Source organism: Panthera onca, chromosome A3 (assembly GCF_046562875.1).
Source record: "Panthera onca isolate mPanOnc1 chromosome A3, mPanOnc1 haplotype 2, whole genome shotgun sequence".
NCBI classification, from domain to species: domain Eukaryota; kingdom Metazoa; phylum Chordata; class Mammalia; order Carnivora; family Felidae; genus Panthera; species Panthera onca.
In genome coordinates this window covers 35,926,762-36,170,926 of record NC_138341.1, presented here as the reverse complement: position 1 = coordinate 36,170,926, position 244,165 = coordinate 35,926,762, and the positions used below count along the sequence as shown (strand labels likewise).

The 244,165-nt window shown below is 44.1% G+C and overlaps 5 protein-coding genes, 2 long non-coding RNA genes and 2 other non-coding genes across 20 annotated transcripts; 5 read left to right on the top strand and 4 right to left on the bottom strand.

Moving 5' to 3' along the window:
- Positions 1-689: 689 nt before the first annotated feature.
- LOC132692327 (uncharacterized) lies at positions 690-3,652 on the bottom strand. Its single transcript, XR_014137406.1, has 2 exons — positions 3,164-3,652; positions 690-851 (listed from the first exon to the last, which is right to left on the bottom strand). It is a non-coding gene; the product is annotated as an uncharacterized LOC132692327 (long non-coding RNA).
- Positions 3,653-3,790: 138 nt separating this feature from the next.
- BUB1 (BUB1 mitotic checkpoint serine/threonine kinase) lies at positions 3,791-50,507 on the top strand. 2 transcript variants are annotated; one of them, XM_081795225.1, is made up of 25 exons: positions 3,791-3,907; positions 7,374-7,433; positions 8,128-8,266; positions 9,284-9,480; positions 11,568-11,611; positions 12,213-12,313; positions 14,280-14,332; positions 14,426-14,610; positions 15,945-16,096; positions 21,005-21,264; positions 23,077-23,135; positions 24,440-24,568; positions 24,664-24,774; positions 25,529-25,628; positions 26,678-26,759; positions 29,774-29,948; positions 32,174-32,261; positions 36,301-36,539; positions 37,701-37,844; positions 46,493-46,608; positions 46,928-47,089; positions 47,255-47,412; positions 47,505-47,679; positions 48,241-48,347; positions 50,184-50,507. In XM_081795225.1, the coding sequence occupies exons 1-25, from the start codon at positions 3,882-3,884 to the stop codon at positions 50,377-50,379; spliced, it is 3,258 nt and encodes a 1,085-aa protein (XP_081651351.1). In that variant the 5' UTR covers positions 3,791-3,881; the 3' UTR covers positions 50,380-50,507. The 2 variants fall into 2 exon arrangements, with proteins under 2 accessions (XP_081651351.1, XP_060510466.1); XM_060654483.3 differs by having other exon boundaries at positions 14,280-14,336; positions 14,430-14,610.
- Positions 33,837-33,976, top strand: LOC132672779 (small nucleolar RNA SNORA29). Its single transcript, XR_009607686.1, has one exon. It is a non-coding gene; the product is annotated as a small nucleolar RNA SNORA29 (small nucleolar RNA).
- A 4,726-nt stretch (positions 50,508-55,233) lies between the features above and the next one.
- Positions 55,234-99,162, bottom strand: LOC132692206 (two pore channel protein 2-like). The gene is made up of 19 exons (XM_081795224.1): positions 98,682-99,162; positions 89,568-89,659; positions 88,695-88,809; positions 85,779-85,907; positions 81,566-81,682; positions 81,347-81,465; positions 81,019-81,120; positions 79,468-79,594; positions 77,252-77,453; positions 68,582-68,726; positions 66,963-67,148; positions 65,639-65,703; positions 64,431-64,518; positions 63,806-63,875; positions 61,559-61,778; positions 61,317-61,407; positions 59,662-59,775; positions 59,303-59,427; positions 55,234-58,096 (listed from the first exon to the last, which is right to left on the bottom strand). Exons 1-19 carry the CDS (start codon positions 98,754-98,756, stop codon positions 57,951-57,953), a joined length of 2,328 nt encoding a protein of 775 aa, XP_081651350.1. The 5' UTR covers positions 98,757-99,162; the 3' UTR covers positions 55,234-57,950.
- Positions 99,163-101,756: 2,594 nt separating this feature from the next.
- Positions 101,757-118,131, bottom strand: LOC132692212 (uncharacterized). Of its 3 annotated transcripts, XR_009616236.3 has the most exons (4): positions 117,466-118,131; positions 115,318-115,466; positions 114,345-114,504; positions 101,757-102,217 (listed from the first exon to the last, which is right to left on the bottom strand). It is a non-coding gene; the product is annotated as an uncharacterized LOC132692212 (long non-coding RNA). The 3 variants fall into 3 exon arrangements; XR_009616233.3 differs by lacking the exon at positions 101,757-102,217 and having other exon boundaries at positions 112,085-114,504; XR_013554746.2 differs by lacking the exons at positions 101,757-102,217; positions 117,466-118,131 and adding an exon at positions 115,711-116,045 and having other exon boundaries at positions 112,085-114,504.
- A 719-nt stretch (positions 118,132-118,850) lies between these two features.
- Positions 118,851-119,878, top strand: MTLN (mitoregulin). Of its 4 annotated transcripts, none has more exons than XM_060654445.3 (2): positions 118,851-119,177; positions 119,781-119,878. In XM_060654445.3, exon 1 carries the CDS (start codon positions 118,887-118,889, stop codon positions 119,055-119,057), a length of 171 nt encoding a protein of 56 aa, XP_060510428.1. In that variant the 5' UTR covers positions 118,851-118,886; the 3' UTR covers positions 119,058-119,177; positions 119,781-119,878. The 4 variants fall into 4 exon arrangements, with proteins under 4 accessions (XP_060510428.1, XP_060510420.1, XP_060510411.1 ...); XM_060654437.3 differs by having other exon boundaries at positions 119,778-119,878; XM_060654428.3 differs by having other exon boundaries at positions 118,851-119,193.
- A 3,113-nt stretch (positions 119,879-122,991) lies between these two features.
- LOC132672667 (U6 spliceosomal RNA) lies at positions 122,992-123,095 on the bottom strand. The gene has a single exon (XR_009607634.1). It is a non-coding gene; the product is annotated as a U6 spliceosomal RNA (small nuclear RNA).
- Positions 123,096-125,369: 2,274 nt separating this feature from the next.
- Positions 125,370-184,757, top strand: NPHP1 (nephrocystin 1). Of its 5 annotated transcripts, none has more exons than XM_081795222.1 (21): positions 125,370-125,604; positions 128,512-128,585; positions 134,042-134,102; positions 135,487-135,611; positions 137,628-137,847; positions 138,149-138,250; positions 141,553-141,653; positions 142,227-142,269; positions 143,812-143,896; positions 145,504-145,598; positions 147,631-147,759; positions 159,896-159,970; positions 161,718-161,828; positions 163,128-163,210; positions 166,400-166,476; positions 167,422-167,521; positions 168,016-168,144; positions 175,705-175,817; positions 179,051-179,124; positions 182,527-182,571; positions 184,278-184,757. In XM_081795222.1, the coding sequence occupies exons 1-21, from the start codon at positions 125,536-125,538 to the stop codon at positions 184,548-184,550; spliced, it is 2,184 nt and encodes a 727-aa protein (XP_081651348.1). In that variant the 5' UTR covers positions 125,370-125,535; the 3' UTR covers positions 184,551-184,757. The 5 variants fall into 5 exon arrangements, with proteins under 5 accessions (XP_081651348.1, XP_081651349.1, XP_081651347.1 ...); XM_081795221.1 differs by having other exon boundaries at positions 125,372-125,604; positions 143,809-143,896; XM_081795223.1 differs by lacking the exon at positions 138,149-138,250 and having other exon boundaries at positions 125,371-125,604; positions 143,809-143,896.
- Positions 184,758-197,019: 12,262 nt separating this feature from the next.
- On the top strand, positions 197,020-223,854 carry MALL (mal, T cell differentiation protein like). 2 transcript variants are annotated; one of them, XM_060654381.3, is made up of 5 exons: positions 197,020-197,138; positions 197,689-197,897; positions 217,485-217,652; positions 220,295-220,417; positions 222,540-223,854. In XM_060654381.3, the coding sequence occupies exons 2-5, from the start codon at positions 197,790-197,792 to the stop codon at positions 222,708-222,710; spliced, it is 570 nt and encodes a 189-aa protein (XP_060510364.1). In that variant the 5' UTR covers positions 197,020-197,138; positions 197,689-197,789; the 3' UTR covers positions 222,711-223,854. The 2 variants fall into 2 exon arrangements, with proteins under 2 accessions (XP_060510364.1, XP_060510375.1); XM_060654392.3 differs by having other exon boundaries at positions 197,024-197,138; positions 222,493-222,669.
- Positions 223,855-244,165: the final 20,311 nt, after the last annotated feature.

The window sequence follows — 244,165 nt, the reverse complement described above, 5'->3', positions numbered from 1 at the left end:
CAAACTGGGTGGCTCAGTCAATTAAGTGTCCGACTTTGGCTCAGGTCATGATCTCATGGTTCACAAGTTCAAGCCCCGCATCAGGCTCTGTGCTGACAGCTCAGAGCCTGGAATCTGCTTTGGATTCTGTCTTTCCCTCTCTCTCTCTCTCTCTGACCTTCCCCAGCTCTCTCTCTCTCTCTCAGAAAAATCATAATAAAACTGTAATTGTAAGTTTCCTGAGTTCTGTCATTCTGGTGAATTATCAAGGTTATGGGAACCCCTGACTTTGTAGCCAATCAGTTAGAAGTGTGGGTGGCTGAGAACCTCTGGCACTTGAGGCTGGCATCAGAAGTAAAGGTAGTCTTACAGTCTTTTAAAGTTTCTGGATCCAATTCCAACATGGCAAGGGGGGGATCCTCTCCCCCCTCTTCCACCACAACACCAAACAATTTCCAGACACCAGCAGGGTATCAGAAAAGTCAACTTAATTCTTAACACTATCTACCCAGATGTGACATGAGATTCCACAGGCTAAAGTTTCAGTCTTACAAGACTGTTTCCCACACCCACTTCAGATACCAGTCACAAGCCCTAGGTTGTTACCTGTGCTTCTAACTAACCAGCTACAGATTGGAGGTTCCAACCACCTCCTCCTTGGGTTTGATTAATTTGCTAGAGCAGCTCACAGAACTCAGGGAAACTCTTACTCACGTTTACCACTTTACTGAAGGTTATGATAAAGAATCTGAACCAACGGCCGGACGAAGGGATACAGAGGGCAAGGTCCCAAACAAAGGAGCTTCTGTCCTCATGGAGCTTGGTGCCATTTGGCTGCACATGGAAGCAGTCTGGTTCCTGAAGTGTGGACACTCTCTGGAAAAAAAAAAAAAAAAAAAGACCAAAAGCTGCCCTCTTGGATTTATATGGAGGCTTCATTACACAGTCATGATTGACTAAGTCTTTAGCCATTGGCTGATTTTAACCTTCAGCCCCTCCCCTCTCCTGAGGTTGGGGCTGATGGGTGATGGTGGGATGGACTGAAAGTTCAAACCCTCCAATCACATAGTTGATGGTGGAAACCAGCTCCCATCCTTAGGTGCTTTCCAAAAGCCACCTCATTAACAGAACAAAAGACACCCTTACTATTTTCCTCATTGTCTCAAGGAAATCACAAAGGTTTTGTGAACTGAAAGCTAGACACTGCAGAAGACCAAATATACATGAGAAATATATACATATTTGACCACAGAGGCATCTTCTGAAGTCACAACCTACTCTCAGAAAAAAAACATTTTCCAAGAAAGGGTTCTACAGCTCTCTTCCTAGGTATCAACTTTATTCTTAATATTCCACAGTCTCTTAAAACACACAGGAGTTTGCTGTAACTATTCTAATTATAAATCTCCAATCTTATATGATGTTTCAGCAACACATCTAATACCACTACTCTAAGTTGCTCTAGATTCCCAGAGGAAGAAAGATATATGTGTATCTGTGACATGTTCATATGTCAGAGGCAAAACCTAGAGAAAAATAATCATTTTTCTTTTCTAAACAGAGCACTAACTTTGATATAATGTGCCAACCCAAGAGTTCAGGAATTAAGTGGAAAACCTTATGAGGTTATAGGATAGCAGAAGCCAGAGAAACACGAAGACAAGGAGGCAGATTTCTTTTTTCATTTTACAGATCAGGAAACCGAGAGCCAGACTAAGAATGTGAGTCATTTGCCCATTTGCTGCTCGTTGAGAAAGTTGGGGTTGGAGCTCATCCCCTGATGTGGCCCAGCATCCCTCCTCCAGTAAGCTTGGGGATTATGATATTGAAATAACAAGTCACTGAAAACCCAAATACAAATACTTTACCTAGTGGCCTTCTTAAACATTTAGAGAATCTATTAGTCAACTTACATATTAGCAATTTAATGTTGAAATTATTAGGAAAGTTTTAAAGAAAGAGAAAGTCGTGTGTACTTTACACATAACCAGACTTGCTGCTCCCAAAAGGCCCAATTACTATCATGATCAAGTACAAACTCCTTAATCTAGCACTCAAAATTTAATATCAAATTATCAAACTAGTCTTTCAAAAAGAATCTTCACTACTCTTAAATAGGAGTCTTCAAGGGTGATCTTTCAGTAACTCTGGTCTCCACCGAGAATGACCTCCTCCAGGATCTCCCCCAGTCCTGCCCCCTTTTGCCCCTCCTGCCCCTTTCCTTGGCTTTGGAGTTTGTCCCCACCTCACCTTCACCCCACCCCAACTAGGCCATAGGCCACACCTGAGTGGAGGAAAAGACCCCTGACCATGTAGCCTGTGCTGTCCACGGACACCCCAGCCCTCCTTGGCTGGGCTATGGCTAATGTGGCAGTTTAGAGGGATTTGGGCAATTTGTGAGGCCCTCAGAGCTCTTTTATTCTTTGTAATAGAATCGCTCTGAGCAGATTGCCACTGTGGAAGGCAAAAGTCTAACCCAACAAAACCTTTAAACCTTGTGTGCAGATGTCATGAGAAACTTCCAAAGCCACTTATTTTAAAAATGCTACAATAGCGAAGGAGAGATCCACCCCGTTTCAAGGCCCAATTCAAGCTCCACCTTCCCTATGAAGTTTTATGAGACAGACAGGTCCATTTCCCCTCTCTCCTCTGGATCCCCTAGCAGATAATCTGAACACTAATATGGCACTTAATACATGTGTATGCCACCTTTAAATGGTTTTATATGACTGCATCTTCATCTCCCAGACAAAGCCACAAGTTTTCTTAAGGATCTGTTGGAGTTAGACAAGGTTGCAATTGGGTATAAATCCAATGGCACCTGGTATATGATGGCTGCTCAATCAACATTTCCTAATTGATGACTGAGCCACTATCAGACGCCAATTGAAAAGCTGAATGAGTGCAACATCTGTTAATTCCTGTGACGGTTAGCAGAACCTAACATTGGTCTAAAGACCCTAGAGTGAGCACCCTCTGCGTTTTAAGCGCCACAAATCGGATTCTTGTGCACACTCAAGTCGGTCAAAACCATGGAAGGAATTCTGGACGGTGAAAGCATCAGGATTTCCAAAAGCTGCTATGTTTTCTTAAAGGTATTTAACTTAAGGGCCCTCAGAGAACAAACACCCGCAGAGCTTCTGTGAAAGGAAGGTAATCACATCAATAGCTCTCTATATTTTACTTGCATTGTCAAGTGGCTTTTGAAACAACCTGGAGAGGTAGAATGGGAAGTAATATGCATCAGCGTATTACGTATTTCTTCTTAGACATCTGGACTCCTTTACAAAGAGGTCTCTTCATTTATAATTCCCGAGAACTTGAGTCTCCGGAGCTCCTAGTTCCACAGATGTTGAAAGTTTCCTGGTTGGCGTTCTATAATCTATCCAAACTCTTCCGTTCTTATTATAATTACCATTTGGATGTAGGTACAGCCCGCAGAACCTAGCCCTCCCACGCTCTGGGGCACACCATATTGCTTTTCAGATCAGTTAAATCAAACCCAGAGGACTGCAAGGGTACTAACCCATCACCTTCATATGCCACATATAAAAACAGCCCTGAAGTGCCTACCGACGCGCCCTCACATTGCAGTTACTAAGCCAAAATCCTAGGGCTGCGCGGCACCACAAAACTCAAACCGCACTCAGCAGGCTCGGAGGTTTCGGTTCAACCCGGAAGAGGGGGGAAGTGGAAGGAACAGGCGGCGTGCGGTAGGGAGGCGGGACAAAGGTCTCCCGGCAACGGCCCCGGCGATTGGCCATCCTTCTGCAGCCTAGGCCAATGGCCAGACGCCTTGCAAACGCTTGTCGCTCCGAGTGCGGCTGCGCGGGAGATTCAAATCGTCGGCGGTTCCTCGCTGGGGGAGCGGCTGTGCTGCTGCTGGTCCGCGTCCTCTAGACATGGATAGCCCGGAAAATGTTTTTCAGTAAGTGTCGGTCTGGTGGCATGGGAGCGAGGTTGGGGCGCAGTCCCCGGCTGCGGGCCAAGGAGGGGGCTGCGGAACCTAGGATTCGGTGTCTGCAGGTCCTCGGCCCGGAGACCGCAGTCCTGCCTCCTTTTGCCCCTCCCGCCCCTTTCCTGGGCTGTAGTTTGTCACCTCCCCGCCCTCACTCCCACCCAGCTAGGCTGTGGGCCACTCGTGGTCGTGGAAAGGACCCCGGGGGGTGTAGCTGGAGGTGCCCGCTGAGATCCCGGTCCCTGTCCTCCGAACTGCGGCCACGGCGGCACTTTAGGGGGGATTTGGCCAGTTCGGGAGACCCTCGGAGTTCTCGGTGACTGTTCTCGGAGTTCTCGGGGACCGCTCTGGGCAGATGGCCGCGGTGGGAGAAAAAAGTCTGACCCAACGAAAACCCTAAAGCTTGCGTGTAGGTTTCATGAGCTTTCAAAGCCACCTAATTTAAAACATTCTACAGCAGGGGAAGAACTTAAAATAACTCTTACCCATAATCCCACAATCAGTTTGAAAAAAGTCTTTGAATAACGTGAACTTAAAAAAAAAAAAAAAGCTGTGCTTGTTGTCATTTATGTCAAACGGCTAACCCTTTTTTTTAATCCCCCCACCTTTGCTTTATGACTTTAGGTGATTTATCTACATTGTTTCAAAAGCATTTTAAAACAGTCAAGTCCTATGTGACAGGAAGTAAAACTGGTTAGTTTTATCAGCCCTAGGATAATTTACTCTTGGGGATCAGAAGGCCCAGACCATTAAGTAAAACCAGGACAGAAATCTACTTTAAGACGTTTTCTTCAGCCTTCAACCTAGCCAGCAAGCTCTTTCACTTCTAGAAGCTTGTTTTCCCCATTTTAAAAGGGAAATCGGGTATTTCTGACCTTATTTTGGCTTTGCAAAGACCAATTTGCTCCAGCAAACTGGATGTTTTTAGTATTAATTTACAGTGTATTTTAGGTCATTTTACTAGGGAAATGTGGTTGGTATTGGAATGTGAAATGTTTGTTTGGAGCAGGCTATTATTAACATATATTTTGGGAGAAATGTGCTCACCTAGGAGGCGTGAGAAGGAGATTAAAACTTAGAAGTAATTTTTAATTTTTAAAAATAAGCAATACATTTATTTTTTAAAAAATATTTAGCAGGGCACCTGGGTGGGCCAGTTGGTTAAGCCCGATTCTTGGTGTATCTTAATGATGAAAAGGAGGTATGTGAAACTGAAGGGAGGAACATTCTAGGCAAAGGGAACAACAAGTGCAAAGAAGAGAAGCCTGTCTCCCTCAGGGAACAAAAATACTTTTATAGGGGCGCCTGGGTGGCTCAGTCGGTTAAGCATCCGGCTCTTGACCAAGGCTCAAGTCTTCATATCAAGGTTTCATGGGTTTGAGCCCCGCGTCGGGCTCGGCACTGACAGTGCAGAGCCTGCTTGGGATTCTCTGTCTTCCTCTCTCTCTGCCCCTTCCCCACTTGAGCTGTCTCTTTCTCAAAATAAACAAATAAACAAAACAAGACAAAAAAAGATTTAGAAAAGTATTCATTGAGATGTGTTATACCCGTCTACTCTCCCACCCCCATATGTAACCATTTTCCTATTTTTCAAATGTTTCTTGGTGCAGATACATTTAAATTATAATATTACATTAGTATATCTGTATATGCATATGTGTATGTGGGTGGGTGTGTATGTATATGCATGCACATTTCCAGTCTTGATTTCACATAAAATGTAGCAGACCATGTATACACTCCTTTTTTTTTTTTTTAACAATATCCTTGGAGATCTCTATCAGTATATAGAGAGCTCTTTCTCAGCCTGTTTTACAAGTGCATATTTAATCTACCATAATTGACCTAAAAAGTCCCTCATTGATGGAGACTTGATTTGTTGACAGTCTTTTACTAAATAGTGCTGCAGTGAAAAATCTTGTACGTGTGGCATTTTGCACATACACAGATGTATCTGTCTCCTAGATTCCCAGTTAGTGGATTTGCCAGATCAAAAGTAAATCCGTCTGTAATTTTGGCAGATATTACCAGTTCCCTTGGCAGGGATGAAGAGCACTCCCACCTGCAAGCAAGCCCCCTTGCTTCATCTATTCACTGTTGCACATTTTTTTAGTTTTGCCAATCTGGTAGGTGAGAAATTTGGATCCGAGTGAGGTGAATTTCTTTTATGAGGGAGGTTGAGTATTTTCCTGTGGGATGTGTTTTATTTATTTATTTTTATTGTTCCCCCCTCCCCCCTGGTTTCTAGAAGCTTTGTTTTGTTACCCCAGTTTATCATTTTTCTTTTGATTCTGTTTGATGTTTTATTTGACATGTAGGTAGGAGTTTTTTTATTTATATATAGTTTGCTTTATCTAGCTTTTCTTTTGTGGCTTCTAGATGTTGAGTCCTAAGAAACATTGATTGCATTGGTATACTGAGATGATAGCTAGAAGAGAGTATTGCTTACAAATCCTTTTTCAAAAAATCATGTAATTTCTCCAGTAGAAAACCAGGGATCTTTCTTAGCTTGACTCTCTCTCACACCCAGCAAGTCTCATTGTTTCTGTCTCCAAAACACCCCAAATCCCACACTGTACTGTTCCCACCCTGGTCCAGCTCACCACCCACTGGGACTGTAGTAGCTCCCTAACTGGTTTCCCACTTCTGTTCCCATTCCACCCCTCCTTGGCCTGCAGGGGCAGAATGGACATTTTAAAATGTAAATTACATTTTGTCACCCCCACCCTTCCAGCTCAGCACTCTTAAATAGCTGCTTGGCTGGCTCTCTGGCTGTCTGATCTAGTGTCATTCTCTCAGGGAGAATAGCCTTCCCTGACCAGTCTAAATATTCTAACTCTTACCACACTCTTCCCTCTTGTCCTGTTTTGTTTTATTTTGTTCCTAAGTGCTTAATGTCACCTGGCTTTATTTTAGGTGTTTATTTGTTTACCCCCTAGCACCGAAGTGCCCTTAGAGAAGAGAACATTGCTTTGCCTAGCTGGTTTTTTTGTTTTGTTTTGTTTTTTTTGTTTTTTTTTAAAGCTTGTGGTTGGGATGCAGAAGTAGCAGCAAGCTGAATTCTCTGGGAGCTGTAGTCGCTGATTTATGAACATTGCCATTATGTGTTCTTCATGATGGTAGTGACATTAGGCAGCCGTGCCAGGAGAAGGAGACTTTTAGGGCCTAAGGATAGAGTCTGGGACCCTCTCCCAGGCATCTCTTTCACAAGGGCTACCTTCAGGGGCTTGGGTTTTGCTTTCTTCTGGAAAAACACTGGATCTGAGTTTTGTGACAACTTCCAAGTGAATAATCTTTTAATTTTTAATATAGCATTTGAACTGATATTTCAGATATCAATTTTAAGGTTTGTAAATGATACATGTAAAATAAAATACATCTTTTGCTTTTAGGAATTATCCCTAATAGCTCATGTGCCTATTTTTCTCTGTTCTAGAATGTTTGAAGCCCATATGCAGAGCTACAAGGGTGATGACCCACTTGGTGAATGGGAAAGGTTAGCATTTAGTTTATTTTTTTCCTTTAAACAAACTATATGCTGGGGCGACTGACTATTGATTTTGGCTCAGGTCATGATCCCAGGGTCGTGGGATTGATTGAGCCCCTTATTCGCCTCTGCGCTGAGTGCAGAGCTTGCTTAAAGATTCCCTCTTTCTCTGGGGCACCTGAGTGGCTCAGTTGGTTAAGTATCTGGCTCTTGATTTCGGCTCAAGTCATGATCTCATAGTAGTGAGACTGAACCCCTCATGGGGCTGCTTGTTGGGTGTGGTGCCTGCTTGAGATTCTCTCTCTCCCTCTCCCTCTCCCTCTCCCTTTCCCTCTCCCTCTCCCTCTCCCTCTCCCCCTCCCCCTCTCTCCCTCTCTCCCTCTCCCCCTCTCTCCCTCTCCCCCTCTCCCCCTCTCTCCCTCTCTCCCTCTCTCCCTCTCTCCCTCTCTCCCTCTCTCCCCCTCTCTCCCTCTCTCCCCCTCTCTCCCTCTCTCCCTCTCTCCCTCTCCCCCCCTCTCCCTCTCCCTCTCTCTCTCTCCCCCTCTCCCTCTCTCCCCCTCTTTCTTTCCCTTCTGCCCTGCACACACACATGCACTCTCTAAAAAAAAAAAAATGTCCCTCTTCCCAGCTCATGTTCTCTCCTTCTCTCAAATAAACGAACTATATGCTGACCTAAAAATTAATATTATCCATATTTTTCTAGTTACATACGGTGGGTAGAAGAGAATTTTCCTGAGAATAAGGAATACTTGACAACTTTATTAGAACATTTAATGAAAGAATTTTTAGATAAGAAGAAATACCACAATGACCCAAGATTCATCAGTTATTGTTTAAAATTTGTAAGTATACTTTCAGATGTATAATCAAATCTGTGATCATACTGTGTTTTTGCTTTTTCCCCCAGATTTTAAGATCATTTTAGACTGTCTTATTTTAATTCCTGTGTTTCCAATCATAAATTTTTAAAAGTTGTATGGCCAGAGACTTGTATTTTAGAACCTTTTGGCTTTTGTATTGTGGAGTCAGTCATTTAATTTTAAAACCTTCCTCTGTCTATCAAGTTGGTAGATAGAAACCACTAAATTAAAAGGTGTGTTGGATGAGAGGTGTGTTTGGGGATAGAAGGATAAGCAGACACTGCTAGGTATTCACAGGGTTCCTGGGAATAAATTAAATTCATTGTGAATAATTAAGAAAATATTAACTCTCAGTAACTAAATTTAGTACTGCCCCAGGAACAGGCTGCCTCAGTTTAGGCTTTAAAAGTTTGTGTCTTTACAGTCCTGAAATAAAGACTTTGGGGGCACAAGTTCTAGTAATCATAAACGGATAGAGTTAAGATGGATTTGTTCACTAAATTACAAGGTACTAGGATTAGAGGCGCCCTGTGGCACTTGGGCAAGCTCAGATTAAGACAACTGTAATACATCATGAGCCATGGAACCCAGTATCCTGGGAAATTGTGTGGGTAAGGAAAAGAAGGAGCTTAATTTTTAGGTTTGCTATCAGAGAGCCACACAAGCCTGCCCCTACAGCATATCCTGAACCCTCCACGAAGAGCAAACACTGGGGGTGACTGGGTGGCTCAGTGGGTTAAGCGTCCAACTTCAGCTCAGGTCATGATCTCACAGTTCTGGAGTTCGAGCCCCGTGTCGGGCTCTGTACTGACAGCCTGGAGCCTGCTTCGGATTCTGTGTCTCCCTCGCTCTCTGCCCCTCCCCTACTCACACTTTGTCGCTCTCTCTCTCTCTTAAAAATTAGTAAAATGAGTGAACATCGAAGGGAGCCGGGCTCCGGGCCCTACCTAGACCGGCAGTTCCTTCGTTCTTGTATCTGTTTGCTTTGGGTTTCTGTAGGCTGAGTACAACAGTGATCTTCATCAGTTTTTTGAGTTTCTGTACAACCATGGGATCGGAACCACGTCATCCCCTCTGTACGTAGCCTGGGCTGGGCATCTGGAAGGCCAGGGAGAGCTGCAGCATGCCAGTGCCATTTTTCGGAGAGGACTTCAACACCAGGCCGAACCAAGAGAGCAGCTGCAACAACACTACAGGTAGTTTGAAAATAAAACCGCAGAGTGTCCCCTGCTTTGAAGTGTAATGTTTGCTCTTAAAAATTTTTATTGCTTTGTTTGTACAGGGAAATCTTTCTCATTGTGAAAATGTGGATAATACACAATAGTATAAAGGAAAGGAAATTGCCCAGAAATATTACTGGCAACACTTTGGTGCGTTGCCTCCCAGTACCTTTTCCTACCCCTGTGTGCGTGTCCTTGTATTTGTATATTTTAACAATAAATCATATTGTTATGTCTGTTACATATACTGGCCTTGATACTGCTCTTAAGAAATTATGGACTTTTATAGCACAACTTATAAAGCAGTTCTGAAATCTGTCCCAGAGTTATGTCATAATTTAACTGTTCTCCAAATGAACATTTAAGGTGTTTTCAACATTTTGATTTTTGTCAAGAACAACATAATGAGTATCTTAATGAATAACTATTTTTCACAACTTTTTTTTTCTATGATTAAATATACCTCATTTAGAAATGCTGACAATACAGAAAACTAAAGAAGCAAAAGAAACCTGGCGTTTTAGTTGACATGTTGTTCTCTGCTCGTTATAGGATTTACAGGCATGCTTTACATATATCTGCAGCTTCGTGTCAAGGTCTTTGTCCTTTACCATAGAGTTAGCTCCCAATAGATTGCCTATTTTCATCTCTTTCCTTCTGATAGAGTCTCAGAATTGAAATTATATAGTCAAAGGGTGAATGAAGAGTTTTTAAGGTTTGTGGTACATATAAGCACAGTCCCTGCTCAAAAGGTTATACCAGCTGGCCCCTCTCCAAAAGCATCTGAGATCACTTATCTCATTGTACCCCTTGCCAGACTTAATACACTCATTGTTTTCAACTTTGTTGTAGCACTCATGTTCTTTTTAAACTTTATAAGGAGAATTTTCAAGCATGCATTTAAAAAAAAATAATGAACCTCCCCTTTGTCTGTCATGTACTTTTAGTAATTATTAACGTTTGATCATGTTTTTTCTATGCTGAAGAATTTAAAGCAAATCCAAGACAGCAAAATATTTTATTCCAGGGGCGCCTGGGTGGCTCAGTCGGTTAAGCGTCCGACTTCAGCTCAGGTCACTATCTCGCGTCCGTGAGTTCAAGCCCCGCGTCAGGCTCTGGGCTGATGGCTCAGAGCCTGGAGCCTGCTTCCGATTCTGTGTCTCCCTCTCTCTCTGACCCTCCCCCGTTCATGCTCTGTCTCTCTCTGTCTCAAAAATAAATAAACATTAAAAAAAAAAATTAAAAAAAATATTTTATTCCAAAATAAACATAAACATAAACATCTCTAGAAAGTGATTTTTTGTGCAGAAGCTTAGGCCATTTTCACACCTAACAAATTTTAACTGTAATTCCTTAATATCTGTAATTTTCAGTTATTCCTCATAATGTAAAACATTGTGAGTTGTTTTTTTGTTTGTTTGCTTGCTTGCTTGCTTTGTTAACCACTGGTTTGTTTGAATTAAGAGTCACAAGATTTGGCATTTGGTTGTACATCTCTTATTCTCTTTATACTCTAGATTCTTGTTGATATCACCCAAAAATGTCAGGTTTAGAAGTTGCATTTTACTCAACAGGTGATCTGGTGTGCAAAGTTGCCATGAAATGATATATTTTAAAACTTCTCACAGCATGAACAATAATATATCTGCCATTTGGAGTGGTGGTCTAAGTTTTAGACTTCTTTCTTCTTAATGTTATATTCATTATGGTCCAGATGTGTAGAATGCCTAAGATAAGGAGTTCAGACACCCCATGTTGTAACATTTGCAGACGATACACAGAGAAAGAGGGTACGTTTATTATATAAGTTTGAGAAATACGGACATAAACTAAACAGAAGGGGGAATTTTTCTAATACAGTAATTGGGTATGAAGGAAATCCCAGAATTTTTTTTTTTAATTTTGAAGCAATTTTAAAATTCAACTTTACATTCTCTGTCAACCTCAGTCTTTACTAGCTTGTGATAAGCTGTCTTGATTGATCTAGATTGATCTAAATAGATTGATTTAGTTTTCACTATAAGCTTATAATCTGTGTTGATGCCTTTACTCCTGCCACTTAGGTTATTTCAGGCACGCCTTGCTGAAACCCACTTGCCAACTCAAGGTAAAACAACGCTTTCTAAAAATGTCTAAATTGTTAATAATTTAGTCTGACTTGTGCTGGCTTTTTTTCCCTAAGAAAATAATTCATCCAGTATTTATTGATTGTATTGCCTTAGGTAATAGGGAAGGCACTCTGGTAATAATACCTAGCAAATATCCCTGGAGAGTAGAGCTCTGTCTTAGCAATTTAAAAGAGCAAACCCAAAAGAAAACTTGAATTCATTCTATTTTTAGGATTTAAAAAAATAATCAAAATTGGCCAAAAATAGAGGACAAGGCTTACTCTAGAGTCCATCTGTTCTGAATTGAATCAAATGTGTTTAATGCAACTTTTAAAGAAATGGTCGTCATATATTTTCTTAGAAATAAAGATTATGTTTCAGAAATAAGCATCAACTATCCCATCCTGTTGTTTAAATTATCTCTAGAATATTTCTCTTATCTTCTTAAAAGTGTTTTAGTTACATTTTCTAAGACAGTGATCAATGAATTGATTTATTTCTTATGCTACTAATTGAAAGACCAGGGGAATTATTTGTAATAATTTTACTTAATGTGTTTTTATCCTTGTTTCTCTTTATTTCATCCTCCCCCCCCCCCAGCTAGAACCTTGGAACCTCTCCATAATGCTCAGATTTTAAATCAAATGGTGACATCAAAATCAAATCCAGGAAACAACTCAGCCTGCATTTCTAAGAATCAGGTAATAATGACATTTGTGGGTTGTGTGGAAACTGGGAATGGCATTGAATGGTCATCCAGCTCCCTTTTACATCCACTTTGACATCTCATTTGTTTGACCTTATTCCTGTGACTCTAACCTCTCTGTCAGCCACCTGCACCTGTGGCCTGTCATCATCTACCACTGCTCACCTCAGATATCAGATTTAAATAACTTATCTGTTTATCTGACCTAGGGCCCCCCTACTTTTTCACCTTCTGTCTTTACTTCCTCCCCAGCAGCTTCTCTCCTCCTTGGTTCTACTGGTCTCCCTCACATGGGCCCATGAGCCCCTACATTAGATAATATCCACCTGGAAATTTCTGATCCCTGCTTAAAAAACTCAGGAGGTTGGGACACCTGGGTGGCTCAGTCATTTAAGTGTCCAAGTGTCTTGGCTTCAGCTCAGGCCATGACTTCATGGTTAATGGGATCAAACCCCCATGTCAGGGGGAGCTGACAGCACAGAGCCTGCTTGGGATTCTCTCTCCCTCTCTCTGTCCTTCCCTTGCTCACATATGTTCCCTCTCTCTCTGTCTCAAAATAGATAAAAATAAACTTAAAAAAAAAAAAAAAAACTCAGGAACTTGGAACAATAGTACCTATAACCTTAACCAGGGCTTTACTACTCCCCAGAAATTGTTTCCAGTTTCCTGGTTGACACTATGTTTTATGTATTTCCTACGTGTCCCATTTCACTGTCTAATGCCACATTATAATGATGTTAAACTTCTTTTCACTTTCCTCAAACTTAGGACCTGGTTGTCTCTAACCTTTCCTTTGGGAGCTGGCAAAAATACTATTTTAATGAGACAAAAGCCATTAGATGACATCTGTCAGTTTTCTGCCACCAACCAGTAAATGTAACTGCATCCCTCCCTGCCATCACAGTTGGGAAAGGTGGTCTTTCACTTGTGCTTGTTGTTCTTTGTTGAGATTTTTGCCCTATTGAGATCTCCTCTGCTCAAGTCTCTGCTTCCCCTAGCCTGTTTTCCAGTATCTTTCCTCTTTGTACTACGGTTTCTCTTTCAGTTTGCTAAGGACCTCCTTTAAGCTGACTCTAGCAGAAAGGCCTCTGTCCTTAGTGCATGTTACAAGTTTTATTCATATAACACATTCTTAGACGCAGAATATGCATTTCTCACTTTGATAGATACTCAAACTATCTCATTTTACATTCTACACATTTGCCAGCCTCATTGCTTCCTATTGCCCCAACTATGTGACTTTAAAAAAAATTTTTTAAATGCTCATTTATTTTTGAGAGAGAACGAGTGAGCGAGCAGGGGAGGGGCAGAGAGAGAGGAGAGACAGAATCCGAAGTGGGCTCCAAGCTCTGAGCTGTCAGCACAGAGCCCAATGTGGGGCTCAAACCCATAAACTGTGAGATCATGACCTGAGCTGAAGTCAGACGCTTAGCCGACTGAGCCACCCAGGCGCCCGACTATGTAAATTTTTAGACAGCAGAGATAGGTCTTATTTATGGTCACATTTCCAGGACCTAGCTCAGTTCAGGACATGTATAAGATGTTCAATAAATATTTGTTTGGTGAATCAGTCCTAGCATTGGGAACTCCTGAGGATAGAATAGTACCAGAAGGAAATTGTTATGATTTTTATTTCTATTAATATAGGATTTTGGAATATTAATCCCAGAACACATAGGCACTGTGGTCCAGCTCCTTGTCTGTTGATTGGAGGGAAATAAGTGCCCTTCTCTATTACCAAGTAGGAATTTTTCAAAATCATTTTCCTATTGGACTCTTAGTTACAAAAGTTGTAAGATTAATAATAATTGATTATGATTGAATTAATTATAATTTTAAAGAACATATATAAATCTAGTTACAGAACCCCTCTAACACTTTCTTATTGTTTTGTGAAATAATTTGGATGGCAGTTTCTTTTCAGATAAGTGAATGCTGATGTTCCCTTTCTGTCTTTTTAGGGCTCAGAAGTTTCTGGGGTGATTTCTTCAGCTTGCGATAAAGAGTCGAAAATGCAAGTATAATCAGTGCAATAATCTATTAATTAGTGTCATTCAAGAGCTGTTTTAGTACACTGTTGTAAATAATACATTTTTCCCCATCGTAGGGAGCAAAGGGTGATCATGATTTCCAAATCAGGATATTCTGCACAACCGTCTCTAGCAGCCAAAGCTGATGTTCAGCAGGTTGTTATGTATTGCAAGGAGAAGCTTATTCGTGGAGAATCCGAATTTTCCTTTGAAGAGCTGAGAGCCCAGAAATACAATCAACGGAGAAAGCATGAGCAATGGGGTACTTGCAGTGTTGTGATCTGAGATACTCTAGTCACTTAAAATAATAACCTTGAGTAATTACCTTTTTAAACAGGTAATTGACTATGCCGAAAGAATCTGCAAAAAAGTCTCTAGCTCATGTATCTGAAGCCTAGAAATCTTTATTAAATGCAATTACTGAATGAAAAACATTCAGCAAAGAGCACGCACATACCTCAGACCTTTCCTGAAAAGTGTAGCGGCCGCATTTGTCCAGGGGACTACATTGATGTCTTGACAGCAAAGCTCAGAGTTGATATAGCACTAATGTGGGTTAAGTAGATATACCAGCGTTGCCTTCGTTTTAGTGATATTTTAAGCTTTTAAATATTATCTGAATGGATTTGAACTTCTGTATACAGCAATTTTAAACCTGTAGGTCAGTTATTTGTACTGTGAAAGGATTAGGTTAGGAACTGGAATTGAGAAGAGATTTTCTAAAATCTGCAAGAACAACAAAGAAGACATTCAGAAGGAGCCCTCTGATCAAAGTGCCACATTATTTATGGCTGCGTACTAGGTCAAGTTTTGTTCCTCACAGAGAAAACCATGAGTGTTAACACCAAAGTTTGTGCTTGTCTTTGCTGTAACAACATGAACTTTAGAGAGGAAAGTGGAACTTTGTGCCACTCAGGGCTTTTATACCATCTAAGTCACGTGGACGAGAGCTGCTCTGCGTTGGCCTTTTTTGTTTATCATTTCTCATTTTTTCACCAACTGAGAGAACAGGCAGTTAACACTCATGGAGGACCCATTTTGTGCCATGCACAGATGCATTTTTCATGGAGGACCCATTTTGTGCCATGCACAGATGCATTTTTCTTTCACACACTAGGACGTAAAGTCTTAGCCAAAGGATCTGATTTGAATGTGATATGGCTACGTTAATTGCCTTTGCAAGTGAGACTTACTGCAGTACATGTGAGGCACTGAACTTTCAGGGTACCAGACTCCTCCTCCTCAGAAAGCACTGGAGATTTACATCTTTTATCTGTTCCACTTTCAAATGATATGTAGAATCATGACTTTTATAAAAAGTGATTATTATCATTGTGCTATTATCAAATATTTTTTATTGGTCAACATTGTAAATTTGTACCTTACAAGCTCTGAAATGAAAAATAACCATCCCAAAGGCAGGTAAAAATTATAATTAAAAGGTAATACACCTTTCAGTGCTAATAACCTAATATACATGGAAAAGACTAGTAAAAAAAAATTGTCATCTTAAAAATAACCTTTCACTCATTTCTGTGTATTCCTGTGATGACCTGAATTTAAACTTGCATGGAAACCATTTTTTCTTTCCTAAAGTAAATGAAGATAGACATTATATGAAAAGAAAAGAAGCAAATGCTTTTGAAGAACAACTGTTAAAACAGAAAATGGATGAACTTCATAAGAAGTTGCATCAGGTGGTGGAGACGTCCCAGGAGAACCTGCCTGCTTTTCCGGAAAGGTCTGAGGTATGTGCGTGCTCTTTGCTGAATGTTTTTCATTCAGCAACCAGTAACACTGATTTCTGTTTTTACTTGCTCCTTTCTGTGCTATATTTTTAGAGTTAATTCTGATGTTAATTTAGATACTAGCTTTCCAAATTTTTACGATTGGACACAGAAAGGTATTCAAAATGTAAAATGAGAAAAGGAAGTTACAAAGAGTATGCTTTTATATGTGTGTATGTATATACTTATGTGTTTATGTATTCATATATGTAGTCTTTTTTGGATTTTTTAATACAGTGACATAATTATATGATGAGAATATGAATTTAATAATTTAATTAATTAATTGTCTAGTTGTATTTTGCTTGCCATTGTTTCATGTTGGAAGCGGGGAGAGGTGATGAGTATGTTAGAGTCACATGATTTTCTTAAAATTATTAAGGAATGGGGTTGATTGAGAATAAATTTAAGGTACATAATGGCTGCTTAAGTGATCACATAGTATATGTCTGCCTATGATATAGGATACAATGAAGATAAACACCTTAATTTTTTTTTAGAGTTTTTCTTTTTATTTAAGAGCTTTATAGAGGTATAAATGACATATAATATATTACACATATTAGAAGTGTAAAATTTGCTAAGTTTTGACATGTATGTACACCAATAGAACTATCATCACAATCAAGATAGTGAACATATACATCACACCAAAAGTTTTCTTGCCCCTTTGTTCTTACAAAGTCATGCTACACTTGCCTTGCTTCCTAATGTATTCCAGGCATACAACCTTTCTTCTTTTTTGTTCCTTTGTTTTGTTTTGTTGTGTTTTGAATATAGTTCACACACAATGTTACATTAGTTTCAGGTGTGCAACGTAGTGATTCAACTTCTCTGTGTGTTATGCTGTGTTCACCACAAGTGTAGCTACCATCTTTCACCGTAGGGTGCTGTTAAAATGCCATTGACTATGTTACCTCTACTGTACCTTTTATTCCTGTGGCTTATTCATTCCATAACTGAAAGTCTGTATCTCCCACTCCCCTTCACTCATTTTGCCTATCCCCTTACCTCCCTCCCCTTTGGCAGCCATAAGTTTTGTTCTCTGTATTTGTAGGTCTGATTCTGCTTTTTGTTTGTTTACTCCTTTGTTTTGGTTTTTTACTTCTACGTATGAGTGAAATCATATGGTATTTGCCTTTCTCTGTCTGATTTATCTCAGTACAATACCTTCTAGGTTCATCCTTTTTTTGTGGTGGCATAGTATTTCATTGTGTGTATATGTGGAATGTTATATACATACATACATACACGCACACATGCTACATCTTCCTTATCTGTTCATCTACCAAGGGACACTTAGGTTGTTTCCATATCTTGGCTGTTATAAATAATGCTGCAGTAAACATAGGGGTGTATATATCTTTTCAAATTACTGTTTTGTTTTCTTTGGATAAATATCCAGTAGTGAGATTACTGAACTATATGGTATTTCTATTTTTAATTTTTTGAGGAACCACCATACCGTTTTCCACAGTGGCTGCACCCATTTACATTCCCACCAGCAGTGCACGAGGGTTCCACATCCTCTCCAACTCTTGCTATTTCCTGACATTTTTTCAATTTAATGTAATTTAACTTATTTTTTTTTTAAGTTCATTCATTTTTTTTGAGAGAGAGAGAGCGGGACAGAGAGAGAGAATCTCAAGCAGACTCCACACTGGCAGTGCAGAGCCCGACATGGGGCTTGAACTCATGAACCCTGAGATCATGACCTGAGCAGAAACCAAGAGTCGGACATTTAACTGATGGAGTCACCCAGGCACCCCTCCTGACTTTTTTATTTTAGCCATTCTGACAGGTGTGAGGGTGATATCTCATTGTGGTTTTGATTTGCATTTCCCTGATGATGAGTGGTGTTGAGCATCTTTTCATTTGTCTTTTGGCCATCTCAATGTCTTTTTTGGAAAAAATGTCTAGTCAGGTCCTATACCCATGTTTGGTTGTTGTGGTTTCTTTTTTTTTTTTTTGGTGTTGAGTTGTGCTCTTTATTTATTTTGGATACTAACCCCTTATTGGATATGTCATTTGCAAATTATCTTCTCCCAGTAAGTTGCCTTTTTGTTTTGTTACAGTTTTGGGTTTTTGTTTTTGTTTTTGTTTTTTCTTGGGTTTTTTTTTTTTTTTTGATGTGAAAGATTTTTACTTTAATGTTGTCCCAATAGTTTATTTTTGCTTTTGTTTCCCTTGCCTCAGGAGACGTATTAGAGAAATAATGCTATGACCAGTGTCAGAGAAATTACTGTCTGTTCCATTCTAGGATTTTTATGGTTTCAGGTCTCACATTTAGGTCTTTAATCCATTTTGAGTCTGCTTTTATGGATGGTGTAAGAAAGTGGTCTGGTTTCATTCTAGTAACACTTTAATTTCTTACATATTTTGAAAATTATAAAAATGCATGACTATGATTTTATAAAAGCAAAGATGTTATATATGTGGATGTGCATGTGTGTGTATAGTTACACGTATATAAATGAATGGTTACTAACTATGTAGTTTGCATTTTTCCAGAACTTTACTATGCATGAACACATAAATATGTATACAGTTGACATATACAGGCTTATACAGTTAGCCTGTATAAGGCTTACTTTGTGCTTTTTCTACCTAACCCACCTTATGGATCTTTCCTTGTTATTACATAGAGATCCAACTGATTTTAATAGCATCACAGTCTACTCTCATACCTTTTAGGAAGGGCATGTGTCATGTGGAAACTATCATAAACCATGCTGCAGTGAGCATTCTTGTACATATGAGATGATTACTCTAGGAAAGACACAGAAAAGCAGAATTGCTGCTGAAGTTTGTGCACCTAAAATACTGCCCATCTGTCCTCCAAAAATTTACTGTTTTACACTCATAATAATTCATAATAGTGAATAAAAGTACGTGTTTTTTGTATATGCTTGGCTAACATTACCTATCGTAAATATTTTTAACCATCTGATGTGTTTATTTCTAATCACAGGTAAATTTGGACTTTTAAAAATACATTTAGTGGCTGTTTTTTTTTCTTAAAAACTTTTAAGAATTTTTTTAAATTAAATTTGTCTTTTTTTTCTTAAAATTAATTTTTTAAATTAAATTTGACTTTGTTCATTTTGCTATTGGATCGTTACATATTTTTCTTATTTAGTTGGATTTCCTTTTTTGTATAATTTGTTTTCCCTAGATAATTCCAAGAAATTGTTAAAATAATTGTTTCATTATTCTCCTGTGCTATATTTTTATGATACTTATCAGTTATTTCTCTCTAAACTCTTGGGAGAAACTAGAAATATGTTTTCATTATGTTCAAGTACATCAGGTACGCTCTTAGTTTCACTTCTCTTGGCCACATGCCTCCCGGAACCATCTGTCTGTCTCTTCCACGCTGGCCTCCAAGCAGCTGTCCTCTCCTGACTCATCTCCAGTGGTGTATCCCTGCTTATTTTCTAGTTCCTATGGCATTGTTTCCTTTGAACAACCCCATTTTGGTGGCACACAGTCCCTAGGAGCTTTTTTTAAAAAAAACATATATGAGCGATTAGTTTTTTGAGATCTCTTGCTTGTACCCTCACACATGGGCGATAATTAGGCTGGATGCTATGTTCTCGAAGGGGAATCATTTTCCCTCAGAATTTTCTTAGTTCATGCTTTCAGCTCCACTTTCATTTCCATTCTGAGATATATCTATATGTCTGAACTTTTCTCCTGATCAGCCTCCTCCAACTGTTGTTTTAGGTGTTAGAATTACTTTACCAACCTTTTGGTGAGGTTTTGGAGGTAGTAGATGATAAAGCACATAGTTAAGCCACTGTCCTTAACCAGAAGCCTCCCTTTATGGAGCTTGCTTTTGTGTTGGGATAGCATAAGGATATATTTCCCAAACGGATTGTCAGTGGCCCCCAAATCATTTACTGAGCTACTCGACCTTTCCCCTTTGATTTAAAATATCTTTATCGCGTGCTAAATTTTTAATATACAAGATCTGTTTCTAAAATGTACCTTTGCTTTGGTTACTTACTAGGTTTCTTCTTGATCATTCCATATTGTATATTTACCATAGCTTTGTTGTAAGTTTTGATATCTGGTATGGAAAGTCTGATTATTCCTTTTCAAAACATGTTTTCAGAATTGAATATTATTATTAATTTTGATCTGTTTTTAGTTTGGTAGGTGAGAAAATGGGATAGGTCATTTCTGATTACTTTTTTTGATCACTAGTAAAAATGAACTTTTTGTATTTTATCCATTTGTTTGTGAACTAACTATTCTTGCCATAGAAGTTGGTGCCTTTTTTTTTTTTTAACAATTTGTGAGAATACTTTTATACGGTGAGGAATGAACTCTACTGTCTTTTAACTTTTTAACACAAGAGTGTGCAGTGACAGTCTAAGTGCACATGAGTCGAAAAACAAAGGTTTTAAGTCCAGAGCTTGTCAGCCTTCCCACTGTAAGCCATGTTTTTGTGGAAGCTATTGTTGCAAGTTAGATTCACATCTCCTCATTAGAGAGAAGATGGCTCTCAAGTGTATTTTAATGAAGGGAATACCATTATGAGCATTTGAGGGCATTGACTTATTGGTCCTTTCTCAAAATTAAGAGAAATAAGACAATTCTTAAACACTGATAAAACTGTAGGGACTCGTTATTTCCTATTTCAGGAAATAGGTGCTGCCCAGTTTTATCTGTGGTGAAGAAGCTACAAAAGCATCCATCATGTAAAGTGGTCCTTGTTGTTGTTGGCTATACCTGAAGGGTGTGGGGATGCCACAAGGGGAGAGGAAGCTACTGATGACAGATGCCATTCTTTGCAAAGCTGTAGTACCTCATGAGTGGTACTCCGGACTTCACGGCCTTGTTTTTGTTTGCTTAACTTGAAAGGTTAATCCGGCACGGATGGGGCCAAGTGTAGGCTCCCAGCAGGAACCGAGAGCTCTGTGTCTTCCAGCCATCAATCAGCAGACCTCAAAGAACATGGGGGAGAGACCCAGAGAGGCAACACCTGTTGCTCCTCCTATGGCAAATGCTGTCACTGCCGCTTTGGTGTCCCCAGCCATCCGCCAGGGTGTATCTCTTCCTGTTCCTCTGGCAGCCCAGCCAGTGACAGACTCCATGTTTCCAGTGGCCGGAAAAGATGACGGGTAAGGCGAAGGTCATCCTAGAGACGATAGTGACGGGAGTGGCATTTGTCAGCTTCTTTACATGTTCTGCAGTTTCAAGAACAGTATATAAAAGATGAATGATTCCTGTTTTTACTGTAATCTGTAGATGGACATGTTGAAAAAGTTACCGAAATCGTCCCAAATCTTTCAGACTTATTACACTATTTTTCTTTTAGAGTGTTCATTTCATTTCATTTCATACTTCTCTCTTCCCTTAAGAATATTCAGTACCTAAAACTCACCGTTTTTTTTTGTAACTGGAGAATGTACAGCTATTAACCTGTGATTAAACTGAAATGGCCTTTCTTACTGGCCTTGAATACATGTAGTGATTATTACTGTCCAGACACGTGTTCCTCACATGGGTTCTCCTGATCCTTCTAGCTTCCCACCAGGAGTAATTTGGGATTCATATCCATTACACGATATGCCAAAACCCATCTGTTGTACACTGCTTTGGGGATTTTTTTTTCCCCAAATTTTGAGGGATTTTCCTAGATTTCATAAATTATAATTTATAAATAATAACTTATTTTGTTTAAATTTTTACCTCCCATGACTTCGGCACGCTCTTTCTCTCTTTTTACATACAGCAATTTTATTGATCCGTTAGAAAAAATGAGAGCGACCGTGTAACTTGTACCCTTCCCTTGGGCTAAACTCCTTAGCACAGATTATGGCTCATAAGGACCGGTTCTTCTCAATATCTGAGGTTAACTTTTATCAATGATTTTTCCTGGAAATAATATTTAAAATGCTTTTTCACTCACATTAGATTAATAATTCAGACCTGTGTCCTGTGTCATACAGTGTATGTAAAAAAAGAACTGTTGCGTCGTTGGAGTCTATGACCTTATTAGTTCTTCACTGTTAACACAGTTATAAAATGATAAAAACAGGAGAGCAGTGACAGGCTCAAAAAGATGTTGCGTGTCCCATCCGCCCCAGCAGAGACAGAGTCATGAGGCTGGAGGGGCCAGACGAGCTGTCCCTATAAAAACTGTGAAACTCTTTAACCTAATGAACATTCAGATCTCAGTCAGAAGCACCTCAGCTTGACCCTGACCCCGGCCCAGGCAAGGAACTGAATGGACCCTTGGTACTCTCACTAGCCAGGACAGCTTACCGTGGCAGAGAAAAGATGCCTTTGTCTGGAATCTCATGTAAGAACTCATGTTTTTAAGACAGTTTAGTGAGGATTTATAAAATTAAGTGTGTTGTACTTTTTACTTACACCCTAACGTGGTCCCTGCTAAGGGAATTTTAGCAATGTTAAATAGACAAGTGAGGTCCACTATCGTGACTGTACTTAAACTGTGATATAAATGTCTTGTGTGCCATCTTTTTTATTTCTCGAGAACTCTTAAAGTCGGCAGAACCATGCTATGTGGCTACTGGCTCAGCATCACAGCTAAAGCACACCAGTGCTTCCCATAGCATGACTGTGGCCAGCTGCATTGCTCACCAAGGCCTGGACCTGGGTGTGAGCCCTTTAGCCTATGTAATAAATGGGGTCATTCGAATTAGAGGCAGTTTTCCTGCCCTCCCAGATACAGGAGTGATTACATGATGTTAGAATACAGGCCCACTGTGTCAAGGCAACATGTAGTACCTGACCTTGATCTATAAGAATTCTTTTCTTCAAAAGGAAATGAAAGAAAAAATAAAACACTTTATTTACTTACACCTAAGCACTTCCGTCCGTACTTTAAGTAAACAGGCTTGTAATTGCTGACATTGTTTATTGTTTGTTTTGGGGAGTCAGTTTGTCTCAAGAGTGTTCTCTTTCAGATGTGTGGCTAAAAGTACTCATGAATTCAAACCACAGAGTGGAGCAGAGATAAAAGAAGGTAATGTTTAATTATATTAAATTTGTTTCTGACCTCTTTGCCCAGGCTTCTTGAGGTCACTCAGAGGTCTTTTGGGTGGCTGTGGCTCATGAAGACTTCAAGCCTTAATGAACTGGGGTGTTCACTTTCCAATTCTTAGACTTTAGGGGTTAGAGAAGCCCCAGACCATCTCAAATAAAGGTAGAAATCTGCTTCTTGGTCATATCTTTTTAGGTAGAATCCTTTGGAAATTTGATTTCGTGAAACCTTTTTTATTCAATTTCTCAGCAGATGTACCTAAAACAAGAGTTATCTTTAATATATTGTGGGGTAGGAAAGGTAATTATAAGTTTAATTAGGAGGATTATACTTCTATTTGGTACTACTTTGTTAGAGGCATTTGCATACAAGGTAAGTTTTGTGAACAAAACAAGATACATCGATTGTGCAGTCACTTGCCCTATGTGACTGGTATCCTCTCAAGTGACGGTTCAGTGGGGAGCAAAGCTGCTCGAAACAGCTGGGAACACCTGCATTTCACCAAGACTTCCCGAGCACCTGCCAGATGCCAGGTACTGTTCCAGGTAGTTAGGGATGGAGTTATAAACAGAAAAGACAAAACCTCCCACCCGCACAGAGGGGGAAAGGGAGTGTCAGGGGGAGGGAATTGAAATGTCAGAGGTGACCGGGAAAGATGCTCACAGAGTGATATTTTGGATAAAGTCCCAAAGGAGGGAGCTTCCCATGCAGCTAGCTTGGAAAACTTGTTTCAGGCGGAGAGAACAGCAAATGCAGAGCCCTGAGATGAGAAATCTCCCTGATGGTTTCTATGCACAGCGAAGAGGCTGAGGTGGCTGGAGTGAGTCAGAGGAAGAGGAGGAGGAAGATGAGGTCTGAGTGAGCAGGTCCCGCCCAGGCTTTACGGGGCCTTGTATGCCGTTGTCCGGGCTCCAGCTGAGTAAGATGGAAAGCCAGTCTTAAGATTCACTGTGTGACTATTAACATGTATTTCTTAGGGGACAGTGGAGCGAAGGGTGCAACTTATGACAAGGCAGCTGATTTGATCTGATCTGAGACCAAGCCGCTTCATCTCTTTGAACTGTCATTTCCTTTTCCATAAAAGGATAATTCTTGCCTTACCTACCTCATGGGACTATTATAAAAATAAAAGTGAAAGATATGTGAGCACTATAATAATAGAAGTCCTTAGTGGTAATTATCAGCAATAATAAAATGTTTTCATTGCAATGTTCCTTAAATTTTGTGCCTTCTAAATTGTTCTGATTTCTCTGCTGGTAATGCCTTTTGTCCCATTTCCTTTATAGGGTCTGAAACACATAAGGTTGTTAACACAGGTTCTTTTCACACAACTCCAAACACGTCACTGGGAATGGTTCAGGCAACCCCATCCAGGGTACAGCCATCACCCACCGTGCACACAAAAGAAGCATTAGGTAAAGCCTCTTGTTTGAATGTGTAGCATCTGGCGACAAATTAATGAAAGCTCTTTTGCAATCATGTTTACAGTTACTCTTTTTATTCTTCTAAGGTTTCATCATGAATATGTTTCAGGCTCCGACGCTTCCTGATATTTCTGATGACAAAGATGAATGGCCATCTCTAGATCAAAATGAAGATGCTTTTGAGGCCCAGTTTCAAAGTAATCATTTGTTAAAACACTACTAAGTGTGTAGGCATTGTGGGTGGTTGCCACAGGAAATATCAAGGAATATACACGAAATTGCCCTTCCCTTGATTAGCTTGTCCCACAAGGGCAGACAATGCATGAAATAAAAAAATGTGATAGTGTTTGTAAAGGGACTAAATACATGTCACAGATTGGTTTTATTTCTTAGAAAATAATAGAAGGACAAAATCCTGGTGAGTAAGGAATGGCCAGGAAAAGCTGAGTACTTGAGGTATGACTTGAGCCTTGCCTGGCTCGAGTAATGGCCTGGGTGGAGTGTTGGAGCCCACATTTGTTGTCCCAGGTTTTATGCTGGAAGCCAGACCGAGATCATCATAAAGATAAATAGGATCATTAGTCTCGGGAGGCCTCAGAATATAAAGTTAAGAGGTCAATTCTTTCTTACAGGAAATGGAAAGAAAAGCCACAGAGAGCTTTTTTCAGTGAGTCAGGTGACCAGAGCAATGTTTTAGGAGAATGATGAATACCGTGCCTTGCGTGTAGCAGGAGCTCAAGACCTACAGGCTTGAGTGTTAAACCCTGTGACCACAGTTAAGTCCCTTCATCTCACTACAAAGTGACTTATCTTGTTACCTAGTATTTGAAAACTGTGTCAGTTCTTTTCTGTAAGCTGTTGTTCCATTTTATTTGTAGGTGAAGTTTAGCATAAAGTATAAATGTTTTTTCCTAATACAATAATAAAATGCTACTTTTTACTCCAATGCAGAAAATGCAAGTTCTTCTGGGGCTTGGGGAGTCAATAAGATCATCTCTTCTTTGTCATCTGCTTTTCCTGTGTTCGAGGATGGAAACAAGGAAAATTATGGGTAAAGACACATTTAATTACTGCTTTATCTTGTGTCCACCTGAGGAAACAGCCAGCCAGGTTTTTCTCCGGGTTTGGAAGAGATGTGGTGGACTGGAGGAGATGGGTGTTGTCAGAGGGACATGAGATGCCGGCAGAGGTTCCTCTGGGACTCGGGATAGTGAGAAAACGTGGCTCACTGATCAGATGGCCTGGGTACCAGTGCCAGCTCTGCCACCAGCGAGCATTTTAACCACATGACTGGAAGATTCTTGCTAAAGTTGTCCAGATCTGCATTGGACACCAGAGTTATGAGAAAGCAGACCTCCCATAGCAAAAGCATGTGTTGACAGGAAAACAGTATGGTTACAAATTATCAGAGAACTGAAGGATTCTATAGATTTGAAGCTGAATTAGGTATGAATGAGTTTACCAGTACGCGTGTCCATACATGCTCTGTTTGTATTTGCAGGATTGATAACGTAGAAAAGGAAGTGGCTTATACTAGGTTATGCTACAGAGAGATGTTTTAAGCTGAAAGATCACCAGGGAGCCATATGTGGGGGTAAAATGGGGTAGCTCCAGGAATTTTCAGTTTACAGTTTAAATCGTGGAGAGAGAGGTGTCAGTGTGAATTAAGAGTATCGCGGTGTTGGAGAGATTCACACTGAGGCAGAAAGGAAACAGTCTGATCAGCTCAGAAGGAAGTTCCGTAGCTAGACCTAGTCTTAGACATAAGAAACACGATGTATGGCGTCCATGACCTTCTATTGGCGATAGCTCTACCTCTCTTTTTGTCCTATTTATAACTCAGTGTAGTAGAGATTTTATATATTCTATCCTCTCTTAAGTTACTGTAGATCTATTTTTATGTGTACAGTCAAGTTAATTCAACTTGCATTCAGTTTTTCTACAACTACTGTAAAAGTAAGGAATATGTAAATGTGTAAATAAGTAAATATCTTACTAGTCAAATAAGATAAATGGAAAATGTTTCTAACAGTCTTATTTACGTGGTAGGATCCCCTGTAGCATATTTTACAATTTGTAATTCTAGAAATCATTCCTTAGATTACCACAGCCTAAAAATAAACCCACGGGAGCCAGGACCTTTGGAGAACGCTCTATGAGCAGATTTCCTTCAAAACCAAATGTGAGTAAATCACTGCCTCATCCTCGAAATTAGTCTTATATCTCTTTGCCCTTCATTTTACCAAATTATTATGTCAATCAAATGAGTTAGTGTATATTAAACAGTCCTGAAAAGTACAATGTAATATGAAGAGTGGGTTGGAACATTATTCTACAATTATTCAAGCATCTACTGTGTATCGTACACGGTGGTAGATACAGAAACTAAAAAATGATATGATCCTTGCCCTCAAAGAGCCTTTCCTTTGGCAGGAGGAACCAGTGGGAGATATATTTTTTTCCAAACCCAAGAAGTGAGGCCTCCAGTGGAATGTTAGAAAACCCAAGTCTAAATTAAACTGGAAGGTCCTTCATCAGTGTAACTCAGCAGACAAGCGTCAGCGTTCTTCTGTCAGAGCAGCGAGGGTGCCCAGCCCATGGGCAGCTTCTGCTCTCGCCCTGAGTGTGTTATGTGGGTGCTCTGCTTTTCTCCACTCACCCAGCCCAGCCCTCTGACCGTGAGGGGTCAGACTCTAGCACTGAAATCTGTGCTAAACCCTGGTTCGTAGTTTTAATTCCACCGTGGATTCTGTTTTTGTTTTTGTTTTTTAATTTATTTATTTATGTATTTATTTTGAGAGAGAGAGGGAGAGAGTAGGGCAGAGAGAGCAGAGAGAAGGAATTCCAAGCAGGCTCCGTGCTCTCAGCACAGGCCCAATACGAGGCTCGATTTCACGAACCCGTAAGATCATGACCGGAGCCAAAATCAAGAGTTGGACGCTTAACTGACTGAGCCACCCAGGCGCCCCCACAGTGGATTCTCTGAACAAATTATCACTCAGTTCACTAATCCTTCTGATGAACTTTTTGGCCTTCTTAAAAACTTCCAAGTAATGGACTGGATTTCAAATATAGTGGCATCAATTCATAGATGCATTTCACCGAACTGTTCAACCAGATGTGTTCTGGCCAAAAAATCCATGATGAATTTTTTGCATCCTGTCCCTAAGCATAAGCCAATTGCTTTATCCTGTGTTCATCTGAAGAAACAACAGCCAGTGTTTCCTCCAGCATTGGAAGAGATACGGTGGCTATATAAAATCTGTGCACCGCATATTAAAACCATGGGTGGCATTTTATTGGCAACTAACGGGCTTTGCCTAGTGTAATTCTGACTCAGCAGTTTCTCTTTGTGTATAGACTCTAAAACTTGGCCATTGCATTTTTGGAGAAACAGTTAATTCTGAGGCTGAAGAAGAAAAATACAAGATGAGCTTAGAGCATTTTGTAGTGCCAGAAAGTAAGGAAGCGCTTTAAAAAAAAAAAAAAAAAAAGATGGCATAACAAAAGAACTCAGGAGCCAACCTGAATACGCCGGTGGCCAAACCAGACACAATCTGAACAAGAAAATAAATAGAATAAGGTAGTATCGGATTATAACCCAAGAAATAAAATAAATATCAACAATGATATAAATAAATGGGAGACAAGACAAAACAAAACTTCCTTACAGAAGAATTAATAAGTAGAAGTAAAAATGAGAAGTAATAAACGTAGAAGGAATGAGTGGTAATAGAAAAAGCCATTAGAACACCACAGTAATCATTGTTCCAAGCTAGATCCATAAATGAATATTAAAATTAGTGAGTGAAACTTTAAGAAGGAACAAGGTATTTGTATAGCCTTGCAGTATCTCACTCACATTTTCAATGTGATTGTTTTAACATCTGTCCACAAATTCTTTGATATCCCTCCCTCCAGGAAGTGGATCTTCATTTACTTCCCCTTTTTTTTTTTTAAGTTTATTTATTTTTAGAGAGAGAGCGTGCATGGAGAAGAGGCAGAGACAGAGAATCCCATGCAGGCTCTGCACTGTCAGCACAGAGCCCAACACGGGGCTCGATCTCAGGAACCGTGAGATCATGACCTGAGCCACAATCAAGAGTCGGATGTTTGACTGAGCTACCCAGGCGCCCCATCTCCTTTTGAGTGTAGGCTAACTATGATTTGCTATGAATAAATAAGGGTCAGGAAAGGAAGAAATAGTTTCTTGCAGAGCAGAAACCCAGCAGACACTACCTTCACCAGGTGATTGATTGGTTAATCTGGTTATTGGTTATTAGTGGTTATCCCCAGTAATAAGTTGTGTTGATATCATATATCTCCTAATAGGATGTAACAAGAAAGGGCGCTTTACCCCTGATATTCTTCCCTGAAATCAATATAACCCCAGTCTAAACATATGAAAGGCCAAATTTAAACCCAAATGGGAGGGACATTGTACACAGCTCCCAACCAGTATTCAAAAGTGTCCATGTGAGAAAGACTGAGACCAATACACTGGCACAGATTAGAGAAGACTATATGCCACACGTGTCCTGGACTGGAGCCTGGAACAGAGAAGGGACATGTGGAAAAATGATGAAATCCAAATAGCATCTATAGGAGTAGTGTTTTTACAGATGCGCCAGGATTCTATAAGATGTTAACATCAGAGGAAGTTTGACGAAATGCACGTGAGAACTCTGTACTATCTTTGTAACTCTCCTATAAATCTAGGCTTTTCGAGTTAAAAAATAAATAAATAAAAATTGGAACATAAAACGTGACCCTTGAATGCAGTGCGACTCCACTGGGGTGTGTCCCACTTCTGGGGAGAACGGAACCACAATGTCCTTGACTGTGTTAGCCAGGGGTGACATGTATTTTCTCTTTAATTCCTCATTTTTTTGGGGGGGGGGGTGCCTGGGCCTCCAACTTCAACTCAGGTCACGATCTCACAGTCCGTGGGTTCAAGCCCCGCATCGGGCTCTGTGCTGACAGCTCAGAGCCTGGAGCCCGCTTGGGATTCTATGTCTCCCTGTCTCTCTGCCCCTCCCCGGCTCACACACTGTCTCTGTGTCTCAAAAATAAATATACATTAAAAAAAATATTTTAATTCCTCATTTTTTGAATCTTAAAAAGTATGAGTGTGTTACATTTTGTGGACAAAAGAAGGAGATTGCTGCTTTTTTTTCAGCTCATCTTTTGTTGCAGGAAGTACCTCACACTGAAGAGTTGTCAGATGATTCAACCGTATGGGGCATCCGCTGCAACAAAACCCTGGCGCCCAGTCCTAAGAGCCCGGGAGCCTTTACCTCTGCTGCACAGCTTGCATCTACTCCTTTCCACAAGCCACCAGGGGACTCCGTGCACGCTCTGGAGGACAAAGGTGTGTGTGGCACTATTAGCATGTTGTCTTCTGCCAGCTTCAGTTCTTGCACAATTAGCTTTCTTCTTGGAAATCCTAAATGGAAGTTGAAAAATTATAAAGAAGAAGCTTCAAGTCCATTTACTGTATTATTACATATATGATTTTTTTCTTTTGGTATATTGTTTTCTTAAAGTCTGTGCATTTTAGGGGCTCCTGGGTGGCTTGGTCGGTTAAGCGCCCGACTTTGGCTCAGGTCATGATCTCACGGTCCGTGGGTTTGAGCCCTGCGTCGGGCTCTGTGCTGACAGCTCAGAGCCTGGAGCCTGTTTCAGATTCTGTGTCTCCCTCTCTCTCTGCCCCTCCCCTGTTCATGCTCTGTCTCTCTCTGTCTCAAAAATAAATAAATGTTAAAAAAAAAAAATTTTTTTTAAAAATAAAAAAAAAAGTCTGTGCATTTTAGAAATTTAATAACTTAGATTATAGGTGGAACAGGAGGAAAACCTATAGAAGCATTTGAACATAGATATGCAAAGTCCAACCCATTTGTACAGGGTTTAGGTTTATGTTATGTTTACTGCAAACAAAATGACCACTATGGACAGGTCTATTTTAAGAGTAGAAAATAGCAAATTTTAGTCCTTGTTGTATGTCTACAAATTTTACATTAGAGTTACACCCAAGTACTACACTCAGGAAAATCAGATATTTTTTTTTTAATGACTGACCTCACGAGAGTAATAATAAAACTCACAGTCCTTATTTCCCCTAAACATAACACTCCTGTATCAAAGATCTTTATCTGAATTGAACCTTAATAGACATTGGCGTTGAGTGCAAATAATTATTACCAACCTATTAAAATTAAATACCAACCAATAAAATACATACAATAAGGTCTGGGACCACTTTACCATTTTGATGACTACTAATTTACTAGCCAAACTCCAATACTGCTGACACCTTAAAAAAAACTTTTTTTTTTTTTTTAATGTTTATTTATTTTTGAGAGAGAGAAAGAGCACGAGTGGGGGAGGGACAGAGAGGGAGACAGAATCCAAAGCAGCCTCTAGGCTCTGAGCTGTCAGCACAGAGCCCGATGCAGGGCTCGAACCCGTGAGCTGTGAGATCACGACCTGAGCTGAAGTCGGACGCTTAACCAACTAAGCCACCCAGGTGCCCCACTGATGACACTTTTACTAAAAATAGTAATTGTTCCCCAAAGCAATAATGAAAGAACGCTCAAAGAATTGCACTCTACTTCGTGGAAGTATATTGCACTATAAAGTCTGAGCCTATAGACCTATACATTTTTAACTAAAGACTAAAAAGTTTCTCTTAGAGTACTAGCTCAGTATGTTACATTTCTTTTCTGGATTTTGAAGGAGAGTTCAGTTGAAACTTGGACAACTGCCAAGTGCCATCACAAGCTTGTCACTTTAATAAAAAAATTTTTCCAAGTGTTTTCCATTTGGGAAAACTACTCAGTAGAGTCTTTCAGAGAGTCAATATTGCCTGTTCTTGTAGTATTTGCACGTCAGTTAGATAAATAGAAGCTGGTGTTCTAGTTGTAAAAAGGATTAGCAGCTGCCTGGTGAGGCACTAGCTCATAGTTTAGTCCGGTGTAATACCTGGCTGTATGTAGTCTTAGCGTCATTGGTAGAGGTATACTCCACATTTCTGCCTTCCTAGCTTGTCTTTCCGTAGACAGTTTTCATTGGTTTGTTTTTAGTTAAAGGGAGTGATGGTGAGTATTGCCAGGTAGCTTCCAGATACAAACACTCTAAATCAGTTTAACCAACTAAACACTAACAGACTAAATAAAGCAGTTACACAGAAGGACACGCAAATCTCCACCCCCACCCCCAGAAGCGTTGCAGCGTTTTACTCTCCACGTCCTTGTCTTCAGGTTCTCCTGAAGCAGGGTGTGCCCTCCACCATACCGGTAACCTCCATAGGCTGCTCATCCTGCCCAGAACTGACTTGCCAACTCCCGACCCTTTTCTCTTGAAGGATTGTATGGAGTTGAAATGCTCACAAATGGTAGTGGTGGTAAAAAAAATTTTAGTGATTTTTTTTTTTTCCCGTTTTTAAACATTATGGAACATTTTACCGTGGAATGCTATTTTGAAATTACAACGAAAGTTGGTATAAGAAGGAATCCTGGACTTTATAACCATATGAGGTCGTGTGTGTATGGACACACGCATGCATAACGTCTCTCTCTCATCTTCTCCATATTTCAGAAAACGTGGTAGCAAAACAGTGCCCCCACGTGACTCTGGATTCTCGTGAAGAAAACGTGGTGGAACCCTCAAAAGACAGAAAGTTCAGGTACTATGAGGGCACATGTGCTTCTGTCACCCACTGTCGCTCTAGTTTTGCTTTTAGGATGTGGTGGAATACCTAATTCCCACCCTTCGAGGCAAACAGAGACTTCATGGACTCGCAGGGATAAGCCAGAAGGTACTCTCTCCATATGTACCATACGCTGGCCACATCAGGGCAGTGAGAGAAGCAGCTGGGGTAGCAGAGAGTCTATGGGAACAGTTCCTGTGACTGACTTCTACTCCTTTGGAGAGCAGAGCCTACATACTCTGACCAGCGAAAGACCCTGGCGCGTGAAAACTACTGCGGAACCGAGCAAATGCGCATCTCTTTCTTTATATCCGTTCTAACTGAGAAAGGCAATAACTTTCTTTCAAGAGGAGTAAGATAGAATGTTTCGGCCTCCTAGGTATTGGTACAAAATGCAGATGCAGCATACGCTAGTGCTTTGCAGAAGTAAAGTTGCACTGTTTTGAATAGTCTGGGAAACGCAACAGACGCTAAGAGTAGCTGCAATTTTCGAGTATTTATTATATTCCCGTATGATGCTGACACTTTTTGTGCACTGTACCCTTTGGTTAATCCTTACAGTAAATTAATTGTAGGAACTATCCTTTTCATCGTTAGAGATGAAGAAACCAGGTCTAGAGAGTTAAAAAAAAAAAAAAAAAAATAGATGACCTATAGTCATACAACTTGTGATTGCAGCACTGGAATTTGAACCCATTTCTCTAGTTTCAAAAGCCTTGCTTGCTCTCACCACTATGCTGTGCCGCCTCTTGTTATTAAAAACCTCTTCTTAAAGCGAGACTCCGGCAAATAAATTGGACAAAAGACATGAGCAGAATTTACAAAAGAAAAGAATGAGTAAACATGTAGAAAATGGTCAACTCCCTAATAATTAAAAAAAAAACACGCAAATTAACAGATCTTGCCTTTTAATTTAAAATGCCGCTCGATAGGCCCACCAGCAATCTTCCCACCTGCAACTAAACGTCTGAATCACAAGACTGCCGTAAGCCACCCTTGGCATAACATAGACCTATACAGGACAAAAATCAGTTGCCAGGGTAATAACTGTCTTTGACCCTGTGAGATGATTAAGTTGCAAGGAAACACTTAAGACCGAGGGAACAGAAGTTCCCTGGCTTAGGAGCCTTATTTCCATGGGTGTTAGTGTGTCAGTGGCTCTTGCAACACTCAGTTTAGATTCCAGAGTCCCCACAAGGGACAGGCCTGTTCCAAGACTCGTCATACCTGAAGCCTGAAGCTGCGGATTCCCAGCGTATATTCCTAATTCTCTCAGTCTAGAATGCAGTTACCAATAATGGTTATTTTTTACCATAAGCAGTGTTGACAGTGATACTCTTATGTTTTCAGTTTTCAGGGGAGAAGAGCTAGAAAGTTACCAAAATTCAAATTCTCGTGGAGAAGGGAAAAGGGTTTTATTGATGACTTATGCACCCACAGTAATTGGGTACTCACATAACTTAATAGCAATACCTATGCGTTTGGAAGCAACTTTTTCTGTGTACATGGGTACCTCTACTATGTTTTGTTGTAATATGAAATATTGGAAATACTCCCATTTGACTACCACATTTTCTCCCAATAATAGATTTTGGTGGCTATGCTTATGGGATAGATTAAAATTGCCATGATCTGAAGAGGGAGGATTTATTTGTGTCCTCCTTCTATATGAAATGGCTGAACAGAAAATTAACTAATTCAAATAAAATACTGACAATATTTACTAAAAACCAGGAAAGTGTTCTATTCCAGCATACACCCACTGGATTAGGTGGAGTGTGGTGATTCAAATCCATGCTAGGACTGTGGAGAAACCTGGCAGACACGACCTTTCCAAATGATCAAGGTTAATTTCACAAGTGATAGCTCATGGTAGTCATGCAATGAGAAGGGCACTCTACCTCTGGAATATTCTTCCCTAAAACCGATACTCACAGTCTAGTCATGAGGAAAACCTCCAAGAAACCTGAGTCGGGGGACACTCTACAAAATACCTGGCCAGTACTCCTAAAAAAGGACAAGGTCTTGGGAGAGTAGGAAACACTAAGAAACTGTCACAGATGAGAAGGGAGTAAGGAGACCTGACAACTGAATACAACACGGTACCCATGATCAGATCCGGGCGCAAATAAAGGGCCCTGTGGAAAAACTGGCAACATCCAAATGAAGTTTGGAGGTTAGTTAATAATATAACAAACGTTGGTTTATTGGTTTTGAGAGGGAAGCCTCTGTAATGTGAAATGATAACACTAGAGGAAATTAGGTGAGGAGTATTTGGGAATTCTTTATTATCCTTGCAACATTTCTTTAAATCTAAAATTATTCCTATTCCAAAATTCGTTTCTTTTTTTAAAAAATTCATAGTAAGAAAAATGCCTGTCAAGTAAGAATGAAGGGGCACCTGGGTGACTCAGTTGGTTAAGGGTCCGACTCTTGATTTCTGCTCAGGTTATGATCTCACTGTTCGTTAGTTTTGAGCTCCGCGTTGGGCTCTGCGTTGACAGTGCAGAGCCGGCTTGGGATTCTCTCTCTCTCCCTCCCTCTGCCCCTCCCCTGCTCATGTTCTCTCTCTCCCAAAAGAAATAAATAAACTTAAAAAAAAAATTAAGAGGGGCACCTGGGTGGCTCAGTTGGTCGAGTGACCAACTTCGGCTCAGGTCATGATCTCACAGTTTGTGGGTTTGAGCCCCGTATCGGGCTCTGTGCTGACAGCTTGGAGCCTGGAGCCTGATTCAGATTCTGTGTCTCCCCCTCTCTCTGCCCCTCCCCTGTTCATGCGCTCTCTCTCTCTTTCTCTCTCTCAATAATAAATAAACGTTAAAAAAAATTTTTTTTAATTAAGAATGAAACATGAAGTTGTATGTACAAAGTCCTTTTTCTCAAAATATACATTTTGTAAAATGTATACATATGTTTGTGCATATGTGGATGTGAAGGTGGAGGAGAATTATGTGTATAAAAATACATACACAGTCAATTCTTATTATTTTCACTGGTTCTTTTGTATAAAGTCACTGCAAACTCTGAATTATCCAACACGGAACCATTTGTTATTCATAGGGGAGATACACAGGTTCCTGTGAGCCTCTGTTCACAACATTTTGTTTACAGACACCTTATTTAATAAACATTGTTGATTCGTTAACATTGAACTCAGGCCCACAGCACTATAACTCATACCTGAACAAGGCTTATCCTAACACATATTCTCCGTAAGACACATCACGGCCTTCTTGCACTTAGGCACACTAGAAAACACTTTAGCGTTGCACTTGGGGAACATCCTAAACAGCGAAATCACCAACAAAAATTCAGAAAAACACGTTACTAAGTATACCATGCAACGGCACTTGTTTATACTGTGAGACCTGAGACAAGAATGCAGAGCATTGCCTTATTTCACTTTCCCTGGGAACGCGTGTGTTGGTGACTAAAACTTTTCACCATTCTGCATGTCTGTAAAAGCACCATGAGTATTGATTTGGGGTTTGCAAATGAGTTTTAGCATGTAGGTGAATTCACAAACATGGAACCCATGAATAATACAGATCAACTATATATGTGTATGTGTGTGTGTAAAGAAAGACACTGGTGTTAGGTTGTTGGATTATGGCATTTTCTGTTTGTTTCAATGCTGTGAAAAAAGCCATTTTGGGATAAAGTTAAATAGTCAGTCTTGATAATAGTAGTGATACTTAGATGACACCTTGGGGAAATAAATCCATCCCTCCCAGTGTTTATCACTGAAGAATATCCAGTGTATTCCCTCACCTATTTATTGAATATATTTCCATGTCTTTGATTTTATTTCTGTTCATATTGTACTAGCTGTATTTGTAAGTATTTGTTTATCTGAAGAAAATGCTTTACTCAACTCTTTGTGAAGCAATTTTGAAATGTCATTCCCAGAATGGAAAGGAAACTGTTCTGTGGGACTTTTTGTGTGATCAAATGCAATAGACTTGTAATCACGTGGTGTTTTGTTTCCTCTTGTCTATTCCTTTAACACATTCAGTCCCATTCAAGAGAAAAGCCCAGAACCAGCGTTCCCTACAGATGTATCTTCAGCATCCGTGCTCCGTGTGAGCCAGCCTCCTGCAGACGGTGTGCTAACCAGTGAGGTACAGCAGAGCCTTGAGGCTTGTAAACTCATAGACACTGACCTCGCCGTTGCAGAAGATGCATCAGATGCCAATGCCGGGCGCCAAGCAGAATGGATGCAGACTAATTCACTTGGGAATGTTGATGTTGCAAGTATGAACACATATTCAGTCCTACTTGTGTCCCTGAATAAGGACAATAGCCTGGTGAAAGCTGTTCCATGAAAGAAGCTCAAAGAACAGGGACTTCAATGTCATTGAGTAGACCACAAGTTCAGACAAAACTTGCATACCGTGTTGGAGTGTGCTACAATGGTAGCATACTTGAAGGGCAACTGAATCTGTTTTAATTTTAGAAAGTATGAAAACAAATACTGTTGGAAGAGGGAGTTAGAATTGGAGGGTCTACTCTGTGCCAGGAATTTAATTTAAGACTGGTATCCCTATTTTACAGAAATGTAAACAGGCTCAGTGCTTAACTCCTTTCCCCTGGTTATTCAGAAACAGTCTTGGATAGTCTTGCACAGTGGCTAAGAGCACAGACTCTGAAGACTGACTAGGTTCTAGTCCTAGCTTCTCCTCTTAGGCAGTCACATGATCTTGGCCAAGATCGTTTCAATTCTCTGGCCCTCTTTCCTTTTCTGTAAAGTGGATGTGATGGTTCTACTTCAGAATCTTGTAAGGACCAAGTGAATTACTGAGCATAAAGTACTCAGAACAGTGTCCTACATAGGCTTAGCACTAAGTACATGGTAATCATGCTGGATTAGTCTTTGAAACTACCACTAAAAGCATTTTTATAGCATAAATTGGACAGAAACTTTATTCTTCCCTTTAGAAATTATTTCTCTTTTGTGAACCCAGAGTACATCTCATCCATGGAAATTGCTCATAGATAATATAAGTATCGAAAGGCATTGTGTTTTGTAGATCCGAGTGGGAAAGCAAGTTAAAGAATATATATCTGAGCATGTTAGGAGTAACTAAGATCCAGGTCTGCCTTTAAGACATAATTATGTTAAAGGCAGAATCTAGCAGTTCTGGGCAAGTGGAGCAGGTGCCTTTGGTGTTCATTTCCTTTGTCACAACTACATACTGATCTGACTTTGTAGATCTAAAATAACAAATAATGAACTGTGCAGAACTAGCTCTTTTGATATTTGAGAACGGTTATTATTTAAATCAGTGCTCTTTTAATGATGAAGCTTTTGAAAGCTTATTTAATGAATGTCTCCATTTGTTTTATCTATGGTTTCTTTGGGGAAATTCTTGGGTACTGAATTCATGTTCTTTTTTTGTTCCCATTCCTTCTAAGATTTGACTGTTGAGAATCCATGGGATGATAAATTGATTCTCAAACTTTTATCTGGGCTTTCTAAGCCAGTGAGATCCTATCCAAATACTTATGAATGGCAATGTAAACTTCCAGCCATCAAGCCCAAGACTGAGTTTCAACTGGGTAAGGACTATGTGGGTAACAAACTTTTAAACTCTTGTTTTTGTCTGGGAAGTTGATGGTAACCCATGCATGTGTGATTTCCCTTCTGGCACCACCCCTACACTCCCACCCCCACTTCGAGTAGTTTTATCTACAGGATAAAGCTGAGAGCATTTTGTTAAGCCAGAACTGTAGGAGTTTGATTGCTGTTGGGATGATAACTTACAGAGGGCAATTTGGCAATATCTATCAAAGTAAAAAATGCATATACTTTTAGACATTCACTTTTAAGAATTTCCACAGATATGCTTGCATACGTTCAGAATGACATGTATGCGTGTAAAAACAGCAGATTGGAAACAACACAGGTGTCTATGTGACTGCTAAAGTAAATTATGGGACCTCTATAGGAAAATATGGCTTGCTCTGTACTGATAGGTATGATGTCCAAAATAGGCTGTTAAGTGGAAGGGCCAACCTGTATTATATGCTGCCTTTCATTCCTTAAGAAGGGGGAAGATAATATATTCATATTTGGTACTATTTCCAGAGAACCCTTGAAACACACTCAAAACTAACAAATGGTTAATAGAGTGGATGTGGACAACAGTGGGAGCAAGACTTCTCACAATATACTTCACACACACACACACACACACACACACACACACACACACAGGTTTCCCTGTTAACATCTTGTATTAGTGTGGTATATTTGTTAAGGTTGATGAGCCAGTATTAATAGATTATTATTAACTAAAGTCCATAGTTTACATTAGGGTTCATTCTTTGTGTTGTACAATCTATGGGCTTTGACAAATGCGTAATGATGTGTATCCATCATTATGGTATCATAAAGAATAGTTTCACTGCCCCCAGAATACCCTGTGCTCCATGTATTCATCATCTCTTCCCTCCACCTGAAACCCTGGCAAACACTAATCTTTTAACTACTGTCTTCATAGTTTTGCCTTTTCCAGAATGTCATAGGGTTGTAATCATACTGTATGCAAGCTTTTCAGATTGGCTTCTTTCACGTAGCAGTATGCATTTAAGGTCCCTTGGTCTTCTCATGACTTAACAGTTCTTTCTCTACAATCACTGAGTAATCCTCCATTGTGTGAATGTGCCATAATTTATTTATCTATTCACCTACTGAAGGACATCTTGGTTGCTTCCAAGTGTTGGCAATTATGAACAAACCACTGTAAACACTCATAGGCACTTTTTGTGTGGACATAAGTTTTCAGTTCATTTGGGTAAATACCAATGAGTTGTGATTGCTAGAACAGGTGGTAAGAGTATGTTTACTTCTGTAAGAAACTGCCAAACTGCCTTCAAATGGAGTTCGTACTATTTTGTATTCCCTCCAGCAATGAATGAGAGTTCTGTTGCTCCGTATCCTCACCATCATTTGGTGGTGTCAGTAACTTGGGTTTTGGCCATTCTAATAGATGTGTATTGAAAGGCATTTCATTATTTTTCATTTGCGATTCCCTAATTATATAATGATGTTGCACATTTTTTCATATGCTTATTTGCCATCTGTATATCTTCTTTGGTGATGTGTATGTTCAGATCTTTTGCCCATTTTTTAAAAATCAGTTCATTTTCTTACTGAGTCTTTTCCCCCATTTTCTTAATTGAGTTTTAAGAGTTGTGTATTTTGGATAACCGTTATCAGATAAGTGTTTTGCAAAGATATTCTCTCAGTCTCTGGCTTGTGTTTTCATTCTATTAACTGTCTTGGGCAGAGCAGAAGTTTTTAAATTTTGTCAAGTTTATCAATAGATTTCTTTCATGGATCATGCTTTTGGTATGTGTCTAAGAGGTCATCAACAAACCCCAAGTCGCCTACCTATTCCCCTGTGTTACCTTCTAGTAATGTTATAGTGTTATGTTTTACATTTATGTGTATGATTCATTTTGAGTAAACTTTTATGAAAGGTATAAGTTCTATGTCTAGATTCACTTTTGCATGTTGATGTCCAGTTTTTCATCACCATTTATTGAAAAGGCTATCTTTTCTTAATTGAATTGTCTTTGCTCTGTCAGTGATCAGTAGAGTATATTCGGCTGTGTTTCTGGGCTCTCTCTTCTATTCCATGATCTGTTTGTCCAGACCACACTGCTCTGATTACTGTAGCTTTTATAGGAAGTCTTGATGTTGTGTCAGTCCTCCAAACTATTCTTCGTGTTCACTGTCTGGGCCTTTTCCCTTTCCACATAAGCTTCAGAATCAGTATGTCAGTAGCCACAAAATAACTTGCAGGGATTTTGATTGGTATGGCCTTGAATCTCTAGATCAAGTTGGGAAGAAATGACATCTTGACAATCCTATCCATGTATGTGGACTATCTCTGTTTATTTGGATCTTCTTTTTTTTTTTTTTTTTTTTTAAATCAAAGTTTTATGGTTTTCCTTATATAGATCTTGTACATATTTTGTTAGATTAATAACTAAGTTACTTCGTTTTAGAAGATGCTTAAGTATTATGGGTTTTTTTTGTTGTAAATTCCACTTACTAATTTCTAGCACATAGGAAAGCAATTGACTTATATGTTAACCTTGTATCCTGCAAACCTTGTTATAATCATGTGTTAGTTACAGGAGATTTTTTTTGTTGATTCTTTGGGATTTTCTGGCTAGACAATGCTGTCATCTGTGTACGAGAACTGTTTTATTCCTTCCCCATCCATATACCTTTTATTTCCTTTTCTTGTTTGATTGCATCAGCTAAGACTTCCAGTATAATGTTGAGCAGGAGTGATAAGAGGAGAAATTCTTGTCTTGTTCCTGATCTTAGTGGGAAAACATTTATCTGTTTCTACCATTAAGTATGATGTTAGCAGTAGGTTTTTTGGTAGATGTTCTTTATTAAGTTGAGGAAGTTTCCCACTATTCCTACTTTGCAGAGAACTGTTAATCATGAATGGGTGTTGTTGGATTTTATCAAACACTTTTCCTGTTTTTATGATAGGATCATGTGATTTTTCTTTTTAGTCTGTTGGTATGATAGATTTATTCATTGATTTTTGAATATCGAACCAGCCTTGTATACCTGGATTAAATTACACTTGGTCATGGTAAATAATTCTTTTTATACTTTTTTTTGGATTTCATTTGCTAATATTTGGTTGAGGACTTTTATATCTATGTTCATAAGAGATACTGTTCTGTAATTTTCTTGTGTTGTAACTGTCTGTTTCTGGTATTAGGGTAATGCTGGCCTCATAGAAGGGATTAGGAAGTATTCTATCCTCTGAAAGAGACTAGAGAATTGCTATAATTTTTTCCTTATATGTTTGGTAGAATTCACCAGTGGAGGGGCGCCTGGGTGGCTCAGTCGGTTAAGCATCCGACTTCAGCTCAGGTCACGATCTCGCGGTCCGTGAGTTCGAGCCCTGCGTCGGGCTCTGGGCTGATGGCTGAGAGCCTGGAGCCTGTTTCCGATTCTGTGTCTCCCTCTCTTTCTGCCCCTCCCCCGTTCATGCTCTGTCTCTCTCTGTCCCAAAAATAAATAAACGTTAAAAAAAAAAAAATTTGGGGGCGCCTGGGTGGCTCAGTCGGTTAAGCGCCCAACTTCAGCTCAGGTCACGATCTCGCGGTCCAGTGAGTTTGAGCCCCGGTCCTTGAGTTCGAGCCCCGCGTCGGGCTCTGGGCTGATGGCTCAGAGCCTGGAGCCTGCTTCCGATTCTGTGTCTCCCTCTCTCTCTGCCCCTCCCCCATTCATGCTCTGTCTCTCTCTGTCTCAAAAATAAATAAAGGTTAAAAAAAGAAATTTTTTTTTTTTAAAGAATTCGCCAGTGGACCCATCTGGCCCTGGTGCTTTCTGTTTAGGAAAGCTGTTAAGTATGAATTCAATTTTTTGTCTGTTTCTTCCTGTGTGAAAGAAGAAATTTCATCGAGGTGATCAAATTTGTGGGCACAGAGTTGTTCATAGTATTCCTTCATTAACATTTTTAATTCATGGGATCTTTAGTGATGTCCCCTCTTTCATTTCTGATATTAGTATTTTATGTCCTTCCCCCTTTTTTTCCTTAGGTAACCTGGTAGGGGCTTATGGGTTTTATTGATCTTTTCAAAGAATCAGTTTTTTGTTTCATTGATATTCTCTGTTGATGTTCTGTTTTCAGTTTCACTGATACCTGCTATAATTACTTTTTTCTTCTGCTTGCTTTGGACTTAATTTGTTCTTTTCTAGTTTCCTACGGTGGAAACTAAAGTTATTGATTTTAGATCTTTCTTTTTTAACGTACACATTTAATCCTATAAATTGCCCTCTAAGCACTGCTTTTGCTGCATCCCACAATTTTAATGACTTGTGTTTCCATTTTCTTTTAATTCAAAATATTTTTAAATTTCTTCTTTGAATTATGTGTTGTCTAATCGCCAAGCGTTTTGGGGCTTTCCAGCTATCTTTCTTTATTGGTTACTAGTTTAATTCCACTGTGGTTGGAGCACCTACTTTGTATGATTTCTTTGTTGTTGTTGTTGTTTTAATTTGGTAAAGGTGTGTTTTACGGCCCAGAATGGTCTGTCTTGGAGAGCGTTCCACGTGAGCTTGGAAAGAATGTATAGTGTGCTGTTGTCAGATGAAGTTTTCCATAAATGTGAATTAGATCCAGTTGATTGGTACTGCTGTTCGAGTCAGTCATGCCCTGACTGATTTTCTGCCTGTTGGATCTGTTGGATCCAATCCAACTGTTGGAATCCAAAATCTGTTGGATTTTCTGCCTGTTGGATCCAACTGCCTGTTGGATCTATCGATTACTGAAAGACGGGTGTAGAAATCTCCAACTAGAATAGTGAATTCGTCTGTTGTCCCTGCAGTCCTATCAATTTTTGCCTCACTGTTTTGAGACACATACACATTAAGGAGTTATGTCTTCTCGGAAAATTGATCCTTTATCATTATCTAATGCCCCTTTTAATTAATGCCTGATCACTTTTCTTACTCTGAAGTCTGCTCTGTATGAAATTGGAATAGCTGCCCCAGCCTTCTGTTTATTAATTAACATGGCATATCTTCCTCCATCCCTTTACTTTTAACCCATCTGTGTCTTTATATTTAAGGTGTGTTTCTCATAGACAACATATAACTGGGTCTTGTATTCTTATCGCCTGTCACAGTTTCTGTTTTCATTGGTATATTTTTAGTCTATTGATCTTTAGACAGATTGTTGGTAGAACTGGATTAATATCTACTCTGCTTGTTGCTATTTTCTATTCACTGCCCTTGTTCTTTGTTCCCTTTTTTGTCTTCTTCTTTCTGCCTTCTCTGGTTTTATTTGGGTATTTATGTGATTTTGTTTTCTCGGTTAGCATATCAGTTATACTTCATTTTTAGTGGTGGCCCTAGAGTTTGCACTATACATTTAAAACTAACCCAAGTCCACCTGCAATGGACATTATACCAGTTCACAGGTCGTGCCAGGTACTTTATAACAGAATGTTACCAGTTCTTCCCTCCCGTCCCTTAGAACAGTAGTGTCACTCATTTCATTTGTCCTAAGCTGTACTTACTGCACACATTGTAGCAATTATTATTTTGAAGAGCTCCCTGCTAGACCCACTAAGAATAAGAAAAATAAAAGACTTTCTTTTATCTTCACTTACTTCTTTTCCTACACTCTTCTGATCTGAGTTTCTGACGTATTTCCTCTTCCTTCTGTCTGAAAAACTTCTTTTAACATTGCTTGCAAGGCAGGTTTGCTGGTGACACATTCCTTTAATCATGGTGTAAGCAGGTCTTTATTTCTTCACTTTTGAAGGGATAATGTCACTGGATACAGAATTTTTGATTTGGGGGTTTTTCTTTCAACACTCACTCCACTCTCTTCTTGCTTGTGTGCTCTCCAAGGAGAAGTCCATGTAATTCTCATCCTTGCTGTTCTGTAGGTAGATGGTTTTGTCCCTCTGGCTTCTTTCACTGTTTCCTCCTTATCTGATTTTCTGCAGTTTGAATACAACTTGTCTAGGTGTAGACTTTTTGGTATTTTTCCTGCCTTGTATTCTCTGAGATTCCTAGATCCCTAATTTAGTGTCTGTCATTAATTTTGGGAATTTCTCGGCCATTATAACTCTAAATATTTTGCCTCTTCCTCTTTTTCTTCTGCCTGCTAATATTCCCATTACACATCTGTTACACCTATTGTAATTGTCCCACAATTCTTGAACATTCTTTTCTATCTTTTAATTTTATTTTTCTTTGCAAATCACGTTTGGAAGTTTCTGTCGACATACCTGCAAGCTGACTGATTCTTTTCCCAGCCATGTACAGCCTATTGATGAGCCCATCAAAAACAGTCTTTATTTCTGTTATAAGTGGGGTATTTTTTTTTTTTTTATTTCTAGCACTTACTTCCTTTTGATTCCTTCTCAGAGTTTCCATTTGCTTGTATTTCCCATCTGTTCTTGCATATTATCTCTTTTTTTCATTACAACTTAGCATATTAATCATAATTTTTAAACAAAGTTCCTGGTCTTATCATTGCAAAATCTTTGCTGTATGTTTGTCTGGCTCTGATACTTGCCCTGTGTCTTCAAGCTGTGTTTTTGTCTCTTAGTATGCTTGTAATTTTTGTTAGCAGCCAGACCTGATGTACTGGGTAAAAGTACTGAGATAAAATAGGCCTTTGGTGTAAGATTTATGCTTCTCTGTCTTGAGATGAGGCTGCCTTTACTGTTTGTTGCCACCATAGAGACTAAAGTTCCCATTTGTGTCCTTATTTCTGTCTCCCCTGTTGGCTTTGGGTTTCCCCTGAGGCTTGTTCTTTTTTTTTTTTTTTTTAATGTTTTGTTTGTTTGTTTGTTTGTTTGTTTGTTTTTGAGAGACAGAGAGAGAGACAGACAGAATGTGAGCAGGGGAGGGGCAGAGAGAGAGGGAGACACAGAACTTGAAGTGGGCTCCAGGTTCAGTGCTGTTAGCACTGAGGGCTTGAGCTCACAAATTATTAGATCATGACCTGAGCCGAAGTTGGACCCTGAACCGACTGAGCCACCCAGGCACCCTGAGACTTGTTCTTAAATAAGGTCTGAGACATTAGTTGTGCTGTAATCCCCCAGCTACTGGCTCCAGGGGTGCTTTCTGCTCCTGGGCTTATGCTCTGGCAAGCTGTTATTCTCTGTATCCACCAGTGGGGGCAGCAGTGTGCCCTGTGACCTCAGGTCTTTAATGGCTCTAACATGAGTTGTCGATTTTCGGTTTGTGTAGCTTTTTCTTTTTTTATTGTGGGGAGTGGAGTGATGACTTCCAAGTTCCTGAAAGAAACTGTAAGTCTGCTCTTGTATATTTGATTTTGAACATGTGGATTTTTTTAAATTACTTTGAAAATCTATTGCAACTTTACCTTGGTAGTCTCTCCTCAAACCAGTAGTAACCCCAGTGTTAGAAAAATAGCAAGACCAATCCAATTTGAGGGACATTCTACAATTCACCTGACCAGTACTCCTTGGAAGTATCATGGTCATCTAAAACCAAAAGTCGGAAGCTGTCACAGCCTGTCAGAGGCTGAGGAGATTTGATGTATTTGTCCTGGAACATTAAGGAAAAACTAGTGAAATCCAGATAGGCTTGGGCTTAGTAACATACCAGTGTGGGTTCTGTATTTGTAACAAATGTACCATCCTTATTGAAAGTTAACAATAACTGAGCCTGAGTGGCTCAGTCAGTTAAGCGTCCGACTTCAGCTCAGGTTGTGATCTCACAGTTCGTGAGTTCGAGCCCCGCGTTGGGCTCTGTGCTGACAGCTCGGAGCCTGGAGCCTGCTTCGGATTCTGTTTCTCCCTCTCTGTCTGCCCCTCCCTCACTCATACTTTGTCTCTCAAAAATAAATAAATGTTTAAAAAAATTTTCAAAAAAAAAAAAAAGAAAGTTAACAATAGGGTCGCCTGGGTGGCTCAGTCAGTTAAGTCTCTAACTTCGGCTCAGGTCATGATCTTGTGGTTTGTGAGTTCAAGCCCCACATCGGGCTCTGTGCTAACAGCTCAGAGCCTGGAGCCTGCCTTGGATTCTGTGTCTCCTCCTCTCTCTGCCCCTCCCCTGCTCATGCTCTGTCTCTCAGTAATAAATAAATGTTAAAAAAAAATACAGAAAAGAAAAGAAAGTTAACAATAGAGGAAACTGGATGCAGAGCAAACAAACTGTACTATCTTTGCAGCTTTTCTGTAAATTGAAAACTATCTAAAATAAAATTTTTACTTTAATAAAAAAATGTTAAGTATTCTATGAGAAATATTCGTACAGTTGTACTTTGCGCTTTGTGTCCCAGTGAAAAACACTTGGCGTTTTTCAAAGGTGTACGTAGAGCTTTGTTCAGCACTTTACAGGATCAGCAGTCTTGCCAAGGACACAGTGCAGGTATCACCCCTTTAAACCTGAGAATATTGGCAAAGAGAGGATGTCTGCCCGCTCCTGCCATAAAGTGGCAGGCCCGGCGCCCAGCAGTGCTACCTTTGGTCCCCCCACATGCCATGTAAAAAGGGAGGCTGTTTTGTGGCAGGTGTTTAACTTTTGTTTAACGCAAGGAAAACATTTCCTGAGGGAGCTATATCCATTTTTATGTATGAAGGCAAACAAGCACCAAGAAAATTCTACAAATACACAATTTACCAAAAATGATGTTTTGAACCTTTTTTTCCCCACTTTGACACGTCTGTCTTCGAAGGTTCTTTGCTGGTCTATGTCGATCACCTTCTTGGAGAAGGGGCCTTTGCCCAAGTCTATGAAGTTACCCATGGAGATATGAACGATGCCAAAAATAAACAGAAGTTCGTTTTAAAGGTAAATAATCTGAGCAGTTTTTTGTGTAGTGTACAAATGAATTTTAGAACTTGAGTTCGTCAGCCCCCTTTTTTCTCTCTTGAGACAACAGTGATTTCATTTGGGTCCGTAGTCCACAATTAAGAAACATAAACTGTCCAGCAAGGATTCGGGATGGCCTTGCCACAAATGACCTCACAGCAGACCCCATGCTTCGGCAACAGTCCGTAGCTTGTCATCACCTTCTACCGCACATCGTTTGTTGGGGTACACGTTGCTTTCTGGCTGTCATTTTCCAGAATGTGAGACTGGATGTGAATGTCACATACCTGACTTGCAGGTCCAGAAGCCTGCCAACCCCTGGGAATTCTACATCGGGACCCAGCTGATGGAGCGACTAAAGCCAAACACGCGACACATGTTCATCAAATTCTATTCCGCCCACTTATTCCAGAATGGCAGTGTGTTGGTAGGCGATCTCTACAGCTATGGCACATTGCTGGTGAGTGAATTTGATGTGAACGTGATTTGGAAGTACGTTTTTGGCCTGTGCCCTGCTCGTACCTTTTGCGGTTGGAGCTTCTGTCGGAGTGGCAGGTGGGATTGTTTCATTAATCTCATTAATCCTGTGCAACCGATTCAGGATTCCACTCTCTCTTGTTTCTAGAATGCAATCAATCTCTATAAAAATACCCCCGAAAAGGTGATGCCTCAAGCTCTAGTCCTCTCTTTTGCGCTCAGAATGCTCTACATGATCGAACAAGTGCACAGCTGTGAAATTATTCATGGAGACATTAAGCCAGACAATTTCATACTTGGAAACAGGCAAGTGTTGCACTTTCAATGCAGTTCTGTTTCCCAGCAGCCTTCCATTATTTGTGCTCATGCCGCCTGGCCCTTGTTTGTCTTTAATATAGATTTTTGGAACAGGATGGTGACGACGATGATATATCTGCTGGCTTGGCATTGATTGACCTGGGGCAGAGTATAGATATGAAACTTTTTCCGAAAGGAACTACATTTACAGCAAGGTGTGAAACGTCTGGTTTTCAGTGCATTGAGATGCTCAGCAACAAACCATGGAACTACCAGGTACAGAACTGAAGTGAGAGAGTTGAGAATTGATTCCTTTATCATACTTACTATATTTTACAAATGAACTTGGGGATCTAGTTAGTTTGAGCCGGTCCCATCCTCTCCTGTGCTGGGAGTTAAGACCATGCTCAAGTGTTTTCAGTTGCACACATATTCCATGGCGAGAGGCTTCGGAGGGCAGGTGGAGACCAGCCACCAGAGCCGCGGGGGAGGGAGGTGGGAGGACTCCAGGCTGCCCGTGTGGAAGACAGGCTGGAGCACTGCGTTTGCCCCTAGACAGAACGGAGGACCTGAGAAGCACACAGTGGCTCAGGGAGAACGGCTTTCCCAGGGGCTGCCTCAAGAGGCGGTGGCCGGGAAGCCTCCAGCAAAGCCCACACAGGCATCACTCAGCAGGGCATTTCGGTGGGGGGTTGAATAAGCTATTTATTTATTTCTTCCAAAATTACTTAAAAATAAAAGCCTGTGGTTATCTACTTGCTGCGTAAGTTAGACCTCTTCATGTACTCTTGTGTACGTGACTATTTTAGTCACACGTGCCTTACGTTTCCTTTGTAGCTTGATTACTTTGGAGTGGCCGCAACAGTGTACTGCATGCTTTTTGGCACTTACATGAAAGTGAAAAATGAAGGAGGAGTTTGGAAGCCCGAAGGTCTTTTTAGGAGGTGAGTATTCGCGTTGGTGCCACAGTGAAAGACCACGCATGGTGGAATGTTGGGTTCCACCTGGTGGAGAACAGATCTCTGCCGCTGCGTGGAAAAGCCCTGCCTTGGGAGGGGCGGTGAGGCAGCACAGTCCTGGACGCGGGGCACAGTGAGCAGGGTACAAAGCCCCGCTGCTGCTGTTCCCGGATCCCAGACGGTGTGGGGCAGCCAGTGTTCTCCAGTGAAAGCTCCCGGCCACACAGTCAGCATCCTGTACACCCTCAGATGTTCCTCTTTACCCTTTAGAGAGACCACCTGGTGTCACGGAGCCTCAAGCTTTTGCTGGTTTTCTCGCGTTTGTAAATGAGAATAATGCCGAGCGTACTTTCCTAAGATGTTGGCTTTTTTTTTTTTTAACTTTTTTTAATGTTTGCTTATTTTTGAGAGGGAGAGAGACAGAGTGTAAGCAGGGAAAGGGCAGAGAGAGAGAGGGGGAGACACAGAATCAAGAGCAGGCTCCAGGCTCTGAGTTCGAACACACAAACTGCAAGATCACGACCTGAGCCCAAGTCGGACGCTTAACCAACTGAGCCATCCAGGCGCCCCTCCTACGATGTTTCTCATAAGAAGCAAAGGAAATCATGTACGTGAAAGTGCTCTGTAAATTATGAAGTCATATGATGAGGCAGCTGTCTGTCACAGGATAGGCTTTTAGTTCCTATCTCTGTGTGACTGTAGTTTTTGTAAGACTGTCTTCTCATCTATAAAATCATAGTGAAAATTGATGACTAGACTAGAGCTCTTTCTGGGAACATGGAAGCTCTCTTAATAGTGTCACGTGAATAAGCTATAATAATGTTCAAGGATTTGGTACATGCAGATTCACTATATCAGTTAAGCTTCTCTTAACTTTTTTTGAGGTATAAAAACATAGGCAGGAAAGGACACTTGCTTTTAGCGTGCAAAAAGTCTAATGGAGTTTCACATGTTTATCTTGAAGAAATTTAAGCTGGGACTCCCCCAGCCCTCCCACCCACACCCACACAGCCCAACCAAAAATACGAAAGCAGTTGGCGGTAATTTTACAAAATGGGGTGCCAGTTTATGAATAAGATTAGATCCAGGCCCTGAAGGAAAACTTATAGCTATGGTTTATTCTGCATAATGAGTCATCAAATTTAGTAAATACTCTATTCCTTCTCTTGCTCATAATCAAAGGACCAGAGGGTTATTCAGAAGGCTTCTGTCTCTGACCGCCAGTGTAGAGAAAAATCTTAACCCTCAGCAGGCCTGATAGTAATGGGCTGAATATTCTGTCTGAAACTCAAATCTCGTTGTATTCTGCTTTTGCCCCAGTGCCTTATCTCCATGCTGTGGGGTTTTCACAGTTAATTTTAATGATCACAGTAGTTGGAACTCTGAATCTGAACTCTATTCTGGTTAGTCCAGCCTGCCTACCTGGTCCCGGCACATACGCAGTTAGGCCCATCAGAACCATTCGGCCAGATTGGCAGATTCTGGGAGTATGGTATATAATGCTAGCCGAAAGCAGATCGATTTTCATAGATAGATAGATAGATAGATAGATAGATAGATAGACAGACCGACGGACAGTTCTTCACTGAAGAGCTATTATTTCTAAGCTACTTAAGTCATTTTTTTTGAGTAAGGTGTGTACACTTAATTAGATCTTCAGTTTCTCTTACCTATAATAGATTCCAATTCTTGGTGCATTATAATGTGTTTAGATGAAGTTCTATTCAGCCGTCCGAGCATGTAGAAGCCAGAGGCAGGAGTGAGGTGGCCCCACGTGTTGCACACTACATTTTGTCTTGTATCCATGCGTTGTCTCTCCAGGCTTCCTCATCTGGATATGTGGAGTGAATTTTTTCACATCATGTTGAATATTCCAGATTGTCATCATCTTCCATCTTTGGATTTGTTAAGGCAAAAGCTGAGGAAAACATTTCAACAACACTATACAAACAAGATTAAGACCCTACGTAACAGGCTGATCGTACTGCTCTTAGAATATAAGCGTTCTCGAAAATAAAATACGGACATTCCCTAAAAATCACTTTGTAAATGCTCACGTACTCACTTTGACCCTTGATGTTTTCCACACCTGTTGTTTATGTCAATATTTCTTAAAAATAAAGTCTACAACATATGTCCATGTGACCTAGTCATTACAAATATTTCAACAAAGTATAGCAGGCTGATGGGGCGGGTGGCACTTGAAATGCAAGCCTTCGTGAAAATAAGTTGATGTGCACATTCCCTGAAGTCACTTTTAATACCAACCTGTTCACTTTAGCCAAAAAGCCAAAAAGCAAGACAGCTTTTTACTAAGTTGAGGGTTTATATTTGTATAAAATAAACAAAAATTTTTCAAATGATATTCAAAGGACTTCAAATTTTTATGGATAGAATTTGACCGTTCTTTATTGTACCTGTTCTTCAGTGCTGTCCATGGGAAATATTACGGTTATAAATCTTAAGCTTCTTCCTCTTTTTTTTTTTTTTTTTTTTTGGAAAGTACCATTCAAAAGAGTATCCCCCATCTTGAAAATAGTCTCATAAGCTGTATAACAGGCAACTTAGCATTTTTTGACATTTAAAGCTGGAAGGGTCCTATAAACTGAACTGAACAGCCTTCCTCCAGGCCTTCCTCCTTCTTTCCTTAGCATTATGATGTAAAGAAAGTTGAGGCAACTCCCAATTCAGGAGCACAGTGAACCGCCTCCTCCCTTACTCCCACCCAGCAGGTACCCCATTCCAGAAGCAGCCATGACCCACTTTTAAATCTTTCCCAAAATGATTCTAAGCCTATTTCTGTACACTTTTCATATTTAACTAGCATAATTAGGGTTTTTTTTAATTTAATATATAGAATATTTACTACATAGAGGATGGTCTCATTTTTGTTAAGGACTGTATAATATTTTCGTTATATGATGTATCTGTAAATTCCTAGAAACGAAATCGCTGGGTCAGAGGTGAATGCATTTAAACTTTTGTGTCAGGATCTCCAAATGGCCCCCATACAGGCTGCGCCAGCACGAATGAACATCTGTTCCCCTCCGCCTGCGCTACAAGCACAGATCAGGCTCTCCACATCCGCTGCTCTGACGTGGAAAAAATGGTATCTCCTTACTCTGTCCATTTGTATTCTCTTCTGAAATTAGGCCAAATATATTCAAGCGCTACGTGTGTTCTTCTTCTGTGAACTCTCTAGTCTTTGTCCCCTTTCCATTTTGATCTTTTTCAGGTGAACCTGAAGGAGCCCCTTTATGTGAAGTACAAATATTTGTCCCAGTTTGTCATCTGTCTCGGAACTCAAGATTTCTGTTTCCACGAATTTTTTTTTTTTAAGATTTTTTTTTTTTTAATGTTTTATTTATCTTTAAGACAGAGAGAGACAGAGCATGAGTGGGGATGGGGCAGAGAGAGAGGGAGACACAGAATCCGAAGCAGGCTCCAGGCTCTGAGCTGTCAGCACAGAGCCCTACGCGGGGCTCAAACTCACAAACCGCGAGATCGTGACCTGAACTGAAGTCGGACGCTCATCCGACTGAGCCACCACCCAGGCGCCCCTGTTTCCACGAATCTAAGAAATTTTTGTTTTATACTCTGATTTATAAAGTTTCAAATGGCCTTTTTTGGCTTTTGTGTCTCAAAATGCCATTCTCAGTTGAGAAATACAAAAAAAAGTGCTGTCATTTTTTGATACTAGTACTCATTTAAATACTTAAGACTAGGGACGCCTGGGTGGCTCAGTCAGTTAAGCATCCCACTCCCGGTTTCGGCTCAGGCCCTGATCTCACGGTTAGTGAGTCGAGCCCCACGTCAGGCTCTGCACTGACGGCATGGAGCCTGCTTGGAATTCTGTCTCTCCTTTCTCTCTCCTGCCCCTCCCCTGCTCACGCTCTCTCACAATATAAATAAATAAACATTTAAAAATATTTAAAATAAATACTTAAGACTTTTGACTGCTTAAATCAGATCTAGTTTCCTATTTTTTTCTAGGTGGTAGTTTGAGCATCTGAACCCTATTGGTTTCTGCAAAAAGCTTTTCAGATGGTTCTTTTGAAGTTTCCCAGTAACTAGTCATCACTACGAAAATCATGGGTTTTTTTAATTTTTTAACGTTTATTTATATTAGAGAGAGAGAGAGAGACAGTGCGTGAGTGCGGGAAGGGCAGAGAGAGAGGGAAACAGAATTAGAAGCAGGCTCCAGACTCTGAACTGTCAGCAGACAGCCCAACGTGGGGCTTGAACCCACGAAACATAAGATCACGACCTGAGCCGAAGTCGGACATTTAACCAACTCAGCCACCCCAGGCGCCCCTTATGAAAATCATGTTTATGTCTTTCCCAATTTTTCGCTGGTGATTTTTCTCTCGCTGGCCTAGGACCACTAGGAAAGGGCTAAACAGTGGTGGCGCTGGGCAGCCCGGCCTCCTGCTTTAGCGGGAGCTCTTCTCATGTTTATCCAGTGAGCTCGCGATGCTGCCCTGTGGTAGGTGTTTTTAGTCACGTTGAAGAAGTACCCATCCATCTCTTCTCGCACAATGTATTAGGACACTTTTTTCTGGCCCATCTTCCCATCTGTATTGGTCCAGCTCTCTGCCATTCCTCTGTGTGAATTTATTGATTTAACCAGTCCTCTATTCACAGACCATTGGTTTCACCGTTTTATTGCTACAAAAAAATTGAGTGCATGTGCAAATGTGTCTGCAGGATAAATTAATAGAATGGGATCCCAAAATATGCTTTATTTTGAAAATAAAAAATGTAATCTACATGACTGATTACACACTCAATCTGGAAGGAAGCTGAAAAGGGACAGACCTCCTCAAACAAACTAACATTACATTTATTCTGAAAGTGTCAAAATAACCGAGCAATGATAAACCAAGATTGTGGGGTTTTTTTTTTTTTCTTTCAAAAGTGGCTGTTTTCAAAGGAAAACAAGACAAGAAAAGATAAGGGTGCTGTTTACTAAACTAAGAGCGAAATGTGTCCATCTGGGAAAGGCCACTGTGGGTGCCTTCAGTCTTGGGCAGGGAGGACACTTGGTGTCCAGCCCCTATTAAAGAAAACTTTTTTTAATGTTTGTTTTTGAGAGAGAGATTGACAAGAGTGTGAGCAGGAGGGGCAGAGAGAGAGGGAGACACAGAATCCAAAGCAGGCTCCAGGCTTGGAGCTGTCAGCCTAGAGCTCGATGCTGGGCTGGAACTCGTGAACCACGAGATCATGACCTGAGCCAAAGTGGACGCTCAACCAACTGAGCCACCCAGGCACGCTGGCGTCCAGCCCCTACTGACTTGTCCTTTGTTCCCATCCACCCATTTGCTGTTACTGGGTTGTCAGCTTCTCTCACACTCCAAATATCGTCCATGCTATTCGCACCAACAACCTTGACCTGACCACAGTGTCGTCTCAGCACTGCCGTCGCCCATCTGGTGTCTGATCTATGCCAAGGGCTTTACTTAAATAAACTTCACAGTCTGATTTCCTAGCAACGGCCTTGTCTCCAGGGAGAAAGGCTCGATCTGAGCAAAGTAAGCTACTTTAAGCACTTCAGCCAAATAGTTTTCGTTTTGTTTTGTTTTATCCATTACCTAGTACAAACAATAGCAACCATCTTCATTTAATTATAAATCGGTTGTCCGGATTGCACACGCGCACACACACACGCACACATGCACTGTTTACCTGCACAAGGAAACAAGCTGTGCATCTAAAGGGCAACTGAAATGGATGAGGCATCCGAAGTCAGCTCTGGGAGGGAGGAAACTTCGGGCTCACTCCGCTAATGAGACCGAAGTTTCCCTGAGGACGGGGCTGGGTCTTATTCAATATCTGTGTCTCCTGAAAAGCTGAGCAGGGGTGCAAGTAATCCCAAGTGCTCAAACTTTGGCTTGACTCGGCATAGATTCCAATTTAATATCTATCTTGGGTCCAGGCATTTCCTACTCATTCTTGGCCCCACGCTCCACATTCTAAGAAAAAATCTGCTCACGTAGGAAGTTCGGAGATTACTGTTACCAGTGCCCTTTCCCTCTGGATTTTATCTGTGGTCTAACGCAATGATTCTAAAATTTACTTTTCCTAAGACGTGAAGGAACTACAAGCATAACTCCTGCCTATCAGAAGTAAGAGCCCCTGAAGAGCCGGGCATTTAGCCCAGTGTAAGTTCACCTGCAAAGCTATCACTCACACCTTTTTCTGCCATTCATCCCAGGAGGTCAGCGTCCTTGGTCGTCCATTTCCCTGATCCCTCAAGTCAGTCCACCTGTCTGTCGGCTCCATTCCAGAATGTTTCAGACAAACCCATTTCTGGGCTGGGTAGGCTACAGGCAGGCCTAGGTGCTGTAACGGAAAACCCACACACACAGTTTAAAGGAAACAGAAGTGATTTCAAGCTCCTGTTACAGTCTGGGGGTAAGCGATCCCATGCTGGCACTGACCCTGCCATCCTCCACAGAAGGCTTCCAGGATGTTCGAATTGCTGCCATTCTCAGTGGTGGAGAAGACACAGAGACTGCTCCCCAGGGCAAGACCTGTGAGCTGCAGGCCCCAGTTGGGCTCACGGCCCGCAGGTCTGATCAGTCATGTCGTCCCATCCCCCTGCCGGGGAGACAGGAATGAAGTGTCCAGCTGGGAGACCGTGTGCCAAAACGTGGGGGTGACAAGTTCACTGAAAGGCAGAAGACAGACCTGGAGAAAGATGCCAATCACAGCCACAACTCCTTCCTGTTCCCCTTGCTCTGAGACTGTTCACGGAGGCGGGGGGCCGTGGGGGCCCCCTGGTGGCCATGGGGGCTGCTGCACGTCCATAGTACCGGGATCCAGTCTCCTACCCAAGGGAGTCACACATGAAGAAAATTACGTGACAAGGTTTACTCTGTTACCGTTTAATGTTGAACACGTGGAACAATGTATAGGTCTATGAATAAGTAAAGCTTTCAATGAATCACGAAACGCTGATGGTACAGAACACTTGATAGTGTTTTGTGTGTGCGTATATACAAACACACACGTATCTCAATAAAAAACACTGGTAAGTAAAAAAAGATTCTTGAATAATACGTAGGAAAAACGTCATGACATCCCTCTTAGAATAAGAAATGCAATTACCTTTGGCCCTTGAATAACATGAGTTTGAACTATGCAGGTACACACATAAGCAGGTTTTTTTTTATAATTACAGTATGGTACTGTAAATGTATTTTACGTATGACTTTCTTTTGTTTTTAATTTATTTACTTAACCTCTACACCCAATGTGGGCCTCGAACTCACGACCTGGAGATCAAGAGTCTCGTGCTCCACCGAGTCAGCCAGGCACCCCTTCCTTATGACTTCCTTAACATTTTCTTTTCTCTAGCTTACTTTATTGTAAGAATATAGTATATAATACACATAGCATGTGAATTGTGTGTTAATCAACTGTTTACGTTATTGGTAAGGCTTTTCTGGTCAACAGTAGGCTATTAGCAAAGTTTGGTCCTGGGGGGGGGGGGTGGCGCGGGGAGTCAAAAGTTTATGCAGACTTGCAACCCTACCCCCTCATGTTGCTCAAGGGTCAGCCGTATACCCTACATTCATATGCATGATACACATGACTGTAAATGGGTAGATCTGTTTCCAGAAGGATACACAACAAACTCAGCACCACCACTGGGAAGGGGGGTGTCCGATGGTCAGTGCAAGAATGAAGGGGAGGTGGGTGTCAGGAGAAGGAAGAAGAAAGAGCAACTTTTGTCTTTTTTACTGTATTTCGGCATTGAGTTGTTTTTTGGGTTGTTTTTTTTTTTACAATGACTGCATAGTTTGTAATCGAAAAACGCCCAGCAGGTTTTCAAGTTAAAGAAATTAAGTTGTCACTCGATACATTTAGTGTCACACTTGACATCACAATAAATGTTAGATATACAAAGAAATAGGAGCAATCCGGAGGATGGCAGGGCTCCATGAATCCCCTCAGAGGGGTCAGCAATGCCCCACCTCCTGGGGAGCGTCATGGTAAGAAAATTCTTAAGCACCAACGCCGGACCCCAGGCGTGGCTTTAAACCAGGAACAGCAATCTGTAAGAGCAAACGCTGAAGCGGCTGGGTCGGGGTGCCACTCGTCCTCATCCTCCTTCACTCCTACACTCCTGGGACGGAGGTACCATTTACCCCAAGTGCACGTGAGCAAATGGGGCACAGAGAGATGAAGTAGCACGCTCGGTGGGGAGCCGGGGTATGACACCAGGCGACCTGGCCCCAGAGTGGGTGCCCGAAACCTTGGCCCTGCTCCTACACCGGAGGTCACCCTCAGAACCAAGGAAAAGAAATCCCTCCCCAGCCAGCGTCAGATGTCACCCCGACGTGACACATGACTCAGGTCTCACTGCACCTCAGGTCATGGGCCCCTTTATAGTGGGGCCCGTGACAAGGTACAGAAGAATGAGTCATACCCTGACAACTCACAAAGGATTGCGCTCGCTCAAATGCACTTGCGAGGCACAACGGTCAGAGTCCTGGAGACGGAAGGCAGAATGGTGGTTTCCAGGGGCGGGGCGGGGAGGGGGGCCGCGGAAAGAGGGGGTTGCCGTTGACCGGTTGCGGTTCCATTTGGGAAGACAAAAAGTTCTGGAGACCCGTTGCACAACAGCGTCAATATGCTTAAAACTATCGAACTATATACGCTTCGACTTGGTTAGGATGGTAACTTTTATGTGATGGGTATTTTACCACAGTTAGAAATTCGGTTAATAAATAAGATAAATCCCTTTTAATTTCCCGGAAGGAGCACATCACCGCACTGGGGGACTTCCAGCTGGAGAAAGCGACCTCGGAGACTGATTTACTTAAAAGCTAGCTATCATTGTAATGTAATTAAAGAAGCTTTGAGGGGGGCGCCTGGGTGGCTCAGTCGGTGAAGCGTGCGACTTCGGCTCAGGTTCACAGGTTCAAGCCCCGCGTCGGGCTCTGTGCTGACAGCTCGGAGCCTAGAGCCTGCTTCAGTTTCTGTGTTTCCCTCTCTCTCTCTGCCTCTTCCCCCCCTCACGTTCTGTCTCTGTCTCTTAAAAATAAATAAACATTAAGAAGCTTTGAGAGCCTTCCCTGGAAAAAGAAGCCACTGTCACAGAATTTTATTTTCACATTCATGTTTTCCTTCATTTTGAATAAACACCACATCTAAAAGCTACTGTATTAGATATATTCCTTTACCATATGTAAGTATTCAAAATTCATTCACGTAACACTGTAGCATGTGATTTAATAGAATCGCAAAATATCACATAAAAATAAATGAAAAGCTTTTACACACCCACTGAAGGGACGTCACACGTGTAGGTCCATGTGTATGATCAGTGCCCCTCAAAATCTCTTCCAAGATTTCCCCCTCCTTACTGCCCTGATCAGACCTCAGAACAACCCCAGGCGGGGCACTCGGAAGCAGCCTTTCCACACCTTTCAGCTGGTGGCTCAGGGCAGGAGGGGCCGATGCGCAGGCTGGTCACAGCACAGAGCGACCTGGGCTGGGAAAATCACCTCTAGATAGAATAAGCCAGAAGGGATGGCCGCCTAGCTTGGTTTCCACGTGCGCACCCTTAAAGGTCCAGGATCACGCACTGTTTTCGAAATTGGGATTCTTGGGATACAGGTCACCGGGTGAAAAGTTCAGAATCTCATCCAAGGAAGGGCCTTCCTCCTCTGGGGCAATTTCAGACTCAAACATCTGCTGCAGCAAGGCGTCCACGGTCCTGTACTCTAGGAGGAGGGAGAAAGGCACACGGAACTGGCACGTGTTGGGGCCGGAAGGGGAAAACTCGGCCCGGGCAGAGCTGGGCTTTCCGGAAGGACGGCCCCCGAGTCGAAGACGACACTCTAAGCATGGCTAGCCAAATGCTCTTTGGAAGAAAGGATAAAAAAGTCAGGAAAGAACCACTCATCTCTGCTGGTGTGGACCCCACTGCGCTCCTCAGCCACCCAGAGCTCTAGAGCCCGAGGAGAAGGTGCTCCCTGGAGGATGGGGGAGGGTGACACCTGGTAAGGGCGCCCTGCTCACGCCACTGCTCCCACAGGCCATGCTGAGCTGCTCACTCGGAGGTCGCGCCTCGGCCAGAGACCAAACTGACACGCAGGTTGCTGTGGGTTATTCAGCCAACCGCTAATTCGCTGAGAATAAAATGGCTAAAGAAATAGGTGTTGAGGGCCCCCGTGTCCCGGGCACATCGTGAGGCCCTGGGGATACAGCGGAGGGCAAGAAGACATGGCCCTGCGCCCGACGGGAAGCTTTGAGTCAACAAGGAAGACAGACGGTGACCAAACAGTCACTCAAAGATCAATGACAGGCAGCCAGCATGGCGAGTCACAGAGGGAAGGAAGAAAGGCTGAGAAAGAGAAGGAGAGACCAGGCATACATATGGGCTGCAGCGGCCACGACAAGGGACCTTGTCTTTTTGGTTTTAATTTTTTTAATGTTTGAGAAAAGGCAAGCAGAGGAGGGGCAGAGAGAGAGGGAGACACAGAATCTGAAGCAGGCTCCAGGCTCTGAGCTGTCAGCACAAAGCCCGTCGCGGGGCTCGAACCCATGAACCGTGAGATCATGACCTGAGCCAAAGTTGGACGCCCAGCAGAATGAGCCACCCAGGCGCCCCTTGCCCTTGTCTTTATCCTTAAGACACCGAAGGTCAGATTTGCGTTCGGAAAACATCTCTCTGGCTGCAGTGAGGAGCGTGGATCGGAGGAAGTTTTGCATTGGGTTAAAACTTACTTTTTTAAAACAAGTTTACTTATTTTGAGAAAGAGAGAAAGAGAGCACAAGCAGGGGACGGGCAGAGAGAGAGGATCTGCGATAGCAGTGTGGAGCCCGACGTGGAGCTCGAACTCACAAACTGTGAGATCATGACCTGAGCCAAAATCAAGAGTCAGATGCTTAACCAACTGAGCCTCCCAGGCACCCTTAAAACTTACTTTTGGATGCAATTCTGAAGTACAAGCCTTTCAGGTCCTTCCTTTTGTTGTCTCCATCATCCCCACTAAAGCCACTGTCCTTAGCATCCACGTTATCAACGAGCATCCCGTCCTGCATTTCTTCTCTTCAAGGAGGAAGAGACATGAACAGGGTCAGGTCCCTCAGCTGAGTCCCGCATGTGTCCTCCCAGCCGAGGCCCCGTGTTACTGTCCAGCCACATCCAGGGCTCCGGACAGTGAAGGTCCCGGAGAACTGACCCACAGGACCAGGCTGGGTGCCACGAGACACTTAGAGATTAAACGTGGCCAGTCTGCTTCTAAAGTTCTGTGAGCTACACGAAGGGGAACACAATACTCACTCTTGGATTCCCACTCCGAGCTCTTGAATCTTCTTCTCGATAGCAGTTTCTACTTCACTTTTCTCTAAGGAATATGCCACAAAAAATGCCTCCAAGATGAATGCTATGAAAATACTGGGAAAGAGGAAGAGGTAGAGGGCGTTAGCCGAGGTCCAGGTGACAGGGAAGCCTGGACCCAAAGAGTGTGTGAGCCTAAATAAAAAGGCAGCCTATTGTTGCAAAGAAAATACAACACACAAGGGAGGAATGACAAACAGTATCTCTCGAGGATTGGGCACAACTTTCATTCACTTGGAAAATCTTCTTTTATAACCTCTTTAAACAGTGAATATTAAAAAAGAAAATGGGTTTGTTTCTAGGGGAAGCTTAGGCCAAGTATTTGTTGGTAGACAATTCTCTATGAATATGTCAAGTTTCTGCACAGTCTGGGCTGTCTGAGCAAAGGCACGGAGAGCCGACTCAGGAATGCTTGTCCCCGGAGACATTCCAGGATGTAAAGCTCAACAACGCCTCCCCTACAGAGACAGCCCAGGGCAGCAAAGACTCACCTTGCCCTCCCTGGGGGTCTGCTTCCACTCCAGGTGAAACTAAAGTCCCTTTCTCCCTCTCCAGAGGGGAGGATGGGCAGGTCCCCAGCCGCCCTATGTAAGATCAGTTTCCTCATTCTGGAGCTCCTTCCTGCATTCCCACCCCAGGCGGTGCTCACCACGCTGCTCATTGTGGATGAAGGTTCGGGGAACGGACACGGGATATTGCTCTGCCGCTGCTTTCGCCATGAGTAATACAGCGTCTTTGTCTCTGACCCAAGGTGCCGTACCTTCTACCTGTGTGTACGCGTGGTATATACGTGCGGATTGACCTGCTGGCGTGCAGGCAAGGGGGAATCTCAGACCCTTCACCTTTCCTGCCTTAATAGTGATGATGATGGAGCCCAGGGCGCCCACGGCGCCCATACACTTTTGAGAGGAGAGGACCAGGAACGTCCCTACAGCCTCCCACGTCGTTGGCCCTGACGGGTCCCAGCGCTCCAGCAACCTCTGTAAGAGCCACCCAGGGAGGTGTTTCTCTCTTGTTCCCACTACGTGTTCCATTCAGGCTGTGTAAGGACGAGCAGGCCTGATCGGAGCCACCCACGGGGTTTCTTCCCCTCCCCTCCTCGGCCAGGATTCTTGAGTCGTTCCCGAGCCAAAGTCAGTAAAGTGGTGGCTGGCCAAAGCAGGCCTGATGTGACAAGGACGGTGTGGTGCCGGGAGGTCACCCCAGGGGCTGCAGGTGCACCGCCGTGCGAGGGGTATGGCAGTCGGGAAACCTCTCTGGAAGAGCATTCCCGTGATCTAGAGGACCAGCATTCACAGGGATGCTCTAAAGGGATTCGGTCTGGGCGGGGGAGGGGAGGGAGACCGGCCAGGACCCCAGAGTCCTTCTGACCCCAACAACCTCTGAGACTATGAGATGCGTGTTATGCACAGAGGTGCACCGCACTGGCAGGCAACGAGGGCACAAATGTGGACACAAGTAAGACTTGTGTCCCTTCCAGTGCCAACCCACAACGTACAGCAGGTGGACGGAACACGGGAGAAGGGAGGTAAAGCGGTTGGTTACACGTGCTCAGGGAGGAGATGTGGAATCGGCCGGCGTGGCGGGAGCAGACTCACTTAACGATGAGAATGACGACCACGATGTGGAAGCCGATGAAGTACAGCTTTGCCGCCTGGTGAGTCACGAGGGCAAAGCCGCCCGCGAGGAGTGGGAGGCTAAGGACGTCAACCTGCAGGGAACTCGGCAGGTGCCCCCCCCCCCGCCCCCGATGCTCCTGGAAGTCACTTTCGGCGCCACCCCCCTGCCCCACCCCAAGAAGCCCCGGTGAGGCAGCCGGGGCCCGTCTCAGAAAGGATATTGTGCCACTGGTTAACCACCGTGAGCTCCATCAGCACGATGAACGAGGAGGCCAGGTCGTTGAAGTTGTTCTTGCAGTACCTGTCTCGGGCAAATGCTGAATCTTTCAAGGCTGGGTTCCCACACACCAGAGCATCAGGACTGGTGAAATTCGGGTCAGAGAACCGGACTTTGCCATGGAATGCTTCCATCCCGATGATAGCGAACACGTAGTAGACCACCTAGGACGGCAGCACTGGTCACCAGGGGGCGCACCGAGCTGCAGAATCGCGGGGCCAGGGGCGTGCTGGAGAGGCCGGCTGGGGACATCGCTAGTCCGTGCGCCCAGCAGAAAGGGCTGCCCTCCCCAGCCGAGTCCCAGGCAGTGTCAGGGTGGGGGTGGAGGTGGGGGTTAGGGGGCGGACTGATCGGCTACTCTGCTGGAGAAGCCTGAGCTGTCCGTGGAGGGACAGAGGACACACGGCCAGCTGGACCACGCCGTGACCTCTCCCATGGGCTTATGCATCAGAACCAAAGCTTCTAGCAAGTTAATGGGTTAAATACTCAATAAATAATGGTTGGTCCCCCAGGAAAAAAAAATAGTAACGTTGTGGCTTCACCCCGTTTTTTATACCAAAATAAATTCCAAAGGGTCGAAAGGGTCAAATGTAAAAAACAAACCATGAAGGAACTGGGGGAAAAGAAGTGCGTAGGGAAAGGCCCCACTAAGCATGACATAAAAACGAGATACTGTAAAATAAAAGACTAACAAATATGGCTATATAATTAATGTCAATTTTTATACAGCCCCCAAAATAGACAAATAACAAAACATAAAAAAATCTACAAAAAAAAAAAACCCAAAAAGCTTTTATGTAAGAAAGAAAAACTCAAAACACAAGTGACAGAGAAGGAAAAGTAATTACACTATAAACAACTTACCAATAGCCAATTTCCTTAATCGGCAAAACACTCCTGCAAATCATATTTAAGAACTAACAGAAGAATGGACCAAAGATACGAACACGCTGCTCACGGGAAGATAAGCAAAACTGTCCAAAAGAACACGGAGAAGGCACTCAGCCTCATGAAATGCAAAAGACACGCATGTCAAAGCAACACGGTGCCATCTTCTCCCCTGTCAGACTGGAAAACAGGGCAGTGCTTAATGAACCCCTGGTTAGGGTGCGAAGGGCGTGGAGAAACAGGCTGTCATGCGCTGTCGTTTGGGGTACACAGGGAGCACTCTCTGGGAAGGCAACTGGCCACCAAGCCGTGCAAAGTTTGAACACATTTCCCTCTTGACCTAGCGGATCCGCGTACAGAAGCACACTAAGGGGCGGGTACAAGAATGGCCCTCACCACGTCAGTTGTGATGGCCACAAGGGGAGACCAACCTCAGAGGTCTGTCAGTAGAGGGGCTGGTCAGATGTGCTCCCGAGTCTCCTCTCCGGTGGGACCCTTAACCCTCACAGAGCCTACACGGACACACGTGAACTCCAGGACGTGGGACAAGGTTAGGAGGTGGAAGAAAGGTGTGCACACTTTTGTGGATCGTTCCATTTGACCGAACAATAAACTAGACACAGACATGCATGTCCGTGGTATGCTTGTTGCAGACATAGAGATATTTAGGAAGGGTAACAAGAAACACTGAATAGCGGTCATATCTGGGAAAGAGGCAGGTGGGGGCTGGAAATGACTGGAAGTCCACCTTTCATTCTTCTGTACTAATAGGATTTCTCACTGTGATAACAGAAACGAAAAAGAAGAGTGTCCACCAGTATCCGAGCTCCCTCCTTCACGGTGTGGAATCTCTCCTGAGCGGGAGACACCAGCCCCCTGGCCTCCCTGCGGTGGGATCTGAGGCCACAAGCAGGACGAAGAAGGATCTGAGGCCTGGGGCGGGGGCGGGGGCGGGAGGGGGGGGGGGGAACACAGCCATGAGCCGGAAGGAACCTACATCCCTGGGAAGCACCTGCCAGCCAGGAAGACCCACCTAGACCGTGGACGAGAAAGAAACTGTGACTGTGTTAAGCCGCGGAAGTTCTGGTGTCTATCCCAGTCGCCGGTGTACCTTAACTGGCACATGCCCAGGGTCTGCAGGCACCGGATAATTCAAAAAAAAGGAGTACTAGAAACCAGTGGGTCTCGTTTGCTTAATCGCCCTTTCTTTTCCTCACTTAAAATAAGGCTTACGGACAGTTGCCAAGAATGAGCATCTTACCGCTTACTTCACGTGGATCGGCACCAAGGACAAGCCACTTACCAAGACGAGTCCCCCGAACGTCAGTATCGTGGGCCCAATGTTAATTAAGGTCGTCACGATGACCCGGAACCTAGGATAAAACCGAGAGGCGGCCCAAGGGAAGCCGCAAGGTAAAACTGACGCCTGGCTGGCGGGTTTGGTTCAATATCCCTTCCCCCAGTCCTGGATCTGTTCTTTAAATCCTGTCAGGAGTTTGCCTTCTTAGCTGTGCACCATTGGGGGAGCCATTCAACCTCTCTGAGCTCCATCGTCATCACCTGTGGACAAAGGATGATAAAAGCCCCTACATCGAGGGCTGTCGGCGGGCACACTCAGGTTAGCGTTAGCTGCCGCCGCAGCCGCCGTTACTCTGTCACCGTGCAGCCTGCGCAGTTGAGGGAAGGGGTCACAGGGATGATGAAAGTGGGTGACAGAAGCTCCCTCAGGGAGCTGCCACGTGGGTGCTCGTCACCATCCTGACTTCCCTCCCTGCCCCACTGCCCCCCGGCCCCAAGCGAACGCCAGGTCCTCCGTACAGGTTACGTTCCGGCTTCGTAACGGGGTGCGTCTATAGTTCTGAGGCGGGAGGGGTTTCCGGCCGGCTCCAGTGTGGGAACCACCAGAGTGCACGTCGCTCCATCTTTACCTCTGAATGCTGACAATGATCCTTAAGAGCCGGAGTATCCTCAAGATCAGCACAATATCCAGTATCTGCTGACTGTTGTATTTTCTTGCTAGGAAAAAAAAAAAAAGAAACCCCACCATCACGTAACATTCCATTTTATGGGTGCCTCTGGCTCGTCCCTTTTATTCAGTGAGGTCTGAGACCCCGTAAGTACTGGGGAGAGATGCGGCTTCAAGACCAGGGCAGTGGCTCTGAGCAATGAGGAAGTAAGTGCTCCTGGAATCACTCACCCCCACCCCCCAGCCCACCCCCGCCAAAGCCACACCGGGCGTGCCCTCCCACCCCTAGAACTAGAGAATCATGAGAGGAGGTGTAGACGTCAGACCGTCTTTAAGAAAGACTGTGGATCAGGTTTTACAGAACACATTTCAACAAGCCCTTCCTTCCCCAATATTCATTTCATAGAGTTATGTTAAGAGGCTGCACTATCTTGGGGCGCCTGGGTGGCTAAGTAGGTTAAGTGTCCGCATCTTGGTTTCGGCTCACATCACGATCTCGCGGTTTGTTAGACGGAGCCCTGCGTTGGGGAGGCCCTCAGCACAGAGCCCGCTTGGGATTCTCTGTCTTCCTCTCTCTCGGCCCCCTCTCTCCTGTTAAAATAAATAAATAAACAGAAGAAGAAGAAGAAGAAGAAGAAGAAGAAGAAGAAGAAGAAGAAGACGGAGGAGGAGGAGGAGGGGAGGAAGAGGACAAGGATGAGGGAGAAGAAGGAGAAGAAGTTGTTGCACTATCTCTCAATAACCCCTCTGTGTCCACCGGAAGGAGTGTGCACAATGGTGGTGGAATGTGTGTGCAGACACAAGAGGCCAGTGGGCAAGGGACAATGCAGAGTTCCAGCTACAGCTGGACCATGGGAGGGGACCCAGATGGGAAGGGGGCCAAGATGGACATGGAGGTTAAGCCATGAGACTGAGGGCAGTTTTGGAGAGGAGGTGACCAGATCCTTATCTGGTATGATGGATGCACACAAATGAAATCTCTAATATACAGCGAACCACAAACAAGGCTACCATCCCTCTCAGAACACGGCACGTTTTTTCACGAATTCTCTTGTATCTCCGCTGTCTCATCCCAAACACCTTAGTGGTGCACGGTGGATGTTCCACAAAGGCTACCAGTTGAATGCACGATCCCAGGAGGTGGTGAAGCCGAGAGCCCGTGGCACTGACCTGACTGAATGGTGGTGTTGGCCACAGTGGCCACCAGGGCCGCGATGATGATCAGCGTATCAAACCTAATGGTGCAGAAGCAAAGTTGGTGAAGGATCAAGGGAAGGGCCTGTCAGGACACAACTGATCCCAAGAAAACTTTAAATCGAGTCTCATGCGAAGCAATGAGCCGGCCATGAAACTGATTTCCATAATTTTTAGAACAGTGGAGATGAAGCAAGGAATACTACATTTGAATGATCCAATGACCATTCACTGGCTGCTCCAATGAACCACCCGAGGGAATTCATGGCAATCAACCAAGTCCTATCACTTTGTCTTACAAAACAATGATATACAGTAAAACCTTGGTTTGTGAGCATAATTCATTCCGGAAACATGTTTGCAATCCAAAGCCCTTGAATACCAAAGTGAAATTCAAGAACCACTGGCTCAGTTGTGATCACGTGATGTTCGGCGTCATGTACGACTCGTATTGCAAGACGTCGCTGGCTTATCAAGTTAAAATTTATCAGAAATGTCTGCCCGTCTTGCGGAACACTCCAGAACAAGCTACTCGCAGTCCAAGGTTTCACCGTGTCCTTGCAAGAATACTTTGACACATTTTCTGAACACATGGCATAATTTTTCTTGGTATTAACTTTACTGGGTACATTGCAACTTTTTAATTAAAGGGGACATTCATCACATCGTCACTTTCCTTCCTGACAGAAGTATCAAAGGACAGCCGTGCCACAGCACTGGACGAGAATAACTAGTTCCTCTTTGGCCACACGTGCATCCCCAGTGACTTTCCTGGCACCGAGAGCAGCGACCACCAAGACCCAACCCCGCCAATGCACGCAGTGCATCTGAGATGGTCTACAGCATGTGGGTGATAGTTCAAGACCAGGAGGTACACAACCTGGAGAAGAAAGGGCCACAGGTGACACACCCAGTGTGGGAAAAAGCTTGCTGACGGTCTCACTGTCCAGCCACATCTGCCAACTTCTCTGATAAAAAGACCGCGGAGTGGGCTGAGGCAGCTATGGAAGGCACTGCCTCATTGGGTATGATGTTCTAAGATCCTTTCCGAATCTAGGATGTCATGATCTGCAATTCTCATTTTAGCTAGAGTCAGTTCAAACTCACATCATAAATAACAGCTTTGCCTGAACCAGATGTTTCCACACACCCCCCCAAGATTTCCTTATAAGATGCCCCAAAACCAGGCAGCTGGAGCTTGAAAAACTACGATATTCCGCACACTGAGAGAAAACCCCCTTTCGTCGCCCAGGGCCTCTGCCCCCTCCACCCCCTGCCACGCCAGAACACACATGCTCACCAGTTCCAGAACTGCCTTCTGCCAAAATAGGCTCTGGGCTCGTATGTGTACAGTTTCAGGAGAATTTCAATAATGTAGAGAGAAAGGAAAAGCCATTCTGCGTAGGAAATGAAGGGGTTTCTCTCATCCAGAGCAATGAATATGGCATTTATTAGAATGATGACATCATAAACCCAGACAAAAATCCTGCCACGAGGGAAGAAAAGAAGAGATCCCGTCATCACACATTTCCGTAAAAGGAGCATGTTCAGAGCCTTAGAGGGGCTACTTTGTTTCCCAGCAATGTGATGAATACGAGATGCCCCCAACCCCCGTCCCGCCAATGCACGCGCGCACACACATGCACACTTGTGACTCAAGTAAGTGAAGGTTCCGGCACGGCCAGGGTCCTGAAATTCACCTGCCAACCCTGATACTTGGTGTAGCCCTTGCGGCCAAGGAGAACATGAAGACTCAGCAAGCAGGGGGTATAGAGGCGTGCTTTTCCCAGGTTCCCCTCTGGGGGCACAGTTCCTGGATCAGGTGAAAGCTTAGGCAGAACTGGGGCAAGGAGAGGGTTTAGGGCTTAGCACGGGATCATTACACCTCTGCTACTTGTCCCTAGAAAATGAACATCCTTAACTAAGAAAACTTCTGAAAGCCTCTTCACCCCTAAGGCACACAGCCTTCCAGGGGACTGATATGTCCATCCTCCTCACCAAGTCTGGGGGAAGATGGGTGAAAAAGTATGATAGCTGGGCTCTGACCCGACTCTTCAATTACAGAGCAGGCTTCTTTGCTTAGGTGCCTGTCCCTGTGCGTAAGAGAACACGGGGTGACCCTTGGGAAGACAAGAGGGGCTCCTACCCCACTGTTCTCTGTGAAGCTCTAGACCCAGGACCCAGCTCAGGATGCCACAGGTGGACACACAAACATCCAGTACATGAAACACATCAGTAATTCAAGGCTGGGAGTAATGGGAAGAAGTCTCTACATAAAGGGCTTTGATAAATACCAAATATGGACAGCGAAAAGGGATATGGGGTGCCTGCGTCACAGGCTGAGACACTTTCAAGGACTTCTGAACCATTCTCTTCTATGAAACACTAAATTCAGAGAGCAAGAGGACAAGCCTCTGATGATAGGGATACTCTGGGCCACGCATATGAAATATAATATCTGCAACCACAATGAATGCCTCTTTCCGGAGTCCATTTGCTTGAGAATAAAAGAACTGATGATCTTCTTGATGACCATTCCAATGACTCTAATTCAGGAGTTCTTACCACAGACTTTACAAAGTCAAAGTGCCATATCTGACATCAACTTCCTAATGACTCGAGATGAGGCTAGAACCTTCTGATTTCAGAGAGCGGTCAGTTTTTCTGGCTCAGACAGCACATCTAGTCTGTGGCCCTTGGGCATCTTTGGAAATAGGGCAGAAGGAAGCACAATCCAGAAGGCTGTCCTTTTGAATAAACACATCCAGAACCCTTTGCAAGCCTCCCTGAGAAACCAAAAGCAGCAAGCAGGGGGCTGATTTATAATTTCAAGAATGAAATGTATTCAGTCCAGACAGCATTTGCAAACGCCTCCATTTTGAAAGTAACTTGAGAGAAAACTGGCCCCATCTCACTTGCCTGTGCCGAACCATCCTCTGGACCAAGAGGCTTGCAGATGACCGGTATACCCGAGGCATCCAGTCTTCCAGTGGGTGTCTCCTGATGTTGATGGTGACCACCTGAATGTTGAGGAGATCGGCCAAGCGTAGAAAGCTCACTTTGTCTGCAATTAAAAAAAAAAAAAAAAAAAAAAAAAAAAGATCCCCAATACACAGCCACTGTGTCGCTAAGGTCCCAAGGGTGATACCAAATCAGCGTAGACTCTTGGATCTGTCTTGCCTAGGTGAAGATCTGAAGCTTCAAAGGGAAGGCCCAAGGCCAAGGAGCCAGCCAGTGCAGAGACCCCCACCTGTACTCACTCAGACCTGCAATCAGCCCAAGGCAGCCAACCCAAGCATGTGATTTCGCCAGTTCACAGATGCCGCTGCCTCCCTCCCTGCCTTCCACCCACCTTCCTCCTCACGTGGGCCATCCCTGCTTTCTGCCTGACTTGCCTCTCCAGCCTCAACTCTCCTTCCCCTCTCTCTCCACCAAGCCTCCAAGGTAGGTGTCATCCACACCCTTCCCCTCAATCCCCTATCGTCTTCTCTTCCCCTTCTCGGGGATTCACTCAAACCAACAGCTTTCTCCACAAGTGGGCTCACCAGCCAGGCCAAGATTCGCCGGGGCTTTCTTGACCAACCTGGCCCCGCATGACTGCTGAGCTGGTCTTCTCCAGACCCACCGAATGCCCAGGGCCAGCAGGCTCTTCTCCACCACCCCGTGTACCTCCCCCCTGCTAGACAGGTCAGATGCTGGCCAGGAGTCAACTGGGCTGGTCCTCAACCCTGTTCATGCGTGACCTCCTGCTCCATACAACCTAAAGAATATCACATCAACGGATCAAATCAGGATACGTAAAGAATGTTGCTGCTGCTTCTTGTAACCTCCTACAACTTCTTTCCAAGTTTTCTTTGAAAACAAAGTTTAGAAACGAAGTCAACGTTTGGACAATTTGAAGAAAGCTAAAGAAATTGCCGGTGCAGATCAGGTCTAGCTGAGACAACGGGCCAAGTTGGGGCGGGTGCTTTTAAATCCCAGAAGGCTTCTCATTCAGAGAGCCTGGCAGATGTCTGCAGCTCCATTCCAGTTTTCGGGAGTAAATGATGAATGATGGCTATACGCTTATCACCATAGCGTGGTTTATGCAAGAAAGACGATGAGGAATCGCCATCAGCCGAAACCCAGACTTCAGCCCCGTCAGAAGTGTGGCCTCATCTGAGCGAGGAGCCTGAACCAGACACAGACTTGAGTGATGTTACACACTCATGTTGCTATCTTCCCTAACAGTTTCGTGGTCCCAAGAACATGAAAGAACAGGAGTCCATCAAGTTAGATGAAAAAACACACATAGATAATCTTAGGATATCTAAGTTCCTGGGTCTTCAGAGTTAGAAGGAAAATATACATACATGTCTCAAAAGCCAAAGGCATGTAACACCTGCTCAGGCAGAAAGGTAGCCTTGGAGAATTAGGTGCCAGGGTATCTTGGATCCAGGGACCTGGATCACCATCAGTGGTTAGGGGGACAGTGACATGACAAGCATGGGTAGTAGCTGGGTGACCTACAGACAGGGAATCCAGTCAAAACATCATTCACTAAGTAACTTACACCAAAAAGGAATCTATTAGTCTCACTGGGTTCACATCTTTTAATCTGGAAGATTCAGTAGAACAAGAAAAAACAAAGAGAATCAAAACCATAGTAATTTTATGTTAAGAAGGCCCTTGTATCCATCTGGCATTCTATGTCGGAGATCAGAGGTCAGCTAACTTTTTCTTAAAGGGTCAGACAGTAAATAGGTTAGGTTTTGTAGGTCATGTGATCTCTGTTTTAACTACTCAGTTCTGCTGAGCAGCATGAAAGCAGCCATAAACAATACATAAATGAATGAGCATGGCTGTGTTCCAATAAAACGTTATTTACAGAAAGAGGTGGTGGGTCATATTTAGCCTGTGGACCATCGTCTGCCAACCCTTGCTGCAGATACATTATTCTCTCCGTATTCTCTTTGTTTTCTTCCCATATTTGTAAGTTTGTGCTTCTCAGTTTAATACTGGATTAAGTTTTAACACTGAGCACTAATAAAATTCCAGTGTTTAGCCTTAGAAACCACAATGCTCATAACTGCTGATGAGGCGGGAGAATGTTCAGAGAAGTATTGGAGACCACTGTGAAGCATGTAATTCTGGTCAACTTTTTGTTATTAAAACTGTCTTTGAAAGTATTAGTTGAACCCAGGAGACTTTTGGACAATCAGACATTAGAAAGTACTGCTATATCCCGTAAAATACAACCTATGATTCTTAAAAGCCAACAGATCTTATTGGCTGTCTTCTGTAAAGATGTGTCTGCCCTGGTAAAAATATTTATATTTTTAAAAATTAGTATTTATTTTTGAGAGAGAGAGACAGCAAGATAGAACGTGAGTGGGGGAGGGGCAGAGAGAGAGATGGAGACCCAGAATCCGAAACAGGCTCCGGGCTCTGAGCCGTCAGCACAGAGCCCGACGTGGGGCTTGAGCCCATGAACCGTGAGATGGTGACCTGAGCCAAAGTCAGATGCTTAACTGACTGAGCCACCCAGGCGCCCCCCCTGGTAACAATATTTACATCAACACCGCTGTTTGGTAAAAGGTAAAATGCTGGGAAGTCTGTTGAGCCATAAGCTCACTGGCACTTTCTTTTTGCCACATCTCTGAAGTGCTCAGAACTAAGGGCCGAGGACCCAGATTTCTCGCTGACTCCAAATCATGAGCCAGTCAGAAGACAGCAGGGTCCTGTGGGTATGTCTCGAGGGTGTATGCCTACCTCTTTCACTTGCCTCTAACCTGCTCAAAAGGTCATGAGCCGCTTCTGCTGAATGTCTGCAGGGCCACTAGGGAAGAAGAGAAATACATTCAGGTGAGTTGTGTCAATGTGGTGCCACCTGTGGCCTTGGAGCCTTAGACTAGGGGCTCACATGGCGTGAGCGGGGAAGTCTGCAGCAGATGAGATAAAACCACTGCAGTTCTGTCTTCCAGAACTGCAAATGCTCTCAAGTCTAAGCTTTTGACAAAGTGACAGTAGGACTCGAGGTTTCAAAGATTATCTGTGTGCAGGGCTGGGGGAGGTTAACCTTAGACAGAAGAAAGTTCTCAAGGAGGATAACAATCTACGGCCAGGAGCAGAAAACCAGGTCTTATGAGCTGACCTGTGTCCCCTCCAAGTTAGCGTGTTCAAGTTTGAACTCCAAGGGCCTGGGAGAGTGACTACGTTTGGCGAGGGGCCTCTTCTAAAGAGGTAACTTAAAGTGACGCCATTGGGTTGGTTCTAATCCCGTATGACTGGAGTCCTCACAAGAGGAGATGATTAGGACCCAGACACACACAGAGGGAAGGCCACATGAAGACGCACGAAGGCAATCATTGACAGCCAAGGGGAGAGGCCAACCCCTGGCAACTCGGTCCTGGACCTCCAGCCTCCAGAATCGTGAGGAAATAAATTTCTGTGGTTTAAGCCGCCCGGCGTGTGGTACCTTGTTATGGTAGTGCTGCCAACCCGGCAGGGAAACATTTCCCAACGGATTGTTAATTTCGTTGTTTTAAGGCAAACACTTCATTCCTTAACTTCCGAATAGAGACCTAAGAATTCTCCCAAGATGAAGAAATCAGTGGGGCGCCTGGGTGGCTCAGTCGGTGAAGCGGCCGACTTCGGCTCAGGTCACGATCTCACAGTCCGTGGGTTCAAGCCCCGCGTCGGGCTCTGTGCTGACGGCTCAGAGCCTGGAGCCTGTTTCGGATTCTGTGTCTCCCTCTCTCTCTGACCCTCCCCCGTTCATGTTCTGTCTCTCTCGGTCTCAAAAATAAATAAAGGTTAAAAAAAATAATAATAATAAAAAAAAAGAAATCAGTGAAAAATTCTTTACGCTTGAAATGTGCTATCCCTTAAAAAAATAAACAAAACTAACAAACAAAAACACCCTCTGGGGTGGGGTGGGGGGGGGGGGTGGGAATGAATTTCAAGCTCCACAATTGCCTTTTCTTCTTCTAACAAAACCTGTGACAAATTCTTAGCTTGCACAAATATATTAAAAATGCTAGAGAAATTAAATATTATGTGAACCAATCTTAACATGATTTTCTGCCTGACAGATGTGCCTTCCGAATAAAACCCCCAATTAACAAACTGGTTTATAAAGTCCGGCCCCTACGATCATAAAATATATAAAACAATGAACTATTAATTTAAATAGCATTTCTATAATTTTTTAAGAAACTCAGATGGAAACCATCACTTCATTTACTGTCCTTAGTGTCTGCACCTAGTTAAATTTTTTTTTTTTTACAAAGATGTGCAATTAACAATAGAGCCACAGTTAATTGTAGAGAGTCCATGGTGGGGAGGGAATAACCTTCATTATTTTTTTTTTTTTTTTTTGGTAAAAAGATACATTTTATTTATTTTTATTATTTTATTTTATGGTTTATAATTTATTTGTTTTTTTTTAATTTAAAAAAGATACATTTTAAAGATCTGGTTAAAAAGTTTAAATCTAAAGACATTTGACTAAAACTTAAAACATTATAAAATTACTTCATTAATCAAACTAAAACAATTTAAAATTTTAATCCAAATTGACTTAACGCTCCCAATAAAGAAAAACTAGTAGACTAAGTTGTTTTATGATTTAGGGTTTAAAATGTGCTTCGTGTCTTTTTCCTGATTTTATTCAGTGTAAATAAAAACTGAAATATGGTATTTTAGTTCATGTAAAATTTCTTTTCTCCAAAGAGGCTAAAATGGCTGGAACTTCTCACACCCCTCATCCTTATCTTATAGGTCGGTGGGTGCCATGATCTCAGCTAATATCTAGGTGTTCATAAATCTAACCATGGGTTAAGAACCATGTGGCATAATATAAACTGTTGTGGTTTTAAAAGTTGGATCTTCATCAGTCAACTTGTGTAAATCTCACACAATATTGTAAATCACAAGGCCCTGGGGCACCTGGGTGGCTCAGTCGGTTAAGCATCCGACTTCGGCGCAGGTCATGATCTCAGAGTCCGTGGGTTTGAGCCCAGAGCCTGGAGCCTGCTTCAGATTCTGTATCTCCCTCTCTCTCTGCCCCTCCCCTGCTCACGCTGTCTCTCTCTTAAAAATAAACATCAAATAAATAAATAAATCACAAGGCCCTGTAGAGTTACTCATTTCAACTATGTGGACACAGCATGTAGAGTTTTCTACTTCTCTGACAAATCCTTAATATCAGCAATAGTGGATCAACTACTTATGGTTTCTTAAATGTATCTTCTAGGGGCGCCTGGGTGGCTCAGTCGGTTGAGTGTCTGACTACGGCCCAGGTCATGATCTTGCGATTCACGAGCTCGAGCCCCACATCGGGCTCTGTGCTGCCAGCTCAGAGCCTGAAGCCTGCTTCGGATTCTGTGTTCTCCTCTCTCTCTGGCCCTCCCCAGCTCACGCTCTCTCTCTCTCTCTCTCTCTCTCTCTCAAAAAAAAAAAAAAATCACTGATTGAATTGGGGGCATTGGACTAATGAATGTTGAGATAAATAGCCAAGAATCTGGATTTACCTAAAGACTTCCAAAGAAATTAAAACGCTATGTCCCTATGTATAAATATATTTGTTCTTAGAACACCCACATTAAAATGTTATATAATAATTGTCTTACCTCATTCTATAAAAAAGAGTTTTCAAGCTTCAAATCACACTGGCATTTAAGCATATTCATTGGTATTGACTATATGTGTATGTCATGAACATTAACATGAATAGATAAAATTCACAACAGGCCCATTATACTCTTCGCATGAGGTAGGGAAGGTTGGTCATTTCCATCTCTATATTCTGCCCCAGGGAGCTGGATTTGGAGCCCTTTCCCGAGGAGATTCTCTTATTTCTCACAAGTCTGCAACACTTCTACTGACTTCCATTATCTCGAGGATGACTGTGGACCCCTGGAAGGACGTGAGGCCTCTCACTTCTGGAAGAGTTATAATGTCAACTGGTCCACACATTCCCCTTGCTATGGCTGTCCTTGGCCAGCCTGAAAACATTCTACAGCACAGCAGTCTTTGGTCATGCCTCTGTTCCCTTCCTCTGCTCCCTTTTGTCCCTGACCAGCCTCCTTTGGTAACTCTTACAGACCTCACCCTGTGCCAGATCACAACCCACATTCGGAGAAGAGCCTCTGCCGATGGACACGTGGTGGCGGTGGTGTTTTGTACACAGATCTTCACTGGCACTCTCCAGAAAGTTGTGCGGGAGCATCAAAGAGCTCCTCCCTCCTCTTCCTCATGTAATTCATGGAATGATACATCCAAACAAGTAGGGGTGCCATTAGAACTTGGATGTGTTTGGTAAGCTCCACATTTACCCTGCCACAGCTGAATGGTATCGTTTAAAAGCCAGCCTATTTATAGCCCAGAACATGGAAGAAGCTGTCAAGACAAAGAAAAGCAGTCCGTACTCCCACTTGGGAAACAACTACCAATAGTTGGACTGACTTTATCAACAAAGAAACGTTCGTGTGAGTATGTCCTAGTGACCATGTGTATCTTTTCTGGATGGGCAGGCGATACCCAAGTGCATAGGCCTCCCCATGCCTGACAGACAAAGACTCCGAAAAACCCCCAGCCCTAGGTTTGGAACACCTCACCTTTCAATGGCAATCCAGGAATTCACCTTACAGAAGGAATTGCAAAGAAATTTGAGAAAGCCCTGAAGATTCATCAACATGTTCAGAGTCCCAATCATCGAGAAGCAGCAGAGGTACTAAACCATCAGGGAAGAATTCTCAACACCAGAGGGGCCGAAGTCTGGGAACACCTGACTGAACCGACCAGCCACTCCGCCCCGGTTGTGGGGTGGGACCTCCAAGGGGACCCAAGTCCCAACCCTCTCTTCTAAGTTCAAGAGCAGTGGTCCTCAAACAGATGTCCCTGGGCCACAGCTGGCCCTGTCCGTGTCTTCCCCACCCTCTGTGGGGTAAGTGCTGAATACAGAAACTTGTAGAACAATTGCCAGGATCTTGTCCACGGACTCTAATGATGAAAAAATGGGACTTGGACTTTACACTTTGTAACTTCATTTTTCTGAGTGTTGATTTTTGCTGTTTTACCAAAGTTATCAGTCCATGGCAGGTTGGACATGAAAAAGCACTGTGCTCAGGGGTTGCCCGGGCACCAGTCACCCTTCGCCACCATTAGCAGAACCCTAATCCCGGCATGCTGAAGGGCACAGGCAACCACCACCGGTCCGTAACGGGGGCCACCAAGGCAGTCATTCAGGTTCTGAGAAGCCTGGCTCCTGACCAGGCACTCGGAGCCGCAACCTCGAGCTGGTGGCTGAGGAGACATGCTCAGGGCTCAGCAGGAAGCCAGATCCTGCTAACTCAAGAGGGCAAAGACCTTCCTCCAGCCAAGGTCCAAAACTCTCACTGGAAGACGTGGGCACCACCCATTTAGCGGTACCTTACTACACACGTCTTTTCATTCTCCTTTTTGCATGTAAGTTCCAGAGAATCACTGTGCTTTCCTTCTCACATGTGCACAGAGCCCTAAGGAGGCCTCTGGCTCCTCTGGGACTAGTCTGAGAGTCCTCGTCTCATGTAAATTTACATCCTGTCACACTTACCGCTCCCTTTTGGTGGGTTTCCATCTAGACTTCTCTTGAAACAGGTGAAATGAGGGTGCTTCACAGTTTGGGATGTATTTTAGTCACCTCACATCTTTCTGAATTTCTGTCTCATCTTCACAGTCATTGTTAATGTCGCCCAAATTTCCCATTATGTGACTATCGGAATCTGGGGCAGTTTAGCACAATGATGCAAAACATGGGCCTTGGAGTCAGATGGCCTCTATCACTTTGCAGCTGCATGGCCTTGGGCAAACTGCTTAACCTCTCCCACTCTCGGTCTCCACATTGACCAATGAGGATCACAAAAATCCCCCCCCTCAGTGAGTCAGGGGGAAGATCACGTACACACCACGTGCAGGAAACAATCATGACAATGGCTCACACACGATAAGCATGCCATAGATAGGAAGTGTTATTCATAATAGCCACCGACCATTAATACATGAATTTTAGGCTACTTTCAACCTTTTACTTTCAAATATGGAATGCAATGTAGACGTTTCTTTCCACAGCTCTCTTCTGATTTTAGATTCTGTCCCTAAAGCAGAATCAGTGGTGGAATGACCATTACAAGGTAAAGGCTTTGGGATGGCTCATGGTGACAACTCCCACGGGGACAGCCCTGTCAGAACACAGCTTTGAGGGCCCGAATTCCACTGGATTATTGCCAGCGGGGAGTGCCAATACACATTTTTATTTGCAAATTTAGGAAAACAAGAAAACAGTACTGCTGTTTTACGAATCACTTTTAGGAGCCACCCACTTCTTAAAAAATTTATTTATTTCTAATTTGGAGAGAGAGCATGAGTGGGGGGTTGAGAGAGAGAAACTCAAAGCAGGCTCCACGCTCAGTGCAGAGCCTGACGCAGGGCTCAATCCCACAACCCTGGGATCATGACCTGAGCCGAAATCAAGAGTCGGATGCTCAACCGACTGAGCCCCCCAGGTGCCCCAGGAGTTGCCCGCTCTGAACACAGCCAAGAGGAATGTCAGCGGCCAAGCCTTCTTACCCACGTGCCCCTTCTGTCCCTCGTCGGAGATCCTCAAGAGGAGCTCCAGGTGGGGACTGCTGATGTGTGGTGCCACGACCTTGGCCAGCCGCCTCCACTGGGCCTCCGTGACCACAAACTCTGTGCCCACCTTGACTTTCAGAATGTTGAACGCCTCTATCATTTTGTGACGTTTCAGGTACGCCAGTTTGCGAATCTCATTCTTTAAAAAATAGAATTGTGTTTTTTAAGAGAAAGATTCAAGAAAGCCTTGTTTCTTTACCCTAAACATTTCAAGGTAATTGAACAGCCAAAGAGAAGGCCCCGCTGGGTCTCTTAACATGCCGGGTATGTAATCCCTCCCCGGCTGCAGGTACACGCAGCTGACCCGTCTGCATAAACAGAACTCATCTTACCAAGTTCAAATGAGGGAGCCCGTGAAGGATAATCTGTGTGGTGAGAAACAGAGCAGCAGGAGGCAGACTGGTCCCAACTCCACTCTGCCCAGGAGGAAGGAAGCTTCCAGAAAGGAAGGAAATCGGGTGTGCTGCTGAGACACAGGGAGACCCCAGAGAGGGAGAAGATAGATCTACCATTAAGTCAATCAAGAAAGAGAAGGGAGGAGGAGAAAAGTCAGGGAAGTGAAACTAGGCCAGGAGTGGTCCGGAAGGAAGAGGTCCAGGGCAGGAAAGACAGCAGGGCCTGCCCGGAGCTGCCATCTGGCCTGAGCACAGGGAATCTCCCAGAAGCGGGGGGTGGGGGGTGGGGTAGGGTGGTGGTTTGCTGCACAGCCCTCCTCGGGTTACAATCAGCCACCTGATGCCCACTCTGATTGCTCCCCGCAGTATTGTCATCACTTAATTGATTACACAGCTAGACTATAATTTTTTTTTAATTTTTTTGATGTTTATTTATTTTTGAGAGAGAGACACAGAGCACAGCAGGAAGGGGCAGACAGAGAGGGAGACACAGAATCTGAAGCAGGCTCTAGGCTCTGAGCTGTCAGCATAGAGCCTGATGCGGGGCTCGAACTCACGAGCCATGAGATCATGACCTGAGCCGAAGTCCGACGTTTAACCGACTGAGTCACCCAGGCGCCCCAGAGGGGTGTGGGCTGTGTCTTAATCATTTTTGGCTCCTCAGAATTTTGTGCGGTGCTGGGCACCTAAAGCACATTTAAGACGTTTGCTGACTGATCCCTGTTGCAGAAGATTACCCAAAGAAACACCTCCTTGGGGCTGGGGGAGGTACAGCAACAGTTCTGCCCAGCAGCAAAAAAAGAGGAGAAGCATACCAGACCCTCTGGGACAACCTCCTTCCACCCAGAGGGAGGAAGTTGAGATAGGAGGGTCTCTGGGAGGCCTGGCCTCTGGGGCAGGAGCAGCTCAAGTCCCGGCAGTACACAGACTGCTCAGGACGTGGACAAGCCAGTCACCTTCAAAGGCCATTTTGCCACCAACAGGCTCAGCCCCGCCACCTGCTTCTCCATAGTTGCAAACATTCAAGTTCTCCCTGAATTTCTCCTTGCTCCCCGGTGGGACCCTCCCTATGCAATGAAAAATTCAGAACAGAACCAAAAGGATCAGAAGCCAAAAGCCAATGTCTTCCCTTCAGGAAAATCATCCTTTGGTGAAAAGCTTCCCTGTGCAACTAGTTTTACAACAAGAAAAAACAACCCAGCAAAGATATGTGCAGTGGAGGGCGGGCAGGTGATGTGGCTGAGGCAGCCTGGTGGATTCCAGGCTGTAAATAAAACATCCTCCACCCCCAAGTACTCAGAAGCCTCCGCCCACCCAACGCCTCCAGGAATTCTCCAGACGTAAATCTAACAGGCAGGCACCGGGGCAGAAACCGCTGGCTTTAAGAAGTTTCTGCTCTTGCTGGAGAGGGAAAAAGGAGTGGAAGCTTGGAGAACATCCCGAACTCCCATTCTTAACAAAACCTTTCCAGGAACCATGAGCAACTGAATGCCTTAAAAGCAATGAGCACAGCAATAGCCTGCCACTGTACATAAAATTCAGAAACACTGTCAGACCCATTGCAAAGAATGGTAAAGAAGCATCTTAGCCAGCAGAATAGAGCAAGACACCAAATAAGTCTTCAGATTGGCCAAAGCGAAAAGAAAAAGCACCCTTTCAGATATTGAACCAATGCGTTTGCCGGCCTCCCTGGCACGGCACCCAGCCCGCGCGCCTATCCTCGCCCGCCCCCACCCCCCTTCCGCTCATGCACCTTACCTTTAGGTGCTTCCTATAATTGTTGTAGACCACGGCCAGAAAGACGGACATGAAGATGTAGGTATTGATGATGGTGTAGGTTATAAAGTACAGACAGTACCACCAGTTGAAGTTATAGGCAGGCATCCTAGAAGGACAGAATTATGTTGCACGGTTTTTCACAGCCTAGGTCCTTAGTGCATAAAAGGCTGACCTCAGCTGCCATCCCACATGGACAACCCACGGGCACGAGGCACGGCAAAAGCTTCTCTCACTCAGACTCTCCCCCATATGGCGCGGTCCCGTGCGATGGGGTCGCAAAGCCATCGCCGCCCCTAGCGCGGAACAGCTGGCTCTAAACTTGCCTTCTGAATGTCTCAGTGCCTTTTCGAGGCAGCAGCTTTCAAAGCAAGTAGGACCTTGGCGATCTCCCGATCCCATCCCTTCCCTTCACACTGAGGGAGCCTCACTGTGGCTTCACAGTCGAAGCCTAAGAAAGGAGACCGACTTGCCCAGGACTATAGAAGGAATCGAAGCGTGGCCTGGGTTTATACTCAAGGCTCTTCGGGGACACCAGACTGCCTTGTTGGGGGGCGGGGCAGGGGAGGCAGATAATTTTCTAGCCACTCTGGGACAATGAGAAAGAAAGGAGTACCATTAATAATGGCACCAGGGTGAGAGGCATAAATCAGGTGTGTGTGCTCACTCCACCTTCAGTGGACATTGGATTTCATACAGGAGGGGGTGTTGGAGGCACTGGCATGGCCAGGGTCCGGGAGAAAGATCCAAGGGCACACAAGGAGGGCCACAACTTTCCCTTGCGTACGTTCTTCCCGAGCCAGGCCCAAGAGTGAGCAACAAGCCAGAGCAAGTCGATATGATGATCCCACGCAGAACTAGAGGACAGAAAACCCGCCCTCCCCCGAAGTGCAGTATGGCCTGGTTGGGATTGACACTCGCATTGAGCCCTGTCCATGCCCTAGACCCCAAGGGGTATCTACTCAGTGTGGCACTCTTTAATAATTTTACTTCCCCAAACAAGCTTAGTCCATAATATGAAGGACGTTAGGAAAGAAAATACATGATGTTTTCCTCCTAAGTAAAGTCCACGTGTGCAGAGAATTGGCATTGCGAAGGGGAAGGCAACAACTACTAACCTCTACATTCCTTTCCCGTCTCACCTAACCACAAAGGTGCATCAATGCTTGGGTGAACGAGCCACGATTCCTTTCGAAAGATGGCTTAGCTGTTTAAATTCAAGACGCAAAAAAATCCCAAATAGAAAGTAGGCTCCAATATTTAAGAGTTGTATCTCAAGAGATATCTCCTGCTGCTTTCAGCTTTTAAAAAAAAAAAAATCATCTAAGCTTAGTTTTAGATAGACAGGGTAGGCTATTGTTAGCATAAACATTTTACATCCTTCAAAAATTTTTACACGAACATGAATAAACGGAAAATCACTATTTCTCCCCTCTCAGCCCTGCCGGTGTTCGGACACAGCTGCCTTTAACAAAGCGAATTCTGTCCTGGTAACAGGTGTCTATCCGTGAACATGAGCCAAGATGGACGTACATGACATCGGGGCTGTTCGCGGTAGTGACCAGCACGTAGAGCTCAAACACTATGTCCAGGATATTTGTGAAGTAGGGCAATCCTTCCACTGTTTTAAGACCCCTAAAGAGGAACCAAGAACACAAAGTGAAAAACACACACACGTAAGCGAGGTCGTGGTTTCTGATACACTTTTCCCCTTCCAGAAGCAGTCCTGGAGTGTTTGAACGAGGAAGATGGCACCCGGTGACAGATTCTGCCACCAACAGGCTGAACCCGAAGGGGGGTGGGGGTGGGGGGGAGGCGGGGTGGGATTCACAAGTAGAATCTTCCAGAGCAGTGTGCTCACCTATCCCCAAAAAGCTTCAAGGCCATAAGGGAGAATATCAGCACACTGAACATAAACAGGAGGAAGACGTAGAGAATATCGGGCAGAGTGTTCCGGATGCTTCTGAAAGTTCTTCGGATCTGTGGTGACAAAATTTTCATTTCGTTTACAAGAATCGGCTAATTTTCTGCAAAAACAAAAGTCAAGCCTTTGCATATCCTAAAGTATATCCTTCCTTACCTGACGACTTTCAGGGAAGTTAATTAGGAAGACTGGTCTTAAAGCCCTTGACCATCGAACGCTGTGGACGTTCACAGCTTCCAGGGACCCATAGATAATCAGATCAATCAAGGTCAGCTGTGAGAGACATGGGACAGAGAGGTCAGTGTCATACTGCTCCAGGACAGAGAGAGTGACGGTGGGGAGGCATGCTCACCGACCAGGAAGAGGGGTCACAAAGCAAGTTCCATAAACAGGATAATTCTAGTTGTGTGATGTAACATTAAAAGTAGCTGTTGTTTGTGCATTTATTATGTGCCGTGAAGCACAAAAGCACCTTCCGTAATTATTCTATGTTATCCTCACCACACCCCTAAGGTGGGCACTATTCCTGGATGGAGACACTGGGGGCACAGAGAGGGTGAGCATGTGGCCCTGGTCACACAGCTAGTAGGGGGCAGAGCCAACCCTGGAACCCACGCAATCTGACGTCAGAGCCCATGCGGTTACCTGCACAGTTACATGCTTCCACACTACATCCTAATTAGCTTTAACTTTTCTTCAATTTGACGTATAAAATTGTCTAGCCTGGTGACAGAGGTAAGAAAATCCTGATCCTTATTGTCAGGTTCGTGATCACCTAAGAACAGGGCAAAAGAAGAACCCAGTGTATTTTTAGGAAGATGTAAGTTAAAAAGAATAACCTCCATCGTCAAAAGTGTTAATTCAGCAAGCCACAGAGGACCCAGTGAGATCCGACACAGGGGCGGAGATGGGATGCAGCCATGGAAGGAAGCTGGTGCCCTGGGTGCTGGCGGGAGGGAACTATCGTGGCTGTCCAGGGGAGGATGGGGACAGGCAGATCACCAGAGGTTACGGTGCTGGAGGAGGCTTCCTGGGTAAGCACTCCCTCATGTAATCTTAAAGCAAAGATAGAGGTTTGTTGTTGTTGTTGTTGTTGTTTTTTAAGTTTATTTATTGTTATTTTTGAGAGAAAGAGAGAGAGGGAGGGAGAGAGAGAAAATCCCAAGCAGGCTCCACACCGTCAGCCCGGAGCCTGACGTGGGGCTTGAACTCACAAACTGTGAGATCGTGACCTGACCCAAAATCAAGAATCGGCCTCTCTTAACTGACTGAGCCACCCGGGCGCCCCAATGACAGAGTCTTAAAAGAATAAAACTCAGGGGGCGCCTGGGTGGCTCAGTCTGACCCTTGAAGTCAGTGCAGTTCATGGCCTCACGGTTCACGAGATGGAGTCCCACGTTGGGCTCTGTGCTGATGGCCTGCTTGGGATTCTCTCTCTCTACTCTCCGTCTGACCCTCCCCTCAAAAGAAATAAACATTTTAAAAGAATAAAACTCAGAAAAATCAAGGGCCACAGCAGGAAGACATAGTAAAGGGACTCTCAGGGAGGAGCTGTCCTGGCATGTCTGGGAAGCCAAGGGTCCCGAGGGTGGGGGGGAGACGTGGCAGGAAGTGACAAGGACTAATGGCAAATGGCTTCGAGAACCAGGCTGAAAAGGTGAGTCTTATTCCCAGGGCCTAGAGAGCCTCAGAAGTCTTTCAAATAAGGGCGACGAGGGCAAAGGAGTGAATTGCCCCAGCGACAGATGGAGGAAAGACCCGGACAAGGCAAGAGAACGCCCTCATTCAATTCACTCCATACTCGCAGTCACAGAGCGCCCCTCAGTGCAGGGTGTCACTGTAGCTCTGGAGACAGAGCGAGAGCCAGGCGGAAGGTGCCGGCCCTCACAAAGTGCACATTCCAGAAGGAAAGAACGGTGCTGCTGATAAAGACGCTCTGAGACAGGTGGTGGTCCATGCTCTGGAGAAAACCCGGATGAGGCAAAGGGCGCGCAAGGGAGGCCTAAGGCAGTGCCAGCATGCATGGAGAGAGCAGGAGACGGGGAGGGTGGATGGGGGGGGGCAGTAATGAAGGGGGAGCACAGAGCCTCCGCCACAATAAGGGTTTTTTTGGGACGGGAGATGGAAAGCATTGGATGATTTGAAGCAGGGGAGCACCGTGATGGGACTTAAATTTTATCAGTGCCTGCGCGCCCACGTACTTGAGGCACTGTGCTAGGAGTTTTAGGAGATGAAGAGGTAAGGGGCCAAGTAAGGGGTCTAGTAAGGGGCCAAGCCGCAGACAGGGTCGTGGAAGACACACACAGTCTCCTTGGAGGAGATTAGCAGGAGTGTCTTCCTCTGTTTTATACAGTCTGTATTGTTTGGATTTCTTTCTTCCAGAAATAGCCTCCTCCTTCCCCTCCCACCCCGTCCCCCCGCCGTCCTGCATCAGGCAGCATGGTGTCACAGACTGAACCCAAGCCTGTGCTCATAGGTACCTATATTTAGACGCTCACAGTGCGCCTATATTTCTTTTCAGTAGCAGAAAATATTTCTAAAAATAAGAAAAGTACAGATAGGTAGTCTGCATATTCTGAGGGTGCAGCAGATGTGTGAAGGGAAGTCAAGTTAAGTATGTAGAACAAGGTGAGGAAAGACAGTGGACATTCCAGGCAAAAGAGCCGCCGCAGGCAGGGGAGGAGCAAGTGGTATGTGCGTGGGGCAGCAGGCAAGTCGGTCCAGCTAGAGTGAAGAGGTCCCAACTAGAGTGAAGCACGTTTGCAGGACTGGGGGGCACTGAAGAGTCTTGGGGCGCTGACAGACGTTTTCCAGCAAGGGAGCGAAGTGATCTGAGACGTGCTTCCGGAGAATTAATCCCGCGGCAGCATCTAAAATGCACGTATCGGGCATCTGAGGTGGAGGTGACCACGACAGTTCCCGAAAGGGGTGACCAGGGCCTGTGCCACGACGTGGGAACAGAATGGCGTGCAACAAAGAGACAGCGTGTGGCCACATCAGAGACGACTGCGATAGTCCACGTGCGGAGAATGAAACGGGGCAAGAGGCGTCCTGAGGGGTCCTGGGGAGGCCGGATGCGAGAGAGGGGAGAATCTGGACTAGGAGGACGTGGGACTGGGTGTTGGGACGTAAGGCACCACCGGCAAGCAAACAGCCAGGGGAGGCGAGGGGTGAAAGGGCGTGGGTTTCGTCCCACGGTGTTTGCGTTGACACACAGATGTAGAAACGGCTGGCGAGCAGCGGGCCACAGGCAAAAGAAACTCAGAGGGGAAATCAGTATCGGCTACAGCACGGGGACCCCTACCTAGGAGTGTTCGTGAGGGCTCTGAGAATGGACGGCTTAGGGGCGTGCAGACCGAGCCGTGGGTGAACTGGAAAGAATGAGGGTTCAGGCAAGCCGGCTGCTGCGGTCGGTAATAAGCTAATTATCAAGTACCCTTAGCTAATCACTGAAGGGGCCTCTCTGCCCCTAACAGCAGCCTTTCGGAATTCCTTACCCTGCCCCTCTTGGCCTGACTGCTTAGCATATAGCCTCCCAGATCTCTCTGTGAATGCGTACCATTCTTTCCTTTTTTTCTTTGCAACAAAACCATGATCCAGCTCTGTGGTAACTGGTTCTTTTGGCTTCATGAATGGTAAGCACCTCGCCTTGGTAATAGACATTTGTCGCTTTCACACTAGTTTAAAGGGCTGAGTGGATGTGCCACGTTTCATTTAACACACATCGACTGTCGGGAAATCACGTTGTTACCAGTTTTTCCAGTATCAGGAACGGTTCAGCCACCGACCAATCTTGTAGCTAAACCTTTGAACACATCCTTCTCTCCTAACGATAAAGTCCCAGGAATAGAACTCCAGGGTGCAAGTGTTAAGCATCTTTAAGGCTTTTCAAAGAACTGCCAAACAGCCTTCAAGAAAGACAGCTTACTCGTCCCTCCAGGAGGGTATCAGGGGTTCTGTTTCCTCTCCATCTTGCTAACGCTGTTTTATAGGCAAACACATGGTATTTTATTGTTGTTTTGATATATATTTCTGAATTAGTGAAGCTGCACATTGTTTCATTATCTGCCATTATTTATATTTTTCTTGTAGGAGATGCCTTCACCTATTTTCAGCCCTGTTGGGGGCCTCTTTTTTTTCCCCCTTTTAATTTACAAGTGCTCTTGCTATGTTAAAACACAGCACTCGCACTGTCATACGTTGCCCTGTTTGTTCTTCATTTGGGGTCCGCTTGCATTTGTGCTAATGGTGTTTGCTGTGCCGACGTCTGTCATTGTTGATTTAACCAGATCAAATCTATTCAGGCTTTTGTCTTCATAGTTTCTGCCTTTGACCACAAAATCTTCAGGGTACTATAATGAGCACTCACCACGATGGTTACCATGATGCAGATGTTTTTCATATCCTTCCAGAAAACCATTTGAGGAGTGACTTTTGCAAAATGTACAAGTCTCCCAAAGAATGCAGTCAGACAGAGTACTTCTGCTAACGAGGTAGCCTGCACGCAGAAAACAGAGACTAAACACAGTGCCCCGCCTCTTGGAGGTTCAGCTTTAGCTCTCTCGCAACCCTCCCAGCCCCCCCAAGCCACCTTGATGCCCCCTCCAAGAATTAGCACTGTCCCTTTTGACTGCAGCAAATTGCAGTCAAATTCTGTGCTAGTTGGAATGGTTTCTTCCTCTTAAGAGGAAACCTGCCCTTGAGTCACGAATCCCATGACCCAACAGGCAGGGAGGGCTTCCTGGGAGGGGCTGGATCAGCAGGCAGAGCACCCAGAAGGCATTTCCCCAGAAGACGGGAGGTCTGGGACGGCAGACACAGGCATCTTCTGTGCTCTCCAATTTCAAGTTCATATTTAGAAAAGGCATCTAGAAGTTCAGTTTCTCTAACAGGAGAGTAACCTCCCAAAGACGTGTTTTGAGATGTGGGTCATTCCTTAGCCATCAGTGCCACTGCCACCCTCCGCCCGTGTGTGGCTGGTTTAGAGGAAAGAAGGGAGGCCACTGAGACCCAGTGCCAAGTCCTGACCGTCTCCTCTGTAGGTTACAGGACACCAGCTCCAAAATCCCTACAGGCAGCTAGACTGGCAGCCTGTGATCGCAGCCCGGGCTTTCCTGTGATTCCCTGAGGCAGTAACTCCTCCCCAACAAGGACACTTGCCTTCATCAGGGGGTGAGGAGGGTGGTACAGTACGAAGAGATGGGGAGACTGGGCCCTGAAAGCAGCACTTGACACAGTCTTCCCCTCCCCACCCCAGCCTTCATGGGTCCTGGGCGTGGACATGGGCTACAGCCGCTTCCGCACCGTCTAGCCCTCAGCCTATTCATCCTCGAAGGACTCTAGAGACTCCCTGTCAAGGCCAGGCTTGCAACAGGGCCTGGGGCAATTCCAGGACACCTCTGCTCAAAATAAGATGTGCTTGGTAATGCTGCATCTGGGCCAAAGCCCCCCCATGACACATTCGATTCTAGAGACCAGAGGTCCAAACACCGGCTGAAGGAGCACCCTGAACTCAGCCAGCCTGAAGCTCTACGTGACCAAAAACAAACGGAAGGGTGAGGACTCGGGAAGAGAGGCAAGGGGTTGAGCAGACAACCCCAGGGAAGTCTCATCGCGTCCAGAGTGGGCCGTGCTAGGGAGGGACTGACCGTCTGGGTCTCTGAATGCACAGCTCTGCTTCTCCCAACTCTGGGGTTTGTTTTGATAGTCACTGGGCTACAAGTTTTCTATGCAGAGACTTCACTAATTGTAGCCTCTTCATCATACAGAAGTGTGTTACACCATCAGTTTGGTGGCCCCCGGTGAACCACGCTCCCAGTTTTCAGCCCCGTGTGCAGCATCCTCCCATGTTGACTCGGGGCTCCGGCATCTCAGGGGCTTTGGCCGAGAGGACATCAACAAGCTGACGGAAGTGGAGGCTTGTACACTCGGATGCTCCTGCTTGGCCCTGCTCCTCCCCCACTGGAAGAAACCTACACCACCTGCAGCAGCTGCGTAACACAGCAGGGCACTTGGTCCACGGCTCCAGCCAGGCAAGCTCCCAGCTCGCGGCCAGCAGCACCTGCCAGCCTCCAGAGATCCACGGAGCTTCCAGATATTGTTACCCCAGCTAACGACACAGGAGCAGGAAATCTTTCCGGCCTGGGCCCACTTACCCACAGAATCAGGGGAGGTAATAAAGATAGGGGTCAGTGAACTTTATCTGTTGAAGGACCAGACCGTAGATATTCTGGGCCTTGCCAGTCACCCTGTCTCTGAGACAACTGCAGGGGCAGCATCAAGTCGGGAAATTAACATGAGTGGATCATCAATTACATACTTGGACCGAGCCAGAGTAGCTGGTGAATTTGATGCGACTACTCAACACCGTACGTGATCAGCTGCTAAGTGCCAATAAATAGTGATTTAGGACTACAAAAAAAAAGCTGGAAACGTGGCAAGTACAACAAGTTGTGTATCACACTAAATTATGACATTGTCTACTCGCCCTTTCATGGATACGCTCTGAAAATATCACTTGTCTACCCAATTCATCCCTGCGGACACGGAAGACAAAAACCTCTACTCCATTTAAAATGCCTTATAGGGGCGCCTGGGTGGATCAGTCGGTTAAGCGTCCGACTTCGGCTCAGGTCATGATCTTGCGGTTCGTGAGTCCAAGCCCCGCGCCGGGCTCTGTGCTGACAGCTCAGAGCCTGGAGCCTGTTTCAGATTCTGTGTCTCCCTCTCTCTCTCTGACCCTCCCCCGTTCATGTTCTGTCTCTCTCTGTCTCAAAAATAAATAAACGTTAAAAATAAATAAATAAATAAATAAATAAATAAATAAATAAATAAAATGCCTTATAATTGAGACGGAAGCATCAGCTCAGCGAGTAAGCAGAGTTCTTCCAAAAAACCCCAGCAATGAAAATAAAACCTCATCCAAGGCACCTGTGTGGCTCGGTCAGGCAAACATCCCACTCTTGATTTTGGCCCCGGTCATGATCCCACAGTTCATGAGTTTGAGTTTGAGCCCAGAGTCAGGCTCTGCACTGACAGTAAGGAGCCCGCTTGGGATTCTCTGTCTCCCTCTCTTGGCCCCTCCCCTGTGCACACACAGGTGCGGACAAGCACCCTCTCTCTCTTTCTCTCTCTCTCTCAAAATAAACAAACATTTAAAAATAATAATAAAAGAAAACCACACTCGTATTTATTGAAATTTGGAAAAAAAAAAAAAAGGAAGAAGGCATGGGGCCCAACTCATCAATGACAAAGTCTGGTTAGCCATTTTGTTTTTAATCCTTACCAAGAAAGGCAGGGGAAACAGTGCCGGTTCTTCAAACAGGGCGAGAGAGAGGTCGACGCAAATAAAGAAGTAGATGGCTACTTGCATTGTCCAGTGGTTATAAAAATAGTAAAGTCTGAAGATGAAAAGAATAAAGGTGTTTATATACAAGGAGCAGGAGTTACACAAAACTCACACTTCCCACTAAAAGACTAATGGTGGGCAAAATACAAAATAGGGCTCTGGCCACATTTCCTTTAAATCTTAGGGAGCAAGGGACAGCACTGAATTGAGCGCACATTACAAAACACTAACAGAAAAAAAAAGGCAACAATAGTATCGCTTCTCAAACCACAGTCTCTTAACCGTCTCAAGCTATGATCAGTACCTCCGGCATAGTGGTTGTGACCGTAATAAAAAGAATACTTTCAGAGGACTTTGACCAGTGACCGGTCAGGGGGTGGGAGAGAAAAGGCATGATTCTTACGAAAAGAACAAATATATGGAATGCATCAGAAGGCACCAGAAAGAAAAAGAACAAGTCTTTTCGCCTAAGTGGCTCTAAGAGGACAACCTTGTCTACGAGGAAAGGATGATGTGATTCACTTCAGATGCCCTATCTCCTGCTCTATATGTTAGTCATGTACTCATTTATCTGTCCTTAATGTATTTATTGAGTGCTTCCCTATGTGTGAGACACCATGCTCTTATAACTTAAAAAAAAAAAAAAAAAAAAAGCATTGGATGTTAGGATTTTATCCAAATCTCCATGCCTTATCCTAGAGACTTCTCAAAATGTTTGTGGAGACAATGTCTTCAGTTTGGGTTCAACTTCAAGACTGGTAAGTACTAAAGGACAGGTTGCTCTAGGAGACAGTTTAATACTTTATTTACCTGATGGCCCGAGGAGACGTTTCAAATGGAACATTTCTGTTGTACTGGGCATCAGAAACATAGGCAGCTGCCAGGAGAAGGTTCTGGTCCTCCTTGGGAGAAAGTAAGGAGAGAACAACTATCAGAAGAGGAAAGGGCACTTCTCTTTTTCATGTATATGAACAAAAGGAAACCCTCCTCCCTCTCTCCCCGCACCACCTCACTCTCGCCAGAGGTAATCAACCTTCGGAGTACTGTATGTGCTTTCCTGGGCATTGGGACCTGAGGTGGGGCTGAGACACAGGCACGCTTAACCTTCCTGAATTCCAACTGTGTGCCCTGTAATGTGTGCTCTCAGAGTAAGAAACGAGAAAGCACTGAGTAGTACGTATAAACGTACTTAAATGGTACATTTATACAAACATATATAGGGCTATATACACACAAACAGATAAACACAAAACTATATTTAGGGTACTTGATGAGTGGTTAGAGTGTTTTTCAAGGGTAGTAAATAAATAAATTATTGCCTTTTTTGATGACTTTTGAAGCTAACTCCTTCTCAAGGTATGAGCCCCGCTCTACATATACACATAATTTAAAAATAATAAAATTATTTTCATATGGTCCAAAGCTTATTTTTCTCACTCCATATATTCTGGACATTTTTTTTTCATGACAATATATACACACCTACCCTGTTCTTTTCAACAAATGCCTCTTCCTTTAAGTAGTGTCTCCCTTTACTCTCTATTTCAAACACAATTACATTGGATTTTTTAAAATATGTATTACACACAGACACACATGCATATCTTTGTGCCATATGAGTGTGCTTGTAGGACACAGCTGAACTTGTGGATGAAAGGTCTTTGCATTTTTTTATTTTGATAGATACCACCAAATTGTTTCCCCCAAAGTTACACCTTTGATATGACTCTAAATAGTACATGAGCACCATGTTTCCTGCTTCTCGCCAACATTCTTATAATTTAAAATGATTGATAATATCCAACCAGCCAGAGGGGCATCTTGAGATTTGACTTTACATCTCCTCATGACCAGTACAGCTGAGCCCCATGGGTGATGATTCACATTTCTGATTCTGTATAAATGAGATAAAGAACACATACAAACAGACTAGCTATTTAGACCTTCCTTTGTCCTCTAGGAGGAAAAAAACCCGATTATCCATTCGATTACCAGAGTTACCTCCTCAAAACACAGGACATCGTCCTGTATGGACTGGAATGGAGATCTACCATTGGTAAAGCAAGCCAATTTTGCAAATGCATCTAGTATTCAGAGAGGTCAAAAGATTCCAAACTTTGGACAAAAGTATATATTTGTACACACTGTAGGACTGCATTTCCTAAACTTATTTCATATTGCAACACTTAAAAAAGTAAGTCATATTGCATTAAAAAACACAAACATTAGTTACTAAGATAGGTCTTTTAAGAGACATTTCACCAAAGAAGATATATATATATATGCATGGCAAATAAGCACATAAAAAGATGCTCAACATTTTTAGTCATGAGGGAAATACACATTTAAGCCACAATGAACTACCACTACATATCCACTAAGACTAAACAATGTCTAAAACTGAAGACTGACTCTACCAAGAGCTCACATGGATGTAAAGCAACTAGAACTCTCACACAGTGTTGGTAGGAATGGAAAACGGTTCATTTACTTTGGCAAACAATTTGGTAGTTTTGGGGCCACTCCGTTCCTAAGCATTTACCAAAGAGAAAGAAAGCATATGTCTACATAGAGACTTTACATCCAACCCAAGAATGTGGCTATGTGAGAACACCATTCCGAAGCTGTATGCAAATATTTGAAATAGTTGAAAACTAGAAACTTGAGAGGCGAAAACCAGAAACAACCAAAATGTCCACAGATACATGTATGGGTAAACAAAATGTGATATATGTATGCCATGGAAGACTACTCAGCAATAAAAAGGAATGAATTCCTGATAAACACAACATAATGGATGGATCTGAAAATAAGTTTTCTGTGAAAGAAGTTAACTCCTATCTCCCAAAGGAACACCTACTACACGAGTATATAAAACTCTAGAATATGCAAATGAATCTATGGTGGCAGAAACCAGATCAGTTGCCTGGGGACAGGGGGAGGAGGGGATGGAGAGAGGGGTGGGTTGCAAATAGGCATGAGGAAATCCGTAAGGGTGATGCAATCATTACCTTGAATGTGGTATTACTATCACAAGTGTTTTCCTTGTGATATCAAGGCTCACCAAGACTCATCAAACTACACTCTTCAAGTAAGTGTAGTTTAATGTATATCGATCATGGCTCACTAAAGTGGTTAAAAATTGCCCCAAAACAAAGATAAATGTTTTGATTAAAAATAGATGTGGAACAAAAGTCTCAAAGATGAATTAACCACTGTAAGAACCCATCACCTCCTGAGTCATGTGCATTCTCAGGGCTGGTGCAGCAAATTTTTAAAAGCAGGTTATTAAACACTAAAAAGTACCATACAAATGTGTTAAACACTTAACACACGTTTTTCTTTTACATATTAAAAACATTTTAGTAGACAATCTCTTAATGCCAATTATTTTTCCATTGAACATCATGAACACTGAGGAACACTAGAGTCCCCCCAAGATATGCTCAGAAATCTATTTTAGATATAAAATCTCTGTCCCCGAGATTTTAAGAAAGTTTCATTAAGCCTCGTATCAATCATACTGGGACAGCAAAGAATTAAGATATTAAGGCCTTCATTTAAAAAATATATTTAGCTGGGGCGCCTGGGTGGCGCAGTCGGTTAAGCGTCCGACTTCAGCCAGGTCACGATCTCGCGGTCCGTGAGTTCGAGCCCCGCATCAGGCCCTGGGCTGATGGCTCGGAGCCTGGAGCCTGTTTCCGATTCTGTGTCTCCCTCTCTCTCTGCCCCTCCCCCGTTCATGCTCTGTCTCTCTCTGTCCCAAAAATAAATAAAAAAACGTTGAAAAAAAAAAAAAAGAAAAAAAAATATATATTTAGGGGGTGCCTGGGTGGCTCAGTCAGTTGAGCGTCTGACTTTGGCTCAGGTCATGATCTCACGGCTCGTGAGTTCGAGCCCCGCGTCGGGCTCTGTGCTGACAGCTCAGAGCCTGGAGCCTGTTTCGGATTCTGTGTCTCCCTCTCTCTCTGACCTTCCCCCATTCATGCTCTGTCTCTCTCTGTCTCAAAAATGAATAAACGTTAAAAAAAAATTTTTTTTTAAATATATATATATTTAGGATCACTTCTCGGCCTTTTGGCTAAGATCAAGTGTAAAAAACATATTTAGGGGCACTTGGGCAGTTCAGTCAGTTAAGTGTCCAACTCTTAATTCCAGCCCAGGTCATGAGATCAAGCCCCATGTTTATAGATACAGATATAGACATAGACATAGATATATTTAAAGCAAAATCTCTTAAAGCCAATTTAATTGTTCCCAATTTAAAAAGATGATGCTACTGGGGGGCACCTGGGTGGCTCAGTTAGTTAAACGTCCAACTTCAGCTCAGGTCATGATCTCATGATTCGTGGGTTCAAACCCCATGAATGGGTTCAAACCCCTGTGCTGACAGCTCAGAGCCTGGAACCTGCTTCAGATTCTGTATCTCCCTCTCTCTCTCTCTGCCCCTCTCCCGCTTGTGCTCTGTCTCTCTGTCTCTCTCTCTCTCCCTCTCTCTCAAAAATAAGTAAACATTAAAAAATATCTTGGGGGGCGCCTGGGTGGCTCAGTCGGTTAAGCATCTGACTTCCACTCAGGTCATGATCTCACAGTTCGTGAGTTCGAGCCCCACATCAGGCTCTGTGCTGACAGCTCAGAGCCTGGAACCTGCTTCGGAGTCTGTGTCTCCATCTCTCTGCTCCTCCCCCACTCGCACTCTCTCTCTCTATCTCAAAAAAAACAATTACTGAAAAAAAAGATACTACTAACATTCTTTCAGTCCCAGTGAAACAGTTTGTCCGCACAAAAGGAGTTTGACAATTGTGGATTTGAGATGCATCATCCACATGGCCTCCAGGTAGAAAACAGAAAAAAAAAAAAAAATGCTCACCAGCAATCCCTCCTCACCCAGCTGGGCCCTGGGGGTCACCTCCATCAGTCATCACCCAGGCTCCCCATACTGAATGAATGATATAAGCACCGTGGCACCTCTTTCAACTCCCCCCTTGCCATCTGAATTCATACCTGTTATGTTTAAATATGCTGACACTTTCACAACAGCAAATTTACCTTTATATTGTTTCAGAGTTTTCCCATCCTTACCTATTGCATTTCCGACATGTCTCTTTTCAAAACCTCATCTGCTCTGTCTTCTGCTCCTACCTATCTTCCCTCTCTCCATCCTGTTTGCGTGCACCTTCTAAGGGTCCTTCCCATTTTTCCTTGGGAAGAAGTGCTCTTAACAGGCAACCTTACTATAATGGGCATTCTTACTGGTATTAAGGTCATTGGTATCTTTCCATAAAACAAATCATTTTCATCCAACCCAAGAATGGGCTTGTGTCAGACATGCTGTTTCAAAACTGCATACTTCAAGTTTACATGGGAACCACTGCCCATATCTACCATGAAAACAGCAAAGACCAAATCGCAATGCCTCCCCCCCCATGCAGCTAATAGATGGTTTTGCACCTCAAAGCAGCAGCCCCCACCTAGGGAAGGCACCAGTGGCTGCCAGGGGAGCAGTTCTAGAGCTCCCACCGCTCAGACCACCGCCTTCAGAGCTGTAAAGCTCTCGTTGCCCAGACCAACCACATCAGAATCTCAAGGAGGTGAGACCCAGGCTGAATTTGTAAAGTTCCCTGGGGGTTCCAATATGCAGTCAGGATGGAAAATCACTGGTCTAAACGTGGCCATTTTACTACTGCTTCTTGTATGTTTTGCATCTTCATGGTGCTATGGCAATAACTGACTTCTCTTGACTTTCTTTTTCTCCTCTTCTCGAAGCTGTGACATTTCCTTTCCTGTCCCCGAGATTTAAAAATGCGTTTAAGATGTTTGTGTTTTCTCCTCTGGCCCTCTCAACCCTGTAAACCTGCATTCTGAGGAAAGGTGAATAACTTAGAATCACTTAGGGAGAGAGGGAAGAAAATGCACAGGGCAGGGTGGGAGGTGGGGGAGGGAATCATCATTTCCAGAGGCTCTCAGTAGAGAGCAAGGAAGTTCCTTCCCTAAGCCCCCAGTGTAGGAATAAACTGGAAGCTCCAGATACCTTTAAGTCAAACAAGAACCTTGACGAAGCTGTTGACAGAAGTGCTTTGAAAAAAGCCGATATGCCTTATTTAGATATAGAAGAAAATTAACCTAACCACAACCTAAGGTAAAAAGAAGTTGCCATAAATTTTAAGGAAAATTCCCTCATCTCAGTTTTTCCCTCACTACAAGGACTGTACTTTCTGTCTGCCTCTCTCTCAGCCTCCCTTCTTTCCCCCCATAGGTTACAAGCACACGGATGCCTGGAACAGAGGTGATCGGTGCTTTCCTATCCAACTCCCATTCAAAAGCTTCTAGTGACTTCTCTTTGCATAGAGTGCCCACAGAATCAAATGTAAAATCTCTGGCTTGGCATTTAGGGGCTCCACAATCTCCCTTCTCTGACTTCTCTTTACACAGATTGCCCACAGAATCTAATGTGACATCTCTGGTTTGGCATTTAGGGGGTCCACAATCTCCCTTGTCTCCAACTTTGTCACCCTCAATTCCCTACAGAAACCCTCTTCTCTGGCCACAACTCGTGGGTGTGCCATCCACGGCCCCACCACCAGCCCCACTTCCGCGCCTGATCTCTTGTTCACGTAAAAACCAAGAGTATCCTTTCTAGAACTTTCCTTCTTTGGGGGCCCATCTCAAATCTCACTTCCTCTACGAAGACTGGAAATACCAGAAGTTTCCATTTCCAAGTGGAAAGACTGCCAGCAGAAGTCCGGGCTGTGAAGTATGTTGTGGACATTTCATATAAAGAAACAGCTAGCTGCTAAGGGTAAGCTGGGGCATAGCAGCCACGGGAAGATGGGTGAGAGAATAGATGGCAATTAGCTGTTAGTATAAACACCTCACGTCCCTCTGTGCAGAAAGACCAACAACCTGCAGGCCAAGGGCAGCCTAAAGATGTGTTTTGTTTGGCCCAGAGAGTGCTTTATGGACGCTGGCTACTAATTCAATTTTTTTTGTTTTTTTAAACTGGAGCTTACCCAAAAATTTGAACTTCTGGTTTCTCTTTGAAAGGTCATAACATCTGGCAATGCTGGGCTCTATTTCAATACGCTTTTGCTACCCACCCTGATACTCAGGTCACCTAAATAAACACTCATTATTTTTTCCAAGTTCGGTGGGTCAGCCAGGCAGCCCATCTGGTCCAGGTCAACTCAGCTGATCTGTATGGCCATCTGGAGGAGATGGTCTAGAACAGCCGCACTCACGTGTCTCAGCCATGTGCGCCAGGCAGCAGGCTGGCCACGGCTCTTCCACACGTCGGTGGTCAAAGGATTTCCAGGAGCATCAGGAGGGCAAGAACCGATGCTCAAGTGTTTTTCATATCCCTGCTTGTGTCACATCTGCTAATGTCGCATTGGCCAAAGCAAGTCGCCTGGCCAATGGTCTCAAGGGCTGGAGAAATCGACTCCACCTCCTGATGTAAGGAGTTGCAAAGGCTCACTGCAAATGGGGCCGTGTCCAGGATGGGAAGAGTTTGTGGCCATTTTTACAATCTGTGATAGGCCGTGTAGCCACAACCAACCGGAAGTAGATAACCGTGGTCTTCCTGGGGCAAAAAACACGCCCTCCGTGTCACCACAAGCCCCACTCTCCTCCCCAACTGAGTCATTCCCACCTAGGCCACGGGTTTTATGTTCCTCTCTGGCCCCTGTGGACACTTCAGTTTAAGACTCCCTGATTTAACCAATACTCTCCCAAGCCTTCCCGGGTACTCCCATTTTCCTCCTGCAAAAAAAACTTCTCTGCAAATCACTATAAGGCAACACCGGGAAGACCAGAGCCTGAAGACACGGTAATCTAAGACTTGAAGGAAAAGGTTTAAGAATAGGGAACATTCGAAGAGAAGCACATAAGATATTAAGAGGTGATCACGAAGGTCACAAAGTAACAGCATACAGGACATGGGCTCTCAACCTTGGCTACGCTTTCAATACTTGGGAGCTTTAAAGTGACTGTTACCCAGACCATACTCAGACCAATCACATCAGAATCTCGAGGGCTAGGGCCTGCCTGAACCCAGATACGCTTCTAAAAACTCCCCAGGTAATTATAACCAGCAGTAAGGGTGAGAATCACTAGCATTGGATTATTTCAATTTCACAGCTGGAACTGTTGGGAAAAGCACCAAAGGAGTGGGTTGCCATTTTAGAATCTGCCAAAATAAACACCAGGCAGAAAAAGGTTCTAAAAAACTGCTTGAAAGGAGAGGGTGGAAATGGCATTTCAGATGACTAGGCAGTTTTTTTATTCAGTGACCCAAAACTAATCATGCCATCGTAGCTACCAAGTGTCTGAGGTCAGAGCCTTGGCTTAATGACTCAATCATCGCTGTTATCTCGGAAAATGAGGGGTTCTGCTGAGAATTACCAGCTGGTACCAGGCTCTTCACCTTTTCTGCCTGCTCCCCTGGGCTGTTTTCAGCCTTCCTTGCATTTCTTGAGGTCTCAAATTACTCGTGTCTTTACATTCTTCTCTTATTCAGACAAAGAAACATTAAATACACACAGGGAGGATATGGACAGTCTCAGGCTACAGTTCTTGCTACAGAAAATTCTGGTGATCACAGGTCCATCATTGTGCAGAAGGAGAGGGGCAGGGCCTGTTCGGTCAACCAAGAATCCTTCCCCTCCTCTCTCTCCTTGACCTGCCTTCCTCTACCTGTTCTCTTAAGGAGACGTGGCAGAATTCACCTGTTATAAGTGGCCAGACCAGCAGGCCAAAGACGCAGGCCAATGCACCAGGCGGGTCTTTTAAATCCTACGCCACAGAGCCTGCCCCGTGGGCCCTCTTCAGCAGGCTACAGGAGCCCACTGAGGAGAGGCAGGGGCTTTACCAGAACAGCCCAGAGCTGAAGAGGCCAGCTCAAGGAGGAGAAGAAGGGACTAAAACACCCTTCACCTCCCACACACTTGCACAACCAGAAGGAAATCCAGCAGGTATGAATGTTCCCCGAGAAGCCTGGCTGTCATTACCGTGGGCCAGGCACAGTGCCCTGAGCCTGACTGATACGGCCTTCACACTCCTCTGAGGTGGGTGTGAATTATCATCCCACCTTACAGAGGGGGAAAACAGAGGCTCGACCAGATCATGGGCCCCCCCCTCATCTTGTCATTCACAGTTAGGGTTTCCTGAATCAAGCGGGGGCTTCCTATCACTGGAGCTCTGCCTCCCTCTCCGCTCTGAGTGCTTGTCCAGAGAAAGGCAACAGTCCAGGAATGACTGCTTGGAAGCTCCACGTCTTCCAAAGAAGTGCAGAGCTGAGCACATCTGCTTCGTCCCGCGGGGATCAGAAGAGCCGGCGCTGCATCAGCACTCCCAGACCCACATCCTGCAGCCTTCTTCCCGGGCGTTTCCCTGCAATGGGACCCTCGGATGTTTTCCTGCCGCCATGGAGCACAGTGCGGCGAGCACGGGCCACCCAGACCCGGGGACAGGCGGGGACGCGCTTCATTGGTCTTGGACCCCCAAACGGAGCCCGGGCGCCGGTCCCAGCACGGGCCCCGTCCGGGGGAGGAGGCTCCGGGCGGACTAAGGCGGCGCGGGGTTGACAGCCCCCCTACCGACTGCAGCGTGCAGGGCTGCGGCCCGGGGCGCGGATCCCGAGAGCCGCGGCCGCCCGTGCGCCTTCCAGCGGAGCAGCGCCGGGTGCCAGGGCTCCCGCGGCCCAGAGGACGGAGTAAGCCCCGGGGCGGAGGGGCTCCTCGCCCGCCTCCCCACACGGGGCCCTCACTCCCAGCAGCCGGCGCCGGCTTTGCGCGAGGTCGCGCTCTACCCGGGAGCTCCGGGGGTGTCCGCGCGGGGAGGGAAACCTCGGGGCCGGAGACTCTGCCGTCGGCGCACGCCGCCAACCCTCGGGGCGTCCTGCGAGCGCGGCGGCCGTCGCCCCCTTACCTCCTGCGCGGGCGGCTCCTCCGACGGCTGCCGGCGCAGGCGGCGCACGCCCGCGGCTCGGCCGGCCCCGGGCATCTCGGCGGCGGCGCGGCGGGCCGGGGTGCGGGAGCGTCGGGACCGCCGGGACCGCCGCGGCGGACTCTGTCCTCGGGCCCCCGGAGGCCCGCGCTGGGCGCGCTCCGCTCGGCTCTTCACGTGACCGCGGAGGGGGACGGCCCGCGGCGGCCCCGAGGGCGAAGGACCGGGGGTGGCGGGGGTGGCGGGCGCGGCGGGCTTCCAGGCTCCGGCCCCTTCCCCGCCCGGCCTCCCGGCCGCGCTCCGGAGCCAGGGGCGGGGACGCGGAGCCGGCGGGGGCGGGAGCGGGCCGCCGAGGGGGCGCCGGGGACGAGCTCCGGCTGGTGGCGGCGCGGGTTAGAGGCCACCCTGGCATAAGGCCCCAACCGTGTGCCGTGGGTGCACCAGCAAAATAGTTGGTCGGAGAAGTCAATGAGTGAATGTAGAGTCAGTGGCTGCCACTGGCGAGGGCCCAGTAAACGCGGATTCCCTCCCTCCCCGTCCTCGTGGAGACCCCGGGAAAACTGGGTGTGGACTCAGTGGGGCCTCCCAGGGCAGATACTTTCAGGGAGGGGGCACAGACCCTCCTCCCTTCCCCCAGGGTGCCCCCAGTTCCAGCTTGGCCAGGAACTCAGTTTTGCCAGAGCTGATGAATTTTCCAGAGAAAGAAAAAATGCAGATTTTCATGAAACTGTTTCTGATTTTTTTTAATGTTGTCATGAATTTATTATGATAGTACACATAAAATACTTGAGGCCAATTCTTGGATGAGCCTTGGCCAGCAGGGCAGGTGGCCCTGGACCCAGTACCAACCGACTCCGCTGACACTTCTCAGAGAAGGAGAAGCCTGGCAGGTCTGGGACTGGCCCTGGTCACCCAGCAGGAAGCCTGGTATCCTCCCAGGTGGTTCATCAGGACCCTGTGCTATAGGTATTGATGGCTGCCAAGGTCCAGCTCCAGAACTGAAGCATGCAGAATCATGTCCCCCACCCCGGCCTTGGCAAAAGTTTCCACATCCTAATCCCTGGGACTGTTACTTTACTCTCAGAAGAGATTCAGGTCACTAATCAGTTGGCCTTAAAATACAGAGATTATTCTGGATTATCTAGGTTGGCCCAATGAAATCACATGAGCCCTTAGAAGCAGAAGAGAAAAGCAGAAGAGGAGGTGAGAGATTGGAAGGAAGCCCAGGAAGGGCTCAATGTGCCTGGCCAGGATGCTAATACCTTGAAGATAGAGGGGAACTTCAAGGAACTGAATTCTGCCAACACTCTGAATGAACCTAGAAGCAAATTCTTCCCCCACAACCTCCAGAAAGGAAGACAGCCAGGCCCACTCCTTTGTTTCAGCCATGTGAGACTCGGGGCATCATCTCATGTCTATATATTGTCTCATATGAGATACTAAAAGGATGTTGCTTTAAGCTCCTAAATTTGTGGCAATTTGTTACACCACAATAGAAAATGAATGCAGGACACCAGCCTGCATTTCAATGCGAGAGTCCAGTTCTGGCCGTGAGGCTGGCCTGCAGTGAGAACACCATGTGGCCCCTGTTCCTTCGTGGGCATGCCAGGCACTGGTTGCCACCACCCACCTGTTTTGATTGTCCCCACACAGTTCTAATATCACATCCCCTGCAAGCCCTTCCTCCACTTCTCCCAGCCTGTGGGTCACTTCCTCTCTGTGGTCCCATGCTCTTCATGAAAACAACCACAAGCTGCCTCAGTTCTTCTATTCTTATATCCCATCCCACCCCACTAGGCCACAAGCACCTGGCCGAGGAGGGGGCAGAAAACTTTCATCGTTGAATCCCCACCTCCTGGGGATGGTAAGTAGGTGAAATGCCAAAGCAGAATTCACACCAGCTTGTCACCAATGACCCGTGTCTACAGGATGTCTGAAATAGTTCTTAGAATGTTTATTGTGAGGATCACCATAAAACTCTGCATGCTCTTGAGAAAAGACAATTATTCTGTTTCTATCCTAAGTGGTGACTGATAATATGTAAAATGGCATATCTTTTTTTGTATAATGTAAATGTATTCATTGTAAAGAGTTGAAACAACTAATCAAAGATAACCACCATTAGCCAGTTTTGGTGATCTTCCTTCTCTACATCTCTCTTTACCTGCATACACTTGAACATGCTTGTGTGCAGCTCTGTGCAAATGAAAAGTACTCCTACCCTGAAGACACTGCTGACCCCCGACCTACTATCCACACCCTGCCGACCCAGGAACCCAGACTCGGTCAGGCCGCCACCCCATCTCCCACTAGAGGATGATCCTGTTTGGTTTAGGCCAATGTACACAGGGTGTTTTCCTGGCAACAGTTGATCGGTCTCAGGGAAATATGTGACTCAAGTGAGCTCAGCCTGGCTAAAAAGAAGCTATGGCCCCCAAGGAGAGGCTTCTTTCTCTCTCTTCCCTCCCCTTGTCCTATGAATGTAATATAAAAAACATGCATTCCCAGCAGCCACTGGCAAGCACCTTACAGTCACCCTCTGGTAAGGATGACTGTGCAAGGTGGCACGGTAGACAGGTGCAAGCAGCCGGGTCTCTGATGGCCTCATGGAAAGACTAGATTTTGGCACCTTCCTCCCCAGAACCACCTGACCTTTGAACTTAGAATTACGTGAGCTATATTATACAGCCCAGGAGACAGAATGAACTTGGTCTGTATGGCTGATAGGAAAGAAATCTACAAGATGTTAGACGAGGGTGGGGGGAGTACCCTCCATAAATTTTGGTATCTTTTGTATAAGTTTTTAAAGGATGCATATACCTATATTTTCTGATAAATGAATAAAATATTTCCCTAGAAGCATCCATAAGGAAACTGTCATCAGTGCTGAACTTTTGAGCACACAGCAGGGAGTAGAAACTTGAAGGGAGAGAGGCCTTTTCCTCTTACATTTTCCTACAAGGTTTCATTTTTCACTATATTTCTATTTTACTTTTATGACAATATACAGTAAAATCAACAGGGATGTACAGATAGAGTTTAAATAGCAATTTTGTCTATTTAATGAAAAGAAAAACATTTTCTGTAATGGAAAAAAATTAACATTCCGGTAGTTGCACCAGAGAAAGCCTGTTCCTGGCAGCATCTCTCCTGGTGGAGAGAATGCACCCCTGCGGGGTAAGAATGAATCAGATTTAGAAAGCACAGCCTTTAGATGCCAATTCCCTAAAAGCGCACCCCGTAACAGTCCTTTAAGGGTACTGTAAACCTTTCCTGGGGCTGTCATAACAAAATACCACGGACCGGGGGGCTTAAACAATAGAAATTTGCTTTCTCATAGTTCTGGCATCTAGAAGTCAAGATCAAGGTGTTGGAGGGTGGGTTTCATCTGAGGTCTCTCTCTTTGGCTTGTAGATGGCCGTCTTCTGCCTGTGTCCTCACAATGTTTCCTCTGTGCATGTCAGCATCCAAATTTCTACTTCGTACAAGGACAGCAGTCTTGACTTTGACATATGAATCTGGTTGGGGGGGGGCGGGGGGGGGCACAATTAAGCCAATAACAGGCACTGATTACCATCCCCACTTTAGAGCCAAGGAAACAGGCTCAGAGAGGAGAATCAACGTGCCCCAGGCCACACAGCTTCAAAGTGGTGGCACTGAGGTCACAGACCCAGAACTACTGGCCCAGAGGCTCGGAATTACCACTCTGCTCTGTATAGGAGTAGCTATTAGGTAGTTTCCATTGAGAAAGTAAAGTAAGTCCATATTTAACCAAAGGATCTGCCTAATTCTGTTTGCCAGTTATCTCCTAGAATCCCATGAGATTTGGCACAATGTTTTAAACACTGCAGTGCAGTGATCAGGATATAAGGGTCATAGTTGACAGTAGAGGGTGAATCTTCTCAACTCATTGACGTGCCAGTGCGCCTGCAAGGCGCACACTGTCTTTGACCCCTCTCTTTCTCCTTCCTCTTATTCCCTCTGTCCCAGCCTCATTGCCCTCCTTTCTGATTCTCAAACATTCCACAAGGGCTTAGCTCCAAGCCATTCCCTGAACCTGGGTTACTCACTCCTCAGCACCCACCTGCCCAACTCCCCATCCATCCCTTCTAGTGTTTGTTCAGATCCCACTTTCTCAGGGAAATGGGCCCTGACCATCTTACTTAATTCTTCAATCCACTCCTGCCCTCCTGCTGCCCTCCTTTCCTGATCTTTTACTTTCCTGCATTGCCCTTCTCACCTCTGCCATGCCAGATTATTTTTAATCTCTTATGTTTCTTATTTAGTGTCTGTTTATGCTTGATAGAGTTTAATCTCCATAAGGGTGGAAATCTTTATTTTGTCCACAAATATTTCCCAAGCTGCTGCAACAGTGTCTAGAAAATAGAAGGTTTTCTAAAAATTTTTTTTAATGTTTATTTATTTTTGAGACAGAGAGAGACAGAGCATGAACAGGGGAGGGTCAGAGAGAGGGAGACACAGAATCTGAAACAGGCCCCAGGCTCTGAGCTGTCAGCCCAGTGCCCGACACGGGGCTTGAACTCACGGACCGCGAGATCATGACCCGAGCTGAAGTCGGCCGCTTAACCAACTGAGCCACCCAGGCGCCCCGAAAATAGAAGGTTTTCAATAGGTATTAGTTGAGTGAGAATTTTTAGAAGTGGTGGGAAATGGTTTCAATCAATCCCTTGCAATTAACCACAGAAAAGAGGGTGTATGAGGCTGTTCTGTGCCTCGGGTTCCAAAAGGACACTATTTTCTCAAGGCTCCCTCCTCCCCTCCTTTAGGAAGCCCAGAGCCCCATTTTGTATCTTGCCTGTGCCCTGATGGGGAGATGATCACTTGTTTATTCTCCCTCACACAGAAGGGCCGTTGCCAGAGCTGCAGTCTAACCTAGCTATGTATCCTTGGAACCATGAGAGATTCCAAAAATAAAGTCTGCAGCCTAAAATGCTGGTTTGTTAAAAATCGAGAAGTTTATAAATGGAGGCCCAGTACTAGAAGAGAAAAAAACTATAGGGACAGAAATCTAATCAGTGTTTCCCAGGAACACTGGAAGGAAGGGATTTCACTGCAAAGGGATCATAAACTTTCGGGGTGTTGGAAATATTTTATATCTTGATTGTGCTGGCTCATACATCGGTCACATCTTGTTGAATTATAAAAAGGGTAAATTTTACTGTGTGTCAAGTATGCTTCACTAAATTTGACCTACAAAGATACTATGGAGGTGGGGCATCGTGTAAGAACAAGATGTAACAGGACTGGCCATGAGTTGAGGAGGATGAGTGATGAGTACACCTACCTGTTTCTGTATATACTTGAAATTTTCCATATTGAAAATTTTAAAATAAAACGCATCTAACAAATACATGCAAGCAACAGAAAGCAATAAAACTGTACTGAAAAAAACTAAAGAGGATTGGTTTTCAATAAGGGTATCAAGACCAGTAGGTGGGGGAAAGACCACTCACTTTAACAAATGGTGCTGGAACAAGTGAATATCTGCATGTAAAAGAATGAAAGTGGGCCTGGCTGGCTCAGTCGGTTAAGCATCTCACTCTTGATTTCAGCTCGGGTCATCATCCCAGGGTCGGTTAAGCATCTCACTCTTGATTTCAGCTCGGGTCATCATCCCAGGGTCATGGGATTGAGCCCCGTGTTGGGCTCTGTGCTGAGTGTAGAGCCTGCTTGAGGTTCTCTGTCTCTCCCTCTGCCCTTCTCCCCTGCTTGCATATGTGCTGGTTCTCCCTCTCTCTCTATCTCTCTAAAATAAATAAAACAAAATAAAAAATAAAATAAAATAATGAAAGTGGACACTTAATTCACTCCACATATAAATATTAACTCAAAATGAATCCAAGACTTACATTAAAAAGCTAAAACTATAAAATTCTTAGAAGAAAGACACAGGGGCAAATCTTTATGACCTTGGATTTGGCAATGGGTCCTTTAATATGGCACCAAAAGCACAAACAACCAAAGAAAAAATAGATAAATAAAAAATAGATAAGTAAGACTTCATCAAAATGCAAAACTTTTGTGCATGAAAGAGCACTGAGTGCTTTTTTTTGAATGTTATCAGGCCACTTAGCTTTTTTTTTTTTTAACATTTATTCATTTTTTGAGAGACAGAGTGTGAGATGGGGAGACGCAGAGGGGGAGGGAGATGGAGACACAGAATTTGAAGCAGGCTCTGAGCTCTGAGCTGTCAGCACAGAGCCCGACACGGGGCTCGAACCCACGAACTGTGAGATCACCACCTGAGCTGAAATCAGCGGCTTAACCGTCTGAGCCATCCAGGCCCCCCCAGGCCAGTTAGGCTTTTTGAAAGACCTACATTAGTACCTGTTTTCACTAACCAAAGAGGATTTTCATTTTTATGAAAAAGATGAAAAGCAAAAATAGCATTCAGCATTGGTTTTGCAATGAGCTGTTGCAGAGGCAGTACGTAGCCCAAGCAGCGAGGGTGTCCCTCCCAAACTCCTTCCGTAGGAACTACACTCAGAGTCTCAGCATCCGGCCACCATAGTTATGAACTCTTTCTTTGAACATAAGTGCTTTATCTCAACTTACTTTGTACATCCATTAGCAAGATGTGTCCTAAAGTATCTGAAAAGGCTGAGAGATTATTTCTGGGCCCAAGAACGCTCAAAACTTTTTCCATAGAAGTTGACTTTTAAACAACATGGGTATGAACTGTGTGGGCCCACTTATACACAGATTTTTGGAGGGATAAATACAGCATGGTACTGTAAATGTATTTTCTCTTATGACTTTTCTTAGTAATATTTGTTTCTAGCTCACTTTATTATTAGAATATAGCATATAATACATGTAACATGCAAAATATGTGTTAATCAACTGTTTACGTTATCGCTAAGACTTCCAGTCAACAATAGGCTCTTAGTACTTATGTTTTCAGGGAGTCAAAAGTTATACGTGGATTTTTGACTACATGGGGGGTTGATGCTCCTCACTCCCATGTTGCTCAAGGGTCAACTATAAATTAATAGTAACCACTTCTTCACTTTACGCCATTTCAGATTTCATAGGAATATTCTGGTTTGGGGTAGTGGGAAAAATCTGTATCTGATAAGGGTCTAGTATTCAAAACATATAGAGAACTCTTACAACTCATCAATAAAAAAAACAAACAAACAGGAACCCCATTTTTTCAAATGCTTTGAGAAAGGACTTTTTTTCCAAAGAAGGTAAAGAAATGGATACAACACTTGAAAATATTCAACATTATTCATTGTTAGGAAAATGCAAATCAAAATCACTATGATATACCACTTCACATTCAGGAGGATATCCATAACAAAACAAAAAAGTAGAACAAAGTTGGAGGACTCACATTTCCTGATTTTTAAAATTACTACAAAGCTACATTAATCAGCGTGGTACTGGCGTAAGGACAGACAGATAGATCAAAGGAATAGAATACAAAGTCTGAAAACAGAGTCTTGCATATATGATCAATTGATTTTCAACAAGGGTCAAGACCATTCAACGAGAGATGACAGTCTTCTCAACAAATGGATATCCACATGCAAAAGAATGAAGTTGGATCCTTACCTCATAACATATATAAAAATTAACGTGGGGCGCCTGGGTAGCTCAGTCGGTTAAACATCTGACTTTGGCTCAGGTCATGACCTCAAGGGTTGTGGGTTCAAGCCCCGTGTCAGGCTCTGTGCTGACAGCTCTGTGTCTCCCTCTCTCTCTGCTCCTCCCCCACTCACACTCTGTCTCTCTTTCTCTCAAAAATAAACATTACAAAAAATTTTAAAAATAAATAAACAAAAATTAGCACAAAATGGATCAAAAACCTAAATGTAAGAGATAAAACTATAAAATTTTTAGAGAAGAACATATGGGAACATCTTTATGACATTGGATCTGCAATGATTTCGTGGATAGGACACCAAAAGCTCAGGCAACAACAAAAATAGGCAAATTGGACAAAATGTAAAACTTTTGTGCCTCAAAGGATATTATTAAGATTGTAAAAAGACAACCCCCAGGATAGGAGAAGATATATGCAAAGTGTATATCTGATAAGGGATTAATATCCAAAATATATAAAGAGCCATTAAATTCAACAACAAAAACAACAAAAAAACAACCCAATACAAAATGGGCAAAAAAACCCCCTTGAATAGACTTCTCTTCAAAGAAGATATACAAATGGCCAATAGGCACATGCAAGTATGTTTAACATCATTAATAGGGAAATGCAAATTAAAACCACAATGAGATACTACCTCATACCCATGAGGATGGCTATTAGAAAAAAGAAAAAGAGAGGAAGAAAGAAAGAAAGAAAGAAAGATAAAATAAGGAAGGAAGGAAGGAGGGAGGGAAGGAAGGAAGGAAAAGAAAGAAAGGAAAGAAGGAAGGAAGGAGGGAGGGAAAGAAAGAAAGAAAGAAAGAAAGAAAGAAAGAAAGAAAGAAAGAGAAAGAAAGGGAAGAAGGAAGGAGGGAAAGAAAGAAAGAAAGAAAGAAAGAAAGAAAGAAAGAAAGAAAGAAAGATAAAATAAGGAAGGAAGGAAGGAGGGAGGGAAGGAAGGAAAAGAAAGAAAGGAAAGAAGGAAGGAAGGAGGGAGGGAAAGAAAGAAAGAAAGAAAGAAAGAAAGAAAGAAAGAAAGAAAGAAAAAGAAAGGAAAGAAGGAAGGAAGGAGGGAAAGAGAAAGAAAGAAAGAAAGAAAGAAAGAAAGAAAGAAAGAAAGAAAAAGAAAGGAAAGAAGGAAGGAAGGAGGGAAAGAGAAAGAAAGAAAGAAAGAAAGAAAGAAAAAGAAAGGAAAGAAGGAAGGAAGGAGGGAAAGAAAGAAAGAAAGAAAGAAAGAAAGAAAGAAAAATAAAATAAGGAAGGAAGGAAGGAAAGAAGGAGGGAAGGAAGGAAGAGAAAGAAAGGAAAGAAGGAAGGAAGGAGGGAGGGAAAGAAAGAAAGAAAGAAAGAAAGAAAGAAAGAAAGAAAAGAAAGAAAGAAAGGAAGGAAGGAAGGAAGAAAGGAAGAAAACAGCAAGTGTTGGGAAAGATGTGGAGAAATTAGAATAATGGTGTATTGCTAGTGGGAATGTAAAATGGGGCAACCTCTGTGGAAAACATGGTGGGGGTTTCCTCAAAAAGCTAAACATAGAATGACCATATGATCCAGCAATTCCACTTCTAGGTATATGTCCAAAAGATCTGAAAGCAGGACTCTTAACATATACCTGGATACCAATGTTCACAACAGTAGTATTCATAATAGCCAAAAGGTAGAATGAACAAACCACATGTGGTATTTACATATACTATAGAATATTATTTAGTTGTAAAAAGGAATTAAATTCTGAAACATGCCACAATATGGGTAAACTGTAAAAATGTCATGTTAAATGAAATAAGCCAGAGACAAAAGGATAAATACCGTATGATTCCACTCATATGAGGTACCTAGAATAGGTACATTCATAGAGATAGAAAGTGTAAGAGACGCTACCAGTTGTTGGAGTAAGGGAGAAGGGAGAGTTATTCAATGGGACAGAGTTTCCATTTGGGATGATGAAAAAGATCTGGAAATGGATAGAATGGCTACACAACATTGCGAATGTACTCACTGCCACTTAAAAATGGTCAAAATGGTCAATTGAATGTTATGTACATTTTTTTTTTTTTTTTTTTTTTTATTTTTTTATTTTTGGGACAGAGAGAGACATAGCATGAACGGGGGAGGGGCAGAGAGAGAGGGAGACACAGAATCGGAAACAGGCTCCAGGCTCCGAGCCATCAGCCCAGAGCCTGACGCGGGGCTCGAACTCACGGACCGCGAGATCGTGACCTGGCTGAAGTCGGACGCTTAACCGACTGCGCCACCCAGGCGCCCCGAATGTTATGTACATTTTGCCACAATAAAAAATTTCAAGAATATTACCTACATTACAGTTCAGTCTTTGTGCTGTAAAATTCTATGGGCCTTGACAAATGCTTAAATTTCTTGTATCCATCATTACCGTATCATATGGAACAACTTCATCACCCTAAAAAATCCACTGTACTTTATCACCCCCCAGAATCCACTGTGCTTCACCTACTCAACACTTCTCCCACCCCCAAACTTATGGTAACCACTGATCTCTTACCGTCTCTATAGTTTTCCCTTTCCCAGAATGCTATGGAGCTAGAATCATGCAGCATGTGGCCTTTCAGAGCAGCGTCTTGCGCTTAGCAATACGCATTTAAGGTCAATCCATGTCTTTTCATGGCTTGACAGCTCATTTCTTTTTATTGTTAAATGATATTCCATTGTGTGGGTGGAGCACAGCTTGTATATCCTTTCACTTATTAAATGACATATCAGTTGCTTCCAAGTTTTGGCAGTAATGAATGAGGCTGCTGTAAACATTCATGGGCAGTTTCACGTGGACATAGTTTCAAATCAGTTGGGTTTCTCTTTCATTTTTTTACTCTTAAGTTAACATATAAAATTAACTTTAAAAAGTCTGTAATTTTATAAGTTTTAACACACATACAGATTTGAGTAACCACCACTACCACCGGGATACAGAAAGTTCCATGACCCTAAAAAACTCCCTTGTGCTACCTCTTTGTGTAAAGGTCAAGCCCTTCTCCTTCCTGAACCTCAGCAACCACTGATATGTTCTCCTATAGTTTTGCCTTTTCCAGACTGTCATATACATAAAGTCATATAGCTTTGAGTCTGGTTTCTTTCACATAGCCCAATGCTTTAGAGATGCATCCCTGTTGCTGCGTGCATCAAGAGTAATTCCTTTTTACTGTTGGGTGTTGTTGGACTGTACAGATGCCCCATAGTTTATTCATCCATTCACCCATGAGAGGACATGTGGGTCTTTTCCAATTTTGGGCTACTATGAATAAAGGTGCTAAAAACATTAATGTACAGATTTGGGGTAAATATAAATTTTCATTTCTCTAGGGCAAATATCTAGGAATGGAATTGCTGGTCACCTGGTCAGTGACTTCACAAAAGATTGATAAACTGTTCTCAGAGTCACTGTACCATTTTACATTCCCACTGGCAATGATGTGTAAGTTTCCCATTCTCAGAGTCCCCGCCAACATGCTTGGTGTTGTCATTTGAAAAATGTCTTAGCTGTTCTAACAGGTGTGCAGTGTTATCTCATCGCGGTTTTACTTTGCATGTCCCTAATGACATTGCACATTATTTCATGCACCTGTCTCCTGTACATCCTCTCTGGTAAAGTGCCTGTTAAAATCCTTCCCAATCTTTTATGTCTGTTGGTTTTCTAGTGTTGAGTTTTGAGAGTTCTTTATGTATTCTGCATATCGTTTTCATTGGATATGTGATTTTTAAATATTTTCCCCAGTCTTTGGCTTGTGTTTTTATTGTCTTAACAGTATCTTTGGCAGGGCAGAGTTGTGTAATTTTGATCAAGTTCCATTAATAATTGTGCTTTTGGTATCATAATAAGAATTCTTGGCCTAACCCAAGTTCATAAAGATTCTCTGTTATGTTTTCTTCCAAAAGTTGATAGTCTTATGGTTTATATTTAGACCTATGATACATCTTGAATCAATTTTATATACAGTGTGAGTTGAGGTTCAAGATTCTTATTCTACTTATGGATGTCCAGTTATCCAGCACCATTTGTTGAAGACTGTCCTATACCTATTGAACTGCCCTCCAATCCTGGTCAAAAATCAATTCACCGTATTTACGTGGGTTTATTTCTGGAATTTATTCTGTTCTATGTTGGCATCTTCTAAAAGTTGAAGCAAAGAAAGATCTTACGCCAACTGTACCTGTGAGCAAAAGGTTAACAAAAATCCTCTGTACAGTCAAAACTGACCTTGGGTTAACTTTCTAGAAACCTCACAGAGCTGGAGCGTCTACACTCTTTGTGGTAAAAATGAGCCCAGATCGGTAAAGTGCCTCTGGATTACCAGGACCATGAATGGTGTGTAAGTGCCTGGCAGGGGGCCGTGGCTCTGGGCTTCCCTGAGTGTCGTGACATGTGAGCGGGACCTGTGGCCCTGGAGGCTCCGCCTGCAGAACCACGTGCAGGATACTTGCTCCTAGTTGGGACGTGAGCTTGGCCCTGACACCCACCTTTGTGATCTCGTTCTCTCACATTTAATCTTCCACTAGGACTGCTCTGTGCACAGCTGCGAGACTACTGCTGAAGAAACACACCCGACTGCCAGGTCCGGACCTCTATCCTTCTCAGTGAACCCAGCGCCACGCGTGGGCTATTCCAGGTACTGAATATGATTGCCTCGTGAAACCTAAGACCAGCCGCTGGTGGGCATTACAGTAACCAACTAATTCTGCCTTGTACCAGTTCATGTAATACATCTACTTCACTGTTAAAATACCCAGTGGTCGAGAATATAGATTTGTTTGAGATCTGCGTGCAATTAGAAAAATAGTTATACCTTACTTCCTAATAATGCCTAACCTAAACATCATCCTCTCCTCACTGTAATAGATTTGTACTTGTCTTTGTTCAGTGTCTCAAGGGAGTAAAATAGTCAACATTATTTGCTTTCACCCAGGAAAATTAATAATTCACTTGGACCCAGGAATCCACTGACGCCTCATCACAGTTAAACCAAGACTCAAAGGAGATGCTATTCCCTAGGTGATCGCTCTGACCCTATATGTAAATGAGCTCTTCTGAGGTCCCCTGATGTGATGACTCTAAGACTCACTTTAAGTATCTGCCCACTGACGTGCCAAGACACATCAGCTGACGGAAGGACAGTATCTAAGAAAAGATCGCAAATTCATCAAAATTACCCACAACCAACCACCAGAAGACAGTAAGAAGGATTTCTGAGACTAACTGGGTATCATGTGCAATGCGTTCCAAACTTTTCTGAAACAGCAAGGACTTGATACCATTTGCCTAAATCAAACCCTTTAGAATCTCCTTCATGGAATGGAAAAAGCAGAGATGGAAAAGACTTGCTGTGGTCTCACAACTTTCATCTACAGTCACCTGAACTGCATCTCCCAGATTACCATAAAGCTTTCTTTTCATATGTACATGAAAGGAAAGGTGAGCTGACATCTAAAGCTGTTAACACACGGCGCGTATCAAAGATCCATGGTCTATTATTAACCTGTCTTTTGACCCAGTAGTTAAGGCATATCCCATTTGTCTCAGAGCAAATTCAGCCTTAGCTAACCCAACAGACACATCTCCAGATCTCATACTGGAACTGTAAAATCTGATGGTACCACATGCAGGACAGTGCTTACTTCCAACTGAGATCATCTATTATTTTTCTGCTATTTAATTAACTAATTATGAAATACTGTTACCTTTTCCTCCTCAAGTGCTATTCTTTGTTGTAACACTCTAAAGTAGCAATTTATTATTTTTCCTGGAGGTATAAATAATATTTTGTAAATAGCCTCCTAGGGATTGTGATCCTGCCTATAAAATTTGGCCAACTTGAGGTGACCATCAACAATTAGAACCTCGCTTTGGCTGACACAATTAATGAGTCCAGCCCTTAGAGCTCAAGTAGTTAGTTATGGATAATAGAATAACCTTGGAGTTCGCACTATTACTAATACTCCATCTTTACCTAGATTTTGTTCCAGAGGTGGGATGGAACAATCCATCACCTAACTGAAGGAAAAAGGCAACCTGACTACTCAAGGTAGACTCAGGAAGTTGTTGGATTTGTCTTTAGGCCTGAGAAATACTGGGTCATGGTTTCTATGTGCTTTCCAGTCCCATCTTATAATATTCTTAATTATTCTTGTTTGTCTCATAGTTGTTCAATGTCTGTTGTCCAGAATCGCAAATGCACATCAATCAAAGACAAAACGAGATGAAAACATGTTGATTGATACTCAACTGATCATCAGACTTCTGGAAATGAAACCTCATCTTCAAGAAGAATCAATAACACTGGTAGAACTCTGCTTAATTCCTAGGGTATTTCCTGCAATTCTACCGGATGGAAGATTAAAAAGAGAGACTGAGGGAAAAAAATTGCTATCCTCCTACAAAAAAATTATCTGACCACAACAATGAATAACTACTATAACCAGCTTTAAATTCATCCTGATCAACCCATAACAACTTCATCCCAGCAGTTACACTTCTGAAAAAACAGCCAATTGGCAAGAGCCTCCTTTCAATGGAAAAACATCTGCAAGTTAGCCAGTCATCAAGAATCACTTGCTTTCACAGTTAAAAGTTAAAAAAAAAAAATCCTTAAACATTACTGCTTTTGAAAATCCACCAATCCCTGAACTCTGTGTGTCCCAAGAAAAAAAGGAGGCATAAGACTATTTGAAGAAAAAATGGCCAAAAGTTTTCTAAATTTGGTGAAAACTATTAATCCCACAGATTCAAGAGACTCAACACATTCCAAACAGAATAAACTTTTTAAAACTATACAAAATACATCATAACTGAATTGCTAAAACTTCTTGATAGTCTTAAAAGCAGCCAGAGGGGAAAAAAGACTCATTATATACAGATAAAGACTTTGTTTCCAAAATTAAGCAAGCCAGAAGGCAATGGAACATCTTTTTTCTTCTTCTCTTTTTTTTTTTTTTGAGTGAGTGCACGTGTGTGCAAGCAGGACCGGGCAAAGGGAGAGGGTGAGAGAGAATTTAAGCAGGCTCCCCGCTCAGCACAGAGCCCAACGTGAGGCTTGATCTCACGACTGTGAGATCATGACCTGAGCCGAAATCAAGAGTCTGAGGCTCAACCGACTGAGTCACCCACCCAGGTGCCCCATTCATTTTGTTTTTCATTTTTTTTTAATGAAGTTGACATGCAATGGTACACTAGCTTCAGGTGTACGACATAGTGAGTTGACTAGTGTATTTGTTATGCTGTGCTCCCCACAAGTATGGCTACCAATGGTCCCCATACAATGCTATTACAGTACCGACAATGGAACATCTCTAAAGTACTGCAAGAAAAAAGTGTCAACCTCAAGTATGCCTAACATCCACTCCTATACACTATACTGCCACTGTCTCTTGTCTACACTACTGGAATAGTTTCCTAACCAGTTTCCCTACGTCCATCCATGGCACTTTCCAATCCATTCTCCAACAGAAATCAGATTACTTTTATTAATATGCAAACAGAACCCTGTAACTCCCCTGCTCACAAAAATGGTGGTCTACTTCCCTCTCAGTAAAGTCCAAAGCCCTTGACATGGCCTGCAAGTCCTATCTACTTTTCCCCCCTCTCTTCCACTCCTGCCCCTCCAGTTCCCACTGAGTCAGCTTTTTGCAGCCTCAAACACTCACGAGTGCATCCTCCTGGTCAAGAGAAGAACTCTCCCTCCCATTCCTACTTGTGTGTCTCACGTCAGGTCCTAACTGCAAAGCCCATAGGAAACCTTTCTTGACAACTCCCATCCTCCCAAACCCAGTTAGGCTCTAATGTGTTCCCGTAAGCATGGTGCACAGTACTTTTTCATCTAAGCACTCGTCAGTGTTTGTAAGGCTATATTTATTTGTGTGAAGATTTGATTGTTGTCATTCTTCCTCCTAGACAGTAGGTCCTTGACATTGGCTCAGCATGGAATATGCAGCAATAAATATCTGGCATGTGGTATGCACTGAGCAAATACTTAGTGGAATAATGAGTGAATTATAGGTGACCATTTTACCTCAGAATTATGAGGAGATAGGCTGGTGTCTTCTTTACAGAAGAAGAATACAGAAGGTTTTTCCTGTTCTTTCTGAAAGGACTGTGGGAGACCATTCTACTGTGCACGTCTCCAGAATTAGAAACCACCGAGGCAGACTTGAAGAAGCTCATTATAGCTCCTGCCAAAGACAAGGATCAAGGCTCAGCCTTTGCCGTGGCATCGCTTTCACTCTTGCTTACGCACCAGGGAGGAAATGATTCACACTTGACAATCACACAATCTGGTGTATTTATTTTGCATGCCTACCTCCCCTAAGTCCCAGGCTCTTAGAATATATACTGGTGGAGGCAGGAAGAATTTTTCTTCCCACTTCCCAAAACTCAAGGGAAGAGAATGGGACACAAAGGATCCGGCAGTTAAAACTGACATACGGGGTTGGGGCGCATGGGTGGCTTAGTCGGTTAAGCATCTGACTTCAGCTCAGGTCATGATCTCGCGGTTTGTGAGTTCGAGCCCCACATCAAGCTCTGTGCTGACATCTCAGAGCCTGGAGCCTGCTTCAGATTCTGTGTCCCCCTTTCTCTCTGCCCCTCCCCCACTCACCCTCTGTCTCTGTCTCAAAAATAAATAATAATAAAAAAAAAAGTTTAAACTGACACAGAGGGCTGTGTGCTTGTGGCTCAGGGAAACAGGCCCAGCCTGAGTTCCACGGGCCCAGAACTCAAGGACCTACTGATATGAATGCGCCATGTTAATCATGGCAAAGTTCCACCCTTTATGGAGGCTTTAGGGTATAAAATGACTGCTTTGTTGCGTAGGGTCCTAGAGTTGCAGAGGAAATCAATTCCATTTATATACTTTAAATAAATTTATAAGCAATAAAGGTCTAATACTGTAAATGACAAAATCTTTTCCCTTGCCAAGCACTTCAAACAGCAAACTCAACAATGGCAGTTAATGTATCATTCAAAAGACACTCACACAGGGGTACCTGGGTGGTTCAGTTGGTTAAGCGTCTGACTCTTGATTTCAGCTCAGGTCATGATCTCACAGTTGTGAGATCGAACCCTGCATCAGGCTCTGTGCTGACAGTGTGGAGCCTGCCTCAGATTCTTCCCCACTCCTCTGCTTGTGTCCGCTCTTAAACGAACAAACAAACAAATAAATAATAAATAAACAACCTTAAAAAAAAAAAGTCATGTAATCAATTAACTCATTACACTTGACCATTCCACCTGTGAATCCAAATGTAATCATCACCTCAAAGCTGGTTGACCATAATCAAGTCTACAAAAATGCCCCATTGAAATAATGCACCCTGGGGGAAAAATACAGTCTCAAGCCAGGGACACACTGACTCTTTAAGAGGGATTTAAAGCCTTACACCCCTGCCTTCTTCCCAGCAGTTCTATTCTCCCGTCTGGCCAGCGTTTCCTCCTGCAAAATTAAGGGCATTTCTACTGTCTCTCCCAGCTCTATCCACCTAAGGTTTTCCCATATTCAAGGCCTGCTGCAGCATACATGTGCACATGATCTGGTTTATTTTTAGCCCACAGGCCACTCAGGGATGAGGTAAGAATTCCAAGCGAGGTTCAAATTTGCAATAATACCAGTGGCCCAAGTACACAACTTCAGGCTGCCAAAACTTGGTTTAAAAATATCTTAGAGCTACCGAATCACACCAAACTATTTTACAATGAGAAAACTGCGATCCAGAGAAATTTCATTTCTCCTGATTTTCCTACTCATCTTTCAAGATTCAGTTCAGCCACACACCCATAAGACTTCCCTGACCACTCCCTGCTGTCATCCACTCCAAATATTTACTGACTGTTAGGTGCCAGCCCCTACTGCGGGCACTTGAGATCCACCAGTATACAACTGAGACAAAAATCCTTCCCCTTGAATAGCTTACACTGTAGCTGGAGACAGGCAATAAACAATAAGTATACTAAATACAAATGGATAGTATAAATCCTACAGTAGGTGGAAGGCTATAAATACTGTGGAGGTGGAGAATAGAGTGGGGAAAAGGAGATCAGGAGGGCCGGGGCAGTGGGGGGGATTTGGATTGTGATTTTTTAAATAGTCACATAGGCCTTGTTGAGAAGGTGGCAGTTGACAAGAACCTAAAAGGGGTGAGGAAGTTAGTTATGCAGGCATCTGGGAGAAGAGCGTGTCAGGCAGGGGGACTGCCCATGCGAATATTCTTAGGTAGGAGTATGCCAGGCGAGCACAAGAAACCATGAGCACACGGGTGATGGGGAAGGGATGGGGAGGAACTGATCATGCAGACAGCTCTGGGGACCACTGCCAGGGCTTTGGCCACTGCACGGTTTGAGCAGAAGAGGGAGATGATCCGACTTCTGATCTCCAAGGTTCGCTCTGGCTGTTTCACTGAGAATAGAATGTGGTGGAAAGCGACAGAAGCACAGAAACCTGATGAGGGCTATTGCAGTAACTCAGGTAGGAGATGACGGCAGCTTGAAACAAATGGTAGCAGTGAAGGGAGACGTGGTGAGAAGTGGTTGAATTCTGCCCATATTTTGAAAATGTGACCAACAGAACTGGTTGACAGATTGGATGGACTATAACGAGAAAGAGTCTTTCTGAGGGTTTTCTTTTTTTAAGTCTCAGCTACATACTTACTAAATATTCCAATTCATCATAATGTGTCTTAATTTTTTCCCCATCTTTCACCCTGCACTAAGCTGAGGGAAGTCGTGCTGTAGCCACTTCCACATTCCCAATGCCTCCTGCAGCATTCCATACATATTTGCCAAATAAATGAACATTAAGCACGGCAGATGTGAGTTCACATTGGACCCGATACTGTCTTTAACATCTCTCTGCCAAGATGTGTTCTGCCTCGGGTATGAAAGTCCACTTGCTGGTTATCAATAGAGATGTGAGGTCAGTCCGGCCCCAATCTAACGAGTTCAGGCTCCACGGGCTGGTCTCCCTTTCCTGACCGCATTAGTTTTCTATTGCTGTGTAACAAATTACCACAAACCTAGCGACTTAAAACAATACACATTTATAATATCAACTTTCCATGGGTTAGGAGCCCAGCCACATGGGTCCTCTGTTGGGTTCTCGAAAGTCTACAATCAAGATGTCAGCCAGGCTGTGTTCTTACTTTGGGGGTGGAACCGGGGAAGATCCTGCTTCCAAGCTTATTCAGGTTGACAGGGCAGTTAATTTCCTTGGGCTGTAGAACTGAAGGCTCCATCTTTTTGCCAGCTGTGGGCTGGGGGCATCCTGATGTTCCTAGAGGCCACCTGCAGTCCTTTGCTATATGAGCTTCTTCCACATGTTCACATTCATCATCAAGCTGGTAAGGAGAGTCATCAGTCTGTTAAAAAGAAGTGTTATACACCATAAAGGAATCCCAGGAGTGACATCCCAGCACCTTTGCTTTATTCTGTTAGGTAGAAGCAAGTCACAGGTCCCACACTTGAGAAGAAATTACACAAAGGCATTGGGGGTCACCTTAGGGTCTGTCCACCAGAATGACTTCTATCATTAGAATTTTTTCACCATGCCAGCAATTCTGACCCACTACTAGTTCTGGCATAGCAGGGCCCTCTAGAACTCGCTGTCCAATACATATGTGACTAGTGTGACAGAAGAAGTGAACTTTGAACTTCTTTAAAACTTTAATGAATTTAGGGGCCTCTGGGTGGCTCAGTCAGTTAAGCATCCGACTTCGGCTCAGGTCATGATCTCATAGTTTATGGGTTTGAGCTCCACTATGGGCTCTGTGCTAAAAGCTCAGAGCCTGGAGCCTGCTTCAGATTCTGTGTCTCCCTCTCTCCCTCTATCCTTCCACAGCTTGTGCTCACCGTCTCTCAAAAATAAATAAACATTTTTTTAAATTTTTAATTAAATTTAAAAACTGATACTCAACTCAGTTATTGGAGAAATTTTTATGTGTCTTTGGAACAACCTGAGTATATATATCTTTTTCAACTAACTTTTATGAAATCTGGATACTAAGTATTTCCCCTGAAACTTTAGCGTTCAAATTGAGATGCGCTGTTAATTACAACATCTACATCAAATTTCAAAAACTGAGTACAAAAAATATCTCATTAATAATTTTTATGTTGATTACAGGTTGAAATGATAACATCCTGTATATATTGGGCTAAACAAATCATATTATTAAAATAATTTTCATCTCTTTTTCTTTTTTTTTTTTTTTAATGCGTTACCAGTTAATGGAGTGTTACATATGCGGCTCGCATTCCCCCGCCTAGAGAAAATACAAAGAGGTGTTGGGCTTACAATAAGTTTGGAAAGACACACCATCAAAGTTAGCTAATAAGGCAAGACAATATCTGACTTATCTGACTAACGCCAAACAATAACTACTGTAGAGGGCCCGAGGAGGGAAGGAGGGGACACCCACAGGCCGGCCAAACTAGAGAAGGCGATCCAGAAGTCGTGAGTTCTGAGCGAAGGCGCCGCAGGGCGCGCTGCGCACGCACCACCCTGCGCTCCGCCCGTTTGACCCCGCCGCCGCGCCGTAGGTCAGGCTGCACGCCGCCGGCTGCCATGGCGAACGTGTCCGAGCGGACGCTGCAGTTGTCTGTGCTGGTGGCCTTCGCGTCTGGAGTGCTCGTGGGCTGGCAGGCGAACCGGCTGCGGAGGCGCTACCTGGACTGGAGGAAGCGGAGGCTGCAGGACAAGCTGGCGGTGACTCAGAAGAAGCTGGACTTGGCCTGAGACCCCGCGCGCGCCCGCGCGCCCACCTCGCCTTGCGCTGGCGGGGCCTCCGGCGGGGCTCCGACACGTGACCTGCGGTCTCCGTACACACTCTGCAGCGCCTTGCTCTTGATGGAGTCGGTGAGCGGTACTGACGGTACGGAGACTAAGCGGAGATGTCGGGGACGGGCGGATATCATGGGGCAGGAGCGCCTGTGGATACCATATAGGAGGTGACTCTCTCCCACAGACACCAGAGAGAGGAGGTTTTCTTTTCCCCCAAAAAACGTACACTGTGGTGTCGTAGTTCAGTTCACTGCGTGCCTTTAGTGGGCATGCCTTACCACGTGCAGTATCGTTGCACCTTGACATTAAACTTCTGGAAAGTAAGCTACTGGAAAGAAGGAAAGGAAAAAAGAAAACGGATCGTGGGGGTATGCCGGCCACCTCCTTTCCCCCATGTCATTCTTTTCAATAGTATCCTTGGTAGATCTTGGTATATCTTTGCATTCATGTTTTGTAATCTCCAGTCTGAATTCTTTGGTTCTTAGCCTGGTAAAGTGGAAAGAGCACTGGCCTGGAAGTTAGGAGCCTTGCATCTAGTGGTAGCTTTTTCATCAGAGCTATGCAAATTTTCTTATCTGTAACATCAGATCTTATAGTTCATAGTTTAACTCCACAAGACAATAATTTTAAGTTAACGATTATATATTTCTAATTGTTTTTCTCTTCTGTTTCCAGCAGTTTGTCGAAGATGGATACAGAACACTGGACAGATCTAATTTCTCGTTGCACTTTATGAGTCAATTTTATTTTCAAAATAAAAAAAATTCTTAAACCTCTTTGAATCTTTTATCACAAGGAAAAGGAGTATCGAGAGTTGGCCCAGGGACCATTAGGAGTCCTTTCGCCCAACTGTTAATGGACCTGTGCAGTAAAGCAAGGGACTGTGTAAAAATAACTGAGTTAAGGATGATGTATGTAAGACTTTTGCACTTATGAGAGTGACAACATACTCCAATTTTTATTGGTAAACACTTCATTTATGTGTTACTATGTTATATACATTAAAGGAAACCCCCTCTTGACTAGAGCTTAGTGATAAATTCCAACTGTTATCTAAAAATCAAGAGTGACTAAGGCCTTGTCTATTTTTAATTTGCAAGAGGTGTTTTCTGTAACACTGTCCTTGCTCATTCTTACAAAGATTAATTTTGTGTCTCAGCACATTAACATAAGAAAATTCAAACAAGTTTCCACACAAAGCTTTTATTTTTTATTTTTTTGTTCCATTTTACTGGAGCCATCATGCTTTATTACTTCCAACTTATTTTCCTTCTGTGAACACAAAGACTAAAATGTTGGTTCTTAGAGCTTATCCCATCTGGCCTGCAGTTTGCTTCTCAACCATATGAGAAGATAGAGGCCATTAGGATAGAATTCCCTCATTGTTCTTCCTCTCAATAGCTCTGTTGAAGGGCAGTGGTTTTCAAAAGGGCTGCACAATATAATCATCTAGAGAGCCTTAAAAATTTCAGCATGCCACAGATTTCCATTTATGTAGTTTGGGGTATGCCTGAGCATTGGGCTCTTTAAAGCTCGCCAAGTGATTGTGATGCCCAGCAGTGGTTCAAAACCACTGGTTTGGAGGCTTTATCTCATTGGCTTTTCCTTTCTCACAAGAGAAGATGCACACATCCCTTCCAAGGCTGACTCCTCTTTGGCCTCCGTTGAATTCTGCATCTCTCAGCCCCCTTCCTTGTTCTCTAGGACACAGTGTACTTCTAGCACCTGCAGTCTCTCCCTGCTTTCCAAATTCTTTTTATAAACCTGCACAGATCTTGACTTTGGAAAAAAAATCTTTGGTTGCCCCCATCATTTGCTAATTAGAAAAAATGGCCTACTATCACTTCCTAAATGCTCTGCCCATTAAATTCCTGGAGTCTGCCCTCTGCATGCTCCAGAGCCATTGTTATCGAACGGCCATTTATGAATTTTTAATTTTCACCTCCAGAGTATTTGATAATGCCAGTTTCTCCCTGGAAATTATTCTTGCCATACTTCCCTAATAACATAAAATTACCCACGTTCCCAAACTTTTACTACTGCTTTAAGTTCCTGAAACTTCAATCCTTGGGCCTCTGCTCTATCCTTTCCCTTTGATTTCCAAGCCAGTCCCCAGGCTTAATGGACACATCCAAGCAGAACCCTCTCTAAGGTATTTCTATCCTACCTGATCCTTTTATTTCCAGCTTCACCCTTTCAAGTGTGTAGTGGGTGTTTTCACTGGTAATCTTACTCGAGAACTCAAATCCCATGTGTACGGTTCACTTGGCAGGAAATTCTGCATGCCAGGTGGCACTTCCGTGACAATCTTTGGTAGTTGGTACAGCTTCATGATTCTAGTCCACCACCCTAGCTCATAAGCTCTTTGAGGCCAGTGCCTTAAACATCTTGTACCACAGGTCTAACCAGTGCTTTGCACCAAGGTGCTCATAAATATTTGACACTTTTATTTGAGGTGGATTGTCTTACGGTCCTGAAGTAGGCAACTTTCTCTGTCCTCTGCTGTAATCTCTCATTAGCGGATCCCTAACTACTTAGTTCTGCTAACTGTACATAATGAGCCTCTCAAAAGCCATTGAATACGTTTTCAGTGTCTCCTGTAAGGTAGCAATACAAAGTTAATATTCATTTTAACAGAGTTGGAAGAAAATCATAGTGAGTTTTACAAAATGGCTTGTTCTCAGGAGAAATAGTCATCATGCTTTGCTTTGGTTTTGGCAACCTTACTACCAACCTTTCGTGTTTTAGGTTACTTTGGTTTTCATGATGGCAAGAGAGAAGCAAAGACTGTTAATGTGACTATGCTGAGCATCACAAATCAAAAGAAACGTAAATTTATGAAAAAGAAGGCAGCTGAGTACTCTCATCCCTTATAGCACACTAAATACTATTGAAATAGTATTTCTCTTGGGGCGCCTGGGTGGCTCAGTTGGTTAAGCGGCCGACTTCGGCTCAGGTCACGATCTTGCGGTCCGTGAGTTCGAGCCCTGTGTCGGGCTCTGGGCTGATGGCTCAGAGCCTGGAGCCTGCTTCCGATTCTGTGTCTCCCTCTCTCTCTGCCCCTCCCCCATTCATGCTCTGTCTCTCTCTGTCTCAAAAATAAATAAAACATTAAAAAAAAATACTATTTCTCAACGTTGAAAGTGCACATGAAACACTGAGGTATTATTAAAACATAGGTTCTGATTCTGTAGGTCTGTGATGGGGCCTGAGAACATGCATTTTTTCTTTTTTGAGAATATGCATTTCTAACAAGCTCCTAGATGATGTTGATGATGCTGATCCAGGACTTAAAGGAATAAATGGTTATAACTCTGAATATAGTACAAAATGGATAAAATCAGTCATCTTTCACTTGAGATGAATAAGAGTAATCAGCTTTTTTGCATCCTTCCTCATCGCTCATACATATACACACATGTAGGGGGTTTATTTGTTTATTTTTACCAACATAGAATTATACCATATTCATGACTGTAACTTTTCCATTTAAAATATGGAAATCCTTATAGATCTGATCTACAATATTTTTTTCTAATTTATACATACATATTTAAATAAGGATTTCATAAATGATGGATTTTGCTTACCTCTTACAATAGCACTCCTTTCTCATTTGTTGTGATAAACCTGTTTTTTTGTTCGTTTGTTTTCACACAGAACGCTTCAGGGGGCACCTGGGTGGCTCAGTTGGTTAAGCGTCTAACTTTGGCTCAGGTCCTGATCTCACAGTTCTCGGGTTTGAGCCCTGCGTCTGGCCCTGTGCTGACAGCTCAGATCCTGGAGCCTGCTTCGGATTCTATACCTCCCTCTCTCTGCCCCTCCCCTGCTTGTGCTTAGTCTCTCACTCTCTCTCTCAAAAATAAATAAACATTAAAAAAAAATGTTTTTAAATATAGAACGCTTCAGGAATTTGCCTGTCATCCTTGCACAGAGGCCATACTAATCTCCTTACGGTTTCAGTTTTAGTGTACGAGCTGCCCACGTGAGCACTGTTACGAATCTTTTTTTTTAATTTTATTTTTTATTTTTTTTAATTTACATCCAAATCAGTTAGCATATAGTGCAACAATGATTTCAGGAGTAGATTCCCTAGTGCCCCTTCCCCATTTAGCCCATCCCCCCTCCCACAACCCCTCCCGTAACCCTCAGTTTGTTCTCCATATTTATGAGTCTCTTCTGTGTTGTCCCCCTCCCTGTTTTTATATTATTTTTGTTTCCCTTCCCTTATGTTCATCTGTTTTGTCTCTTAAAGTCCTCATAGGTGTGAATCATATGATTTTTTTCTCTGACTGACTCATTTCACTTAGCATGATACCTGCCAGTTCCATGGCAAGATTTCATTCTTTTTTTTTTTTTTAATGTTTATTTATTTTTGAGAGAGACAGAGAATGCGAGTGGGTTAGGGGCAAAGAGAGAGGGAGACACAGAATCCGAAGCAGGTTCCAGGATCTGAGCTGTCAGCACAGAGCCCGACGCGGGGCTCGAACTCACCAGCTGTGAGATCATGACCCGAGCTGAAGTCGGATGCTCAACCGACTGAGCCACCCAGGCGCCCCGAGATGTCATTCTTTTTGATTGCTGAGTAATACTCCATTGTGTGTGTGTGTGTGTGTGTGTGTGTGTGTGTGTGTGTGTACCACAACTTCTTTATCCATTCATCCATCAATGGACATTTGGGCTCTTTCCATACTTTGGCTATTGTCGATAGTGCTGCTATAAACACGGGGGTGCATGTGTCCCTGCGAAACAGCACACCTGTATCCCGTGGGTAAATGCCTAGTAGTGCAATCGCTGGGTCGTAGGGTAGTTCCATTTTTAGTTTTTTGAGGAACCTCCATACTGTTTTCCAGAGTGGCTGCACCAGCTTGCATTCCCAACTGTTACAAATCTTTTTAATGAAGATACTACGTTGGGCTATTTATGTGAATTTTTAAGTATCATGAGCCATAATGCAGAAGTTAACTCAAACTAAAGACATGAGCTACAAAAAAGCAGATCATACCAAATTATTGTCAAGATATGAAGAACAACAACTCATATAGGTACGGAGTAAATTAGTACAACTTTGGGAAAATAGGCAGTATCTACTAAAGCTGAACATAAAGCATGCCCTGTGGCCCAGCACTGTATACTTGTTTGTACTATGTATATATGTATGTAACAGCATTGTTTATAATAGCCCTAAACTGGAAACTACCCACATGTCCAGCCACAGTGGAATGAATGAGTATATTAAGAGTATCACACAATAAAATACCAGAGAGCAAAAGAACTGAACAAATTACAACTACACATGATGATACAGATGCATCTCACAAATAACATGTTGAGTGAAAAAAGCCCACCAGGATGCCAGTATACAATGCATGATTACACTGGACAGTTCAAAAGAGGCAAAACAAGTTTTTGTTACAAGTTAGTATAGTGTTTACTTTGGACATAGGCAGTGGAGGTGGGTAGGGATTAGGAAGGGAGAACTACCTAGGGTTCTGGTAATGTTCTGCATCCTTATATGGGTGATGTTACATGAAGGTGGGTTCAATGTGAAAATTCAGTGAGGTGGGCACTTGTCATTTCTCTCTAGGTATATTTGAAGAAAAAAGTACACAAATAAGTAGCATAGTAGCTGGACCTGTGGAATCAACTTGTTCGTCGTACAGAAGAGCATTCATTTATATTAGTGACGTTCATCCTTTGCAAAGTGAGCTCATGTCATCATTTGTACTCGGTGTAGTTAGTGCAAAGTTTGGGAACTGGACTTAAAGGATTCAGAACCATCTGGGGAATGTTATTACAATCTCTCTGAGAGGAAGAGTAAAATGGAGATCATAATATTCGCTCGCGTACCTGCTGTAGGACAGACAAAATCACCATCCTCACAGAACTCAGGATGGACAACGTGATAACGTGCAACACTAAAGTGAAATGAAACCAGCAACGCCCCAAACGGCGAAGAATATAAAACCTGTCCTTTGATGTGACAGTGTAGGCCACATAGGAAAGCTACCCTTGCTGTTAATTTAAGAGTTTATGACGCTTAAATTATGCCTTAAGATTAGTTCAGCAAAACTGGTTATGAGAGAACAAATGCCGTTACACCGACACCCCCAACAGCATTGGCGTGGTAACACTGAGGTATTGTGGGACATGTAGTTTCCGACGCCGTGGAGCATTCTCCCCCACCTCCACCCACGTCCTGTGGAACTGGCCGGCAAAAGAGAACTACTGGGCACTGGGCCTGACCTGAGAGCCCAGGACCTGCGGCGCGGAGGGGTGGCTACTGCGACAGGGCACGACCTCCACCTCCCTCCTCCACTCGCCTGCGGGTTCCAGGGCTGAGAGGCGGGCGCGCCGTGATTGCGTCACCGGCCCACCCGCCGCCGTGGTTTCCCTGGCGACCGGGAGGGCGCCCGGAGCAGAGGCGAGGGAGATGCTGGCTAGGCGGCCGCGTAATCCTCTGCAGGCCCTGCAGCGCCGCACTCAGGAACTGAAGCTACAGGTAGCGTCTGGCTGTCCAGCCGGGGGCCTGGGCACCACGAGGCAGCCTGGGTTCTAGTGGCGGGCGAGATCTGGGGTGTACCTTAATCCTGGCAGCCTACCCCAACCCACTTACTTTCCCGAGTTGTAGCGCTCCCTCCTCCACCCCAACATCCTGAAGCGAAACCCCGATTCTAACCCCTCTTGCTCCTAGTCCAACCCCCGGAAGCTGAACCTCCCGAAAATCTTGACCATCGACTAAGCGCCTTACCCCTGCCCCTCACATCTCAGTCTCCAGCCTGATAACTCCCTTAACCACTCTCCAACATAGTAACTCCCTTAACCAACCTCGCTTCCAAAGTTAAACTTAACAATAACCATTTCCAACTATCTCTGCGCCCATCGCTTTCCTCCACTCTCCATGCCTCCTTACCTTTGAGCCTTTTTCCAGTGGATGGAAGCAGTTTTTGCGTCACATGAACTCCAAACGAAATAGATGTTAAAGAATAGACCTAATATGTAAGGAAAATATTAGGTTCCGACAAATGAGTGAAGGACATGAACTGAAGAAGAAATACAGGGAAGCCATAAACATGAGAGAAGTTAACTTAAAAAATAACATAACTGTAAATAAAATATCAAACATTTTTAAAAAATCACGATAGTCAGTACTGGGGAGGGTGTGATGAAACAGGCACTTATATACACTGCTCTAGAGTATAAAGTACAACATTTCTGGAAAGCAATTTGACAAGATGTGGCAAATATTCATGCTCCTAGGCTGGGAAATTACATTTCCAGGGATTTGCCATACATAATAATAAAAAGATTGGGACAGAAATTGATGTATAAAAGTATCCATCACGGTGTTCCTTAGACTGCATATCACTTAAATGATCAGTAATAGGGGAATGGGTAAATAACTTATGATGGGATAAAATAGTATGATTAAAATTTTGTTAAAAGATTTTAGTGTGTTAGAATATTTGTGATAAAATGTCAAGTTAGAAAAAATATCAAATATAAAATTGAATATACAGTATTTCAGTAAAATTATTTTAAGTATAATACATATACAAAAACGATTGAAGAAGGGCCATCTGGGTGGCTCAGTCAGTTAAGCGTCCTACTCTTGATTTCCGCTCAGGTCATGATCTCATGGTTTGTGAGTTCAAGCCTCACATAGGGCTCTGAGCTGACAGTGCAGAGCCTGCTTGGGATTCTCTCTCTCTTTCTGCCCCTCCCCTTTGTTTCTCTTCATACTTTTTGATATTTTCATAATTTTTACACCAAATGTGCATAACTTTAAAAAATAAGAAAAAAAGTAAGTAGTAATTAATGGTTTGTTATTTTCTAAAATTCTTATTTTGCTTTGATAATTTTACTTTTTTTTCATTTGATCTGTTACTGAATATAATTATTTTCTAATCTTTGACAGATAAGAGATTTACTGAGTGCTCATATTTGGTCCAGTTGTGGACTCCCATTTAAAAAGTACAAAAGAGGGGTGCCTGGGTGGCTCAGTTGGTTAACCATCTGACTCTTGGTTTTGGGCTCAGGTCATGATCTCACACTTCGTGAGATCAAGCCCCACATGGGGTTCTGCGCTGACAGTGCGAAGCCTGCTTGGGATTCTCTCTTCTTCTGTCTCTGCCCCACCCCTGCTCTTGCTCTCTCGAAATAAATAAATGAGCTTTAAAAAATACAAATTTAAAAAAGGACAAAAGATTTGATGGATATAAGTGACTTTTGGACTTACAGTCGTACAATAAAAGCAACATGCTCTTCTGGTGGAAATAAAACTTGATGAGGCTTTGACTTAAACTGAGCCCTGGCTAGATGCTTACTATGTTTCTGTATCTGATTTTAAATTTAGTGAGGTCTTGGGAGAACCAGGAAAGTTTCAGAAGTAGATTACAAAAAATTATTACTAAAACAAAGACAAATTACAAACAAAACAATTACAAAGATTAGTGACCCTAGAGAAGACTTAGCTCAGGAATCTTCTGATAGCCCGAGTGTCTGGGAAGGACTCTTTGATAGGGAAGATCTGTCTCCACAGAGGACACCTGAAGCAAAACATGAACAGATTTCCAACTTGATGTCCATGGACAAGTAATCAAGAGCCCATCTGGGTCACGCCTGTTAGCACTGACTCTGTCACCAGCTATGCATTTCGTAACTAACACTCAGATGCAAAATAGGAGGAGGAGAGAAGAAGCTAGTGAATTTGAAGTTCTCTTCTTGCATCCACTTTGCCTTCCCCGCGTCATCTTTAGAAAAGAACCCGAAAGAAATCTGTGCCTCTTTTGTGGGTACATTGGCAAAGGTACACAAGGTGTTGAGAAAATACTAAGTCAAGGTGTAAGGTAGAAGAATGAGGATAAGCAAACTTGTGGCATAGTCATACAATACTATTGAGCAACAAAGGAATAAACTAATGATACAATATGGCAGTATCTCAAAAACACGCTGTGTGAAAGGGTGACACAAGAGAATACATCCTTCTGAGAACTTTCTGGGGTAATGGTAATTTTCTGTGTATTGATAGGGGTTAGAGTTACCTGAGTGTATGCATTTGCCAAAACTCAGCAAATGTATATTTAAGATTTTATATGTAAGTTTTATACCAAACCTTGAACTCTAGTTAGCGATGCCTGTGGTACATCATTTATGAGGTAGTGTATTCATGACTGCAATTTGCTTTCAAATACATTAAAAAATTAGATGGATTGATCAAAAGGTATAGTAAAATATTAATGGTAGAATCTAGGTAGGGGTATATGGGGAGTCACTGTGAAATTTTTTCAACTTCATTATATGTTTAAAAGTGTTCATTGTGAGATCTTGGGAACAAAGAATTAAAATTTTATTTCCTGAGGTCATACGGTATTTAGCAATATAATCTAACAGTCTCTGTTTATTGTAGGTTGATGGCTTGCTTTCTGAGAGTCAGTTGAAAGAAGCTCTAGAAGCCAGTAAAAGGCGAGATATTTACCAAAGGTAAAACCCACTAAATTATATAAGCTTTCCAGAAACCACACTTACATTTCACTGGGCAGGATTTATAGCATAGAAATTGTTTGATGTGTTCTTTCACTCCTTTATTGTACAGTGTCTCAAAAGTCAAAATAATAATGGGAAATAATACTGGGGTCATAACTAATGAAATTTTCCAAAACGTATTTAAAAATATTTCTTGCAAGTATCTGTATCTCCCAGGTGTAGATATTGGAATGGTAAGATTAAATAGAGAATTACACTTATTAAAAAGCAGCAACTTACATTTATTCTGTACTCTGTACGGACCAAGCAGTGTGGTCCACACTCTAAAACCTTTTTCTTGATTAATTTTCACAATCATACCATGAGATACTTATTAATATAGGTGAGGGTTCACAGGGTTTTGTTCACAGGGTTTTGTTAATACGTCTGACATTACTTTGCTGTAAGACATTAAAGTGGGCAGGCCGTAAAAATGTTTGAAGACCACTGAGAAAGGCAGAATTCACTCAAGTCAGAGAGAAATTCCCTGCAGTCTCAGTGGAGATGCAGGCAATCAAATGAAGAATTAGATCATGGTATAACTTGGATCTAGAAAAACTAACCTAAATCTGAGTAATGGATTAAGGTTGCGACAGCAGCTATAAAAACTGCTCAGATTCAAGATAGTGACTGAGGCAGAATTATGGTAGATCCTTGGCCTCCTGTAGCCTCCTGGGACCTGGTCAGAAAATTCTATTAAGGAATCCCACCTTGCTTAGGATAATGACCTTAACTCCCTTGACATGGGAAAACTGTTCTCTTGGGTGTTTTTTGTTTTATTCTGACTTTTTCTTTTAACCCCGGAGGAATTGAAAATTAAATCAAGTTTAACATTACATAGACATGATGAACTAGGTCAAATTAGACTATTGATACTTTTGTATTCAATTTTAGGACGTCATTAAGATAATGTGTATATTTTGGGTATTTAGAAGTGTGTATAACATTCAAAAGAACATGAAATTCATTTTATTAAAGGATTCATTGAATCATTTGAAAAGTTTTACTTAATTCAGGCATTCAAAGTTCTTAAAAGCAAAATAAAATGAATTTTAAAATGTTGAAGGGAATTTAATTAACTATATTAATTAAGATTGTTTAGTTCAAATTGAATTAATCAAATAATAAAGAAAAAGTGAAGCTGATAATACTTGCTTTACTAGATTTTATTTTATTTTTTAAACTTATATAGTATCTACTTTTTTTTAATGTTTTTTAAAAATTTGTATTTATTTATTTATTCTTGAGAGAGAGAGAAAGACAGAACACGACCAGGGGAGGGGCAGAGCGAGAAAGGGACACAGAATCCGAAGCAGGCTCCAGGCTCTGAGCTCTCAGCACACAGCCTGATGCGGGGCTCGAACCCACAAGCCATGGGTTTGTGACCTGAGATCATGACCTGAGCTGAAGTCAAACGCTTTACCAACTGAGCCACCTGGGCACCCCTACTAGATTTTAAAATAGAATAAGATTTATAGGCTGAATTTGAAGTCCCAGGGAAGACTGGGTTTTTAAATTTTATTTTAATAAACTAATAATAATAATTTTTTTTTTAATGTTTATTTTTGAGAAAGAGACACAGCATGAGTTGGGGAGGGGCAGAGAAAGAGGGAGACATAGAATGTGAAGCAGGCTCCAGGCTGTGAGCTGTCAGCACAGAGCCCAAGGTGGGACTGGAACTCATGAACCACTAGATCATGACCTGAGCTGAAGTCGGAGGCTTAACTGACTGAGCCACCCACGTGCCCCAACTGATAATTATTTTTAAACCCAAGTAACTATAAATAGTCTTCTTTGTGTGTAAAGAGATCCCTGTCACAATCATTTAAAAATTCACATTGAGAAATATGGCCCTTTGTAGCAACGTGGATGGAACTGGAGAGTGTGATGCTAAGTGAAATAAGCCATACAGAGAAAGACAGATACCATATGTTTTCACTCTTAATGTGGATCCTGAGAAACTTAACAGGAACCCATGGGGGAGGGGAAGGAAAAAAAAAAGAGGTTAGAGTAGGAGAGAGCCAAAGCATAAGAGACTCTTAAAAACTGAGAACAAACTGAGGGTTGATGGGGGGTGGGAGGGAGGGGAGCGTGGGTGATGGGTATTGAGGAGGGCACCTTTTGGGATGAGCACTGGGTGTTGTATGGAAACCAATTTGACAGTAAATTTCATATATTTAAAAAAAATTCACATTGACATTTGTATGTCTGAGAACATCAGTTAGCCCTTATGTTTGATTAATTGTCTGGTTATAAAATAAAAATCATTTCTACTTAAACCTTTGAGGACATTGTTGGTTTTCTTTGCATTCAGCGATGTGAAAAGTTTGATGATAGTTCCTTTATTTTTTTAATGTTTATTTATTTATTTTGACAGAGAGAGCATGCACGCTAGCATGGGTGCAGGGGAAGGGCAGAGAGAGAGAGAGAGAGAGGGAATCCCAAGCAGGCTCTGTGCTATCAGACATGGGGCTTGATCTCACAAACCATGAAATCATGACCTGAGCCGAAATCAAGAGTCAGACGCTTAACTGACTGAGCCACCCAGGGGCCCCATGATGATATTCCTTTATGATTGACCTGTGTGGGACTTTTCTCTTCCACCTTGGTGCTTTGGAAATTCATCACAACCTATTTAAGTGTTGTTTTTTATCCTGCTAAACACTTAGTGGGTCTTTTCAACTTGAAACGTCTTGTCTCTCATAAGCTCTGAGAGATTTTCTTTTACTAAAAGATTTTTTTTTCTACTTCCGTTTGTTGCTTCCTGAAAAACCTTTGAGTGAGGTATTAAACCCTCTGGACTATTCCTCTTGGTCTCTTATCTCCCCATTAATAGTTTTCATTTCTTTGTCTTTTTGTTTATACCCGGGGATTTCTCTTGTCTTTGGTTCTTCTGGACTCCCAACTACTTATTTATTTATTTAATTTCAGTTAGTCTTAAATTTGACCATCCATGTTGCTGGTTTTCTTTAATGTATCTGGTGGTCCTTGGGTTATTCATTTTTATTTAAGAAATGAGGGACTAGTGTGATTATTCTAGATGGCAGTCCAGGATTCTTCTACTATTGTATGTATAGGGTCTCTTCCCTACAGTATTATCCCCTGAATGAGAGTGAAATTCTTTGTACGTGGGCAGAGAATTTCAGGGGGCTGGGAACTAACTGTTAAGCTGAGGCGTGTCCGTGCCAGAATAGAGTGGGCTTTAACCCTGGCGTACAGGAAACTTCTTTGGCAGCTGTAGTTCTCCCCAGGCCATTCATTCATTTTGTTTTTTAGAGATGAATCCTCTGGTAAGGAGGGACAGCAGAGTGGGGTGAGATAAGAGAGAGGGGAAGCTAGCTGGCTCAGATTTTCTGTGAACAGACTCTTTAAAAAATCAGACTTCTTATAAAAGGCCTTAACTAAATCTAAACTTAATCAGTATCTTTACTCTCTCCCTAAATAATATAAAGCCCTTAGATTGTCTTAAGACTGATTGCCTTTAGGGGCACCTGGGTGGCTCAGCGGGTTACGTGTCTGACTTCAGCTCCGGTTATGATCTCACCGTCTCATGGTTCGTGAGTTTGAGCCCCACATCAGACTCTGCTGTCAGCGCGGAACACACTTCGGATCCTCTGCCTCTCTCTCTGCCCCTCCCCTTCTCGCTGCCCTCCCCCACCCCCCCCAATAAGCATTAAAAAATGATTGGTTGCCTTTATAGCTTAGATGCTATGGATATCATTTGATTAATATAACATAACATAATACAAAATGACATAACATAATTAATATATAAAGCAAATCCCAGCCATTGTGGATGTCTTCATCTGTAGAACTTCATAATACATTCCCTTAGACGCACTTTAATTACCCCTCTCTCCCCGATCCTTCCTACCTGCTGACCCAAATCGTGGCATCCTCTCCTTGGCAGATCTTTTTCCTCTTAGGGGCCTCTTCCGAGAACATGCTTCCATCTCTTTTCCGTGCAGCAGAAATTTGTTGAAATGTCTTGTTGACAGGTGGTCTCTCTCTCATTCTCCTACATTCAGGGTTTATTACCTTTTAAAATGTTTCATCAGTTTTGGTGGGGCTTCAGGAGGTGGTGAAGAGAAATTTTTGAATCTAGGTCTCAGGATCCTTTTAGTCTGAGTAACAGGGTGCCTGTTAAAACTAGGGGCTCTACTGTCAATCTCATTGCACAAAAAGTCTGGAAGTAGGTTCCCCCACTGTGGATGAGTGGCTCGTGAGGTCCTCAAGGCCCAGCTCTTGCTCTCATTGTGCTCTGTCATCCTCATCTAGTCGGCGATGGCTCCCTTCGCCTTTACAGAGTCCCCAAGCATCAGCATCTAAAAACAGAAAGGGTGAAGGATTCTTTACGTGCTGCACCAGGGAGGATAAAATGGGAGACAGCGCCCAACATACTTCTTTCTTGTGTTGTCGGCCAGCGCTGGGCCACACACCCACCCCACCCATGATGGGTCCTGAGCACTTAGGTGTCAGTGTGGGACCGACCCCGCCAGCGTAGACCCTGATGGGGTAAGTAACTAACAGGGTCAACCGCAGTTTGATATTTTCACTTCTCGTTTCTGCCTCCTTCACAAAGGATTTTTGTCCCCTTTTTTCCTGCTTATTTCATGTCATTAGCTTCTGTGAGAAAAAAACAATTACTCAAAGCACATAAAAAATATTGGCTCTTGTAGGTTATTGTTTGAGAAAGCATTTGAATTTCGATAACCCTCGCTTTTAGATGTAGCCCATTTTCAGTCATTTTTATCCTTCTTATTTGGGTCTAAGACTTAAGCCAAATTACATGAGCCATCTGTGGAATAATCAAAACAGCGTACCCGTCTGCACAGGGGACGCTCAAAAGGGGAATGTGCCGTGGTGGGACGAGGCCGGCTCTAGAATCCTAAGCTCTGCCCTCGCGTGTTACGCTACCACTGACTAGCTGTGGCCGCCCCTTAGAACCTCACTTCCTTCCACCGGAGTGAGAGCTGGTACGAGGCTCAAAGGAGGTGGTGCTCTTGTGAAGTGCCTGGCACCGTGCCTGGTGGGCAGTAAAACTTGGATATTATCGCCATTACTCATGTCTTCTCGGCTAGGCCCTCAGTTCATGGGACTTCAGAGCTGAAGAAGCAGTTTGAAGTCCAGTGCTTTCCTTATTTTAGAGATAGGAAACCGAAGCTCAGAGTCACATAAGCTTTCTGAGCCTTGGCTGTCATACCTGTGTACCTTAGAGCACGTGAGTATCACCCAAGCCGGTGGGTAGGAAGGCAGTTACAGGTGAATTTTTTAACATCATTCATCTAATAGCTAATCGCCTTGCCCGCTTAAAGACTTATGTATGATTCCATGAAATAATGGATTCCATGAAATAATGTCTAGTCTGACATTAGAAAAATTCATACTTTTTTCCTTTCTTTTTGAAAATTTAGGTGTATCCAATTAAAACAGGCGATAGATGAAAATAAAGATGCTCTTCAAAAATTGAACAAAGTAAGTGTTACGGTTTATAATATTACCAAAAAAAAACCCAACCCTGTTTTTGTCCCGATGTTTTCGTGAAGTGGAATTCATTAGAGTGGTTAAGTTCCTGGGTTTGCTTTAGCGGTGGTGAAGTCTACCTGCGGCTCGTGCTGACTCGCCCTGCCGGCATGCTGAGGGTGTGCTTTGGAGCAGAAAAGCCAGGGCTCCAAATGCTGAGGAGAGTTCAGCTTTGGTGAACTTACCCAGCACTGAGGACTCAGAAGATCGAGGAAGAAGTTATCTTTATTTTTGCATTGTGTAAGTTTTATGTTTTACAGGCTAGAGTTGTTTTTTGGGTTTTGTTTATTTTATTTTACTTCATTTCGTTTCGTTTTATTTTATTTTATTTTTTATTTTTTTAATTTACATCCAAGTTAGTTAGCATATCGTGCGACAATGATTTCAGGAGTAGATTCCTTAACACCCCTTCCCCATTTAGCCCATCCCCCCTCCCGCCACCCCTCCAGCAACCCTCTGTCCGTTCTCCGTGTTTAAGAGTCTCTTATGTTTTGTCCCCCTCCCTGTTTCTATATTCTTTTTGCTTCCCTTCCCTTGTAGAGTTGTTTTAATTTTAATTACACTGTGGGGAGAGTACATAACCTGGCCCGGAGCGTAAGTGCTAAAGAAGCTTCTTGTATCACACGGCAGCTCTAATGTCAGTGACTCTGCAGAAAACAGCCAAGGCTAGAATTTACTCTTGGAAGTCCCTTCAGGGTTTTTTCTTTTAGTATGAGCCTGAGCTTCATTCAGCTTAGTGTCCAGGGCCAGGGTCTCACAGAGCATGTAAAGTGGAGGGCATCTAAAAGTCATCTCCCTGCTTGTGTATGAATCTCCTTTACTGCATCTGAGCATTTCTTCTGAAATTCTCCAGTGACATAAAACTCCTGAATTTAGGAGTCAGGCTGACCCTAAATTTAAAAATCTAAGTATCCTGTTTCACAGGTGAGGAAACTGAGGCTCCCAAAAGTGAAGCAGCTTTCTCAATGTCTCACTGCCAGTTTCCGAACTTGGGATTGGCATATGTCTTTTTGACTCCAAAGCCTATCTTCTGTCTGGAACCTAGCTCTTACTGACCATAGAGGGTAGCAAGCAAGAAAACAACAAAAACAAACTTTCTAGCTAGCAAGAAAACAACAAAAAACCAAGGAGTATCATTTTGTTTTTTCATCTGGGTTACATTTCAACATAATAATCTACATTTCTTTTAATATTATTCTAAGGTAGGCCTAGTCTTGTGTTAACATTTACTTTGTCTTCTAGAACTTACTAGAGTGTTTTTTTTTTCCTTCTAAAATAAATATAATAGGAAATTGAAAGAAATTTTTCAGTGAAATAAACTTATATTCTCTCATAGGCTGATGAACCGGCACCTATTGGGAACTACAATCAGAAAAAAGAGGATGAACACAGTCTTTTGGATAAGCTTACCCACCAACTGCAGGAGCTTGCTGTGTCCATAAATAGAGAAAATATAACTGAGTATGCCTCTTTCTTTACTTTCTTTCTCTCAGGCATTATCACCAACAGTTTTAATGTCTGACTCAGAATAAAGACCTATTAAGAGTATACATATAAATGAATGGTGATGACAAGTATAATCAGTTGACATGTATTTCTTGTGTATAGTAGAAAGTCTTAGATCCCATAAAAGATGTAAAGAAGTAGGAGTCAGTCAATTTAGTTAGGGAGACAAAGGAGAGATCCGAACAACTAAGTAAACACATGTTAGAAAATAAGGATGATGCTTTAATGTCAGTGTTGATATGTAAAAAGAAATTATTTGGATTATTTGCATATTTCCTTCCTTCATAAACTTAAAATATTAGAGGTAGAAACATACATTGCTTATCTGCCTTAGTGGATGTTAATAACAGCTTTTACAAAGCAGAAAGAAAATTGATGGTATAAACAAACCAACCCAGTTTGTGGAAAGGAAGAAGGAAAACAATTAACTATTTAGACTCTTCATGTGCCACTCCCATACTTTTACACTATATCCTGGGGAAAATGCTGAAGGATTTAGATACAAGGATTCTAGAATTTTCACTGATTTCTAGTACTGAGAATGACAAAGTAGCTGGTTTTGGACTTAACCTTCCTCCCATAAACAACTGTGGTTGTTTACCACAAAATCTGGACAAAATCTACAAAAACAGCTGATGTCCTTAATACAGGGAAGCACAAGAAGTGAGTCCTACATTTACCCAGACCCTCTCCCTGAGAAAACTTATGGGCTGTGGTGCAGGAAGGTAGAGCCTAAACAGAAAACACCAGTGTCACTGAGCTCAGGAGGCAGAGATCAAATTTTGGAGTTGCCAAGGCCAGTGGGACTTGTAGGAAGAGAGGAGGGTGTTGCAAGAGACAACTATAGAAATCTGAATGGAATCCTGGTCTACACAGAGCATGATTCCAGAAGCATTGGCAGAAAACACCTGCTAGGAGACTGAGAGCTTAAAAGATTCTGGAAGTCAAACAGTCTTGGAAAAATATTGGAGTTAGTACCTAGCTAGAGTAAAGAGATAGTGGTGAATGCTTCAGGCATTTAGTAGAGATCACAGAAGGCCCATGCTCTAGGAGTAAGGAAAACGCCCTAATACTAAGAACTGTGATTTGAAATAAAGACAAAACTGAAGTAGAACTCGAGGCCGAAAGCCAGACCTTAACAGGAACATGATAATTTAAGTGTGTAACAGCACAAAATTCAACACTCTGTAAAGGAAGATGACATAATCCGAAGTCTCAAACTGTCTCATCCGCAATGTCCACTAATAAAAAAACAAAACAAAACTAAAAGCAGACCTAGATCTGACTAGATAATATAGTTAGCTGATAAGGACTTCTAAATAATGATTAATATGTTAAAAATAGAAGAAAATAAGGATGAAATAGAAAAAGGCAGAGTATTTTAAGAAAATTCAAATGTAGGAAATAAATGAACATTGTACAACTGTAAAATGTCTAGTGAAATAGTGGCTGAGAAATTTCTCAGTCTGATTAAATACAGATTCAAAAAGGTAGAAAATGTCTTATAATAAAGAGACAAAATAATCAGTAGAAGCTCAGATGACCCAAATGCGAAAATTAACAAATAAGAACTCTAAAACAACTATTTTCAATTAGTTAAAGAATTTGCTAGAAAAGATGGATAGCTTGGATGGATAGGGAGGAATCAAGCAGAGAAATGGCAACTAACAGAGACCAAATGGAAATTCTGAAACTCAAATTTATAAAATATGAAATGAACAAAAAATACTGAATGGTTTAACAGAAAATTGGATACAACAGAGGAAAAGATCAATGAACCCAAAGAGAAAAAAAACGTTCAAATATGCACAAAAAGAAAAAAGAATGCAAAGAACAGAATAGAACATATAAGGGATATGGGACATGCACTTATTTCCAAATATGGGCAAGATCTTCTATATGTAGAAGTTATGTTGATCCGTTCTTACACATTACTTCAAGTAATCCCTATCTCTGAATTATTTTTCACAGAATTGGGGCACTTCCTGAAAGAGAGGAAGATGACAATTCTGCTGAAGAAGCTGAAGAAGAGGATGATGATGAAGAAGAAGAAAGTGAAGAAACTGGGGACGAAGAAGAAACAGAAGACGAAGAGAAACAGGAACATGAATCCCAGCAACAGGCCACAAGCAAAGAATACATTGCTATTGGAGATTTTACTGCTCAGCAAGCTGGGGACCTTACATTTAAGGTAGAAACAAGACTAGAACCTAACCTAAGGATAGTTATGCATACCTAACAGAATAAGAAAACTTTATATATCTATATTACATATTCCTGGTATCGTTTTTAAAGACTCAATCTATTTTAATAAAATAAGTATAACTTATGATTTACAGGCAGTAGTCATGTGAGATTATGTTGTCAATGTTACCTGGTAGTAAAATAGTAAAATTAAATGCTATTCTATTTTTGAAAGTAGTTTCAATGTGGATAATTCCTGAGTTAGGGGTAAATTTTAATTTAGCATTTTTTACTTGTTTTGATTTAAGAAGGGAGAAATTCTCCTTGTAATTGAAAAAAAACCTGATGGTTGGTGGATAGCTAAGAATACCAAAGGAAACAAAGGTCTCATTCCCAGAACCTACTTGGAGGTTAGTCTTTTTTGTTTATTCTTCCTTTTTTCAAAACTTTTCTTGCATTTTTAATAAAATATTAAGCTCTATTCTTTTATCAGTCGACCGGTGAATGAGTTGATACAGAATTTACTTTAATTTTAGAGGGACAGGGACTGGCAAAATCTTGTTTTAACAGTCATGGGGACCTGTGAAGTGCCGTTGTGCAGGTAAGGCCTTGGTTATGACACAATGAAAGTGCTTTGTGGATTAATGCTGATCATAAAAATTAATAGCAGCTTATTGTTTGTTGTCAAACGAAACCACAGTTAACTTTGGGTTAACTTCCGCTAATATATGATCCCTTACTAGGAGGTAAACATGCTATATACATGCTTGCAACCTATTTCTTTTTAATGTTTCACTATATGGCATGGTCATTTTCTTTGCCAATATATAGAGATATGTGTTTGGGTCGGTGCTGTCCAATGGAAAAATAATGCAAACTAGAAATGCGGTTTTAAGTTTTCTCATGACCACACTGAGATGCCTTTGTTTTCTGACGCCATTTCTAACACTAATAGTGTGATTTTTCTCTAACACCAAATATGTGTTGTTTTTCCACACTAGCTCTCTGCAACCAACCAGGTGTCCAAACAATTCAATTCAATTCTGACGCTAACTCCTGGAGTTAGCGCAGACCCCTCAAGTTAAGGGCTCACCCCACGAGCTGCCCTAATTCAGATGCCAGTCACAAGTCCCAGGGGCCTGTACTTCTGAGCGACCAACTGTAGATTCAGTTCCCATACACGCTTCCTCAGGTTTGATAATTTGCTGGAGGGACTCATAGAATCAGGAAAACGCCTTCCTTGTGTTTACCAGTTTATTATAAAGGCTACAGCTCAGGAACAGCCAAATGGAAGGGGCGGATAGGCAAGGTATTGGGACATGGGGAGAGTGCCACCTGGATCTTCCTACCCGTACCCTCTCTGGTCTGGGCACCACCCCCCTCCAGACTTCCCACGCCCACTAGTACAACGCTTCAAAGTGGTCACCGACCTGGAAGGCTCCCTAAACCCTGTCTTTTCGGGGTTTTTATGGAAGTTTTATTATATAGCCATGATTGATTAAATGGCCATTGGTGATAGAATTCAGTTTCCTGCTCCTTTATCCTCCCCGAAGGTGAGAGGGCTGGTGGGATGGTGCCCTGAAAGTTCCAACCTTCTGATCACATGATTGGTTCTTCTGGCACCCTGCCCTCCACCCCACCCACCCCACCGCATTACCTCAAGAATAAACTCAAGTCTGATTGAAAGGGACTTATGAGGAATAACATCAGACATTCCTGTCACTCAGGAAATTCCAAGAGTTTTAGGAACTCTTGCCAAGAACTGGGAATAAAGACCAAATATATATATATATATTTTTTTCTTTTTAATATTTCATTGTATATATATCATATATGTATATTTATTATATGACATGCATTTAAAAAAAGGAAAAAAGGAAGTACCTAAAAAAGGGTGGCTCAGTCAGTTAAGCCTCTGACTCTTGATTTCAGCTCAGGTTGTGAGATTGAGCCCCGTGTTGGTCTCTGTGCTGACAGCACAGAGAAGCCTTATTGGGATCCTCTCTCTCCCTCTCTCCCTGCCTCTCCCTCCCCCCACTCTCTCTCTCTCAAATAAATAAACATTAAAAAAGAAAAAGAAACAGGTGATTTTTAATAGCATATTTATATTATCTAATATATCAAAATATTATCATTTCAACCTATAATCAATATTAAAAAATCTTTCCTTTTTTTTTTTTCATACCAAGTCTTCAAATTCCAGTGTGTGTTTTACACCCAAACAGCCCATCTCCGTGTGAACTGGTCACACTTCAAGTGTCCGTAGTCCCACATGGCAATGGCTGCTGTATTGCACGGTTCAAGTTAGATCATCTTTTCAATGGTAGCATAGTGTTCCAATTTCAGGTAGATGTACATGTTGTTTCCAACCTATGAGAACTATGTTGCACGGAGCTGTGATTAGCTTCCACTATGAGATACAAAAGACCCCCCAAATAATGGCTTAAATAAGGTAGAAGCGTATTTCTCTTACGCATGGAAGAAGTGTGGAGGCCAGCAATCAAAGCATATTGAACACCCCATCTAATATTTCGCTCTGTACTTAAGTGGGAGGCAGCCCTTCCAAGGGTTATCTCGTTAGTTTAAGTTGGCTGCTAGATCTTTTAATGATTCCAGGAAGCGAAAGAAGAAAGGGGACTAAAAGGCATGAGCTGCTATCTTTTTAAGACGATTTCCTAGAATTTATGCAAAAAAAACTTCCAGTGATATCTCCTTGATCAGAATGGAGTCTCCTGGTAACACTCAGCTGCAAGCAGTGTTTGGAATACGTAGACTTCTAGCTGGCTCATTGCTAAAATCAGGGATTCTGTTACAAAAGAAATGGTGGACAGTAGGTACCAGCCTATGTGGTGATCAATCTACACAGACGTCTTTGTAGGTTCGTCTGATTTATCCCCTTCAGATAAAGTCCTAGGTGTTCATTGCTGGTGCAAAAGGTTTACGCCTTTATATTTTGATTTAATGTGCCAGTTTGCCCTTCAGCAAAGTTCTGCCTCTTTGTACTCCCGTCCCCAGCCTCTGAGAGTACTTGTTTCCCTACGCATGTGCCTGTGATGGCTGCCCCCAATCTTTACGCCATGGCGGTAAGGCAAAAAGAAGCTCGTTGTTGGTTTTTATCTGCATTCATTGTGCTGCCAGTGAGGTTGAGCATCATTTACTATGCTTTCTGGCCATCTCTACTTCTACTTTGTAAATTGCCTTTTTTTAGTTCTTTTGGCCGTTCTTCTAAGATTTTAAAAAATTGTGATTTATAAGAGGTTTGTAATATTTTCAGAATAAGGGTATTAACCCTTGGAAATCTGTGATAGAGATTTTCTTTGGTGACCTTCAACCATGTTTATCTTTTATGTTGCTAAGTCTGTCAGTATTTCCATGTCATTTATGATTTTTGGTGTTGGTATTGTAATTGGAAAGGCCTTCCCCATCTCAAGATTATTTTCTTCTTTTCTAGTTCTTTTATTTCTGTCTTCTTTGTTTCCATTGGAATAATTTCCATCTGGAATTTATTTTGACTAAACTTGCTCTCTACCTCTATCCTTGGAATTTTTTCAACTAGCAAAGCTATCAACAATGTGTTGAAACAGTTTTCCCACTGATTTCTTATTATACCCACCGTGTACATTCCTGTCAATAGTTGAGCCTTTCTGAAAGTCTTTTATTGGTTGATTTTTGCATGAGATAAAAAGCACTTGATATTTCAATAATTTTTCAGCCCTATAATAAAGAAGAAGGCCAAGACTCAAGTGAAGAAGGCAGCGAAGAAGATACAGAGGTGGGGGACCAAACAGCAGAAGGGGCAGAAGTTAAACAAAGGTAAAAGGTGGGAAAGGATATCAAAGTGAGTTTAAGGAACTTTTTATTTTTACTATTGTAAATAGTTCAAGAATCTCTTTTTTTTTTTTTTTTAATTTTTTTTTTCAACGTTTTTTTATTTATTTTTGGGACAGAGAGAGACAGAGCATGAACGGGGGAGGGGCAGAGAGAGAGGGAGACACAGAATCGGAAACAGGCTCCAGGCTCCGAGCTGTCAGCACAGAGCCTGACGCGGGGCTCGAACTCACGGACCGACCGCGAGATCGTGACCTGGCTGAAGTCGGACGCTTAACCGACTGCGCCACCCAGGCGCCCCAGTTCAAGAATCTCTTGAAATGGAGACAACTTGCATTTTGAGAACTGGGCTTTTCATATTACTGTTTGCTTCAGTACTACTTTAATTTTGTGATTATTTTTAGTGCATGATATTTTTCTATCTCGGTTTCTTTTAGAGACTTCTAAGTTTTTAGAACTCACTGACAATTAAATATTTTGTTCTTTGATTAATGATGCTAATTGCGTAAATAGTCGTGGGCTGTCTGTGCATTCACCTTGCTTTTTTTTCTCCCCCAGAACTGATTCTCATTGGAATGCTGTCCGAAAAGCTATCTCGGAGGTTGGTATTGCCTGTCCTGTTAAACGATGTCCTGTTTTGTTACCTAATAGTTCTGATAGAGTTCAGATTCAAAACAGGATGGAGACTTTGGAAGATAGCTTTGGATCTTAAACAGGGTACAGGGCACGAAATGTACAGAGCATAAAACATACGGTTCATGTAATATGTCTCATTAGGCCTCTTCTGTAAGAAGAGTAGAATTGAGGGCTTGCAACTATTTCTTATTGATTCTGCCTGAGTTTTCTATCATTTGGGTAAAGATATTAAATTCCATTAGATATGAAAAATTCTAAAAAGCTCAAAAAAGTGAGAAATTATCCATATTCCTATCATTTAAAAGTTTGGGCTTTTAGGGGCACCTGGGTGGCTCAGTCGGTTAAGCGGCCGACTTCAGCTCAGGTCATGATCTCACGGTCCGTGAGTTCGAGCCCCGCGTCGGGCTCTGTGCTGACAGCTCAGAACCTGGAGTCTGCTTCGGATTCTGTGTCTCCCTCTCTCTGACCCTCCCCCGTTCATGCTCTGTCTCTCTCTGTCTCAAAAATAAATAAACGTTAAAAAAAAAAAAAATTAAAAAAAAAAGTTTGGGTTTAAAAAAAAATTTTTTTTAATGTTTTATTTCTTTTTGACAGAGAGGGATAGACAGAGCATGAGCAGGGGAGGGGCAGAGAGAGAGAGACACACAGAATCGGAAGCAGGCTCCAGGCTCTGAGCTGTCAGCACAGAGCTCAACGTGGGGCTCGAACCCACAGAGGGCGAGATCATGACCTGAGCCGAAGTCGGAGGCTCAACCGACTGAGCCACCCAGGCGCCCCTTAAAAGTTTTTTTTTAAGTTTATTTATTTTGATAGAGAGCATGATCAGGGTAGGGGCAGAGAGAGAGGAGGGGGAGAGAATCCCAAACAGGCTCTAGGTTGTCAGATGCAGGGCTCAAACTCACAAACCACGAAATCATGACCTGAGCTGACATCAAGAGTCGGACAGTCAACTGACTGATCCAGCCAGGTGCCCCCCCTATTCCTATCATTTTAAAAAGTTACATAACCAAGTGAAAATCCACTCCTTTCCTCCCAGAAGGAATCACCATTAATAGTTTAGTAAATATCCTTTATGACCTTTTACACCACGTATCACTTACATGGACGTACTCGTGTATGTATGTGTGTGTGTACACATATACAAAAAAAAGACATGAATTCTTCAGTGTGTATCAGTTTGCAACGTTAACTCACCTGTTACGTGGCAGCACGCTGTAGAGCAGGACAGGAGGAGGGACATTTTGATGAAAGATGTACAGGAAACAGCTGGTCTGGAGCTCAGAGCTGGGCACTGCGTAGGGCTTAGGTCCTTGGGAGAGGCCAGGATTCGATGATGGCATCCTCAGGAATTTGGGGCTAAGTTGCTGTATTTGTCCACTGAAGTCTGCATGTTTGTGTTTTCCTACTTTGGGTTGTAGTTGCTATAGCAATAAGAGAAAGTATTATAGAGGTGAGGAGACACGAATGAAAACAAGCAACTGATTTTGGTTTTTACTGTCTCCAGCAGATAAACACTATTGATGTGCTAACCACAATGGGAGCTATTCCCTCAGGGTTCAGGCCTTCCATGCTCTTCCAGCTTCTGGAGGAAGGTAACGCGCGTCTGTGAGCCACCACAAATTTGTAGTTAAGCAGTCAGGCTTTGGGATTAATTTTCTGGTTTTAGCCAAAAGAGTTGTTTAAAAGGATGTTGAATATCACATCTCTTTGGTGCTCATCTTTTCCTTCATCTTTCCTTCATCTTTTCCTTCATCTGTGACAGTGGAGGAAGGATCCCTGACCCTGTCAGCCGCCAGCCTGTGTGCTCTGGGTTTTAGTCCCTTTGCTTTATTTCAAAAACAATGATTCTTAAGTGTTAGCCCTTTCGTGTATCTGCAGCCTGCCACCCTTCCCCACACTGGCTTCTTCCCTCGTCATAGTACCAGCACACCTGATACCTGCACCTTTTAAGAAAACCAGCCCTTCTCACCCTCCCTCATTCTAGCCAAAGCCTCCCTTTCTCTCCATTTCTTCACAGAAAGACTTTTCTGAAGAGCTATTATCCACTCGCATTTCCATTTTCTTATTGGTTCTTGGATTTCTCTGTACTTGATAACATTTGCCCGTAAGCTCGGTAAAGAGAAATAATGTTGGGGAGGATCTCCTGTATAGCCTGAAGTGTTGTGTTATCTGTGGAAGGGCTGCTTTGAGTTCCTCTGCTGCAAGGCTCTCAGCCCTCCCTGAATGCGCAGCTCCTTCCCATCCTTTGCATCCATCCCAGGGGCAATTCCACCTTCCTGGAGAGGCCTCCTTTGACTAATGTAGGTGCCCCCTACACCCTTCCGCTTGAGCACGCTTTATGGACCTACGTTAATTTATAATTATTTTACTTAACCTCTTCTACTTATTTTGTTTTTATTATTTCCCCCACTCAACTGTAAACTAATGAGGGCAGGGGCTGTATTTCTCTGACTCACATACTTTGTGAGTATTTGCAGGTCTTAGCAGAGTGCCTGGCACACAGTGGGAACTCAGAAATGATTTCTCAAATGAATAAATGATTTTATAATCAGTATTCTTCACAACTAATGTATGGGAGAACACTATAAAAATGATTTTGTCTTAAGAAACGAAATTAATGATTATATATTTTTCTAAAAGGTATTCACAGATTTTCTGCATTTTACAAAAACATTTGAATGGATCATCTTCATGACAGGGCATGTTACTGGCCTAAAAGTTTTTGTTTTGTTTTGTTTTGTTTTTTTCTGAAGCTCTCCTTTTTAACCAGCTATATTGCAGAGATGTACTCTAGTAACAGGAGTTTTTCTTTTCTTATTTATTTAAATTTTAGTTAACATGCAGTACAATATTGGTTTCAGGAGTAGAATTTAGTGATTCATCACTTACATAAAACACTCGGTGCTCACAAGTGCCCTTCTTAATACCCGTCTCCTATCTAGCCCATCTCCCCTAACCCACTGAGATCTTTCTTAAAACTGCTTTAAGATCAGCCCTTATGTGCTTCTATATTTTCTACTGTTGTTTTTACACATAAATAAATCTCCATCGGCATATATGCCTTAGAAAGCAAGTTCCAGTAGGTAGCTTGGCATTTTGGATGTCTGTTTCCTAAATTTGTGGCACAGCATTATAGATTTTTGGCTTAGGATTTCATTCCTTTCTTTGTAAGAAAATAAAGGAAAACTTGGTTTTGCAGGGAATCAATTTCAAGCAAGTTACTTCTTACAACCAGAGCTCACTCCTTCACAGCTGGCCTTCAGAGATCTAATGTGGGATGCTAAAGCAGGCACGGTGAGTATGGTCGCTATCAATAAAATTACACCTTTCCAGATTTTATCATGGTTGCAAGTATGTGAATAACATGTAAATTGATTAATGCAATATTGAAAATAAAAAAAATTGTTTCTGTATTTTAATTTTTAAACACTCAGTGATAACTTCATTGCTAAGACAAAACGTGGATTTGTTATCTTGACTTTATTTTATTTATCTTCTCTGTTGCTCTCTTCTCCCATTGTTACAAAGGAAATAATACTAGGTATCTCTCTGAATCATTCTTTGCCTCAATTTCTTCATCTGAAGAAAAGGGAATGCTAATAATAATAGTTCCAACATAGGGTTACTGAATTACATTATATGTGTGAAGGGCTTAGAACAGTGCCTGGCACATGATAACTCAGTAAGTGTTGGAGTAACTTGGAATGAGGAAGTTCCAAGTCTTTTATGATTATACTTGTTTTGGGGAGAGCTTGGAGTAAAGGATTCCTGGTATTCTGAGCATTTGAAGTGGGAAATAATCTTTATATTTAATTCTAGCCTCCTCCCTTTTAGCAGAGTTGAACCACATTAGAGCACATCACCCCCCTTCCCGTTGACCTTCTGCCCTCTCTCCCTCCCTTTTTCAGAGCCTCAAGGGAAAAATAAGAGGACCCAGCGTGGTTAGGTTTTGCGGGGAGAGTGGTGTAGAATTTTCTCCTCTCAACCTGAACTTTGCCTGGAACCTCCTTAGTGTATAAAGTGTCTTTTATTTCAAGTCAATAATAATGTTGCATTTGGTCTGTTTAGTGTACTAGAACCTGCATGAAGGGCATTTAATTTTATGAACTTGTACCCAGAGAACTAAATATTCAGCTTTTATTTCTTTTTTTTATTAAAAAAAATTTTTTTTAACGTTTATTTATTATTGAGAGACAGAGAGACACAGAGCATGAGCAGGGGAGGGGTAGAGAGAGGGGGAGACACAGAATCCGAAACAGGCTTCAGGCTCCGAGCTGTCAGCACAGAGCCCGACGCGGGGCTCAAAGTCACCAACTGCGAGATCATGACCTGAGCCAAAGTCGGTCGCCTAACGAACTGAGCCACCCAGGTGCCCCTTCAGCTCTTATTTCTTAAATTGAAAATGTGACAAGCTGTTAGATATTGCCTTATTTTTTTCAATGATATAAGTTATTTAAATGAGGGGCTCCTGGGTGGCTCAGTCGGTTAAGCGTCTGACTTCGCATCAGGTCATGATCTCACAGTTCATGAATTCGAGCCCCGTGTCCAGCTCTGTGCTGACAGCTCAGAGCCTGGAGCCTGTTTCGGATTCTGTGTCTCCCTCTCTCTCTCTCTGCCCCTTCCTCACTGGCACTCTGTTTCTCTCTCTCTCTCCCTAAAACAAATAAACATTAAAAAAAATGTTACTTAAATGGAAAGGCTCATGACCATCAAGCAGAATGTTAAGAATCAAAGATGTCTTTAAATAAGAAACCAGAGTGCCAATTTATTTATTGACATTCTGAACTATACTTGTGAAGTAGAACTGAATATCATATCCAATGGTCAGTGCATTCTATCAAAGCATCTGTATGAGAAGCCAAGAAGCAATGTAGGTAAATGCTTGGAATTAAAACGAGGAGGAGCCAGCCGGATATTAATGTCAGGTGTCATTGGTTACTATGCTGTGGTGACCTTCTATACTTACCTATGTTATATAGGAATGAATTGTAAGAATGAACCTGGAATGCACTGATTCCATGATCAGGTCATACGTTTTACCTAGTTGTACTATTTTTTCATTATGATTTTTATGCATTTACCCCTCCCCCCCCAATGCAAATGTTTCAAATAGAAAGATTTATGGAAATTTTACCAAAGGTTTTTATTTAAGTGGAATGGACTATTGAAACCTTCCTTGTGTGCATATGTTTATGTGTAAATTTTTTTCTTTCATCCTTTTTTATTCTGTGTGCATTTAAAGTATTTATTAAAAATGCTTTGAAAATGAATTTGTCTTATAAGTCATAAAGTAAACCCTGTTTTTATAACCAATTTTTTTTCTCAGATTAAGTCAATACCAAGTCGTGTTTCATTCATTCTGACCCTCTGGAGCTGTAAAATGATTCCTCTTCCAGGAACAAGCATCCAGGTGCTCAGCAGACATGTTAGCCTCTGTCTGTTTGATGGAAATAAGGTGAGCTTACTGAGGAGTAAAACAGATCAATCAGGATAGGAGAATACTTTGTTAATGCTGCATATTAAACATGTACTGCATTGAGTTTGTCTTTCTGTTTGTCTCTCTCTCAATTTCTCTGTCTCTCTCTCTCTCTGTATGTTTATGTGTACATATAAAATTATATGTGGTAGAGTGCAAACTGTAAGGCTCTGATGGCATAGGTTTAATTCCTGGCTCTTTCAGTTGCCAAGTGTATGGTGTTGGTGTATATGTCCCAGTCAACTCCTCTGAGCCTTAAATTTCTCACTTACAAAAAAAGGTACTGATGCCTGTCTTCTAGTATCGTATATAGTTCAGGTCTTGAGTGTACAGAGTATTTTATGTTTTACAAATGTACACCTGTATAATCAACATCCAGATCAAGACATGGAGCGTTACCAGCACCTTACAAAGTTTGCTTGTGTCCTTTTTCATGACTCTTGCAAAATTAATTGATTTGTTTGTGAGACACGGCTTAAATACGGTGCTTAGATGGAATTTGTAATTTGTGGGATGTTAACAAAATATTGCTTAGAGAGAAGTTTACAGCACTAGCTGCGTTAGAAAAGAATTCTCATGTTGAGAGTCTAAGCTCCCTCCTGAGAGGGGGTTCTCGGGTTGAGATCTATGGACGAAGAGGCCTTTAGAAGGCGAAGGGAAAAGGGAAGAGGAGCCTGGCCAAAGGAACATCACAGGCAAAGGCCCTGGTGGGGAAGGACTCGGGAAAGCCAGTGTGGCCAAGTGGAGAGAGGCAAGAGGAAGTGTGGGATGGGGTGACATGGGAGACATCAGGAACACGGTATGAGACACTGTAAGCCATGATGTAAGGGAGTTTTGTCTTTATCCTACAGACAGTGAAGTCATTGGAAGAAGTGACAGAGTTTAGATTTACACTTTGGGAATATCTCTGGCTCTTCTTTGGAGATGAATTACAAGGGGGGCCGGAAGGACATGAGTAGACCATTTGGGGTCTTTAGCACAGTGTGGTGGTCAAAGGGCAGCCCGTGGCGCCTCCAAGAAAACAAAACTTGGAGTCAGTCATTTGCCCCAGATTAACCTCGGCTCCACCAGCTTGGTGTGGGATGCTGACCAAATTACTTGGCCCTACTCTTCTCTCACTTTCCTCATCTGGTACACATCTCTTAGGGTCCATGTGAGGATGAAATGAGTTAATATAATAGTAAAGCACTTAGAAAATACATAGAACATAAATGTGGCTAGATGAGATATGAAGCGGATACCTTAGTCTGGGGAAGTGGAGATCTCGGAGAGGAGAACCGTGGCTACAGGGATACGTAGACCATAAAAACCACAATTTGGTGCTGGCTTGCAGATGGAGGGTGAGGGAGAGCGGGGTGTCAAACATGCCACTAGGTCTCTGGCTTCCACATCCGGGCAGTTGGTGGTGACACTCAATGAGATAGGGAGCACTGAGAGCTGATCAGATTTGGAGGAGTTTGTGGGTTTAGCTTCACTCGTGCTGAGTCTGCTTGCAGCTCCCAGTGCCTTTCTTTCTTTCTGAACTGGGAATAAATAAATGAACCGGGTGATTCCAGTGATCCTCCCTCATTTCTACACACCCTGCACAAAACGCTGCCATTAATAAGCCAGTAGGTGTCATCAGCGACCAAAAAACGATGAATTGCCTTCTTTGCTTAGATCTGGTTTGATATTTCACTTTCCCTCTCCCTATGCTCATGAATGAGAACCTAAAGACTGGAATTTTATTGATCTAACATATCAAGATATTAGAAGTTATTCATTAAAAATAATAGAAGGGAATTTATGTAACTAATCTATGTCAAAGTTCCAATTGACAAATTAGAGATGATAGTTAATAGTTATATAAATACTTGTGCTATTTACCTAAGAGTGCTTCCCTACTTCTAGGGAATAAAAACAATAAAAGCATTATTGTTAAAACTCTATGTAGAGTTTGAACTCTAGAACCATAAGAACTCTAGGTTTAACTCTAGAACCACAGGAACTCTGGTTTTAACTCTAGAACCATCAAGAACCACATCACACAATATTATATTTACTTCCGCCATCAAGCATAATTTAGAAAACTTGGAAGACAATCTGTTGTATTTATCCTTATTTTTACTCTTTCCATTGTTCTTCCTTCCTTCCTAACGTTAAAAGTTTCCTGATTTTAACATGTTCTTACTGTTGAGAGAATTTCCTTTAACCACTCTTTCTGCTGGCTACAAATTCTCGTTGGTTTTCTTTATCCAAAAATGCCTGTTGCCCGTTTATTCCTGAGGCATATTTTCACTAGATATGGAATTATGGTTTGGCCTTTCTTTCTTTCCTCCTTTCTTTCTTTGTTTCTTTCTTTGTTTCTTGCTTTGTTTCTATCTTTCTTTCTTTCTTTCTTTCTTTCTTTCAGCACTTGAGAAATATTGTGCCCCTTCGTTCTATGGCTTCTGAATGGCAATCCACTGTCACTAGAATTGGTGTTCCCTTATTGGTAAATCTAGGTGTTATTTCTTTCAAGACATATGGGTTTCGTTTTTATATGTTTATGATGTACTTGGGCATGGATTTCTTGGGTTTATCTTGTTTAAGGTTTGCTCAGCTTCTTAAACTATAGGCTTATGTCCTTTGGCAAATTTGGGGATATTTCAGCCATAATTTTCTTGAATACTTCTCTAGCTCCAGACTGTCTTCTGGGACTCTGATGACAGGAATGTGAGATCTTTTGTTATAATCCCACAGGTTCCTGAGGCTCTGCTTATTTTTTTTTTTCCCATCAGCTTTATCTTAGTTGCTCATAGTGCATAATTTCTATTTTCCTACCTTCAAGTTCCCTGATTCTTTGCTTTTTTATTCAACATTTGAGTCTGTCCAGTGAGTTGTGTGTGTTTGTGCACACCTTGGTTATTGTGTTTTTCAATTCTAGAATTTCCTCCAGGTTGTTCATTTTTATCTTCCATATCTTTGTTGAGAGTTTGTATCTCTTTCTGTATTTTAAATTAGTTTCAAACATGTCCATAGTTGCTTATGGAAGTATTTTTAGGTGTCTGCTTTTCAGGTGTCAGATAATTCCAACATTTGTGTCATCTCAGCGTTGGCATCTGTTGATTGTCCTTTCTCATTCAAGCTGAGGTTTTCCCGGTTCTTGGTATGATGAGTGATTTTTCAATTGTATCGTGGACATTTTGGGTATTATGGGTTTCTGGATCTTATTTTAACTTCTGTTTTAGCAGGCCCCTGACACCATGCTGTCAAGGGAAGGTAGGTGGCACCTCACCACCCCAGGTGAGAATGGAAGTCCAGGTTCCTCACTTGGCTTCTATTCACATCCCTGGGGGGACAGTGTGCTTCCTGACTCTGGGGCCCTGAGAGAAGTTCACGCTCCTCACCAGGCCTCCACTGACAGCACTCACTGTGTCGTGCCTCAGGACCTATGATCCCTAGCCAGTCCACTTTCCTGGCTCCACATTGGACGTTATGTATAAAATAAAAATAAGGTTTGTAAATTTCATTATATTAAATTTTACGTCAAAAAATAACTGTGAATAAAAAATGAACTCTAGTTAATGATATGCATGCTAGTTTAGAGAGAGGTTGCTAATGTCTGCAGGCTTGCAGCGCATCAAAAAATAAGATGAATTGAGGGATAGATAGATGATATATGTGATAAAGCAAGGATAGTAAGATGTTAATGGTAAAATCTAGGTGATGAGTATATGAGAGTTCACTGTATGTTTCTTTTAACTTGTCTGATATGTTTAACACATTTCAGAATCACCACCATTGTATATTTCACCCCTTTAAAACATGAATTAAAAACCCTTAAGTACTCACTAAGAAATAATACATCCACTAATTACCCATCTGTTTTGCCAATAAGAGAAATAGAAAGCAAGCCTGTAGCTTACATTTAGAATCTTTCAGATCTTGGAACATTATAATTTTCCAATTTGTTTACCTGTCTCCTTTTAGATCTATTTTATACTCACCTTATTTTTATTGGAATTAACAATATTTTTAAAAATATGAACAATTTTAAACATAGAAATGTGCAGAGGGGTGCCTGGGTGGCTCAATCGGTTAAGCATTTGACTCTTGGTTTCAACTCAGGTCATGATCTCATGGTTTGTGAGTTCAAACTGCATGTCAGGCTCTGCGATGGCAGTGCTCAGCCTGCGTGGGATTCTCTCTCTCTGCCCCTCCCCCACTCAGCACACACTCTCTCAAAATAAATAAATAAAACAAACAAAAAAAGGAATGTGCAGAGAATAACATAACAGACACCCATGGCCTTATCACCTAATTCTATTGAAGCCTCCGAGTTTGTAATAAGTACTCTAACTTCTTTTAAAATAAAAAATGAGTACTTTCTGTTCAATTTTCTGTAAACCTAAGACTTCTCATTAAAAGTAGTCTATCATTTAAAAAAATTTTCTTTTACATTTATTTATTTTTGAGAGACAGAGAGACAGAGCGTGAGCAGGGGAGGGGCAGAAAGAGAGGGAGACACAGAATCAGAAGCAGGCTTCAGGCTCCGAGCTGTCAGCACAGAGCCCGACGCGGGGCTCGAACCCATGAACTGTGAGATCATGACCTGAGCCGAAGTCGGGCGCTTAACCGACTGAGCCACCCAGGTGCCCCAAAAGTAGTCTGTTATTTTAAAAATAAATACTGCAGCGGTGCCTGGGTGGCTCAGTCAGTTAAGCATCTGACTTCAGCTCAGGTCATGACCTCATGGTGTGTGAGTTTGAGCCCCACATCAGGCTCTCTGCTGACAGCTTAGAGCCTGGAGCCTGCTTCGCATTCTGGGTCTCCCTCTCTCTCTCCGTCCCTCCCCAACTAGTGTTCTGTCTCCCTCTTTCAAAAATAAACATTAAAAATAAATAAATAAATAAATAAATAAATAAATAAATAAATAAATAGATAGATAAATAGATAAATAAATAAATAAATAAATAATGAAAATAGAAGTAAATACTGCAAGTATGATCGAAAGCCCTAATGTATCCCTCCCACATCCTGCTGGTTTCCTCCCTCCATATAGATAACCCTTATCCTAAATTTTGTTTTATTAATTTTATACAGCCTAATTTTTAATATTCCCATGCTTTATAAAATGGTATCATATCCTTGTACCTTCTGCAAATTTCTTTTTTTCCCTTTATGTTTTATCCAAGTTGATGGATTTTGCTCTTGGTCATTCTTTTTAACTGTTGAGTGGTATTTCATTACATGGACATGCCACCATTTATCCCTTATTCTCTTGAACATTTCTATTATAGTCTTTCAGGGAACATTCTTATACACGTTGATTTGCGTTCATGTGAGACAAGGCTTTAGCATATGTGTAAGTGTACTTGGGAGTAGATTGCTGAATGGTGGATTACTGTGTTAGGTAATGCCAAATTATTCTCCACAGAGGTTCTTCCAGGTAATACGGCCGTGATCCCAGTTTCTCCATATCTTCACAATCGGTATTATCTTACCAATGTTTTGGGTATGAAATGGAATCTCATTGTGGTTTTGGTTTTGATTTCCCTGATATCTAGTGTGTTTTTAAATGTCTCTTCTTACGTTTATTAACCAATCAGATTTTTCATCATTATGAATTGTGTTTTGTGTCTTTTGCTCATTTTTCTTTTGGATTTTTATAAATTTAAATCTTTCATTTGGATTTCCAAGCTTCGTATAACTTAATATAAGTATGTTAAATATATAATTGATTTATAATTCTTGATAAATACTGGACATTTTGTTGGTTATTTGCATTCCAAGCACTTCCAGGTCTGTGGGTTGGCATTTAAGTTTGTGTTGTTTAAGTTCGCTTCCAAGAACAGAAGTTCTAAAGTTCATGGATGTTAGCTGTATCAGTCTTTTCATTTATGGTTTATGCTTTTCATGTCTTGTTTAAGAAATCCTTCCCTTGTATGGAAACCAATCTGACAATAAATTTCATATTAATAAAATTAAATTGAATTAAATTAAATTAAAAAAGAAATCCTTCCCTATGTCAGGATCATAAAGATACTCTCTTTTATTTTCTTCTAAATATTTCTGTTCACTGTGGTATTGACTCTACCTAGAATTTATTTCTATGTATTTTGTAAAGTAGAGATCTAGTTTTATTTTTTCCATATTTATAGCCAGTTGTCTCAATAACATTAATTGAAGAGTTCATCTGTTCCCCATGACTTGCAAGGCGGCTCTGTTATGTAACAAGTGTTCATCTCTATATGGGTTGGGTTCCGGTGTCTGTTCTGGTCAATTGGTGTATTTGTCTTTCCCTGGACCAATAATAGTCTTAACTGCTATGGCTTTATAATATGACAAGTCCCCTCAGTTTGCTTTCTATATAAATTATTCTTAACTAATTAGACTATTTGCTCCTCCATATGAATTTTAGCATCAACTTGTTAAATTACATTTTAGAACCCGGTTGGGATTTTTAGTAGAATTGCATTGAATTTTTAGATTCATTTTAGTAGAAGCTTTACAGAATTAAGTCATAAAGCCTTAAACATATGATATGATCTTTCTATGTATTCTGATCTTCATTTTTATTTTATCATAATGTTTCATAATTTTCTTTATAAAAGTCTTGCATATTTTTTGTTTAAATACAAATATCTTGGGGTTTTTGTCATTTTTAGATAAATATATCATCATATTTATTGCAAATTGGATCATTGTCCAAATCCAAATATAGTAGCCACTAGCTGAATGTTACTATTTAAATTTAAATAATTATTTACTTAAATTTAAAATAACTTTAAATGCATATTAATTTAAAACTTAATTAAAATTAAATAAAATTTAAAATTTAGTTCCTTAGTACCGCCAACTACATTTCAAGTGATCGATAGCCATGTGTGGCTAATGGCTGCCATATTGGGTAGCACACACAGAATGTATTTATTATCACAGAAAGTTCTATTAGAGTTCTATTGGACAGCACTGAGTCCCTATATCAAGAATGTTACTGAGTAACACATTTGAAACTATGACTTTTTTAAAAGATGGTAAAACATAAGTCACATTGGTAATTGATTGACATGGTTATTCAACAGTCTGCCTTTGCCTTTTCATTTAAAAATCAAATTTTTATCATGAAGTTTTTCAAACATTCACAAAAGTAGAGAGAATAGTATAATTATCAAGATTTTGCTCAACTGGCTAATCTATCCCCAATGTTTTTCTTCATTTTTTATAAATGCATTGTAGTGAAAACTTTTGACATTCCATTTTACTCCTATATATATGAATCAATATGTATGCATGTATAAACATATAAACATTTTCTTACATAACCACTTTGTTTAATGTCCACTCATTTTTGAGAGAGAAAGAGAGTGAGTGGAGGAGGGGCAGAGAGAGAGGAAGATACAGAATCCGAAGCAGGCTCCAGGCTCTGAGCTGTCAGCACAGAGCCAGACACAGGGCTCAAACCCACAAACTGCGAGATCATGACCTGAGCCGAAGTCGGACCCTTAACTGACTGAGCCACCCAGGCACCCCGCATAACCACTTTTCTTACATAACCACCATTATCCCTTCTGCAATATTCAGAATCATTCCATTTTTCTATCCATATTCAGATTTCCTGGTTGTTTTAAAATTTTTCTTCGTATACTTGTTCTGATCCATACAAAGTCCAAACATTGCATTTGGTTGTCATGTATCTCAAGTCTCTTTTAATCCAACAGTCTCCTTTATCCTGCCTTTTAATTTTTGTGCCATTAACTTGAAGAAACTGGGTCAGCCATCACAGAGAATGCCTCACTTTCTGGAGTAGCACTGCCCATAGAACTTTCTGTGATAATGGAAATATTCTATGTCTGTGCTATCCAGCATGGTAGCCACTAACCCAATGTGGCTTCACACATGGCTAGCATGACTATTTAAATTTTAAAGTTAAAGTTAAATAGCTACATGCGACCAGTGGCTACTATATTAGATAGTACAGCTCTGGAAGATTTCTTTTTACTTCCTTTTATTATTATTAACTTGTTTCTCTATTTACCTTCCCCCTACCTTATTATTTCCTAAAAATTAGCTAGTTTTGGTAGCTATATGAGTTGGAATCTTCTTCTTATATTTTCTTTTTTTTTTTTTGAAATTGTTTAACTTTTTATAAGTTTATTTTTGAGAGAGAGAGAGGGCATGAGCATGGGAGGGACAGAGAGAGAGGGAGAGAGAGAATCCCAAGCAGGCTCCACCCTGTCCGCTCAGAGCCAATTCAGGGCTTGATCTCACAAACTGTGAGATCATGACCTAAGCTGAAATCAAGGGTTGGATGCTTAACCTACTGAGCCACCCAGGAGCCCCACCTCTTATATTTTCTAAGTGGCTATGATTGATGCATAGAAAGCTATTGTCATTTGGAAGTTGATCTTATATCCCAAAACTTTACTGAAATTGCTTATTATTTCTTTTTTTTTTTTTAAGTTTATTCATTTTGAGAGAGATCTCATGAACCGTGAGATCATGACCTGAGTCGAAGTCAAGAGTCGGATGCTCAACCGACTGAGCCACCCAGGCGCCCTGAAATCGCTGATTATTTCTAATACCTTTAAAATATAGTGTCACTTAGACTTTCTATAGTCTCAAATTTCTTATGTGTATAGTTGCATTGCCTGCAAATAAAGACAGTTTTGTCTCTCCCCTTTTTATGCCTTATGTCTTTTTGCTGTCTTACTCTTTGGGCCAGGGACTACCAGGAGAGACTGCCTTGTCTTCTTCCTGATACAGATGTCAGTGTTTCTGAAGACTCGCCAATGGGATGTTTGTTACAAGTTGCTGATAGGTACTCTTTCTGTGGTGAATTCTCCTCTGCTCCAAGTTTTCATATTTACAAGTAAATGTTGAATTTTAGCAAATTCTTTTCTTCATCGATTGAGATGATCATTTGACTTTATTCCTTTAATTTGTTGAGCTGGTATACCACAATAATAGATCTTCTGATATTGAAACATCCTTTTATTCCTGGGATAAGCTCTTCTTGATCATAAACTTTTTATTTTGTTTAAAAAGAAACACTGCCGATTGTTTGGGTTCACAAAAATTTGTTTGGGATCTTTGCATTACTATTCATAAGCAAAATAGGCTTATAATTTTTTTTTTGTATTGTCTATATCTGGATTGAGCAGATATTAGGCAAACCTCATTCACTATAACATGCATATATTTGGACTTATTTCCCTTATTTGTGTGTATCTTTTCTGCTTATCATCTTTTATCTTTGCTTTTCTCATTCCTGTCATCTGTTGAAATATTGTTGTCCACATTCCATTTTTTTCTACTTTTGATTTGGAATCTATAGATTATATTTCCATTAAGTGGTTACCTTTCAATTTTTAACATACCTACTTAGCTATAAATTATTCTCATAAATCTAAAATTATCCTGTACTTCTGTCTTTTTCTTAACACATCAAAGATACTAATAACATGCTTTATTGAATACCCTGCCCACATCTTGTTAATGTTGTCTAGAAGTAAATCTGGCCTTTTAAAAAGATTTTTTTTAATGTCTATTTATTTTTGAGAGACAGAGTGTGAACAGACGAGGGGCAGAGATAGAGGGAGTGGAAGAGAAAGAAGGAGACACAAAATCTGAAGCAGGCTCCAGGCTCTGAGCTGTCAGCACAGAGCCCAACATGGGGCTCGAACCCACGAACCAATGAGATCATGACCTGAGCTGAAGCAGACACTTAACTGACTGAGCCCAGGTGTCCCTGGCTTTTTTTTTTTTTTTAAAGCAATCAATATATAATTACATATATCAACATATCTTGTTAATTTCAATCCTCAGGGTTATTTCTTGTGTTGTTAGTACAGTATTTGATTTCTTCACGTATCTTTAGAGACACATTTTACATGAAAGATATGACTCTCTTTTCCCTCCTACCTAATAGTGTTGTGGTTTCTACCATCAGCACCACCACCCCACCCCCCAATTCCAGTCTAGAACCAGATTTTATAGTGGAATTTAGCGTTCTTAATCTAAGGTTCATGAAAGGGCCCGCTTGTTGCCTTTGTTCCCAGCCTGGTATCATGGCTTCATCTCTTTCCTCTCACCTGCTTAGGTTCACCACTTCCTATGAAGGGGAAGGTTGGCCACCATTTCTTTTTCATCCTGCTGTCTTCAAGCCGTAAGGCTGTCTGTTCTGTCATGTATTGAGTACTGTCAGCCTCTGTAACAGGTAAAGCCAGCCTCTTGCCATCACATCCTGCTTCTAGACTCAGAGCCCAGGAGATCCCCGATTTTACTCCCACCCTCCTCACAGCTTTCCCCTTCTATCTATGGTCCATTGAATTGTTCATCTTACTTTTGAGTTCTACTCTCTTTAATTATCACTCTTTTATGTTGGGAGCAGAGCCACCGTGTTAATGTGTAAATTCAACATGCCATCTTGAGCAGAAGTCCTTATGTATTCTTAATACAATTTGCTAAGTAGAAGCCTCTAAACTTTTTGAATGCTTGATTACCTCATCCTTTGTGTTCTGGGTTTGTGCAGAAAACAGAGTGGTTCTGAGCCAATTGTTCACCCGCTCGTGCTGCAGTTTTTGCAAATGTAAAATGAGGTGTTTGGACTAAGTACTTTTTAAATGTTTATTTATTTTAAGAGAGAGAGAGAACAAGCGTGAGTGGGGGAGGGGCTTGGAGGGGGAGAGAGAGAATCCCAAGCAGGCTCCATGCTCAGCACAGAGCCTGATCTGGGGCCCCATCCCAGGATCATGAGATCATGACCTGAGCTGAAATCAAGAGTTGGACGCTTAACCGACTGAGTCACCCAGACACCCCTGGACTAAGTCCTTTTTAACTCTCAGAGTTCGTAAACCAAAAAAGGTGTAAAATTATCAAGCAGAAGAAGTTACTCCCGAATTAAAATCAGGATTGTCCAATTTGAAAAGATAAAAGCAGAGATGGTAGGAGATCTCAATTTCGATGACTGCAAAGGACTTTTTGGGTATTAGAAGTGAGAAACGCTTCTTGAAAAACTAAGAGGAACCTTAGAATAGACAAAATGCAGTCTTACATTTAACACCAGGTAATAATGAAAACAAGTTTGTACTCCGAGAGTTCAGGCTGAGAATATATATTATTTTAGGAGGTTTTAAATAAATTCCTACGTATTAGTTGTTGAAGGAAACGAGCACTTTGTGTATGTGGAAAACAACTCAGCTGCCCGTAAGATAATCCTAGTTGTCTACCAGTAGGGACATACATAGAGGGCAGTGAATTGAATCTGACCTCATAGGACATGTTTGGGATAGTTTCTAATTGTTTTTTAAAGTTTAGTTTTAAAAGTGCTGTACTAAAATATTTGTATCTAAAATAAAAATTTTAGGGGCACCTGGCTGGCTCAGTGAGAGAAGCATGTGACTCTTGATCTCAGGGTCGTGAGTTTGAGCCCCACATTGGGTGTAAGGATTACTTAAATAAATAAACTTTTAAATTAATTAATTAAATAAATAAAAGTTTTATGTTATCTGTTTCTTCGGAAGATGTCAATTTTAGCAATAACTTTACAGAATTTGAACTCTTCTTTGCAGTTTTTGCTTCTTTTGTATTTCATTGCCTTATGTACATTGTGGGACTAACTTCTTGCAGAAGCATTTTACAAGAGATTGAATTGTAGGAAGAGTATTATATACGGGGCTGGAGATCTTGAAGGAAACTGAGGCTGTGTATCTGGGCTATTATTAGCATTGTCAGTCTTAGTGGCATGGTGATGGGCTACCATAAAATGCTCGTGTGGGTCACATTTCTTAATAGGTCATTTGTAACTGAAATTTCACTTGCTTTTCTGGTAAACCTGTCTCAGTAAATATTTCACTTACTATAATTTATTACTAGTGCAAAGATCTGAGTCTGAATTTATTTTTTCAGTTCTTTCATTGTTTTAGAAATTAGTGCTATAATAGTTTTTTGTTAACCGTTTTTAAAGTTCTGTATGTACTGGATGTAAAAAAACAAATCACAGATGCACAAACTAAAAAGCCTAAGAGCCCCCTCGAGGCCCTCTGCTCCACGCAGTATAGCCTGTTCCCTGTTCCCTGTTTGGGATATAGGAGTGGTGATGTTTGAGAGAGCTCTCTACAGCATGATCTCATCTAAGAAAATCTCATTTCAGGTTCTGAGCAACATTCATACAGTCAGAGCCACATGGCAACCTAAAAAGCCCAAAACATGGACTTTTTCTCCCCAGGTAAGGAATCTGCTCAGTGAATGGAATGAAATGTGAACATCTTTTACCTGTTAAGTGATAGGCAGTTCATTTCTAAGGCAAAGCTGTCCACACGTACCTCTGAGATAATGTGTTTATGTTAAGCACAGAATATATGAGGCCGGATTTGAATCTTTGGATTATCTCACGATCTTTGGGGACTTGATGAAAATTACTTTTGTTTCTGACTCATCAGAGTTACAATTCCTATGAATCATCCCATTCAGTGGATTGCAGGGTTCAATTCTAGGAAATGCCCCCTGATGAAAATGAAAACAAAAAGATAAATTTAGGAAGTGTTTTTAACAAATAAAATCAACTGTGTTAATGAGAGCTGTGGTTTGATCAGATAAAATCAAAGGTGACACCCAGGGCTGGTACATTATACCCAGGCACTGTTACGACTGGAACAAGAAAAGACTGGAATAAGGTTAGGTGGTTTCAAACCACTGAATCCCTATGACATAGATGTTAGTGAACATGAAGATATCTTTATGTTCTTGTTATAATATTGTCGATAGTTTATTTTGCTTTACTTTTTTTCTACCTCCAAAGTCTCACTACTTTAGTATTTACTTCCCGTAACTAATTGCCTTGGGGCACCGCATCCTAAAAATCCTTCATTAACCTTTCTCTTACTGCCTCAAAAGATCTTCCAGCAAGAGGGGTTCAAGGAGAGGGCACAGGTTGTGGAAGAGGCCCAGCCATCTGGCTTGTGTGCTGTGTGTATCCATCTATAGCTCATCTCCTAAAAGTCCAGTTTGATTTTCTAAGTGTCCCACCGCTTGTATTTTGGTACAATGCTTCACAATTCTGGTGTTGCATGTGTACATGAAGCATTTAGGTACAACTTTCTAAAATTTTTTGGATATAAAGATGAACTGTTTGGAAGGATAAATCATATGAAATTGTTCCTTTGTTGAATGAAATTAAGTATCTGTTAGGTGCCAGACATTCTTCCCAGGCATTTGGGAACTTACCCGTTAGTAGAGAAGAAACATATACAGACAAGTATAATAACAATAATCTGTGTTTATGGAGCTCTATCCATGTGCCAAGCACGGTGGTAGGTCCTCCTGGGCACTATCTCATTTAATCCTTAGAGTAACCCTGTGGAGGCGGGGTTCCTGTTGATAACTACCACAGAGACAGAATGTAATGGTTATATAGGGCTCCAAGTACTGTGGAAACACAAGAGGAGGGTGACATTAATTCTAGCCCTCAGGCTCAGGGAAGGTTTTATAGAAGAGAAACTAGGCCTTCAGGGATGGAGAGGATTTTATAGGCAAGGCAGAGGGATGTGGTTGTCCAGAGAGAAGGAAAGGAATGAGCAAACAAGGAAAATATGTAAGGCCCACCTCGGGAAAGTTGAACAAATGTTTGCATGAAGTCTTCGATTTTGGTTCTGTTTACAAAGAACAATGATCTATATAAATATCTTATTATGTGTGCAAATTATTTTTATAACACCTCTGAGGACCTGGGTAACAGTAGAGTAGCCTCTACTCTAAGCAAAGAGCAAGTGAAGGTAAAGGTTATCTCCCTTCAACACAACAATTAAATTTTTTAAACTTGAAATCCTTGATGGGTCCAATCCATTTGGTTTTTGTTTCCTTTAAAAGACCGTTATTGTGATGCAAATGTGTAAACTGTGTACAGATGAGTAAAGCTGAAACCTCCCTCCCATTTTAAATTTTTATTAGTAACTTCGTTTTCTTCATTATTTCAGGTCACAGGCATCTTGCCATGCTTGCTTGATGGTGATTGTTTTATCAGATCCAATTCTTCATCTCCAGATCTTGGAATATTATTTGAACTTGGAATTTCTTATATTCGCAATGTATGTCAGTTGAAAGATAAAGCTTTCTAATGTTAAGAGAAGTTTTAAAAAAAGCATTTACAAGTAAAATAGTTGAGGTGTTTATGTGTAATAGAATTTTAATCTCTCAAGGAATGGCAATGGTGGTATATATATATGTATACATATATATATATATATATACACATATATATATAATATATACACATATATATATACCGCTGCTTTTTCAGTAGCATTTACAATAAAACTGTATTTATTTATATTTATAGCCTGAGTAAATGAACTCCAGTGCTTTTAACGAATCAAGGTTTGAAAAGGATGAGACTTTTCAGAAAGTGATAAGGCATGTTCAGTGGCATTCCAGCAGTGTTTTACCTTGTCCTAGAGGGTCAGGGGTGGCACTTAACCTTGTGGCTGACAGTTCCCATTAAAGGACCTGCCAGAGTGGTAATTTTTATAAAGGGAACGACAGAACCTTGGATTATGTCACATAAACGATTGAACCAGTGGGTGTGGGTCTGTGATAGTAATTTACTTTTCTATTAGGTTTTTAATTTTAATTCTAATGTAGTTCACATAGAGTGTTATATTAGTTTCAGGTGTACAATACAGTGATTCAGCAGTTTCTGTACATTGTTCAGTGCTCATCACGATAAGCATGCCCGTCATTCCCTTCACTGATTTCATGTGATAGTAATTTAAATGTCTCCACACTCTAATAGTACCTTGGTAGGTATAGTATATATACTTGGCCTCAAGGTAACTCGGAGAACCAACTGTTACTATATTAATAATATTACACCACGCTTTCATTTCTTTAAGGCAAATTCATCCATATGTGTTGTGGGTGGGCAGGACAGGAGAGGGAAGCAGGGCCCCCAAGCAAGTCCCCAGTGGCCTTCAGCAGCTGACAGTGGAGGTAAAGTTCTAACCGATGATTACAAAATTAAAAATGATTGAATGTGTGCATCTCATCTCTCACTGAGACAAAGTTCAAATCCGGTGTAGTGTTGTGATTTAGATCATTCCACAAAATATTTGTGTCACTCAAGAAACAGTAGCAACAGTTTCCACATCTTCAGGCTTAGGGGATTTTCAAAAGCGATTCGACAAGAGAGGATCTTTCCTTTATATAACTGCCTTTGCCATCTGGCCCACAAGGAAAATGGGACCCACCGTGTTTCACGTTATTTTCTTGGGAGGAATTGTTTATTTCTAAAAGTGAATGCTAATTTTGTTCCCTGTAAAGGACTTAGTATGTGCTTTTAAATTGGACTGGCTCAGACATTCAGTTTTGTATGCCTTTTTATTTCCTAGTCAACCGGTGAAAGAGGAGAGTTAAGTTGTGGCTGGGTGTTTCTTAAACTTTTTGATGCCGGTGGACTTCCTATTCCAGCAAAGTAAGTCGGCTGTATATTCCTTCCAAATGAGTAATTTTGTAGAAATTCATCATTTAGAATCTGCATACCTTAGGTTTGCAGAGTGTACATTCTGTTAGCATTTCAAAAATTTGTGGGGAGAGGGCTTTTAATGTTGATTGTAATGTGCTCTGAAGTAGTGTATGAAAACAGCATGCGCAGGGTCAGGAAGAAAGTATTTTAAAAGATGTTGAGGGGCTCCTGGCTCCTTCGATTAAGTGTCTGACTTCAGCTCAGGTCATGACCTCACGGTTTGTGAGTTTGAGCCCCGCATCAGGCTCTCTGCTGTCAGTGCGGAGCCTGCTTTGGATCATTTATCTCCCCCTCTCTGCCCCTCCCCAACTCACTCACTCTCTCTCAAAAGTAAATAAACATTAAAAAAATTGTAAAAAATAAAAATAAAAACTAAAAGATTTTACTCTCTGCTGAAAATATTTTTTCAGTAATTTTCTGTGGTATTAGCACATTTCACAGTGCTGCAACAGAACCTAATTCTCTCCAGAGAGTGGGAAAGCGAAGTCCAGGGTCCCCAGGGTATCTGTGACTCCACCTTTCTTCTTCTTCTTTTTTTTTTTTTTAAGTTTATTTAGATATTTTGAGAGATAGTGCAAGTAGGGGAGGGGCAGAGAGAGAATGAGAGAGAAAGAGAATCCCAAGCAGGCTTGGCACTGTCCATGCAGAGTCCGATGCGGGGCTCGAACTCACGAATCATGAAATCATGATATGAGCTGCAGTCGGACGCTTAACTGACTCAGCCACCCAGGCACGCCCACCTTTATTCTAAAGGTGATACGTTGAAAGCGTAATGGCAATGACTATAAACGAATTCAAAACTTACGACCAAAAGACAAAAAACAAAAAACCAAATATTTACAATATTATACATAACAAATTATTATCGCTAATATAAAAAGGGCTCTAAAAAATGAGTAGGAAAGACAATTCAAATTTTTAAATGGGCACAAAAGAATCTAAGTCTAGGATATAAATAAGAAATTTACAGAAGAGATACAAATTGGCAGTCATCAGGATGGTGATTAAGATCCAAGGCTTGGGGGGCGCCTGGGTGGCGCAGTCGGTTAAGCGTCCGACTTCAGCCAGGTCACGATCTCGCGGTCCGTGAGTTCGAGCCCCGCGTCAGGCTCTGGGCTGATGGCTCGGAGCCTGGAGCCTGTTTCCGATTCTGTGTCTCCCTCTCTCTCTGCCCCTCCCCCGTTCATGCTCTGTCTCTCTCTGTCCCAAAAATAAATAAAAAATGTTGAAAAAAAAAAAAAAAATTTAAAAAAAAAAAAGGAAAAAAAAAAAAAAAAAAAAAGATCCAAGGCTTGGAATTGTAAAATTCAGGGCTCTCATCCCGGCTCTGTCTGTGTAACTGTAAGCCAGGTTCCAGGCTCTTTAATGTGTGCAAACCTCAATTTCCTCTATCTTTAAAATGGGAGATTATAGGGGCGCCTGGGTGGCTCCGTCCGTTAAGCTTCCGACTTCAGCTCAGGTCATGATCTCACGGTCCGGGAGTTCGAGCCCCACGTTGGGCTCTGTGTGGACAGCTCAGAGCCTGGAGCCTGCCTTGGATTCTGTGTCTCCCTCTCTCTCTGACCCTCCCCCGTTCATGTTCTGTCTCTCTCTGTCTCAAAAATAAATAAACCTTGGGGCGCCTGGGTGGCTCAGTCGGTTAAGCGTCCGACTTCGGCTCAGGTCATGATCTCGCGGTCTGTGGGTTCCAGCCCCGCATCGGGCTCTGTGCTGACAGCTCAGAGCCTGGAGCCTGTTTCAGATTCTGTGTCTCCCTCTTTCTCTGCCCCTCCCCTGTTCACGCTCTGTCTCTCTCTGTCTCAAAAATAAATAAATGTTAAAAAAAATTTTTTTTAAATAAATAAACCTTAAACAAAAATTAAAAAAAAATTAAAATAAAAAAATAAAATGGGAGATTATAATAGTTCCTACGCCAGAGGGTTATTATGAGGATTAAGTCAGATAATGCTCCCTGCCTTATGTGGCTTCTACTTACATCCAGGGGTGGTCATGGCCTCTTTACCACAGGGCAGAGGTAAAAGTCCAGATTCCACTTCTCTGATGTCACCCTAGTGGTAAGGGGAGGGGCACCCCCTCAGAGGATGTAAGAGCCCAGACTGCTTGTGATTTAAAAGAAAATGTCTTTAAGAATGTCAAAGGTTTTTAGTTGTACCTAGTTAGGAGAGAGAAGTGTGTCTATTCCATCTTTCTAAAGCGAAGTCACGGCTATTTTTCTAAATGAGGTAGAAGCCTATGTACTGATACAGAAACATTTCGCATATGTATCATTATATGGACAAAGCAAGTTGCAGAATAGTATGCGTGCTGTGGCTCCACTTTTATTCATGGAAAGCTGTGTTTGTGTGGATATGTGGGCAGGTGGCCTCTGAGGAGCAGGACTAGGGAGGCAGTGCCATGGGATGAAAGAAGGCTTTTATCTTCTAGTTTCTACACTTAGGTAGTATGCAACTTAAAGAGAAACGTGTCAGTTTAGAGCTTTACTGTGTATATATATATATATATATATATTTGTTTGCGTTTGCATAGAAAAACGTAGGACAAGGGCCTTACCAGACTAGAGGGGACAGGATAGGGAGGGAGTCTTTTGTTTTTTTTTACTTACCATTTCTATGCCGTGTAAACATTTGAAAAATACATTCAAAAACATATCACTGATACATTCATTAGCACAAGTCACTAAAGTGAAGACACTTTAACGGCATCAATTAATCTTTCTCATGTTAATGTGGGAAAATGTATTTTCTACAGTTCAAAGTTAAGAAAAAAGCTTGGGGCACCTGGGTGGCTCATTCAGTTAAGCGTCTGACTCTATGATCTCACGGTTTGTGGGTTTGAGCTCTGCGTCAGGCTCTGCTGGATCCTGCTTCGGATTCTGTGTCTCCCTCTCTCTCTGCCTCTCCCTCACTCATGCTCTTTCTCTCTCTCTCTGTCTCTCCAAAAATAAACTTTTTTTTTAATTTAAAAACAAAAGAAACTTTATTTACTGAGATAATACTTCATAGAGGAATCAGCAACTTTCATTCTCATTTAGCAATGAGACAAATAAAATGTCTGTGAATTTATCTGCCCTAAAAAAATATTTCACCATGAACTTCAATGTTTTAAAATGGAAACACGTGGTTTGCTATTCTTTTGTAGAACGTATGAACTCTTCTTGAATGGTGGCACCCCTTATGAAAAAGGTGTTGAAGTGGACCCTTCGGTATCCAGAAAAGGTACAGCTCTTAGGCGTTGCTTTCTCTCCTTTCCTTGCAAAGTAAACAGAAGATGCATCAGCAAGGGGGGCTATATTCTAATAAGCGTAGCATTCTTCACTTGAGTTCACATTTTTAAGAATAAGTCATTTGATAGTAAGATCCTAATCATTTTCCTAAGTGCTAATTTTCTTGGTGGCACATATGAGACTCTAATGTAGGAAATGAGAAAGCATGAGGACCCTTCGTTAATTCAATGCCTTCTCATTGAACACTGGACCGATGCTGGTGACCGCCACAGAATTCACAGAAGAGGCTAATTCGGAGGTTGCCTATCGCTAGGTTGAAAGACACAGATATTTCAAATTGTGGTCATAACATGCCACGTCACCTTCCAAAAATATCGAGCAGTTTTTAAATATATTCATTGACCAGGCACCGTGCTCGATGATGGTAAAATGGAGAGTAGGACAGATAGGGCTCTTGCCTCGTGGAGCTCAGCTCCTGACAGATTTGAAACTCCCCGTTTGCTTCTTAGACATCTCTGTCCTTGTTTCACGACTCGGACCACACGGCATTGCCGCTGCCCTGACAGTGCCAGCCCCACCTTCTTGGCACAGTAAGGGGTTTGAGACCTGGGACGCAGTAGGTTCTACTTAGAGACAGTCATGCTTTTTAACTTCCCTTTTTCCCTTTGTAATCTGGCAACAACGATGCTGTCCAAGCCCCCGATGGAGTGGCAGCTACAGACGCCAGTCAGGTGCCGTTAGGGAGGTCGGTAGGCTTCAATGCCATGCTTTCTCTCTTCATCGGCTCATTTAGGGTATGTGAGGGACTCCTGCTCTTCGTACAATTATTATTTATTACCCCAAATTTTTGTTTTAGTATAAAAGGTACTTTGTTTTATTATACTTACTGTCCCAAGCACTTAAAGTTTTGACACTTACTTATTTTTTTTTTTTAAAGCACATGGGAATGTTTTCCATCAGATGATGATGATGAGAAGGCAGCCTCAACTCCTAGTAAAACTGAGATCTTCGAACAGAAGATCAAGAAACTTACTAAGGTTGGTCCCCACTTACCTGGCCAGTAACTTGAGGTCCTTCAGAGTTTCTAGACCGTCTTGCTTTTGGCTTCTCCTCCTTCGTGGTCATCTTTCGTTGGTTATTTTTTCCCTCATTAATTTGTCTGCCAGGATCAGTAGGGAAATAGAATGGTAATAAATTCAAATCATCTCACTTTTTGTTTACTAGTAGCTCGAGTGAGACATTTGGTCAGAAATAGTATAGAAACTTGGCTAAACGGGGCTTGCCAGCCTTGATCTTATCATTAGGGAACTTTTTTTTATGTCAGGTTAGTTGAGGTATGATTTATATGCCATAAAATTTGCCTTTTTTGGTTTCCAGTTCTTTGAATCTTGACCAGTGTATACTCTCATGTAACTACCACCACAACCAAGGTGGAGAATATTCCCATGTCTCTGAGCAGCTCTCTCCTTTGTGGTCAGCTCCCTAGCCTCAGCCTCAGGCAGCCACTCATCTGGTTTTTTTTTTTCCCCAGGAGTTTTGCCTTTTCCAGAATGTCATACAAATGGAGTCATACTGTGTGTAACCTTCTGAGTCTGGCTTCCTTCACCCAGCATAGTGCATTTGAGGGTGTCACCCATATTATTAGAAGTTGGTATCAGAGGTTTGTTTTTTTGTTCTAAATAGTATATTCCATTTGATAGATATACCGCAATGCATTTATCCAATCACCAATTGATAGACATCTGGGTTGTTTCTAAGTTTGGGCATTTATGAATAAAGCTACTCTAAATATTTGCAGATGAGGCTTTTGTGTGTGGACATAAACTATTTCTCAGCGGTATAAATACCTAGGTGCAGGATTCCTGGGTGTCTTTTTAATTTTACAAGAAACTTCCAAACTCTTCCAAAATGACTATAGCATTTTACACTCTCTGCAGCAATGTACAAGAGTTCCAATTACTCATATTCTTGGTATTAATCAATTTTTTTCATTTGGGCCATTTTAATAAGTAATGGGATCTCATAGTGGTTTTAATTTGCATTTTCTTTAGGTAGGCTTTTTAAATTTGTTTTATTTTTTAGTTAATTTTCTTTCATTGATTTATAGAGCCCTTTTTAGTTTTTTTTTTATTCCAGTAATTAACTTACAGTGTTATATTACTTTCAGGTATACAATATAGTGATTCAGCACTTCCATACATTAATTACTCAGTGCTCATCACAAGTGTACTCTCAATCCTTTTCACTTATTTCAGGGAGATTTTATACTAGTAGGTTCCCAGATCTATCACCTTCTAACTCAGTAACCTCTTGGACAAGTCATTTAACCATCTCTCTCAGGATCCCCATATCTACATCTTTTAAATGGGCATAATAGTATCAACTCCATAAAGCTATAATGAGGTTTAATGAAAAGAAAGTAAATAAAACACCTAGATTGTTTTTATAATATATGGCACATAGTAAAACACAGTAAGTGTTAGCTATAATTATTTACTATTATTATCTTACAGGTAGGTAACTGCAAATATAATGCCAGGTACATGGTACTGTGTTATAAAATTTGTTCAAATGAAGGTGTGCTATGTAGCTGGTAAGATCAGAGGGGGGTTTGAAATAGGCTTTGAAGGACTGGAGAGGTGCACACGTGAAGATATGCAGCGGTGGAGAAAGGGAACTTAACACAGAGGGCACAGGGTACACAAGAGGGCTGGAAGGGAACAGCAAGGCCTGGGAAGAGAAGCTGGTAAAGTTGACCTGCCCCACCATGACTTGCCTCTTACTTGCTGATTATCAAGAAACAGAGTAATAGATGAAAAGTTGGCATAGCCTTCTGAATTGTTGTTTTCTCATTCTGGATCATGCCCTTAAATCTCATTCTGGATCTCATTCTGGATCATGCCCTTTAAATATTCCGTGTTCTTATATCTGATACTGAAATGTGTTTAAATTTTTTTTTTAACGTTTATTCATTTTTGAGACAGAGAGAGACAGAGCATGAACGGGGGAGGATCAGAGAGAGAGGGAGACACAGAATCTGAAACAGGCTTCAGGCTCCGAATTGTCAGCACAGAGCCCGATGCAGGGCTCGAACCCACAGACTGCGAGATCATGATCTGGGCCGAAGTCGGACGCTTAACCGACTGAGCCACCCAGGCGCCCCTGAAATGTGTTTTATAATTCTACTATTAACAGTTAAATCTTTCAATAACCATTAATAATGTGTTCATGGACATTATTCATTCTCTTGGTTTCTCCCCCCCTGGATGTTTATGGAGCCTGTAGATTCCCTTTTTTGGCCAATCTTTCCTTGGAAAATTGCTATTTTTCAAGATTAAAAAAAAAAGCACAGTAGCAGTCTTTGTAAAAGAAAAGCCAAAATCCTGTTTGGCTTCATTCTTCCTGCTTCTTCAGCCTTCCTCTTCTCATCTCATTGGTAAGCCTCCAACAGTCCCCAAGCACTCCCGAGCATATCTTTCAACTACAGCTCTTAATAGTGTTGCTTTGGCCCCAAATACGGGTTCCAAGATCCTTTTTACAATCTAGAGATCAGATCTGACTGGGCGGTGCGGAGGTCAGGTAAGCAGGCCCATGCTTCCAAAGCAATGAGCGTTCTTCATTTGCTGGTTCTCAAAGAAGGGTCCTGAGTCCTTGCCCTCCAGGTCCCAGGAACTAAGATGCTTGTTTGATTTCAGCACACAGTAGGAGCTTAAAACATGTTTGCTAAAGAATTTCAAAGTAGAAATCTTCCTGCTAGTATAAAAGTGTACTTCTCGGGAGCTCTGCTCTGCCTCCCGCTATTCCCAGCCTCCCCCCACCCTTGACTGCGTATGTGCTCTTCTCTTCTCCCAGAGCTCAAGAGAGGGACCTGAGCACCGTCTTGAATTGCCACTCCACTCCGCATGATCCGGAAATAAGTGTGCCCAGTAGTGTCCAGTGTGGGCTGGTGCAGCCTAGGCTCAGCTGATTCTCGTAGAGACCGGGCCATGGGCACAGAGAATCCAGAGGCCCCCACCGGGCTGTGTGTAAGCTGTGCTGGGGGTCTGTGGTGAAAGACTGGGAACCAGCATAGGAGCTTTGGGGCGTTTCTGCTCTGAGCCTGCACAGAGGTGGAGACTGAGGCGGGACCGATCCATCTCAGTCCCCTTTCCTCCCCTGACCGCCATCTTCAGTGGATGGGAGAGGAAGCAAATAACGGTGCCAACAGCCCTCCTCCTCTCCTTCAAAAATACATTCCACCTCTGTCCCCACCCTCCGGTGCTTAAAGAACTCCACCTTTGTTTAGCCAGACACCCCTGCTGAAAGGAGAAAAGACAGAAGCTTTTAACGGTATGCCTAGGGACATACTACAGAGCACACAGACCCAAGGTTGGGAAGCCCAGTGAGAGTTTGCCTTCCTGCCCAGTTTTACCCAGTGTCCTTGCGACTCGGCTTCCTACTGCCCTCTCACCAGCCAGCAAGCAGTCTTACGTGTGTGTACCTTTGGATGTCAGCAGAAATACAAATTAATCAATGTAGACACATCTCTTTTACCAAAGAGCACCAGAATCCTGCCCATTGGACTCCTTTTGTGGGGACAGTTGTAATCATCATGACCCTCTCGGCATGAGATGAAAGAGGGAGCAAATAGATCCTTCAGTTTCACCAAGTCTCGCCATTCTAATTTTGGAGCTGTTTTTCGATGGACTTTAACCTGATGTGATTTGGCCAAAGGCAAAGGCCCCGATGAGGGAAAGCCCTGAATTTAGACCCAGACCCCCAGTGCATGAGTTCAGAATGCCAAGAAATACCCGTCTGTGGAAGTAGGCTGGGTGCATGTGTATAAATTTGCTGGAAACTTGTCTGTCTTTGCCTTTTTGATGTATCCCATCTTTTTTTCTCCTTTACTCCCATTGTATTGTTTCTAAAAATAAACGAGATAATAGTGCTACTAGCCTGGGCCCCATTATTACGTTCATCGCCCTTCTGCCATCAGAGTTTGCTGGCGGATGGGTGAGATGAGAAAGAAGTACGTTTTTACTTCTACAGCTTAGCCAACCTTAGTAGCTCAGAGCTTCCTGCTTGTCTTGGGTTTGGGGAAAGCAGAGGATTTTCCTAAAGAGGACTAATAAAGTGCAGCAGTACTGCCTCATGTTGTGGGGAGGTGCCAGAAGGAAAGGAGTGCCCACACTGTGGGAGGAACGGAGGCCTCTACAGCAGGCTGGAAGTGATGCCAGCTAGACAGAGCAGGCGGCTCCGTGAGAGGAGCAGGAAAAATGGAAGGAAGGTTCCACCCCTTCCTCTAGCAAAATCAATGGCTGTTCTTCGGCATGAGACATGGTTTGGGCACGCAGCTGAGACACTGCCCAGATGGGCCACAGACCAGAGGGCGGGATGTGGAACAACCCTTAGGAATCACAGCCGAACACTGAGAAGGCATGTGGTGCCTTTGTGGCCGGTCTTTGCAATCCAGGTCAGACGTAAGACGAGAATTGTAGCAGGGTCGGAAAGCAACAGTTTCTATAGACCAAATGCTATACGTGAATGTAAGAGAACCTGTCTTACATTTTTGCATGTTTCTAGAAATGCAGGGGTTAGGAAGTGGTCAAGGCTATTTGTTAAATTCCATGCAGCTACCCCTGGGGAACCCATTGCTTCAGCACCACCTTAAGGGTTACATTCATTCTGTTCTCTTCCGACAGGCCGGAAGCCCGAGTGTTACCTCTGGGATTGATGGCCCTTCCTTCTAAAATACTTACCCTAGAAACTAAAAGAACTAATTTACAAAAGTTGAAATCTCTTTTTTGACTTTGGGTGGTTCTTCTTAGCCCAAAAATATTCTCCTCCTTGAGAGAGGACATTGTTTGCAAGGTTTTCAAGATTTCCTATGCGGTCATTCTTTATGCCTAGTGACAGAGTTCGTGTATTTCTAAAAATAACATTTAGAACACGTATATTTAGAATGGCTGAAAACATTTTCTTGAATATCTTCTAAGGTTAGCTTTGTACTCAGTATATTCCCAGTGAGCATTTAGTGTATGTCATGCATCAGGATTATAAAGTACTCACTTGTCGTGTTTCCCGATTATTATTTTGAAATAATATTGAAATTTTGCTCCTATTTTTTTAAGTATTTTCTTCTTTTTGGTGCTATTGTATATGGAATTGGTTTTACTTTTCTTTTCAAATTGTTCACTGTCAGTGTGTGGAAACATGACTAATTGATGTATGCTGAATTTATATCCGATAACTTTGCCGAATCTGTTTATTCGAACAGTGTTTTGTGGAATCTTTAGGGTTTTCTACATATAAGACCATGTTGTCTGTGAACAGAGATCATTTGACTTCTTCCTTTCCAATTTGGATAACTTTTATTCCTTTTTCTTGCCGGGGGCTCTAGCTAGGACTTCCACTATTGTATTGAATAAAAGTGGTGAAAGCAGGCATCCTTGTCTTGTTCCTGATCTTAGAGAAAAAGTTTTTGGTCTTTCACCATTGAATATGATGTTAACTGTGGGATTTTCATATATGGCCTTTATTATGTGGAAGTAGTTTTCTTCTATTCCTAGAATCGTTGAGTGTTTTTATTATGAAAAGGTATTGAATTTTGTCAAATTCTTTTTCAGCGTCAAATGAGAAAATCATATGGGTTTTTCCTTCATTCTGTTAATGTGTAGTGTATTACACTGACTGACTTTTTAATGTTGAACCCACCCTTGCATCCCAGGAATAAACCCCACTTGTTCGTAGTGTATAAACCTTTCAGCATGCTGTTGAATCCTGTTCGCTAGTTTTTTGTTGAGGATTTTCGCATCAATATTTATCAGGGATTTTCGTCTCTAGTTTTCTCATGTATCTGGTTTTGGTATCTGAATAACGCTGGCTTCAGATCATGAGTGTGGAAGTATTCCTTCCTTTTCAATTTTTTGGAAGACTTTGAAAAGGATAGGTATTGATTTTTTAACTATTTGATAAAATTTACCAGTGAAGCCGTCTGGTCCTGGGGGGTCTTTGATTATTGATTCAATCTCAGATTTTCTATTTATTCCTCATTCAGCCCTGGTAGGCTTTGTGTTTCTAGGAATTTGTCCATTTCATCTAGATTATCCAACTTGTGGATATACAATTATTCATAGTACTGTCTTATAATCCTTTTTTTATTTTTATAAAATCAGTAGTAAGATCTCTTTTCATTTCTGATTTTGTGACTTGAGTCTTTTCTTTTTTTCTTAGTCCTCTAGCTAAAGGTTTGTTAATTTTGTTGATCTTTGCAAAGAACCAACTCTTGCTTCATTGACTTTTGTTATTTTCTCTTCTCTTTTTTGTTCATCCCTGCTCTAATCTTTATTATTTCTTTTCTGTTGCTACCTTTGGGTTTGATTTATTTCTCTTTTCTAATTCTTTAAGGTTTAAAGGTAGGTGGTTGATTTAAGATCTTTCTTCTTAATTAATGGAAGCATTTATAGCTGTATATTTTCCCTCTTAGCTTAGCACTCTTTCCACTGCATCCCATTAGTTTGGGTATGATGTGCTTTCATTTTATTTGTCTCAAGATATTTTCTAACTTTCCTTGTGAGTTCTTCTTTGAGCCAGTGATTGCTTAAGAGTGTGATGGTTAATCTCCACATATTTGTGAATTTTCTAGTTTTCCTTCTGCTATTTCTAGTTTCATTCCATTGTGATAAAAAAAAAAAAGGTGCTTTATATGATTTCAGTCTTTTAAATTATTAAGATTCATAAGTACCCTAACATAAGATCTGTCCTGGAGAATGTCCCATGTACTCTTGAGAAAAATATGTACTCTGTATTACTGAGCAGAGGATTCTATATGTGTCTTCATTACAGTTGGTCTACAGTGTTATGTCTTCTGTTTTTGTATTGATCCTTTGGTTGTTTTATTTTTTATTGAAAGTGGTGTATTAAAGTCTCCTACTGTGGTTATAGATCTATTTCTCTCTTCAATTTTGTTGATGTTTGCTTTGTATGTTTAGGAGCTCTAATGTTTGTTGCATATGTTTATAATTGTTATATCTTCTTGATGCATTGACCCTTTTATCATTCTTTAATATCCTTCTTTGTCTCTTTTAAGTTTTTTTGGCTTAAAGTCTATTTTTTCTGATATTAATATAACCACCCCTGCTCTCCTTTGTTAACTATTTGCATGGAGTATCTTTGTCTATCCTTTTCACTTTCAACCTCTGAGCATCCATAGATCTAAAGTGAGTCTCGTATAGATAGAATATAGTTAGATCCTGTTTTTCTATTCGTTCTGCCAATCTGTGTCTTTTTATTAGGGAGTTTAATCCATTTATATTTAAAGTAATCACTGATAGGGAAGGACTTAGTATTGCCATTTTGTTATTTGTTTTTGGTTTTTTTACATCCTCTGGGGGTGTGGGGGTTGTCCCTCATTTTCTCCTTTAAGACCTTCCTTTGTGTTTGATTGATTTTTTTTATAGTGACACATTTTGATTACCTTTTCATTTCCTTTGTGTATATTCTATAGATTTTTTTTCTTTGTGGTTACCATGAAGATTACATATTACATGTTTAAAGTTATAACAATCTATTTTAAACTGACACGAACGTAACATCAATATTTAAATTTTCTTCTGTTTTTGAGCCCTTACTATGGACGAGGCATCGCATTAAGCACATCACATTTGTCTCATGTTAATTCTTTGAGTAATCAGAAATGGAGGTATTACTATCTGAATTCTACAAGTGAGGAAACCAAAACACAAGGAGAATAATTAATTAATCCAAAGTCACATAGCTAGGAAGAGGCAAAGTCAGAATTCAGTCCAGATCTGTCACACCCTCCCACATTCCACCCAGCAACATGAACAGTTTGAGCTCATGTTTCCTTTTCATTCATCACATCAGCAGGGGTGGCCACATGGCTTTGTCAAAACTTGTAGCTGACTAGTCCCTTTCTTCCCAAAACACATAATTTACGACTTTTCTTTTTTATTTAACATTTAACATGGGCATATGTGCTAAAATGGAAATACAAGAGTGGCAAGACCAAGTTCAGGCTTGAAAGTGTAACATTAGTTTTCTGAAGTTTACCGTGGGCAACTTATAGTGGAAATTTTCCTGAAAATTGTTAACATCTTTTTTCCAATAATGAAGCAAATCTTAGAACTGTCCATTAAAGTGGTAAATACATATTTTAAAAACACCATAAGTTGGATCGTAGGGGTTTATCTAACGAATACTTGTTTTTCTTCTTTAACAGTTTACTGCCAGAAACATTAATTGGAAGTATGTGTTCCATTCATTTGTTGATATTTTATCGCCAAATTCTTGGAGATGTACTCCTGAAAGACAGGATGAGCATGCAAAGTGCTGGTAAGAGGTCTTTGCAATTTCCTTATGTACTTTGAGTAAATGTGACCTATGCTTTGAGTAAATGTGACCTATGCCAACTTTTATCTTCTGCTTCTGAAGGTTCATTCAGAATAAAATGTTTAGAATAGCATCGATGTCGCTAAATTACTTCACATGCAAAGCATTGTTCTCCATTGTGCACCTGTGTGTACCCTGTGTTATTTCAGTGTATATTCTGTTCTTTACAATATGCATATCTTCACATTACAAATTCTGGAGATTTGATGTGCTTGCTTCGACAGCACATATACAAATTCTGGAGATTTGAGATACTAAAACTCAGATACAATCACATTTCCCCTCAATGTTTTGGATAATCTGTTTTTACCACATGTCTGATATGCGCATCATCTTTTTGGGAAGAGACTGAAATCACCCAGAATAACTGGTTCTTAATGCACAATGTTTAAATATCAACAGACTAGTTAAAATTGAATATAGGAAAGAGGTATTCAGATGTTCTATTATTTATTCTTGTATCTTCTTTGTAAGCTTGAAACTTTTTCCCAGTAAAATGTTAAAAAATAATTTTAAAAAATCAATGACTTGTCACGTATGATTGAACTTATAAAGAGATATACATGTTATAAGAATTACCTCTAAAAAAAGAGTTTAGTTTTAATGAGTAGTCTTTGAACTCAGTAAATCAGTAAGCAGATATGTATTGAGTGGCCTCCTCTATGTCAGGCACTGTGCTGAGCCCAGTGATGGATGAGACAGGCACGAGCATCCGTCCCCTGGTGGACTGACGGACTTCAAACGCAAAATTACATGAATCATCCTTTTCAACCTTCTAAAATAAGTTTCTAAAGGAAGAAAGCCAGGGTGCCTGGGTGGCTCAGTTGGTTTAGCATCTGACTATTGATTTCGGCTCAGGTCACAATCCCAGGGTCACGGAATTGAGCCCCGCGTTGGGCTCCATGGTGAAAGTGGAGCTTGCTTTGGATTCTTTCTCTCTTTCCCTCTGCCCCCCTCCTCCCTACTCACACTCTCTCTCTAAAATAAAAAATAAAAATGAAGGAGGAAAGCCCACAAGAGCATACACTGGGAAGACCTGCGGGAAGTCTCTGGGTGAGTAATATTCAAGATAAGACCTGAGAGAGGAGTTAGAGGTGTGGGGCAGGTTGCATGTCTGGGCAGAGGGGCCAGCGTGTCTAAAGACCTGAGGCAAGACAATGCAAGTGTGTAGGAGGGATTGCAGTTGAAAGCCAGTGTGGCTGGAGCGGAGTGAGCAAGACGAAGGACCCTATGATAGCTTAGTTCTCATGGACAGGTGGAGTTCATGGTTAGACAGGAGGCCTTTCCCAGAGACTTAGCTCCTGGATAGGTAGATAGAAATGGAACTCAAAATTAGGGAAGTCCCGCCATTTCTCAAGGAATAATTATAACTCCAGGGAAGGACAATTTAAGCTTTCTTGTCATCACTTGACTGTGAGTTTATTTCGATGACTTTAGCAAAACTTCTTGAATGATCTGACTTTTAAAGAGGATTGATATGACTTCTAAGAGAGGATAAAGCTCATTAGCTTTTCTGTTGGGAAGGAGGTTAGTCAGAACCGTTGTCATCAATTGAATCTGACCATCAGAGCAAAGCTAATAAGACCTAGAGGGAGGATTTCCCTTTACTGAGGACACAAGATTGTAGAATACATTACCCAGGCCATTTCAAGAATGGCCTGGTGGACTGGAGTCAGGCCTAAGCAGCCTGATGCTTATTGGTTCCTGCTCAGCCTTCCAAGAGCAGGGTGCGTCCTAATTGGTTCCTTTTTTTTTTCCCCCAGGATAGTTAACATACAGTGTTATATTGTTTCAGGTATATGGTATTGAGAGAGACAGAGACAGAGTGCGAGTGGGTTAGGGGCAGAGAGAGAGGGAGACACAGAATCCGAAGCAGGCTCCAGGCTTCAAGCTGTCAGCACAGAACCTGCTGTAAGGCTGAAACTCATGGACCACAAGATCATGACCTGATCTGAAGTCAGACACTTAACCGACTGAGCCACCCAGACGCCCCAGGGATTCAACAATTCTATACGTTACTCATCACATAAGTGTATTCTTAATCCCCTTCACCTATTTCACTCATACCCCCACCCATCTTTCCTCTGGTAATCATCCATTTGTTATCTATAGTTAAGAGTCTATTTCTTGGTGGTTTTTTTTTTTTTGTCTGTTTTGTTTCTTAAATTCCACATATGAATGAAATCATATGGTATTTGTCTTTCTCTCACTGATTTCACTTAGCATTATACCCTTAGGTCCATCCATGTTGTTGCAAATGGCAAGATTTCATTCTTTTTTATGGCTGAATAATATTCATGTATACATATATGTATATATGTATATCTCTTCATTCACCTACCGATGGACAGTGGGCAGCTTTCATAATTTGACTATTGTGGATAATGCTATAATAAACACAGGGGCACATATCTTTTCAAATTGGTGTTTTTGGATTCTTTGGGTGAGTACTCACTAGTGTAATTGCTGGATCGTATGACAATTCCATTTTTAGTTTTTTGAAGAAGCTCCACACTGTTTTCCACAGTGTCTGAACCAGTTTACATTCCCACCAACGATGCATGAGGGTTCCATTTTCTCCACGTCCTCCCCAGTACTTGTTGTTTCTCGTGTATTTGATTTTAGCCATTCTGACAGGTGTGAGGTGGTATCTTATTATAGTTTTGATTTGCATTTCCTTGATGATTAGTTATACTGAACATCTCTTCATGTATCTGTTGGTCATTTGTAGGTCCTCTATGGAGAAATGTCTGTTTGTCTTCCCATCATTGAGTTGGATTATTTGTTTTTTTGGTGTTGAGTTGTATCAATTCCCTAACTGGTTCCTTTCACCGTGCCACAGTTATATCATAAGAAGGAAAGAGAGGTTGGAAACACAGCATAGAAAGAAGAACAAAATTTTCTAGTCTTCTTCTGTGCAAAGCCACTTCTGCCCTAAAAGCTCTGTCTGCTTGGTACAAGACTCATTTCAGAACTCCCTGGCGTATGGATATAGCAGCAGATGGAGATTGAGCAGACAGGTCTGAGACCTCCTAGAGGTTAAAGTGTGCAGAATATGTTATCAACAAAGCATGTGGCACAATAATTTTCCTCTGAATGAATGTTTTTATGTCTATGGCAGCCAAATACATTGGATGAAACTTATGTAAAATCTCTTCTGTTCTTTCATATTTCAGACCTAATTAGTAACCCAGTGTTGGCCACCTTCCCCAAGCTCTTGGAGCAGCCTGACATGATGGACGCACTCAGGGTGGGTAGCACGAATCATGACAGAAACCCGGTGGGTTCTAGAAGCAGTAAAACACACCATGTCAGTGAGTTCTGACCCCTGCTCTAGGGGTTTTTGTCCTACTTGGACAATGTCTCTCGATCCCTGTCCATTTGTCTAGCTAACCTGGTCTCATCCTTCCTCAGTATGAATGCTGCTTCCCCAGGGCTGCCTTCCCTGTCCCAGCGAGCAGGTGGAGCGCCTGCTGTATACACTATTGCACTCTCTTGCCTGTTGTTTGCTCCTTGGCTTAAGATGGCCACTGACCATGTCCTGAGAGCAAAAATCCGAAATGATTTGTTAGATAAACTCTTCTGAGTTTTCAGAAGAGAATCAAGGCATGCATATCATTTTTATTTCAATTCAACATCTACTGCCTGCTATGTGAAATAGCAACCGGGTATGAGTTTGAACCACATGAAACCTCGAATTTTCGGCCATTTTTTGGCTTCCAAAAATGGCAGTTTCATAAGGTTTAATTTAACATATCAGAGATAACAAATATTAGGAGTCCCTTATGCCTACAAAGCAGTACTCAGATAACCCGGAAAGTGCCACTGACCATGTATAACCCAGTCCTTGAAGATTTAAAGAGGGCAGCAAAGAAGGACCAGGAATCTGTTCCAGAAGAGGTCCTTGGTGAGATAGACCTAATAACTGGAGCCAAGGTGGATTTTGACATGCTGAGATGGGAGGAGAAGACATTACAGCTAGAAGGATCAGCATGAGCAAATGCTTTGAAGCATAAAGGGATAGAGAATATTCTATTTGTGATCCAGTTTGGCATGTAAAACGTATCCGCGGATGGGCAAGGTTGGTCTGAGTCTCACACTGCCAGTGAAGAGCGTGTGTGGTAGGCAGCAGGTAATGTGCACAGGTTCTGCTGTAGGACAGCTCCTGACACGGCAGGGTGGAAAAGTACACGTGCGAGAGAGAGGTGAGCTATGCTGGGAGGTGATTCCTGTCAAAAAGGATAGAGGTCGTAAGGGCCTGACAGAGAAATGGAAGGGGGAAGCAGTCACCTCCAGAGATTTTTTTTAGACTGGGAAGCTGATCTCATGTGATGGTTTGTCTGGCTCTGGGGTGTCCACAGTAACAATGAAGTTTTCAGCAAAAAGACTTAAGAAAGTATTCATGGCCTGTGATTATCCGTAACTTCAGACAAGTTCATTTGGCACTATCATTAGATAACGCAGAATTTCTCTTTTTTCCCCCCACAAAGTCATCAGTGTCATACTATTTATTCATTATACAGAACACAGGGACATTGACTCATTCAACAAATATTTTACGAGAGCTCACTGCAGCTGAGGCACTGTGCAAGGTGCTGGCATACTTCTCTAGGTGTGTAACAGTCACAGAATCCGGGCATTGGAGTGAGGGTGGAACCTTAGCGCTGATCTAGTCTAAATTCTGCATTCCCTGATGAGCAGATAGCTCAGAGAAGCGCACTCAGGTCAGCCTTGGGCGTGTCCAGACAGGCCACAGGCTCAAGGAAAGGCATGTAGATAAGGTCATTCGTACACATTGTTAAATGGGAAAAAAAAAAAAAAAATTGAGTCGTAGTAAGCGTATTTAAATATATATTTACATGTATATATCTGCCTGTAAAAATATCTGGAAGAATAGACTCTAGAAAAGGAATACTGATTACCTTTGGATCATGAGTTAAATAATAAAAATAAAAAAGAGTGGTTTATTCTTACGCTCTTGAGCCTTGTCTCCATGGCACACCATATGACTCAGAGTCAGCCAGAGTCAGCCAGAGTCAGAGGTAGCTGACCCAGGTTTGTTTCTCACTCGTGGTACCTAGCCAGCACGGAGCAGTGGAAGACCCCGCTCCGTAGTCACCCAAGGGTGCAGGCTGTCGGAGGCTCCAGTTTCTTACAGCATCGTCTGGAACAAGCAGCTTCCTGTGTTGCCGGTTGCACCTGCAGGAGAAGAGAGAATAGGGGATTGTCCTTGGCCTTTCCACCACCTTTGCCCTGAAGGGGCACGGGCCATCTCTGCTCATGTTTCATTGGCCAGCACCAATCACTTGGTGGTTAATGGCCCCACTTAACTTGAAGGGAGCTGGGAGATGGAGTCTTCTCCTTGCTCCAGAAGGAAGAAGTGGACCTTGGTATACAGTCGTGACCCTCCACACACCCCCGTTTGCTGTTTGCCACTGACTTACTATGAGTGAACCACCCTACTGCTTGCTGATGGCTCAGTGAAAACTGAGGGAGGACCTTGACACAACTAGCAAACAACAGGCACATTTTTCCAGACAATAAGTCGAAAGCTGCTAAGTGGTAGTCTTGTGAAACCAGATACCTTTTAAGGTTCACATTATGAAGCGTGTGAGCCTCCTAGGGTCACCTTCTCTAAGTTTAGTTTGCTGTTGGTGTTTTAATAATAATGAGAACACCTGGCCTGTTTGGTAAAGCACCCTGGCTCTCTAAGGGTCCTCTTCAAACTCTCCAGGACCCACGGGTGCAGCATCAATGGGGTGGTGGACCACAATCTCATAAGGTGGTTCTTTTGTGGCAATAACTGGCCATTCATGGTAACAGGTCATGGTAAATATGACCATCCCAAGACCTGGCTCATTAGGGGCACAGCTTGTCGTCTCTTGGTAGGAAACTTCTCTTTCATTTCATGGAGAATCTCGTTCTTGGTCCCATATGTCATATCCATACCCCAGGGCCTCCCTACTGATAAAAGGGCTGATGCTTTCATGGAATCCATGAAATCGGGCACCAGCAGGAGAATACCTACAAACAGACACAGAACAGTGGCTGGGAATAAGCAGCCACGAGAATGGGCACATCCCTCTTGCTCACTGTTTGCCCGGAACTAGCACTGAGAAAGTCTTCAGTTCATATGTCTGTGGGACTAGTTGAACTCTGGGTTTTTTACTTCTTTAAGGAAGCTTGTGTGATGCTTTGTGGACAGATGGGAGTATTTACTTGCAAAGCTGTACCTCATTTTTATCTCCCTCTGATCCCCGTCATCGTCATGGCAGACAGAATTGCCGAGAAGAATGGTATTTGGCAGAGCTTTCTATTTCCATTACTGTCTGAACTTAAAACCTTCATAGTATGTTATTGTTCAGGTGCTGTGTTTATGCATTTTGCAAGGATGTGTTAGTGTTTCACTGATTGCATTCTTAAATTAGTTTCGACTTGTAAGAACCATGGTGTTTCTGAGGTATCTTTCACCGCCTGGTCAGCCTGGCTCTGGGTCACTAGCAGTAGGTGCCTACGGATTCACTTCTTACACGTGTAGGGTCCGTACAGCGTTTTTAACCCTGTCCATACGATTAATTACCATGAAGTTGTAGAAGTGGGGCAAAGGCTTGTGAATACTCAGATTAATATGATATTTTGATTTGCTTTTTAGAGTTCGTGGGCTGAGAAAGAAAGCACATTAAAGAGATCAGAGAAGGTAATGCCATTTTCCACGCTGAACTGAACATTTGCAGTGCTCACTGCTTGCTTGCACATGCTAATAATGCCCGTCTTAGCCAGAGGAGCCAGAGTCATAATCCCTCTTAACCAGTTAAACTGTCATCATGGTTGCAAAGACATGTTCCAAGAAGGGTTTGGGTGAGCAATTCCTGATGTGAAAAGAAACACTCGATCAAAACAATCATTTCAGACCGGTGAGTGTGTTATTTGAGGAGAAGTTTCTAAACAAAGTTGCCAGTTGGCTATCAGATTCCTCTTATTTAAAAAAATTCCTCTAGCTCTCAAAGTTTATATCACGTAAGGAGAAGGGAAAAGAAGATTGGCCTAAGCTGTATAATACATTTAAATACTGCACGGCTCATGCTTACATTACCATAGAGGCTTGGTGATTACCAAATAAAACTTGTATTTATCAGTGAGTAATGGCTTCACTGCTCTAATCCAGGGTTGACAAACTTTTTCTGTAAAGAGCCACATAGTAAATATTTTTGGCTTTTCAGGCTGTAAGGTCTCTGTTACAATACCCAACTCTGCTATTGTGGCACAAAGGCAGCTACAGACTACGTGTAAACGTCCGAGTGGGGCTGGGTTTCTATAAAACTTTATTTAGAAACAGAGGTAGTGGGCTGCATTTGGCTCATGGTCCATGGTTTCTGTACTTCAAGTCTAAAGAGTTAACTATCTACAAGGAACATGGGAGAACAAACTAAAAATCTTAAAAATTTTTCAAAACATAAACTGTGTTTTATACAATATATATTATATGTGTAATATATATAATACATATACTGTATGTATGATATATACATATACATACACTGTGTATATGCGTGTGTGTGTGTGTGTGTGTGTGTATATATATATATACGTGTATATATATATATAAACGATATTGCATCCTTATTTGAGCAAAGACCATCTGACCAGTACCATCTACACTTGACCTCTGCTGAAACTGGCAGATTTAATGCTTTTCGAGGACAGCAGTAGACAAGGTGCTGGGCCTCAGGCCCGTAGAAATTGTCCTCACACATGGTTGCTTTGAGAACAGTATCTATGGGCAGATCTGCTGTGTATAGTATCTCCCCCTTCCGACTGCTGTGCTTCCCGAGAGCCCCACCCCAGCCTGCCAGTGTCAGGGTTGACTGGTTATGACTGCCGTACTCTTGTTATCTGGGGAGAGTCTGCACATTCTTCCTCCTTGGGTCTCCTTCCTCTGGATTTCATGCTGCCCTTCTTTTATAACAACTTAACTCTGTCTCTGATATGCTATAATCTAATTAACTGGATACAGCTACCTTCACGTTGTGTTTTGGTTGTGTTTACCTGGAACCACACCCTTACCACCAGAATTAGATTTCAGCACCCCAGTGTCCTTGATGGCGTGTGTGGGGGCACCCTCAGTGGAGCTTAGGAGACACCCTGGTCTCAAAGAGTCACCCACAGACTCTCAGGGAGAACAGCTTCTCTCTCCTCCACGGTGAGTCTTGCTTGCTTCCATTTCAGAAAGTGCTGTTTCCCGACTGAGTAGCTGGTTCAGAGCCAATTACTTGCAGGCACAAATGGCACCCTCCGTCCCACCCCTTAGGTGGATTTTAGTCTACAGAGTTCATAGAATGTAACACTTAAAAAGTAATGATGTAGATCCACTCACAGTTATTTCTGATGGTGGTGTTTTCCCAGAGAGACAAAGAGTTCCTGAAGGCCATGTTTCTCCTGGTGTATCACAACTGCATGGTACCTCTTCTGCACTCCACACTCCTGCCCCCATACAGGTGGGCAGAAGAGGAGACAGAGGCTGCCCGGTGGAAGGTTATCACCGACTTCCTGAAGCAAAACCAGGATGGTGAGGGTGGTCTGCAAGCTCTGCTTTCGCCACATGGAGTCCACGAACCTTTTGACATTTCAGAGCAGACCTATGACTTCTTGGGTGAGTTAAGAAAGAACACAGCCTGACAGTGGTGGCCCTTGACCCTCAGCTTCCCACTGAATGGATGGACCCTCCTCGATGGATCCTCCTGAATAAAAGGACAGAACCAAAAGTGACCATTCCATTGTAACTTAGGCTCTGTTCTTTTTTGTACGACCACATTCTATAAAAAAAATACTTAACCTGAGAATTTGAATATGTGTGAATACAATAAAATACGTTTCATAAAGAAATGGCGTTATCGAAATTTAGAGAAATTTTTTTTTCAAGAACCAAGTAACTTTAAGTTGACTATATCCATAGATTTCTATAAAAGCAAGATTTTATCAAAAGCTAAATTTATGATCATTCAAGAAAGTGAAAATGCAAATAAACTATTGGGACTACATCAAAATAAAAGGCTTCTGCACAGCAAAGGAAGCAACAAAACTAAAAGACAGCCTACTGAATGGGAGAAGATATTTGCAAATGATATCCAATAAAGGCTTAGTATCCAAAACATATAAAGGACTGATGCAACTCAATACCCCCAAAATAAATAATCCAGTTTGAAAATGGGCAGAAGACATGAACAGACATTTCTCCAAAGAGGACACACAGATGGCCAACAGACACTTGAAAAGATGCTCAACATCACTGATCATAAGGGAAATACAAATCAAAACTGTGCTGAAATATCACCTCACATCTGTCAGAATGGCTAAAATCAAAAACACAAGAAACAACAAGTGTGGGTGTAGATGTGGAGAAAAAGGAAGTCTCATGCACTGTTGGTGGGAATGCAAACTAGCACAGCCACTGTGAAAACAGTATGCATATTCCTCAAAAAATTAAAAACATAACTACCCTACAATCCAGTAATTCTGTGGATTCCCCTAAGAATACAAAAACACTAATTTGAAGGGATACATGCAACCCATGTTTATTGCAGCATTATTCACAATAGCCAGACTATGGAAGCGCCCACGTGTCCATTGATGGATGAATGAATAAAGAAGATGTGGGTGGCACCTGGGTGTCTCAGTCATATAAGCATCTGACTTCAGCTCAGATCATGATCTCATGGTTCATGAGTTCAAGTCCCACGTCGGGCTCTGTGCTGACAGCTCAGAGCTTGGAGCCTGCTATGGATTCTGTGTCTCCCTCTCTCTCTCTCTGCCCCTCCTCTGCTCATGCTGTGTCTCTCTTTCTCAAAAATAAATAAACATTTAAAAAAAGATACACACACACACACATATAGTAGAATATTATTCAGCCATAAAAAAGAACAAAATCTTGCCATTTGCAAAAACATGGATGGATCTAGAGAGCATAATGCTGAGGGAAATAGAGGAAAACAAATACCATATAATTTCATTCATGTGGAATTTAAGAAAACAAATGAGCAAAAGGAAAAAAAAGAGACAAACCAAGAAATAGACTTAACTAAAGGAAACAAAATGATGGGTACCAGAGTGGGGAAGATGGGGGAAATAGGGGATGGAGACTAAAGAGTACACTTATCATGATGAAAAAAATAAAATTATTTAAAAAAGAAAATGAAAATACAGTCCACAGAATGGGAGTAGATAATTGCAAATCATATGTCTGATAAGAGTCTAGTATCCAGAACATATAAATGTATGATTATTGCTAATAAAAACCTACGTTGTGAAATGGAGGAATTGGAGAAATTTATGCTATGAATCATTTGATTCAGTCTAATATTTGAATGTGATTTATCCTAATTGGATATAAAAGCAGGATCTAGTTTTGCCTTTTCAAGTCCATGTTAGTGCTCTTTCAAAAACAAAGAACAAAAACCTTTCAGGCTTTGATGAATGAGACAACCTACCCCTATGTCAGAGAACAAAGGTTTTGTTGCATTTCAGATAAACTTGTGGCTGCTGGTGAATTGTCCCAAGCCTTCACTGTTAATAGTCATAGTACTGCTGGCATTTATCGAGTGCCTTGTACACGTATCCTCAGTTAACTAGGTTTAATGCCCACAGCCACTGTGGGAGGCAGGCACTGATTTGTTCCTGTATTGCTGCTGGAAAGACAGGCCAGGCAGGTGAAGCCTTTGGTCCAAAGACAGAGCTACTAAGTAGCACAGACCATATACCAAGTAAAGATCATGCGTAATTTTCTGCAACCTAAGATACTCCTCTCATCAGAACAAACATTGAGGAATCGCATGTGCGAATAAAACATGAGAAGGTTGCTTGAAGAAAAACAGAATCAGAGTTTCACCTACATGGCCAGAGGCCCAACCGAGGTACTTTTGCAGGCCACACGCTGCCTTACAAGAGGCCCTTACTTGTGGAGATCCGCCGTATTCTGAAACTCCTCACCTTCGTCTTAGCTTGCCCTAAACCCTTAATCTAAACTCCGCTTGGGCCTTCAGCTCAGAAACGAACATGGTATGAAAGGGTTCCCAGCCACAAATCTGACAAGGGAACTTGGCCTTGGAAAGGAGATGTCACTGGATCTCCAAGAGCCATTTTCCGGAGCTTCTCTCCCTCTGCCCTTTGTGCCAGGAGGGCAGCTGAATGTCCAGACGCCAATTCTTAGGGCCATCCCGATGCAGTTGCCCCAACCTCTTCCCCAGGCGCCGCCTCCCTCTCTCAGGGACCAAGGCCCTCCCCAGCTTCTGCTTGAAGGAGGCTCCTGCCTTTCCAAATGGAGGTAGTGACAGTGTGTGCAGGGACTTTTCCCCATTCTGTCATTGAGTTGCCTCGTCTTAGGCCCCTGCAGTCTTATTTGAAGGTACATACAACCATGTGACTTGCCATTGGGAAGCTCTTTTTTTTTTTTTTTTTTTTTTTTTGTAGAATCCTTAATTCCTTATTCTACTTGTTTATTTTCTTAACCACTCAGCATTACGCCAGAGGTTGGGCATTTTGAACGAAAGAAAATATTGCTGGTGAATTCCTTTCAGCGAAAGTACACACAAAGAGCACAAGCTTTCTTTACTAGATGTTTCCAGGCTGTGTTCCGTGTTCATTTGAAACGTGTCACGATTAACAAATGGGGGCAACTTCGTAGTTTCTGACACAGGAGGAAACTAGGGGAACCTGAGAGAAAGTAGTTTCAGAAATGATTAGGTCAAAAAGTAAGGCAAGAAGCCAGTTAGTCTATGAGGAGGAGACAGTTCCTCAGGCGAGCGGGCGCATCTCTGCCATCGAGAGAGATGCCACATGATCTCTTCAGTCAATGGAATCTTAAAAAAAAAAAAAAAGAAAGAAAAGAAAAAACAATAAACCTCCCTGGCTTTTTTAATGTCACTTTCTACTTCCAAAACAGGAAGCGGTTGTCAGGCAGCCAAAAACATCCTGGAAATGAGTCCTGGGGTCTGTTTCAAGAAGTGTGACCTGGCATCACTGAGTTAATTGTGAACGCCTTTGGGGGGAGGGGTGGCAACAGGCCTTTGCCCAGTGACCCCGAATGTGCTGCCTGCCTGGGAGGCCAGGGGGACTCCCCGCAGCAGAACCACTGGGGAGGGGGCAGGGAGGGGATTTGAAACTGGAAACTACATGGCCCTCTCCTCCCCAACCTCCCAGCCTCTTGTAATTGATGGAGTGTCATATCCATCAGATCCGCTGGAGATGAAGAAGGTTGCGATTCCCTCATGGGCTGGATGGTGAGGGGTTGGGGTATGTACCAAAGAGCAGGTACAATCCCAGTCCTGAGGGCTTCTTATGGTGCAAGGGATGAGGCCAGAGCAACTCGCGAGGAACCATTTGAAGTATATACTACCACACGCAAACAGAGCAGGTTTAACTTGCCAACCCGGTAGCATCTGGGAATCCCATCAGTAGAGGGAGGGAGCAGGAAGTGTCATCCAGCAGCTGAAGGCTTTGTCAGTTCGCAGCATTAGAGGATATCCTTCGCCGTGAACTGGCCCCACTTCCTCTCCTGCGAAGCCTTCCAAGTTGGGAGGTTCTCTGGGGGCGTGGAGGCGATCAGAGAGAGCTGTCACCTAGCTGCGCTGGGTTCTGTTTGCTCAAAGGGGAGAATCGGAGACCCAGCCCCACCTACCTAAGGCACCGTGCCTGAGTTTTATCACGATGGGTTCCTTTACTCATTCAGCACGTATTCACGGAGCACCTACTATGCTCCAGGCCCGGCATTCGGCTTGGAGGACACAGGGAGAGCAGCCCTCACATGATCCCTGTCCTAACTCACTATGCACGAAGTGGACAGCAATCAACACAAGAACCACAGAGGAAGAGCACAGACTGTTGGAAGAGGCTTTGTTGTCGCTGTTCTACCCGCATTCCAACCCTACTGGGGCCCGGAAGGTTAACAGCACTGCAGCAGGTGCAAGTAAGGGGTGGGTGTAGTGATCTCTCCTTATCTGCATCCTCTCTCCGTCCACTCCACTGTCGGACCCTTGGGGACCGACTAGCTTCCCATCCATGTTTGGTTGTATGCCTCACTGTCTGAACTCCCACCCTTCGCTCTGAAACTCAGGAACACGTGGATTTGACAACCTAGTATCTCTCAACATCCAGACTTGCCATCTGAACCCCTGATGGGTGAACGCAGTAGTCAAATAGGTCTGGGTGGGGAGGGCGGGTGGAGGCACGAGTGAAGGGCTATGCCGTCTCACGTAGGAAAATGGAGGCCTCGGGCTTTACGACTCCTTGATGACGCACCGGACGAGGGCATGCACGTCTGCAGACAGGAATAGAAAACAAAAATCATTCATGGCATACAGCTCAATTTCAGGATGGCGTGTCTGTTGCTTAGCCCATTTCTCACGCCCTGGAGACAGACTGGACCTTACCCTGCTCTCCTGTGTCTGACTTTGCCGGCAGTTTAACTCTGCAGAACTTCGTCCTTTCGAAGAGGCCACTTTGGGTGATAGCAGAAAAAGGCTCCAAGCTTTCTGAGCTCTCCTCCAGGTAGGTATCTCCGGATGACCCAAACATGATCCCGTTGAGTCCTTCCTCTTTCCTCAAAGTTACCCTTTAACCCTGAAATGTTCTGTGCCTGCCCAGACACCGGAGACACCGGGAGCCAGACTCTGTTCTGCCTGACGGCCTCAAGAACAGCGTGAACCACAAGCTCCTCCCAAGCCTGGGCCTGTCGGTGTGTGCATTCTATCTCCCTGATTTGAGAGTCGAGGTGGCTTTGACTTGTAGAGGCGGTAGCTGCAATCTGGCTGTGTCTGATTCCAGAGGCTAAAGCCAGTGGGACGCGTGTATCTCTGTAGCACCAAGGGGGAGAGCTGTTTGTGCCCCTTTTTCTGCAGCAGAAAGTTGTTGCAGTGGCTGTTGGCACTTTTGCTGCCCAGAATCCATCTACTTGTCCCCTGGTAACTTTATTCCTCTTCCCTTTGTAAGGAGCACCTCTTACACACACACACACACACACACACACACACACACACCCTTTTATCCCAGCTCCAGGGCTAGGCCCTGACTGGCCCCAGCAGATCAGCGTGTCCCATTGCCCTGTTCCAGTGAGGAGACTGGGAATGGACCTGCAGAGAGCAAATCCCAGGAGATTTACTCACCGCAGCACTTTTCATTCCCTGCCTGGGATAGTGGGACAGATGAGACCTGAAGCCTCTGTGTGCTGCAGGGACATTGCCACCAGGAAGAGAGAGCCTAGAGCTGTGTGTACATGGGGGTAGCACTGACTGAGGTTAAGAGTGAAACCAACTGCAGTGACAGTGACAGGTGGAGCTCACAGGCAGAGGGGATCTAGACCCCCAGTAGCATTGCTTGAGTCCCTGGATCCAGCCTCACCTGAAGGCAGAATTCCCTTTGAACCCCTCACTTCCCTGAGGTAACCTATTCCCTCCATTGTTAAAGTTGGAATGGGTTCTCCCAACCCTTGCAATGGGATGAATCTCAGTGGCTACAGCCGGCTATCCTTTCCCCAGGCATCCCCGGCTTTCTCCTGGCCTGCATTTTATTTGTCAGGCAACCAGTAAATCTTTTCTGAAAAAATGTATGAGGCAGTTTATCGGTAGGGAGAGAGGCTGAGGAAGAGGAGCCAAAAAATTGAGCAGTTGTCTCCAAAGTCGTAATGACTGAAAGCGTAGGTTCAGTCATTCGAAAACATTTATTGAGTGCTTACTGTGTTCTGGGCCATATTCAACATGAACAAAATTACTGCTGTCCTGAAGCCAACATCCTAGGGAGGGTCAGGGCGGGCAAGGAGACAAACAATATACAAATGAATCAATAAGCATAAGAGATAGATGGGGATAAGTGCTATGCAGAGAATCAAAACAGGCTGGTGTCGTTTTGGTTCTGATCAAATAGAGACTAGTGGTGACTTTCCCATTTTCTCTCCTCTGATATCTCCAGGCCTGGGCCAGAGACAACGCGAAACCCAGCACTGTGCACAGGATATGGACAAAAAAACAAAACAAAACAACCCCTCCCCCAAAGGAGCCCTCTATTTCTGGTCTGAGGAATGGGTAAGAGAGCCCTACAGGTCCTGGTCCAAGACAGAGTAGAAAACCTCTGTTTATATTTGTCTTTCCCATTCTTTCCTGCCCTAGCCCCCAGCTGTGACAGTAGTGGTGAAAGGCAGTGGCAGCCAGACAGGTAACTAGAACTCGGAGAGAGGAGAACCCTTCTCTCTGACCACAGGAATCCTAAGAGCATGGGGGAAATCCCTGATGCTTTTTCTCCCTTTCTCTCTGTCTCTGTCTCTGTCCCTCTAACTCTCATTGTGTGTGTGTGTGTGTGTGTGTGTGTGTGTGTGTGTGTGTGTTTTGGCAAAGCAGAGTAGGGAAACTAAAATCCTGGCTTTGCAGCCAGAGGACCAAGGTGAGAGGGGAAGGGGGCAGGATCTGCTAGAAACTGGAAAGTGTTGGGGAGTTCACAGAGAGGGAAGAGCTCAAAGTGATTCCCTAAAATGGTGTATGAATGCCTGAGCTCACCCAAAAATGGACCCTACACAGCATCCCAAAGGGTTGAGAACTGAGCTCCAGGATCCCAGATTGGTCCCAAGTCCCAGACCAGCACACACACACCGAGCAGATTGGAATAGCCTTTTTCGCAGACTGCAAAGCCTTAAAAATGGAACTGACACTGGTCAATACTTAGAGCCCAGAGATGATAGAGAGCAACTCGCAGCTTGAAACTAACCAGGCATTTGCCTGATCAAACAAACAAATCAACATTTTTATAGGATTTAAACAAGACCCATAATTTCATAACAATATTAACAATGTCCAGATACAATGCAAAATTACATGATATTTGGAGACCCAGGAAAATCTCCACATCTCTCAAGGAAAAAGACAAAAGGACCATCAAGGGGCAACTCTGAGATGACCCAAGAGTTCAAATTGAGACCTTAAAGCAACTATCCTAATCATGCTCCAAGAAATATGGGCAAATCTTGAAACGAATAGAAAGGTAGTCTCATCATAGAAACAGACAATACAAAAAGAATGGAATTGAAGTTTGGGGAATAAAAACTCTGATAACCAAAATGAAACCATTCATGGAATGGACTCCATTGTTTTTCCTCTTAAGTTCTTTAAAATATGTGCGATAGTTGAAAGCAAAAGTCATAGGATTGTCTGGTGGGGTTTGAGTTTATGTGTATAGAACACACATGACGATGTGATGGAAAAACAAGAGGGTAAAGGCGCCTACACAGTCGTAAGGTTTCTGCATCCCACTGGAAGGGACAAAATATTAATTCTGAGTAGACCGGAAAGTTAACTGTGAGTGTTGTAACTCCTAGAGCAGACTTCTAAACAAAGGGTACAAAGAGGCGTAGTCAAAACTCAGTACATGAGCCAAAGTGGCCACTAAAAATATTCCAAAAGTCTGAAGGAATGCAGGGCAGAGGAAACAAAGAAATGAAACACAGAGCCAACAAACAAAAAACAAAAATAAAATGGTAGGCCTACATCCAAACATATCAATAATTACATCCAGTCTAAATAGTCAAAAACCCACCAAAGGCAGCAAACTCCGGGATGGATTTTAAAAGAAAAAAGACCCAACTAAAGCATAACCACAGAATAAAAACATGTAAATATAGTTATAAAAGTAAGTTGAAAGTAAAATGGTGGCAGGGTGCCCGGGTGGCTCAGTCAGTTAAGCATCCGACTTCAGCTTAGGTCATGATCTCCCGGTTTGTGAGTTTGAGCCCCTCTGTGCTGACGGCTTAGAGCCAGGAGCCTGCTTCAGAGTCTGTGTCTCCCTCCCACTCTCTCTGCTCCTCCCTTGCTCTCGCTCTCTCTCTCTCTCCCTCTCTCTCTCAAAAATAAACCAAATTAAAAAAAAAATTAAGGGGTGGAAAAATGCAACCCCCAAATGTGTTATAATATACACGCAAACATCAATTACAAGGAGCAGTTCTTGCACACATCGGTGGTGGGAACATAAATACAGTAAAACCTTCGTTTGCGAGCATAATTTGTTCCGGAAACATGCTCATCATCCAAAGCATTTATATAGCAAAGCGAATTTCCCCATAAGAAACGATGGAAACTCAGATGATTCATTCCACAACCCAAAAATATTCATATAAAAATGATTACAATACTGTAATATAATACAAAATAATAAAGAAAATAGAAAATATGAAGAAAAATAAGTTACCTTGCACTTACCTTTGAAAGCCTTCATGGCTGGTGTGAGGGAGACAAGAAGAGGGTTATTGTGCAGGACGACTTTCACAAGCACGGACGGAATCACTGATTTCTATTGGCTCAATGGAATCTTTTTCTTTTCGTGCAAATTTAACAAGGAAGCTATCCAATGACACTTGCCTTTGCCTCCTTTTGAGGATTTCACAGAAATGTAATATTGCATCATCGTTAAACAGATTCACTGCTCATACTGCTACAGCCTTATTCAGGTGGTGCTTTTCTACATTTTACACTGTTTCCCACATTTTACACATCTCCCTAATCTCATTTGAAGTGAGGGATTCCTCCACCTTTTCTCCTCCTCCTCTGCAGACAAGGTGCAGATGTAGACTTCTTATAAACTCTTGCAATTTCAGCCACTCGCATACCTCGTTCGTACTTCTCGATGATTTCTTTCTTAACTTCCACTGTAATCATCTTCCTCTTACCACCTTTCTTTTCAACCTTTTTCTGCATGGGGACCATTGTATGCACTCGCATGGATTAATACAGTACAGTATTAATAAACTTTTGTCGTATACTGTATTTAATGTAACTGGCAATAAGGCAGCAGAGGAAAGGGTCTATACCTGCAGGCAGCCTGACCTAGAAGGAAGCAAAGCCTTCCTAAGCTTACTCTTGGATGGAAAAGCAAAGAACTGTCCATAGGTGCTTTGAAGTGACAAATGTTCAAAAATGTTCAAAGTGCCAGCTGTGGGCATCTTCCAACATTCTGAAAAAGCACTCATTTCTGCCAAACACCATGGTCGGAGACCGAGCAAGCATCCAAGCATGGGAGACAATTATCCACAATCCCGCAGCGACGCGGGGGCGGAGGGGGGCATTGGGGCACCGGCTCAGTTGTGGTCATGTGATGTTCCGCATCACATACTACTCATGTTGCAAGACATCCCTTGTGTATCAAGTTACAATTTATTAGAAATGTTTGCTCATCTTGCAGAACACTCAGAGAGCAAATTACTTGCAATCCAAGGTTCTACTGTAGTTTAAACCACGTTGTCAAACAGCTTGACGTTATCTGCTAAAAAACACATACCACGTGACCCACAATTCTACTCCTAAGACATTCCCGATAGAGGTGCATACGCAGATGCTCCAAAAGCCATGTTCTAGAAGTTCATAGCAGTGTTCTTAATTTTAACCCCAACTGAAAGGACTCCAATGTGCAGAAACAATAGATTGACAAAGTGTCTTCTACTCCTATAGTGGAACACTGCGGCAGGGAGTGAACTACAAGACACAGTTACGCGCACGAGTTTCACAGACGTCATGTTGAGTGGAAGACGCCAGACACAGAGGAATCCATCCAGAAACGGGCAAGACACGGCCTATGGGGTTAGGGCATCATGAGAACAGGGATTAGGAAGGAGGGCGAGAAAAATGTACCGGGAGTCTGGCAACATTCTGTGCTCTGGGCGGAAGTTTCATGGTCTGGATGTTTCGTGTACTCTTTCTGTAAGTGTACTATGCATCAATGGAAACAATTTTGAAACTATTTTTTAAGATCAGGATGGACATATTGACAGAGGAGATTCTGTTGTTGTGGAAAGGAAGGAGGACCAGAAGAGATTTCAGGGTTAGAATTATATAAACACGCAAGTACTTATTAAGCATCCGCCATATGCCAGAACTGTCCTAAATACTTTCATATGGATTATCCCATTGAATCCACCCCGACGAACGAAGGGGAAAATGGAGGCAACGATGATGGTAATCAGCAGCGTCAGACACTGTTGCAAGACTTTCAGGATTAACTCTCATTCTCAGCCCAGGAGGTGGAAACCAGCAGACCCTTCGCAGAAGAGTCTGGGAGGCCCCTCTTCTGGGCTTGGCATTCCCCCACGGCCCCACACCAGATTTCTGACCTTGTTTGCAAGTGCATTCATACCCACAGCCCCAGAGGTGCATGGACTGGGCTTTCAAATTTTACTTTCCTTTCACTTAAAAAACATTTTCCTGGGCGCCTGGGTGGCTCAGTCGGTTAAGCGGCCGACTTCGGCTCAGGTCATGATCTCGCGGTCCTTGAGTTCGAGCCCCGCGTCAGGCTCTGTGCTGACCGCTCAGAGCCTGGAGCCTGTTTCGGATTCTGTGTCTCCCTCTCTCTCTGACCCTCCCCCGTTCATGCTCTCTCTCTCTGTCTCAAAAATAAATAAACGTTAAAAAAAATTAAAAAAAAAAATTTCCTGTACGAAACTTAAGTTTGTTGTATGGGACGGAAAACATGGCAAAGGCATCCTTTTGCTCAGTCATTTTTCTTTGAGATTTTCTGTGAAAAGTAAAGACTCATTTCCTGATACGTTTTGAGATAATACAACTTTCTGTATAGAATACGTAACAGTTGTGTTGGGAATAAGTGTCTGGGGACATAAAGTAAGAAAATGAACCCGGATCCAAAAAGAAAAAAAGGAAGAAAAAAAACAAACACAGCAGGGGGAAGACACCACCAAAGAGCAGTCTCCAAGAGCTTCGCAGATGCTGCGGGGGCATCACACTGCAAACGTGGTTTGATTATCTGAAGCCATCCATGAAGATCCCCTACAGGACCCGACGCATCTGGGAAAGTGTCTCCTGACACGGAGTTCCAGCACAACTGTCGCCAGAAGTGCGTTAGAACAGCTGTCACCCCAGAGTGTCCTGGGACGCCTCCTCCAGGAATACGGATACAAAGCTCGGCATCATTTCAGGAATGCATGAGCTGCCTCTCCATTTCTTCCCAGTCGAAGCTGTTCTTAACAACTCTGAACTTCTGCCCCTTCTGGGCTCTCCCTCCCTGGGATGCATCATGAATCCTTGTAGCTTTCATACAAATAGCCCAAGTAGAGTGTGCTATACTTTGGCACATATAATACGACATCACTTGGTTAGATGTAAAATCTTTGAAATACGCCACAGCGTTTATCACCTGGTTTTGTTGCGGCTTCATTTCTTAATACTCCAATTGCCTCGGGCGGTGTAAGCGGCTCAGACCCTGTCAACCTCTAAGGGGCCCCAGGTTCTATTATGACCTTTGCTTCATAGATGAGAAAGGATCCTGAGGACCGTGTTTTCCTTCTTGCTTTCCCTAAGCTGCTCCCATGATGCCGTGCTGTCAGTGGTCAAGTCAAAGCATCCTACATGCCATAAGAGAGGCACAGGGCTGACTTACAACCTTCAGGAGAGGAGGCGTCAAGAGGTGGGATTCCTGGGGCGATGCCTGCGTAGCTTGAGTTCACCTGCAAAAAAGTGGCAGGTGGGATTAAGGCCTCACTTTCTCCCTGGGTCTCCGCGGGCCTGGGAGAAGGCATGAGCAGGCTGGCTTAAGGTTTACCGGTGTGCTCTTTGCCTCTCCTTGCAATGCTTTGCTTTGGGCTTCAGTTATCCAAACCCTGGCTCTCTGCTGGCTATCCCCAGACCAGGCAAAGGCCCAGCTGGCCGTTGCACTGACCCAGGAGGGCAGGCCCTGGAATGCACCACTCTCGCTAATGAACAGACACTGGCCTCTTGTGGAGGATGCCAGTTACCCCAGCACACAAGGCTACCCTTCCCACATCACCTCCTCACCAAGGAGCAGCTCACGGACTGGCCTCCCAGGGCTGAGGTTGAGGCCATGGAGGGCGGGGAGAAAGGACCCCAACCCCAAGCACCCCGAGCAAACTCTGGGGTTGCAGGCCTTCCTGCAGGTGGTCAACTCTAAGGTGGAGAAGAAAAGGACTCCAGCCCCCAGGACCTATCTTTAAAGCGAAAGGAGCGGCTTGGCCACTGTGTCACGGCCCCTCTGATCGGCCAGCGGGTGGGCGGAAGGCAGGAAGGAACTGCCTGGCCCCAAGCCCAGCTCCTGGCGACACCGGCTGGGGGCCGCTGCAGGGAAGGAGGGAGGCAGCAGCACCCAGCCCACTGAGCCCTTCTCCTGCTGGGGCGGACTTCTTCTAGAGAGGGAGAAGTCTTCCATCCGCTGTGTGAGCAGAGAGGACAGGAGGGTGGTGAGGAACCGCCAAGTCTCTGGGGACCACAGCTGGAAGTGAGTGTGGCTCCTTTCCCTCTGTCTGAGATGGAGGGTGGCCCCCAGGAGTGGGGAGGGAGGGACCCAGGCAACAGGGCCAGATGGATATAAGACCCAGCATTGTCAGTGACCAGCTCTGTGACCTTAACTTGACCTAACAGATTCTCAGTGTCCTTACTTGGGAAAGCTATGAAATAACCCTGTGCACCGCTGAGAAGGGCCAGAGTTGCCTACAGATTGCTTAGCTCAGCTCAGCTCATAGTAGGTCCTCAACAAACAGTCTTTGTCGTGGAGAGTTGCCTTGGCCTGTATTGAGGGTTGAGACGTGGTGGCTGTAGCTGGCACCCCCTGCAGTAATATGCTCCAGGATTCAAAAATTCCTTAGGAAGAAAAGAGACTCCCGCCCTCCTTGCCTCAATGTGCCCCGAGGCTGTGCCCCAGCGGGCCAAGGCCCATCTGATGCAAATCCGAATCCGCATTCGCATTTCACCGAGGAGTCTTTTGGCCGGAGGGAGTGGAAGGACCTGCTCGGCTGGAACGTTTTTTTTTTTTTTTCTCTCCCTCCCAGGCGACGTCCGATGGGTGTGTCGGGCAGGAGGTGATATTTGACGGGCCCGCCGGAGCCGGCGAGCTGCTGCGGAGCCAAGGGCACCAGGCATTGGGCGAGAGATGGCCTCCCCGGACCCGCCGCCCGCCACCAGCTACTCCCCGCCCGACGTGCCCCTGGGGTTCTCGCTGTTCCTCACCATCCCCTACGCCTTCTTCTTGCCGGAGCTGGTGAGTGTTGCCTCGTGGGCCACCTGCAGAAGGGGAGGGCCTGGGAGAAGCTGGCCGGTGGCTACAGAGCACTCCCTGGAGAAGGGGAACCCGGGCCAGAGTTGATGTGGTCTCCGATCTCCCGCACGACTCAGACTCAGCCCAAACGTCCCTAATCCCTCCCTCTGCTCCTCTGGCTTCTGCAGTATGGGTGGGTTTCCTCCTTCCAAAACAAACCCACCACGGGTGACAAGCAGGCCACTTGGTGATTGGAGGGGCTGGGGTGGGGGGAAGAGCAGGGGGAGGATGCTGCTTAAATATCCTGGGTCCTCAGGAAGGTGTTGGAAATGGATTTTTATATGGTTTCTTTTCAACAATTCCTTGCTTGTTTCGGCTTTTCTAAAGTTCAAAATGGGGGAACTGTTTCCTTCTGAGAGAAGGTCTTCCCGTATTTTCTTAATTGTCTTGTCAGCTGACTTTGAACTTGGACTTGTAGACTCTGCTCAGGAGGTAGCTTTTGACAACATCTGCCATAAAACAGTTGTGTGAGACGCCCTGGTCGCACACTAGAACGTGTCACTGCGTAACTTACTCTCTGAGGTGCCCTACAGCTGAATGGTGGCCCTGATCCCTGCGGGGGGCAGGCTGGGGGGGGGGGGGGAGTGGCTCGCGTGTTCCAGTCTGCAGAACTCTGCATACACAGTGTCAGTCAAACTCCAGTCCTCTCTGAGCCGGCTGTCACCGTCCCCTTTCTACTTGTGGGGACACTAAAGTCTAGTGAATAATTCAGGGCAAAGGAGTTTGTTTCGTTTTTTCCAAACACCTTGTGAAATATCTAGCTTATGGGTGATATTTTCTCACCAGCTCTAAATTTGGCAGTGCTGGCCCCAGGCCAGGGAGGGAAAGGTAGAAAGTGGTTCCGGCTTTCAGTCGGACCTGACCAGGACCTGACCAGCCCTCTCGTGTCATCTGCCCGAAAGCTGGGCCTGATCGAGTGACCCCGTGGCAAACTCATTAAAGCGCGCCCATTGATGGCACCAAGAAAGGGAGGGCAGGCAGGGCAGGCCCAGCATTTGGGTGGCTCCAGCTGAGGCCCCACCCAAGAGGCAGGTTTCTGCCAGGCCTGAACCCCGGGGGACATACGTATGGGCATCCTGCCAGACTGATGACATCTTAGTGCTCCTGAAAGTTCTCTGTGCCCGGACCCAGGCGTGTTCCTCACCTCAGAACAACCACATGAACTGCCAGGATCCTGGTTAGTCCACCACTGCATACTGAGTGCATGATTTATGTCAATCTTGCAAGCCCCTGGTACAGGGCCTGCCTTCCCAGGTTCCCTGTCTGCAGGAGGGAGACTCACGAGCACTTCTCCACAGTCAGACTATGCTTGAGGCCGTGACTGTCCTGGGCTGGGACACCAGCATGAGAGACCATCTGACCTTGTCAAGCCGGGGAAGGGGCCAGGCATACCACTCAGGAGGCGGTTTTGGTGTTGGATCTCAAAAGACAGGCTGGATTTCCAGGCTGGCGGCCAAGAAAAGGAAAAAGGCTTGGAGTCCAGGAGAGACCAGCAAGGCAGGAGGCTGGAGGGACAGGGCTTACAGAACTAGGGAGAAACCCAGGGGAAAGTGATAGTGAGAGGGGCCTCTCATGGACCCAACCTCATGATGCTGGGCTCCTTATGCTGGTCTCTGGGGCCTTAAGTATCTTAGGGGGTGAGATATCGTCATTGGCTTGATTTTTTTTTCATTTATTTTTCTGTTGAAGTAACTTTAGACTTACCGCAAAGCTGCGTGAACAGTACAGAGAGTTCCCATATACTCTTTACTCAGCTTCCCTTAAGGTCCACATCTTACCTAATTTAACCATCAAAATCAGGAAATTAGCACTGATACTTTCGTTGCTCAACTGTTCTAATAAACCTCATTCAAATTGTGCTGATTTCCCCACCCATGTCATTTCTCTGGTCCAGGATCCAGTCCAGAATCCCGCATTGCATTTGCTTATCTGATCTCCTTTGTCTCCTTCTGTCTTTGTCTTGACACTTTTGAAGAGTGCTGATCAGTTACTTTGTGAACGTCCTTTCATTCGGCCTTGTCTGATGTTTCTGCATGACAACTTTAGTTTTAATTCACAAGTGATCCTTATTCATCGTGGGAATACTTAGAAAATGCAGAAATAAATATAATCCATATTTATGCGTGTGTATATATATATATATATACACACGCATAAATATGGATTTAATGGGGTTATTCTGTACATGCTATTCTGCACCTGCCTCTTCCTTAAATGAGCATTCCAAGCATGAACTACAGAATCAAGTGTGCTTGCCTCATAGTGGGCCAGGGATGGGGAGGTAAATGGGAGAGGACGGAGAAGGTCAAGTTCGTCGGTTGGTTCTGATTCCATTGAGCAGAATACGTGCTGGGCTGGAGAGGAGGGTGAGATCAGCCTAGCAGAAACGCCTCTGTCCCCGGTCACCTGGGCATGCTGCCCACTGCCACACACTGGGGCTGACACCAGAGCACCAGGCCTTGGAGTCCCAGCAGATTCTCAGTCTGGGGGCTTGAGGCATCGTAGACACACATGTGTTTTTCTAAGAACATGAGTCCAGAGGGTGCATTCTAAAACCAGGAGCTCAGGCCAGCAAAAAGGGGCAGAGCAAGTGAAATCCATACCCAGATGCAGATGTGGTCCGTGGTGGGGGTGACCCAGAGTGGAGGTGGTGGTGGTTTCCTAAACACCCACTGTGACATCTGGAGAGCAGGGTCTGTGCCCAGGGCCTTTCCATGGGAATGAGGGGCTCAAAATACAAGGAGAACAGAACTAAGGAGGAGCTCCAATGAGGCCCTGAGCTCTTCCCCTCGGCTCCCCTGAGGCCCCCCTGCCACCCCGGCTGCCAGCAGCAAGCAGTCGGGCTCTTTTGCAGTCATGGCAATGACAAACTAAGGTGGCATAGATTCCAAGAGAATTTTCCATGTTCCCTACCAGCTCTGCACCCAGAGACTGCTTTTACAGGTCTTTGCCTAAGTTGCTTTATCTTACACTCTTTAACATTAAAATGCACATTTGAAAAACATGTATTTTGCAGTAGTTAGAGATTCATAGGCAGTTACAGATATAGCTCAGAGAGATCTCCCCCAGCTCCCTACGCGCCCCCCCCCCCCCCGCCGGTGATTACATCTTTTATAACACTGGTCCCATCAAAACCAGGTAAATGACGTTGGTAAAATATGTCCACACTTCTGTGCCGTCTTCTCACGCGTGTAGATTCATGTCAGCACCGCAGTCAAGATACAAAACTGTTCCATCACCACAGAGATCTTCCTCCTGCTTGCTTTTTATAGTCCCCCCAACCCACCCTGTCCTCCCTCACCGTCCCCCCAGAACCCCCGGAAACCACTAATTCCATCGCTATAATTTTGTCATTTCAAGTAAGTTATATAAATAAATGGAGCCATAGAGCATGTGGCCTTTACAGATTGGCCTCTTCCATGCCTCAGAACCCTCCTGAGGGGCACCCAAGTTGTGGGGGGTGTGCCAACAGTTCCTTCCTGTGATTGCTCCTAGTGTTCCAGGGCAGGGACATGCCGTGGTTTCTTTAACCATGGACCCATTGAGAAACATTTTAGTCACTTACTTACAGTGTTTAGCTATTCTAAATAAAGCTGTGTGAACGTTCGCATGCAGGCTTTAGTGTGGATGTTGTTTTTACCTCCCTGGGAGAATGCCCGAGTGTGACTGTTGGGTCGTATCATGAGTGTATGCCTACTTCCTGTTAAGAAACTGACAAACTGTTTTTCCAGAGTGCCTGTACCATTTTACGTCCCCACCAGCGACGGAGGAGACTTTTTTTTTTTTTTTTAGATTTTAACTTTAAAATTCATGTTTTGTTCGGTTTGCCGTTGAATTCAGATTTCCCATGTGAAAACGATGTTAATTTCAAAATGTGATCTTCGAGGGCGAATCAGTGCATTTTAAGGTGAGAACAGACGTGGTGTATTCCATCCGGCTTTCGTTCAGAGAGTGTGTGAGCCGGCTGGTGCCCAAGCAGGGCAGGCTGGTGACCAGGTGACTCACAGCACCACACCCCCCAGCTCCTGATGACCCAGGCCCACCTCTTCAGCGTGCACATAGTTGGGGGCGGGTGGGGGGGAGGCGCTGATTACCTGATTACCTGCCCGGTGTGAGTTGACTCATCTTTTTTACAAGATGACAGGGGGATCCCAAGAGCTGACCCAGGTGACTGTGACCCAGGGAGTGTTCTATGAAACAGAGTCCAAGGAAGTCTTTTGATTTTAAACCTTTCACTAGTTAACTTAATTGATTCGATGTTTAACTAATTAAAAAAGAAACAGCTAAGAAGATTTCTGGAGTCAGCCAGTTAAAAGATGAAACAATTCGGACACACTGGTGTTTGATGCATTCAGCTTCGTAATTCGCTTGCACTGTGGCCAGAGGGAAACACTGTGATGCCCCTAGAAGCTCATTCCAGAATCTTCCAGCTGAGAAAGGTCACCTTTATGTCTTGCTTAAACGCAATCCCCAGCTTTACTGTAATTTCAGCCTGCCTCTTCTTTTACTCTGTTTATATGTAAAAGCCTGTCCGAAAACCTGCTGGCCCTCAAGCGGTTTCTGGTCACCTGTGCCGACTGAAGTTACTGCGGAGGCTGAGAGAAGGAGTCAGGGCTCACATCAGGCCTGGCTCAGGGCAGGTGCCCTCCCCTCTGTCGTGACATCCCCTTAAAGCTGGGTTTTCAAAGGGAGAAATCCTTTCCCTTGTTTTTCTGTGCTTCCCTTTCAATTCTCCATACTGTGGGGAGTGTTTACTCAAAAGTAAGCTCAGTTTGCCCATTTTATTTCGTCCTTGTTGCTTCTGTCCCTCCCTTCACCCCCTGCCTCACCCTCATTTGGCCTCCCCCTACCCGCTCCTCTGCAGGATGAGGGGACTAACCACCTCCATGCCCAGGGTGCCACTGATTCCCACCATAATGCCCCAGGAGGCCCCCTGCAAGGGACAACATGGAACAGGGAAGGAGGATTACAGAGTGGGGCTGGGAAAGAGCCAGGCCCTGGGAGGGAAGGACAGGAGGGGCAATCTGGGAAGCGGTCGATGTCAACCTCCCCGAGTTGTTTAGACCCGCTTTAGCCTCCCTGCACCAGTCCCACCCTTACTCTGGAGGCCCCCAGTGTGTTCAGGTTCAGTAAAATAGAGTCATTCAGAACAAGGTGGAGAGCCTGGCTGTGCTACTTAATTGCTGTGAGACCCTGGGCAGATTACTTAACCACTCTGAGCCTCAACAATGGAGAAAGTAACAGCAAAGATCTCGTAAGACAGCCCTGGGGTCTCAGTAAGGACATTCCCAGAAGACAATACCACGTTGCAACCGCTCCAGAAATGTGAGCCCACGTGTTTTATTATTGTTTGTCATCCGGACCTCTTAGTAGAAAGTATGGGTCTCTTGTGAGAAACTTCCAGCTGTGAACCAACAGCTATTTACTGAGATGCTACCACTGCTAAGAAGGTTATTAACAAAGGGTATTTCCCAAGATAGGAAAGAGAGAAAAGCCAGGGTGCACAGCCCCCCATTGCCAAAGGCTCCAGGAACTAGGTAGCCTTTAGGATACGCTGACTCAAGGCAGGGGCTTGGCACTCTTGAACGCTTTGGATTGAGGGATTAGATGTTCGCTTGTTCGGACAAGGACTTCCTGTGACCAGGCAGTTAACAAATACATGCCATCAGGCTGTAAGAAAAGAGGGGACTGCCATACCTCAATGCCACGTAGTCACTCAACAAGTATTTATTGAGCGCCTACTCTGTGCCAAGCATGGGGATATAAAGATGACGAAGAAAGACATGACCCCTGCCTTCTGGAGTTTGATGCCTAATGGGGCAAAGGGAGATTAGCCAAGGAGATCCATAAATGGAGCTCGGCTGTCAGGGTGCAGGAAGAAGCAGAAACCACAGTGGGTACTGCACGCAGAGGGGATTCGACACAGGGACTTGTTTATGCCGTTGTTGAAAAGCTGAAAGAGTAGAAAGGAGATGCTGAGGCCGCCAGATATAAGCACCCGGAGTGGCTGGAGTCCGGAGAGGGTGGCCAGTGCTCGGACATCCAGAGGAAAACCTGCCCGGCTGGTTCTCAGGCCTCTGAGGAGGGGCACGGGGACCTTGGGGTCGGAGCCAACGGCTGCTGCTGCTGCCAGAGTGACAGTGACAGGACCCAGACCAGCCAACAGGAAGCCCCCACCACCCTCCTCCCATCCCAGGCCCCCTCCAGGCCCCCACCAATGCCAGAACCTAGCAAAACTCCAACTTCTAAGGGGGCTGGGAATTGTGGCCTGCAGAGTTCCAACCCACATCACAGAGCAGACCACACAAGGGCGGGCTTGAGCTGAGAGACCCTTGGAACTAACCGGTATGGTCCACGTCTGCACACGCCCTCCTGCCCAAGTCTGGACTTCCCCCGACCGTCTGGCCATCCCTGAACTGGTGGCCAGTCTCAGTTCAGACAAGACAGGCTCCAAGCTGCCGCTGGAAGATCAGCCCACAAGGACGATTTCCCTTAACTAGTAGGTGTTTTGAAGGAAATAACTGGGTCCTCTTGCAGAGAGTAGCAGGGCACATTCTGACCTGCTGGAACGCAGGGAACCCCAGATAAGAAGTCTCGTCAATGAGAAGTGCCCCACCTGCTGCCAGCGCCCTTCCAGGAGCTCTTTGCCTAGAGAACTTTCCCCTGGGGCACAGCTGATCTGTGGGAGGCAGAAGAGGTTTCTGGAATGTTGTCCAGATTGGCAAGTGGCAGGAAGCGGGCCCAAGGGGGGGGGGGGTCCCACACCAGGCTTCCCTGGCCTTTATCCCTCTCATCTCTGCCAGACCCTCCTTTGCCTCATCCCGTACCTGCCAACCAGCCCTGCCTCTCAGATGTCACCACATGGTCAGATCTTCCCCATCTCAGCCAGAATAGATGTCTGCTTGGGGCCGACGCAGGGCTTGCAACAGAGCCAGCCCATAACTCAGGTTCCCACAGCCTTTGAGACACAGACCCCACCCTCCCACCTCAAGCTATACCTAAAAGGTCCAAGGTGGGTCTGAGAGGAGGGCCAGATATCACAGGGGCCCCCAGAGTCTTCTGACCTGTATCAAAAAAGCCCAACTCAGCTCCTCCCCTTGGAGGGAATCTCTGAGCTTGGCCTTTTCTGCTTTCCAAGCTGGTCACAGCCCATCCCACCCCCCATGCCCATCTGGACCTTCTCTCTGCCCAGGTGATGCTGGATGGATGTGGGAGGGGGGTGGTACGTCTATTTGAACATCGTCCTCTCTGACACACATTTTTATATAGTCCTTCCTATGTGCCCAGGGGTGGGGGGGGGGGTGGGGGTGGGGGGGTGCAAGCAGCAGGGGTAGGAAAGCATCCCAGGGAAGCCCCTCTGCTCTCTGAGGGAGGACGCTCCGGACCTGGAGAATTTCTAGGGCCTGTGAAGTAATGGAGCAGGAAATGGGTGGGGATGAAACAAATGGGTGTTTGTCCCCATTCTGTCCCGGCTCTGGCAGAAATGCCAGTCTGTGGTTGGGCCAGAGTGGCAGGCCCAGAAGGTGTCGGCTGGTACCACTTGCATGGTAATCAGGCCCAGGGAGATGAGACTGAGCAGCTAGGGAGTGGAGGGTCCAGCAACCCGCCTCCTGTCTCCTCCTCAACTCAGCAGCATGTACAGCCTGCTTTGTGCCAGGCTCCGTGCCCTACACTGGGGACACAAAAACCACAGGGCCGAGTCCTGTATCCAGGAGCTCGGGGCCTGGGGAGGAGGCAGTGGAGAGAGAAAATAACCATGAGGGAGGTCACTCCTCATGATGCACTCGGGGCTTGGCAGTCAAGAGTGGCTTCCTGGAGGAGGTGACCCTGGTCTGGTCCCTGCCCTCAAAGGTCTGGTCATAGACAGGTGGGGGAGGGGGAGCTGAGCAGGAGTCAACCAGGACTAGAGTGAATAGTGATATCACTATGGGTCCTCAGTGCCTGACAAAGAACAGGATCACGGCCATCTTGGACACAAAACATCTGTGGGCTCAGGTGGAGAACCTCCCCTGAGCCCGACTCCTGGGCTCGTCTGGTGACTTTCTGGTAACACGTGAAGGGACGTGAGCTTGACAACCATAGTGGGAGCCAAAGAGAAAGAGACCGAGGTTGGAGGAAGCCTGTCCACCAGGCCACCTTGGGGAGCTGGATGCATTTATCTGCATTTACATCTTTTCTGTACTTTCTAACTTTTCTAAGGTTAAAAAAAGTTTTAAAAAGGGAGGGTAAAAAACATTTTTGCCCTAAAAGTGCGTAGTGTTTTCGTTTTGTTTTTTTTTTTAAAAGAGACAAGAAGGAAAAGCTCTTTAGACTTTGGATGGGTAAGAATGGTTTTATTACCCTACTTTATGAAAATCTGTACTGCTCGGTCAATAAAAAGCTGGGTCAGTGGGGGGGGTGCAGTGGCCCTGGGGGAGGAAGCCAGGAGGGAGGGGAGGAAAGCGGAGGAGGCCCCGCTGACTCACCAGCCCCTCCCCCTGCGGCGGCATCCTGCCCCTCCCAGGCACACACCCCAAGGTAGGCACAGACTTTCCCCAGCCAGCGGCCAGCCCCTCCTTTGCCTTATGGGTACCAAGGCCTCCTTATATGATTTGTTCTGCCAGGAACGGTGGTAGCTGGAGCTCTGGCCGGCACTATTGTTCCTGGAGTGGACCGGATAAGACGTGGGCCCTCACCGGAGGCCAAGGGGCCTGGGCCACAATTTCCTGCTAACCTTAAAGCCACAGAGAAAACTCGCCCTCTGTGAATCAGGATGTAGTGACTCAGTGTTTGGAAGTGTCCTAGGTTAAATTATGGAACGTAGAACTTCCATACAATGCTAGCTGTGTGCGGGTCCTGGATTCCAGTCCAGGCCTGGCGCGCTCCCATGAGTAACTTTGGGAAAGTCGCTTGGCCTCCCAGAACCGGTTTCCTCCCCCCGCCCCGCCGTACGAAGGAGGTAACGATTCTTGCTCAGAAGCTTCACAGGCTGGCAGCCACTGACTCAGGCACGGGAGCTGCCCCATGGGCTGTAGGCAGCACCCACGTGGGCACGGGGGTCTCCGAGCTGGATGAGGACCGCCCAGGAGCGCCCGGCTCCCCGAGGCAGCCTAGAGGAGGCCAGCGTCACCCAGCTGTGTCTGCCCTGGCTCGTCCACACTGAGTTCTAGTCACTGCAGATGTGGGACACTCCAGGACCCCTCCCACCTGTCCCACCCAGGGCTCCTGTCAAGTTTCGTTCCTGCTCCCTTCCTCTCCCAGGCTCACGCAGCCCATATGGGCCCCAGTGTGGCCCTCAGGTCCCCGATGGGCTCCTGCTATGGCAGCCGTGCTGTGGACCCAATGTCAAGAGTGTCTGCCCCAGACAGTGCTGTGGAGGAAAGGACTGTGGAAGGGGGTGCACACCAGCACAGGCAGAGGCCCTTGGCTAGAGGAAGGAAGGCATTCTAGAGCAAAGGTTTCCCCCACACCGACTGGGGCCCACAGAAGAGAGATGTTTTCGTGGCAACCCGGTACACGTGTGTGTAGGTGTGCATGTGTGGTGTATGTGTGTGCAATGAAACAACAGATTCAGGACACTGTTTCCCTTTCCCATGGGTAACGTACTCCTGCTTGCTAGTCCAGCCTACTTAGTTTTTTAATGTTGTTGGCGACGAACTAAGTGGTTTTCACCATGAATCTCAGCCCACATTTGGAAGCCCCAGGGCTGGGGGCACTGACGGAGGCTCAGCGAGACTGACGCAGAGCGGGGAGAGTCAGGCAGGCTGGGCTTGCAGGGCCATGGCCCGAGTTTGGTCTGCGGGTCACGGGGAGCAGCAGGGTGTTCTAAGAGGGGGGTGGGGTCCCAGGCATCCCAGCTGGTCCTCGGCATGCCGTGCCAAGGGCTGTCGCCAGCTCAGACTGGCTTGAGCAGAAGGGAACGGACTATGTCACGTTCTGGGAAGTCTCGGCCAGCTGTACCGCTGGGCTGATTCTTTCGCAGCATAGCTGTGTCGCCAGGGCCCAAGCCGTTTCCCTCCACCTCTGTCCTCTTCCGTTTCATAGCTCCAGGCCTGATACCAGACACAGCAATGGCCAGAGCAAGAACGGAAACGGTCTCATCTTGGTCTCCTTAGGCAGGAAGAACCCCTTCCTGGGAGTCCCCTGGTGTCTTCCCCCTGGAAGGGCCAGACTCGGTCACACAAATGTCCCAGCCTGGGCCTGCGATGAGCCTAGTGAATGGTGGAAAGTCACGCCTCCCTGCCCACGCCTCCTACCAGTAAGCCCAGTTGGGAAATTCAAGGATACAAGTTAAACGAAGGCAACCATCTCTGTAACGCTATTTCCTGTGTCATTGTCTGTAACGGGAAAAGCTGGAGACATCCAATGTGCAGGCACAGGGGCCTCATTGAGTAAGTGACATTTTTCAGCTTGATGGAGTGTAATTGTGGCATTGAAAAGTGCAGTCAGTTGTCATTACTGGATTCTCTCTTTGCAAACGTATGTAGTCGCGACAATTTATTCGCAGTCGCTAACCAATACTCACAGCACTCTCGTGGTTATTGGCGGGCCCGTACAGAGCAGCAAAACTTTTGGGTTGTCTGAGGTGCATGTTCCCAGCTGAGGCCGAGCAAGACGCTACCCTGTGCCTTCTTGTCTCAGCTCTCATCCTGTAAACAAGAGTGCTTTCCAAAGTCTGTCTGGGGGCACATCTTTCACATTTTTGCGCTTCTCGTTGGTGATTTTGCTGTTTAAAATAGCCCCTCGGTTCGTGCTGAAGTGCTGTTTAGGGTTTCAGCACGAGAACCCCGTGAGTTGCCTTTCATAGACAATACGTGCTCGACAGGCTTGTAGTGCTGTTGGCCAAGAGTTCAGTGTTAACGACTCAAGAGCATATATTAAATAAGGGGTCTTTACACACACACCTAACGTAAAGCTATGCGTTGAAGCACCTCAAATAAAGGTACGTGTTGATCAGTTGATGAAAATACAGTGACCAGAGATTTTGCAGGAACCTACTGCCTACTTCCCCTGGGAGCAAATGACCCCGTGTTCACAGATTCAGTGCTCAGGCCAACTGAATAGAACGAGCTTGCGTACCAAGAATCAATTTCAGTATCAAGCCACGTAGCAAAATCCAAAAATATATAAAGGAGAATACAAAATGCATGTCCATCACGATTTCCAGCTTTATAGAAAATACGTACGCGCGAGCACTAGGGCTGGAAGGGGACCTAATATACCAAAAAATTCCTTTGCTGTTAACATCATTTTTTACAATCAGTTTTAAAAAATCTTAGGGTTGAGGGGCGCATGGGTGGCGCAGTCGGTTAAGCGTCCGACTTCAGCCAGGTCACGATCTCGCGGTCCATGAGTTCGAGCCCCGCGTCAGGCTCTGGGCTGATGGCTCGGAGCCTGGAGCCTGCTTCCGATTCTGTGTCTCCCTCTCTCTCTCTGCCCCTCCCCCGTTCATGCTCTGTCTCTCTCTGTCCCAAAAATAAAATAAAAAACGTTGAAAAAAAAAAAAATCTTAGGGTTGAAAAATAGTAACAGCTCTCCTTCCTGCCACGTGGTTTGGGTTCGAGTCATTACAATCGCCCTGGAGTGAAGGCATTTTGAGTTGATATCACCCCCCCACCCCCCCACCCCCACCCAGAGACGGACACGTGCTCCAGCACAAACACAGTGGGTCTGTCTGAAGGAGGATTTTGCACCAGAATTACGGGGTCCAAAGCACAGCCCCAGGATGAGTTTCGTCTTATTTTTTCCCTTTTAAAGAACGTGCATCAGATAGTTGCACACACCGGCACCTTTCGTGACAGTCCAAGCGTCCCATCACTGGAGGAATGGATGCGCAAACTATGTATGTGGTGTGTTCGTGTTATGGCCTATTATTCGGTCGTTAAAAAGGAAGGAAAGTCTGACACAGGCCGCAACAGGGATTAACCGTGAGGCCATTATGCTCCGTGAAATGAGCCAGTCGCCAAAAGGCAAATCCTGTATGATTCCACTCACATGATGTCCTCAGAGGAGCCAAATTCATAGAGACAAAAGATTAGGACAGGGAAGGGGGAGGGGAGAGGAGCCATCAGTGGGACCAGGAGCCCCCAGCTCACTTGGCACCGTTCCCTCCTGGGCCTCACTGTCTTCATGTGGGCCTTGTCCTCCCGGCCTGAAGTTTCTGAGGCTTTGTGGTGGAGCCTGCGTTCCCCCAAGTCCCAGGGAAGGGAAAGAGAGGCAGTGCTTCATGAAAATCAAGACAAGCGGTAAGCAAAGGAATGCGGTGCTGGTGGTGAGACCCACCACGCTGAGCTACTGCCCAGCTATGCAGAAAAACCTGCCAGCAGGGTATCGCCCCTGTGCTCCTCCCTGGCTCTCACCCCCTGACCTGCCCTGCCCGAGCCCACACCTCCCGCCTCATCCCGGAGTCCCGGCCTGTGCAATCTGAGACCGTGCATCCTTTCGACTCCTCCTTTGCCGTTCACATGGGGTCATCTCCAGGGTGGTGTCTGTCTTCAGAACCTCTCCATGCATGAAGTTCACCTGCTCTGCCCATCAGGGGCCTCAGGTCCCACCTGCTCTATTTGGGTGGACGGATTCATCCTCCCCAAGAACAGGTGATTCTCCTGTCTCTCCCATTCAAAAGTCTTGACCTTTGAAGCCAGCCTCCATCATCTGGCACAGGGTTTTCTTTCTTGCTTTGTAAATATAAAATTTTTTTTAAATTAGTTTAAACATTCAACACCCTGTCAAGTAGTTCTCCTGGGAGCCTGGGGCACTGGTTGGTTTATTGGGTCTCGTTCCAGAAACATTCTGTGCATCTGCAAACAAATGCACCTACACGCACACATACATTTTCTTCTTTTTCTACAAAAATCATAGCACACTGGGCGCGCTGGTCTGTGCCTTTTACGGTTCTTATAACTTGTTCCCTTTGGCATACAAAGATTTTTTCATTCTTTTTGAAAGCTGCTGAGTGTTCCGCTGTGCAAACATAATTGCTTTGATTGGTCCTCTCTGGATGCACATTTAAGATGTATCTTATCTTTTCCATAACCAGCAAGGCCCCAATAAACAACTTTGTACTTTCACCATTTTGTTCCTGTGCATTATTTATAGGACAGACTCAAAAAAGTGAAATTATTGGATCAAACAATATGTGTATTTAATGTTTCGATTGATATTGTCAAAATAATACAGCAGTTGATGGCACTGTTACTTAGCCTGGAGATGACAAGGGATTTCAACCTGGGAGCTGCAGGTGGGCTTTGAGGGTCTGCGAGTCACCAGATTTGTAGACAAAAGACGTGCGTGTACATAGGTACATTTTTCTAGATGACCGAAACTTCCATCGACTCCTCAGAAGGATGTGTGTCCCCTAAATGTTCTCTCACTCACCCAGCTGGTGGTTCTCCCGTCTCCCCCAGAAGTGAACTTCCCCTCCCTCAGCAAGACTGGCCCTGAACATTCCCTCCTCTGGCTCCTTGTCGGGGAACATTCCCTCCGGTCTTCTGTGCCATTCCAAATGGTTATGGCTAACATGGCCAACAGTGGTTACTGCACGCTCACCGTGTGCTAGGGAGACTTAGCTAGTTCTCACGAGAATCTGATGAGAGAGGCGATCCCCACCTCCTCTGTTTGATGGACAAGTGCATGAAAGTACAGATGAGTCAAATAACCTGCCGAGCAGGCAGAGCTTGAATTGGAACCCAGGAGGAAGGATGCTGCGTCCATAAACAGGGTGGGTCAGACAGGAAACAAAGAGAGAGGCTCCCAGGGTTCTCAGGTCCTAACTGCACCACCTGGGGAACTTTTCACAATGGGCTCAGTCAGAATCTCTGGGGCAGGACCTAGACCCTGGGGATTTCTCAGAGTCCCCAGATGGACTTTCAAAGACCCCAGGAGTAACAGGACTCAGAGGGGAAGCCCCAGGCATCCACATATTTTAGAATCTCCTTGCCTCTACACCATACTTTTTGTTGCTTTTTTTCCTTTTTTTAAGCAGCAATCACAATAATAAACATTGGGGGGAGAGGGTATAACGATGGGCACAGCTGCCTTCCGAAATAATAAGCATCCTCCCCCCCAAAATGACCCCCAAAGGGGGCTTTTCTGAAAGTATTTTTTCAACTCACAGACTTCAGTTTAGTTGCTGTATTTCAACCCACAGCCGTTATCCTTATCTGAAGCTCAGATTGTCCTATCAAATTGTCAACAAGACCCTTCTGAATCCTCCTGACCTAACCCCTGGTACCTCTGAAAGTTTTCTCACTCTGTGGTGTGATGAGATGCTCGGAGTCCAACTTCTCTGCCTCCCTTCAGATTTCGGTTCAGCCTTTGCAGATTGCATAGACCAGTGATCTGTGTCCGTTCGTAAGAAACAGACTCTGAACCAAGTCGTACTTGAAATCCACTCGATCACAATATCTTACTATGATAAAATATTCTTCCACTGTGAGGGCCAGCCCCAGACATCTAAAAATATCTCCTGCTCTTGGGAAAATACAAACTGAAGGTTCAAATAAGAGAGCAGTTTAGCCTGCCAAGAAAATTTGGAAAGCTAAATATAGATTTAAAAAAAAAAAAAAAAAAGTAAAGACAAATACTCGAAACTGGCTTACCTATAAAGAATCCAATCTAGACTGCTTGAGGCAGAAACGAGGTAAGAAAGACTGGGTTTAAATTCGCCCGGAGTTTGTCCTTGGCCCTGGTCCTTTCTTCTGTCCAGAAGGTAGAGGGTGGGGAAATAAAAAATAACATTCCCCTTCATGACATTGATTATGCAACACTAAAGCCATTTCAAGAAGATTCTCAGGCAAGTTGAGTAGATACCCAAGCCCTCAGAGGCCCCTGCCCTCAGGCGTAAACTCTGGTTGCCAGAAGAGATCCAGAGCTGTCCTACCCCATGTCCTGTGTGACCTCAGGTCTCAGTCCCCTCCAATACGGCACCACCTCACACACTGTGGGGAGAACTTAGTGTGACGTGTAAATAATGTGCATCTGGCAGCGTTCGCCCAGGGCAGCCTCTGATGGCGGGGAGGGGGGGGCCCTCTGCAGGCACTGATAGGCACAGTGGGGCTCAGGCACTCTGGCACACCCTCCAGGTCTGGCAGAGGCGAACTGGCAATAAGCAGTGTCAGGTATGAAGTGGCAGTTCTCTGGTCTCAGAAAGTCCAAGGAGTTCGAACTGCTGTGTAGACTAACCAAGGCTATCTAAGCAAATGCATCTTATCAACTGTAAAGCACCTGATGAACATGGAGTGTCATCATTGATTCATTCTGAAGGATGATCTTTGACCCCATGCCCACCCACCTTGTATTAGGGCCTGTGCTGGGCACCAGGAATACAGCGGTGAATGGCACACAACATGCTCTGCCTTCCGGGGTCTAAAATGAGTCTAAAATTTGACGAGCTCTGGTGCAGTCACTGAGTCCCAAACACCATTGCCACTAGCAGCTAGCATCGTTTGGGTGTTGACAGGGTGCCAGCATTTTTATGCACTTCCCAAGTCTCGGTGGGGAGGATGCTTAGCAGGTGCCCCAAAGCACCAGCAGACCCCTGTCACTGAGATCAACATGCAGGAGCCCAGTTCAAGGGGAACAGCGGCTTTTGTCCTTCAACGCCCCCTCTTCAGGACACGCTAACCAACTTACTCACAGGTGGTTCCAGGCTCAACCTAAGACTTGCAAAATTCACATGGACACTGACTATTGAGATCTGGGGAAATGTGCTCCCAGAGCTGGTCTTTACGTGAAGGTGAAGCTTCTGAATGTGTTGTCCAGCCCAGTAAGAACCTTGTTTGTGGTCACCTTCCTAATCTGTTTTGGCTTCTCCATTCCTGTTCCTTTTCTCTCCTTAAGGGCTCATAAATTCTCTGTAAATCCAAAAGTGCTTTTCCTCTCCAGAATAACAGCAGTGGAAGCCTCATCAGGGACAGTGGACATATCCATGTCTATGTTTTGCTTACTTGTAAGGTGAGACCTGCTCGTCCCAGGAAGCCAGGGGTATGTTATGAAAATGAGAACTGAAAGTTGCATATCTTTCAGTTCACCTAGACAGAAATAACTGGACTCGTTTAATCCAGAAGTTTTCTAATAGCATCATTCAGAAGTGAGCTACTCCCACAGTCATTCACAACCAGAATTCACCAAACATAGGAGGGAAAAAATGAACAGGAATGAAAGTTAACAGAAGCCACAAACTGCAGAATCAGGCACCAAAACTGAGGAAATGGAATTATCAGGTATCGAATATGAAATTAACGCCAAGCAAAAGTAGTACAAAGATACCCACGCTTCAACACAAACTGCAGAACTTCAAAGACAGAAGACGTGGAACCATTGAGAAAATATCTTAGAAGTGTGGAGAGGAAATAATTGTCAGGATGAAAAATAAGAATATTTTCTGACAAATCAAACTGACTACTACCAACTGACCTTTCCCAAAGATACTACTAATGATTGTACTGCAGGAAGAAAGTGGTCCCAGAAAGACTATCTTCATGACCCAAGGTAGGAAAGGATTTGTTAAACTTGACCAAAGAAGCACAGTCTATAAAGGAAAAGGTGAGCATATTCAATTACATTAAAATTGAGAACTCTGTTCATCAAAAGGCATCATAAAAATGTGCGAAACATGTGCTCGAGGAATATATTTGCAATAATTCGCACAGCCAACAAGATCCACACTATTAGAAAGAGTTACTATGAATCAGTAAGAAAAACAAACCCATAAGAAGTTTGGAACCAATAAAAAAACAATTAAAAATTTTACAGAAGATGAAATGTATGCACGTAAGCTCAATCTTATTTGTAATCATAAAAATTAAAACCTAATGAGATACACAGAAGATTCCAAGGAATCTACCAAACAACTTCTTCGAGTAAGTGAATTTAGCAACTTGCAGGATACAATGTTAACACACAAAATAAACAGTCATGTTTGTATTACTAGCATTGAACAACTGGGAAATGAAGTTTTTATTTTTTTAAGTTTATTTATTTATTTTGAGAGAGAGAGAAAGAGAGTGAATGCAAGCAGAGAAAGAGAGAGAGAGAAAGAGACAGAGAGAGAGTCCCAAGCATGCTCCAGCTCTCAGTGCAGAGCCCAACACAGAGCTTGATCCCACAAACCACAAGATCATGATGTGAGCTGAAATCGAGAGTCAGGAACCTAACTTACTGTGCCACCCAGGTGCCCCAGGAAATGAAATTTTTAAAAAAGCAATACTGGGGTGCCTGGGTGGCTCAGTCGGTTGAGCGTCCGACTTCGGCTCAGGTCATGATCTCACAGTCTGTGAGTTCGAGCCCTGCGTCGGGCTCTGTGCTGACAGCTCAGAGCCCAGAGCCTGTTTTGGATTCTGTGTCTCCCTCTCTCTCTGCCCCTCCCCCGTTCATGCTCTGTCTCTCTCTGTCTCAAAAATAAATAAACGTTAAAAAAATTAAAAAAAAAAAAAAGCAATACTATCTACAATAGCTCCCCCCAAATAAAATACTGAGGCATAAATATAAGGAAGTGTGTACAGTATCTGTATGCTAAAAACTACAAACTATTGATAAAAGAAGACAAAGAAATGTCAATAATTGGAGAGGCATACCATGTTCATGGATTGGAAAACTCATCATAGTAAAGATGTCAATTCTCCTCCAAATTGATCCATAAATTTAACACAAAGCCCCAGAAGATACTGTAGATTTTGACAATCTGCTTCTAAAATTGTGTGGAAGGCAACAGAACTAGGGAAAGGGATGAGTTATCTCCTGAGATGAGCAGAAATGTGAGCTACCTGCACTGATAACTCTTTCTGATTACTGTAACTTTACGCAAAGTTTTAAATCTGGTGGTGTGCTTCCTCCATACCTCAAATATGGGAGCCATCCTTGGCTCTGTCTCTTCATCACTCTAAATCTCCAGTGGTCTCATAGTCCAGCACATTTTTAAAAATTATTTTATTGCTTTATAAAAGAAAAAAATTTCCCACCATGCAGTGTGAGAAGTAGAACATTATCACTTGTTACACTCATTCCCAAACCCATCACTCTCTCCCTCAGAAGGGTCATTCTCAGAAGGTGCAGAGATGAGTGGGTTCTGAGGGAATTAGGACGTGGCAATGAGTTCAGATTTTGTAACTGTTGGATTTGAGGATCTTGAGGGGGCAAAGACAGGCCTGGGGTGGGGCAAATGAGATGCTCAGGGTGCAAAATTTAATAAGGCGCTCATTCCCGGGATCCTGCAAGTACAAAGCTGGCCCCTGCTATGAAACATCTGAGTAGAGACATCCAGTGGCAAGTGGATGTGTGGGACTGAAGACCTGTAATTGCCAACCTATACGATGCTTAGAAGCATAGATTTAACAGGAGTGAAGAGAGGGAGAACCAAGGAGGCTCACAAGGGTATTCTAAGGAGAACCCAGGAAGGAGAGGAGCACAGAAACTCTGAGACAAACCAATAGCAAAACTACTTGGTGCTCATGTTGACCCTTTCCCTCAGGCCTCTCCTCTAACTGAACATGCTGTTTAGTGGACATTTATTTCTTTCCCTGGACTCACTAACATGGGTATAAACCCAGGCTAAAAGCAAACAAAGGCAGAGTCCATAGAAAAGATTTGGTTTCTCCACCAAGAGGATAATAAAAGGTTGGACAGAGTTGAGAGATGATTAAACTGGAATAGTATTGCCCAACTGCTATCTGACCACAGGGTGTCAGATACTATAACCCAGGGGCCCAAGCTAAATGCACACAGGGCCAGGCAGGCATGGTGAGTGAGTAAAGGGAACCAGGAGAAGGAGAGCACTATTCCACAGAGAAAGTGAGCAACATAAAACGTGCGACATGGGGCGCCTGGGTGGCGCAGTCGGTTAAGCGTCCGACTTCAGCCAGGTCACGATCTCGCGGTCCGTGAGTTCGAGCCCCGCGTCAGGCTCTGGGCTGATGGCTCAGAGCCTGGAGCCTGTTTCCGGTTCTGTGTCTCCCTCTCTGTCTCTGCCCCTCCCCCGTTCATGCTCTGTCTCTCTCTGTCCCAAAAATAAATAAAAAACGTTGGGAAAAAAAAAAAAAAAACAACGTGCGACACAAGGGCGTGGAGTTGGGGGTGAAGGGGATGCGGTCCACTGAGGACTCTGGGTCCTTTTTAAAGAAACAGTCACAACTCATTTCAGCCTCCTCTGGCTTGGGAATGTGTTCAACTGTGGCTAGAACTATAGACTTCTCAAGAAATGTCTAAAATCAAAATTTTTCTTGTGAAATATCCTGTTTCAAATGTTGGCAACTTATTCAGAAATGTATGTAACGGCTGTATATGTCAACACTGTTTGGGCCAAGAAGACACATCCACAAACCAAACTGCCCAAGTCCCTCCACTGGTGACCTCAGTGTTAACCACTTGAGTTTTCTAACAAAGTCTACTCTTGCTCGGGGCCAGCCTTCCTTCCCCATTTCCCTCTTGCTTCCCCCCTAACTTCATCTGTAGAGCTTGTAACCGGAGACAGAGGAGAAGAGGGATGCCCTGCAAAGGGAACTATGCCCGACACAAGCAAATGAAGGTTCTTGTTTTATTTTTTTTTTCTTACAGATATTTGGGTGCTGGGTCTGGATGCTGGTAGCTGCCACCCAGGTAGCAAACGCCTTGCTACAAGGATGGGTGATATATGTCTCACTCACCTCTTTTCTCATCTCCCTGATGTTCCTGTTGTCTTACTTGTTTGGATTTTACAAAAGATATGAGTCCTGGCGAGTCCTGGTAAGAACCAGAGAGGGTGACCCAAGCCCTTGGATTCCTCCAGATGTCTGTCCTGGGTATTGTGAGGACAAAGGGCCTTCTGGGTGGGGAAGGAGAAAGGCTGAGAAGGTAAATGACTTCATTGCTCCATGGAGAAGGTGAGGACTGTTTTTTTTTTAATTTTTTTTTTTAACATTTATTTATTTTTGAGACAGAGAGAGACAGAGCATGAACAGGGGAGGGGCAGAGAGAGAGGGAGACACAGAATCTGAAACAGGCTCCAGGCTCTGAGCTGTCAGCACAGAGCCCGACGCAGGGCTCGAACTCATGGACCGCGAGATCGTGACCTGAGCCGAAGTCGGACGCTTAACCGACCAAGCCACCCAGGCGCCCCAAGTGAGGACTGTTAAAAAGGGGGATCCCCCCCACTTCAAAAATGGTGTACATAAGTAAGGCATGAAGAATGACTAATTACAATCATTTCAGATGGCATTTGAAAAGCAGAGACCAGGGACCAGAGGCCTTTTCAGGGCTGGGTCACTATGGATCCAAGACTTTTTCATCTTCACAGGTTTACTATTTTTTTTAACGTTTATTTATTTTTGAGAGAGAGGTAGAGCGCATATGAGAGCAGGGAAAGGGCAGGGGAGAGGCAGAGAGGGGAGACAGAGGATCCAAAATGGGCTCCACACAAACAGCAGAGAGCCCGATATGGGGCTTGAACTCATGAACCGTGAGATCATGACCTGAGCTGAAATCAAGAGGTGGACGCTTAACTGACGGAGCCACCCGGTGCCCTTTCCTGTGTTTACTATTAAGCCAGAATGAAAGCATTTCTCTGCCGCAGCAAATTTTTCATTGTATTCCCCTCCATCATCTTCCTTGTTAGGAATATACATATTCTATATAAAGCACATTCTGACGCGTTTCCCTTTAAATTTTATTTATGGTGAAATCATGGGAGCAGCATTAAAGGAAATGATAGTAGGAAAAAAATCACCCAATCCCATGGTGCTCTCACAAACACTGGGTGCATTCTCCTATATTCCTTGCAAATTTTATGTAAAATGTATATATAATCACACTGAACCAATAATTTTGGATGTCAGTTCTTTCATTAATATTATGTCATTACATTGTTTTCATGTCACATCATCTTGATAACCATTTAAAATTTTTTTTTGTTTTGGGGCTCCTGGGTGGCTCAGTCGGCTGAATGTCCAAGTTCGGCTCAGGTCATGATCTCACAGTTCATGAGTTCAAGCCCCACGTCAGGCTCTGTGCTGACAGCTCAGAGCCTGGAGCCTGCTTCGGATTCTGTGTCTCCCTCTCTCTCTACCCCTCTCTCACTCGTGCTCTGTCTCTTTCTCTCTCTCAAAAACAAATACACATTTAAAATAAAATAAAATAAAATAAAATAAAATAAAATAAAGTAAAGTAAAATAAAATAAAATAAAATAAAATAAAATAAAATAAAATAAAATTTTTCTGTATTGAACAATTTAGGACATATACGAAAGTAGGGACCATTATATTATGGACCCTCAAGTAACCATAACCCAGATTCCTACACTACTAAGTGTTAAACATGCTTGCGGCTCCTAGCCTTTTTTTTTTTTTCTCCTGAAGAATTTTAAAGCAAATCCAAAACATGTCACTCCATTCTATACATTTCAGTCTGCCTCCAAAGAAACATGCAAACTTCCTTACGTTACGACACTTACATAAAGTTATTAACAATAATTCCTCGGTATCATCTAAGACCCAGACCGTATGCAGATTCACCCGATTACACCTGAAATGTCTTTTTACAGTTGGCCGGTTCAATCAGGATCCTCCCAGGGGCTGTGCGTTGCACTTGGTAGTGAGGGTTCCTGGGTACCTTTAACCTCCAATGGCTCTCCCTGCCAGGGACGCTGTTGAAGAAAGCGGGTCAGCTGTCCTACAGAAGGTCCAACCTTTTGGGTTTGTCTGTTTGTTTCTTCCTGGTGAGATGTGACTTGGTCCTCCAAGTCCCTGCAGTGAAGACGGGTTCACACCTTTCTGGAAACAACATTCCGTTAAGTGGGTTCCAGTCGTATCACATGTGGCAACCGGTGGCCCCTCTTCCACTGTGACAGGCTTACCCATCAGCTTTTCCCCTGATACTTTTTTTTCGTCTCCTAATAAGTTTTCCTGAGTTGCGTATCTCATTGGGGGTTGCAAAATGCCAATTCGCCTGTGACAACATTCCTTCCAGAACTGATAACCATTTAAAAAAAAATTTTTTTTTTTTAACGTTTTTTCATTCTTACTTTTGAGACAGAGAGAGACAGAGCATGAACGGGGGAGGGTCAGAGAGAGGGAGACACAGAATCTGAAACAGGCTCCAGGCTCTGAGCTGTCAGCACAGAGCCCGAGGCGGGGCTCGAACTCACAGACCGCGAGATCATGACCTTACCCGAAGTCGGACGCTCAACTGACGGAGCCACCCAGGTGCCCCCGTTGCCATTTATGAATCCGCTATTGTTCACCAGAAACCCTGCGAAAGAAAAAAGCAGGAGCCGGAGGAGCAGGCTTGTCTCGTTTGCCCCCTCCGCCCGGCTGTGTGGTCAGAGAGGGAAGTGTGCACCTGCGTAAGTGCCCGCATGACGGTGGCCGTGGCCTCTCCTCTTCCTTTCCAGGACAGCCTGTACCACGGCACCACTGGCATCCTGTACATGAGTGCCGCTGTCTTACAAGCACATGCCACCATCGTTTCTGAGACCGCGGACCTGAGGAACTACTACATAAACACCGCAGCCTCGGTGAGTGCCGAGCAGAACACGGAGCCACTGGTGGGGAGCACATCGAAGGGGGCTTAATTCTGTCTGCTGTGGAATGGGGGGCCCTGAGCCTCAGACTGAAGGGGGCTTGGAGGAAAGGAGATGTGTGTGTGCATGTGTCTGTGTGCGTCTGTGTCTCTGTGTGTGCTGTGTGTGTGTGTGTCTGCACGAGCTCAGGGGGTACCAAGCCCAAGTTCAGCTGCCATCTCACGTCTTCTGCTTCCCCACCCAGCCTTGCCCTCAGAATTCCTTTCTCTAAAACCCAAGCCGGAGCACATTTCTCTCTTCCATGGGAAGAATTTCCACGGCTTGTGGAAAGGAACCCCAATTCCTCGGCGTGGCTGAACCGTTCCAGTGTCCTTTTATTTCAATGACAGAAGTCCACAGGGCTAACGCGTTGGCTGATAGAACCCAGGGCCAGGTGGCCCGGCCAGTCGTGGGAAGAGCAGGACCCCCAAGACCTTAGGTCCACTAGGACCAGAGACAGCCAGCGCTGCTTGCCTTTCTCCCTTTGTGGAATGGCGCCCTCACATGGCCGCTTGATCACAGCCAGCAGCTTCCTCCTCTGGCGGCCTAACTTTCCTCAATCCTGCCTCCAACACTTCTTAGAAAGGACCTAACACCCAGGCTGGGTGAGAGCCCAACACCGACCGGTTGCTGTTAGCAGAAAGATCCAGGCCTGGGTCAGTCTGGGGACTCCTGCAAGGATCAGATGGCTGGAGGAAAGGGTGTTGGCATGGAGTGTTATTCCCAATTGTAAGAATGGGGTGCCCGACAAGCACTAGGTGTTTCCAGCCTGTCCGCCTCCTTTCCCTCTTCCTCAAACAATTTTAAGTCCCTTAAACTCCCAACTAACGCCAACGCCCACACACCACCCTTCCACGGTCTGGCTCGGCACCCTCTGACCTCTCTCCCCTGCTCACTCTCGGCCAGCTGCTCCAACAACCTGGCCTCCTCGCTGCTCCCTGACCACACAGAGCCTGGCTCTCGCCTCCACCCCGACAGGGACGCCCTTGCTCCAAATCTCTCACCTCCTTCTGCTCCTTTCTCACATATCACCTTTTCGGGAAGGCTTGCCTTTCCCCCTCCCCAGCGGGCCCTGTATTTTCTCTGCTTTATTTTCTCCTGGGCACTTATCCCCACCAAACCAGCTACTCTACTGGTTCAGCTTGCTTCTTTTCTTTCTTTCTTTCTTTTTTTAATGTTTTAACACTTGTTTACTTTTTGAGAGACCAAGAGAGACAGAGTGTGAGCAGGGAAAGGGCAGAGAGAGAGGGAGTCACAGACCCCAAAGCAGGCTCCAGGCTCCGAGCTGTCAGCACAGAGCTCGACGCGGGGCTTGAACTCGTGAACTGTGAGAGCATGACCCGAGCAGAAGTCAGATGCTCAACCAACTGAGCCACGCAGGCGCCCCAATCTTGCTTATTTTCTGCTTCTGCCACGGGAATGTGAGCGCCGTGAGGATAGGAATTTTTGAATGTTTTGTGCGCTGTTATAGCTACTGTCATTTTTGAAGTATAGCAGGTGCCTGAAAGGTATTTGCTAAATGAATGAGTGAGGGAAGGAACGAGAACAGGGTGTGAGTGGACAGTGGGGCAAAGCGAAGCTGGAATGGCCAGCCGGGCCTGGAAGGCCTGTCAAGGGCAATGGCCTCCATCTTGAGAAGCAAGGACTCACCACACAGTTTCAACCACATGAGGGGAGCAACACGATCACATCTTCCTCTTGGGACAGATCAGAGGGGAAGAGTGAGCAGAAGTGGGCAAGTCGAGGCCACGAAGGATGATGGCAGCCAAGACAAGGGAGAAGTGGGCGTACCAAGAGATAGGCAGGCAGTACGCGCAGATGAGTTTGGGGATGGCTTTGGACGTGGTGGTGGGAGAAGGGAGGAGTCAGGCTGGTGTCTGGCTTGGGCAGCGGGAGGAGGTGAGGGTCCTGGAGCCCATTAAGCTCGTGAGGCTACAGAGATCTCAGGAGTCCAGTCCGGACCCAGGTGCAGGAGGGGTGGGGGCGGCCGTCTGGCCATGACTAACACGGAACCTCTCGTCTTCTGCCAGTTCTTCGCCTTTATGACCACCCTGCTCTACATTCTCCATGCCTTCAGCATCTATTACCACTGAAGAATCGGGGAGCCGTGCTGAAGGGAGAAATGCCCTGTGAACACCTGGGTGATCGGCTCCCAAAAGTAGTTTTCAACATCCACCATCTGGATGGTAAACGGAAGATCAACAAAAACATCGATGGGATGGACAGGCCAGCTTTTCAGGCTGAGTGACCAGATCGCACTCTGGCGCGTCTGTTTGGACGTTGTAACTCGTTATGGTGAATATGCAAAGGCTGGGGGAGGGGGTGGTTTGCTTGTGTGTCTGTTTGGCTTGGCTTTTGCCTGGGAAGGTAACTGTCTCATCTGACAAAGAACCTCGCTCTATTGGAAAACTGATATCCGCAGCCCTCGCCGCCATTGAGAATCCCACATCTGCCATCGTCACGCCTGTTTGGGGACTCCGCCCCAGCACTGAGTGAGGTTCCCTAGAGCAGGTTCACGGGGACGTTCAGTCTCGTTTTCTTAAAATCAAAATGGTGCTGTCAGTGCCTTCAGATCTGAAGACCCACAGACCTTGCAAGTTTGCATGACTCTGCCTTTGCTTTGGAGCTGTGGTCCAAACCCGCCCTCCTTGCCCCCCCCCCCCCCCCACCGGGGAAGCTGACAGGGACGAGCCACACTGAGCTCCCACTCCACTCCCCCTTCCCTTTCCTCCCCATCTTCATAAAAGCAACGTTGAGGGTAGATTTGTGGAGAGAAATAAGTGACTGACTCTATAGTTATACAGTAAGACCTGGCAGAGGGGAAGGAGGGTGGGTCCTGCTTCTATTTCCCCGTAATCAGGCTGTCAGAGAACTTCCAGGCCACAGGACACCTGTGCCAGAGATCCAGAAACTCACCCCTAAGGACTAGAAGCCACCTTCTCCCTCAGGAAAGACCATCAAGGAAGGAGGCAGAACATTCCACACAAGGATTCTCCTGTGGGCTTCTGTCCCACCTCGTGGGACATCTCAGAAGGCAGGAAAGGACCCCATGCCGGGGTCTCTGTTCTTCCACATGCACCTGTTCCCCCTGCGTCCCCTTGACTGGGGCCAGCAGGGGCCTCATGCGGCAAAGACATTGGTGATTTGGGGGCATTCTCAAAGAAAAGGCTGGCGTTATGCACACAGACACATAAAATCGAGGTGCTGTTTTCAAAGTGAGTGTTTTCCCGAAGAAAGCTGTGCTCGCAGACATATCTTCGTCTGCGCAGGGGTCCAAGCCCCGTCCTCTGTCTCTGCACTGGGTTTCCTGACCCAGGCGAGTCGGGCACAGCCCCATAACTGCATGTGTCTGCTATGGTTTTGACATGAAATAAATTATTACGTGAAAGGGACTAGTCTTAGCCAATTCCAGGACTTACAGTTTTGTACCAACTTTTTTCTGCCCCTGGGGGCGGGGGGTGGGGACAGGGAGCCACCAAAGAGAACTCTCTGGCTGCAAAATCCGGCATCGTTGACCACTCCCTTTCTCACCACGGTGATATCTTGAAAAGCCACCATTTATCTCTCACTTTGTTGCCTGGGGTGATTACTGTTCAATATTTACTGAGTAGCCGTATCCAAATAAAAGCTGTTTGTACAGTAAAAAATACTGATGGTCGCTTTCGTGACGTTAGCAGCTGGGACCGGCCGCCATCGCACACATCCATTCCACACCCGGCCTTGCTTCTGGGGCCGCTGAAAGGGAGGCCCAGCTCGTCTCCAGGGCTTGGGGCTCATGTCATTCCAACTTCTGTAAGGACAGCTCAAGAGCAAGTTCCAGAAACGAAACCCACAGCTTGGGCAAAGCTGGGGGTGCACTAGCTCGGCCTGGGTGGTGAAGAGGCCACCAAAAGCAGAGTGGACCCCTCACCCAGCCCTCTGCCTCATGTTCCCACTCTCCCTGATGGAGTGCTGCTTTTCCCCCTTGCCACACTGCCAAGCACCCCATCCATGACAGACACTGGACATGGCCCTGAGCCCCGCTCCCCCAAGTTCACCAGCAGCAGCCGCAGGGCCCAGCTTGCCACCACCTTCCAGCCTTAGGGGGCGGCTCTCCTGTCTGTGAGGGGTCTCCCCAAGCTCAGAGACCCACCGGTCCCTCTTCACTGGGTATCGCGGGACCTGGGTCCCCAGAGCCAGGCACTGCCTCCAGGAACATTCGGCCAGTCCTCCAACCATGGATCAAATTCTGTCCCTCCCTGCCCCCAAATCCTTTACTACTGTCAAAAATAAAGTCCAAGACCCTTGGGAAGTGGCTGCTTAGGCCCTAAATGCAGGTGTCTTACCCCATGTCCAGCTGCTCCCCTGCCCTACCCCAGCCCAGCGCTCCTGTGTCAGAAGAGCTACTGTGACCGGCTCAGTCCTGCCTCCATGCATGTGCTGGACATTCTGTTCCCTCCTCCTGGGAACACGAAGCTCCTGTCACTCTTGTCTACATGAAAAACCCTTGTTAATCTTACAGGACATCTCTCTCATCCTCTGGAGTTAACCTCAACCCCTCTGCACCAGGGGCATGTCCCGCTGGCCACTGAGTCACCCCGTGTGCTACGGGGTCTCCCTGACTAGACCATGAGATTTCACGGGCAAGGGTTTGGCCCTTGGGTATTTTATCATCAGGACCTCCCTGGCCGGGCCTCACCAGCCTCAGCACTGAGCGCTCTGCCCCACACTGTTGACAAGGATGGGGACTTGCAAAGGCCACAGCTGGTCCGCAGGGACTGAAGGCCGAGCTGGCTCCCGAGCCGTCCCTGTCTTCACCTCCAACCCACAGTCCCATATCCTGAGCAGAAGGCTGTTCTCTGCTCGGCCCTGACTCCCGGACTACCATGTGGCAGTTTCGCTCCTGCCATCCTAGAACACTAGGCCAGCTCTGGTGGCTTTGTGGGGCCCTGCCGCAGGCGGCACACATATGACCCGAGCTACCTGGGGCGGCTGCCTTGTTTTCCATCCGTTCCTGGTTCTGAGCCCAACACAGAGTCGGGCTAATAAAAGGTATTAAGGCCCCTGTAACAGGGAGCTCTTCTGAAGCAGCTACTAAAATCTTGCCTCCAAAATGCCTGAGCGAAACTTGAGAGGCACCTAGCCAGATTTGGGGGCCGGGATGGCAGCTGTGGCCTTGAGTATGACTGGGCAGGGGTCCTCTTTATTCTCCGCGTGGAGAATGCCCGCAGCCAGGCCGCCTCCTTCCTCGTGCCTTTGTTGCCTTACGTGGGCACCCACTCTGACCTCTAGGAAGAAGGAAATGCAGGGGACAATTGTCTCAAGGCCAATTCCACCAGGCAGGCTACCTGCCCGGGACCCTGAATTGGGAGATCGTGGAGGTCAGGGAGGAGAGTCCAGAGGATGCTGCTTCCACATCTTTCTGTGAACTCGGGCAAGACATGCCACAGATTCGAAACATGTTCTGTCCATAAATAGGGACGCACGGGTTTCCCCACACTATAATATCTAGGTGCAATACATCAAGATAGAGATCTATCAAGGTGAGGTCATGTCAAGGTGAAGTTAGGTACAGGTCCTGTTAGGTCAAGGTGTGATCATACCAAGGTGTAGTAACATCAAGGTGCATTTAAGTCAAGGTATGTCAAGGTGCACATAGGGGACAGGTGCAGCTGTGGGGCACAGGTGAAAGCAGGGTCAGCAGGTTTGGGAGCCTATGAAGTATAATCATTCCTGGCTTGTATAATGGAATCTGGCAGGAACCCATGAGGCACCCCTGAGATCATGTCAGTTCCTTCTGCAATGATAGAAAACAACTTCATCATCACCAAAATGATAGAACTATTTCTCCTTTTAGAGTTAAGACTCCTTTTAATGCATTATCATTCAAGAGCCCAGCCCCACTGAGGTGGGAAACAAGTTGAAAGAGTTCAGTACAGGGGTGCCTGGGTGGCTCAGTCAGTTAAGCGGCCGACTTCGGCTCAGGTCTGTGAGTTTGAGCCCCGCGTCGGGCTCTGTGCTGACAGCTCAGAGCCTGGAGCCTGTTTCAGATTCTGTGTCTCCCTCTCTCTGACCCTCCCCTGTTCATGCTCTGTCTCTCTCTGTCTCAAAAACAAATAAACGTTAAAAAAAAAAAAAATTAAAAAAAAAAAAAAAAAGAGTTCAGTGCAGTTACCCAAGTGTCCCACTGGGTGGCGTGGGGGCTCCACTCGAATGAGGAGAGGGCCTTTCTGGGGAGAGCAGGTGGTCAGAACCAGAAGTGGCAGGTGTGGGATCTTTGGAGATCTCGCCAGGGAAGGCTTCTCCTGCACAGGGAGTGACACAGAGGTGTCCCCTGACTTCAGAACTCTGCCCACTGCCTCACACATGGGGAAACCGAGGCCCAGGACAGACTGTGCCTTTGCAGTTTTTAATTTGAATCAGAGCCCAAGGGAAGGGGCTGGGCATTGCACAGAGGTCCCGTCTGTCCCTCCACTGTCACTGTGGTGGGATGATGGCTGGGCCCAAGCCATGAGAAAAGGTCTGTTCTGCCTGGAAGGGGGGATGAGGGGCTCCTGTCCGATGCCCTTCCTTGGCCATCACCACCCCCCGTGCCCCTTTTTTGCTCTGCTATGTTCACCGAATGCCCAGAGCCCTCCTGGGCCCCTGGGTGGCGAACCTGCACTACAGAGGGACACATGCTGGGCAGGAGCTGAGCTACCATGGCAACTCCCAGGAGCAGGGAGGATGTCAGATCACAGGCTTATAGGAGGAGAATCACAAAGTCATACTATGGGTAAAACTATCATGTTCCTTTAATTAGCTTCTGTGTATTCGGTATACGCCCGGGTTTCCAGAAGCTACCAGTGGCACCCCCAGCCTGATGAGCACCCCAGCCTCCCCCTGCCGCGTTCCTGAACAGACACGTTTATGCAAGTGGTTCAGAGCCCGCACCTTGCTATTTGGCCATACCCGTTGCTGACATTCTGTAGCCGAATCCAAAAAGTGTCCACCCCAGCGTGCACTGATTCCCACAGTCTCAGGCATGTGCCTTCTGTCTACCTCAGTCTACTTCGTATCTTGAGGGGCGTGCAGAGATGCCCTCAGAGGCCCTCTGGAGCCACTATTTCGACAGGGAGGGTGGAAGGGAAAATCAAGGAGGGAGACCGCCAGGCCACTTTTGCATAGAGAGGGCAGGTCATGAAGCCCAAGTCAAGCCCAGAGGTCCCGCCAAGCCAGGCTCCTCTGGTATGGATTCAGGAGACACAGAGGTGGAGAAGCTGGGCGGTACAAGCCTTCTGGGAGCAGCCGTGATGTCTGCTTTCAGCGAAAATTCAGGTTTAGTTCCGTTACGTGCAAGTTTGCTGTACCTCTGCTGCATGACCGGCCCTGGCCTGAGCCCTCTCGCTCTCAAGAACTCAGGAATGGGGTGTGGCAGGGGCCAGAGGGCTCGTATCCTTTGGTGACAGGGCACTGACCCCAACTGGAAGCAGAGGGGAGGAATTTACAAGGGGTCTCCTAGAAAATGGGACCCCTAGGAAGTTACCAGGACGATCAGTGGACAACCACATGCCCTTCCCTGGCCTAGGGTCACCTAGCTGGACTTCTAAAGGATATGATGCGGCCAGGTGGGGAGGGCCATTGGGATAGGGAACGCTGTAAGGAAGTGGAAGCTTCAGGAGCCAACAGCAGCCAGCTTGGCTAGGGTGAAAACAGACTAGTAATACCTCCCATGCAATCCAGCAGAGGTATGAATGCCCCTGACTCTGGGGGGACCCCTGTCTGCAAAAGAGTAGGCTTCCCACAGGAAGTGGCTGGCTCCCCTCAGGCCTAAAGGGCAGTCACAATTCCTGACAGACCTTCTGTGCTTTCAGTGCTCAGTTAGGCCAGAATATTCTACAGCTCCAGGTCAAAATATTTGTGTGGCTGAAACCAGCCAGACTCCCAGGATCTCTGACTGGTGCAGTTGAAATGAAACATTTGGCGTTTATTTCACAAGTAGAAGTGAAATAATGCTCTAGAAATAAATTCACGCTAACGTGCAAATGGTTAACACAGGCCATTCCTTCCTTTGCAAATGTTTGTTGAGAACCAGTTGGCTAGCGGTCAGAGGCTTCAACCTGGGCAGTTGACTCTGCTTCTGGTCCCTCTGTCGTGAGAATGAAGTAAGGTAGCACGGGTCAGCAGCCTGGCACATAGCAGACCCTGGTTACATCGTATTCCCCAAGTTTTTGCCATCGTGGGCCACACAGAAAACAATACAATTTATTGCACATTGGGACAAACTGGGAAAACTACATGGGGCTTAGCAAAAACAAAACAAAACAAAACAAAACCTCATGACATTATCTTTATATAGACATTTAATTATAATTAAAATAATTTAAAAGTATTAGGGGAGACATTACATGTGGAATTCGTATAAAACATCAACATAGAGTCTTTTCAAAAGAATTCGTGCTGGCATTTTTTTTTTAATTTTTTTTTTTTTAACATTTTATTTATTTTTGAGACAGAGAGAGACAGAGCATGAACGGGGGAGGGGCAGAGAGAGAGGGAGACACAGAATCCAAAGCAGGCTCCAGGCTCTGAGCTGTCAGCACAGAGCCTGACGCGGGGCTCGAATCCACAAGCCATGAGATCATGGCCTGAGCTGAAGTCGGCCACTTAACCGACTGAGCCACCCAGGCGCCCCTGAAATATTTTAAAATGAGAACATGTATATTAAACTTAGAAAGACAGTTTAAAATACTGGAAGGTATTAACTAAGTTTCCTTAACTAAGTTTTCAATAGAAGCCAAATGCTAATAATCCAAAAGTAAAATTAAGAAAATAATTCCATGTACAGTATTATCAAAAAAAAAAAAAAAACACTTAAGAATAAACTCAATTTAAAAAATACAAGATTTGTACACTGAGGGGTGTCTTGGTGACTCAGTCTGTTAAATGTCCAACTTCAGCTCAGGTCGTGATCTCACGGTTTGTAGGTTCGAGCCCCATATCAGGTTCTGCATTGATGATACAGAGCCACTTGGGATTCTCTCTCTCTCTCTGCCCCTCCCCACTTGTCCTCTCTCTCGCTCGCTCTCTCTCTCATAATTAATAATCTAAACAAATTTTGCACACTGAAAACTACAAAACATTAGTGAAAGAAAAATTTTAAAACCTAATAAATGAAAGACATCCCATGCTTAATGGGTCAGAAGATTTAATATTCTTTTTTTTTTTTTTTTTTTTGAGAGAGGGAGAGAGAGAAAGCAGGGGAGGGTCAGAAAGAGATGGGGGGGGGGCAGAGAGAGACAGAGAGAGAATTTTAAGCAGGATCCATGCCCAGTGCTGAGGCCAACATGGGGCTCAATCCCACAACCCTGGGATCGTGACCTGAGCCAAAATCAAGAGTCAGATGCTCAACCCACTGAGCCACCCAGGTGCCTCAGAAGATTTAATATTCTTAAGATGACAATATTCCCCCCAATTAACTGACAGATTCCACGCAATCCCTAATAAAAACCCAATGGCAGTTTCGGCAGAGATTGGCAAGCTGACCCCCAGTTCATATAGAGCCATCAAGGACCCAGAATAAACAACACAATTTTGAAAAAGAAAAACGGAGCTGGAGGACTCGCATTTCCCAATATCAAAACTTACAACAAACAATAGTAAGCAATAAAGGAGGGTGCTGGCAAAGGTTAGACATACAGATGAAAGGAATAGAATTGAAAATGCAAAATTGAAACCTCACATTTATGGCCAGCTGATTTATGAAAAGAGGGCCAAGACAATTCAGTGGGGCAAAATCAGCTTTTCAACAAGATGCTGGGACAACTAAATACCCACATGCAGAAGAATGAAGGTGGAGCCCTACTTCGTACCAGATACAGAAATTGACTCCAAAGGGATCAAAAGCCTAAATACGAGAGCGAAAACTACCGAAGTCTTATGAGAATACATAGGAGTTAATGTTCATGACCTTGGACTAGGCGATGGTTTCTTCAATGGGGCACCAAGAGCATAAGCAAAAAAATAATAATATTAAAAATAAATTAGACTCGATGAAAATTTTAAAGTTCATGCTTCAGAGGACACAATTAAAAGGGGCACCTGGGTGGCTCAGTCGGTTAAGCTGCTGACTCTTTTTTTTTTTTTTTTTTAATTTTCTTTATTTTTGAGAGAGCTCAAGCAGGGGAGGGGCAGAGAGAAAGAGGCACAGAAGATCCAAAGCAGGCTCCGTGCTGACAGCAGTGAGCCTGATTGAGGAAAACTGGGCAAAGGGCACACACGATCTCTCTGTAGCATTTCTTACAACTGCGTGGGAATCTACGATGATCTAAAATTTAAAAGTTTTTTGTTTCCTCTTGAAGGGCTTTGCATCAGGAGACGGGAGACCTGAGATCTGGTCATGGCCGTTCTTTTAAGTCACTGTGTGACCCTGGGCAGGACACCTCTTCACTTGCATTTCACTTTTGGCTCCTTATGTGGAAGATACAGGTTTATATGTCCCAAAGGCGTCCTTCATAGCCGTGGAGATGCTGTGCCCTGAGGCCACAGATGATAGGCTGCACAGAACAGACAGGCCCCCCCCGGGTGTGCCCTGTCCCCGCAAGGGTGAGGGGTGGTCTCGGGACCAGGCAAGGCACAGGATGTTAGGTGCTGGGGGAGTCCTGGCCTGGGAGTCGCTTGCTACTGTAGGGCTCAGGGACAAGCTAGCCTAGGGCCAAGCCGTTGGCATGCCTGCTCCCTGTGGGAGGCAGAGAACCCGGCCCATGGCAGAGCCAGCCGGGAGCCACAGAGCGGAGAGTGACAAGAGGGCTGCTGTGGCCATGTAGCTGCGCATGCCGGCGTTGGCAACGTGCTTGACTGACTGAATTGGCCAGAGTCCAGCTGGAAAACAGAGGCCACGTTAGGTATTTCACAGAGAGAGGACTGAATTCAGCGACTTGTGACCAATGGTGGGGAGGAGAGGTAACCCAGAGATTAGTAGCTGCAGGAGGTGGGCACAGCCCTGCGGGCCAAAGGAGGGGGGGGGGGTGACCCCGCAGCCCAGGAGGGCATCACTGCTGACCCTGCTGCAGGGGAAGTACCAGAAGCCCCTGGTGCCCACAGCTGCCTGTGGAAGCCAGAATGACTTCCCTGACAGAGGGGGAGAACAATGGCTTCCCCGCCATGGCCACCACCACCAAAGCCTGAGAGACGACGCAGAGCAGAACAGAGAAAGGCAGGAGAGTTGCCGTTTGAGAAGTTGTAGTCTCCAAATATACAGCATCTCGTTTACACACGTGGGTGTGCAAAGACACCCCCCCCCCACATACCTGCTGTTTACTTCACTCTGGATGTATCTGCTCTCTAGAATATTCATCTTCTTGGGGTGCCCGAGGCGCTCCGTCGGTTAAGTGTCAGACTCTTGATTTCAGCTAAGGTGATGATCCCAGGGTTGTGAGCTCAAGCCCCGAGTCAGGCTCTGTGCAGAGCCTCCTTGAGATTCTCTCTTTCTGTCTCTCTCTGCCCCTGCCCGACTCACGCACATGTGTTTGCTCACTCTCTCTCGCTCTCTCTCTCTCAAAAATAAATAAACATGAAACAAATTATTCAGAATAGTCATATTCTTACCTTACTTGACTCCCAGGAGTCACTGGTTTTCTCAAAAAAAAAAAAAAAAGTTCTCATTTAGAAACAATAAATTGTAGGCATTGTAAGAATATTTTAGAAAATTCTGAGACACAAAAAGTGAAATTAAACATCACCTGGAATGCTCCTACCCAGGGGCAGCCAATGTTAGTATTTTGGTGCTGGCTTGCCCTTCCTGACTGTATTGTAAATGTGACAGAGAGACAGGTGGAGTTTCCCAGCACAGACGCAAACCATGAGAGAACGGCTGCCCCGGGGTGGTACCCTGATGGAGAGGACTCTGGTGGCCTGAGATTCTGTCTTTGTCCTCTGCTTCCCATGCAGTCTTGGACGGACGACAGGGGGTGGGGATTGCGGGGGGGGGGGGGGGGGGGCGGGGGGTAGGCGCAGAGAGAACAGCTATCTGGTAGAACAGCTAAAGTGAGGAAGAGAGAACATTCGTCCCCCAACCCAGCGGACCCTGCAGGCTTCCACCTCCAGGTCCTGCCTGGGCTGGGGAGGCAGACGTTTTGAATTGGATAAAGGATTGCAGCTTTGCTTCCGGACTGGACTGGATTTTTTTAATACCTGAAAACTAAACCATTCCTTGCTATCTCAGAGCCACATGCTGCTATGGAGCAGTAGAAATGAGGCTGGTTGGAATAGAGGTGGGTGTGCAATAAGAGAAAAGGACACACTGCATTTCAAAGACTTAGAATGGGGGGAAAGAGTGTAAGATAGCTCAATAATTTGTATATTAATTACAGGTTTAAATGTTAAGTTAGGTATATATTGGGTTGAATAGAATGCATACATTATTAAAATAAATTCCACTTGCTCATTTAGCTTTTCCTACTGTGGCTACAGGAATGTTTAAGCTCCTGTTCTCTTTCTCTGGGGAGGTGCTCCTGGGAAGAGAGAAGCCAAGAATTCACCCAGGAGTGGGGAGGAAAGGCTGGGTGGGCATTCGGAGGGACAAACGGGAAGGAAGCAAGTTATCCCTCCTTTTCCTACCAAGCCCAGCTCTTCCTACAGACCGATGTTCACTGAGCAAAGAGCAAAGCAATTGACAAGCAGCCACATTTTAATTTCCCTCTGTCCCTTTCATTCACTCTTTGGGACTAGTTCTTACCCGGTTGAAAACCCCCAGCAACCAGACCGGTTGTCCCGGTCATTCTTAGGTGATAAAACCTGGCTCCAACCCCACCCCCACCCCAGACTCCCCCCCCCCCCCAGCCTGCTGCAGCCTTGGGAGGGGTGGCCTGGCAGGCTTCTCCCCTTTTCTTCAAGCCCCTGCTTACGAATGCACTTTCTGACCCAGGAAGGAGGACAGAATGGCTGTGGGAAGGACTTTAGGGGACAGGCCCTGTGGTGTGATCTCGCACCGGCAGAAGTGGGAAGCCACCTTTCTCTCAGACAGGTGTTTTTGCAACTTCTATGGAGATGCCCCACCCCCACTCCCTGCCGTTCAGGTGCACCTTTGGCCTGCAGACCCTGACCCGAGGGGGATGTGGCTCTGTCCACACTGGCTGCTTTCTAAGGAAACCTGGGCCGCCAGTCTCAACCCCAGCCCCTCCAACGTGGTCCTCTTCCACAGGAGCTAAAAACCACTTCAGCCCCATCCCTTGCTGCCTAGCCTGTCTGGTTCACGGCAAACCTTTCTGGCATCCTTTGCCGTGACCCACTTGGGCCCCCACGTGAAAGCAGGCTGTCAGTCTGTCATTCCCTCTCTGGATTTTTCAGTCTGAGACCCATCTGTATGTCCCTCACACTGTGGGGTCGCAGGTTAAACTCTTCGGGGAGGGGCACCTGGTGGCTCAGTCCGTTAAGCATCAACTCTTGGTTTCGCCTCTTGATCTTAAGGTTCATGGGATCCAGCCCACAAAGGGCTCTGTGCTGACAGCATGGAGCCTGCTTGGGATTCTCTCTCTTCCTCTTTCTCTGCCCCTCCTCCACTTGCACTGTCTCTGTCTCTCTCAAAATACATAAGTAAACTTTAAAACTTAAATAAATAGGGGCGCCTGGGTGGCTCAGTTGGTTAAGCGTCTGACTTCAGCTCAGGTCATGATCTCTCGGTCTGTGAGTTCGAGCCCCGCGTCGGGCTCTGTGCTGACGGCTCAGAGCCTGGAGCCTGTTTCAGATTCTGTGTCTCCCTCTCTCTCTGCCCCTCCCCTGTTCATGCTCTGTCTCTCTCTGTCTCAAAAATAAATAAACGTTAAAAAAAATTTTTTTTTAAATAATAAAAGATAAAAAAAACTTAAATAAATAAATAAATAAATGCAGTCTTTAAAACATATATATTTGAAAGAACTTAAAACACACAGCATTTCTAAATTTAATTTTTTAGGCTTATGAAAGTTATTTAAATATTCAGGAAGATTTTATAGAAACCAAATAACTAAAATATGTAAAAAGAAAATATTATATTTATAGGTACTGCAGGGGGCTGGTCAGAGAAAGCCAGACTGACCCCAAAGCCATGTTTAAAACAAGGAAAATCTAGTCAAGGTAAGAGCTGATTTCTCACCGGGAGTCACGATTTTTATATATGGCTCTTAATTTGCATTATGAAGGCTTTCATTTCAAAATATCCTGTTTAATAAACCTACTCTTCAGCTATTTGTAAGGCTTGATTTCTCACCGGGAGTCACAATTTTTATATATGGCTCTTAATTTGCATTATGAAGGCTTTCATTTCGAAATATCCTATTTAATAAATCTCTTCAGCTATTTGTAAGGCTTGATTTCTCACCGGGAGTCACAATTTTTATATATGGCTCTTAATTTGCATTATGAAGGCTTTCATTTCAAAATATCCTATTTAATAAACCTACTCTTCAGCTATTTGTAAGGCTTGATGGCCTAGAGCGCGAGCAGCAGAGGATTTGCCACGAAGCTTCGAAGCCTCCGCTTCTAGGCCCTTCCACGCCCTGGGAGAGAGCTCTGGCAATACGCATAGCTAAGTGTTGTGTACATTTTGCAAACTGCGAGTATACAAATAACTATTTTAAATTTGATTAATGACACCCAGGGACAACTTTGCTGTTTTGCAGCAGAATACATAGCTCTGCGGTTAAGGCAGGGACCCTGGAGCCCAAGAGAACCAGGAGCAAATCCTCGTTCTGCTGTTTTCTAGCTGTCCTGTCATGTTCCTGTGCCTCTGATTCTTATCCTTACGACGGGCGGGCGATAAGCATCCCAGCAACACTTCCCTGACAGAGCAGATGTGGGCTTTAACACAGTGGTTCCTGCACAGACCGCATGACAGCGCTTAAACATTGTTGCTGGTTCACAGCCAAAGACAAAGGGTGGAGGTCCTCTCCCTGCCTGTTAATCAGCTCGGGCCACTCACCAAATAGCATAGACTGGGTGGCTCAGCTAGCACACATTCATTTCTCAACAGTTCTGGGGACTGGAAGGTCCAAGACCAAGGTGCTGGCAGTTCCAGTCCTTGGAGGGGGCTCTCACCCCTGCCGTAGCCAGCTGCCTTCTCTGTCCGTCTCCACATGGCAGAGAGAAAGCAAACTCTGATTTATAAAGATACTAAGCCCATGGTGGGCCCCCACCCTCAAGAGCTCAGCTAAACCTCATTACTCCCAAAGTCCGCACTCCAAATGCCATCGCAGTGGGGGGTCAGGACTTCACCATATGGACTTGAGGAAAATGCAGTCAGTAGCACCTTGGCAGCAAAAGGCTTCGTGGAGGGTGGGCATGGAGGGAGGGTACGTGGCAAGGGGCAAGATCTTTGCTGAGCAGAGGCACGAAGCAGAGACAGCGGGAGCCGGCCCGGAAGATACCAAATATACTCTTTGCTGCATCTGGCTCCCACGGTGGGCTAAATAACGTCTCAAATGAGCGTCTCCAGTCTGTGCGCCGAGGCTCCTGCAGGCCGGAAGCTTCACGGAGGAGCTTGCAAGAGAAGCAGGATTTGGGGAGTGGAGAGGAAGCTGTCCTGGGCCGGGAGAATGCAGCTTGGGTTGGTTATACGGAGCGGGGAGAGATGGGGAGGCCCTCCGGATCGTAGCTAGTGCCTGAGGCTCTCCTTTACCAGCCATTCGTAAGGTATGGGCACGAGACGGGAAGACTTGTCCAATCCCTCAGCAACCCTGAGGGGAGGTACCACTGGGGTACCCACTTCACAGGTTGGGGGACTGAGGTTTAGCGGAGAGGAATAACTCGCCACAGCTTCCGGGCCACGGAAGTGGACTCGAGCTCCTGCTCTGTGACCTGGCGCCCAGCAGGCCTCGCGGCGTCCACTGAGGACCAATTCCTAGGGCCCCCTTTGTCCCTGCCCCCCAACCACCACAGACTCTGTCCATTCCGGGAGGCTGGGAGCTAGAAAAGGCCCTCACGTGAACGCTTGATCTGGTGCTGCTAGAGTCTGCAGAGCTGGAGGGGTGGAGACCCAGCCCTCCCCCGAGTTGGTCAGTCCTGCTGTGGGTTCCCAGGGCTCCAGGCCTACCCGTCCAGCACCAACAGAGTATTAAAGGTACCCAGTGACCAGCGGTCCAGGCCGGCGTGGGCTGGTGATGGCCAGTTCTGCTCCAGCTGTAGAGCGATGGAAACTCAGATTACATTCCAGGGTCTGTCGCCAGGCTATAAACCCTGGAGGCTGTGGGCAGCCCCACCCCCGTGTGCACATAGTCGCTCCAGCTCTCAGCATATCGGGGACCGGGAGGCCAGAGGCCTTCCGTTGGGGCCTTGCAGTGGGGGAAACAAGATGATGCAAATCTGCAATTTGCCCGAAGGCCTTGGGCCTGATTCCCTGATGCCATCATCAGTTCTGCCTCCTCTTTTTCTTCTGATAGATGGGAATTCAAAAGAGGCGGTCCGCCGGGAGGTAGGTCATGCAGTGGTCAAGGGTTGCTCTGCGTCAGGCACCAGACACATCCACCCCCACTTTACAGAGGGGGAGACTGAGGCTCAGGAGCCAGGTAAGGCCAAGCCTGCCCTTGCCCCATGCTGGCCACTGCAGGCACTGCCCAAAGCTTTGGATACCCGGGATGGTGGCCAGGGGGCGAGGGCAGGTGGGTGACAGGCTCTGCTTTCTGGGTCAGACATAGGTTTAAACCAAGCTTCACCACTTCTTCCCTTGTGTCCGCGCTCAGGAAGACGCCGGCATCTCTGACCATCCCTTTCTTTATTTATAGGATGGTTGTGAAGATGCACCATCACGGGTAAAAAGCCCTTGGTCCTTAATACGTGCTCAATAAAGAGTCACTTCCACCTTTTAATTCTCAGCAGGAGAGGCAGGAGACGGCTCGAGACACCACCTTCTTGCACCAACAACCTTGCCTGCAAGTCATGGGCTGCAAGGGAGCACCCCCAAACACCAACCAGCCCACAGGTGAGTTTTCTCTGGCCCTAGGACAGGCTGCCGGCCTCACCCCTCACAAAAGCTCCCCTACCTCCTGGGGGCTGTGGCCCAGGGGTCAAGTCATTGGTGCTTCTTGGGTCTTCAGGTCATTAGCGACAACAACAGAAAGGACACTCCCTCTTCTACAGTTTCCTCTTGTCTGGTTAAGTGTGGTTCACCGGATCGGAGCTCCCCCTACTGCCAGGATGGCCCGTGACCTACCTTAGCCCTGCTGACCTCCAAGTCCTGTCCGACAGGGCACTTCCTTCCTAGAGGACCGCACCCGGGCTCTCCAGGGCTGGGTAGCCCCTCACCGGACTTCTTCCCTCCAGTACCCTCCAGTGAGACATTGGGGTTTGTTGGATTTTTTTTTTTTTTTTATAAATGGTGCAACAGATAACACACAAAGACAGAGGGAACCCATAACCGCTTGCAGTTCCTTGGTGTCGTAGAGTCAGGGCCCCTGACATGCACGCAATCGTGCAGTATGACCACTGAATCGCGCTCCTTCTGAGTGCAAGGAACAGAATCCCCAACCCCAAATGGCTCAGACTGTAAGGAATTTAGTGCCATTCTTCATATAATGAAAAGACCGGAGCCATGGCAACTCAGGGTTGATTAATTCTGTAGCTCAATCATAGCTGGGTCCTAGGTCAGCCTCTCTGTTGTTTCCATGGCTTTTCCCTCATCATCTCAGGGAGGCTGCCACAGCTCCAAGCATCATATCTTCAATAATAAGGCCCAAAGACATAAAAAAGTCACATCACGGGGCACCTGGGTGGCTCAGTCGGTTAAGCGTCCGACTTCGGCTCACGTCATGATCTCGCGGTCCGTGAGTTCGAGCCCCGCTTCGGGCTCTGGGCTGACGGCTCAGAGCCTGGAGCCTGTTTCGGATTCTGTGTCTCCCTCTCTCTCTGACCCTCCCCCATTCATGCTCTGTCTCTCCCTGTCTCAAAAATAAATAAACATTAAAAAAAATTAAAAAAAAAAAAGTCACATCGCAGGAGCATCCTTCTGCAATTTAGTGCCTAAAACTAAGGCCTAAGATCATGTGCCACCTTGGCATCTGGTCAAACTGGGAAGGGACTTCAGTGGCCTATCTGCTCGATCCCCACTCTAATCCCATAGATAAGGCCTCCGAGTCAAACAACCCTCCCAAGGAGGGGGCCAGACCCAGCTCCCGTTCACCCCCGAGCATCAGGTGTCGGCTCCAACAAGATCAGTGGAGGGACTCAAACACCCAGCCTCTTCGCAGGAGACCTCTCCCACTAGGGCGTAAGCTCCACTGGACCTTGTCCTGTCCAGTGCAAACTTCCCAGCGCCCGCAACAGTGCCTGGGAAAGAAGAGGGGCTCGATAGCTATTAGTGGAATACATGTACAAATGAACGGAACAAATGAATTTTATAACTGACCAGGGTTGTGGTACATGTCCAGACCTCCACTCATAACTGGGAACAGCTTTACCATGACTGAGCATAGACCATTCCCATCTGGTCTGTTTCAGTAAGCACGTCCCAGGGGTGCTAGATATTCCTCCCTCAGCCCTGGAAGAGGCCCCAGCCACCCCACCAGGTGTAATATAGTTTGTTTGTTTTTTTTTTAATTTTTTTTTAACGTTTATTCATTTTTGAGACAGAGAGAGAGACAGAGCATGAACGGGGGAGGGGCAGAGAGAGAGGGAGACACAGAATCTGAAACAGGCTCCAGGCCCTGAGCAGTCAGCACAGAGCCCGACGCGGGGCTCGAACTCACGGACCGCGAGATCATGACCTGAGCCGAAGTCGGATGCCCAACTGACTGAGCCACCCAGACGTCCCTATAGTTTGGTTTTTTAATGCTGTCTTGACCTGGGCTAGAGGCTGGTCAGATGCCCTACCTGAGCAGCCAAGTCCCCACCACTTCCTTTATGGGGCTGTCGCACCCTGGAGCCTACATACCAGCCCAAAGCAGACGGCCAGATGCAGCCCTCCAGCTGTCCTGCGGCCTGTCCTTGTCAGAGCCTGAGACACTATTCAAATTAGCCAATCCACAGGGCGCCTGAGAGACCCGCTTGCCACACGCCCGCCCGTGCACCCTCCAGCTCCGCTGCCTTTTTTCACCTCGTCCCTGGCGCGAGCCTCTGTGTGGCCCTGCTTGGCAGCTTGCTCCGGTTTGAAGCTGTAAGTAACAAAGAGTCCGCCTTTCATCTGTGTGAGTGTCTTTGTGTTGTGTCCACCATCAAAGGAACCTTTACATCTTAGAAAACAATTGGTGCTCTGAGCAGGATGGCGTGGCCGTGACCGCTGGCCCTTGGGTAGTTTTGTCGGGAGACTGCTCTTGGTTTCTTATTTGGTTCCAGACCTCGGTGAAGGGGTGCTTGGGACAGAACTCGGGCCTGTGCGTGAGCCCTGCGGCCTGCTGCTCTCTACTTACCCGAATTTCCTCAGCATGGGAATGTTGCTAATGGACCAAGCTCTGGGAACTGCGTACGAGCTCAGGCAGGGCCCGCTTTAGGGCAATTGGCCACCTGAGCCACGCTTTTCCGCCTTGGGGGTTCCAGAACAGCCAGGGTTTAGTGGAGGCCCTTTTCCAGGAACTTATCACTTCTTCCATGTCCTTTATTATTATTATTATTCATATTTGGGGGAGAACCCTGGTTTGTCTGTGTGTTTCGGGTGACCCTGTGGAAGAAGGTGTTGGTTGGACTTCCCACAAAATGGAAGAAAAACAAGAACCAATGCCGGGTCTCACTATCAGTTTGTTTCGGGGTGGGGGTGGGGGTGGAGGGCGCAGTCTACCTGTCTTCTCTGCTGCTCCATACCTCGTCGTCATCTGCACACTTCCTGCCTCCCAGACCCTCAGGGGTGTCATGGGTCACACTCTCTCCCCACCCCCAACTCCCGCAGAAGTTACTGAATTGCTTAAATAACGCGAGCCCTCTAGCCAGTGTGCTTGGGCCCAAGCGCCTCCCGCCATTGACATGAAGAGGGACTGATTCCTGGGACTTGGTGGCTAACTGCACTGTCCCAAGGAGAGGCTGCTACCAGTTCTCCTGAGTGCAAACCCTGACCTCTGGGAGGGGACACCTCTTCCCCTCCTTTCCCTGTAACCTCCTAGAAGGTCCAAATGATCAGTTATCAGAGACAAAAACCAAAAACCACACTTTAGGCTGCTAGAAATTTCCCTCCCACCTTGCCACAAAAAAGAGAGAGAGAGAGAGAAAGAGAGAAAGGAACCTGGATCCATTTAATATTTATATAATTAAATTATACACTTAAGGGCGCCTGGGTGGCTCAGTCAGTTAAGCATCCGACTTTGGTTCAGGTCATGATCTCACAGTTCATGGGTTTAAGCCCCGCGTCGGGCTCTGTGCTGACAGCTCAGAGCCTGGAACCTGCTTCGGATTCTGTGCCTCCCTCCCTCTCTGCCCCTCCCAGTCTCATGCTCTGTCTCTCTCTCTCTCAAAAATAAACATTAAAAAAATAATAAATTATACATGTAGACATATACATATGTATAATTAAATTGAAACAATGATCCATAATCTGACTCAATTGAAAATCTGAAATTTGCTTTAAAAAATTATGTAACTTCAGGGGCGCCTGGGTGGCTCAGTCAGTTAAGCATCCAATTTCAGCTCAGGTCATGATCTTGCAGTTACTGAGTTTGAGCCCCGCATCAGGCTCTGTGCTGACAACTCAGAGCCTGGAGCCTGCTTCAGATTTTGCGTCTTCCTCTCTCTCTGCCCCTCCCCTGCTCACACCCTCTCTCTCTCTCTCTTTAAAAAAAAAAAAAAAAAAAAAAAAAAGAATAAACTTTAAAAAAATTATGTAACTTCTCTTGGGAACTGTGAGTAGCAAACTGTCTTTTCAACGGCACTCTGAAAACAGATCTTTTGGCCTCGCTGTACCTGAATAATAATAAAATCTATGTTGTTGTTTTTTTAATTTTTTAATGTTTATTTATGTTTGAGAGAGCCAGAGACAGAGCGTGAGTGGGGGAGGGGAAGAGCGAGAAGGAGACACAGAATCTGAAACAGGCTCCAGGCTCTGAGCTGTCAGCACAGAGCCCGACGCGGGGCTCGAACTCACGGACCGCGAGATCGTGACCTGAGCCGAAGTTGGGCGCCCAACCGACTGAGCCACGCAAGTGCCCCTAAAATCTACGTTTTAAAACGCTGCGAGGGGACACAGCCCCACACCCGTGGGGCACGGCAACAGCTCTGCCATCCAGCAGTTTTCACAAGCAAGATCTTTCCTGCATCCACCTTCGGCCAGTTGTGACATCGCACCGACAACATCCTCCTCCCCGGAGATTTGCTAGCACATGCTAAGGACACCAAGTCCGACTTCTTGCAGTCCTTTCTGAGCTCTGCAGGGAACATACTCCTCATTGACGGGTTCTACCCGAATCTCACTGACACTGCTACTGAGACATCAGCCCCCCTTAAAGGGGACTTTCACCAACAAAAGGCTCTAAAAAGCCTTTCGAATGAAAATCAACAGGCACCACCCTCAGAAATTCCCTCATTAGAGAAGTTTAGCCACCTCCCCTTGTATCTCCTGGGCTCTCTGGACGGCCCCTGCTGTCCAGAAGCTGCCTGTGGGCTTTTGATCCAAAAAAACTGCCCTTTCAGCTCCATGCTCTGTCCCATTAGTTGCCATCAGTAGGCCTTCTCCAGTTTGGAGGTGCAAGTGACCAAAGATTCCACTTTTCATCTAACCGACGGTGAGTGTATTGGGTTCACCATCAAAATAATCTTTAAATTTGCTAAGAGATCAGTGCACCAAACGCTTTCTGACCCAGGAGAGGCTGGGAAGCACGGGGCCTGGGAAGATGCCGGGCAGCTTATGGGGACCCAGGACCCCCCTACACTCAGCGTCTCGAGTAAAGAAGAAAGCAAGTTGGGGCTGAGAGTGAGTAGGCTGCTTCCAAGGTCAGCCACAAAGGACACACGTTGCTGCCCATCCATATCTATCCCCTGCAAGTCCTGTGTCAGAACCACCATACGCTCGCCATGACAGCCAGGAAGGACCGACCATTCATTCACTCAGTCGCTCATTCATTCACGGACTCAGTCATTCCCTTGTTTCCCAAACATGTATGCTCTAGGCCTTAAGGAAAGAAAGATGACTAAGATTGTTCTTTCCCTGAGAAGTTCCCAGGCCCTTCCCATGGGATAACAAATACTTACTGTAGGAGAGAGGCTGGGTAACTAAAGCACCATGAGAGCTCTGGGAAGGAGCTGCCCTCGGGGGTGCAGGAAGGAGAGGTAGTGGGGGCCACGCAGGTGGTACCTGGAGTCGAGACGCATTAAGTGGAAGAGAGGGGGGAAAGGCAAACGCACAGAGACAGAGAAGGGCGAGGAAGGTTCTAGTCACCGTGCAAAGGCCTGTGGGCACCACATCAGACATCTAGGGCAAAATGAGAGCCGACTGAGGGAATTCTGAAGGAGAATAAATTTGCACTGTGAGTTGATAGAAAAAAGGAGAGTGTTGAGCGGGGAATTAAGAAAGTAGCACAGCATCATGTAGGCAGAGCAGATCACAAACCCAGAGCTTGGGCAGTTCAGGACGTGGTGCTTGCTGCCCCTGCCCACAGACCTGTGGGTCTCCATCCCAGGACACGGCCACGGCGCTGGCTCCGAGCACTCAGCATCAGGTGCCAACCACAGATTAATTCTCGTCCATAGAAACAACGAGGACCAGCAACGCTTGATGAGTTAGACTGGCTTCCTATTTCTCAAAGGATCTCACTATATCACCTTATGGGATTCATTTACTCGCTCAACAACTATTTTTGAGGACTTTCTCCATGCCACCGTTATTCTGGGCTCGGAGCACAAGGCGGGCATTCCAGAGGGCAAGTATTCATTAAACAAGGGCTTATTGGACAATTTTCTGTTAGAGAAAGTTCCATGAGACATGATCAGGGAGACATAATAAGTGATGTGGGGAGGAAGGGGCACCTGGGATCGGGGAAACTGTAAGGAAGGTCTAAGAGGAGATCATGGGACTGAGCCCTCCAGGTGGAGGGAAGGCAAAGGCCCTGACTTGTGGGCTTTTGAGCCAAGGGTTGCAAGGTTTTTGGTGACCAGCCACCTGATTATCCCTGCTTTCCCATGCAAGTATTTGGTGACAGAAAGACCATAACAAAGTGCAAATATGCCCTGACACAGCAGCAAAGCAATCAACAAAAGAAAGCAGTAAAATTGCTCTAAGCCTATAGCCATCAACACAAATGGAGTAGCAGTTAAAACGCATGAGAAACTCAGGACAACACTTGCCATGTGGTGACCTTTTGCAGAATTGTAAAAATAGTAACCACCAGCACGGTATTCAAATTGGAAAAAAAAAAAAGAAGTGATACTATCTCCGTAGACCACATGATCTTATGTGTAGGAAACCCTGAAGATTCCACCAAAAACAACTATTAGAACTCAAAAAGTGAATTCAGAAAAGTAGCAGGATCCAAAGTCAACACACAAAAATCGGTTGCATTTCTGTACACGAACAGTGAACAATCCGCAAAGGAAATTACAAAAGCAATTCCGTTGACAAAAGCATCAAGGAGAATAAAATACTTCGGCATTAACATAACCCAGGAGGTAAAAGTCTTGCACAATGAAAACTATAAACATGGCTGAAAGAAGTGAAAAAGGCATAAATAAATGGAAACAAGTCCTATGTTCGTAAATGAGAAGACTTGATATTGTTAAAATGTCAGCACTACCCAAAGTGACCTATAGACTCCATGCAATTCCTATCAAAATCCTAATGTTGTTTTTTAGATATAGAAACACCTA

Excerpts from the sequence above, each read along its gene's own strand:
- BUB1 (XM_081795225.1), top strand. The coding sequence starts at position 3,882 with ATGGATAGCCCGGAAAATGTTTTTCA. Across the intron at positions 14,333-14,425 it reads TGCGATAAAGAGTCGAAAAT|GGAGCAAAGGGTGATCATGA; the intron begins GCAAGTATAATC and ends TCCCCATCGTAG. Across the intron at positions 24,775-25,528 it reads TTTTGAGGCCCAGTTTCAAA|AAAATGCAAGTTCTTCTGGG; the intron begins GTAATCATTTGT and ends ACTCCAATGCAG.
- LOC132692206 (XM_081795224.1), bottom strand. The coding sequence starts at position 98,756 with ATGCCCGGGGCCGGCCGAGCCGCGGGCGTGCGCCGCCTGCGCCGGCAG. Across the intron at positions 81,683-85,778 it reads GCATCATGGTAACCATCGTG|CTGACCTTGATTGATCTGAT; the intron begins GTGAGTGCTCAT and ends TGTCTCTCACAG. Across the intron at positions 81,121-81,346 it reads TTGAAGCTTTTTGGGGATAG|GGGTCTTAAAACAGTGGAAG; the intron begins GTGAGCACACTG and ends GTTCCTCTTTAG.
- MTLN (XM_060654445.3), top strand. The coding sequence starts at position 118,887 with ATGGCGAACGTGTCCGAGCGGACGCTGCAGTTGTCTGTGCTGGTGGCC.
- NPHP1 (XM_081795221.1), top strand. The coding sequence starts at position 125,536 with ATGCTGGCTAGGCGGCCGCGTAATCCTCTGCAGGCCCTGCAGCGCCGC. Across the intron at positions 137,848-138,148 it reads CTGGGGACCTTACATTTAAG|AAGGGAGAAATTCTCCTTGT; the intron begins GTAGAAACAAGA and ends TTTTGATTTAAG. Across the intron at positions 163,211-166,399 it reads GGACTTCCTATTCCAGCAAA|AACGTATGAACTCTTCTTGA; the intron begins GTAAGTCGGCTG and ends ATTCTTTTGTAG.
- MALL (XM_060654381.3), top strand. The coding sequence starts at position 197,790 with ATGGCCTCCCCGGACCCGCCGCCCGCCACCAGCTACTCCCCGCCCGAC. Across the intron at positions 197,898-217,484 it reads CCTTCTTCTTGCCGGAGCTG|ATATTTGGGTGCTGGGTCTG; the intron begins GTGAGTGTTGCC and ends TTTTTCTTACAG. Across the intron at positions 217,653-220,294 it reads ATGAGTCCTGGCGAGTCCTG|GACAGCCTGTACCACGGCAC; the intron begins GTAAGAACCAGA and ends CTTCCTTTCCAG.